The 274,189-nt window shown below is 38.0% G+C and overlaps 3 protein-coding genes across 19 annotated transcripts; 2 read left to right on the top strand and 1 right to left on the bottom strand.

Annotated features, from left to right (window-relative positions):
• Positions 1–87,031: 87,031 nt before the first annotated feature.
• On the bottom strand, positions 87,032–171,276 carry NUBPL (NUBP iron-sulfur cluster assembly factor, mitochondrial). Of its 10 annotated transcripts, XR_014226480.1 has the most exons (12): positions 171,115–171,276; positions 170,041–170,188; positions 164,275–164,309; positions 153,567–153,657; positions 140,041–140,080; positions 139,860–139,950; positions 118,551–118,644; positions 106,283–106,368; positions 100,765–100,885; positions 96,745–96,827; positions 91,690–91,884; positions 87,032–87,953 (listed from the first exon to the last, which is right to left on the bottom strand). XR_014226480.1 is itself a non-coding variant. In XM_082283265.1 (11 exons), the coding sequence occupies exons 1-11, from the start codon at positions 171,253–171,255 to the stop codon at positions 87,891–87,893; spliced, it is 993 nt and encodes a 330-aa protein (XP_082139391.1). In that variant the 5' UTR covers positions 171,256–171,276; the 3' UTR covers positions 87,032–87,890. The 10 variants fall into 10 exon arrangements, 9 of the variants coding, with proteins under 9 accessions (XP_082139391.1, XP_082139393.1, XP_082139394.1 ...); XM_082283265.1 differs by lacking the exon at positions 91,690–91,884; XM_082283267.1 differs by lacking the exons at positions 91,690–91,884; positions 153,567–153,657; positions 164,275–164,309 and adding an exon at positions 153,449–153,526.
• A 12,559-nt stretch (positions 171,277–183,835) lies between these two features.
• Positions 183,836–195,352, top strand: DTD2 (D-aminoacyl-tRNA deacylase 2). Of its 2 annotated transcripts, none has more exons than XM_082283065.1 (3): positions 183,836–183,936; positions 189,357–189,426; positions 191,379–195,352. In XM_082283065.1, the coding sequence occupies exons 1-3, from the start codon at positions 183,838–183,840 to the stop codon at positions 191,702–191,704; spliced, it is 495 nt and encodes a 164-aa protein (XP_082139191.1). In that variant the 5' UTR covers positions 183,836–183,837; the 3' UTR covers positions 191,705–195,352. The 2 variants fall into 2 exon arrangements, with proteins under 2 accessions (XP_082139191.1, XP_082139192.1); XM_082283066.1 differs by having other exon boundaries at positions 183,837–183,894.
• Positions 195,353–200,467: 5,115 nt separating this feature from the next.
• On the top strand, positions 200,468–267,898 carry HEATR5A (HEAT repeat containing 5A). Of its 7 annotated transcripts, none has more exons than XM_082283779.1 (38): positions 200,468–200,602; positions 209,636–209,719; positions 211,206–211,452; positions 212,476–212,687; positions 215,466–215,574; positions 216,091–216,240; positions 216,503–216,674; positions 218,677–218,837; positions 221,344–221,599; positions 222,717–222,872; positions 223,571–223,821; positions 226,189–226,300; positions 227,143–227,295; positions 228,595–228,694; positions 229,392–229,501; positions 233,689–233,852; positions 233,971–234,146; positions 235,524–235,629; positions 238,001–238,191; positions 238,624–238,783; positions 239,877–240,066; positions 240,637–240,806; positions 243,947–243,973; positions 245,788–245,926; positions 246,786–246,968; positions 247,797–248,036; positions 248,758–248,939; positions 250,121–250,189; positions 250,617–250,796; positions 252,750–252,984; positions 253,375–253,623; positions 255,266–255,393; positions 256,306–256,453; positions 257,135–257,407; positions 259,805–260,029; positions 261,532–261,686; positions 263,081–263,294; positions 267,868–267,898. In XM_082283779.1, exons 3-38 carry the CDS (start codon positions 211,327–211,329, stop codon positions 267,876–267,878), a joined length of 5,883 nt encoding a protein of 1,960 aa, XP_082139905.1. In that variant the 5' UTR covers positions 200,468–200,602; positions 209,636–209,719; positions 211,206–211,326; the 3' UTR covers positions 267,879–267,898. The 7 variants fall into 7 exon arrangements, with proteins under 7 accessions (XP_082139905.1, XP_082139902.1, XP_082139900.1 ...); XM_082283776.1 differs by lacking the exon at positions 267,868–267,898 and adding an exon at positions 263,572–265,246 and having other exon boundaries at positions 246,789–246,968; positions 261,535–261,686; XM_082283774.1 differs by lacking the exon at positions 267,868–267,898 and adding an exon at positions 263,572–265,246 and having other exon boundaries at positions 246,789–246,968.
• The last annotated feature ends 6,291 nt before the right edge of the window (positions 267,899–274,189 follow it).

Raw genomic sequence — 274,189 nt, 5'->3', positions numbered from 1 at the left:
CCATTATTTTCCTCATAGGTCCTAATTGCCTTCAACAGAAACAGATCTCTATTCTTTTGCTCAGTGTTATAAATCCAGTATTTAGTCAGGTTAGACTACATTAGGAGAGTTCAGACTGAGCTCATAGTAAGTTAATAAAACAGTAAACATTTACTTCTAGAAGTTGGATTCTAACATATGACTCTGAAATGGGGTCTACATGCCTATGATAAATACTTTACATCATGCATTAAAACATATATGCATGAAAATAGTCAGTTGAGCAAACATGTCTTAAGACGTGATGCCAAATAAAAGCCCAAGTTATTATCCACCTAAAATAAACAGGAAAAAAGATCTTTTGTTGTCATTGTAAGATGAGTTAATGGATTCATATGAACACATTTAAATGCAAATCAAAATTTATTCATGTAATAGGATTTTTGACATTATGGTATACACATCTCTTTTTTTAAGATAATTTCTGCCCAACTTTTGATGAAAAAAATGCAAAACCTTTGGATTTAGGTCCTTGGTGTGGAGAATGTGCTTTGGAGTCCTGGACAACAGCAAAGAAATACAACTATGGAATATATCCTCTAGAAACCTATTGTTCTGCACACGTGTTCTATTTTTTCATCAAAAGTGTATGTGGCTCTTTAGCCTGTGTGAAGAATGCAGAACAGCCATGTCTTCATAATGGATGATAATTGCCTTGAATAGATACGCAGTTCTCTCCTTTTGCCCTTTTTTGGTATCAATTCAGGATAACAGGCCTATTCTTCCCATTCTTCATCGTAGATTTTACAGACTGCAGTCAAGAGAAGTACTCTACGGACTAGAAACAACTTGAGTGCATATACATTTATGGGAACTGTCCCAATAAACAACAACATAGACATTTTTCTCATTTGGTGTCTGAAAAGCATGAACGTGGTTCTTTCATATGTAAAACCTTAAAATACCTCCCACTTATAAAAGTTACATATTTACCTAGTTAACATGACAATCAGTGCATCCACTGTAAGCTTTTTTCCTGCATTCTTGCCTTTCCAGTTACGTACACGCGCGCACGCTCTCACAAGCACCACATCAAATGGTCCAGCAACTGGCTGAAAGGCTCTGCTAGGAAGGTTTTGTTGCTAAACAGCTGCTCTCCTCCTTTAGTGTATTCATGAGCCTGCCAACTCCTTCCTTGTCTGACAGTGACTCTGTTGTGCTCATGAAAGAGGTGTGGCACTCTTCTCTCTCTGAAGACAGCAATAAGAGAAAATACGGTGTTTATTAAACACTAGGTATCATTATTGCCATTTTGTTTTCTTATAATCTAATCCTTCATTACCAAGTTTCACCTTAATAAGACTGAAATGAAAATAATCATGTCAACTAATAGATATATTTGTGAACTTTACACCTTAATTCATCAACCAACCAATATGGAACCACATTACTTTTGCAATTAGGGGAATTTTTCTTTTTAGTAAAACAGAAACACATTTCAATCGTTCTGGGTACTATAAGATACATCAAGAATTTAAACTGTATTCATAACTTTAATATAGACTTACCTATGTAAATAATTTTAATTAGAGAAGCTATGATGACAATATCCTGTTAAAAAAGCAAAATGTTTTTTAAAAAATCAGTTACTCTTCAACATTCACGTGTCTGAAATTTTGTGCACTGTAGCTATAAGGAAAAAAGTACATTCCTTGAATTCCTGCTCACAAAAGTCATCTCTTCTCCTAGGAAGCTCCTTGAACTTCTATTTTGCCTGGCAAACAAATCAGATTTTTTAACAAAAAGAGTAAAATCATGCAAGAAGTGGTTTACAGGATCAAAAATTTTAATAAATATTATTTGCTTATAAAAGTATATGGAAGGAATTTCAAAACTGCTAAATGTAATTTAATACAGTCCAGAAGTGAAGTGATTAATATTTTATAGAAATGTCTGTATTTCGAGACACATTAATCACACAGATTGCATTCAGAAAACTGACTCGTTGGTTTTGCTCTTTGCTTTAAAAAAGAACATTTAGTCTCACCTTTCTAGAAGTATCATTTTAGCTTTGTCTGAAAAATAAAAGTAACAGTTCATTTCTATTTCAAGTTAAATGCATTACCTGAAGGACAACCTGAAGAGTTGGTGGGACAGCTAATGGTTGGCTTGTTTCAGAAGCTTAGCAGCAGCAGGGCAGGCCATTTTTGCTGAGAAACACCCTACAGGAATCCATTAGTGTCCTTAGTCTTCACTGGGTTCATCTAAGTCTGCTGTTTAGTCAGTGGGATGTTTGCCAACATCTCCACTAGGATCCAAATTTCTCCCATGATGCCCGTATATGATTCATTAGTATAATAAGATGCAAGCAGTGTGTGGCAAATAATCCCCAGCAGAGCTAAGCCAAACCTACATATAGAATACAGATAGAGGAAGAACACTTTCCCAGGTACTTACAAGGTTTCCCTACCTTACATTGGGGTGTGCAACCCATTGTGGCCAACAAAGGAAAAAAAATTACTCTTTTTCTGCTGTCAAAAACCCATTCTTCGCCAGGAGAGGTAACCAGATTCTCTGGTATTTGCACATTTGTACATCACACAAATTGCTGAGTCTGCCTCAGGCTTTTAAAATTCCTTTCAAAAGTGCTCTGCAGGAGTTATAGTTTCTGGTCATGGAATGGAAGCATGGATTCGTTTTGCTGTTAAATTGCTATGTGGAATCAACAATTGCTTAGGGCCAGATTCAAAAAATATGAGGACATATACAAAGCAGGACACAAACACATGCAGAAAACCCTTCCCAACCGACTGTTGTCAGATCACTCTGAGTTGTATTGGCCAGGGAATTTCCTTAGGAGTAAGGAATCCTGGCCCACTGCTTCAGTGCTGTAAACTATTTCAGTCCTTATATTTTTCTCTAGCGACTGTCTAACATAGGATGGATAGGAGGACAGTGTTTCAGCATCCTCCAATACAGCTAGTGTTCCAACTACAGTGTCAGGCTCTTCTTAACTCTTTTAGTAAACATGTGAATCTTTCCTTCCATTCTGCCCAGTGGCACAGCTTCAATGGAAACATTTTCCTCCTGTCTATGGTTTGGTCTTTCCATGGTAATTAGAGAAGTTTGAATTTTCACCATCTGAATAGAAAAGGTAAAGACCACATTGAATACATCCACTTCTCTGTTTTCCTAGGTGACTTTCCACAGCACTCAGCTCTTCGAACTAAGAGGCACAGTCACCTCCAAGGCGGCTTCCCAAACTTCCTTTGGGCATCTTTACATCCCTTTCCATTCACCAGATGGTGCTTTGAATAGCAAAGGTGCCATGAATTGCTAAGGGGAGCCTGAGCATCTAGCCCGGTTTTGAATCCCACTCTTAGCACCAGGTGCCTTATACTTACAAGTTGTACACCTAATTTATAGGTACTTCTGCCTTTCACTATAAATACTTCTTCATTTTTACAGCTCAGATTTTCAGCTCAGATCCACAAACAAATTGTAATGCAATCTCTCAGGTTATTGTTAAGCTTCATAATTTCAGATCTGTAAAAGGCCTAGGAACCACCAGAAAAATGCATAGTACTCGCTGTCATTGTTTTTCTGTAAGATAATGGGTCTGAACATCCCTATATGTTAACTTTCTACATGTTAGTCTTTTGAGCCAAGTTCAATATGCGAAGTTTGAATATGTGGAGCATATATTTCAGTGACTACAGGGCCACAGTTTGTCCCCATGTGATGAATAAGAGAAAAAGACATTAAAAGAAACAACGTCCGTCATTATTTTTCTGAGCTTTTATTTTTCTGACATGCACTTTAATTCCAGGTAGACACTTACTGATTTAGTAGGTAGAGAATGTGACTTTATTAGGATATGCCATATGTAGAAGAATGTTTTAGGTTTCTGTTTGTACATGAAGTCTATAGTAAACAATACGTAGAGGCCCCTAAAATACAACAAGTTGTAATTTCTGGTTCCATTTTCTAACAAAGGAAGATACCTATCTTGTGATGTGACCTAATTTCAATTTGGTAGCTATGAACTATAAATTGCATAGTGAATTTATTTAACAATTTGAAATGGACAACCTGAATAAAGAAAAGCTACTAATGAATTTGCTCTAAAATAATTTGCAGTAGTTTTCAAAAAATTGAGGACATACTTTTTAGCAGGGTCTGTCTGGTAGGACAAGGGTTAATGGTTTTAAACCAAAAGAAGATAGATTCAGAGTAGATACAAGGAAGAAATATTTACAGTTAGGGTGGTGAAACACTGGAACAGGGTGCCCAGAGTGGTATTGGATGTCTCATCCCTGGAAACCTTCAAGATCAGGTTGAATGGGACTCCAAGCAACCTGGTCTAGTTAAAAATGTCCCTCCTTATGGTGTGGTTTTGGACTAGAACACCTTCAAAGGTCCCTTCCAACCTGCATTATGATATGATTCTATGAAACTTATAAATGCTTGTCTTTGGGGGATTATAGGAAAATTTATTCCCTGGCATATAGATTTACCATTGGTTAGTATTCTTTTTGGTTGTTGGTGGGGTTTTTTTTGGTTGCTTGTTTTTTTGTGTGGTTTTGTTTGTTTGTTCGTTTGTTTGAGTGGTTTCTATATTTCCTTTCGTTTGCTCTTATAATTGATATTGCAACTTTCAGAAATCTTAGAAAAATTGTGTGTCTAATATAGCAATCATGCTTCTGAGTAAATCAGTAAGAAAATCACCACAAATTATTTTAATTTCCGAAGTTACAAGATTCAACAGTAACTTGAGACGTTAAGTCAGTAATACTCTAGTTTATCCATCATTTAAATAAATGTAATCTGTCAAGCCAGTCAAAGGAGGTAATTGTTCCTCTCTGCTCTGCACTGGTGCAGCCTCACCTTGAATATTGTGGGCAATTTTGGTCACTGCAATATGAGAAAGACACTGAGCTGTTAGAGAGCATCCAAAGGAGGGCAGTGAAGATGGTGAAGGGCCTGGAGGGGAAGCAATAGGAGGAGCAGCTGAGGTCACTTGGTCTGTTCAGCCTGGAGAAGAGGAGACTGAGGGGAGACCTCACTGCAGTTACAGCTTCCTTGTGAGGGGAAGAGGAGGGGCAGGCACTGATCTCTCCTCTGTGGGGACCAGTGACAGGACCCAAGGGAATAGCCTGAAGCTGTGCCAGGTTCAGGTTTAGGTTGGATATTAGGGAAAGGTTCTTCACCCAAAGGATGTTTGGGCACTTGAACAGGTGCCCCAGGGCAGTGGTCACAGCACCAGCCTGACAGAGTTCAAGAAGCATTTGGACAATGTTCTCACGCACATGGAATGACTCTTGGGGTGTCCTGTGCAGGGATAAGAGTTGGACTTGATGATCATTGTGGCTCCCTTCCTACTCAGCATATTCTGTGATTCTGTGAAGTGTTTGCTGTATGTTCTCCTGTGTCAGGCAAGGTTTCTCCTTGGTTCTTGTTAGTTTCCAAAAATACCATAGTCATCTTCTTAATTCTTCTTTTAAAATTGCATTTTTAATAAATCTTCCAGCATAATGTAAATCTGTGGTGTGTTTTGAAGCACAATGATCTTAGGGCATTTCAGTAATGCATATACTGTTCTTATAGTCTTTTACATTTTGATCTAAATATCTGTAATTTAATTCAGTTCAGACTAATTGTTTATTTTTATGCTATGATCTAACTGAGCATTTTCACTCTGTTTCTTCTCATTCAGATTCCTTGACTCTTCATACTACAAATAGAGCACTACCTTGGTACAGATATCCAATTTTCATTTTATTTCTTTGAAACACAAGCTTTTTAACTCTCTTCCCTATTTTCTGATTAAAATTCTCCAATACATACTTCCTGAGATTGAAGAATTAGGTCCAGGCCTGGCATTAAAAGGTGTAAGCCCAGATCTAGACACAGCCAGCCTGGGAATTGCTGCAAAAACTCACTAGCACTTTCTCAGGACTTGAAACAGTGCGTAACTCTGATCAGCAAGCCATTCTGATAGTGGCACAAGTAACACTGTAAATTATTCAGAGATAAGGCAAGGCATTAATTTATAAGACTATTTCTTGTTGCTGGGATTTTAAAGTGAGGTAGTTTAGCTGTTCAAAATCTCTTGCTTCTCCCCACAATTAAGATTTTTAAGTGAGTTGATGTCACTTTCTATATACCTTGAAAATAATAAGGGGTCTTTTTATATGGTACATTTTAGAATTAAATTACTGGACAGGTAAGAGAAATATAATCCTGAAGAACTGCTTGACTGTAAAGGTTTCCTCAGTTCATCCCCATACACTCAGGGTCCTCTGACTGCTTGCCACTCTTGCCCTTTAATATGTTGGCAGAGTCAGCAGAAATTGCATAAGTTGTACTAGGGAAAGTCAGCACAAAGTAATTAAAAGAAACCTGCTTTTGCTGTAAATTAAACGTCCGTTTTCCTGAAAATGAAAACAGTAGCTGCACTGATCACAACATAGACCAAAACCCTCTGATTGTAATCCAGGTCTTAGGACCAGAAATATTAAATTCATGGATAAATCCATATATTACAAAGGAGCAATGACTTAAAGCTACTGAAGTATTTTAACAGTGCCATCAGACATCAGCTTGTAAATGACCATGAGACCATCCCTGTCATAACATTTACTCAATTTGAACAAAATTAACATTTCATTTTAGAAGATCAGACATTACTGTGGATGGGTAAAGTGAGGCTATGTTCCAAAGTTCTCCAAACAAATTTTTAAAGATTTTTCAACAAGTACTTCTTCTAAAACACTAATAAAATCAGGTTTCCAGTGGGACTGCTGAAGTCCTTCAAGGGTCTATGCTGAACAAAGAAAACCTGTATTTATAAAGAATTAACATATCACAAAAGGAATTTTTATTTTATGACATCCAAAAATTATACAAGCCTGTAAAACCACATTCTGATACCATCATTTCTAGCAGGTTTTACCCAGTATTTGACATTGACATAGTTTCCACAACTTTGTTTTCAAAAATAGAAATAGTCAATGTCTCAAAAAAGAAAAAAAAAAAAACTGGCTCAAGCGTAACCTGCTGAAGACGGCAGCACAGAAGTACACAGGAAAGAGCAAAACACTTAACTGAAACCTTCTTTGAACTCTAAGTAGGACAATGACCTTTTATGTGTCAAAAACGTGGTTAGCACAGGAACTTACTATCTCCTCCTGATAATCTGCCAGGTAAATAGTAAGAAACATTTTCTACTGTCTTCAGATTCCTAGAAGAATGTGCATATTCTTTTTGTATGAGGGCTTTTCAGCCATGATATAGAAATGTGACCTTTTTTGCTCCTACTTATGGTTTTTATCCAAGAATTGTTAAAGCCTACTAGCAGTACAAAATGCTCAGTTGCTGCTTTAGAGAGCATTTCACCTGGGATTTAGGTAACTGGGTATTTTTAAGTTCAAAGAATTTCTTCATGCAGCCCCGTAGCCTGGCAGTAGGGCTCTGTCCATGACCTACTGTCACAGCAATATTTGTCATGTTGAATTCTTAGTCTACTAAGCCTGGATTGAAGGGGATCTCAAGTCGCACAGTTGACTAGGCTAAGGAGACTTTCTGGCCTTGTTCCAGGCACTCCCTGGAAGGCAGCAACCACTCCCTGGAAGGCAGCAACCAATGGCTTCCCCTTCTTCCTGAAACTACCTGAGGTCAAAGCAGGCCCCAACACAAGCTAGAATTCTTCCACAAAAGCAGGAAAAACTACAGATCTTGCAACTGATCATGGAGTGAATGACACTCCTGGTTTACTCTTCCATCCCCAAAGTAATCTTGACAAGTCCCCATGGCAAGGGTAGCAAAGAGAAGTACAAAGCTGCCTTTGGGGCACCTCAGGATTCCTTCATGCCAACGGTACCCTTAACAGCACATTTAGAAATGCATTGGAGATATTTTATGCCGTTTTAACATGCACTGAGAATCTGTCAGGAAGATGTGGAGATTGCATCCGAAAGGTCAACAGATCTAAACCGTTCTTCTTTAAGTCAGGACTTCCTTACCTGTCAAGAGGTGACTTAGAAAAAGGATCAAGGTTCATGGCAAATAATGTCTGAATACAAGTTCCAGTGCACTGTTGAAAGTAATCTTTGTACAGGCTGGGAATTACCCTCAATTATCCACTCTAGGTGACCCTGCTTTAAGCAGGACATTGTTCCAGACAAGGTCTAGACATCCCTTCCAAACTACATGATACTCCAATTTTACACATACACATCAGGATAATAACATTGATAGCACATCTGAACTCATGTTTGTAATGAAAGTACTAGAAAATCTATATACCTGTTCAGAATTTGCATTTTAAATCAGAAAGACTTTGGAAATGCATTGCAAGCTTGGACAAAAGTTTGAAAAGCCTGTCTTGCCCTATACTTTTTATTTCTACATCAGAATAAGAGCTGTCTTGTTTATGCTCTCTATTTGTTTGCAATGGAGAAGACTTGCATAGTAAAGGACCCCTTAGTTTAGTAATTAAGAGAATTCTCAAGTAATCAAGGGAATAGTGATTACAGGTTGCTGATGTTTTTATTTTAATAATAAATTCATTTGATGTGGTGTCTGTGCTATGAAAGGAGCTGAAACTAAATAATACTGTTCTCTGATCTTAAAAAAATCAATGAATTCGGCCAATACAATTCAATATCTAAAGATTCTCAGTAGTCAGGCACAAGTGCTAAATCAGTTGCTGTACGAGACTAGAGCAAGTGTTTCTCTGTTGATTTTTACTTCCAAAGTTCACACTGTCAGAATCACATCTCAAGCTTTCATTTCCAGAAAAGAATGAAAATGGAACACAGTGCAGATAGGAAATCACACAGAAGAATAAAAGGTTTATTTTGTGACTAAGCGTTAAATTAGTAACAATGAATATTTACAACAGACTAGTCCTGCAAAGACTTGACAGTCCATGCCAGCTGGAGACTTTGCTTCACAGCAGAGTTATGGAATTTCACACTCTATTTCAATTTATTCATGCAAAAATGACTAACATTACCATTGCACCACAGGACTTCACTGTATTTTACTGCAGATATTTATATTCATTTAGCTTTGTTCATTATTGTGACAGTGTAATGTATACTTTTGAATATATTAATCACAGCTATAATGGGACATAAAGGAAAGATAATATGTTCCTGTAATAATGTATTGGAAGTTTAATTTCGATTTTAATATGCTCTAAAATCAGACTAATTATAGATACAAAGAAGTTAATTAAACTGATTACTCTGGCTATGCCCATTCTATCTCTTTTAACAGCACACAGATGCACAAATCATTTGCCAGACCCAGTCCAGTGCCCTGGCCTTGGCAAATGCCATAATGATGTCCATCTCATGCTTTGGAAAGAGCACTGTGAACTATCCCACAGGTCTTTGCAATCTCCAAACACCAGCTTTTATACTATGCAAGATTCAGTAAACTCTGCTGCCACAGACATTTTTGTTTTTAGAGTAAGGATAATGTTTCTTTTGTGTTAAGAGGAAGATCTGACAGAAAATAAACCTCCTTGCATTCCAGCTGGTCCTCAGATGTCAGGTGGCTGGGGGTCACTGGGCTTAGATTCTGAGTGATAGCCAATTCAACACTAAGCAACAGAAATGCAGAGCCCGCGTGGCACTGTAAGTCTGGTCATGTTCAATAAGAACTACCATGATTATGGATTCACAAATAATGCGATCCACTCTAAGCCTGGTTGCGCCCAAAGAACTCTCACAGCCAGACTAAAAGTCCAGTCACATTCAGTATCTCTCATGGTCAGGTGCAAAATAGTGTAGTTTATTGAGAAACAGAAATGCAAGTTCTTACTTGTTGTGGTGATATACTGTCCTCAGAAGTGGGCATGAATACATGAAATACAAATAATACAGCCAGTGAAAAATACATTAAATTGCAAGATGACTATATAGCACTGCAAGTTTAACCACAAACACAAGCTTGCTTTCTGAATTTCCTGAAGAAGCACTTGGAACAGCCAAGTGTTCAGGTCCTAGCCAGTAGCCATAGGAGTCCTTATGGGAAAGGAGATAACTACAGCCCATCGACTGTCCCAGGATACAAAGGTGGAGCCCCCTCTGATCCCCTTCCCCACTGAAGCTATATTTATATTGTTTCCTTTGAGGAAGGAGAAAACGTAAAGTTACAATTGATGTCATTTCATGTTTAGGTGGAATTTTAGTGATTTTAGTAACACATAAAAAGCATGTGCGAGTTTTTACTTCATTAGCATATGCAGGGCATGAAAAGTATTTCTGTGTTATTGAAGCAAAGTTCAGCTCTTGGTCATTCCTTTGATGCCATTATCTGCATTGTTTTAAACAGAGTATGACTGCAACACCTCCATGCTGATCCACCCTTTATTTCATGCCTCTTTCAGAGTGGCACACCAAGCTCCTTCAGTGTTCCTCCTCCTAAGGTGTGCAGACAGTTTGTCCCTGGCAAACTATAGCCAACACGTGCACTCCTTCTTGCCAAACTTTGTTATTTGGTATTTTCCTGACAGATATCTCCTGCGATCACCCCAGTGTGCTTTATATAATCTAGATCTCTTTTTTTGCTGTCCTTCAGACTCCATCCTGAAACTGGGGGGCAGCAAACCCACTTTAGGGCCATTCCCCATCTCCATCAGATGTCTAGGCAAAGGGGAGGGATCTAGCATGCCCTACCTGATCCATACCCACACACAGGAGAAGAGCAGACCTGCCTCTCTGTATACCAGGCTTTAGGTATAGACCAAAATAGTCTCACCTTTGCAGAGGGCCAGGCATGAACAAAAAAAGATAGCACCAACCACACAGCACTCCAGCCTTGCCCCAGCCAGAAGTCTTTTTTAGCTAGTGCTGAGCCTGGACAAGGGTTAAATTTTGTCTCTGCAGAAAAACTGAGGAACATACTTTACATTTTACCACTTTAAAAGGTACACCTACAAGTTAGCAAGCCAGTATAGGATATCTGCCCAGGGTGCTTCAGTGTTTTCTCACTTTCAAGTGGCTCAAGTGCCATGAGCAGCTATACTAATCAAGTTCACCTTCTCCTGTCCAGGTATTCTGCTCCTTTTCACCACACATAAGGTAACACTCCTTCTAACAGCAGAGAGACATTCCTGATTGCAAGTTACCTGCTTGCCCTGCAGATAGAACAATTCTTGGACTATGGACCATATCACCCTAACTAGTCAGTCAGGGTCCACACACCAAGTTACCAACAACACTGCCTTCCCAAGCTTCCTTATTCTCAGAGGATGCATATTTGTGTACTAATGGAGTGCTTTACCAAGGACCTGGCAGCTTGAGGAGCTAGGAGACAAGTGGGTGGGACATAGCCCTTATCCAAGCCTGGCACATAACCCTACTGTTGTCCCTTTGCCTAAGATCCATTCCACAGAAAGAATGCAGCAGTTGCCAATTTGTCCTGCTTTCCCAATGGGTGGCAGGAAAACCCTTTTTCCTTCCTAGAGTTATTTGATATTGCTCTGAGCCATACCTTGTTTAACTATCAAGCTGTCAGTGCAGAGGAGAAGTGACCAGGATGCGACAAAGATCATGAGTAGAAAATCCTCAGGGGGAATGATACTGACTTGTGCCTCAACAAGCCCATGAGTCGAGCCAAAGCCAGAAGAAGGGGGAGGTGCCTGAGAGATTGTCTACTTAGGGTGGGGAGGGCCTCATCAGAACCAGATCACGCCATGTAATCATAACAGAGTCCTGCCAGGTAATTGTTTACCAATCTGAATGGTGTGTTTGCTTTCAGCAGTTGTGTAGAACAACTTGAACGTGCTGCCATGGCAGCTAATCTAGGCTGGTATAGAAAGGGGAAGGAAGGCTGTGTGTACAAGTCACTTGCAGATGCCTGGGAAGCATTATTATGTCCCTTGAGAAATAAAGGCCTTCCAACACTGTCTTCATAAACTAACTGGACACAGGACTCAAAAGTATGCTAAGTTTGCTGATGACACAAAGTTAGGAGGAGCTGTTGACTACCTCAGAGGCAGGGGGTCTCTGCAGTGAGATCTAAACAAATCAGAGGGCTGGGAAATCACCCACCATATGAAATTTAACAAGGGCAAATGCTGGATTCTGCACCTGGGATGGGGCAATCCTGGAAGTACGCACAGACTGGGAAATGAGAGGCTCCGTGGAAAGGTATCTGGGGGGTCCTGGTCGATGGGAAGTTGAATCAGAGTCAGCAGTGCCCCCGCAGCCAGGAGGGCCAAGCGTGTCCCAGGGGGCATCAGGCACAGCACTGCCAGCCAGGTGAGGGGGGATTGTTCCACTCTGCTCTGCACTGGGGCGGCCTCACCTTGAATATTGTGTCCAGTTTTGGGTGCCACAGTATAAGAAGGACATTAGCTAGGATAGGATAAGAAGGATATTAAAGAGCATCTAAATGAGGGGTACAAAGATGGTGAAGAGTCTAGAGAGGAAGCATACAAGGAGCATCACTGAGGTCATTTGGAAAAATGAAAAAAATATTTCTGCTAAACATGTAGCACCATGATTGCAAAAAAAGTCTGACCACAAACTTCAGGTCAGACTTGTCTATCTCTTGCCGTGTGCCTGCTGATACCTGTTCAAACTGCACTTTAGGTTCTGGATGCCAGCTGGACAGTGGGAAGAGAGCACGTCTGATGCTGAGAAAGGACAGATTATTTTTCTTTTCCACTCTCATTCCTCGTCATGGGAATGATTTGTATTTGCCAGAAAAAACTGGCAAAGGTAATGAAATGTTAGCTTGAAGTGAAATAACACGGGAACCTATAGCAGAATGTTCAGTCACAACTGGAACCAGAAAGACCTTCAGAATAATTGTATTTTGTTTGAAGAAAGCCATGTTAATTTCTTGTCTACATGATAGGCAGAGCTGTAGCAGAGCTCCAGATAAAAACAAATTTCTAGTCTCTGCTGGTGCTATATACACAAGGTAACAAAAACACAAGACCAAGGAAATCATGGTATTATGTGAAACCAATCCATATAAATCTTTTATATTGTATATATCCTCCCTGGGATGAGTACAGAGGATATGTTTAATGTATTGCTGAATTGAATATTCTTTTATATTTATTCACTAGCAGACAGGTAGAGCATACTGAATTTATAACTGAAGTTTGCTTTTCAGGCTTGTGAGCTCATAATATGTGTGTAAGATATGGTCACTGTAAAGATACTGGAAACAAACTTGTAACATGTCTTACAAGTATGGCTTTGAATTTAAGAGAAGTATGGAACAAAATTATGTATTTTTCAAGTTCATCATTATTCATTTTCACCAACTTTTTTAAAAAAAGGATATGAATAATTTTCTGGACATTCCAAAGACTGATATGGCTCAGCTGTATGACATTCCAGTAACAGTTATGGTTGGGGGACTTGGTTCTTCAGATACAGTTATAATCAGGTAACATATTTTTAACAGTGTAAGTAGTACTTTTTGTAGGCTAGCTCTAAATAGCTGGCAATTGACACAGTAAACTCCTGAAGATGATCTTGACATTTCCTTGAAGTTGGCTGTATCAGAGAGAAAAAAATTTGACAGATAGAGAGGGTTCAGAGAGGGGCTAGAGATCAGAAACTAAATAAAAGATGAGCAATGGTTGCTGCAGGAATTCACCAGAAAAGTTAAATGCTGGATTCACTGACCTGCTTCTCTGCTTGATTCCCACCTTTTCCCTGAAAAGCTCCTGAGTTTTCTCATGTTTTCTGTTGCAAAGACAGAAACCCCCTTAGCTTCTCCTTGCAGACTTTTCCTTAGTAACATCATTCTGATTGCCTTTGCAGTACTTTTGTTGTAATACAAGGCAGCCTGAAAATGAAACGCAGAGGAGACACCAACCCTTTGGACAGCGTGTTGTAGATTTGGGGCATTAATTTTTGTTCTTCTAAGGAAAGCATTTTGTTTTTCAGATATGGCATTTGATTCTTTTCTACTGAAATAAACTCTCACAAATTTAAATATTAAAGCAACATTGAACTTAGGGCCACACTGTCTGTTACAGGATATTTTTTTCTCTACCACATGCTTAATTTTATCATTATGTTCACTGTTACTGGTTGGATTTAAATCTTTGGTCATATTAGAAAGTTTGATACAAAGTATTTTCAATTTAAATGGATTTCTATGACATTATAAAAAAAATTGTTTCAAGTGTTGATTGTAAAAGTCATAGATATTTCCCTTGGGAAATTTTTAGTACTATTCCAAATAATCCATCAATAGGATGTTCTTAATAAACACGATAGTTTATTCTCTTCTAGGGATTTCTTCCTAAGCTCTTCATTCAAGATGTTTCCAGAAGAGGAAGAAAGCTTTTAAAGCATCTACTCCCCCAGCACAACACTTATTATGACTAATATGCATCTCATGCTCTGAATGATAAAGAAGCAACTGCACAGTGATTTGCTTTTCTCTTCTAAAAATATTTGTCGTATTTTATTTCTAGTTACCTCTCTCTTTGGGTAATACTCAGACTAATGACAATGGTAACCAAGTACCTCCACTGACTTCTACCAGATATTTTTCTAGTGATGATAAAATTATGTGTTTTTCCAGTTCCCTAATTTCATATACATTTTTACTCTCTTTACTGTATAACCACAACAATTCTTTTATTCATATGAACACTTTTTGTTATTGGAGATTGGAGTTGGTTTTAGATTCTAATGCCCCCCCCCCCCCATAGAGTGCCACTGTATTTACATTCCAAAATATATGTAAATTTACATGCAGAAGATACATAGAATACATATCCCAGAGACTTCAGAGGATTCTATAAAAATGAACTTTTCTTCATTCCAGGGGAAAAAAACCCATAAAAATAAAATCATTAAAAGGTCCTTCAGGCAGATAAGTGTCTTCTAATTACATTAATATACATATTTGCATTGTTTTACTCAAATGCAATCTATTTACATTGGATTAAATTCCTCAGTTAAAATAAAGGTCTGTGAAAGATTGCATGTATCTCTTCAGTCCTATTTTACACATTTTCTTTTACAGAAAGAAAACACAAACTAGAACAGTTTGTTTCTGTCACCACATTGTAGACAGGACAGATGCCCAGAGCTTGGATCTCTGGTGAGAAGGATGCTCCCTCCCTTGCTGCCAAGGGTTACCCACCACAGGCTGCGTGACAGCGCTGAGCTCTGCCACCTGTGCTGGCCAGCCCCTTGTGGTGTGGTGCTACAGCTGGGCAGTCTGGCCTCACAAAATGGCTGCAGATTCTGGAGTTCAGACTATGACAATATCATCACACAGGATTAAACCAAAGCTCTGTTACTGCTCCCATCCTGGCTTGCCAAGAGGGACGACTCAGGCACGGGTGGGGAAGATTCCAAGCTCAAAACCAGTGCAACGCACTCCTGCTGCTACAGGCAGTGTAGACACAGCTGGCACAAGCACCATGGAGCAGTGGACTTTGGCTCAGACATAGCTAATATCAGGAGTAAAGAACAGTCACTGAGACTACTTATTTTGTGTCACACCTTATCTGTGTGGTCTGTCCCTCATTACTTACATTCAGCATACTAGCTCAGTGGCTGTAGGGTGAGTTGGGCCAGCTCACTGCTTTAGCAGATGTCTGACTCAACTAAAGCAAGAGCCAAGCACAAAACTACAAAAGTACTGGCAAACCAGTGAATTGAATTAAGTCAATTTTCAGCCTAGATTTCATATGAAGGATGGAGTGGAAACATATGGGGCAGAGGGACAAAACAGGACTGTTGTTTCTAGCACCTGACTGTAGGTGAAGCACATGGTGCATAGCAGGCAGCCGTGCTGCACACTGAAGGGGGCCAGTAGCGAATTGCACACATCATGTTTTCAAAGCACAGTTCTACAAAACCTCATCCCCCCCAAAACAAAATCCTCTAAGTTCAAAATGAGCAGAAGTGAAATAGCAGAAATTTAGAAAAGCTATTAGGTTGAAAAATAACAGAAATGTATTTACACAGCAATAAAAGCAGAATCAGAATAATTCAACGGAGGCTTGCATTAAATAAATGAAGTGTATTTAAAGCCAAATTCTCACCCTTGGACAAAGCTGAAGGAGACCTAATAAATAATCTGGTAAACAGCATCTTCCAACTAAGCTGAAGTTTTCACAATCTCTTGCAACCTAGAGAGTGAACCAGTGAATTTGCATATATTTATTTATACAAATAATATTTTTGCCTGATTCTAATGTCTGTGAATCAATTTTAAAAGGAATAACAAAAACCAGCAATAAATGGCCTGTATGAGTACAGTTTCTTTCAACATGGCAGCACCTACACATAGCACTCATAGTGCAAGGTGCTCCTGTCTCAGGGTCCTTGATTAAATAGTTAAGCTTTCAATCCCCAATACACACTTTTGGGTCACATGTATCCCACCATATTACTCAGAGCTTTGATGAAACACCTCAGTTTAGCAATAAATGTCTGGTCACAGCCCTGGAGAAGAAAGCAAAGTTCCATTTTAAAAATAGACCTGGTAGAAGGTTGTTCTCTAGCTACTTTTTTTTCTACCTTTTGGTTATTCAGAATATTTCTTGTAGAAGCAAAGAGTTGTTACAGAAAGGAGCTCATAATAATTCAGAAGATTTCAAAAAAGGAGGAAGTGCCTTTCTTCTAAAACCGACAAATTTGGATCATGCAACCTTTTAGCATTTGATGCTATCCTTCAGAGCAGTCTTTGTTCTGGAGAAAATATTCCATGAACACTGAATATTTTAAGATACTTCTAAAACAAAACACAAATAAGTAACCATAGAGATTTGATACAAGCTCCAGAGCCATAGAAAAACAAACAAAACCATTCAATTCGTGTTTATATCCCTTCAGTGGCAGGATAAAGAAACTCTCTTAAACAGGTATGGTTTGCCTTTTATTTCTGAACAAAGAAATCTTTAGATCCCAAAAATTACACCTCTTCAAAGATGTCCTGGTAATTTTTTCACCACAGAGGCTGCCCACTAAGATTGTCAACACCACCAGAGCCTGAGCCAGGCTAGACCCAGGAAAGAACTCCTGGCAGAAGGTCCTTGACTCATCTCCCATAGAAAGACAGAGGTGACCTTACTCCATGAGTTCCCCTGTAGATGACTGCTCTTTGGGACCCTTCCATCAACTTTTACTTGGGCAAATCTCCCAGAGATTTCCAGCGGACAGTGTTTGCTCTGCATAAGCACTTCAGGCCCAGGATCTGAGTACCAGTATAATGCTTCACAGTGAACAGTGACCAGTCATCCATTCACGAGTTCCCAGTGTGTCTTTCATTATGATGTCTAGTCAGCAGGTCCAAGATCAATAAAGGTATTTGCTTGCCATTCAGTTTTACTACTATCATCCTATGAAATATTTACTCTAGTTCCACTAACCAAACACATCTTGAAGAAAAATTGTGTCTAGTAAAAACTTTGCTGACATAAAGGATCAATTTATAGGCATAGTTAAAGTTTTAGTTAGTCACCAGAGCATGCAGCAAGGGTTTATGACCTTGGGGGAGATTTGATCCCAGGAGAAGTGCATGAGTGTATTAGTGTGCTTTGGGGAATTACAATCCCAACCTCTTCAGCTTTATTCTGCAAGGCCAGGTGATGTGAGTGGAAATGATACTGTGATTCAGAACTGCATAATGAATCTTGGGGTCTGTAAGAAAGCATTGCAGACTCTTTCTGTGACAGCCTTCTGTTGTCCTGGTTTGGAGCTAGGCTGCCAAACAGTTCCCTGCAGGTGTCCATACAGCTATGTGCTACCATTGATACAGTGATGAATGTCAGTTCTTTGGTATTTCGAGCCCTCATCTTACTGCCTCCCTTTTGTCCCCTACTCTTTTTGAGCCATGAGCTTTGCATTTCTGTATCATGAATACACTAAACATATAAAAGATTGCAAATAGTCTGAGAGCTTTTTAAAGTTCAAATATAATTAAGACTGGGGTAAGGAATACCCAAAGTTTATTGGTGCAGACTACATTGTTAAATGAGTTCCATTTCTAAAAAGAGTGACTATGCACACTCCTATTTGCTATATGCATCATAATTTAAAAATCTGTAATATTTGTGAGTAATTCCTTGATGATTAGAACCATTGAAAAACAGAACGGGGTGGGGCACTATCATAAGCCCAGATGGCACTTCCCTTGTGACTGTGAGTGTAGGCTCTAAGGACAAAGTTTGGAGCCTCCTGAGAGGTGTGGCACCTCCTGTTGTGTGAAACCCCCACCAGGGAGAAATTGCATATACTTTGTAGTGTTAGGTGTGCAGTAGCATTGGAAACAAAAGTCACTACGGTTTTACAAAATGCCTGTATGCCTGCTTCCCAGTAAAATAACAGTACCAGACATGCAAATGCTTTAAAAACTATAATGGCACACTCCACAATAAACTATTTAAGCCTTAAGTACCTGTAAAAGCTGTCCCTTCCTGCCCAATAATGTTTACAAAACCTTTCGGCTACAGAGATGGGTTTGATTCTATGTTGTAGCTGTCAGACTAGGGCTCATATTCCAGCCATATTGCAGCAAATTTTCCCTAGTGTTAGTCTTCATACTGACACTTTGATAAACTAGAACTCCAGCTCTGATGAGAAGTGGTGTGATTGTAATCTCTGGCAAACATTCACAAATGAAAAAGAGACGTAGGAACACTGCTGTTCTGTGTTGCTTCCCAGCATTAGACAGAGCTCCTGCTAGAGACAGCTGGGCAGTTCATCGCACTCCTGTCTTCTCTCTCCTTCGCACTCTCTTCTCAAACACAATTTTAATTTTGGGAATCAGAAATGTAATGAGATGCAACCCATAATTTAGCATTGCATTAAAACAGGAAGTCTGAAATCAATGGTATATCTCATTCTTTGGCATAAATCAAGAGTATAAAGCTGGGAAATCAGACCCTATAATCACAATGAACCAGAAACACTGAGCATGATCAAATCAAACCATCTAAGTTGAAATTCATCTTATCAGTGATTCACTTGATTTATTTTATTTTATTTGTCTCTTATAATGGCTCTTCTTGTCAAATCACCTTCACTACTTATGCAGGATTTTTATTGAACCTACAGAACAGGAACCATATCTAAAGTTATTTTTTTGGTGACCATTGGTAATTTTTTTTATTTAGGAAAACTTTTAGCTGTCCTTTCCTCAACGTGTGATGCAATCAAGCTTCTCGGGTTGCTTATAGCTCTTAGCATGCTGTTAATTACAGTAGGTGACAATGGTGACAGACACACTCCCAAATGACTTCCTGTCTAGTGATGCACACAGTTGAGGTACTCTGAATAACTGTACATTTTGTGTGCTTGTTCCTTCTACTGCACCTTGTAAAAGACAAGAATAAAACCCATGTACAGATGATACAAGAACGAGTGTTTGTGGGACATAAGGCTTATATTCTGACATATTTAGACTAATTTATGTATTGATGCATTCATTAAATTAGTTTCTAACTGATAGAAGCTAAACATCAAAACCATGAAAAATGGCCGCAGAGTAAAACTTTATGAAAAAATCTGAAAATTGACTCAGAGCTGAATTTCCAGCTCTCAGATATTTAAAAAAAGTTTAAACATAACTGAAGATGCATGAAGGCCCCTCTACTGAGCTTTTAACTATCTACATCTGTTGAGCATTTTTAAATGTTCCACTAGGGTCCAGGCTTCCAAAAGGACCACAAGTATACCATTTCTAACAGAGGAGAAGCCCTCCAAAGAAGATGTGTTAGTCTGTACATGTGTGCATTCTTAGATGAAGGAATTCTGGAACTGATGATGTCTTTTAAAGTGTATAAAGAAAATGTAGGCTAGTTGCAACAAATCTTGGTCTACAAATGAAAGATTCATCATAGCTAACTTCACTTAGCCTGATATTTTATCAAAGTAAGTTTTAACCATTCATCACTAGAACAATAAATGACATATGAAAAATTACTTAAAAGGTAAGAAACATTTCATACTTTCCTCCTGTTTCAAAAGAAAATAGTATTAAAATAACTCAAATCTCTTCTATAATTTTTACATAATCTTGCTCCATCTCTTCCTCTGTAGGAAAAAAATAGGGGCCTTTATTAATACAACTCAGAAAAATAATACATCAAGATCTAAGCTGCGTGTCTCAAATTTGTTGCAAAATAGTTGTTTTTCCATGTTGAACCTCAGTTTGGAGTAAAAGCAGGACTCCCAACTCCTGTGTCTCCAGCTTTCAGAAGGAATTGTGAAGATGCCAAAGGAGGAAAATACAAAGAAGAGCTGAGTGTTTCTTCCATGCCTACTCTTGTTCAGCTGTTCCATCTCTTGTCAGAGATGTAGAGCTGGATTCTGATTTTAGTGACGATTCAATTAGGTAAAAGTAAGTTCACAATAACTTCACTGAAGGGCATGGAGAGTTCCTCTGGATTGAGAATCTGACACAGAATGTGTCTCCTTCCTGGCTGAAGGGAAGGGAAATAAATGTTTGCATGGCACTAAGAGGGAGAAATGGGAATGCACCTGTGTAAGTGTCTTTTTGCTAGTGCAGCAACTCCTTGACTTTCTGCTTCCCTCTGAAACTGAGAAAGAGAAGCACAAGATAGAAACTGAATAGAAAGGAAAACATTTAAAGTGTCTCCTGTTTTATCTTTAATTGAGTGGTGAAGTCCATTTTCTAATTTTCATTATCTGTGTATTTCACTAATACAGGCTAGTGAAGAATTTGAAGAATAAATGTACAAAATTATTACATTTAATTACTCACCAGCTTTCATTAACATTTTAAATGCATAATTTTTATTATTTCTGAATAAATGTAGGACTACGTTTTTTCTTATTTTAATGTTCTCATTGTAAAAAGCTAACAGGAATGCTTTTATTACTTAAAAAAAAATTATTAAAAAATTTTTACTATTTAAAAAGTACCAAAATAACAAATTACATTAATTAAAAACACATAGGAGAAATGTGTTGTATTAGTTATCATTTACCTGTGTGCTGGTCTACTGTCCAGTCTTCATACTATGAAACACTACTGGTGATGATGCAGGCTGTGAAAAGAGCTGTGATGATTACTATTCCCACCTAGCCCTTGTGGCACAAAGCATCAATTCTTTCAGTCTATTTTCCAACAAATATGATCTTATTCATATTATTCTCCAAATCTGAAAATATCTCTTTTATCTCATCTTTCAATTTTTGGGTAACACTTTATGTTCTGAACATAATTTGCTGTAAAGGGACAAGGTGAAAATTATAAAGAATTTATGTCCATATTTGTGCTGTGAGAGCATCTTTAATTGCTAAAATAGAAACAAAATCTTCCCTGCCTCATTCAGAAGCACAAGAGTCTTCTAGCACTGAGATATAGTTATTAAAAAATTATCAGCTTACAAGAATAAAGCACAATAAAAACATTTATATTCTTTTTATGGCTGGGAAAGTCCTCTTAGCAGTCTATCCATTTACATAAGTTTAATAACTTCCAATTTAAACTACTTCTTCACTTGTCTTTACATTCCAATAGGTAGATCTGATGACAGTGAAATAAATTTTTCAAATTCTGAGCCTGTTACAAGGAAGAACTCCACCTCACACTGCACCAGCTCCATGAAGGCTGCATGCTTGAGTAGCATCTTGCTGCAGTGCATTGCAGTCCATCAAAAGTCTCTCCCAGTCCTGCTGATATGTTAGCCTGGGAGAGACTGAAAAAAGTTATGAGAAATACAGCAACTGTTCAGTTGTGTGTATCCTAAGCCTTCTCTGAGTAATTTACCACCTCTGGAAAGCCCCCACCTTTTAAGTCCCTGAGCTGACCCCATGTAAAGAGCGGCGCTGCGTTGTTCAAAGGCTGCCAGATGTTGCTGTTAGGTGTGGGTGGCTCACCTTCAGGAGGGTCATTCCTTGACCCCAAAACCTATACCCACTAAGTGCATCTACACCTGCAGATGCACTTAACAGTGCAGAATCAGTGTCCTGTCACAGGAAGGAGAATCTTCCTTAACAGGCATCAGGCAGAGATCATTCAGAGCTGGGGTCTGACCGCGCGTGGGAGAAGAGCTCTAACAGGAAGAACCATCAGGTGAAGAGGTGGACCTGCAGATGCATGCCTCTGATCACTATGCCCTCTTCCAAAATATCCATCCAGTACATGAGTTTTCTGCAGATTTAAGAGAGGCCCAGATTCAGATATTATTTTATTTCCAACCTCTTCCTTGACCTGTAGACTTTGTGCAGTGTTTTAAATGCAGAAGTGTGGGAATAGGGAATGAGCTGGATTTTCCCTTCATGAGTACCCAGGATCCATCAGAAGGCCTTGCTGCATCAGTCAAATTAAATAGGTATGCAGTTCTCCCTAATATCTTATTAACAGCCATTGTATTTTTGAAATGTAAAAGAATCAGACTAGTGAAACATACTTTCTATCCCTTTTGAAATTTTACTTAATCCTCCTTAAATTAAATTAATCATGTTTAAATGCTGACGTAAAAGCCACAAAAGGAGCCCCCAAATGCATTTTTATATCATAGCAATTACTTGGAGAAAAATTATAATAATCCTTATTCCTTTTATCATCATGCTAGCAATTTATTATTGCTTTGCTCAAAAGGATTTTAATACAACATACAGAAAGGGCCCTTCACTTCTACTAAAAACATATTTACTAAATCCACCAGTTATTTTCTCAATTTTATTTAATAGGTTGCATTTTTTTTCTCCCAGTTTCAGAGTCCTATTTGTACATGTACTGTACATTGACATAAAATAGGAAAACAACAACTGACTGTAGGACATTGTAGGCACTGTAGGATTGCAGTAATTATTTTAAAATAAGGCTGATTTGTTCTACTGCTTCTTTCCCTGAGGCCAATAACTGGAGGCTAGTTACACTGAAATTCAACAAGCCAGAGGAAAAACACCTGTTGCATGTGATTATTCTCTATTAAAATACAATGAATAATTCAACGTGGATATTTTAAAAAGCAGCATTGTTATCATACCTCTCTGTTCTTAAGAAAGTGTCTGTAGAGGAAGAGAGAGAGGTCAGGTTAATCCAAAATATTGGCTGTGTCCTATCAGGTATATTAGTCCACCCACTTTCTTACACTTACCAACCACATAATTGTGCTTTTCCTGATCATTGAGATAGCAATGATACAGCTTCATCAGAATCATAGAATGGTTTGGGTTGGAAGGGAGCTTAAAGATCAGCTAGACCCACCCCTCTGTAAAGAGCAGAGAGGTCTTCAGCTAGGTCAGGTTGCTCAGAACCCCATCCAGGCTGACCTTGAATGCTCCCCAGGATAGCATTCTGCTTATTTTCTACATTGTATTATTATATATATAGATGTAAGTGAGCTGAAAATACCCAGCTGAGCATGGTGATGGATTTGTGCAGTGGTCATTCCAAATAAGCAATTCCAAAAATAAGGCAGAGTAATTAAGGTGAATTTTATAGTGATATGATTAGTGTTTCATCTGAAATAATTTCCTATGTCACTAAAGGCAACAGGTAAGTTCTTATAAATAATAATCGATATTATATAGCAGGTCAGTGATTCAGCATGTTTTCCAAGACAAGGTAAGCCTTGTACACTGGCACCACTTTGGGATTACTAAAAGCTCAAAAGATTTTAAAGAACTCAAGTATGCCAACTGACTAATAAAAAATATGAGCATCTGCCTTAAATGTATATCAAGAATGCTTAGCAAGTTGCAGCACTGGGCTTTCATGAAATAAGAGAAAATTTCTTACCAGTACAAATATATATTTCTTACCAGTAAATATACATGCTTATTTCTTCTCACACAGCATGTGAGGCAAGTTGCATGTTTTCAGCCACAAGGATCTACACAAAGAGAGGCAGAGAAGTTCTATTCATTATTAGCAGCAACCATAATAATAATTGTTTTACATCCTGTGACTCCTTGAGCACAAGCTAAGCCATCCAGCCTCTGTCCTCATTCAATTTTACCAAGCATCCTCCTGAAATTCAAACTCAGCTGCTGTAAATATAAATCACCAGAACTTCCATTTCTAAAAGCTCATTCACTCAGAATATGACTTACAGGGACAAGTTATAATATTCTTTCTATAGCTCTACACATTTACTGGAAAGACAATCAATAGTGCTCATGATTCAGACAGGGAAATAACACTTTTGTTCAGATCCTGCCTACTGGCAGATCAGGCAATGAACTCAGTAATATTTTCAATGATTTTTAATATCTTTTCACAAACCAATCATTAAAGTCATAGCCTCAGAGGATGCTCAAATCCTGATTAGGCCTGTACAAAAATGCTTGTACTAGGGGGAAACAGACACGTTGTAGAACTGGGAGAGGTATTTCCAATGGTTTCTATGTTTTGCAGTACATAAAAAAAATACTGTAAGGAACAAATTTATTTCTGAAAATCAACATTTGTTCTCAATACTGTACAAAAAACTTTCTGCCTTTACAATTAGGTAGAAAAGATATTATCAAAGTTCTCACCGTGGATCAGTAAGGAAGCTCCTCACCCCATAACTTCTTTACTCTTTTTCTACAAAATGCTCACCACTACTTAGTTTGCAGGCTGTGTCACAGCACTCCTAAAGTGTTGTAGCAGGCTTTGCAATCATAAGTAACTTTACACCAGCTACAGATAGCATCTCTGGAAATGGAGAGTTCTGCTCTTTTTTACATTTAGGACTTAAAAAGTTTTCACACATTTCAATTGGGCTGGTGAGAAAGATTGTAGATGGTCTCTATTTTAATTTTCACAGTTTTCTCTAAGCCATTTTGAGCAATATTTTATGCTCATGAACACTGTTAGCATGGTTCTTTCAGCAACTACAATTTTCATGTTGCCAGCCTTCTCTCCACCTGAGAAATCCATATCAGGTCAGAGTAAAGTCAAGCTGAATGACCTTTACCTAGGTCACGAATAGAAGGAGTTCCTATGCTAGATGTTAAGAAGATTCCTTATTTTTCATAGATTATTCCAACCTTTTTCTGGATAAGACAATACCTTCACTTCTACAGCTGAACTTGCACAACTGAACAACTTCCGCTGGTTTGTTTTAAAACCTTATTTCATCGGGATCCCCTTTATACTGACTCACATACTCACTAAGTATTTCCCATTTTCTTCTCCCATTTCATCGATGAAATTGTGGGCGTCTATCCTCTCCCAAAATTTGTCCCACTCTAGCCTCACTCAGAAGGTATGCAGAATACATAGTTTTATAGTCCTGTTCAGTTCTTCTTTTCTAATTCTTCTGTATTCATTTAGAGATTAAATCACCAAACTTAAAGCAATAATCAAGATGTGGGAATATTACAGGTCCACAATGTGCTATAATAATATTTTTGTTTTGCTCTCAAGCCCTTTTCTAAATTTAATTAAATTCTCTTTGCATTGTTGTGTTGTTTTCACAGATAACCCAGCAAATGTTTCAAAGTATTCTCCTGTGGCACTGCAATTCTGTGCTTAGATGTCTCTTAGCAGCCTGTTTTGGCATCCAGCATCCAAGTTCTCCTCATCACCACAGCATCTGCATTTCTGGTGAAGAAAAGCCACATAACATCATCTTGCTTCCCAGTTGTAGTATCTTCCTCTGTAGAGATGTCCTCCATGTCTGATTAGTTGTTTTCACCATATGAGTTGATAGGAATACCACCATAATTACGTATGGAACTGTTAGCAACCCACCTTTTTCCATAATGTGCTGAGTGTCCACCCAGAGCTTGTAATGACATACACAGCCAGGCTGCCAATGATGTCTCTTAGGATGGTTACTCTTACATAAAGGAAATTATTACTCACGAAGAATTTTTAATTTTGCTATTTTAAACACTAAGAAATCATACTCTATGTCTAAAAATTTTATCCTTAGAAGTTCAATGTGTTTGAACTGCTTATTTGTAGTAAGGATAGTGGGTTTCAGCTGTCATCTGAATCACAAGTTATTTCCATGACATACAGATGAGATCAACCTATTTCTAATACCATTATTTTTTGTAAAGAGTTTGACTGGCAAAATACTGCTGCAAGCTGCAAGCTACAAACATGTGAGGAATAAGAAATACACCACATCATTCTGTACTTGTTTTACCCTTCCTATATCGGTTTGTATTTTTATTGCACCCTTTGCAATTAAATTACTTAAGAAACAAACAAGCGTCAAAAAACCCCAGCATTCTATCAGAAGCCAGCACCATTATGCAATAGTATCAAATTAAAAATCATTTTGCCTTAAATCAGTTTATTTGGGAAAAAAATACTGGATTATATAAAATAATGCTTTACACTGAACACTGAAAAAAATGTGGAAGCAGAATTTACCTCCCTAGCATCTGTGAGGTTTACCTTAACTTCCTAGTCACAAAATTATATCACCTTCAGTGTTCTTCCTCCTCAGTGAAATATTTAATCTCTTTTCTGTTCCTCTTTGGTTCCCCCCATGCAGAATATGCCATACATTGAGAACACTATCTAATTTCCTCATGTGATCAAAAGGAAGGGACCGATCTGGGTTCTCCTAGGGTACCTCAGGGCCCCAAGCTAGAAGAAATGGCATGTGCTTCCTCTTATGCCTTACAAGAAGACAGTGGCTACCACTAATTTATTTTTAGAGGGGTCAGTAGTATTAAGTACATTCTAGAAATACCTACAGCCTCAAGCCCTTGAGAAGGAAAGTGTCTACTCTCCAGTTGGTGATTTTGATTACATCTGATCACAGAACTGAGACAGCTTGGAGCTTGTACAAAAAGAAATGCCTGGAAAACTTTTGATCAAAAGATAAGAATTCTGGTATCTTCAAGATCAGCTGGCAAATCAAGCGAAGGTTTTAAGCACTAAAATGCTGGATATAGGCATCTAAATTCCACCTGAAGTGCCTAGAAGTCCTTTCTTGGGTCTGGCTCCAAATTCCTTTAATTATATGAACAGGAAGGAAGAAAATCAAAACTTCAGGTGCAAATGTAGCTGGAAATAGAGTTAATCCATCACATGCACATTACATCATACTGAAACAATAGAAGAGCTCTTCTCTTACTTTGAAGAAATCCCAGCTGCAATATTTTAGCTCTACTTTGCAGGCTTTTATCACAGTTTTAATCAAGTATAGTTGGTTTTGAAGTAAAAGTCTGTAGGTTTTCATTAAAAGAATGAGATTCTTGTCTTGCACCGCCTGATCAGCTTTAAAATAGGACTTATTTCTCATTATCCTCTGAACAATATATTTTACAGAAATTAATTGTAGTGATACATTTTAACCTGATGTCACGACAGGCTCATTATCAAGGGTAGCATGCTAGCAGGCAAAGATGGATTATCCAAAAAACAGGCTCATTGGGAAGAAAGTTTAAAAGATTAGGCTGTCTCCTGGGTAAAGGGTCTCTTTACCAAAGTCAAGAGCCTTTGGAAATGCTCTACATTCACTTTTTAATAGAAAAGATGCCTTTCAGTTCTACAGAAGAGGATGTAAATACCACTAGTGTAACTTCTTAGATTATTATTTATTGGTAGGAGGTAAGCAAAGATCTAAATAGAAGGCAACTCAGTAGGTAACTCCTGCCTTCTGTGGCCCCAGCACTCTAGCAAGCACCATGCTCTCGAAGTGGGAAGAGGTCAGTATCTCCCTTGAAAATTTCACACTTTGATGAGATACATGGAAGACATTGGGAGAAGATAAAGAGAAAATAATTAGACTTTGCTGCCCTTGGTTAGAGCTCTACCACTTCCAGATGTCAGCCTACAGAATTCTTAATAATTCAGTTTGCACCAAATCCCGTCCTGCTACATTTGGCAGTTGTGTTGGCTATTGCATCCTGCTTCCTGCCTTTCGCACTTTGTGGCAGAGCTCTTACAAAGGACGTCTCCTGCAGTTGAGATGATCCCCTGGGGACTCTGACCCCATCCCTCAAGCAGGAGAATGCCTGTCCACCCTGTGCCCATCTGCCAAAGCAGTAGAGAGTGCCAACAAAAGACTTGAAATGGTTATTCCTTAGAGAAAAAGGCTACACTACCCACTGCCATCAGTGTCTGTGAGCACAAATACCCGTGTTTTATACAGTTCCACCACCCTCAGACAACCTTCATCTGAAAACTCATAATCAGATTGAAGGCTGTGAATAGAGTTATTCACGGCTGGTGAGGGAAAAATTGATACCTCACAATACTGAGCAGGCAGCCCTGCAGCCTCTAGCAGCAGTGCATCTCTAGAGGGAAATAGGGAGATTCTTTAATAGGAAAATACAGTATTTGCTTTAAACAATCTTAACAGAGGAAGAGTTACTGATGCAGCCTAGTGGCTTGACTAAATTGGAAATGGAACAGGCTTGAGAAAAATCTGTTTCGGGCAGTTTTTCAGAGAGAGAAAAGAGCATGTCAATATTTTTGCAATCTCTCCAGCACTGTGAAACACTAGGAACCAGAAGACTGCTCTTATAAAGGTGAAAGTGCAGGTAAATCTAAGAACTAAACTTTAATAACACAGGGATTGTTAAATTACAAAGCAATTAAAGTCTTCAAGGAGACAAAAAACCAAGAGAGAATATTTAAAACTTTTTAAAGTATTATTGAATATGTACAGTTTTCATAGGAGAAGAAAATAAATAAATTTAAAAACCAAGCCACAGGAGAAGAAAGATACTTTAGAGGAAGAATCTGAAGAATCCAAACTGTCTTACAGGAGAGAGACATGAAATGTCTTCTCTACAGAAGATTTATATAACAGGGGAAACTCCCAGCAGGAGACCACCTCTATGATTAAAACCAGAAAAAATAGTATCAACAAATTCCGCTAGTTGCCAAATGTTTCTCATTACTTCCGCAGTGGAGGCTTCTGCCTTGAACTATGAAAAATGCTTTGACAAATAGCTTCCAAAAACTCAGCTTGAGGAAGCTACAAAGATGTTTCATTCATAAGTAGAGACTACAAATTACTGGCAAAAAATGTGACTTCCCAGCTGCAAGACAAAACACCCCAAAATAGTGCACTCAATTAGGTGGGGTTTTTGAAGGAGTGGTTGCTGCCTAGCAAAAATAAGGGAGCTGATTAACATAATATATCAGGCAAAGCACACTGAAGAGCCAGCTGCAGATTTCATAACAGAAAGAGGCAACAAATTTGAAAGGATCTCACTCTTTGAGATTATAAACCATTGAAATATTTTATTGATGGTAGTGGTTAAACCTCTCTACAAGCTCCTTGAACACTTGTGACTTCTGTAGAAAATATTTTATCAGCAATCAAAGCAGAGATTTCTCAACTTTCTGTCTCCCTTTTCTCCTTCTTTTCTTTTGCCTTTCCCTGTATACACATGAAGAGAAAAAAGGAATAAAAATATGGATATGTAGGTAAATGCCCAAGCATGCATGTAAATAGCTTGTATTAACTTTGAAGGACACTGCTCAAAAAGAAACAGTTTTATGGAGATTTAGATTTTCTGAATGATATTTTTCCATTGGCATTTGTAATCAAATCTTGATTTAAAATGAAAATGCATTAGGGTGAATGTTGAACTGTAATTTTTAGCTTCTTTCCGAAACAGTAATAAAAAGTACTAAAATTCTCATAGGTATTGAAGTGAAATTAGTATGAACATAAATTGTTGTGTTTTACAGTTAATATACTCAGCTACTTTTAATATTATGAAGTTTTTTTAAACAGAATGACAGGAGATCCACTATTTTTTCTAAAACTTACCCACGGACTGTCTGTGAATTTAGGCACAGTCACTCCTAAATAGAGTAATAAAATGTGGAATATTTATTCTACATGAATATGCAAGGAGAATTTCTATGTTTGTGCTTTGAATTTTCTCCAGTTTTGCTTCCAGGCACCAATTTTCCACCCTTTCAGCAGAAATTTTGAGAATACAAAATAAATAAATAAATAGCAAACCAAATTCCATAAATAAAGCATGACTTCCTCAAGATACTCATTTTTTTATCAGATTTTCATTGACGGGATGTCAGTAGAGAAACAGTGCATAGGAACAAGAATGTGGTTTACTCTGCGACCTTGAAAGAATTCTCCCTGACTTTCTTTCCTACACTTCAACTCAGCAATACTTAAGAGCACATCCCTGAAATGCGTCTCTACTACAACTCAGTAACAATTGCTCCTCACTTGCCTGCAGATGCTGCTACAGCCAGTATCTCTGTCAGATATACAGAGAAGTGTTGCAAAGACTTGTTGCCAGGTAGGAGGATACAAAAGTAAATTTGCTCATTAGGGTCAGGGTTGATGCTACACAAAGAGATAACGGTAGGATGCCAAACTGCAGCAGAAAGTCCATCAAAGAAATTGCCATCTATTGTTTTCTTCTGGATCTAGAACAAATGATGTAACTTCCACCACAGAAGAACGAAGATATTTAAGAGCAAACATACCCAATTATTCAGATAGTAGAAAAAACGGCAGCTAAAACAGAGACTATTGCTAAGGAACAAGTGACAAAATGAGGTCTAGTCAAAACCACTTTTCCTCTGACCAAGAATTACTTAGAGGAAATTCTGTGTACATAAAGAGAAATTTGTGGCTTTGGAAGGAGACAAATTGTAAGTGACATTAGCTTCCCAAGCAAAATGATTGAGAGAAATGCCACTAATAATTCAGAGGCCTGCTATTCCCCAGTACAATAACCAACTGATATTTTTACCAAATAACTCTTAAAACAACTGGACAGAATTCTATTTGAAGCTTGGTTTTGTTAGTAGTGAGAACATTAATAACAGAATTTGGTCACAGGAACACGTGAATTGAATGGTCTGAAGCTGATGCCATTTAAATGGAATGGAAGAACAAACAGAAGCTGTAACTCAGTAAACTGTAATAAACTGGGGCATTAGCAGAGGTTGAAATAAAGCAGCCTGGAGCTCAGGGCAGGCTGCAAAACCTACCTAAGAAATTGAGTAAGTTAGTCTAAGCAAAACTAACTGCTGCAGTTAGAGCAGTGCATGAGTAACCTAAATCAAAGCTGCCACGGATGTTTACACTACACTTTTATTACTGCAAGGGTTGCAATACTCATAATAGTGAAAGCTCCAGACTTAGAAGGACAAACTTTAAGGAAGTGAGGGGACTAGTGAAGTCAGCCAGGCAAAACACCTCTATTTTCAGGAAGGCGGGAATATCATTAAGTCAAAGGTGCCAATCTTATCTGGAATTTATACACTAAGGCAGAGGTTTGTAGGAAGAGTCTCAAAAACATTACTGAAGATAAGGAAATCACAAAAAACCACCAACACTCAGCCAAGAAACAAACATTTTGCTGGTCAGGAGGTGTAAGAATAAAGTCAATATAGTCAATACTCACAGGAAATTAAAACAATGCCCTTTAGTCATAAAACTGAAAAGCAGGAAAAGATAACATTAAGCTCATTATACATGAAGGGAGACTTATTAAAGGACACATAGGTACATTCCTAAAATTAAGCAAGAACAGGTTAGAAAAAGGGTATGGAACTTGTCTTGGAAGCCAATGTCCACATGTGAAGGGCTCGATCATCTCTTTAACTGAATCTCAAAGGGAGGAACACAGAAAATTCCAGATCTGATACCGAATATTAGGAATAAATTTATTCAATTGAATGCTACTAAGTAACCAGAAAATTATGTCTGTGATAGGTGCATATGAAGTAGAAGAAAAAAGAAGGGAAGAAGAAAAAGGAGTGGTTGGGACCATGGCAGGCCCATTAGACTGATCCAAACAAAATGCAAAGCCAGTTTTGAAGGGGAAGACAATAAGACCTGAAGGTGCAATGAAAATGGAATGGAATATAACATGAGCTTACTTAATAGCTAAATACTAACAAAATCTTATCTTCCTTTTCCAAGATAACCAACTCTCCAGCCAAAGGTAGTGCAGTACACCTATGCTGATTAGAGGTCAGTAAAGCATTTGAATCAAAAAATCAAATGAGAAATGGCTAGTGGTGCTAGAGAAAATGTTTCTTTTAATGAAACTAGTACTGCTGATAATGATGTGTAGCAATGTCATGTATGCCATAGTTATTATCCTGGCAAGAACTAAGGAAAGACTGAGAGTTTATTTTCTCTGCCCAATAGTAAGAATTTCATTTATATTGTTTAATGTTTTCAATATGCTTACGAATCCTGGAGCAATGTTTTGTCCCTTAGATGAGAAAGATACTGAGAAAATGGAAGATCAGCTCATATTTCATGGCAAAGTAGAAAATTATGTTGAAAGCAATGCTCAGCCTGAATTTTCACCATCTTGCTACCTGAATTCCTAGACAGAGAGCAGTTGTCTTTAGCTAAGGCAGTATTTGTTGCTGTTTGCATATTTGTATATGACCGCATAAGACAAAAGAGGAGAAACCAGACTATTGTGCCAATTATAACAGAGGTACTGTTGATTTGGCTTCTCCTTCCTTTTCCCATTGTTACCAGAATGCTGTTGAGGAAACTAGAATTTACTGCCAGTTGCTCCAGCTGTTTATTTTCTGTCAAACACTTCAGGGGAAATACTTACCCTTTTGTTAGCACACTTGTTTGATGCTCTACCCAGAGGTACATGATGGCACAGCCTGGCAAAGGTGGTTACCATGCCCAGGATTTCTCCAGCTGAGAAAGCTGGCTCTTTGCCATGCCTTTTAGCCCCCCTGGTGCTGCCAGTCAACGAGGGGAGTTAAGGATAACTCGGGCTGCCATCCATATTTAGCAGAACACAGACCTGTCTCTCACTGAGCTCCCTTTCTAAATGTCATTTATTTATTTACCATTTTGGAGGAGTAATGGAGTGAACTGTGAGAAAACCCTTCTGGGGACTAGCAAAATGTCACTCTCACCCTTGTATATATCTGTTTGACATAACTTCTATGTGAGAGCCACAAATAATGACCAATCCACCAGTCTGGGCACCTTAACACATTACCAGGCAGAGGACTTGATGTGCATCCAGCTGCCATGGAGCAGCATATCACTCCCATAGGGATTTATGACATCACATGACTCACTGGAATTTTTGATATGGAAAATCAGCTGGGATTTTCTTCTTAAGAGAGAAGAACATAGCCCTTCTGCAAAGAAAATAATGCATAAATGCTTGGCTAGGTTTTACTTACAGAGTTTAGCCTTTGTTGTACTACGAGTCTTACCAAGTACATACTTTTACAGTTACACATGAGTTACAATAGCACTCACAAGGGGGCCATGCATACTGACATTGAGTAATGCAGCCATTGCCAGCATGAATAAACCTAATAAGTAAAAGAAATTGCAGATACTAACAAAAATGTCTTCCCCCCCCCCCCCCCCCCCCAAAGAAAACCAGAATATAAAATAATACTGTGAAAACCTGGAAGCAGAATATCTCTAAGACAGGAAAATTCTCCTGAAAGCCAACTTCCCATGCAAGCTAACTCTAAATTCAGAAATAACCCCCTCTAAAAGCAGGGGAATTTAAATTAAAGCCGATGTAAGATAGAACCCTCTGGGATATATTGTCAAAGTGACTCATGAGGTTTAAAGTCAATAGAAGTTGACAAGTGAGACCAAAATTCTGTGTGGTACTTTAAAAATATACCCTAAGGTACCAAGCAAAGAAATCAAGAGCTAATCTCTGCATACAAATACCATGCTGCAAACTTTACTTATGCTTTTTTTAAAAAAAAAGGTCACAAGGATTAGATTTTTCTGCCTGTCCTAGAGGGCACAAAGTATTTGGAAAGAAGTCTGCCCTGCAGAGAGAGGCATCCCAAATCTGATGGTTTAAGTGAAGTCTTGGTGGTATCCAGCTCTCCTTTTATTCCTCTTCAGATTATGACAACCATTACCACTGCTATGGTTAGCTGTAAAGCACATGCACACCTGCTGTGTTTGCACTTTCAACCTCTCGACCATGCACAGGTCGAGGATGGCTTTTCTTCTCACTTCTCCCTTCCCTTTTTGTCTTCAATTTCTACAATTCCACCAAAGCAGGGACATGTAATAAAATCAGCTGAAATCTTTCTGAAATCAGGACACTTGATTGTTAAACATATGCAAAAAATTATTTGGTTTACAACTAATTTTTTAAGTATTTATTTTGTTGATTGTGGTACAATCAACAGGGAACAGAATGAAATTTCAAGTAATAAAAACCCCAGAACGCATGCAAGCATCTAACAAAACCTATTCGATTGTTTGCTCTTCTGAGTCATGCTGCAATTGGGAATGAGGCAGAGACAGAAAGATGACCTTTCTATTTACTGAACTCGGTGCTGCTGGTGCTTAATGGAATTTGTATCCTTTCAGTAACCATTTTACTTTAGTATCATTTTCTATGCTTAATTTCTCACACTTTTTATTTAACATGGACAGCAGTACGAAAATGGGATGCTTCCTTGTGGGCAACTTCACCTGCTTCAGTTCAAATTTCTCATCTGGACTGGGAGGACACTGATTTTTGGCACAGGAATGGCTTCCAGGGCTGTGTTTAGCCCAGGCTGAGATCCCCTGTGCAATAACTGAGCACAGCCCCGAACAATGGCTGGCTGCCTCTGCTGGGTGGGACACACAAGTGGGCTCCCTCTTCCCTGCTGAGAGATCCTGACTTGTTTCTCTCCAAGAATGTACTGTGTGTTTATAGAGCAATTGTTGCAGTGGATAAATAAATAACCACATGCTGTAGACTTTTGGGCAGCAACAGCATAAATGGTCACTTCCTCAGTTACTTCCTATGAGCCTGGCCATGTTATCCTCATCATAAGGACTACAGGCAATAATAAACTACACTGCTATTCCAAAAAGCAGGAAAACTTCATTCATCTTCCTAAAATTCAGGATCATGTCTTTAAACTTTGCCTAGTTACTTTAGCTGCAAATTATTGCTTAAGAAATTGTTCCAGCATGAGGAGTCTCTAGTTGGCTGCTGCAGTGATAGTCTGGTTTTAAAAAAGCAACATTTGAAGGATGAAGCCAACCAAATTACAGCAGGACAGCACTCCTCTAATGGCAACATTTCCATTTCTCAACCTGCAAAGGCACTTCTTGAACTGGACAGGCACTGAGAGGTTTTCCAAAGGAATATTTCTAGACAATATTTCTAGCAGTGCTTTAGAATAATGTTTTCTCATAAAGGAAAAGTTTCAGTTATTGTTTTTGTCCAAATTCCACTCAGCTGAGCAGCAGATGAAGCTATTAAGACAATGTCCTTGATTTAGGTTTATGAGACTGTGGCAATAAAGTCACAAAGAAGCTTCTCTGACATGTAACACTGGCATAAAAGCCGTTAGAGTGGAAATTAGTGAAGAGTAACAGAGTATGCAGTTCTGCCCCAGCTCCTGTCCGACCTACTGGCACATGGACATCCAGCCTCTCTGCTCTGTCCCAGAGGGTCCCTGGCACAGGTGCTGCCTCCACTGAGGGAATGGTTCCTGCCAAACACTTTGAACACAGTCCATCTACTTGGTCCCTCTGGAGAGCCACTAAGAGCTGGACTGGGCAGCTCGTGCAGCATCGAGCACTTTCATGGGAGCGGTAAGGACCAACCATGGGAATAAGCACGCGCCAGCCGGGGAGGAGCCGCGCAGCGCAGTTCCCGGGGGATGGTCTAACTGAGGACCAGCAGATGGTAAGCGACAGGAGGCAGCAGTTGCTACAGTTAATGGAGTCCAAGCACGCTTTAACAAACAAGTACTCTTAAGATCATTTTTATGCATGGCTCTCTTTCAGGCATGACTTTGTTTTCCCCATGAGCAATGCTAAGTGTTGCACAGGAAATTCTGCATAATGCCCCCCAAAATCTATTAGGTAAATTAAAACATTTTTCTACTACTAATCCAATTCACAAAATACCGTTCCCCCCAGAAATAAAAGGTGTCTGTAAATTGCTTGCACCATATACACTGCTCCTACTTCAGCCTCAGTGAGGCTAATCTGCTCTCCCTGACAAATCCTGTGTCTCGTTTCACTGGAACATGTGTAGCAAACACAGTAAGGGGAATCAGAGGTTGTTATTTGTACAGTAAAAGCTCTGCCCCAGCTGACAGACCAATGCCATGGAGTTCAGGCCTGGATGTGAACTCTGCAAGGCTCTGGGGAAGCAGGTTCACAGAGCCAGGGTCCCAGACACACTGTTAAACTGGAGCACAGAGGCAGTTCCCTGTGTAAAGCAAAGCCTAGCCTTTAACATCTAGAAAGCCTGTTTGTTGCGTCACTGATTAAACGGTGATTGCTGCAGACATGAACTTACAGGAAACCTGGAACTGACACAGTGAATGTTGTTGCCGGGAATTAATGGTGAGATTCCTGATAGAAAAAAAAATATCTATTTTACTCCATTTCCTAATCCATTATTTCATTTCAAGTACTTTATCTTTCTACTTCATTACCTATTATTAGTGACCCTTCTTCTTTCTGCTCCATTCACAATGAAAAAATGTTTACACTGATTAACTTCTGCCTGCAAGAAGTTTGCATACAGGGAGTACTTGAGGCCAGCTTTCACTTATCACTTCAGCAGAGCTTTTTCTCCTACGTTCAGGCAGATGTTCAGCCTTTCCATACTACCATTATGAATTCTGCAATCGTAAATATGTATGTCTACATACACATACATAACTTTTGTTTTACATGTAAAATGACTGAATGGAATTTTATTTTTAAACAACAATGTTAGCTTTCATTTGCAGTGAGGCCTACTACCACACTTGGTACATATGAAAGGGAAAGAAAAGGAGACTTACAGAACAATCTGCAATACATGCAAAGCTGCAATAGATTACTCTATGTTAATGGATGTGCTGTGTGTATAGAGCTATATATATTTATATTCTCATATAATGTATATGTATTAGAATATATAAATATATTAGAATAAATAAGTTTACAAATGCTAAATAGTCTCCAAGTTTTTACTTAGATATGCATGATTATGATTAGAACCTTTAAATAACATTTATGACAATTAACTGCCTAATTATATGAATTAAGGTCTCTTTTCTCATCTATAAGTGAATAGCAGCTTTGTTTTCAGCTATCTTACACTTAAATTACACATTTCAAAAGTAGTTTTGTATACCTTTGTATTTATTTACTTCATGCATTTAAGACTCTAGCTCTTCCCCTGCATTTGAAATGCAAAGACTTTAGTGGCAGTCAAATATTATTGTGATGTTGTGATTAAAAATTGACATTAATTTTCCCACAGACCGTTCACCTCTAGGAAAAAAGTTCACACAGTCGGTTTTTTCTTCCCTGCACAGTGATGCTCTTATTTTATCTGACATTCACTAAAAATAAATGTGAGTGAATGAAGGATTTAGGTCACCTAGTGACATTACCGGTGCTGGAAGAATATTCAAGAAAAAAAAGTTTATACTGCTGCACACCGAGTAGTGGAGGTTCGTGCCGTGGAATGACAGGAGGGCACAGTGCTTGGCTGCAGAGCTGGAGCGCAGCGAGGGGCGCCGTGGCTCCGGGCGCGGCTCCGCTCCGGGCGCAGCCGGGCGGGGCTCGCTGCCCTGGGGCTGCGGTGGCCCGGGGCACTCCGGGAGGGTCCCTCGCTCCCAGAAGCTTTCTGCCGCCAGCTGCCCGGGCCCCTGCTGCTGGATACGCGGCACCCCACTGACGGCAGGGCAGGGGGACGTGAGCCCTCACCCCACTGCACACGCAGGGGATCTGGGCCCTATCAGAGCCTGGAAATCCCTTTGTACTGCCCCAGCTGCTTCACCTGGTGAGAGGAACGAGCCAAACTGTGAGCAGACATGGAGACAGCAGTAACAGTACCCTTGGTTCTGTCACGCCGCCTCACTCCCCAGGTTTTCAGCCAGCTCCATTCTCAGCTTTAGAGCTTCCTGTGGAGCCAGGAGCTGAGCAAATCTGCACATCTTATTTCCAATAGACAACGTGGTATGGACAGTTTTATTTATTTGGGGAAGCAAAGACTTCATCATAAAGAACAACAAACTGTTAGCTGTGACACTGACTCCAGACGGGGGAATACTGATGAGCCTTGACCTTCATATCTACGATGACTGAGCAGTGTGTAAAGAAGAGGAGGCCTGTTCCCAAAATGCAATGTATTCTCTTTATTAACCTTTGCCTCCTTACTCAACTGGTCTTTTATCATGACAACCTTCCCTGTGTTTGAGAAGCATCATTATGTTTAGTGTTCCTGTCCTGCACCTCCGACTCCAAAAGTGCAGTGTTCTTGCTAAAAGACCCAATATGTTCTCTGTGTAAAACTCGCACAAGCTCTTCTCAGTTGGGGAACAAGTTCAGCATCCAAATCTGGTTTCCTGTACATACTCCCCTGCCACTGCTTTGGGGAAAACCCTTCCCAACTGTAATGCTTGCAATGCTTTTATAAACATCTCACGATTTATACCATCACATTCACCAAAGCTGCTGCACACTGAGTTTGTAGGTGTGGTGGTAAAACAGCATACACTAATATCTCACACTGCTAGAGCTGGCACACCAGCCACAATCAGCCCAGCTCGTACGACACATTATACTGCCACAAAACAATCAGAGTGACCCAGAAAAACCACACGTACAGTAATCTTTATATAGCCATTACACCGGATCTGAATTCAGCCCCGTGCCTGCTTGATAAATGATGAGCTCTATATTACAGTGTTTGATTCACGGGGATGAGAGTCGTGTGCTGAAAACCTCTCTGAGTCAAGAATCTTTCAGTGCAGTGAGGAAGCGCATCAATAATGAAAGAGCAAGGACAGGTCACTTGTAACAGCAGTGTGGGACTTCACAAACTGCAGCCAGGATGCAGTGCTTTTGCCGTGGCGTAGAAGGAGCAGGGATCCTGTGTGTACTGTTTTGTACTGGTTCGGTAGTGTGAGACCACATTTTCTTTCTGTGAGACCACAAGAACAAAAATGACTGTGAGAAACTGGGAAGGGCAGACATTCAGCAAGGAGTTTTCTGTTTTCTACCTTTCACACTGTAGAAATCCAAGAAGGAATTAAATCCACTCGCCATGGGAATTGTTTGTAGCTCTATACCAACCAAATTACTGTGAGCAAGGCAAGCGAAAGCTACACATGCAGATCTGCTTACCTAGACCTATCCAGTGGGCAAAGGTGAAGAAGCCTCCTCATATCAGGGCTTTCCAGGTCCCTTCCTCTTGAAAGCAACAAATTTCACTGAATATACACCAACAGGTTTGGTCCTCCAACACCTTTCTCAGCAATTTTACCAATGGAATGCAAAAGCAACCCCAGAGAATGCCTCAAGGACAACTTAAATCCACCTAAGTCTTTCCCCCTTGTTCCTGTTTGTGTGTTCCTAGCCTTGCTTGACCAGAAAGCTGATCTAACCATGAACTAATGCCTTTTCTTGTAGGATGAGTTTTCATCACTTCTCTGGAACAATTTGTTCTGCAACCACATGAGCACCAGCGTAAACACAGGGTCAGAAGTGAGGACAGGGTCTCAGCAGGTTCAGTCTATTGCCTGAGATGTTCTGGATGGGCTTATTCAGTATCTTCAGTTTCCTAACTTTGTAAGGCAAAGTCATAATCCATCTCAAAGAAATTTTTCTCACTTGTTACAATACACAGTTCATCAGATAACTGATCAGTGCTCATACACATTAATTATTCTGAGACTGTTATCAAAAAGTGAGTGTATTTATGAGCTAGTTGTCTAACGAAGCTTGCACCAAATTAATAAAAATGCAAAATGTATACTCATCACAAAGTTGACTTACTTTTGCAGAAGAATCTAATTTCTTTGGCCATAGCAAATTTAACATGTTTCCCAGCCAACTTTATTTGTGCCTCAGCTCTATGCACAGTGATCTTTTCATAGCACAGCAGCTGCCATGCTGACACGTGCAATACCCTGACCACCAAAATGACTGTCTGTCCTACTAAAGCGCTCTCACTGCCTGTGAACGGTTCATTGAATTTTGATGACACAAGATTTTATTGTGATCCTGATGGACTGTGTGGGTTGTTTTTTTTTCACAGAGGTGAAATCTAAAACAGAAATTCTATTCTGAACCTCAGATAATAGCAAAGGATCTGTAGTAAGATGTTATTTCACAAAACTGAAGGCTGTAAAAATGAGGCTTTAGAATCCTTCTCTCAGGCATATAAATTCCTGCCTGCAGTTTTTTTTTCATTTTAGTGATCCAAACAGTTTCCAAAATAAGGAGAAAGCTGCCAACAGAGTGCTTCTGTTTAATACTGTAGGACTTTCTTTAGGCAGCTGCTAAAACAATGGCAAATATCCCTGTACATGAAGATAAGGTTTCTGGACCTAACACTGCTTTAACTATCAGTACTTCAACCATGAAAGTATTTGGTATGAGTGGAGAAAAGAGGAGAGACAGAGGGCACAAGGCCTTTCAGAGAAGAAGCATTATACATTTTAATGTAACCTGGCTAAGGAAGGGAAAGCTTCTCTGAGTGACAAAAATTTTTACGAAGTTCAGCCTTTTGGAAGTAAATTACTACTGTGCTTCACTTTAAATGACTGTATAAAGTTTACAAGGGTGTTTTAAGGTACCTTGTTCTTTATTTCCTGTGGCTGTAAATGCCACTTCAAGAACCAGAGAGTAAAAAAAAAAAATTCTTGGTAATTTTGCCTAAGAAAACACTGTTTCTTATCCAGCACACCACTAGAGATGAGTTCAGTCTTTTCTACTGTACTTTAATAGTACACAGGCAAGGATACAGCTGTGAGGGTTTTTTAAAGCCAGTCTATACATTTAAAACTAGATTTGCTAAAACTCTTCAAATGCAGATATCTAAATGAAAACACTGAATGTCACATGGACATGAAAATCCTTGACAGGTCCAGCTAAAAGGACACAGCCTTCTCACTATTCAGCAGTGCTCTGCAAAAAAAAAAGCCCACAAAAACCCAGGGCCTAACAGAGCATCTACCTTGTGGCTAAGAAACCATGGCACCACAGCCCCTCAGCCAATGTGCTGGTGTTGAGCACAAGCGCTTCTCACTTCCATATTCAGTGCATTTCTGAAACTCCCCTGCTAAAATAAGCCACCATTTCTCTGTCCAGGGTAAGAATTTGTGTTGCATGTAACCCATTTTATTCTCTTCTTGTTTGTATGTGTCTAAAGCAAGGCCAGGCAAGTGGAAAGAAAAAGTATGCTTCTCCTTACCGAATCCATTTACAGCACCGGAAGAAGCAGAAAGCAGTTTAGCATCTAAACTATTTTCCAAACCCTGAAGAAGGATTTCTGTGTTGGAGGCCCTGTTTGCTTTCTTTATGCTCTTAGCCTGCCATAGCTACAACAGCAGCATTACTACAGCAGAGCAGGTATATCATGTACAACATAAACATAGCACACACACAGAACAACTAACTGCATGGAAAGGAGGTAGTCCATTAGGTATCCATTAGGTCTAGATACCTCCCAATAATATTAATTATACTCAATATACTCAATTAAATTCAATAATAATATTAATACAGTTCTTCAAGGCCTGTGTGTAGCAAAGTAATTCTAGAAACTCAGAAACCTGAACATCTAATATCAGGTATGTGTGGTCATATTTACTTACAGGTTTGTTAAGATTTCTTGCAAGATTGGAGGGCCTGCAAGGACAAAGCTGCACAAGTGGCTAAGCAGCCTCACTGCAGAGCAGAAACGGGAAGAGGCCTTCCCATGCAGACCACAAAGCCACAAGACAGCTCCTGCACCCTGCTCTGACCTGCCTTTCTTCCCTTTTCAGCAGAGGAGGAGCTCTGCCCCTGTGCACAGGAAAGGAGCTGCTTTCCAGAAGCAGAGGGTCTTGGCAGCATGGCCAACCCCTGCTGAAAGGGACCAGAGGGCACGAGGGGAGTTTTGTGTCACCGCTCAGGTGCAGAGTGTTGTGTCCAAGTTGCTGCCTCCAGCTCTCAGATACACACAGCATGGCTTTCACGTCTTTAATCTGATTTGTCTTTTATGAGATGGGTTGAGTACAACTGGAAAATGTTGGGGTTTGCATTGAGGCTAATATAGATTTCAGCTTCTGAGAAGTCAAGAGGAAGAGAGAGATTTAATCTGTATCCACACGATTCATACACGAGCACATACAGATATGATATAGCATGCTGACACCAAATGTCAACATTTAGCTATTCCATTCATAAAGAAAAGGAAACCTCTTTCAAACACACAAAAGATATTCTTTACAAGCTTTTCTTTTTCTTTTTTATGATTCAATTAAAGAAGTGATAAAATATATTTTCTTTCCTTACTCTCTTCTTCTCAAGTACTGTTCTTATTACCAGTATTTCTCATTATCAGAGCAGATATGAAGGAAGCACTGTGAATAAACAGAAGGGAATTTGGACTTCAGGACACACTTTACTGCAGGCTTTTATCATCCAATATAGTTTGCTAGAAGGCATCTTTTATGCCACTCTTCTTTCCCCAAAGACGTTCCTCATTACTGAATGCTACATGTTGCCCTGTTGGTCTGGAAGAAACATTTCATTAGCTACAATATCACTATAGATTGCATCTAGTTGCCATAGAAACTTTAGAGCAGAAGCTTGGGTTTAACCCTTGGAATAGACTGAATTTTTCATTCTTATAGCATTATAACTTAAAAAGATACCATGTCTTTTATTGGCCTATATTTTTCAGTATAAAAACTGACAGCTGCTGATAATTCATATAGGGTTGATGCCTGTGAAATATTTTTATTACAATATCTACTACTTAACTGGGACAATGCACTGAGGGACCCAATTGCTGTTGACTTCTCTACATCTGTGATTTCAACCTCAACCACTCAAAGTCAAAGGCAGCTGTAAAACTGCCATAGAAAACTCCTTTTACTGGTATGTTCTGGGGTCAGAGAGAGTGAGCTGGCAAATGTGGGTGCTGGGCATGGCTTTGCCACAACTTCTGTTGGTCACAATTTCTTTGTCAAATGGGTATAAGAGCACTGCCTATTTCTGAAGTGCTTAGAGATCCTCAGGTGGAAGGTGACTGCTTATGGACATTAGTTTGTTTTCTTCATATAATAGAAGACACCTAAAGAGATTTTTTTTGTTTTGCAAGTAAAAACAGCCCTTCAGTCCAAAACTACAGATTAATCCATGCATCAGGCTTTGCAGCTCCCTAAGCAGCAGCACTGCTACGAAAATGGTGCTTTTTTTAAGCAAGACTCCTTCCCAGTGTGCATGAAGAGACTAAACTTCACACTAGAGCAATGCACTGCTGTGCTCCAGATCACACCACTTGATCTGATAGCTAAATAGCTTGCTCAGTGGAGAAACATCAGCTCTCTCTGAAACTGGAGCCACAATCCCATATCTGTCTGCACTTCAGACTTGAGCAACAAAGCATTTTTTCTTTACTGGTTTCTCTCCTGTAAAATGAAAAGCCTGAAGATTATGGCACTATCCCATTCACATTAGCGTACGGGTAAATTGTGCAGTGTATGCTATTATCACTCAACAGAGTTCCTTCTGCCTTACCAGGCTACATAAAAATGTGAAAAGCCTAGTCTCCAAAAGGTCTCAAGTTCTCCATCTTCCTTTTCTTGTGTTCTCGTTTCCTCTCTTATTAGAAATACATCAACATCAACAAATGATAGTTTAAGGTTACAGCAGTGGAAGGGCCTGGCTTCCTCTCCTGCCAACATTCTTTGCAGGGTGGCTTCTGCACACTAGCACTTTTGTTCTTTTTGCTACAAGCTCCTTTCAATTTGTAAAACTCAGACTCTAGTTACAGCTGGTTTTGTTCCGAAAGAAAAACTGGAGGGGGATGTGTGAGTATGTGCGGGGATGGGGGAGCTTGTGTCCATGCAGTTTTGTGCCTACTCTGTGGCAGGGTTGTGGTGGGGATTATATTTAGCTTGATAACAGAGGTTCTGTTATTAACATCCTTTTAACTACATTGCACAACACACCAACTCATGTTGGTGGACCAAGTACTATCACTGAAGTCAATGGGCCTGTGGTGCTTTATTATTTCAAATCACATAAAGATCACTGAAATAGGAATGATCATAATGAAACACTTTCCTCATGAAGTCAATGGGTCTATTTGTACAAATGTTCACAAGCATGAATGAGAATTGCACAATTTAGGCCAATACATACTATTTTCTGACAAGTTCAGTATCTTTTCTTGATAAAAACTCCATGAATAGCACTGTCTCACATGTGCAAACTACACAATGAACCTGGTTCTGCTTCGAATATCTAATTTGTCTCAGTGGCATTGCTTCAGAGGAATGTATTTAACTCTTTGGAGCCACTACTGGATTAGGACAAATCTGATGCTTTTAGCTGTTTGACTAGGGATGATTCAAAATAAAGGATTTTCTGTCCTTGAGAAGCACTGGCTTTAAATAGCACTATGTCATTTGCAATGTCTTGCAGCTGATCCAGTATGAGAATTCCTATTAGAAGACAATTATATAGCTTGAAATAATGAGGTACCACAGTGAAAACTGGCCAGTGACTACAGAACTCATTTGCAAGTAGCTTTATATTTAATTAGCATTCAGTGTTTTGAGGTAGGAAGACAGCTTTCTACCCAGTTGTACATGCAACTTTAGAATACAAACACCAGCAAACCTAGTAAGCACATCAATTCTGCAGGGAGCTCCATTGAAGGTAGTCCCAGCAGCATGAATAGGTAATTTGGCTGTGACAGCAGAACTGTGAACAGAGAGCTGCTTATCAAACATCCTACTCTGAATGAGGCGGATTCTTAGGTAGTGACAGACATGCACCTTATTTTTCCAACAGAACTTCCCACTACACATTGGATAATTCAATGTTGTATTTTCTTTCTCCTTTTCTACCAGCAGCTAGACCTCATTCCCATCTTTTTTACTTTCTCCTAAAATGACACAGCTTGAACAGAAACTCATAGTTGCAAAAGGAAAGGACGAATGATTGCAACAGGCTTCATGTTTTGAGCAAACAACCATCTGAAAGGGACTGAGGCAGCGTCACACCTGGCCTGGCTGGAATGGGAATGCATGACCCAGAGGACTGAGATTACAGAGGAGAAAGCCCTTCCACACAAAAGGAGATTCCTTCTTTTGCTGGAATGTGGGATACCGTGGCCCTGTTTGCTTCGGAAGGGTAGCAGCCTCAGTCCATACAGAAAAACATGGCATTATTTCTCATCTCTGACTACAGGAAGTCCATGTAAAAAGGTTCAAAAAGCATGAGGAAACCACATTGTTTCTTTCACAGAGCGAGCCACAGTCTAACTCCTGTCTGGCTGCAGTATGTCTGAGTTACTCTGGACACGCTTGGATGTAAGAGGAGGACTTAGGTTATTTTTCTGGATATGCTGGTTGGAGCAGATAAGAACTAAACATGATCAGGTTGACTCAAAGTGACTCTAAATGTATGCACAGTAAGTGTGACATATCCAGAAGCTGGATTTATGACACATGAATGACATAGTGTACGCTCACAAAAGTTTCCTTGTTGGAATCCTGGACAGAAATATGAGGGCCCCTCATTTTGGAAAGAGGCATATTCTGTAGGGTGAAACTTGTAGTATCTGGAAAATTGAAAATATTCCAATGGTCAGCAGATACCAAAGATAACCAGTTCGGTATTGGTTGATACTCTCTGATTCAAACACAAAAGTATTCTCTGAACCAATGGAAGCTCATCCCATTATCTCACTGTGTCATCCTAGTAGGACAGAGCAGTGAGGATAAGCCTTGTTGTGACCTTTCCCTTGCTCATCCATCCCTACAAACTCACCAACAACCCTGGAGTGAGTAGTCTCACAGCCAGGCAATTTTAAGTGTCTCTAATACTGCTCCCTCTGGTTCAGGAGTTATCCATATTGTCTTTGACTTGAGTCTCCTAGAAATCTGTTTAGATTCTCAAGAACTAAATGTTAAATTAATGATTGGATTAATCTGTCCTTGTACTTTCAAGATGCAGCAGAAACATCTAAGAGAAAAATCTGACCTGTGAAGTCCCTAAATTCTCATACCTGGTAGGAAGTACCTTTAATACCAGTCAGGATTTGTGAGCTTACAAATCTTGTTGTCTGCCACAACTCTAAAACTTAGTGCACCTAAATTATCTAACAGATGTATTTCTACAGCAATTCTACCTGTAGACATCCTGCCACAGAGAGACCAGATGTCAGTTCAACATCAGAAGGAACATCTCTGAGCCCCAGAAGAGCAAATAGCTCTTATACAAAAAAGGAAGAACATCTGTCTAAACAATCTTATAAAAACACTACAGCATTCTGGAAACAGTAGCCCAAAAGCATGTAGCAATTACAGAATTCTACTACAGAATATTATAGGCTATTATTTTCAAGTTACTACTGTTTGAGCTTTCTAAAACCTGCACCTTTTGAAATATACTGAAGCATCTTTTCATAGAGTCCATGCTAATATCCATTAAAGCCTGGCACCCCAAACTGGTATCAACCAAAATCAAGGCATTTCTGAAAATCAATTGCTTCTAATATTGTTTTTTCTTCAGGATAAGATTATTTTTATGTACTTTTGTATTTATTTTAATAATAAATTGATAGCTACCTCTAAGATATGACAGAAGAGCTTGTATATGGATGATATTTTGATTGAATTTAATTTAAGAACAATATATACACCAGTAACACTGAACAGGGTAGTCCAATATCTGTTAGATGGTGGGGGTCCTGACTTTGTATAGATTTGCAGGTGTGCCTGCTGTACAGAAGAAGGCACTCAGATCTGTGCTACCATTTCCCATGCAAAATGGGGTGAAGTTTAAGTAGGCATGCTCACTAAGGTGCACGAATGAGAGTATACAGATTAAAACCTTCCATAGAAATGAAGTACTTTAGAACTAGAATTGTATTCGTGATGTTAAATTGAATTAGTGAAGTTTTTTCACTCAAGATATCCCCAAGTATGGAATAGGTATTTTTGTCTCACCCCACGTTTAGACTTGGACTCTGACAGCTACACAAAGCAAGTATCTCAAAAAGGAAAATTAAGAACTTGGTAATAAATTCTGAAGGATGTAAATTCCACAAAAATGGGTATTTATGTGTATTTTCTTAGAAATTGAAAAACAAATAGTTAAAATTGAATCCTCCTTCATTTGCCTTTTGTTACATTCTCCTCCTTTTGACTAATTTGCACAGCATAGACAACCAACTGTTGTTTGTAAATAAATGGTTAAAGGATTAGAAACATACAGCAGTCACCCTGCCAGATTTATTGATGAGTCCTCAAACACACGAGCCCTTGTAGAAGGATTTAAGCAAACAAAAAGCATTATGTATCTATACAGACTGAGACAAGAGCTAATTGCACTTGCCAGATTGCAAACTGTACCATACTGAGGAAATAAAAAGGCACTTAATTTCTAAAGGTGAATTGGTTTCAACATCTTAACCATCCTGCTGCCTAGTGGGTCCTGGTCCTAAGGCCACTGTTTCATGTTTCATAGAGAGAAATAAGTGCTAAAAAGTAGGGTTCACAGACATCAGCTAACAGTCCAAGCAACAACCTCAGCTTTCCAGCAAGAAACACTGCAAAGGCTGGAGCTTGAGAGCTTGAGTGCTCATGGACTTTCTAAGCCGCCATAAAAACTCACATTTAGATCCTCTTCTAGACATCAGCATCCATGTCACATCACTCTGTCTTGCAACACAGCATAAAACTGGTCAGGCCTTGAGATATTTCACAGCATGGCTGAGCTCAGGTGAGCAGTCAGCAATCCAGAAGGAGCAACCAGGGCAAGGGCAAGGGCTCTCCCTTGCTTTTCCATCTTCCTTCCACCACACACTCTTCATATCAAGCTCTGCCCAAACAGTAGACTGAGAAGGGAACAAAGAGCAGATGGGGAAAAAAAAATATATAAAGTAGGAGTAGCTTCCACCTACTTTTGCTACTACCTACACTAACTACCTTCTTCCTTCTCAAAGCCTTCCCCGGCTGTTTAGCAAACCTGTTTCTTGCTGCTAGAAGAGATTGAATGAAAGAGTCTGGATAAAGCACTTAAATATTCAGTGACACAAAGAGCTTAAAAAAACAGTCTAATAGCCTTAGTAAAGACACATCCTGGGAAAAAATATGCTTCAGTTTCTCCTCCAATAGGGATATTTTTATGTAGAAAAGCAATGTTCAAAGGAAAGTTCAACAGGTCTGTCTTGGACTACAGACATACGGACAATTTACACTCACTCCATGCCTCTTCACAAGCCAAAAGAAACCACAAAAATTAATGAACAGATTAAGCAACATCTTCAAGTTTTCCACATGCAAAAAGATTATACTGAAACCCTGTCAGAGATGTACAGTTTCCATCAGCAATCCCTTTGGAGCTTTTCCCTGCAGTGAGAACAGTTCACCCCGACGGCACCCACAGACTGTCCTGTCATGACAGAGGTTGTTTTCCAGGGACATCCTTGTTCTCACAGTCCTTGCTCTAAGCAGCACAGTGCCTTGCTCAGCTAGCAGGGGAGTGTCATACCCTGAGTGACGGTGAGCAGCATCCTGCAGAAGAGCTCAGTGAGAGCCCACAGTGCTCACCAGATGAGCAACCCTTTCCTTGGTGGGGGGAGAGGAAAGGCTTCTTTGTTACTCTTTCTTTATGACTAGCTTGAAATTATCCAGTAAAATATGTGCAAAGTGAATCTTGATTCACCAGAGAGGCAAAGATATATTCACAGTGTTAGATTTTGTTCCATGCTTCTCCCGTCGTCGTATAGCGAAGAACTATTACCAGTCTTGCTAAATGATGGAATTTCCTGTTCTGGTTAGTACTACAGTTAAGGCTTTAAATTAACCCTCAACTGAATGTTTTCCTGGTTTAATTGCCAGGCTTTGGAAAGAGGCCTAGCACCCAGGCCCTGACAGGAGTGCAGCTATGCAATATCTAGCTGGCTGCTCTCCCAAAGCAGTTAGAGCAGCCACTGAGGACAGAGATTTACACCCCTGTGGGATAAAATACTCGTAACCTTCTCTTGCAGAGCTCTACCATCCCCTGCTACTGTAACCCACACTTTCCAAGTGACCGGCTTTTTTTGTAAGTCTTGCCAAGCCTTGGGAGAGCTGGATGGGCAGCTGGCTGCTGTGTCGGTCTGCAAATGCTGCTAGAGGGCTGGATAATGCTGGGATCTGCCCTACATGCAGCCTTGCCTCATGCTGGCTGAAAAATCTTTGCAGCTGAGTTTCTTCATAGGAAGGGTGCTAGAAAACAACAGTTTCTGATTTTCTTTGGTTTAGACAAAGTATTTCCACTACTACTAATGCATAGGGTTCACTCGTTAATCTACATCCAGAAAAAAAGAATTCACTTCTTATTAACATCAATGTGATGGCTAATGTGCATTCACTCAACTTCATTATGATGATGGTATAAAGCCTCTGTTACTCTTTTCAGATTTTTGTTTTTTTAGGCACAGGGGTTAGTTCTGTCCCCAGCTCATTTGATTACTGTTATTTTACTCTTAAGATGAGACTGAGGTAATTATTAGCCACCATCTTTTATTTTTGAAAAATGCTCAGTAATAGCAGTCTCCTCCGGATTTTTTTGCTTCTCCTGGGTTAGAAGAGGTGACAGACAGAATCAATTATTCACATGCAAAGGCTGCAGCGGACTCAGATATTCCTCTGTAGTGCATCCAGGGCTGTTGTGCCAGTGTTACCCATGTCCTCCTGGCTATGATTGTACTGCCCCATTTCCTGAGCACTTTTCAGTAGAGTTTTCAGTGAGCTACTGGCAAAAATCTCCTGTGCAAACGATGCTGAGTACAGATCCCAGGTATAAGTTCCTAGTGATGTACACCCACTCCCAACCACCCCATTGGTTTATGAGCAGACCTCTGCAAGGTTACGGCAGCAATCCGTCAGGTACAGCAATGGTCACAGTTGTTCTGGGGGCCAGTTCCATAATTTTCCTGGTGCTTGCACAGACTGTGACTATTTCTCAGAGATGGTTTTACCAAACAAGCTGCTTGAATTTTATCACAGTGATAGGGCAAGAAGAGTTAATGTCAAGTGAGTAAAGCCAGAAGTAACTCTGGTCTGCACATCGTTATTTAGGACGTGGGACTGAGACCAGATTCTCACAACACTACACCTGTTGTTCAGCCATGCAGCTACGCCAGGATGCCTTTTCTCCAATGGCTAAGGAAGTCTCTTAGCCCTCAGAGGGCTAGAGGCCCTTTTTAAGAGAATCTGACCTTCTCTTCAAAGGCAGTAGGAATGGAAAAGTACAGGGGTGTCAGTGCCAAGCTCCTCAGTTTGCTTGGGAAACAGCTGTAGCAGTTCAAGAAGAAAATATGTCACAGCTGCTCCAGACAGTAAATTCCTGGTGTTCAAAGTGATGAGAAGCAGAAGATGAATGCAGGAAAACACTTTAATATACTTCACTACAAAGTTTAACCACTACCAAAATGACTTAACCTAATCTGTCTGATTTGGCATTGGAAGGGGCCAGGAGGACTAACCCAGTCAACCCAAAATGCTCCTCAGCTGAAGGCCAGTAGCTGAGAGTTCAAGGACACAGCAATGAGGTAACTGCAGTCTATTCAATATACCCTGAAGATTTTGAAACAGAAGCGTGGCCCTGGCTGGGATTGTTCTTTTAACCATATATTGCTCAGACAGTGTGTTTCAAAGGATGATGGGAATGGATGCAGGGCGTTAAAAAGCTCAGTATGCCACAGCCCTAATCCCACACCTATGGACATAATAATGTCTTTAGGTGTTCCAGATCAATGTCTTTTAAAGACCCTTATCCAGGTTATTAATTAGCCTACAAGGTTAAAATATATTACAACTGAAGGTTAGGCTTTTAAAAGAAACATATTGGGTTTAGGCATTTCAATTGTATTGAACCTAACATCTTGGGCTTTATTAAACTAATTATCTGACATCCAGGCAACATATGGACATGACTGAAGTAGGCTTATGGCTATCTGCTGTTTGCTGCATATGTTTTTTCTTATGAAAAGAGACAACTAGAGATTTCTTCAAAGAACATGGAGTGTGAATAAAATAGAGGAGATCTTGTTCACCTCAAGTTGCCTTAATTGCTGAAGACGCTTCTGGTGAATGTTGTCAGAGAAGATGGCACAGAAGATTACACTGAGACACAAGATGTCCCAGAGAAAATACTGACAGATGGGAACTCAAAGTTTTAGAGAGAGCAGAAGCAAGGCAGAGGAGCGTGACTTGCTATTTGTGCATTACTGATTTTGAAAAGCAACTTACTTTTTTTTGCAGGCCACATTGTTGCAGGCTGTTACCCTGACCCTCGGAAAGCCGGGTAACTCAATGAAATGCCACTGCAAATTATATTTTTGTCAGCTCTCAAGAACATTGCATTCTTAAAACAGGAACTGGCAGAGTTCAACGTGCAGTTAGTGTGGGGGAGGGCAGAAGCAGTGTCCAGAAGGGAAGTGTCTGGAGGCACTGGTTCCAGGGAATCATAGATAGAGTGTAAGAATAGAAAGCAAAACAAAGTGCACCCGAAGAGTAAAGCTCTAGGCAACACCTGCCAGGAGACAGACCTCTATTGCTGAAATACAAGCTTTTTGCACCACTGAAGGAACATACTCTTCATTTTATCCCCTGGCTGCTCTTTCAGAGAAGTAGCAAGAGATAAAAAAACATACATGCATAGGAAGGAGAAACTTGGATTCCACCTAGGAATATTTCTCCTTCAGCTTTGATGCAAAGTCTTATATTTGGCAACAACATAACCGTGGTGCAGTATTTAAATCCATTGAGAAAAGGAAAACCTCTGGACAAAGTAACAATTTCAGAGAAATTTTACCCCTCTTTACACATAACCGTGGTGCAGTATTTAAATCCATTGAGAAAAGGAAAACCTCTGGACAAAGTAACAATTTCAGAGAAATTTTACCCCTCTTGGCTGAGTTTACTGTCCCTCATCAACATATTATACGAACAAACAGTGTTCTACATTTTGCTTAGGTGGATTTAAAATGTGCAATAGAGTGAATATACCCCATATGTTCATTCCTACTTCAGTATTACCACCACTTGCAGCTGTGGGTCAAATAACTATTGGCTGAATTACTTGGGCTCCATCAGGAAAACAAAGGAAGGACAGAAGATGAAGCTTAGAGAAAGGTCTGTGCCTGAGGCAGTGACCAAAACCCAACTGCATACAGAAAACACACTAAGGAAAATTTAAAGATATACAGCTTTGGGCAAGGATGGGATGGGAGAAGTATCATCGCAGATGGGGAGTGGGGATCCTTTTCTGAAAATGCTTGGCTTTCATGGAGAACAGTGATCAAAGATGTACGGTCAGGGAATCTTGTTTCTCCCAGGTAAACAAGGTGATTAAGTATAATTAATACACCCATTAAGAACAAACACAGCTGACTATACTGAGAAGTTATGAAAAGTAGGAGTGAATCAGGCAGCAACTAGAAGGCCGTTAATCTCATCCTTGCACAAGCCAAAATACATGATAAATGAGCCTCCATGAAAGGGAACCAGCTGAGCAATATGTAGTGCAATACAGACTCTAATGTTCAGTGATAAGAAAGCACAAGCATGCGGGATATACACAACTCGTGGGGAATGTCTGTGATATGATAATAAGTTTGGCAGCTCTGCACATCACTGAGAAAAGAAGTTTCTCTTGTTTCTATTACAGCTTGTGCAGTTAACACATTCCAGGACTGATAGTGGGCAATTCATTAGGGAAATTGATACTATTTGCACACAGCCTTTGTGCCTCATCACTTTTGTTACTTATTTAACTCTGATCACTTCTGAAGTAGATGGCCAAAATTCTCCAGAAAGGCAGTTCCCAGTGACCCTACTGATTTGTGTGCTCACATACTCATTCCCTCATAGTGAAAAATGTTTCTTACTGTGACTTTTTGCTCTCCCTGTTACATCTAACGCAAATGAGGTCCAGAAGCTTGTACTATTAATGCAGCTCACCAAATCAGATCAATCAAGTTAACACAACCTTGCTGTGATGTGTGCAGTCAATGCTTTGGCACCAAGGCTGTTGCATCCCTGTTATAATTGAAATATGACCGGACACAGGCCATGTGCACACATTTACCAGTCACAGGCTGTAATATTTCACATTGTTCTTTCCCTTGCCTGCTATAAGCAGTACAAGAATGCAAAAAGAAAAAGGGGCATGTAAAGCATTGCTCCAGAGGCAATCTGCACTAGAGGTTTGGCTTTAACTTTGTTATCTTTGCCCTTAACTTAAAGACAAGGTTTTATTTAGGAGATGGTTCTGGAAGACGATTAAGAAAAGTCTCTGTTAGCTCTGTGACTACTTCATTATTAAATACCATTCTCTCATTACATATTATTATAAAACACAAAGTTTAAACCAGAATTTAAGTATTTGTATAAACAGGATGATATCTACAAAGAAAAACCATTCGAGTCTTTCCTATCCAGTGGCATCTACAATCACTGTCTGTAGGAAAACAGTCTTGTGTTCATTTCACAAATCATTTCACATTTATACAAGTTACGCCTGCCTCAAGTTAGAAAAACAATTATGAGAATATATATTGGGAAAATGTATTGACCTTTAAAAATGTATTTATACCATGCATTTCTAATCTTTAGTCAAAGTATATCTGTGTTTCTCCTGAATTAAAAGGTTTTAAAATTTTTTATTCAAAATCTATGAAAAAATAATTTCTGTTTAATACTTTTTATTATTTATGACAATGGAGAACATTCTCTGCTCAGCTTCCCCAGATATCAAATGGTTGACGATTATGTTCTTGCAATGAACATAAAGTCTGCCAGCTTTGATGCTGACATCACTGGGGGCAGGATAACATGTTTGAGCCTGTTTCCATGAAAGACAGTAGAGAAAACTTCCCTGAACTTTCATGGCACAGAATGAAGACTTTTGAGGATGATCTATACTGCGTGGGTGGTAGATCTTTACTCAGAAGTCTCCGAGAGTTTGAAATAGACTGATTTGCTTGGCTTGAATCAATCCATTAGCATGTTTTCCAGTCAGAAGTATATACCCATAGGCTTTTTAAGATAGGATATCCACTAGGATAACTGACATCTTGAAGGAGGCCCACTTTTTCCAGTGACCAACTAATGGTTAACACTGCAAATATAATGCTTTAAAAATCAAATGACACAAACATCTCATAAAGAATACAGTGTGTGTAGCAGCTTTCTCATTTAGATCTTCTAATGGCACATTATGGGGTTGTTTGCTTCAGGTTTTGTGGTTTTTTTCTAATTGCTGATGCAGATACTAAGTCCTGCTACTGGGAGAGTGTTTGAAGAATTGGTGTGTCCAAGGGGAGAGAAATTTCAGATGAAAGAACAATAGATGCAGGCCATTTGGATTCATGTCATATTATTTTAGTGAATTCCAGTCTTACAACCCAGGTGACATCACCTAATGATTGGAGGTGGAAAGCAGATAGGGAGTTTAACTGCAATTATTACAGGCAACATTTGTAAAAGTACAAACATTAACGTCACTTGTGGAACTTAACCCACACTCTATTTATCTGGTATCAACACTTAGTCCTGTTGATATGACAAAGGAAAATCTCTTATTAAAATAATGAAAGCAAAAGTGGAAGCTTGGCATTGCCCATACCCATTAGTATCATCTGTGGCTCAGAAGGGGATTTTTCTGCTTATCCAGCAAAGGAATAATCAAAAGGATTTTTACTGATAAAATTGGAGATGGTAGTAAAGTGGAAGTAGTGCAACTGTACCAGAGAAACAAGCCCTGTCACACACTAGTTCCTTGATTATGCAAAAACCAAGAATAAGTGAAATATACTCAGAGGCACCTTAAAACATCTGCTCATAGACAGCTAATCAAAAGCAGATAGTTTAAGTAATCACAGCAACCAACCTGAAGAAATACAAGATACAAGGGAAGCTGTAAGAACATACAACAGTTGTGAGCCTTGGCAAACTCAGTAGAATCAGCTATTGACAGTAATTCATGATAAGGTAAAGAAAGCATCGATCCCCACGAGGAAGGAAATCTCTGTATTCCCTACTGGCTCTGAGCTTGCTGATTATGGGTTGGCAGATCCTTACGGACAGACCAGGAGAAGCAAGTACAGATGACAACTTTGAAGTGGAGTAGTTGTTTAGGTTATTGTATGTCTCTCTAAATGCAATCCAGTGTTTGTTTTCATCAAGTGAACTTCTCACTATCATCTCTATGGGTTTGTAACTTGTCTAGTATATAAAAAGTGCTGCCATAAATAATCACAGAAAAGCAATTTTAATCCATACTCTTATTCATTCCTAAAATCCCAGCTTATGCAAATTTTTACTGAATTTAATAGGACTTTCCCCTAGGTAAAGGCTGAAAGCACAAAGAGATCATATATCTGCTTAATATCAAGCCACTATTCTTCTGGCTTTAATTGAATGCCCATACACCTGCAGAAGCTGGATAAAGAAATGTGCTTGACATGCCACAGACACAAAACTCCTGTACTGCTCCTTGGGGTTCAGGTGTCTGCAGCTCAAACCCTGCCAACACACATCTCATAACACCTCAGGGTACAACTGGGCCCAGGGGCAGAAGCTGCAGAACTACCATGAAACTGGGCAATTGGCTTCTGCTGTATTGGGGTACCTTCTGAGGTGCTCTGGCTGCAGCTGCACAAACAGATTCCCAGAAGTGACCTGAAGGACCATGCCCTGACTCGAGTGAAAAACTTTCTTTTTGCAACCATTTTTGTCTGCCCTCTCTACAGAGAGGAAACCGAAGAGACTTCCTGCACAGAACTGCCATCTTCTTCAGGTGAAAAGACAGTGTCAGCAGGAACATGGTATTGCAGTGTAACTGCTAGCCAGGGTGGTAGCAGTCCTATTCTACCAGGAGGAAAAAAGAAGAAAGCTTTTTTTCTGGCTCCCTCCAGAAGTCGTGTTTGAAATACTAATTATACCAGCATTGTACTTTTCTGTATTGCTTCTCATCGGCTTCCAAGGTGGTCCTTTTTCCCTCCTTTCCTGGCATTACTGAAATTTTGTAGGATTCAAATAGTGTTCACAAAGGGGTTTTTTTCCTCTGTGCATGCACTAACTTTCTATTTGGGAACCTTGCTTATCATTTCAGAAGTCCTAGAGGTTCTCCTCACTTGCCACATCTCTGATGTCCACTATCAGCCCTGTGCCCTGGCCTCTTCTGGCAGAACAAAATATGTTGAGGGTCCCTTAGGTGACTCAGAACTGAGCATCAGCCACTGAGAACAGCCACTCCTGAGCGAAGAAGGGCCCCATAGAAGGGAAACATAGAATTTTCAAGGTTCTTGCAAACCTGCCAGGTTGGTGATACTGCATAATATCATGCACTACATTTCCATTTACTGATGGCCAGGTTTGGGTGAACCAAGGGGCGTGCGCTATTCCTTCTACACTGGGAATGGCTGGAAATAGTCTCTTCTCTTGTCCTGAATCCTTTATGTTTTCACCTTACAAGAACGTGAGAATGAAGACTCCAGACATGACAGTGGAAACAGAAACTGAGAAAAACAATAGTAGTGAAGAGAAACCTATCCAAACCAGGGGGTTTGCACATGTTAGCTTTAATGCAGAAGCCTAGAGCCATGAGAACACGTTGCATTGCCTCCTTCCTCTCTCAGTTTGTTCTTGGTTTGTTATTTTTCCTGTTGCTGCATCAAAGCACCCACAGTGAAAAGGGCCTGGCATGACATGTCAGGAACAAGATTATGCTCAGGCATGAGGCTTTGATCCTGAAGAGTCTTCAGCTGTGTACAGTGCACAAAGGTGCAGCCTTGGTACAAACTAGCAGAGGGGAGTTTTGCCTGGTGAGTGAAGAGTTAGTGCAGGTCAGTAGTAAAGGCTGTGTGAGCAGTTTTTTTGTTGCTGATGCAGTTTTAAAACACTGAGCATATGCAGAGGAAGTCTTCACATGGTGGTAAGTTGCTGCATGCAGACTTTTTTTTTTTATCTATGTATTTTTAGATATGTACAAGAAATTAAATCTTCAACCAGCAGGATATGTGAAAAGAACTTTCATTGCAATATGTTTGTAAACCAAATATGTAGAGAGAAAAATAGATAAGAGGTAAAGAAAAACGTTCATTTTTTTTCAGACTCTTCCACATGTATTAATATCCAACTCACACTGAGGAAATTTTCTCTACTCACTGTTTCGGCATTCTGTGCTTTCAATACTTCTTTGATCTCTTGACTTACAGCCATGGGCATGAAAACCAAACAAATACTTTTCCTTTGTTTTCTAGAACGCCCGGGTTTGTTCCATTATAAAAACCAACCTGAAAAACTTTTATATCACAGAGATAAAAAACGAGATACAGAATGTACTTTGTGAACTGTGAACTTCTATAAAGATAGGTGATACCTCTGTGAAGTAAACAAGCACACATCCCCCAGGGAGGTGCAGTATACTTAGGAAAGGCTGGAACCTCACAGAGAATTTTTCAGTAGCATGAGTGTGATGCTATCTGTGAGCAAAATCTGGCGTACATAATCTTTTTTTCTTCTGCTTTTTATCTTTTGATCAAGGATGGACAGAACCTCAACAGGTGTTTTTTAGATCATCATCACAAAACCAAACTAAAACGATAGCTACAAATGTCAGTGTGCACATCACATCAGTGTTTTTGTCAAAAGCAGATGCTTACAGAGAACAATATAAATTAAGCTTACAGCATGAGAAATTTGACCGAGTAAACTTAACTCCATAAAGGCCACTACACGTATCTTAAGACTCAGAATAAAGTTTTAAAAGGTAAGACATCATTCTACTTTTGCATTGGACAACTTCCACCTTTACAATTACAGCTATATGGTGACACTTTTTCTAGATTAGAAAACATTTTACAAGTTTGAAAAAAAAGTGACTATAGCTGGCAGAAGTGACAGTGTGTTAATGTCGACATCTGATGAATACAAAATGCAGGGGGAATAGCTTGTTGCTGAAATACATTAGATCACAGCAGCAGCAAAATGTAGCAGTGAGACGCCACCATCATCATTTCAACGTCTGTTCCATATAATTGCAGAGTGACTGCAAGCTAGCAGGGAAAGCTATCTGTCTTTGGGAGTCTTGTAAATGACATGCTATTTAAAATAAAACATCAAGACTGAAAAAAACATTCAGAGGCTCTTCGACATCTATTGAATTGTGTACAGTCTTCGTGGAACATCATAAATGCAGCTCTCAGAGGAAGTAAATGGTTGTCTGAAGACACATTGCTACCAATGCCATTAACACAACTCATCAGCTAACAAGAGCATACTCATCTGTCTAGACACAGATGATATTAGAAGAGTAATCACTATAGATCACACTCATGTCCCAGTCCTGAAGGAGCTCTGTATGGTTTCATTCTGTCCCTGCCCTGGCCCACAGTCCAAAGGCAACATCCTCGCTCACAGGCAGTGTTAGCTACCCAAGCTCTGCATGAGCAGCAGAGCTCCTGCTGCCCAGACCTGATGAAGTATCTGTCTGGTGCAGATAGAGAGCTCATTGCCGAACCAAAGCTTTAAAATGCTAAGGAAATAGCTCCTTGTCTCTCCTTCTCCCCTGACACCACACACAATGTTTAGAAGATTAGCTCAGATTAAATACACAGCTTTTTGAGAGGTAAAGGAAAAGGACATGATTTTCATTCAAGCTGTTAAAACTCTGGTCAAATACAGGAACACAAACATTTGGGTTTATATATAATGCTCTGTTACCATAATGCTCTGTCACTCAACCTTGTATTCAAGCACTATATTCCACCTGAAATTCATTTATATGTTTAATCCCCTTCTTAAATTTTTTTTGCCTAATTCTGCACTTGGAAATTATTTTGTTTAAGAGTCCCAAAACCACATTGCACCTTGGTGAAAAAGTATTTGTTTTCATCTGTTATTTTGCACTTTTTCCCCCTTCATCTGTGCTCTCTTGTGAATGTGCTTTCTATTTAGTGGTCTTCGGGATAGCACGAAAACAATTTTGGCCAGTTTTCTTACTTTTGTTATGCAAGGATATCATCTATCCAGAGCACATTTGTCCTGCCTTGCTACATAACGTAGCAGACTCAGAAGTGGAAATAGTCCAGGTGTCCTCTTGAAATTGAATCTCTAATAAGGGCAGTAGGGCACTATCTTTGTTTCTATCAAATGCACATTATAGAAACAGCAGAGACTCAGAAATTAATTCAAATTTATTGAGGAACAAACTCATCAAATTTTTTATGACCGCGAGCTTAGCCTAAGGACAGCACCCTTGGAAGATTTAAAAGCAAAAACCTAGAGATAGAAATTATGGTACTCAAGCAATTTCGTGGAACCAGCAAGTTGAATGAAGACTTCAATTTCTTTTGCTCTAAAAAGAGAAACAATTGTCTCAGTATCTGAGTAATGGGTTTGGGATACTCAGTCTGTGAAATGTCTGTGACAAAGGCTGGTAAGACACACGTTCATCCCATTACAGATTAGAAAAATACATTATATCATGTCTGTACACCTTCAAACATTGTGCCAGATATGTCAAAATGTAATAATGGTTCTGGTGATTATTTGTTTGAGCATAGCTTTGTACAACAGCAGACTGAGGTAATGCCATGTGAATATAAAATGCGACTCGTACACAAGTAGTGCCTTTTCCATTGCCAAGTCTTACACTGTCCATGAATAGCTATGTGATGGTCAGAGTACGTTTCATAACAATCTCCTGTCAGTTTTGGTTTGAAAAGAACAAATACTGTCTTATGTATCTGAAATTTATTTAGCCTTTCTTTTTTGTTAGGATTCACCTTTTTTTTTTTCCCCCAGAAGTTATTTCAGTAGTATTTTGAGAGGTAAAATATTTACAGTTGAAAGACTCATTTTCACTTAAATCATGTAGCTTTGTAAATAGAATGACACAATTTAGTAACACTTCCATAACAGGGCTGGAGCACAAGCAGAAGATGATTTTGACACCTACATTTTTAACATCTGCAGGGTGAATATTTCAAGTGAGTTACTGTAGAGAACAGTAGAGGGTAATAGAAGTTTCTAAACAAATTATGTTTGTTTATTCCAACTGTGGAAAGATAACCATACAGTTTAAACACACCACAGTGTTTGGGGCGATTTTGTGTCTACCGAGTCTCTCTGCAAGAGAAAGAAAATAAAATGTCTGGAAAACAGCAGACTGGCTCCTCAGAAAACTTCTTCATGCACAGCTGCTGATGGGTTAACTGTATTTTGCTCTCAACTGAAACTCAGAAAGATGTATGGAAAAAATGTACTCTTAAAAGCCACATTGTACAAAAGAGAGGAGAAAAAGGTTACTATAGATGACTAAACAAATCCAAATTAAATTAAAATGTGTTAAATAACTTTTTCAGTGGGACAATCCAAAAACAATTTTCAAAATGCACCATTGCTGTGTTATCCAGACCACAGCACCCCATTCAGAAGGAGGTAAGCCAAGGTACCCAGTCCCATATGGAAGTCTGAGATCCGGGAGCAGGACTAATAAAAGTTTTAACAACAGAGTGTACCCTCCATGTATCTGTCATCACATGAAGCAGTCTGTGAGTCACACAGCCAAAGGACTCTGCCTTAGGTAGGGAAGGAGAAACGAGACCCAGAAAAGTCCTTCAGCTCGGCACCAGTGCAGGGTCAATAGGGCACTGCACAGCTCTATTTAAGACCTTAGTAAAATACCAGTGCTATGATGCTTTCAGGATGTTCTCTCCAGCTCCATTCAGAACAGGAGAAAGTACCAGAGCTCTTGTGAGGACAGAAAGTTTAAAGAAATCAAACGTTGAATGCCACCGATACATTTCATATTCTTCCTAAAAGTGAACTTCACCTGTTCTTACTGTCAGTTACTAAACTTCTGTCATTTTAGGATATTATTCTTTTAATATCTGCGTTACTACCTCAGAAAGAGCCTGCACCTGTTCCCAGATCTGAACTTAACATATCACACAGATTTGTCCCTCTCCTGCATTTAAGAGTCCAGGCAATTATGTATATACTCACCACCCAGAACAGTATCATCTTAAATCACATGGATTTTTCCATAACAGGGGAGAGGAATTAACAATTAAAAAAAAAAAAAAAAAAAAAAAAGAAAAAAAAAGGTTCCGGGTTCCAGGCAGTCAGACGTTGAGTACTGCAGAAATCTTTTATTGCTAGATAGCACAAAGCATCACGCACTAAATTTGAGAGTGAGCATGGAGTCTGCCCCCAATGGCATTGATCTCATTAGCTAACACACAAAGCTGCTCCTGGTTCAGAGCCAGCACAAGCTGCACATATGCCCGAAGTTATTTAGTACACCACAGATCAGAGAACAGACAAAGACGGACAATGCTGTACTCATCAAACACCGGATTTCAGGCATCCCAGGTGAAACCAGCTTCATTACAGATCATTTATTTCAAAGTAGCATTAGTATATCCACAAGTAAAGAAACTGATTCTTTTGGCAGTGTTGGTAAAGAGACCACAGGTTTGTCACCTTCAGAGATTTCAAGTAAACAGAAGCAACTGAGCTGCCAAAGCTCCTCTCCTCATTTGTGTCCCTAAAATCAGTATAGGCATACAACATTCAGGCACTACATGATAGTCCTGCTGTGCTCCTGATATCACACAAAATGCCAAGGAGGACCTCACAGCAAACCTCATCACTAAGGCAGCTTCCAGCCCTCTGGTAATAAGAATCCCAGTGCCACCAATGATTCCAGTTCCACCACAATAACCTCATAGGCAGTGGCTCACTCTCAGCCTACCAAAAGACACTGCAGCTGAGAGCACCTGCTGCCTTCCGGACACTTTCTACATTTGCCTGTGACATGCTGGGCTTTCCCAGCTTCCACGCGAATCTTCACAGTTTTCTGACATCTCAAGACAGCGGAGAAAAGTGAAATGTGAGAAAGAAAAGAATGACACAGAGAAATGAAGACTGATGCAAACAATCTGGAAGATAAAAGATGCCTCCAAGTTTATCCTGCAGCTTTCCTGCACAGTGAGTTTTCTGTTCTCTAGTGTTGCTGCCTGATCTCAGTTCCTAGAAATCTCTTTTGAAATTATAAATCACATCATCAGTCCCAAGAAACAACATGCTGCAAAGCTGGACCTTAACTGCTTGTCATAGGTTAGCAAGCATAGTCCCGGAAGGGATGTCCTTGCTAAGGGGTGCTTACAGTTTCCTCTGGGAACTGATAGAACCTATCAGCTGGCCAGTTTGAATATGGACAATTCTCTAAGCCACTTAAAGTTGTGAACACCTCTGTGATCCACATTTAAGAATAGGCAAACTCCCCCCCAAGCTCTCTCTCGTTTCCGGCGCTGGCACAGGTGGCTGCAGGCCCCGTGTGGGGGCCAGCGGGCCCGGCCAGGCCCTGCTTGGGCCAGGCTGGGCCGGGCCACGGCCATCCTGGAGCCATGGACCTGTTCCAGCCGTGGAACCCCCCCCACTGCCTTGCCGTGGGCAGCCGGAGCGGCTCGGCTCTCCCCCCTCTCCACTGCGATAAGAAAAATTCAATATTCCAGCTGCAAAGCTGCAAGGCCAAGGTGAGATTAACCCTTTTACTGCTGTGAAGAGCTGAAAACCTGAGGGAAGAGAGAGAGGAGATGCTTAAAGCTGAAATTCTGTTGTGAAGCTATGATATATCAGAGTATCCTGTTGTAATTTCATGAAGATATGGGGGGTGGAGTGTTCAACTCGTGAGCAAAAGCACCTGCACTGAGATAGGCAGATGCTGACGCAGCTGTAATTTCATGAGAAGTTTGGACAGGGAGAGATGAACGAGATGAGGACTTTTGCTCCAAATGGGAAAAGAGAAAACCTCAGTTCCTAGAGATGCTCCCAGAGATAGTCCTAATAATGAAGATGAGGAAGACCCTTTGCTCCCAGGGAAGGAGAAGGGCCTCTGTTTTTGTTTCTGAACGGCTCAACCTTAAAATTGTACCCCAGAAAACTTCAAGAGTGGACCCTCGAAAGCAGTTGCGGGAAAAGCAGCAAGTCGGGGGAAAGGACTCACACGCAGGCAGAGAGACTCCTCTTCCTAAATGGACTGAACAATATTTGGAAGTGGGCGGCTGTCTTGCTGTGATAATGTTTTCATAGCATGAGCAAGAAGAGACTTCTCTTTCTAAATGGACTGAACAAGGTTATTATGGAAGTGGTAAACAGACTGAACATCTGAAGGGTTGTCTTTTTACATTGTCAGTGGGAGAAGGGAGGAAGGTGAGGGGAGGAGGAAAGTTCTGAAGGTGGTATAATTTTTTTTTCTTCCCTCTTTTAGGTCTGTTAATAAACTTTATATTCTTTCAAGTTTGGTGCCTGCTTTGCATTTCTCCTAATTCTTATCTCACAGCAGATAAACAGTAATGAGTATTTTAGACCAAACCACTACACTGCTGCACAAAAAAGACCACTACACTGTAGAGGTTACATGTAGCTCAGGAAAATTTTCTCTAACTCTGGTTCTGCTGAACCAGTGTCCACTTGTGCATCTGAATTCCTGTGTAGCCGTACATTCATGCACCTCACATACCTGTGATCTCATATATTTATTCAGAATACTTAAGTATAAAGTGGTGCTTATCTCTTCATCTCTCTGTATTGTAAGCTCTTCATTGTGCTCAAGACAAGAAGGAAACATACTCTAAAGTGTAAAGCTAGGGCACAGAAGAATGGATCTAAAATACAGGTGGGGAAAAACCAGAGAAGGGTTGTGGAGGGGTTTCTGCCACTGGGAGCTGGCAGAAGGGGGTTTTACCCCTCACGTGCCAACACAAAAAAGCCCGGAGGTCAACGCTGAAACCCCTCTGGAAGGCGGCAGTCAGCGCCCATCACACAATGAAAACGGGGCAGAGCTCCTCACCCAAAAGGGGCTGTACCTTCCTGTCGCTGTCAGGCAGGCACACAGGCCAAGGCAAACAAGCAAAGACAGGGGACTCTCTGTATGCGTTCCACACAGGATTATCCCTGTGAAAAGGCAGGGACGAAGAAGCCAACTGGCAGCAGGGTCCAGGGATCTTATACCGGGTACAGAATAGGTGGGGAAAGGGATCTCAGCCAGTGGGATAGAGACAAGCAGGTGGGATTGACAGGAAGGGAACCAATGGGAACAACACATTGGAGGGACTCAGGGAAGGATCCAATGGGGCATCGAGGAACGAAGAACTTTCTAGAACTAATACATATTAAAGAAGGAAAATGAATATCTATAACTTCATACATAAAACAAGAAGACAAAATATTAACCAATCAGGGAAAAACATGCAAAATACAAAACAGGGGAATCATGGGTTCTCACCATGACTGAAGTTACATGCTAAACTTGGGTCACTAACCACCAGAACCGGTTGTCCGAGTTCTTTTCAGGAGAAAGAATAGCTGCAGCCGCTTGCAGCTGCTTGCACCGCTACAGGGCTGGATGAGATACAATTAGGAAGAAACGCCCCAGGCAAGGAGAGTATATTTCTATAAAGAGGTATTTAGTAAAAAGGAAGACCAAGAGAAGAGTTAGTTTGCTGCTCATAGGGAAGAAAGCTGTCAGTAGATATGTAACAGGCCAAATAATTGAATTCATGTAATCAGTTTGCTAACACTAGTAGTACCAACAACAGATGGGTTAATATAGCTGCCTGGAAGAGCAAAAAAGACATTAAAGAGTAGCTGGATGTTTTCAGTTCAGCTGGTCCGGCTGATTTCATCATGGGATACTTGAAGGGGTAGGTGAAACAGTGTCATGAGCATTAGCAGTTCTCTCTCAGAGCTCATAAATATCAAAGCATGAGGTCTAGGAAAAGGCAAAAAGAGCAATATCATGCTCTTATTTAGAAGAGGTGAATGGGGGGCTAGGGAATATCTGACAAATCTGTGTAAATACTGAGCAGCAGCAGAGTTTCGTAGCTTAGACAGTGTAGAGATACACAGCAGAAAGGGTTGATATGGAGACATAATGAATTCTATAAAGATAAATGACGTAATATATAAAAAAACCTCAGAGATGGTTTCAGAAGTAAAAACCTTTTTAAAGCAGTCAGGAAAAGTAGCAAATAAACAAACTACTTCAAAGATCTTAGAAGAAGAGGGAGAGAGAGAGATGAGTAAAAGCCAATAATGGATTTGCCAAGAACAAGTCATGTCAAGGTATTGTAATTTCCTTCTTTGTCAAAGAAGCAGATGTGGCAATCAAAAAGAATAAGTGCACATTATATATCTTGACTTATTAAGGCTTTTGACACTGTCTCTCATGACTTTCCCTAGCACAAGTAGGCTAGGGAAATACAGTCTACATGAAACTATCAGAAGATGGGTACAGAACTAGTTAGGAAAAAAACCTACACATTCAAACCCAGCAGAATGTTACTGACAAAGTGAAGGATAGAGAGACTGGATAGTGAGATCTGCAACAATCTGGTCTCACCTTGGGTCTGCTCCTGCTGAATAATTTCCTGGGCAGCCTGAACATGGGAATGTGAATTTATTGCACCCACAGGTGACAGAACTCTAACAGGGCACAAACAGTTTGGGCAACAGAATTTAACAGACCCAAACCACAACCAGCCCACCTTGCTAGTACGTCTTAGCCATCACTTCAAATGCCAGTGTCTTCAAGGTCTGCCTTGAAGGGTTTAACAAGGTCCTCTGAGAAAAAGTTGGGGAGGAATGGGGGAAAAACAGAGTGGATTTATGTGTTTGAGGTTACTCTAGGTTCAAAGAAAACTATAAAACATTCAGAATGCATTTCAGAAAGGTAAACGTAGAGAAAAGAAAAAGAGATGGGAAAAGAAAAAGAAAATGGAAAAATCAACCAAACTGTATTTATAGTGGTCACTTTTCCTGTTCTATCCCAGCCAAGAGGTATGATGGAACTCTTCATTAGAAACTGAATAGCAAAGAATACACTGCAAATAAACAGTTTATTTGCTCTTACATACGAAAAATCATAAAGCCATTATTTTAAAAATATTTTTATTCATCTGGTAAAACAAAACCTAGCCTCTGTTTATCCAGCAAGTGAGCTTTGCTCACCAATAGTTCAGCTGAATTTTAGAAGTGAAACAACACAGAAAGAATTTACATCCACTTAAACTTGTGCAGGGATGCTTATCTTTAAAGTACACATTATTTTATTATGATCATTGAACTGGTGCTTTACCTGCAGCATTTACTACCCAGAAGCCACTGCTTCCCACAAAAGAACAGTAAACATTAGTAACTTGGACATGTGCATTTTGCACTAGATTTGGTGAAGCAAATGAAGGAAGCTAATCAAGTCTCCTGCCTCAAGATTGCTTTTACTGTTCACATCCAGCTGAGTTTACAGCGCAGCAGCAAGCAAAGGGTACAACAAAAGACTTTCACATAGGCAATTTGAAAATGTAATTGGTTTAAGTCATCGTCAATGCCAACAGGGGCACAAGTTTATGGCACAATTGGTAACAGAACACAAATACTACTTGTGTGAAAACTACTGTGCGTTTAACTACATGGAAATTAGCGTGTAGTGGCAGGCTGACAACACAGTGAGCACCATATCATTACAAGATTATAGCCTTCCCAACCACAAGGCAAGAATACAGGTTATATGCTAATTAGTTTTGGATCTACTAAAGGTAATTACATGGTAATCTTCACATAGTTACATGGTGTTTAATAGGAAACCCTATTAACTAATCATATAATTAAAGAGTAATTGCAAGATACTCCTTCCTTGCGACATGCATGGTGGCCAGATAAATTAAAAGCGATAGAACTTCACAGCCTAACCTGTTCCTGTTACCAGACTTCAGTGCAGTATCATGCCTCTAAAGACATTGAAGTAGATGGGAAAATGTACCAAAAGTCAGGGTGTTTATCATTCCCTCAATACACAGAAAACAGCACCTCATCCCCAGAGCCACTGTTTGTTTCCACAAAATTACAAGGAAGAGAACCTCACCATGTTCTTTGTTTTTTTCCTTAATTGATTTTCCTTTTTCTCCCTACTTTTGTCCATAATTTCAGTTTCTGTAGCTTCCCAGTCACAGCCATCCGGTCTTTTCTCTCAGCATGTTTAAGACACATGGAGTCAACTCTTGCTCCATTACATTCACTTTTTTCCCCTTTTCTTCCTCTAACAAACTCAGTAATTTAGATACTATTTTTTTTTACATGAAAACTCCATCAACTTTTCCTTCTTTTTTCTTTTCCCTCTTCTGCTTTCTTTTCCTAGGACTCTCATTGTTTCCTGTCCTTTTTGCAGAGGACACTGCCATGCAAATGATAAATAAAGTTATTGAAACTCTCCCCTCAGACTTTCCAAAGCCAGGACTGCAGCCAGCGAGGCTCCTCCATCTTTGTTCCACTATCCACACATCCTTTCTGCCTGGCTTCAGCAGAAGTTGCTCACTGCTGCCACAGTCTTTTCTCCAGACTGATACTTAGACAACCTTTCTAGTTCTTCCTGACAGGTCACACCACTGACCACAGCAAAAGCTGCACAGCACAGCCAGCTGGAAAGAGGTGGACAAGCAGTGCAGACCAGCACACAGTGCTGGCCAATTTCAAAATGTCTCTCATGTGAACTACTGAAGTTGCAAAAATGGCTTCATTCCAGAGCGGACTGAAAAATTGAAACTTCCCACAAAAGAGCATTAAAAATCCAGTAAATCAAAACATTTCATTCTTGTTTTCACCCTTCTTCATTATTCTGCCTCTTATTTTGTACCAACTAAAATCACAGTTATATAATAGCAACATCTACAGCAAAATATAAGTGCAAACAAAAATCAAAATCCATGTCCCCAGCACCACTCAGTTTCAATGAACAAGCATTTTTCCAAAGAAAAACGTCTGCCCACAAGTTTCCAACCATACGCAATACTAAGCCTGTTTCCAGGACTTCCCCAGCCTATTGGGGATGCAGAAATCGCCATTCAAAAATGTGAAAGCAAGTGAAACATTAGACTAATAAACTGCTAAGAGCACAATGTGCAATCATCCATGACAGTTAAAGAACTATGGACTCTGCTTAGTTTTAAAATACCAAGTCCCATTCACCGCTCTAATGAAGCCCAAGCCTCAAAATGTTGCCGAGCCCCCCAGTAAGGAAAGAAATACTCCCACCCTTTTCTTTTTTCCTTTTTCTTTTTTGACAGATCTCATTCTGCCTAACCAGAGCACAGCACCAGCAGTGGATGCTGTTCCATACTCACAATGGGGAACAAAATAAAGATGGGTATGAATTCCAAAGGGAAGGACAGCTCCTGCAAGCTTCACCATGGTAAAACCCCACACTAAGGTAAGAAAACTGTGGGTGAGTACAATGTTACAGTAACACTGAGACAGAATTAAAATTCTGTCCACAAAAATGGAGTAGACAAAAGAGAGCAAAAGTGATGATCAGTGGTGTGATTCAACACAACACAAGAAGTAAGTCTTCTCACCTTCCATTTTTTTATTTCACATTTGTTCACTGCTTTTTATACAGGTCTAGAGCTGAATTTACGCAACAATAACCAAGGACCCTGGGGAGTCTGCTGTTATCCTAGAACTGCCCACTGCAGCCAGAAGAGTGAGCTGTGCTGAGAGGAAAGAGAGACCAGGTAAGTGCACAGAAAATACATCAATTTGGTCTTTCTGCTCTGCTGACCTTCTCTGACACCTTGGTGGGAAGATACGGCTGCTTCTGTCCTCCCGAGGGGGTTTGAGAAACATGACAGACCAGACCAAGTCCATTGTGCCAGTGAACCAGTGATGCTAGGAAGTACCATTCTGTTCAGTAAACTTGGCCCACAACCTCTAGCTGTGCAGCTCCTAGCAGGGAAAATGCAATGCCTGTAAAGTTTAAAGGTAGAGGTACCATCTCTTGTTAGAGCAACTGGTAAAGCTGGAAAGGCTGGACAAGCTTTTGGGTTTCTTCATTACTACAACAACATCAGAATGCTGAGTTTATACTTGAGCTTCTGTTTCTTGAATGGCTTTCTGTTTCTTGATCAGTTTTTCCAGCTCTCCCAGCTGATACCCTGAGATATTCCCTCCACCTGCAAACTTCACATTGCTTATATCGTTGGTCTGCCACAACTGCAACAAAGTACAGCCTCAAGCAGAGGCAGCCTCACGTTGCGCTGCCAATCACTCACAGTCTGAGACAGCTGGATGTGCAGGTTGGTACCCAGTCAGGCCCAGTTAAACCCCTCGGTTACACCCCACTGTGAATTACAGGTCACAGGGCAAGGGGCTGGATTTTCTGTGAGGATATCACACTCATGGCATTGCACTGTTGGCATGCCAAATTACACCATCTGCCTGAAGTAAAGAATTTGGGGGTTTTGCATTTCTTTTTCAGCTAAATTTAATCTATATTTCAGTCCTATGTCTCCTAGCATAATCCTCCAAAATACAGGTTCAGAGGACATTGTGAAGCTAAAGAGAAGAGGAGGAAAGTGGGAAAATAACTGCTTCAATGGCCACTGCTACCTTGGCATTGGCAGGGAAGGGAGGCCGTGGGCAAACCGTACAAAGCCCTCCCAAGTCTCACAGCAGGTTTTACTTCCCAATCTCTGAGCACCTCATGGTTGTTCAGAAAGAAGAAAACAAAAGCCTGTGTCAGGAGAGTTCCCTGAAAGTGAATGTAACACTGAAAAATTATGTCTGATTGTGAGGCATTTTGGCACTGGAACAAGTGTGCTGGGCCAGCATATTCACAGCACACAGCCATTCCCACGTGTTCAGCATTACATGGGCAGCTTGCTAACTAACAGTCCCCTCAGAGCAGGGGAACGTATTAGCATATGGACTTGGCATCCAGGTTAGTCAGTGCTGACTCCAATGTCTGCACAATTAAGTAAAGCTAAGCAGGAAGCACGAGTAGCTCACAGTATTACTTCAATTTGGAGATAACAAAGACTTATTAATTAAGAACAGCAATTACTAGAGTAAAAGAGGTTATGAACTCTTTTTTTCGCTGTGAAAGTCTGTATACAAGTCTGCGTACTGTGCTGACACTGACACTTTTCAGAAAGGCAATTCCATTTTATTAGCATACAGAAATAAGCTTCCGAAGTGGATTGTGGCTTAGTAAAAGACACTGGAGTGCAGAGATTATTCTCTCTATCATTGCTTCTCTTTCCACCAGCACTGGGAGCGTTATGACCCAGTCTCACAACACCCACTTCAGCCCCAAAGTCATGACATTGGTGCCTTCTTTCTCCTCACCCTGTGCAGCTCTGGGTCACTGCTTTGGCAGCTGTGGAGCTGTTGGAAAGCACTGCAGGCTATTCTTCCAGATGCAACCTGGGAGGGAGCTGAGGAGAGGAGCAGCACTGCTCCTCACAGGCACAGAGCAAGTCATTCTCTGAGCTCTCAAAACAACTTTTACTTACTGATCTGATTAATTTCAAATAGTTATTATCTCACACTTTATTAAATAGTTACAAAATCTCCAGAAACCCAGGGGATACTGTGACTAAGGAGCAGCCAGCAGCTGGTGAAATGTAACAAGTAAGGTTAGAACCAGGTGCATGAAAGTCAAATGGAAACCTGCTGGAGATTTGGAAAACTGCTGCTTTCCTAGTCTGTGTGAAAAGTCAGGCACCCTGGGATCTCGGGCTGGAAGGGACATACATCTGAAGGGTACAAGAACCTGATGATGAACTGTAAGAACTGTCACTTGCCACACACAGTGATTTTGGACCATACCTCTAAATTTATATGGAAAACACACTGACTCGGTTGGCAGCTGTGATCAAGACATTTTAACTGGCCAGAAACACCAGCCTTTATGTGCTTAGTAGGTACCAGGTGTTAATGCTCATGCTGGGAATATACTTCCTTGTGTGTTCTTTTCTTCTCTCTCTCTATCTTGGTGGGAATATCTCACCTCTTTGCCCTTCACCACACACACACAGGCTGTTGTTACTGAGATCTTTGAGCTGCCACTCTTTCATCAGACCAAGGAAGAACAAACCGAGAGGACATACAAATATGAAAGCAGTACATATGAAGAAAAAACCTAAAAGAAAGTCAAAAAAATAAATTCATATTGATCATTCACCCCTTCACCTCTCTGGTTGTTTATGCACATTTGAGACTAGGCCTGAATCTGAGGACATTAGGCACACTGTCATGATGAAGGATTCTAAGAGAACATAAGAAGCTCAGCAGAAATTATGAATATATACAGTAAAACTTAATTTTTAAAAAATTTAAAATATTTACAAGCCTAGCAGAAGCAGAGCCCAGGACTGGGAAAACAAAGGCAGAAAGCCTGTTTGTATATATTCTCAATTTAAAAAATTAATTAGACAAAGAGTAAAAAAAAATGCAGGCAGAGGTTGCGTGTAAGCCATGTAAAAGAAATCCTTCATCTCCAGGTAGGTTTTACTTCGTGGATCCCTGAACACCTGATGCCAGTCTGTCAAGAAGCACAACTAGGACTAAGACCTGCTATAGGCATGGGAAGATTGCAGCATTGACCACTGGCAGAACAAAAGGGATAACAAGGTAGGAAGGAGGGGAGAACAGGACCTAGAGAGAGAAGGAGGAGAAACAGAAATTAATATATGAACACTTGGGTTCGTTCAGTCACCACTTATTGATGCAACACTATTTTCCAGAAGTTCCCCAAGCAGCTGACCTGGTGCATCAGGGATACAGCTTATTTCAGTCTCAGTATTGTATGTACTGACCTGCTTGGTACAAAAGAGAAGCAATCAGAGCAATTATGTTCTTGCACGGAGCTCTCTCCAGGTCTTTCATTCACGTAGGAAGTCAGGTGCAGTGCTGAGAACCATCACCCACCCTGCCCCTGCCTGGGACTCCTACCACCCACCCCACCAAGGCAGGCTTGGGCCTCCTGAAAGAGGAAATACTTGCAGTAGGGGGTGGTATCCCAGGAGGGCAATTTTCTGTGTTTGTCTAATGACAGAGGGCATGAGGACATTTGCATCCAGCAAAGTCACTCATACCTTTCCCTCTGGTCCATCTAATGCAGGAGCTAAGTGAGTCCCTCCAAAGAGGCATTCTGTCTGAGACCCTCATTCACTTAACAGTTATAGTTGGTCACATTGCACCCACTGTCTGCCACAGGATTTCCTTTCCTTGATTAGCCCTATCTACAACTTTATTCATCCAATGGCCACAGCAGCTGCATTAAAATGGGGCTACAGAGAACTAATCCTTTCTTTAAGTTCCTAAGCAATAATTTAACAGTAATAGGGTTTTGCCCTGTATCTCCACAACTTGCAATTTTGCCAACTTTCATTAATTTTAATAAAATACTCCTATTAAAATACTATTTTTTTACCTTTATACTGCAGCTCTGTGAGTTTATCATGTTGACTTCCACTAAAACAAACTAGTACAGTTCCAGTTATCACAGTTGCAGAAACCTGTAAACACAGTTTTAAATAGAGTCTCAAAAACAATAGGCAAATAAAAAGGGGTTTTTTTTGGTTGGTTGTCTGCCTTACCAGTTTTCCAGTTCTCCTTAAGCAGAGCATGAGTTTTATGCAGCCTGATGGTTTGCAATTCAGCTTTGGCAGTACTGAACTGAAGATCACTCTGAGTCAATATTAGCTCTTGATTTTTTGCTCTCACCTTCATTTTCATTTGCTTAGAGAGGTAGTCACATTAAGAAATACGTGTTTTAAAATATTCACCTTTTTGAGACACATACTGGCTGCATTTTAGCCACTCTGACCTCTTTCTCCCCTAGAAATGAAGCCAGAAAAGGCCAGCGATGACTGAATGCTCTCTTTATAGCATCAGCTGGTGCCAGCTGAAGTCTATGAGAGCTGTTTGAAAGGTGTCACAGGAGCCGAACCTTATGGTGTCTGAAGGCACCTGTTTTCAAGATGTATGAAAGTGTTTTGCACTTCACAGTCATTTCTCTATTCCTGCTTAGCTTTAATTATCTCAAATTGTGCAAATACACCACGAACTCACATGGTCAGTTCCTTTGACACTCACTCAAATCCTTATTTTGATAATGCTCCCTCTGCAATGCTGTGTAAAGCAGCAGGTAAGAGATTTCAGGATTTAAAATTTTCCATTAATTCACATTGTGCAGAAGAATCAACACTCAGCAAATGTCCAGGTGTCCTGAGAGGCCATACACAGACTGTGCCAACCTGATAATTATAATTTCTTTAGTAGAGATGCTATGCATATAAGGAGGTATAACATGCATAAAAGCATATTGGAAACAGAGAGGCTGTAATTTTCTCATCAAAGCTCCAAGTCACAAAGAAGTAACTGTGAAACACAAATCCAGGGGGTAAAAATGTAAGCTCTAAGAAATCACATCTCAGCATGGAAAAGAAAAAAAAATTGGTAACAGACATCAGAAAAATCCGGATGACTGCAGGCTAAGGCCATCATTCTATTGCAAAATCATAAAGCAAATCTGGGTACTGGTTTTGACTCTTTAAATTATTCACAGTCAATGGTGACCTTCCAGGATTGGATTCCCTGTTCAGTATTTCACTGTCTCATTGTATTGTAAAGATATTTTCCCTGACCTTTGCAAAGTTTTGTTCACTACCTGGTATCTTGACAGAAAATATACATATCTACAGCAGATAGAAAGGGAAAAAAAAGTCAAACACAAAGGTATTTTCTCCCTTGTCTGAAAAGAAAAAAAGATCTCAAATATAAATTCTTAATTTTTTTTTAAAATTATGTATTAAACAGTGTGTGCTTATTAATAAATTACAAGGCAAGCAGATGTAGGAGTCACCTTCAGTGGGTTGTTGAAGGTGTTTATGTCAATGAGACAAGTAAAAGAATTTTTAGATGATTGTTTGCATGAGATAAATACTAAAATAAGAGCATACTAAGCAACTTTGAAATAAAAGTGATGGATTGTTCCCTATTGTTCTTAAAGAACATCTGGCAGTATTTGTTCATACACACTTATGGTGACCTTTCCTCGTTAGAAGTGATTTCCACTCCCCAGTTTCCAAACCATTTCTTGACAGCCCCCTATTCTACAAAAATTATGACTCATACCTAGATAGCTGAATCAATATCAACAATATCATTTTAATAGAGTATCTTAATTGTTCTATGAAAACAATATTAAATCACAAACTTAGTTCTTCTTTTACTATCTCTTGCATATCAGAAAGAGTAACTGAGCATTCAACCCGCAGGAGCTTGCTGTTGTAATGGTGGCGAGAAGAACAGAATCCAAAGGAATAGGAAAATAGAACTCTTCAAAAGTGGTGAGTTTTGGCCTTGATTTAGTTTTTTCAGCTGAAGAAGGCATCTCTGATCTTACAGCTATTTTAGAAGTACATTTTGTTCCTCAAGACAAACTCAGGGTTGCCAAGGGGGGGGGTGAGGGACAGCAGGCAATGACATGCGGGGGTGCAGGCAATGACACCAGCGATGCTCACGTGCGGGCAGTTCGCAGGGATGCACAGTCAGGCCTGTACGCAAAGTAAGTATGACAGCACAGAGACTGCAGGTGGAGCATTACTAGGCACATACATAAATGAATTTACCTAGTATTGTGTCCTTACACAAAAGTAGCTGCACAAATGCCTTATGCTCTATGTATGCTGGAATTACAGGCACAGAGAGATCCAGGCTGAAAAATCTTCCAGTTTTGGTAGCACGGTTTGCATCCCTTCTTACAGACAGGTTTACATCTCTTCACAGGCATTCAGTTAGTTCAGACCTGTTCGTTCCCTGGAGCAGAGATTCTTTTGTACGCTAAATTTGAGTACATGGGTATTTCCGGTAGAAACATGATACCTCCAAGATATGCGGCATCAGGTATTCAGGAAGCAAACGGAGATTACATCTTTGTACAAACTGTATTCAAGGCAGTTGTACTGGAGACCAAGATAAATCCAGCCCTTTCATGTATTGTTTTTTTTAACATTATAAAATTGGGCTAAAGCCCAATTCTTCTCCTCTGAATAACAATTACCTAAGCCAAGCCGTGATCTGCACCATCTCCTTGTGTTTCATTTTAGCAATATAACAGAGAGGATTTCTCAGGCCGAAGTTTCCTTGCCTCTGCTGCTAACATTTGTGACAAACCTATTTGTTTTGCAGATCTTGGAGGCAGACCCCAGGAGCATCTGATCAAGCCATCTCCAAACTGGACAAAAAGAACAAGGCAGATCTCTTAGTCAGTACCTTACCAAGCCACACCAGGTGTACTTTACAGAGGGGGAGGAGGATTACTCTCTTATCCTTTTCAAAATCACACTATTAATACAAGCTGGGTCAAAATAATGTTATAGATGTACATGGTAGCATTTCCTGACATGTAAATTGCAAGCTTGTAGAAGAGAATGTTAGAAAAATATAGTCACAATCAATTAGTTGGATTTAGAAGCAACTGTATATGGTATAGATCCTGTCATTATAGGATATATACCATGTCTTAGAAAAAAATCTGAGTTAATTGCACATCTATTTATTTTTGTCATAGGATTTTAAATTAATGCACATAATTTTAACAATGGCCTGGTATACAATATACCAAAATTTAGAATAAAAATCCTTAAAAAATAAGGTGCAATTTAGTCCAGTTTGAAAATCAAAGCCTTCTTATTACCAGCTCTGTTTTGAAAATGTAAAGAAAATGTATATATATTTTAAAAGAACACAAATGTCTAGAAAAAAGCTTATTTTAACATACTGTATGGGTAGGCATATAAATATGAAATTACCAACGCACATAAGCTTCTTGGCATCTGTCATGCAGATAAAGCCAAGAAAAAAAAAGGTATTTTCTGGTAAAGAACTAAATTAATGGAATCTACCTCAAATGACTGTACTGCTCGGGTTGGTACACTCTGAAAGTCTTCACCCAAATGGTGCTGCCAGCTCCAATGCCTCCTGTTATTTAGAACTTAAGACCTAGCTCAATGTTCTCTGTTCAATAACTGAGTCATTTAAAGAAAGCAGAAAAAGTAAGAACCAGGGAAGTTGTGTTGGCTGTTTCTGTTTTGGTGGGGTTTTTCTTTACATAATGAAAGGCAAAAGAAAGTCAATACAAAGAAAGCCACGGACTTTTTGAGGGGAAATTTTTAAATAAACACAAGTATTCATGTCGCATATATCTGCCTCTCTGTGAATGCAGTTTACACGTTTTATGTAGCTAGCTACAAAAAACACTCCAGCAAATTTCTAAAAAATATAATCTGATTTTTATAAATCCTATTCCTACCAAAGATAATCAAGAGATAAACAGCTGTTTTACTTCATTCTGTTACAGCCACTTAAAGAAACAATCTCATTGACAGAGCAGAAGAACCAGGCAATAGTAGTCACCCCTCCACAAAACTGCTTGTGCTGAAGAGCTTAGCACTGTGACTTTACTCTGTTAAAAAGGTGATTCTTAACTCTTGATTTCTAAGGTGCTTCCAGTGCAGAATGAACCTTACAAGTAAAAACCCTGCCCCCAAGCCGATTACTATCTTTTATATTAGTAAAGGCTGTTATTTCATCCCCTAATGGACTAGTGAGATTAAAGTTATGAAAGGAAATGTCTCGTTTTGGGAAGTTATGTCAAGAAGGGTGATTCTCACAGTCACTGTGAGAAAAAAAGTCATGTTTCTTTTTGAAAGGGAGTAACTAGGTCAGATTTCTAACTCAGAGAATTATTGCACTAGTTACGTGTGTGAGAGCTTCCCTGTGCAACCACGACTTTGCACTCTTGCTTTCCCTCTTCCTTGCCTCCTAATAAAAACCACACAGCTATTGGGACATTTTTCTTTAAATAAAACCTGCAGTTAGTTTGCAAACACACAGACTTCTGTGTATCTCTGTATTTCTGCATACTCCCAGTACTCAGCTTTACATGCAGAACTTCATCCCCTGTTGAAATTGTCACCACCTTCCCCTTCCATCAAGTGTGGCACCTGAACAGATATTACCTGACACATACATCTTGCACCAGTTCCAAGGAAGGGGCAGGAAGTGTTTGGCAGGACACCAAAGGGATCTGTAACACCTGGATTTGATTTATAACCTCCAGAGAATTAAGTAATGAAACTCATCTGGAAGCAGCAGGGCTGGGCTATGCCCTCACCATGGGCTCTGGGAGATGAGCCTTGCTCAGCCTGCCACTGAGTGCCAGGGCTGTGCCTCATTCCCAGAGTCTGATGTTTCCCAGGGGGTCACTTGGCTGGGAAAACTTCTCAACCATGAAATGCTAGGAAAAGCACCTCCATTTTATAGCTCTCTCAGTGAATTAAGGAGGCTGATTTTCCCCTTTCAAGAGGAAGTTCTGTGTTTTGAGCCTCTGTAATGCAAGGAAAGGGGTTGGTCGAGGGTGTATATGACAAACACCAACATGCACACAACGTCTTGCAGTCCATATGACCCTTTAGCAGGACCACACCAATCCCTGCCCCCAGCTGTGAGGAGCCAGCAGGGGCCCATGGTGGAGCAGCGCTGCCCACACGCACTTTGCATGGAGCTAGCCAAGCCAAGGGCACCGTGCAGCTGGAATGGTGGAACTGGGCCAGCATCCCGACTGGTCTGCAGAGGGGGTGTCCCCCACAAAGAGATGCTAGGCTGCATATGATAGCTGACTGCTAGAAATACACGACAACTGCATCTGACCCTCTGAAAGCAGTGTGATCTTCTGCTGTTGTCAGATCACTTGACATTGCTTTCACCAAACCAACAGCTGAAAAAAACAAAATGACAAACACTGGTAATGAGCAGTTAATACAAGCTCCTGGATGAAGGAGCTTTGACAGTATTTCTGCTCTTGTGGAACCTCTGCTTCACAAGACTATCTTCCAATGCAGCTCATTAAAAGAGCACAAATGCTCAAAACTCCCTTTGGGGAAACAAGGCTTGAAGTGAGCCAGGCAGAGGTTTCCTGGGCAAGATGGGCAATGCATGCCTCCCCCACGTACACACAGAGCTGTGCACCTCAGGCTGGAGGTCAGTCAACGATTTTTGGACCATGTGCCAAAGTAAATTCTTAGGTGTCTTGTGGGAAAAAATTCCTGTGGGTTAAAATTCAGCAGTTTCAAGGGCTGAATGAAATAGTTTATGTACAGTCATAATAAAAAATTGATCTTCATCAAAATGAAATAATCCTCTTGAAGAGTTTGGCATTTATTGCTAGGAAACTTCACTGCTGCTGTCTTGTCAAGCTGTTAACTGACCCTATACAGAGCTAGAGTGATCTGGTTCTCCCCAACACATCACAGGAGTGAAATTCTGTTTTACAACTAGGGATTAGTAATCACTGTATTTCTAATTTGAAGAGAGATCATTACTCAGAGCTTGGGTCTGAGATACAGGCAATTTACCTTGTCTATGCTACTATGCAAACAACGAATCTACCTCTTTGCAATTATTTGACCCTTTCTGCTCCATGGATGCCAGGCTATATTATTTCATATCCTACTGGAACTAAGAGAGCACAGGTTATAGAAAATATGCATTTCATATGCCCCATCAGAAACTACAAAACTGTGTCATAAACAATTTTCTGAGTTTTTTCTTAGTTGAACATATTAAGCACTGCTACTTTTTAAAAGCTCTTTTAAAGATTATGAACAACACACTTTCAAAATAACTTGAAGTCCAATAAAAGTGTTAGAAACATCTTCACAGTTTGCTCCAAGTCATGCTTGACAAGTGCACATTAGAATAGTAAAGGTTTATTCAAAACTTAGAGTTACTTAAACAGACATCAATAAAATGTGTACTCCTTCTATTTTTGCAGTTGAACCCCACTGGAAATCAGCAGAGGTACTGACTCCAAGATGGACCTGCTTCTGGCCATTGCCAAGCTGTCAGCAACAGTGGTAGCATTTCTGGGATAATGTATTTAAGAAGGGGAAAAAAGAGTTACTGGGTGGAAGCAAACTGCAGCCAGAGAAGAAAGGAGGATATGTGAGGGGAACAACTCTGAAGACACCAAGGTCAGTGAAGAAGGAGGGGTAGGAGATGCTCCAGGTACCACAGCAGAGTTTCCCCTGCAGCCCATGGTGAAGACCGTGGTGAGGCAGCTGTGCCCCAGCAGCCCATGGACATCCAGGGTGGAGCAGAGAGCCACCTGCAACCCATGGAGAACCCCATGAAGGAGCAGGTGACCCTATGGGAAGCCCATGCTGGAGGAAGCTCCTGGCAGGACCTGTGGTGCCCTGGAGGACCCACACTGGAGCAGTCTGTTCCTGATGGACTACACCATATGGAAGGGACCCCTACTGGAGGAGGTCATGGAAAGTTCCAGCTCGTGGGAAGGATTCACTTTGGAGAAGTTTGTGGATTACTATCTCCTGCTGGAGCAGGTGAAGAGTGTGCGCAATCCTCCCCCTTACGAGGAAAAAGCAACAGAGACACCGTGATGAACTGACTGGAGCTCCCATTCCCAGTCATCCTGTGCTGCTGCTGGGGATAAGGTAAAGAATTCAGGAGGGAAGTTTGACCCCAGGTGGAAGGGATGGATGAATGAAAAGTGTTTTAAGATCTGGGTATATTTCTCATCATCCTATGCTGATTTGATTGATACTAAATTAAACTAATTTCCCCAGGCTGAGTCTGTTTTGCCCATTACTGTAACCAGTGAGTGATCTCTCCCTGTCCTTTTCCTGAGTCACAAGCCTTCCATTATATTTTCTCTCCTGTTTCATGTTTGAATATAACATGGCAGGGTATTTCCTCATACCTTTTTGTTGACCCTTAGCTATCTCTGTGTCCCAACAGGCCCAAATAAGTTCTTAATTAGAGTGGACAGCTCTGCCACACTCTCCCAGCACCCATGCAGAGCTCCTTTCCAAAGCGGTAGAGACACAAGGGTTAAGGTGTCATTTCCAGAGGTCATTCTCAGTGCAGGATTTTACCTTGGGAACAGTAACACTTTACAATCACAGGGTCATGCTTTGCCTGCAAATAATGCAGCATTACTCAAATGCAAAGCAAATCAGAGCAGAGAGCAGAGCCTGTAACAACTGCAAGGTCTGCTCCAGGTGCAGAACATGAACACAGTTCCCAAGTATTACACAGAGCAACTGTCCTTTTAAAAACAGAACAGCAGCAAATAACAAACACTGACCAGCGCCAGCCCTGGCAGGGACATCATACAGTCTGATAAGAAGCACCAACACACTATGGAGTAAATAGATCCCTGTTTTCCCAGGGAGAGTAGACAGCAATGCAAAGAACAAACACTTCAGTGAGTCACTTCCTGTGTTAGGGACATGCAAACCTACAGTCTAAAGGTTCAATGCTGACACAGTTCAGGGTGTGACTTTTCTCAACAGCGAATCACAGAATGAGTTTGGAGTTCACTTAAGAGGCAAAAACTGCTGTTTGAATCCTGCTGACTCTTCCAGGCCCAGCACAAGAACATGCTGCATCCAGAACCTGGGTTCAACAGGTCTATTTGCATGATCCTTAACCATGACCACTAACTCATGTGGTTTTCAATTTTAAGGAATGCGTTTTATCTGCTATAGTTCCTTATTTTTTCCATGCCAATGGCAGTAAGGTTAAATAAAGAAATTCATACCCACACAGAAAAAGAGATTCATGTTGCTTGTGGGTTTATATTCTCAAGGTATGATGAGCAACTTTTTAGAAGAGTTCCAATCTGACTATCCAAAATTATGTCCAATTGGTATCTTTCCTTCTGGTAACTGTAGTTCTTAAAAACTAAACACAAAATAAAGAACAACCCTATCACTGACCATTTTGTTTTAAAGAAGATGATACAATCTTATGCCAAAGAATGAAATTCCCTCGAGGAGCCCTTGTACATAAATCTTTTTATCTTTATCTGAGGAACCAACAGTAGTAAAGTGCTGGAAATGGAAATGTGAAACCTCTCTTATAGAAAAATAAAATGACTGGAATAGAATGAAACTTTAAGTTACTGCATATTAAGCTCAGGTACAATAATTTCATAATTCAATAAATTTTCCTGACACTTGGTATTGCCCAAGTGTGAGGAGCACTTTGCAGAGATTATGTATCTTTGTATTGCATTTAACTTCAGCTCCTGTGGTCAATGACAGCTAAAATGCTACCTTTGATAAAGGACCACCCTGGGATGGCATGTTATCTGATGTGAAACAGACTGACCAAGAACTGAGACATCCCGCTCCTCAAGGAACATTCTGTATCAGCTGTTTTCAACTATTCACTTGTAAATACATTTTTCAGTTGCTTCCCTAAATTGCAGAAATTGTGTCATAAATGAGGGCTCCTGATACTCTGCTGAGTCCTGTCACCTCTTTGAAGCACCAGGACCAACACATCCCCAGGGTGACAGGCACCCCAGGTCATATGGCTGTACTTTTCTGGCAGAAGTGGGAAAGATGCATTTCCCATTTTATTTCTGAGAGTATAATGTTTTATTTCCTTTCATATGCCAGTCACATTTTTCAGCTATAAAAAATCCCTGCTTTGCCTGACCCATCTGCCTTCCCTAAAAAGGCAACTCTGCTTGTATTTTTGCTATGCCAAACAAATTCCTATTGCTTCCTGGCATGAGGTCATTCCAGGCGAACATTGGTACGTCATCTCTGTTCCCTCCTGTCACCTGCTACTGCAGATTCATACTCAGGATTCTGTAGACAGGCACTGATGGGGAATAATACATAACTTCTCTGAGTCATATTCTTTGTGAAAATGCAGACCTTTTCAGGCAGTGGAAAGCAATCCATATCAACAGCAAAGAGCTTGTTCAAATATCTTAAATATTATTACTTTCTTAGAAAAACATATTTCAAAGATCTATAAATTGAAATATTTTAGATAAATTACTCTAGGGTGTACTGTTTTCAGTGTTCAAGAGCTGCAACCTCTAAATAATTAACAGGTATTTCATCTGCAGTTTCATTTTGTTTTAATGTAGATGTATAGCCCATCAGGGTAACAAAATCAACAATTCACTGAGAGAGTGACTACAATTTCCTATATTAACCCTACAGCGAAGAAGGTATTCAGCATCAAACAGCCCTGTCATTTCTTTCTCTAGAGGAATAACTTTTTGGATGCATTACCAATAGGCAAGGAAAACTGCTTTACAAAAAGAGGTTTATTTACAGTGTCAAGAAATTAAGCCAAAAGTGAAGTAGCACTGTGTGTGTTAATAAGAAATGCATTTATAAAAAAGTGCTAACAAGCCACAACTCACAGGCTTTCTAAAAGCTTAGGATATTAAGGCAATACAAAAGAGATGCCAGTAGTGCTGGCATCATGAACAAATCTGGGGTTGGTTTCAAAGCCTAGATGCTTATGAGGTGTATTTGCTCAGCCTTTTAACACTTGTTTTAAAAACTAACTCCTCCATTGGGCCCCATTATCCTGCAGGGGGAACCGCAGAGTGCAAACCCAAAACCTCCTGACTCTATCTGAAATGTAATTAATTACAGGCCTCAAGGTACCACAGACAAAAGCCCGTTTATATGGAAATTCCTCCTCTAAAAAGAGACATGTAGAAACTTCCCAATTCAGCAAGTAAGCCAATGTGGAAACTCATCCTTGCCTGTCTGACCAGCTACAGACTCGACTCACATCACCCTCAAATGCCTGCTGCTGAGCAGGAGAGAGTTCAGGCTCCTGAACTTCACTTAGCACTTTCCCTTAATCAGATAAAAAAATATTTGCAACATTTACACAGCAAACAAACACACCAAAATTACATCTACAGAATGTGGGTTTGGCTAAATAAGATACTTTCTCACTCTGTTTATTCCTCCTAAACAGCAGTCAAAGTGGGCTTTAAAAATATATTATAGCATTTCTTCCATATTCATTTGGGGGAAAAAAAATAGTCCCTAAAAGTAAAAAGTACTTATAAGAATCATTAGAAAGTCATAAGCTAACACTTTTCAGAAAAAGCAACCAGAAGTTTGTATTTTTAAAACAGACCTTGTTTAGGAACAGGCAGCGTACATAGGTTAGGCAAGTGAGGGGAGTCTCCTGCCTTTCTCTCAAAGAAAACACAAATTTTAGAAAATCCCAATGGTATGAGGGAAAACACTTCAAATAAATCTGTAAGCCCTCAAAATAATGTTAAGATGTTCTTCCCCCCCCCAAGCTTGTTTGAAGACTCACACACTCCCTAGGAAAAGTCCTTTATTTGCATTGATTAAAGTAGGTATTCAGATCCAGACTCATACAAATGGAGAAACTGAGACAAATAGGTGCATCAGGAAGGACAGGCTGTGCCCATCCTCTTATTGCTGAAAAACATCCATCCTCTCTGAATACACAGATAATGGAAAAATACAGACCTTTGAATATACTTTTTCTTCAGACTTTAATATCTTTATAATGTAAAACAGAGCCTGCAAAAAAAAAAATAAAAAGGCAAGTCTTAAATTTAGGCTGAAAACTACTTTGGGAATTAATTTTTTCTTTTGCTACGTTGTGATATGTGGCTGACATACCAGTGCCTTGGCTGAAATGCTGCCAGAGTAAAACATAATTATCACTGTAACTCCTGCCATTATAAGTCAATTCTGAAACTAAATCAGCAATTCAGATTCTTCTTATGGTCAACTACTCTTAAGCAGGAGGCTTTCCCCCAGCCATCTCCACCAGGAAGTATTTCTGTTAAATAAAAATGACAGCAACAATATAGGCCCAGATGTGGCCATGAGAAAATAAACTGACACACGGGTATCAAAATCCAAAAACAAAACCCCAGAGCTTTACCTCAAATCTGTAAGCAGCTAAAATGCCAGGCATTATCCTAAGAATTAGCCTAATAATTTTATTCATAGCCTCATCAGGTAAATGCCATCAGTAAGGGTGGGAACAAGAAGCAAAGCCCAGTACAAGCCATTAAGCCAAAAAAAAAAAAAAAAAAAAAAAAAAAAAAAAAAAAAAAAAAAAAATTAGCTGTGATTAAGACTATGTTCTTTATTTCTTTCACAAGCGATACAGCTTTATCAGGAGTGATGAACATTCCATGATTGTCCTCAGCAAAGACAGTGCCAGGTGACTGAAGACCTCTCCAAAGTTTAGGAGCTATGGATTTCAATCTTCTTAACCAAAGCCAGGTGTAGAACAAGCTTCTTGCACCTTGGACAACTACTGCAAACAATGCAGAAAAATAAGCATCCTATCCCCACCAGTATCTGGAAGGACAGGAGCAGTTCCCGTGACTTGAGTAGTTGGGTACTGAGCTCATGTGTCAGTCTCAGGGCTGGGGATGCTCTGAAAGAAGCTTTGCACATAAGTACCAAAATGTAAATTGTCACATGGCACCTTCAGTGCTTTAACCTTTGCAAATCAATTCTGTAGCCCACAGAGCCTCTCACAGCTCTTTAATCTTTCACCTAAGCAACAGAAGTTTTTCTTTCTTGCTGCTCCTCTCCCATGTACATTCCTGCACCTGCAAGCCCTGTGATGGCAGGTTCTCTGGAACCTGGAGATGTTCCCACTGGCATAAGATTCACCCCTTCTTTACTCCCTGTTTCACCCCCTTGATTGCAGCCTTTGGTTTACATTAGGGCGCCCATTAATAGCCTGAACACAGTTTACCAACAAAGCAGCATACAGCAGCTGCCTCAGATCAAAGCTTTTCTAATCAGCACCCACTGCATCCATCACAAGCAGGCAAAACCCAACAGGGGAGTTTGAGTTGGTCAAGGTGAAACCCACTCTTTCTATGGGGAAGATATTGTAGGGGGTTTCACCTGCAGAACTGGATCCAAGTGAGTCCAACTGTTTGAAGTAAGATCAGAATTAAAAGAGGTGTTTTGTTAATACACTGAAATGACCTGCTCCTGCCATGTCTCCTATTAATTCATAACCATAATCACCAATCAGAGCAACTAAAATGGATTGTAGTTTGAACTCTAATTGAATCAGTAGGCAAAAACTGACCTGCAAACTACTTCTTTCTCATAACTTCAAATAACAATTTTTTTTGTTGTGAAGACTTTAGCATCTTAAGTATTGCACAAGCCATAGTCTCAAAGGTTGAACAATTCATTAGCTGAACATAGCAGTAAGAAGATCATAGCAAAATACTTCACTAGCACAAACAATTCTATACCTTCTTTCAGTTTCGTTTTCATTAAAATCAAAAACTTCTGAAAGCCAAGAAATGTACTGTGTTAGGACACAGCCCATTGGCTCCTCACCCAAGAAACTGCAGGAATTACCTGCAAACACAAGAACTGTAGTCACTATACAAAGGGTCACGTTGTGAAAGCAAAGCTACATCTGACAGTAATGCAAATGGATCTTGGGAGTCTTGCTGTTAACTTACACAGGAGGTAAACTGGGACTGACAATTGCCTCTGTCCCCATTCCTGCCTGTTTGGTCCTGTGCCTCCCTAGCCCTCCTCTTTCTTTCTCTTTCCTCCTCTGTGGGATTTTTCAGTGCGTAACTGAACTCACAGTGCTACAAACTTTAGTAGTTCTGTTCTGGTAACCCACGAGCACAGTAATTCTGCAGTAAGCCTCCCTAGCTCCTGAGCAAAGAACATCTACTCGTACAGCTTGGGAAAGCCAGGCCCTCTTGTTAGGATTAGCATTTTTAGAACAAAAACATACTAGTACACTAGGAAATATCAATGAGATTAAAGTAAAATACTGAAGCTGAAAAGAGCAAACAGCACTGTGTGTCAAGCCTATAATCTATATTCATAAACTACAGTTAAATACCACCTTCTCCTGCTAAACCTCCACCTGATCCAACCAGCCCTCCCATCCAACAACTTACATCAACGATTTTATGAATACAACTTCAAATGTAGTATGTTGACTAGAATTCATTAATACGTACTTAACAATGTAGTGTATAATAAAAAAATATTAATACGTGTTTCAGTAACATTAAGAAGCAATAACACTGTCAGTGCCCTTCATTTACTTTGCAGAAGGTCTGGGAAACAGTTTTTCACTCATAAGAATGAGGGAAATAAAGCAAATACGTTCTCAGCTTAAATTTGGGTTGACTGTTGGTATCCTTAAACACAGAAACATCCTGCCAATTCTATACAATTACATATAAATTTAAAATGACTGACAATTTGCAATCAAATCAAGTACATTGTGTAATCCTACCACAAAACTATTAACTAAATATGAATTTTCAGACTGGTGTAGAAACTATGCTTAACCATTATAACATTGTTTCTTGATAAAGGCATCGAAATAATTCTGCAGCTGAAAGATTCAACAGAGCAAAACCACAGTACTTAATTAAAAGGGGGGAAGAAGGTAAAAAGGAGCAAAAATAGAAGAACACTTGAAAGCAAATTTCATCCTTCAACTAACCCAAGAAATAATGAAACAAAAGGGAAGACAAACAACCGTCTATCTGCATACCGACTGTTCACCCAGTCTCAATAGGATCTGGATGTCAGACATTCAAAAACTTTTTAAAAGAACGAAAATTACAAACACTAACATTCAAATTATATCACTGTCTTTTGCTAAAAACCAGCCAGAAATCCCAGTTTTTCTACTGAAATGTAAGATTATACTGTGCGAAAACTACCACAGGATTATTTACAGACATGTATACCAACAATTTTGCTATGTAAAGCAAAGCTAATAAATATGCAGAGACAAAACTTAATTTAAAAAAAAAGTTACCAATGAAGTATGAAAGGGCAGAACACTAAGCCAGCTTTAATTTTTGTAAAATATATCAGACAACTGAAAGGAAGTGAGTATTTTGTCAATTCTACAGACCACAATAATGCACTATTGAAAAAGTTGACCGCTGATATGAGATCTCATGGGGAAGGGTGCAGGGAAGGAGGTTCAGAGATTGACAAAGCAAAAAATCAACATTTTCAGACTATATAATTTACATATTTACAAAATCACCTAAGTTTGAAATTCAAATCATCACTTTTGTCTAGATTTTTCATGTAAACTCTGGGTACATATTATTTAAATATTTTTAATGTAAATGTATACCAATTTTTTATGTTGTATCACTTCAATAAGAAAAAACTACATCCAAAATTCTGATTAAGTACTTGGAATACAGGGAAAACCCTGGTCCCTCAGAGGTCAAGAGCAGAACTCCCTAGGATGTCTAAATTCACTGTATGGTATTCACAGTGTATGTTTAAGATACCCATACTTGACTATGTAGATGGAAAAGCCTAAATGTCAACTCAAAGATCTAACTGTAAATGAAAACTCATTCCCTAAAGGCATAATCTTTCACTTCCACACACTAACACAAAAATAAAGATCACAGGCAATGAAAAAACAAACCAGGCGGCCACAGTTTGAAGACCAAATATTTCTTTACTTCAAAAATACATCTTTATATTCAAATTCCAAGTTGCTGCAGTGTAGCAGGAATATGCAATCATAAATTTAATTTATCTTGATCATTTGCATTCCCTGGCAAACTGAGCGCAGGCAAAACATCTGGTTTTCAGTGAAGACGTCTGTTACCTTGTCTTCTGTCTGGGTTCATTATAATGTAAAACAGATGAGAAATAAGCCTTGGGGTCACGTAATCCATTCTCCCTAAACTGTGAATTGCCTTGCGATCGAACTTTATCCGATAATGAATGAATTTGCTCATCATCCATCACAAGAACTCTTCAGAGCATATGTGGAATTTTTAAATTTTCTTTTCAGGTGGACACACAAAAGTACAGCAGTTACACAACTGATTTTGCTTCTTAAAATCTTGCAGAACTTAAAGTCGGTTTGATAGTTAACCATGTAAAAAGCCAAACAAAAATTGAAAGTAATTAGACTATTGAAAATTTAATTTTTTAAGCAGGATTTATGCCTTGGCATACCTCTCATTGTTCTCCTTGCATGGAGAAGCTGTTTTTCATTCTTGACTTTAAAATAGGGCACATGAAAAAAATGTACTTCATCCCTTCTTGCTTGATGATGTTACAATTCAGCAGTCAAATACTGTCTATCATCATTTGTATACTTGAATCCATTTGGACATGGCCAAACAATAATGTGAAAAACAGTAATTATCACAATCATAATTTAACCTCTGGTAAATTAATTCCTAAAGAAGTTCTTAGAATTAACATATTGCCTCCACATAATTAGGTAGCAGGACTCTTCTGCATTGGCTGCATCAAAGATCACTTTTTTGGTAAGTTTCAGTGGCAAATGCTTCAAGCAGGAGCTACTGGTAGTCTTCTTACTATTTCCATAGCTATCTTTAGATAGGCTTTAGCCTGCAAAACAGAAACATATATTGAGCACCTTCCATTTTCTACAAAAAGGAATATTTCACAATTTATTAGGTATTTGTTCTTTTACACACAAAGAGAAAACCAAAGATGTTTAAATAAATGGGTTCAATTTAGCCTGCATTCAGGAAAAATAATGCATTAATACACACAATAAGCACAAGCATTGTATAAAATATTGGTGGGGAGGGAATGTGTTAAATTTAACTTGGGTATTACTTTAAGACTAGAACTTGACTGAACAATTGGTCTTTAACAACAAGCAGAGTCAATAGTTTTCTGGAGGAGAAGTGATGAGGAGGACATAGACTCTTTAGTCCCACAGGTACTATTAATTATAAACTTCCCTCATCCTGACAACCGAGATGCTCCGTGCACAGGATAGAGAATCAGAGAAAACAACAGCATTCCCAAAAAAATTTTTTGAGACAATGCATTACAGACTAGACTATCACTATGGAATTTCCTATTCAGACATTTAAAGTATTTTCAAAAAAAGACATCTTTCCAAAAGACTGAAGTGGGTATTGGAAAGAACTAATTCTGCAACACTAGAATCCAACAGATGAACTCTTTCACACCAAACTGTGACATCTGGTCAGACACCTTGAGCTGGAGAGCACAATAGCACAGAACTGCAGGACTATGGAGAGCAACCCAAGTAAGCATACTTATGTTAACAACTCTAAAAACCGTGACACAGCTAGGACCATGATCAGTCCAACATCAAGTATTAACAAACCTAATGTCAAGGGACTTATATCAAAACACTGCATGAAGTCCAACACAGAACGAACCACAAAATTAAACCAAATTATTCCTGTACCAAGTTCAACAACCTGTCGTCAAAATAGAACATCTTTTAAAAATCTCAAAGATTGATATAAGAATGTTTAATTAAAATAGTGGTTTTGTGTGTATGTATATACACACTGCACATTGTTCCAGACGTTGATTACTTCCATTGTTAAAAATGTACACCTTATCTGTAACTTGAATTTGTCATATTTCAGTTTCCAGCTGGTGCACCACATTCGGTGTCTGTCTAGTACACAGCAAAGTCCCCCAACTGAGCTTGCTCCTCTGCTCCTACTCTGTTCGATCGTAACCAACCTGCTCCATCTTCTCCAGTGAGTCTCCATACAGAGTCCACATTGACAACCTTCCCTGTTTTACTCAAACAAACCCCCACAATAATCCCTACTGCACTGATTTTTTTCTCTCTCCTGCACAATGGCTCTAACAATTAATTAATCCTTGTATCCCTGATGAGCCTTTTAAAACAGCAAACAAACTGACACATGCCAGAGGCCAGAGCTTGAGGAGCAGAAGAAAAGGTCTGTCACACCAGGGCCACCAGCACCCACTGTCACTGGTCTGAAAGAGGTGTCAGCCTTTTGCAGAGCCACGCACTGCTCAGGTCTTCTCTTTTTTAGGGATTACTCCCAACTTGTAGGGTTTTACTTTCTGGCACTCCCACCCTCTACACCTCATAGTCTCAGTGCTCACATCCCCTTAAAACTAAAGCCACAAAATTTTCTGAGTTTTTAAGGAATGCAGACACCAAGATTGAACTGCTTCCTCTCACATGCATGACTTTGTGGCAAGAACGATAGAATGAATTTAGAACTTAACTCACAAACACGAATTTCAAACTTCTATGGCTACAGTTGCAGTGCACTTGGGTAACAGCCTGTGTGCAACACTCACTTCACTCAGCCATTAATGTCCTGCGTGGTCCCCAACTAACCACTTGCCTAGACAATATAATGTACTAACTTGAAATAAAGCGATTGACTGAAGTCAAGCTGCCTTTGCAGTCAAGTATTTGACTAATTGGTGTAGGACCGCTCCAGGTGGGAATTTCGAACTCTCTTGAACAGTCCCACAGGCAGCTCCCACTTTGCACAGATCAATTAATGCATTTTAATGAGTCAATTAACAACCTGCATACAAAACCTGGCCCCTTCTAAAGAGTGCCCAGGCTGTTTGCCTGCTCCAGAGTTGACCAAATTGTACACAGAATTATAAATTCACCATAAACAGACTTGACTGTATAAATGTTACCCTATGTCAAGATCCCAAAAAACTTATGATTTTTTTTTCCTGCAAAATGCTGTTAATGAGGGTCTGAGCAACAGTTTCCCAATGTACACTGACTCTCATTTGCCACGAAGCTGATCTGCCACTTTGCAACAGGAAGTTCCTGGTGCAGTTCTTTGTAGCCAGCATGCCAGCATTACCTAGACAGTTTTCTCAGCAACTGGTCTTGCCTGCTAAGCTTTGGGTTTTTTGTTTTCCTGGACAACTACTTTGTCTGTTGAACAGAGCAGTATCTCCCACATGTCCTTACAGAACTCGACCAGTCACCTGGCTTTGGCAAAAACCAACCGTTTCGAGCCTTGGATTCCTGTCTTTGAACAAATCATTTATCTATGAGCGAGGACCTATCAGCCAACATACCTGAAAGGTCTAAATGGAATCTTGGTAACTGTCAATATGCACTATATAAAAACAACCCTACACATATTGAATACTGTCTCGTACTCATCATCTTCTCAATATGGCATCTGTATACAGAGAGCACAGCTCAGTTCAGCTGTTTAATCCATCATTACTAAGCAAAAGAAGTTGGGTTGCAACTGAAAATGAACAGGGTTTACTATTTCCTTTCCGGGTGGAAAACCAGCAGAGGAAGAGTAAAGGATGAGTTCATTACTCATATCCTTTTTCATTTTAATAGGATAAAAGCAAATTTCTCGGCTCAGTTATTCCCTTTATGTTTGAAAGCTCTAAACAAATGGTTTATAGACTTTCTGAAAACCAGTTTTTTGTTGATGGACAACTTTATATGTAAAACAACTACGTATCAGTTTTCATTCTCCCCACTTCATGAGGATGAAGAAGTGCACAGGAAGACAGAATGCCCTAAAATCAGACCTGACTTGTTTATTACAAACACTGCCTAGATGGAATCTGAAAGCAGCACTGGGACAGGCAGAGGTAGAAGTTGAAGGTGATGTTCACAGAGTCAAAACAAAAGCTGGGAAACAGCCACATGAGAAACTGCTCACGTCTCTAACACTGGTACAAACAGTGCCAGAAAGACACAGTTCTTAAGACCTCAAGGGCACAGCTGATGATTAAGTGACTGATGACAGCATAGATGGTGGAGTAGGAAACAGAGAACCTGTAATGAAGCTCACCAGGAAATGGAGTGAAAAGTCCTGCTTAGCCTAAATAACCAGAACATTCATTACTCTGTAATGAATTTGTATTATCATGGGCTAGTAGATGTGGGGTAGATTTAAACTGCAAGACTTTTTACTAGCTGATCTAATTAAGCCCTACAGGAATCCTAGGGAAATATGAGCCTTCAGTTACGGCATTTCATTCTCCCTAAAAATCTTACCCCTAAGGGAAGTATGCATCATTGCTAAGATTACTGCAGACTGTACAGGTCATGGCCAACTCTGCCCTGTTCTCGTGGATTGGATTGGATTGGTTTGGCCTGACCTGCTGGTTTGCTTTCCACTGAAGCGCAGATCTTAGCCTGACAACAGCTCACTACAGTGGTTGTTGCCAGTATCTGGTGCAACAGCCACACAAAGAACACAACTTACAAGCAACAAAGTCAAAGCAGGTAGGAGCTGACATCACATCTTTCTTCACCCAAACCACTGCATACAAACAACTTCAGACCAGCAACTCAGAAACGCACACTAATCCCCTCATGCGGTTGTAGGCCTCATACACCATTGGTTATAAATCTTAGTACTGATATGGTTTCTAATGTCTGTTTGTAATTACAAGACTCCAAGACTATTAAGATGCTTTATCCAGTCCAGCAATCCAAAGGAGAATCTGTGCAAGCCCAGACTGTCTGGAATATCAAATGCTGTGGACGCTAATATACCTGTAAAGAAGAAAAAAGAATTTAAATGTGCTCATTTAGGGCTTGTAATTTATTAATTGCTGAAGGAAACTAGCAACCATGAGCAACTGATCAAATAGTGACTATAACAAGGACAAATACTAGACTTAGCTACCATCTACATGAACATAATCATAGCCAGCCAGTCACTGATAACTTTTGTTCTTAGCACCCTCTGCGCAACCACATTCCATTTGCCAGTTCAATCAGATTTTTAAATAGCTTTAATTTCCATGGAAATTGCTTGTTACTTTGACACAACTCCAGCCTTCAGTGCATGACTGAAGCTGCGCTCCAGTATCTGTATTTTACTGTGGTCAACTCAGAAGAAAGTGTGATGATAAATGCAGCTTTAAATGAGTCTACTTCAGATAAAAGCTTCATGTCAAACCAGAGAAATTCTTGGCTGCTACAAGAGGTCCAGAGCCTATCTCACTCTGTCCTCCTCTGGGCAGTTCTACCCTAAGAGTCTTCTTTGCATGTACCGGCAACTCTTGCCAAATTACAATGAAGTCTCAGGTCAGAAAGGGAAACTTAATGAGCCAATAAAAGTCAATCCATACACTGTAACATGAAATGGGGGAGATGGGTAAGTAAGCTGGATTTATGAAACTAAAATCTCAAAGAAAATTCCTTACTGCTCATGGGAAATTTCCTATCAATCCTGTATTTCAGCAGTTTTAACAGCCATTCTTGGAGGGAGCCCCAGCTGGGTAATACTGCTATCCCTAAGGTGCCACATCTAAAAAGACATCCTGCCCAAAAAACATGGGTAAGTAGAACAGTGAAAATCAAATGCAGTATAGTAACATCCTTCAAACAGACTATTCTACACTCGTCATTTTCTTCAGCAGACAGAACCATAAATGAGGATCTGATGATGCACTGTACTATCCACACCCTGAATGAAGGATTTGAACCTGTACGTACCAAATGTTACTGTGATCATTCAAAGGAAGCCTTGATGAAAAAGGCGTATTATAAATCATACCATGCAGCCTTCTTTGGGGTTTGCTTTTCTTTTAAAAATATCAACCCCTGGATTGACCACTCATTAAACAGAATTACTGATGACAACTAAACCACAAAATAGGATTCTATGACTATTTGATACCAGTACTTCTATTTTTCTCCAACTACTTCTTGCAATCTTTAAAAGACTGTATGCTTTTACCCTACTTAAATATCACCATTTCATAAGAATTCTACAGAAAAAGTGGTTCTGAATACAAATCTGAGTTGTCTCTTCGCATGACACCACAACAAGGTTTGTAATGTTCTGGTTTAATTTAAAAGGGATTATTAACCAGACTTACTTTGCTCTCTTCTATCAGACTGCTGATGCCTTGTGTCCCTGCTTTCCACCTGACTGGGCTTTTTCTCCTCCCTTATAGATCAGTGTGCAATTTACTGGACTCAAAATCCTTCACCTGTATATACAGGATGTGAATGGACACACTGGTATAGCAAATGTATTTTGTACTTGAGCTGCTTCTTTGACCTTAAGACAGGTGGGAGTTTGGTGTTCAACAGTCACAGATAACCTGTCTGTTCTACCAAGGTATTAATAAATCCACTCTGCCATCCAGGCTGTGATATAACCAGAAGTTTCTAGCAGGAATTCCTCACAAGATAACCACCAACTGCTCCATAACTCTCTAGGCTTTACACTCGCAGACGAAAGAGCTCTTAGGAACCTTTACTTATTTTTCTCCCAGTATGACAGAGTTCACTGGGCATTTAAGCAGCTCATTTGGTGGAAGAATAACTCCACTGCAATTAATCACGTTCTGTATCTCGTGCTGTGCTTCCAGTCTTCTTATCTGCAAGCTTCAGGATGCCTCTTCCAAACACCTGTTTTGCTGTTGGCTCCTTTCCCGTGGTCCATAGGAAGTTCCAGTACATGTGAGCATGATCAATTTCACCTGGTTTCAGTGATTCCTCATTTGTTTTCCCTATTCTACCTTTTCCTCTACTTTTTTCCCCTATTCTACCATTTTAGCAGCATTCCTGATTTTTGTTTACCAGCTTTTGCTGTCCAGTGACTCTTGCATATGGTTTGAGTGAGCAAAAAAATGGAGCCTTAGTCAGCTAATCCACCTCCACAGTGTGACAGAGGAGAAAAATGCTCAATTAATCTCCAGAAGGGTCTCACTCCAGAAGGTAAGCCCTCACTGTTGATTAAAGTAAGAAATTATTAGCTTCTTGTATAGAATCTTGGGTCACTCCCAGTTGCTGCATTAGGCTGACATGCAAGTACAGCAATATTCCATTTCTACATCAGAAAGTTTTGTCAATGAAGAGTATTAAGAAAATGCCACAAAAAAGCCACAATTTGAACAACTAAGCTGACAGAAAACACTAACGTAGACAATGTTATACCAAGAGCAAAATCATTTTACCAGCACTGTTTATGTCTCCCAGAGGACTGCCTCCAAGCTTCACCAGAAGAGAACTCCAGTCATCAAACCTTCATATCCTTTAGCTATATTGTCAGTACTTTCCATAAGCAGATTAGTCATGTGTATTCTGTGCCTTCCCTAAGGAAGAACTTTCTAAGTTCACACATGCACCATTCTACAAATAATTTTCTTTTTTAGTTGTTAGTAATTTCCTTGTCATTTGTGAAAAGGAAACCCCTTTTCCACCAACTACATCTAAGCTTTAAAATAATAAATTTAGACAAGTTTGCTTAGACATTTTGAAATTCTAGTGTGAAGTCAGAGATACGCTTTTAGATATTTGCAAGGCAAGATGAACCCCATGGCAGATCTGTAAGCAGTATTTTAGAAACACCCTTTTATTCTAGGCTTGACAGAGCTCAGAAGGTGTGATAGCATGCTGGGTTCCTAAGAAATCAATCACCAACCCTATTCCCTACTGCTTGAATCTGCTAGGTATTATTTCTATGATTCTGTACTTGATTTGTAAGTGTGTTCTAACAAAATCAGCATAGAATTTTGTATGAAAATCCCCTGCACATTTTAGCAACATGAGCAGAGAATTTCAGCAGACATTGTTCTCTATCCCAAAAGTTGGTCATGCATGAATAGCCACAATTTCAGTTTATTTGAGAAACACAGTGATGACTGTCATGTATTAAAGATTAGAATCTGACCTTATATGACCTCTCCCACCATCAGTTATGTGCTAAGAACTTAATTTTTCTTTGAAAATATAAGACAATAATGATTTTCTGTCTTTAAAATGAGAAGCAAACCAGGAATAAAAGGAAATTCTTTTTCATTCCGTAGAGATTAGTGACATTTAAAAAAACCACATTCTCCAAGGAGAATGATTATCTCTCAGACACAATGGCAGAGAAGGATATTAAGATTTTTCCCCAGAGTCACACATTATTTGTCAGTCTTTATTCCTCTGCATATTTAACTTAATTGCCACAAATGGTGATTATAACCCATCTTTTTGCTATCAAGAACATAGTTCAAGGAGGAACAGATGGGAACACAACAGACTTTTTTGCCTTTTTTATTTTCAGAATGCTATCCCCTACATGTCTGAATTCTTAGGTCAATAGTCCAGCAGGCTACAGACTCTTGCTTATTACAGATTTCAGATACTGTGAGCTGTGAGACTTCCATCGTAGTTTCCCAGCTGTTGTACTTCAACTTTGACCAAAGCCACGCATCCACTCAAACCTTCACACTGCTGATCAAACTTCCCAGAGAGAAACCACCATATGGATTATAGGGATTCCTTTTCAAATAGATCTGGACTCAAGATCACTACATTATTCCATACCACGGGCCTTGCCCAAATCTACCAAAAATATGGCATTCAATTAGAAGTCAACACACCATAGTGCTGCCTCTTCTCTTTCAAAACAAAATTACAATTTTGAGACGGTCACTGTTCTTCCAGAATCCCGTTCAGTATGTTAGTAACACTGGATTAACAATGTTATTAATCCTCTCCTCCCTTTTTTTTTTCCATCTAAAATACTGGGAAGGAAAAACCTAATTTCAGCGTGTGCCTAGCAATCATGGTATTAAAAAATCTACCAATATTTGAATGTTCCATAGGTACAGTCTACCTAATTGTGAATTTATTCTACCATCTGTTATCAGCATTAATCACTTTTTTCACTATATTTCTTTACATCTAAGCAGCAGTCAGGAGTGGGGCTGCATTATGCCATATACTGTGCACAGCACCCTGCCCTACAGAGCCTGGCAGACAAACTCCAGCAAAGGAGAAAGAAAACAGCAGACAGGAAAATCTTACTCTATCAACATTAACGAAATTCTATATGTACAACTACTTTTCTTTACAGACTTGCATATTTGACTCTCACCATCTCATCAACTCACATTTTCCACTGACAATAAAATGTTATGGTAAATGCACTCAAGAATCCATTTCCTCTTCTTTGTAAATTGCTCCACTTCCTGCTGAAAACAATCCAGGTACTGACAATATGAAGTTTTGTTCCAACCATCTTTCGATAGGACCCTTTGACACTTTGCAGGCTCAGCTACCAAAGGCTTAACTGACAGTTTTAGAGGACCTACATTAGCTGCAAGGTCTCATGAGGCTTGACACTGACCTTCCTCCTCTTAGCATGCCAGGACATGGATCAAATCTTCTCTATTCTGAATGATTCAGCCTAATTAAACAAAACCGAACTCACAGAAGCAGAACAGATGACCAGCATTTCAAAATCAAGGACCTGAGTTACTTACTGGTACTACCTTCTTTTATATTTCCTTACTTCCATTCAGATACACATTTCTTTCCAAACAGCAACAAGAAGCAGCACTTCCATTCACTTTTTTCAAAGGAGAGCTTTCTGTTGTTTTAAGTGCAGTGCACCAAACTTACAGCATCACTTTGAGGCTGAGAGATCACAACAGGCTGTCCTGAATCACACGTCTCCCGTATATTAACATGCAGTGGAATGTCTCCTGCATCAAAAATACCAAGATACACATATGTGAAGACCTAGTACTTCTAAAATGTTTCCTTAAAATAACCATAAAAAACCCATATAAACCATATAAAGTAGTTAAAGCAACTTAAATCAAATTCCTGTTCAGTATATTCTTTGAATTGCTTTATCCCCAAAAATCAGCATTTAAAACGAAAATTGGCTGCAGTATAGTTTCCTTACATCCATAATGAATAATGCCAAACATATTTTGGATTTTTCTTTCGCTGAAAAGAAAGGACCATGCTTCAGTCATTTACTAGAGAAGGCAGGGCTTTTTGCCTCAAACACATAGAAAAATACAGGCTGAGATACAAATTATTTTGTGTACATGAAATAAATTGCCTGAGTGTCAGGCTCATCATGCAACTTACTGTTCAGCCTATCTCCTCATTGTAAATTCTTTTCAGTGCTGTTTTAAGATTTTAATCACTGTTCAAAGACTTCTTTGAATACTAATTTCCAAATAATAGCATTTGTTATTGTCCTTATTAGGCCTTGGATCCAATTCAAAGGTGGACAACTATTCAGTTCATTCTTCTTTCCAACAGAAATCATCTTTATATTCTGCTTTTATAATGAGCAGGGAACTATCAGAGAGGAAAGGAACATTCTAAAGAAGACTCAATTAGCAGCCCTATTCTATTCTGAGACATACTTTCTGAAACACAGATTTCACCACTGCAAAAAACTTGGAGATTCCTATGTTTAGTTCACTGCTACGCAAGTAATTTTGAAGTGAACTGAAGACCAACTTTTTTTTACTGGAAGACACAGCTACATTTTACATTATGGTTTGATGCAGACAGAACAGCCTACTGCAGTTCAATCCTGACATATGAGAAACTGTATCAGCTTAATTTAAACACTTTAGCAACTTGATTTAACTCAAACCATGGCCAGTGTCAATTACTGAGATTCAGTGTATTCAGAAAAAGAAACATTAAAAAAAACTGTATGAAAATTGACAAAGTTTAAGAGAGATAAAAACCAGAACCCAAAGCACGCAGAATACAAACAAAAACAAACAAGTAGTAAACACAAAAGCTGTGGCTCCATGATTAGTGTGCTGAATCTTTGAAGAACCTTATTATTTATGATAATTATAGTCCATTTCCTTCAAATTTATTTTTTTCTTATTTATTTCAGTCATGAATAAATTTAGGCATAATAATCTGTTTATGTATTCATTAAAAAAAAAAAAATCAGGGAGTCCTCTGAAAGTTTTCTAACCATAAACATTCTTAATGGAATAAAAGTAACTTTGTAAATCTTCCTGAAATTCACTTCCTACTCTTATTTCATGTAGAGACTAATCTTCTCTTTTTTCCTAAGGATGTTTTGCTAATGAAAAAATACTCCTTCACTATCAGCTTAAAAACAATCTCCAATAATTACAGAATGGCAGCCTCTTTCTTTTGCTCCTCAGACTTACAAAGGTGTGCTGGTACTACAGGAGCCTAACAGGACTTGTACGAACAGAAGTGCAGTCAGAAGATAAATGCATTCTTAATTTTAAATAAAATCAAAACTCTATAATTTAAGCAGAACACATTAGAACCACCTGCATAGCTGTTTGGGTGATAAGGGTTTGAGGAAGATAAAACTTTTGGACTATCCTTCACTACCCAATGTGATGGGAACTTGTCATTTCACATTTTTCTGATACTAACAATTACTGCTGACTGCAAAGAAAGAGAATAATTTAAATTTATTGTAGGAAGAAAAATCAAAGAATTTTAAAAATCTGACAGTCATTGCTGACGGTCAGGAACCAGATAGTCTTTAAAAAGTCAGAAATTGCAAAGGTCAGGATGGAACATACAGAAATTATTATCTCGGTATCATGTATACCAATGGCATAGCTTTGTGGTCATGGTTACCAGTCTCAAGCTTCAGGGACAAAAAATTCAGAGACAGGGAGAGAAAAATCAGCAGCATGAAGTCTCTCTCACAAACCTTGTCACACTTTCCTTTAGAGAACAGTAAAAATACAAGACAATCAGAAGTATATGAAATAATGAACTGCACTTGAAAGTCTCCTGGCAACTGTTAATTGTCTTCTGTCATAAACAAAAATAAGGTATTCAGTAAAACTAATGACAGCCAACTCTGAGCAAGTGGAAGGACAATAGTTTTCAATCCTGCGCACTGTTAGCCTGCAGAATCTGTCAGATGTTACCTTGCTGGGTTTCCAAGGAGGACTAGGTGCCTATCTAAACAAACAGAACAGCCATAGGTGTTGGAAAATATAGGCAAAATAGATTTAGAATTACTAATTCTAAATATATGCATTTTACAGATATATATGTAAAAATACGTTCTCAAGGTTTTTGGGCAGAATTCAAGTAATAGTGAGATAAAACTTCCATTTGGGATGTAGAAACTTAAAATCTGTAAGCAGTAATTCTTACAATACCATAAGGTGTTATTACATAATGGTCACCCCTGGAAGGAGGAGCGTACTAATCAGATCAAGTACTGTAATTCTAAATTTAATCCTTGTGGCTTTATTCGTAATCTTAGTCTGGTTTTGCATTGACAGTTTGAAGTTAAACTTCACTCTGCTGTATTTTGTACATCTCATCTATCCCCTGCTAAATCTGTATATCTCTCACATCACTCCTAATTAAATCCACTCACAATCAGTTCTGTACTCCTAGGAAATAACAAAAACCACCCATGGGACCAATGCCATGGCACATCATTTGTGCCTGTGTATCTAAAAGCATGTTTGACTCAACTGCTTGCAGAGCATTTGCATCCATCCACATAACTCAGGGCTGTAGAAGTCCCCTTGGGCTCTGATCACAACTCATTATATATTCAGAAAACTAAAAGATAGCCCAAAAGCATGTCTTTAATTATGTGTTGCCTTGCTATATTAAGTCTATGTCAGACCTTGATGTTTCTGTGTTGATCTTTCTAAGTGAGCTTCCTGGTTCTTTTTAATGAATTAGCTATGGAAAATCATTGAGATAATTAGAGTAATACATGGAAACACATCATTAGCACATGCAATTACCCCATTTACCAACTTAATTACGCTGTGTTATATTCTTTACTTACAGCGCAGGTTGAACCATGCCTTTTTAAATCAGTAATGTATATTTTAAAGATCCTTGTATATTTTAGCCTACAGGCATGACAGATAGCTTAATCATAGCTAATCATAGGATGGTTTAAGTTGGAAGGGACCTTAAAAATCATTTAGTTCCAACCCCCCTTTCATGGACAGGGACACCTTCAAGTAGAGCAGGTGGCTCAGAGCCCCATCCAACCCACCCTTGAATATTTTCAAGGATGGAGCATTCATAACTCTGGACGACCCTCACCATCCTCACAGTAAAAAATTTCTTCCTAATAGCTAATCTAAATCTACCCTCCTTCAGTTTAAAGTAATTCTCCATTGTTCTTTCATTGCCTGCCTTTGTAAAAAGCCTCCAGCTTTCTTTCAGGTACCAGAAGGATGCTTTAAGGCCTCTACTGAGTCAATATGTAACAACTCATTTCATTTAAATGAAATAAATGAGAAAAAAATTATTGATATTACTGGACAGAGTTTAGGACTGTCCTAAGACTAAATAGAATTCTTGGTCTTTTGTAAAAATTGCTGTATAATCAATCATATAATGAATTTCAGGTAATATGGCACACTCATATCAAAGCAATTCATGTTCTGGACTGTTTGTAAATACAAAGATTTAAGATGCAATTCAAGAATTTTCATATGCAGTCAACATCACCATTACAAGACTGACAAGGAACAGAGCATACTACTTTTTAGTTCTATTATATCTGAAAACTGTCTAACTATAGAGCAATCTAAGATTATGCAGTTCCATAGTTCAGTTAATGCTTCATGCACACCAATAAATTTTTCTTCAAAAATAAAACCATTTCCATATTCTTACCCAGAATATCTAATCCAAGAGTTTTTGCCAGATCTCTTACGCCATCAGCTCCAAAAATATGCGTCTCATGCTTACATTTGGGACATTGGAAAACACTCATATTTTGAACCAGTCCTAAAACCTGTCAAAGGAAAGGAAAGGATGTTCAAACCAAGCACTGGTATTTCCATTATTCATCTCTGACAACACAGATTATTGACTAAGAATCAACACAGAGTGGTGATTTAAAATAGGAATCAGACTCGTTATTATCATTATCATCTCTTACTAGTCACCTCAGTGGCACCATCATCTGTGCATTATTTCAATTTTTTCACATTTATACCTCAAAGACTAATAGCCTTATTTGTAACAAAAGGTACCTCTTGCACAAACCTAACTTGCCAAGAACTCTCCCTGCCAGTATTTCATTTTCAGACTCTGAATACTGGAAGAATTTTCATGCTGTGTTTTACAGTTTTGTACTTCGCAGTTTCAGGAAAGACAAAATAAAAACATACCATTACAAGGAATTACACAATCAGACATGCTTTTAAGGTATTTTTTATAAGTTATCCTGTAGGAAAATGTTTTCAAAAAGAACCAGATTTGCTATTCTTCTGAAGAGCAGAAGTACATTTTAAAGACCAAACAAGAGAAATAATTATGTGAAACTAAGTGGCAAAACCCACAGCACAAAAATCTAATATACACATCCTGGGTACCTTACCAAATACGTCAAATAAAAATTTGCCAAGTCATTCACACAAAATATCTGCTTTCACAATGTGAAATAATGCTAATGATAGCATTGATCTCATTTTATTCACATAGTAAACAAAACTCTTCATTGAGGCAGAGCAAAATTTCCAGAAGTGATAAAAGCAGTGTTCAGATGCTACAGGGTGGAAGTTTCTATCCACCTGCTAATAAACAGAACACCTGCTTTAAGAGATTCTATGTTATGTATTTCACTTTCAGATTTATATGTTACTGAGATATGTCACATAAACTATAGCTGAGTTTTAAAAATGAATATATAATTTACATTGTTATTTGCTTTGTAGCATTTTGGACTTCTACATTTCCCCGAGCCTTCTAGTTTTGTGCTTGAACAAGGTAGTCTCTAGTTATTAGAGAAGAAACATATCCACTATGCTAATGAAGCATATCTAAGAGGAAATAGCAGTGTTCAATGCAACCAACTAATATAAAGTTATTTAATTAAAAGTGAATGTACAACTTCTAGCACTTGTATGTTATTTACGATATCGTAATAAAAGGTTCCTTAGCTATAAACTGAAATTTATCAAAAGATGGTCACCTGCTTTTTCCTAAACCACCACAAAGTATATTTGCTACATCTTCCTTTAATTATGTAAAACCCTCAGATGGTTTAAAGCAAGGAACATTTTAAGAAATAGTAATGTTAAAAGAAATTTAACCTATTTCCAATTTAACACCTCAAACTGACTTTCTGCCTTTTCTGTTCTCTCCCAGAGACTGCCAGAGAAGCAAGAGGAACAAGTTTCTATTTACTGGCACATTATTACAGGTAATTTTATCATCCAATTCTTAAATTAGGAGAGACATGAAATACTTCATGTTCAAGGGTACGAGGTGCAGGGAGGTCAAAAGGGATCTCTGTACGGCCACAGTCTCTACAGATGAACTTTAAGCAGTTATTCATCCTGATCTCCCCTAAAGTCAAGTCATGAAGTTTTTACTCTGTTGGTAAACTGGAGGACACTGGAAGGAGTATTATTTGACAAAACAAAAATATTTTCACCAGGATACAGGGAGGCCTATGATCCAGCAAATTTATCATCGAAGAAGAAGTTATGTAGTATACTGTTTTGTGAATAGTTAAGCATTATTACAGCTGTTCTGTTAATATTTCAATAATCTAATAACAAGGAGTACTTCTGCCAATGTAAAAGCAAAGGCTGAGATACAGCTGTATCTCCAATGCTAGATCAGTTTTAGAGGCCTTATACATTGTCCTTTTTTGTTTCCGTTTCAACAAACCTTACTAAAAGCAAATGACATTTCAGCATTATACGATAATTTTAATTTTTCAGTGTTGGTCCTGTTTGTCAGCCAATGAGTAGTGCATATTTAATAATATATAATCTATTCTTCTGGAATATGAAGATGTCACTTAAAAATACTAAGTATAATACAGAATTTTTGCAAACACAGAACATTACTGCTGAACTATATTTTTACCATGCATATTTCTGCACATCTATTTACAGAAGGGAGCTCCTTATGACCTTCTTTTAAAGGTCGTAAGCTTTTAAATCTACAAAGTAATAGGTCTTGCTAATGAAGTCAGTAATAACCCTCATTTCCCTGCTCAAGTAATAGACTTGTAATAGCTTCAAAGCAGCTGTTATTGTCTACACAAGCTATCCCCTAAGTGTGTGTGAATACTATTCTAGTCCTTAGTGAGCTTGGCAAACTTGGCTCAGGAATGACATGAAAACTTGTATGCACCACATTACAGGAGCTAACCCATGGCAGCAGCATGGAGCTGTATTCCATTTAGCCTAATCGTTATTTTAAACAGCAAAGAGACATCTGGCAAGAAATAACAGGAAATGAAGAACCCTTTCATTATGAGTTATCTGCACAGTTTCTGAATGTTTACATGTTTCTTCTGCTCAACTAACCTTTTGGTTACACAACAAATCATGCCTAAATCCAAATATACAACCTTTTAAGTTAAAGAAAATACAGTGATGAAATGAAAGCTCTCTGTATTTACATTACAAGACAATTCCTGAGAAATCCACTTCAGTCATTCACTGTATTTGAGGATGGATGGTGCTGAGGTCTGACTTCAATCTGATGGGGACTGAATTGACCAGGGTTACAGTTCCTCTGCAATCAACTTCCTGTGTAACCATCAGTCAGTCACTTCACATTGTATTGCTTCAGGTAAACATGCACAGTATTTCTGCATTCCTACCTTTCATCTTATAATGAACAATTTTTGCCTTTAATATCTGCTCCCAACATGACGCCATAATCTCGGCTGGTTTTTCTGGATGCTTCAGAAACACCATTAAAAACATAGCCAAATAAGCAATTTTGGTACAACTCAGAAGGAAACACATAGCTGAGTTTAAGCAGTTTTTTGAAATCTGCAAAATCTACAGCATAATCTTCCAATTCAAGGAAACTTCCAGAAAAGTTGCAGGTTTAACTAAAATCCTGTCTTTTCTTTCAGGGATATGATTGATAAGATAAACTATAATGAACTGAACTCAGCCTCAGCAGGTGGAAATAGGCAGGTTTTTTCCCTAAATACTTAAAATTATTCACTTCAAGTCACCCTTGGGAATGCAAGAAAACACTGGCCAAACTCACATGAATCTTGAAACTTGCTGTGATAGGAAGTCAGCTTCACTTTGCAAATTCCTTCTATAAGTGTAGCTGTGCTTCACTGCACAACAAATGTCACTCCTTTTTTAACTACTACGCCCTAAGACTGAAAATATGAATTTTGCCCTGTAATCCTGGTTTTAATGCTGACTCTCCTTGCCAGATTTTCATTAGTTCCTTCAGTCATTCTACTTCAATTTCAATAAAGGACAAACAACATTTACAATTGTGACTTTACTGTAGTAACACTACATGTGTCATCTGAGTCTTTGATAACTAATAACAGTGGGGGTGATGGGAAGGTGGAATATGTAGGCCTGTATGTACATGGGAGAGAATGAAGTTCATTAAATATAAAAAAGTGCACTCAGAGTTCAGCAACCTATAGATTCTGCTCCTTTGAAAAGTCAGTTCTTCCCAAGCACTTTCTGAAAGATTAATGACTTCAGAGATTAGAAATTTAAAGATCAGTTAATTATGTAATCAGGATACGTAATTTTAGCACAGACCCACAGATTCCACCTCTTTGACATAAACCTCAGATCTGAAATTGTCCACGAAAAATTATGTCACTTCACTTTCTTTAGATCCTCATATTTAGTTGACGTTTAGAAATATAGTACATGGGCAGGTGCTGCTTTAAAACTCAAGTGAATGACACATTTGTACTCATGTACATAGAGGGCAGAATAAAATGAAGCAGGTTAGAATAAAATGAAGCAGCATCATGAAAAAGGTAAGGCCTGATGATTCATGCACATTCAAACTCAACATGTGGTGTAACAGCTTCACTGTGACTTTTCACTTCATTTGACAAGATCTGATAATTCCAATGAACCCAAACAGATCATACTTAATGTCTTATCTTCCACTAGTCAAATTAGTATTAGCCAAGCCCATTCTAGAATGCATGATTTTCTTGGAGGCCATTCTCTTCAAAGGACATTGAACAAAACAGTTTTAGAAAGAAATCTTGGTAATTTCTCATTAAAACAGAAGGAAAATTCAGTGAAGTACTAACTCAAACACAACTTAAATTGAAGAAAATAATTTTACATCATTTGAACAAACCCAAACATAAAATCAAAACAAAATGTTCCATATGTTATTCTTCTTGTTTTCCTCTGGCAGCAAATTATAAAAGCTACAATACTTTCATTCTGATGCAAATATGCTTAAAGAATAGTTAGTAATAAGGAATTCATCAAAGTATTTTGTTTTTATTTTTGTTAAGCTATCCTGTAAATTAAAAAAAGGGAAAGCATTCACTTCAACTTTCTGTTGAGTTTTTTAATTAGCAAAGCACTAGCTATGAAAGAAATTTCCTTTCTTAAGAAAGAGTAAAAGTAACCTTCACACAGGTAAGCAAGAAAACATCTTTTTTTCCTTACAGTTTATGATAAGGAAGCATTTCAATTTATATTTTTTCATCAACTGCCCATTTCAAAGTAAAAATTAATCTCTACATAAACATACTCTAGCATATAATATTCGGTTACTTAGCAACTTCTAGCACACAGAGAATATATCAAGCCAAGGATGTTAGCCTGTTTAATGTTTTCTCCTAATTGTGGACATTCTTAAATTTTGCATTCCTCAAACAAGTAAGCTAAGATATAAGCTATAAACCTAATGAAAAACAGTGATTAGACAGCCTTCTACTTGTCGTGATAGGTACGGAGCCCTTCAAATGGCAAAATAACTAGATATATGCATATTTCCACAAAAATTCAAGCTTGCTTCTTAAAAAGTATCAATAAATTATTTTTTTACATTTCATGAAATTTTAGATTTTAAGCCCCAACACAGACAGTGCTGAAGAGGACATATAATGAGGACACACAGTATAACTGAAAGGCACGCATTACTTTGTAAGATATTCTGTTTAGCAAGCTGATCCATTCCACATGATTAAACAAACAGATTTAAAACAAATCACCTATTATTATGGCCTCAGTCTGAGAAGATTCTCTCCTTTCAGTTAACTCAAGTTCCTGATACAGATATAAGATGGATTCTAAGCCTTTTAAGACGAATTTATTAAATTTAACTGATTTCTGAATGTTCACCTATTGCTGCTTATGGAAATTTTTTTTTACACTTTGGGGAAAAAAAAAAATCTACTGGTATTTTTCATGGAGAGACTTACAGGTACATGGACTTTTCTAAACATTTCAGCTCCTTTGCGTGCATCCAATAAAGCCACGTCTTGTGGAGTGGAGACGATCACAGCTCCTGGGAAAAGATAACATGAAATCCCATTTAAATGTGTATTATGAATTATTCTGCTAAATATTTTGATTATTTAGTACATGCTACTAAATTCAAAGCAGTCACACATTTATATGCTTTTAAGGAAGAAAATGATACCAGGTTTTATATTACATAAAGATCAAAATAACTGAGATATGATATGATATGAAGTGAAAAAAATACTTTAGATACTTTCATCATAACTTTTTTTATGCAGAAACCATTTATACTTTCTAAATGAGAAAAATTATCTAGTATCATACAACCATGCAGAGAAGACAATGGTCCACATGCTGACAGATTGCAGAGGTGGTACTCTGGGAATATCTACACAGTAACACTCCCATGCCATAATTATATTTGAAAGCTTTTAATTTAACAGTAAGCCTTGTTCTAAAATCAGAAGGCAGATGCTTGCAATCAGACTGCTGTTTTCTGGACCTGCTGCGCTTTCTTGAACCATGTCACACTAGACACCAGCGCATTTGTATGAATGATACCACAAAGGAAGAGGCCAACTCATGCATGCTTGCACTAGGTTTGAATAAAGTGTTGCTCACTGTTCAGACATGGCTCCAGGTTACCTGATAATTAGTACTCCTGAGAGCTATTAAGCATATAAAACAGCTAGAGCTCTTTGTCAAAGTCAGCCTCTAAAATAAAGTAAGCCTACAGGTTACTATCCTATACTGTTATTACTTCTTGATTAATACAGAATGCAAAACCAATACAGACATCAGAATATTCCACATCAAAAAGAGCATCTTCTTCCAAATGCTTAGGGGTTTCAAATATTATTTCCTCAAAACTTGCAACAAAAAACTGTTCATGCTTGTCCCTATTTTAGAAAAATGTAATGTACAAGGGAGCATTCCTGGTCAATTGATTAGCTTTGGTTTCACACTGACCATCTAGTATCAAAAGTCTCTGTTGCAAAAAGATTTCTGTAGAGTCACATTATGCCAACCATGCACAAGAAATTTATGTCAAATTTCACACTAATAGCTATTACAACCAACAATTCTAGATGCTTGGGACAGTTTCCTACTGGGCCTGCAGTTCTCAATCCTCGGTGGACATGGCAAAAGAAGAGGTGGGTAGATTTCCAGAGGCACACAGCCCTGGCATCACTGGCAGAGACCAGAGCACCAGAAGCCCTGGCATTCTGAGATCACTCCTGGCTCTGGCAGCACTGGGACAGTGAGCCCTGCCCCTTACATCATCCACCTACTGCGGGCTGACAGCCAGCATTTTCCAAACACCGCCTGACAGCATGTTTGAATGTTTTCAGCCAGCATTCTTAACCTCTAATTTGTGAAAGAAAAATACAATCTGGCACCTTGCTCCTGAAAAGCTGCCGATCTCTGCCTTACCCAGTATTATACACAAGTCCAAAAACTGAAATGCACATATAATGTACCAAGCAAATGCAATTTCCCTATTTGCTAAAACTCTGGCATCCAAATAATTTGCTGGTATTCCCAAACCAACCTGTTTCCAATGGCATCACAAAGAATAATGTGTAAGCCTTTCAGTTACACTGAAGTCACCTTAGCTCCTCATTTCACCAAATGCAGGGTTACACTTTACAGGCAGCACTGAAATGTAGGGTCAATTCCACAAAATGAATGCACCCTTCCCTAAAAGCACAGGCCACAAGAAAATAATTTAGATGCAGTGTCCTTGAGATTTTTGCATACTTGTAAAACAAAGATCTTTCAATACTTGAAAAAAATGCTTATTACTGCTTTCTTTCCAAACAAAATTGGAAATATGTGCCTTGTTTGTATACACACTTTTATTCACACTCTTCTCTGAAGATGCTGGCTCAGAATTCCCTGGATCTTCACACAGAAGCTAATATGAAGTCAACAAGACTGAAGTCTACATTTTCTGGTTCACTATTAATTGTTTTAAGAATCTAATAATTGGCACGGCATGAAGGACAGACTATGCACAACAAAAACACCCACTAAAACCACAAGCAGCTTAACAGAGAGGTACTTTTTACTAACAAATTCTCATCCAAATGAAAAAAACTAAAAATGCCAAAAAGACCCAATGGCGCATTACAGAGTTTGGGCTGCCACAAGCACCAGCCCTATGTACAAAAAACTTCTGGCTCCTGAAATAGATGAGTTAAAATTATGCTTGTGGACAATTTCCATGGCTTCTTCCACAGAATGAAAGCCAATATGCTCGAGAAGCTGCTGTTGAGGGTGTAATAGTTGTTTCTCTCCTATCTTCCTTTTTACTCTGAGCTAGTTACAGGCAAAATTTATTCACAGCCAGCTTGTACTGACTTACACCAACACCCTATAAAAAAAGTATCTTCTCTCTTTCTTTGGTACATCTGCTAATCCAACAAACCCAACCTGAAGTTCAAGAATTCAAATTATTTGCAGTATTATTTCCTTTACTAGCAACCAAATATGGCAAATGAGACTTTTCATAGTGCTCCCCTCCCTGAATAAGTTTACATATGTTTAATTCAGAAAATTATCCAAATGATAAGCAAGAAATATTGCAGCCTACACTTTCCTTGCTATCTTGACTCTACACAATTAACGGGAATATCAAACAGTAAAGTTATTTTGATTAATAATGAAATATGATGGAATTCATGCTCTTGAAGCAATACGTGCAATGTTTACACAAGTGTCTGAACGACAAACTGAGGCTGACAAATTGAATGAAGAAGCTGCAGAAACTTTATAATGCTATCACACTGCACACTGAAACGTACTAAAAATTCTGTTTGCAGCTGTGCGCAGAAAAAGTTTCTGTGCCTTGAGCATAGCACAGATATCTAAGTAGAGCACATTTATGTTTAACTGACTTATCTACTTATTCGTGCATTCGATTTTTTTTTATTAATTTCAATGTATTCCTGTTCACAAAAAGCTGATACACATTCACTGAGTCACACAGAATCTGTGAATGGGTCGGGTTGGAAGGAACCACTGGAAGTCACCTAGACCAATCTCCCTGCTCAAGCAGGGTCCAACAGAGCATGTTACTAAGGATTCTGTCCAGGTAACTTTTGAGTATCTTCAGTGATGAAGACTCCACAACCTCTCTGGGCAGCTCGTTCCAGTGTTTAATCACCTGCACATTAAAGAAGTTCCTACTTTTGTTCAGGTGGAATTTCTTGTACATCAGTTTCTGCCCACTGCCTCTCTTCCTACTGCTCAGCACCACCAAGAAGAGCCCAGCTTCTTCTTCTTCTCCTCCCTTCAGATACTTACATACATTGGTAAGATCCCCTCTCAGTCTTCTCCAGGCTAAACAGCCCCAGGTCCCTCATAAGTGACATCCTGCCATCCCCTATTCTTCTTTGCCCTTTTGCTGGTCTACCTATAGGAGCTCCATGACTCCTTTGTACTGAGGGATCCAGAACTGGACTCAGCACTCCAGCTGCAATTGCATTAGTAAAAACTATGTCACCTGTATTTTTAATCCTTAGGACACATTATATAAAGAGACAGGACTAACAATACCCTGTAGCACTGATGTTTGCCTTTCTATTTCAACCCCAGGTCCTTAATCCTCAGTAAAAGAAAGATGTGCCTACAACGCACATTGGTACCCTTCTGGTGGACTGGTGTTCAGGAAATTACAAGCGCTGAAACAGCTTATAATTTGTGTGTATAGAAAATATCACCTATATTCACTGCATCATTAAGGCTTGCATTAGATGCTTTGAGTTACAAAGCATAAGGTGAAATCTCACCAAACCTCTGCTATAGTCACTTTGTACCCAAGCAAAGAACACAGAGGTCTAAAAACCAGCTGATCAGCAGCAGCATAGCAGGTCTACCTTAGGATGAAAAGGATCCCCCTAATATATTCTTTTTTTCCCTCCAGTGTCTTCACAGACAGATTTCAGAATCAGGCTACGTGTCTCTCATCCAAGACAGATGATTAAGGATCCCACCACACAAGAGTATTAGACCATATCTTATATCAGCCTCTTAGCAAACAGTGCCACCTCAAAAGCTGAAGTATAACTGACCAGGGAGACCGACTGAGTTCTGGAGGATAAAGAGACAGAATAATCATATCTGCTAGCTGACAGGCACTGAACGCTCTTAGCAAGGAACAATATTCAAGCCTCAGTACAGCTGTAGATGGCCTGACCTGACTACACCACTCATGCACTTTTTCTAGTTTTTGCTACCTTTTCCACTGCACTAATTTCAAACTTCTAGGTGAGATCTTCCAGTCATAAATAGCCTGGTTAACCTGACTCCTCTCTGCCACAGATTTCTTCAGAGCCCCTCTGATCTTTTGTTAAATTTCTTGCCACTTCATAGATAAAATGTGCCTGCAATTACAGATACACTTTGCACTTGAAGATGCAGAACAAGGTCTTGCAAGAACGAAGACTTCTGTCTTTGCTGTAATTTCAACTGGCAATAATTGGAGATAAACTAACACTAGAAGATGGTTCATCTCCTTGAATAAACCATAAAAAGACGTTCCTTTAGCTTTTGTGTGTGGTGTCTCATTACAACCAGCAGCTTAAAAGAACCACTAGTGTGACTTTCCATTACAGGATCCTCACTTCAAACTCATAATATAGCTCAGAACTGTCCCAAAGGCTGGATCCTGGCTGTGTCACTCCTCCAGCCTGCTTGCTGCCTTCTCTTTGGAGGAGTCATTGAACAACTGCTCACACAGGGGATGTTTCCAACAGCCACAGATCCTCTTCTGCCCAAGAACTAGCAGGTAATAAGAGATCAGGACACTATTGACTAGCCCACATAAAAAGAGAATAGAAATCTTAAAGCAAGATTCTTCCTCCTGCTCAGTGGAACTATCAGTGAAACAACTGGGCAGAGGAGTATCACAAGCTGGATAAAGCTGTCACCCTAAAGCTAAACTGCCCTCATCTAAACTGATCAGTAAGTATTATAACATCCATTTCACACCAGATCACATGGAGAAAGATGTGGAAAGACAACTCTCACTGTGTAAAATGTTTGGTTTTGGACATGGCAAACTGAACACGTATGTCACACTAATGCAATTTACAATGGAGTATTTATTTAGTGAAGTGAAAACACTGAAAACATTAAAAATAACATCTGCACTATCTGCAAAGTACAGGCCTAGAACAAAAAGCTAATCCGCCACAGACACTGTCCCTTTGCACTCTTTCTTAGCTATCTGAATTAGCATTTTTCTGCTCAACCCCTTTCCACCTCCTGCTTTCAAGGACATTTGCCAGTCATGTCCAGATTATTATGAGAATTGTACTAGGCAAGAGCAAAGCCCAAACAGTCTCTCTGACAAATGAGTACAACTTTTTTTTTAATGAGAGGTCCTAATCCAGAGAGGAGAACCGGGTAAAAGAGTGATTTTACTACAGAAAAAGAAGACAACAATGAGATTACTTCAATCAGCTCCCCAAACCACTCTATTCTTTACCGTCATCCCCTGGACATGGGGATGATAAGAAGCAGATTTGAACATTTACTTTTTTCAGAAGAAATTGCTAGAGGAGAAAATGCAGTACCATTATTCATATGAATTTCTCTCACCTTCAGCAACTGTCAGCTGAACGCTAGGGTAGTTTGTTCTTCCTATTCAGAGTAACTGGTCTAAAATCCAACAAGGCAATTGCAGTTAATCTAGTACTTAGCATACACTTAGCCACTGTTGCCAGACCTCAGAGGGCCCAGTTTGCAAAGCCTCTATTCTTCACAATTTTTTTTCCTGAATACCTGGAAACTATTTTTCAGAAACAATAAAATTTAAAGAACTTGCACTGAATAAACTATCACACCAGCTTCAACAGGCAATGTGTGTTAATTCAATCTCCATGAGCCAAGAATTAAATTTAAATTTATATCGAAAGAGTGTGAAATATTAACGTGTAAACTCATACAATATTTTGGTCTCTAAATTAAGTTTACAGAGTCTACTGAGTCTGACAGTTCATAATGAAGCACCAGGAGTGTCCAAAGCTAAGATAACCCTGACAATAATTTGCATTTGTCAATTAAATTTATTTTGACAACAGAAGCAGACCATTTCAGCATGCAAATCATATTTGGATGAATATAAAGAACTGTTTTAAAATCCCCACTGGTGTGACTAGGGTTTTTTTCTGTTTTTCAATCTATCCTAAACCCACATGCCTTTCCTTTCCTGCACCTATTTAAAACATCAAAATACAGCATGAAATGAAGAGTAAATCTACATCAAAATCTGATATTAAAAATATTCACCATTCAAAATTATATCAAGTAAAATTTACTATTACCCAAATAACACCCATAAAACAGCTTCAAAACTTTACTGCAGAAAATAATTATGTACCTTCACCACAGAAGAAGCAAGCAAGCTCAGAAATTGAGAAAAATATTGTATATTGCCATTAAACTAAAAGGAAAGGTCAGATGCCTTGCAACTGAGATGTGCAACAAGGGGCAAACAAACACTTACACAAAGAGCAATGACAGAATACAGATATGCTTCTTAAACTGTATGCTATACACAATTTGTAATGTAGCACTGGGCTTTTTTTCATCATTTCTCTTCAGGAAAGAAAAGAGAACAGCACCATACCTATTCAGCTTCAATTTCAGGTAACTTAAAAAGTCACCCTTATAAAGTCACAATTCTTTTTCATGCTAAATCATGCATAGTTTTATAAAACATCAACAGTATTTTTTTTAATGCTGATTTGAAATTCTCCTCTTACTGTTTTTGATGTTCATTTCTGAAGAGACAGTCTACTCACCACCTGGAACTCCCTGGTCCTGTATATTACTATAAATTGAGCCAAGATCTGGTTTTCTTCAGTACCACACAATGCTATAATGTAGCTGTGCACTAGGCTACACCCTGATCTGTGTGACACTGACATAAATATGAGTAAATAATTTGGTTTGGAAGTTTGGTGAGTCACATGACAAAGAATTTAAAACTTCCAAATGTCTTCAAGTTGGTGGCATCCCTTTATTTTTTCCTGTTCAATGTACATTGAATAGAAATAAGACTTTTAATGTTTAACCAGCAGAGACAAAAATATGTTTTTTGGTTTTATTTAAAACCATCTATCAAAACACTGCTATCAAAAAAAATCCTTTTAATTACAATTCTTTGAAAATTCATATTTGAACTAACAAAAATTCCTTTAATAAATATTTCAGCCTTACCTGAAAAAGGTATTCAGGAGATAATTAAGACATAGATATTGCTGAAAGATGCAAACATCCAGAAAAATTATACCATTTATAGGATAAGGCAATACAAATATTGTAGGAACTCTGTGTTATGTTGATTTTAAATCTGAGAGGTGACGAAAGTAATTTCCTGTATGACTAGCAACAGCAATGCTTCTGCTTTTATAGAACTTGAGAGAAAAAAAATAGTATTCACATTGCTTTCACTTTGCTTATCTTGACTAATTGTCTTTCTGATTCCTATTAACAATCTTTTTAGAGCTTATTATTATAAAGATTTTAATAATATGTGCTTTGTATGGGGAAAAAAGTTATTTCAGAAGGTGGGAAAATTAAGAACACTGAAATAAAATCTGAAGCCTTCTACATTTAGGTCTCCTCTACAAACACAGTTCAGTTCAATACTCATTACTGCAATTAGTAAAAGATTGCTCAGTAAGATGTGAAACTATTTGTTAGTCCCAGTCAGCTTCCCACTGGGCAGATGTACACTTCTAATGGTTTTCACTGCTATGGCACCTTAATATCCAAAGAAAAGGGTGATATGACACACTTTAGCAAATGAAGCAATTCCAGTATTAACCTGAAGCTGGTTCTGCCAGCTGAGACAGCATCAGTCTCTAGAGCTGTCAAGCTGTCACACTTCACTAACACTGACTTGCCTTTAATGTTAATGAGGAGGCAGCAGACAGCCTAATTTAATGGTCAGCCCCCACAATGCAGCTTGTCCACAAGGCAGAAACATTTGTGCAGGGCTCTGAGACTGCCTCTTGAACAGAGAGGCTCTTGCTGCTTCCCACGCAGCCCTTGCACTCTGAAGGGAGAGAATAATAAAGTTCTTTCCCAGTCTTTAGGGAGGCTAATTATCCATCTCCAGTAATATTTATTACACTTATGTCTCTTTTAGATAAATGATCAAACAAATACACAGATTTCTCAATTTAGCAGCTAGGTAATGCAAAGGAATCATAAGCCTTATTTTTCGTAATATCATTAATTCACACATAACATCTGAAACCCCTGTTTTTAAAATGTTTTAAAAGCTGCAAAATGGGTAAGGATGTTTCTAACTTTTCCAAGCACGCATGTTCAATACATGAGAAAGAATCCACTTCGGAAGTTTTGCTCATGCAAAAGATGGAACAGAAGAATAAAGCAGAAGTAAAGAAGTAGAACTCAACACAAATTAACTAACAGTGGACATGAACAAAGCCATTTTCTCCAGACTGACCCTGGATTTTGATTTGGAAAGCAAACTTGCATCTGAGGAAAGCAGCAGTGTTTATGCAGAAATATGTATCACATTTTCAAGCTATTAGAACATTCCTCATCTGCCAGTTTGTTGAAGAATGACTGCAGCATAAGCAAAGTTACAGATGATTAAAGAATAATATGCTAAATAAGATGCGTCTCCCTGTAAGGTGACTAAGACTAATAAAAATAGAACCAAAAGTCACAGTAGTTTCCTTTTCCACCTTCTTTTAAAGAAGGAAAAGTACCCACACAAAACTGCTGCCAAGATTGCGTGAAGCTGATAATCTCTTTAATGACTACTGGAACTGTAAGACACATCTTGTTGTGTTGCTTTTATACCCATTAGGTATTTTTCTAGTCTTCTTTTGACTCAAGAAAGCTATGGGACCTGTGATGCAGGAAAAAAACCCAGTCTTGTAAAATTAAAACCCAATACCATTTCACATATCCTATCAATGTCTCTCTTATGCTCAGATGCTGCAAAGCTACAGTTTTTTATGCCCCATCTGGGCAAACCCGCCACAAACAAAACATCTTTACACCAGCGCTCTTTCTCGCACTCACAGAAAATTCTGTAAGTGGCTTGCAATAATGTGTGCGGGTTTTGTAAATTTGTTTAGAGGCAAAATAAAAATATCCTACACTGCTTATCCTGAGGAAGCCACAGATTAATAATGAAGGAACCATAATGCAAATACTGTATCTCACATATGCATGCATGCAAATCAAAGAACAACGTTCATGCAAATTAGATATTGCACTTCTAAATTTACTAACTAAGATATATATGCTGTCTCTGAGGAAAAACAGAGAAATTATTCCACTAATACCATGACTGTTCAAGGCATCTTCAAAGGATAAAGAAAGAAAGCACAAGAAAACTGGAGAGGGAACAGAGTGGCACAACACTTTCTGTAACAAAGTAAAAGACAACGAAGGGCTTAGAAAATACAAATTGCAAATGAAGATGGAGTCCCCAAAGCAACAGAATTATGTAGAATGCTCCAAAGATCATCAAGACCTGTAACACTGTCTTCCACACCCTTGAAAGGAACCAAGTTGAAGAAAATAAAAGCATGCTAAATAATGCTATGGACTCTTTGAGAAAAGAGACAGAAAGCAAGTAAAAGAAGCATGCACAGTTCAAGCTGTAATACACAAAAATACATCCTTACAATGAGGGTGAAAAATAGCCACAATAAACAGGAGAGAAAATTCTTCCTAAATCACAAATTCATTAAGTCAGTAAGAACACATGGAATTACGTATCTTATTACTCCTTGTCTGCTGTGTTTGTCTTCATCAAAAGCAGAATACATTATTTTTTTAAACTGCAAGAGTCAACTTCAGCATGGTCAAGAAAACCAACTAATGGGAAAGACAAATGTAAAGTGATGCTACCACTCCTAATTTTATGAAGCTAGGATTGATGAAAAACTAAGCTGAACTCAACAACTGTAGGAACAATCTGAAGCCATTTCAGAATTCAAATAAAAATCAGACATCACCAAAATTTAGAAGAAATACAGGATTAAAGTAATTTCCATCACCTCTCTGTCCCAGAGGACGCAGTGCACCACCATAACCACTCACACTCCTGAAAGCAGTGCAGCATTCTGTGGGGAAAGGGCACAACAATCCCTTGAAAATCAAGAGTCTAAGGACCTTTCTTAAGTTAAACCAGGACATTTAGGTGTGTTGTAGTAAACAGAAATTATCAATACCCATTGTACTTTAAAAAGCCCCTAATAAAGCCACAGCTCTTTAATTGCATAATTTTACTGCCCTGATGTACATGATTCAATTATCCGACCTTACAAAAAACTTCTGTGCCACGGTCATGTTTCACGTCATTGCTTAAAACCCTGGGAGTAGAAGGCCCTCTTGCTTTGCTACAGACACATGCAACCTACTAAGCACTGTATCTAAGAAAATGAGTATGAACAGTTTGCTTTTTATCACGTGCTCCAGGTCATTGATAAGGTAAGGCACTAGAAGCCTCCTCTTTTACTTCTTCTGGGAAAAAATCATTGTATTTTTCATTACAACTCTGTTGGTTTGCTCTCTTCCATCACTCAACGCAATCACAGGCACCAGAAAGAACCTCCCATGATTATTAATAATTTCAGGGCAATAATGTTATGGCTGAGTTAGCATATTTCTGAACATTTAAGTTTTATATGTCAAAACCTTTAAGTTTTTCTGAACTTGACATCATTGAAGATTATGAGATCTTCACACAGACTTGACAGTAATTTGTCAAAAAATTTGTGTACTAAATATATATATCTAAATATATATATTTAGATATAACTGTGATTATCATGTTCATCTGATTGAAGTTGAGACATGACTGTATTAAAGAAAATGCCTGATTTTGTTAAAGGGCTCCTTTCAAATCTATAGTCATCACTGTCCTGCTAATGTTTCTGCTATGAAAGTAGGATGTATCCCAAAATCCATTAGCTGTTGTCTTCTTATAGAGGGGCGCATCTCCTACCTATATCTTAAGGTAACTCTTTAATCCTGTCTTATGAGGTCTTAGAGATAAACAGTTCTTTATTAACTAAACTTACAGACAGTCTGGTAAGAGTTCTACATATAAGTGAAACAGTTCTACGAATTTAATATTTAGTAGATTCACTTCAGTGTGTGACTGCCACTGAAGTGCAGAGACAAAGGAGTGCTGGAGGGAACCAGGGCCTGTGCACATGAATCAGTCTGCACTCAGAAAAGAGCGAGTGCAACACAAAATGCTACCATTTCAGGTTTGTATCAACATACCTGTCTGATCCCATTAAAACTGGAGCAAGCAGTCCTACTGACTCTTTCATAACTTGGACTCACAAAACTGTTAGTCAAAAATGGTCTCTGGGGGTCTTCTGCTGGCAACATTAGGTAAGGCAAGATAGGGATTTATCTAGTATGATCTGGACAACTACCAAGAATGGAGATCCCATGGACTCCCCTCCTGGTGAAGAGCCATAGCAATTATTAAATTGGTCCTGGGACTGTAAGGATTGCTTTTGCTCTTTCACCATTGAGTTCCTAACATTTTTTATGTTGGTTATTGACAATTGCTTCTGTTGAAGCGTGTCAGACAGGTAATAAATCATTACAGCCTTTTAGACCTCGTGAGATGCTTGCGCATTCTTTCAGATGCGGAATTTCTAAGTCTTGCTGAAACCAATGAGATTAGAGGGCAGCCTGCATATGGCAAGATTGTTTCATCGAAGGCCAAATCCACTACAAAAAGTAAAACTGATAACACAAAAGGAAAAAGAATGCATTAGCATACGATCGTGCCAAATACCTTATCTAAATAAATGTTGTGAATTAACAGCATTTTCAGTGTCTAACTAAAAAGCAATGAAATCAAACTATTTTATTGTATGAGCTTTACTATGTACAGACAAGAGAATTGTTTTCTACTACAAAACTTAGCAGTTTTTGGCAAGACTACATTTCCTTCAAGAGTTACAATTGACTTCTCAATCTTTTCCAAACTTAGATTAAAAGAAAAACACAACTGTAATGCTAACATATTAAAAATCACTGATAATGTTTCCAGCACCATATAACTGATAAAGCAATTTCTTAGCATGCTGGAAAAAATTAAAATAATTTTGGACTGGTGTTTTAAAACAAGATTTTTCCAAAGCTACCAAACTTCATTAACTTCAAATCTCTGAAACAGTCAAGCAATACACATACCTGCAATTGGAATATTCTGTGATACTGACAGCTGTACATCTCCAGTCCCAGGTGGCATGTCAATTACTAAATAGTCCAGTTGACCCCAGTCAACCTAGAAGACAACAATATAAATGTATGTGGAGATTTAAGTGTTTCTATTTAAGGCCCTTCATGTTTTAGTGAAATCCCTGTTTCTTATAATGCAAACAAGTGAACCAAGGACACCTAAAAGAATGATACTGAGATGCCCTCTCAGTCACACTTTCAGCATGGGATCAAGACATTATTTCCCTGAGACACAATCTTTGCTGATTATTGCAAACTGAGAGTGCAACTTTATCATCAACTTAACTGGCATAATTCTTATTTAATTATTTCCCCCCAAAAATTAGAAATAACTTAAGACTTTTATTTTGCAGATGCTTAATCATGGCTTAGAAGCAAATATTAGGTAAAACTCAGGCTAAAAATCAGGGGTTTGTGCAGCAAATATCACTCAGGAGTTGTTTCTATTAATTTAAGACTACTTTTGCTTCCTTCTTACCACTTGTGAAACTACATAGTTTACTTACTAATTTGCTACATACAAATTTAGGCTTTTTTTCCCCTGTTTTGTTGTTATGAAGTTAGAGCTATCAGTCCTGGATTTTTCTCTATGAAAAAGAGGCATTGGGAGAAAAGAAAAATAAAGAAACAAAACACCCTAGATTTGTTAAATTAAAATCACCAGGTATAATTATACACACTTACAACATTCATAACATTACAAAATAAAAAAATATTAAACTTTTGCTAGACATCAGATGAGAGCAACCATTAAAGATACGAGACTCCAACATGAGAACACTGAGATTACTTACCCTTTTTTACTAGGACAGATTTCAAGGAAAGCCAAAAACTCTCCCTAGAGCATGGTGCACAGAGATAAATGTTCTCTTAATGAGAACAGAAATGATCCTAGGCCTACTCTATATAATGGACAGCCTACCTATACCTTATCTAAACATTTCCCAACAAATATACTGGAATTATATGGTATGTTTCTGATTGATACAACATATACAAGATACAACTGTATGAGCCACTTTAAAACAGGAAAATGCCAAGCTAAGGCATTGTATTTTACACATTTCCTCAAGTGTCATTTTAACAGCAAAAAATAATCAACACTTTGCCAGTCCCCTAGTTACTGTCATACTAGACCCTGTCAGGGGAACGCTCATCCATTTTCATTCAGTTCTTCTATGGATGATGACCTTCTAGGGAAGCACATGCCATGTGAAACCTAGATCACTAATCCACTATGTACTCCAGCGAGAAATGGAATTTTTCTCTTTCCAAGGCAGACTAATGAAGAAGGAAGACTTCAGAGCACTTATGAGAGAACAGCGGTGGTAAAAGTTAGCTGAAAATTCTAACTTTACATGTCTAAATTAGGGACTTACAAGCACACCTCCCTTTTCTCATTTTCTATACAAAAGCTGCAAGACCACTGAATGGTGCCTAAGACAGTCTAGCTAAACAAGAAATGCCACTTACGTTAACCACAGAAAACACTGCACTTTTTCACATTTGATATTGATCTGTATCATCTGTAATATCTATATTTTGTCAACAAAATTGACATGAATCTAGCAGATTTCTAAAACCAGTTAGCATTCATAATCATATTTAGACTATATAACCCCGAAGAAAAACTACATATCTGTGCAAAAATATACATACTGAAACAATTACGGGTAGGAAAACCATTTTATCTGGAAAAAAGTTTGTTTTTTAGTTCGGTTTTCTTAACTAATCTTGCTTAGTTATTCACCAGATAAATGCCAGTGCTGATGAATGCCTCCTTGCCCATTAAAAACTACTTTGCTCACATGAAGGCATGAACTTCAAATTTCTATGTTTCTTAATTAAAAATCAACCATAATAAAAGTGACAGATTGAAATGATATAGATGTAGTAGTTTACAATATTAATAAAGCCACATTCCTTGAAGATTTGCAACTGAACACAGAGATCCTCCATAAGTAACACGCATAAATCTCAATGTGCAAAACCCACATCTTTCATAATAATCACAACCATTCTGAAATGCTAGATAGGCATAGGCAGTTTTAGTTTTCAGAAAGGATTAATGGATTAATTCAAAACATCTCCCCCCTCCCAAGTCTTCATGAAGGCTGATTCTGGCATCTTTTGTTAAGTTCATATATATGCATATGATATATAATATATAATATATAATACAATTATATACTTATATTATATTATATATAAGACAATTACATATAATACAATTCCAGTAATCATATTCTCCTTCCTTAAATGCTTCTACAGAATAGAATGAATAAACTGGTTTTTTGCTTTCTGCCTTGCAGCAAGATGCAGTCTGGAAACACATCTATGAGTGGCATAGCACTACTATCATTCTGATACAGTTTCTAATCACTTTGTCTGCCAAAAACTCTTGGTTCTTGGATATATTACTGGAAAAAACCCTTGGATATTTAGTGATTTTCAGCCGTTTTCTCCAGGAGCTCAAATTCAAGTCCTTCTAGGTACACCACTGCCTTATGGAGTAGTACAAAACAACCCAAATCCCACCCTTATCGGTAATTGGAATGAAAAATATTTTCTCCTCAAGCTAAAAACTGTCTGGTTTTCCATATAGTTGCCAGCGCTAACTATAAGCTAGTTCCTCCTGTGAACCAGTGCTTTCTGGGCTTGACCTAGAGCTTTTCTTTTCAGCCTTACCAGATGTTTTGCTCCTCCAACCTCTTCAAGCACTAGTCTCCTTCATCAAGTTCCATGTGATCATCCAACATACCAAGCATAACAGTTGTGCAACGCTGCTGGAGGCGACTGCAAATGCCACAGGCTCAAAGCCTTTCCTAGGCATTCAGATTTGTGGGGATACACAAATTTTTGCTCAAGAAGTTACTGTCAAAATTTACCCCATATAGTAGCAGGGAAAAAAGGGTACAGAAATCTGCCTCAAGCTTCCTAAGGTATCCCATAACATCAAACATGCACTTTCTGGATTGTCCTATAAATAATGATTTTTAATGATTTCTTAATAAAGTTGTAAACCTTTAAAAAATGAAGCTAATAAAGGAATCTTAAGCACATGGTGAATCTCATGGTAAATCTCATTGCTAGGCAACAGGAAAAATACTCTGTTAACACATAGTGTAATTAAATTATAACGCTTTATTTAATTTACGGTACTGTAAACATCTTATTTCAAAAATTTTCTTCAAATTCACAGATTGAAAAGAAAAAGAAATGTGCTGTCTATCAAATTAAGTGTGCTCTGTTATAATACTTACAAATATGAGCACAGAAAAACGGAGAAGCTACACCATCCCAGCAGCAGTGGAGAGGACATCTTACCACTGTGTAGAATAGCAGGAAGACAGGCTTTTGTCCCACAAGTTCAGAAAAAGCCACAGCAAAGATGCCAAGGTCTGTAAGTACTGAATATATAAAGGAACTACCCTCCACAAACCTCTCTTGAGTCATGCCACTGCTGTGGTGCTGAACTGGTGAAAAGAAAGTCAGGTGGCAAACCATATTGGAAAACCACTCCTAATTAAAACCAACCTTGCTTTTAATTTTGAATGTAGTCAAGTAGTTATCTTCACGATTTCATTTTCCTCTTTTTCATTTGTAATTCAGGGCAAGAAGGGAGAGCTGCACCAAAATGATATAGCCATAATTTCTGGAAAGAACTGAGCTAGCGTATTTGCCTAGTAGTGAGCAGTAGTGTCTCGACTACTATATAGGTTTGCTCAGACTTGGGCTGGGGAATGCTGCACGTAACCCCATTTCTCACTGTCCTCTTATTTGATTCTATTCTGCAAGGATTGGATGACGTTCAGTTCCTCCTCCATTACCATCCCACAGGAGTACAGCAGTATGAAAATCCTTTATTAAACACATTATTGAATGTAATTTGGATAATTTGTTATAGAAGTGTACACTTTATTTAATGGGAGAAGAAATTCCAGGTCTGTTACTAAATTTCAACACAGCAGAAAGAAAGAGGGGAAAGACATTTTTAATTAAATTAAGAACTGGAACATAAAATCAGGAGTGGCTTGTTGAAATTTACTACTGCCATTCATTCAACATTAATAAAATTGAACATATAATCAGGCTGTGATGTAACATACTAATTTGAATGCAAATCCTGTTTATATGCAACAATTTACCAAATCAGGACCACTGTCCTCATGTTCTCAATGAGTTCCAAGAAGTGTGTCTGTATGCAAATGCGGTTTCACACAAGAAAATGAGCTCAGAGAGTTCCCTTTGCAAGCAATAGGCAGACAGCAGCTACAAAAGCCTGCCTTGTAGCATCTGAAATCTGTCAGCACCTTTGCATGTACAGAGGTGTTAATGTCTTTGCCCCTCTAATGTATACAGTGTGTAAAACATTTCAAAGCATAGAAATGCAATTGCATTTTCCTTAAGCACAGTATTCATCCTTTTTAAAAAAGGCTTAACTTGGCATTTATTGTTAAGCAATGTAATTAAGTGCCATGTGCTTCTGTGTATTTTCCCTTGCTCAGAAACACCAGGAATGCTTCTATGTAAATTACTTTAATCAATCATTCTGCTTATGTGACAATCCATAATCAAAATACCAGATACGCATTTTGAGTATGGGTTCTAAATAGCAAGTTAAACCCAAGGTAGAACACATAGATACAGATGACATTTCTGCTGAGGAATGAAGCCTCAGCATCCTCTGTGCATGAGGCAGAAATGATAGAGCATTAGAACAGATGAGGGATTGCTACTTACGACTTTGAAGTAATCCTCATGTTTGGTTGTTTGGTAAATAACAGAAGATATTATTTACTTGTTCTTATTAAGAGGAATACATGCAGAGTTACAATCAAGCATTATGCAGGTGCAGACTTGGCAGCAGCCAGCCAAACTCTGAACACCAGGATCAGAAAAACAGCAAGAGCTACACTGCAGGCAGAAGTCTATTCCTGCCAGATTCATCCTCCTCTCCTAAGTACTTTGTGTGTATATTAATGATTTAATCCGGGCAAGCAGCTGAACAAAGTAAAGGTGAGAAATTACGTTCTTAAATGAAGATTTATATACCTGTTCACACGTAGTTATGTGTTAAGATAAAATATGCATTTAAAATAAAAACCATGTATTTTAACATAAAACATGTACCGAAATAATACTTCATTGAAAAATTACTTACAAGATGCTGTTTAGACACACACAGACATTAAAAACCAGTAAGTAGTTTCACGGTGTATGAAAACAGATAACTTAGGAATAATACAATGAAACGTAGCATTTTAATCAAAATTTTTAATGCATTTTCAGAAGTATTTGATAAAGAAAGAAGACATTCCCCAGACATAAACCGAAAGATTTTTAGCCCCTATGGAAACTTTCTCCTATTTAATACCATAACAGGATATGCCACAGTGCTTAACACAACTCGACACTTTCTGAATAAACACAACTGCCCCTTTAACTTGTCCTCTGATGCTTAACCAATCTCAAAGCCTTGCAATGTAACACCATGAAAAACAGATGCACTGCAACACTTCAAATTCCCTCTAAGGTATTTCTGAGCAGTCTGTTCTGCCAAATTCAGAGAGAAATTGAGGTGAAGCATAAAAACAGTTTGCTACAAAGACATCCACAAGGAAAAGGAAATTCTCCTAGTCTTTCTCAATATAGGTTAAGAGTAACTTTTAGAAATAAGTGCCTAGGAAGAATGCCAGAGTCCTGTTCAATTCAACAACCAAAACAGAAACTGGCCTCCTCCTCTTCCTCCCTGATGGCTTTTAATAATGTTAAGAACTGAAGGCAAACACAGTAACCTGAAGTTTCTGTGACCTTCATTTGTACAACCAACAAAACTAAACACTTTCCAGAAAGCAGCAATAAAGAGGTTATTCTCTGTGGGGTGTTCCAGGAGATGGAGGGAAGGCACTCAACACCAAACTTCTTCAGGAAGCCCAGTCAACATCGTGTCAGCTTGAATGGCAGATGGAACCCAGCTGTGGGTCAGTCTGGAATGCCCATAAGAGCCTGGAGATGATCTCTGCGGATGACTGAAAAGGAGTAATTCTGATGAAGACTATCAGCACTACCATGTATAAAAGGCTCTTCCTCCAGGTTCAAGCTGTTACTACAAAGAGCTTTTGTGAGCTGGGATTCCCATTTCCCAGGGATTTTTTCCCTAAAGGATGACAGTCTGGAAAGCAAACTTCTATTATGCAGTCTTGAAACTGATCATTGGTCTGCTGCTCTCTCTACTCTTGAACCACAAATTATGCAATACATAATTTGCAGAAACTTTTCTTCAGAAATACACCATCTTTTTTTTTCCAGGTTCTACAATACAGAACTGCCTGTAGTTCAGCTTCTGAATAATGATATCAGGAAAATAAATATGGATTAAGCAAGTGTCTATTCCTACGTCTTTCTGCAATAAAACTAAGCACAAAAGTTAGGTAACATAAAGATAAACAAATCAGAAGAAACTGGGCTAGTGTCACATCTTCTAATTAAGCTAATCACCACGTTGATACAGCTACGTTAAACACATCACCTAAACTACAAATTCTGAGTTCTCCTTACTCATACACAAAGGTAAAATCATTGTCTAGCTATCAAATCCAAAGCCAACACCACATTTTTAAGGCAGTATTATCAGGAGTAAACTTAAGCTCATAAAATTTATATAAGCTGTCTGAACCAGATTTCCCCTACAATAACAACAGAAGGAAATATTACAAGTGTTGGCAACAAATACCAAAAGGGAGAAGCTTAATAAGACCACTCCCCATATGTATTTCAGCCTACAATTCTGTAATTATGTTAAAAGCTGATATATAATTTAAGACTGAAGGCTTAAGTTATGCAATGGAAATGAATGTTTCTAAACTGCTTCGTAAGTTATTGAACTTCCTTAAGCTTCAGTTCATTTTCTGGTACAAGAAAAAAAATTTATAAATTCCTTACTGAGGTACAGACCGACTATTATAGGTACCACTTCATGACAACCACTGAAACAATGATCTTAAATCAGCTCTTAAACTAAAAATCATTAGATTAAAAATGTCAGAAAATTCTTTCTCAACTACAATGTATAATGCTTTTTTGTACAGAAAAGGGAACTTCTGCAGAGGCCAGTCTAAAGCCACCTAAAAAAGGATTACCGAAGAAAGTAACATCATAGGTGTTATTCAAGTAACTTAAAACTTTGCTGAAGAAAACCCTCCAATATCACCATAAACAGTGCAACATAAAAACTCAAATAGAATCAGTTAGATGTAGATGGCTGAACAGAGGCCAAAAGACAGTAAATCTCAATAAAGAACATAATTTTCTGTCTGGTGAGAGTTTAAAGTAACTAACCTTGAGTTGAAACATGAATTTTAAATAATAAAATGCTGGTTTTCTTTTTTTTAAACAACCTGTTTTTCACAAATATGGATTAAAATTTGTCTTCCAAAATTTCTGTACTTAAATTCACAAATACATCTTCCTCAGTCACAGAATTCAAAAAATTCAGCCCTTGCAAATAAAACCAGTGTGGAGAGTCTGCTTTAATTATCTCAAAGCAAAACAATCAATACTTCCAACAAGAGTTACAATAAGGCTGCACAAAATATAGAACCTTTCAACTCTTCAGGAAGACTGAAGAATATGAGAGAGTGTGAGAAAAGAATGTAAGGAAGGGTACATGTGAGAGTGAACAGAGCAGATTCATGACCATGGGACTGCGATTGCAAGTTGGTATATGTTCTGTCAAAAAAACTGCCTTTACATCAGAAAGGAGCAAGAAAAATTGCATATACATTGTCCTTACAAATAACAGAACACAGAAAGGACATTAAAGACACAGACGAGATGTAAAAATGAAAGCAAATTTTAAAACAATACACATTTTGCAGTCACACACATACCACAGCCACAATTTAAAGATGTGCTGAATGTCATATCCCTAGAGTACTAAGAGCATTTACTATCAATCAGACAACAGATAATCTGTGAAAGAACCAATTATAGATAGCCAAAATAATTGCTGTGCCCACAGAACCATGCTTCTGCATTCACCAGTGTCCTCAGTTACGAATCTACAACAATAAAAGTGTTCCTTGTATTCTAAACCTAATTAAAATAATTTGCTGAAGGTGCTGATACTGTGAGTTTCAGGGACATCCAGTGATTACCATCAAGCAATGGAGAATCTTCATATTTTCATTCACTTCCTAGCTTTTTCTTTAGCTTCAGTTCTTATTTAATGGTTTTTATACAGAATAAAAAATCTAGCAGAAAAAGAATTTTAAATGTCCACTTTAGTTGCATAGTAGGAACTGTATTCCAAAGGCAGCATTCTTCTAGGAGAACATAATTTTTCTTTTAAAAGATACTACTGAGCAAAACACGCTAAGAAGTGAAACATCTTCTACAGCTTCATAAATAGCACAAAAAAGCAGCTTCTTCATTGTTAGGGAGGGGGAGGGGAAAAAAAAGCCACATGACACTAATCTCTGGTACCTTAAGCACAATTACTTTATGTTTGTGTCAATCACTTGGGATGTGAGAAATAATCACTTTCTACAAAGAATACTAGTACAAAACCTGCTGCTATTCTTGGATACCTGCAGTTATTTTCTGGGAGCAAAAGAGATATGGGAGGATGGTTTGAGTGAAGGATCAATCTGTCAGCTTCCAACAGACAGAATGCAAGCTGGATTATTGAAAAGAAACAACTCTGTGCAATCAGTTTAACATATATTAATTCAATATTAATTTTTAAAAGCTGTTTATACAGTTACATTCAAAGTTGTTTAGTAAGTAAAATTAATGTGTAATGCTAAACAGTGTGTCAAAGTTCAATCAATATTCAGAGGTAGCAAGGTTCCACTTTTGTTTTGATCAAAAAGATGAAAAAGAAAGGCTGAAAAATGGGGAAAAAAACCCATGCTCAAAAAGCAGCTCTGTTGAGCTCCACCTACACATTCCACCAAAGATCTCGACTGTTTAGGAAAGGAAATAAAAAATCTCCATTGAGCATAAAATTTCAACCTGAAGCCCATTTGGGATCCATTAATTACACACACATTTGCAGAAAAAAAGCAAGTCTTACAAGCCCAGTCTAGCAGGCACTCTCTAAATGCACATGCCACTGGAAACACTGAACACAACACAAAGCTGAGCACACGTGACCATTAAAAAAGAAAAGAATCAAACCAAAACCAAAATCTCAAAGCCTGTGGTTCTGCTCTTGTAATAGCAACTGCTTAATATCACAGTTAGACATATGAGAGAACATATCTATGAATGGGAAGATGTCAGTTTTAATTTCCCAGGCAGGTGGCATTTACCTGGATAAAACTATGTAAGCAAGAATGCAAAGGCCACAGAAACAACCATGACCCTATACAAGGCCAGCTGAGGTATTCACCTGGAAAGCTAAAGCTTCAGGTTAACTGAATTTCCTGCACAGATCTGGTCATGCTCCCCCTTCATGCGTCTAGTCCTGCCCTCAGGAATCTTGCATCTCTAGCTGTAGAGCAGAGGGTTATGACTGCTGTATGTGATTGCAGGGCACTCTCCTGGGTGAGTGAGCAGGTAATACAGCCCTAAATGCTAAACTGGTAACGTAACCAAACTTGCATCTCTCATGTTCAGGCTTCCAAGGCTCTTATTATGAACAGAGGATAAGCCTGTGGAGTTCAACTGAAAGAAGGATCTTGGCGCTTAACAGAAGATGCTCAGTTTTGGCTTTAAATCTTCACTCTACACAGCTGTCCATAAGGTTACATTTAGGTGCTGAAATCCAGGACAGATACAGAAAGTGAGACAGCCCACAGGCTTTTCCTTATAGCCCTCTCATTCAACATCTTCAGTACCACTTAATTCCACTTGGCAAACCTACTCCCACTGACTTACACCATTAATTTCCACTTATTCCACACCAAGCTCTAAACTTCAGCACTCCAAGATACATCACCTATTCTTCTAAGGCACTGCCAAAGAGTCTGAAGGTACCTTCAGGAGGGCAAAGTAACCCCTAACTACCACAGAGAATGACAAGTGATGTATTCTCCAGGTATGCAGTGGCTCCAGGCGAAGCTTTGGTTTAACTTTTCATTCCTGCAGGCTGGACACCAGCCTCTTCAGCACAGCACAGCACAGCCCATGTCCCTTTCTGCATCTAACCTACAACAGCTAGAAACAAAGAACAAACCCTCTTACTAGCGGAGGAAAACAAAGAAAGTAGAAGAGTAGCATTAGGTGTCTCCTATTTTTTTGAAAAAGTTTACGTAAATAATGGAAGTTTCATTTAGGAAAGAAAACAAGCAGTGCCTTCTTTCCCTCGCTTCTTTACCACCAGTATTCCTGTTTAGCAAACACTTCAAATCATGCTTAAATCACTACCTCTTTCCAAGAATGATGCTGGATGCCATTTAGGCACAAAGTTCTGAACTTTGCTGCAGAGAAATCTTAAACCTCAGAACACTTTCCTTTAAAACCTTGAGTAAAAAAAAAAATCTAACCCCAGCACAGCCATTTTGAGACACCATGAACTCTCTGCCATTTCTTCCTGTCTAGTCAACAAATCCAGCAAAACAGTTGCATGTTCTGCATTTGTTTTATGCAAAGGAGAGGAGACATTTGCATACCTGTGTAATGTGCACAAGAGATGAGACTACTGGAAGCAGAGCAAAGAAAACACTCTCACAGCCTGTTCCCACAGCAGCAATAACTGCACAGTCATAACTATGACAGCTGAGGAACCAGGCCAAGAAATGTTTGCTGTAAATACATTCTCACTACACTGTTAGGCTTTTTTTTTTAATCCTTAAAGACATTTAAAATACATTTACTACAAATACTTCCAGTTCAGCCGTAAGTGTTGGCTAATGTTTTTGGGTTTTTCTGGTTTTCTTAACACTTCTTTCTAGGATTGTCAATTGCTTTCAGCAACTATAATCCCTTTTCAAATCAGCTGCTAATGTGAGCCAATAAAGCAACAGGGAGCTGTATGGATCCTGCTTAATTAAGGGAAGAAAGTCCAGAGAACAGGTTCTGTAGCTTCAGCTAGAAACAAAAAAGAATCAAGCCCATATTCGTTCGGTCACACCCACCCCAAAACATACAGGAACACTCAAGTCAAAGGGTGACAATAGAAGTACTCTAACTGAGGGACAGAGGAGTGGAAAGAAAGCTTTCTGCCATCTCCCACACTTCTGGCTACAGTACATCTCTGTACCAACGTTCAGCTTCTGATCTCCAGGAAGTACAATCATTTCCTTTAAATATGTACATACTGATTGGGACTGGTTAAGGCAGTTCTCTCAGGACAGACAGGACCTTTCAAGGTGATTATTAACATATGAGCAAATTAATGATGATTCTACAAATTCCTGTAGCAGGCTTTTCTAAACACCAACATCACAGCTGAAGCATGGTGTAGAAATTAGTGTAGAGATTTCCACTGATTTAAGTCAGTTCTGAAGGAGAAGAAACTAGTTTATTTATCCTTTAGTTTTTGCAAAATATATTTAATAAAAAATGAGTATAAGAATTTTTACTAATTCTTTTGTAAGGTATGAATGGGTCATCTTATCTCGCCCTTGAAACAGGTTCCTTAATTTCAGTGACAAAACAAGGGAATGAAACTTGACCTTCCTTGATTTAAAAGAAAGCTTATTAAAGACTTAAGAAAAATCTCACAAGCATTCAGTTATAGTTTACCATCTGCCAGCTGTAGATGCAGTCTTAGTGGCATATCCTAGTGCAGTTTTAGCACTGGCAGTTCAGTCAGTATTACTGAGTGTTGTTTCTCTTTTCAAAATACCTCCAGTAGCAGAGGACATTTCTAAATAGAACACATACATAATACCAATGATCTTATGTTGAGGGACTAAATGTCTGGATCTCTTCATTCTCATACTCTAGATCAAAAAATTAAAATAATAAAAGCTTTCCAACTCCCTAAAGATGCAACTGCTCTTATTTCTTTGATTAACAATGATGCCTCACCTGGTTTTTTTCTTTTTCCAAAACTATAAGGTGGCAGACTTTAGCCTGAACTAACCATCTCTATGTCCACCTCAGGCGGAGGCATCTCAAAACAGAAGAAATAAACAGAAGAAATATTTTTGTAATTGTGGAAAAGCTGGGAAATTTTTCACTGTAGTGACACTGTAAGTAAGACTACTGTAGTTTAGAATTATGCACTGCAAATATAAACATGTCTTTGTAGTTTATAATATAAGCATATACATAGAGCAGCTTTGTTTAGTTCTATGAAATGTAAACTGTAAATATCTGCTACTGACTATCTGCCTCAATTACTTGGAGATAAATCGGATAAACACATGAATATTGTGAAACACATGTCAGTTTTGAAATTAGCAAATATCCTAAGATGGATGGATATTTGCCAAAACACAGAACATAGAGGAAAACAGTATTAATCTGCACTAAGCATATACATTTCTGGTACATATCTTCTGTTGATAAATAAACAAGTGTGCATAGACTCTTACATTTGTACTAGAACATGAAAAGATTACAAAAGTTTGAGAAACAAAGAGCTATTTATGTTTCTTACCCCTTTTGCTAAAATTTCCCATTGCACCATCTCACTCTTCTCCTGTCTTGAAAATTTAGTGCCATAATGCAAGTTAAATGCCTTCATTTCTTGATAGAGTCCCCTTCCTAAACCAAACAGTGTTAAAAATAAAGTCCACAAAAAAAAAAAATCATCTGGCTTCACAGCAGTGCTCCTTCTTCACTTGCTCTTTACATTTACAGTAAGAATAATTTCCAGCATTGATTCACTACTACTATTCTGGGCATACTTTGAATTCTCTTAAAACATAGCTACAAAAAAAAATCAGAGCCATTAAATTGTTATTGTCTTCCTCCTGACCCAATATGTGCCATTCTCAGCTAAATCCCATTTCACTACTCCCTCTCATCCACCAATACTGTCTCACTAATTTTGTAGTAGTAAGACACTTTTTTGCCCACCCTAATAATAATTTCATTTTCGACATGTACCACGTAAGTGACAAAACACAGCAAAAGAGGTACTTTCTGCCAATTTGTTTAAGAAATGGATCTAAAGGATGACAACTTTTTGCTATCCTTAAAATCCAAGGTTTTTACCTATTATCTTAAGACACTGCCAAAGAGTATGGAGATAAATCCAGGAGGGGAAAATAATGCCTCAAATAGTACCACTGGGAACGACAAGTTATGTATTCCCACCACCCCAGGTATGCAGTAGCTCCAAGCTAAGCTTTGGCTTAAATTTCCATTCCTGCAGGCAGGGCACCAACCGCTGAGGCACTGTAATATTCAGAGCAGGAATACCAACATCCCTTTTTGCACCTAACCTGCAGCAACCAGAAAGAAAGAAAAGACCCCTTTACTAGTGAAAAAAAAATAGAAGAGTGGCATTAGGTTTCTCTGTAGTCCACATTTTGAAATTTTCCTTATAAATGAATACCACCAGTATTCCTGTTTAGAAAACACTTAAAAACATAGTAGCCTTCAATTCACGTCTCCAGGGTCCACTCCTGCACTCATTCCTGCTTGCCTTTCATCTAAAAAAATTTGACATAAAAGATTTAGTCTACTTGTTTTTTTAAGATTAATTTTGTTACCATCTTTGAATTTTTCTTTGTCCAATTAGACTTTAAATTACTCAGGGCTGACCCTGATGGCAAGATTAAACAAGCAAACAATCAAAGTCAACGTATGCTTCTCCATGCACTACAGAGAATGACCAGATGGCCAGATCTCTTAGTCTGAATTTCATAGAGGCTTGCCTCCTAGACAGTAAACTACTAAAGTTTATGCAAAAAAAGTTAATGCAAAAAAATTGCCAGAAGTTTCCAGCAAAACTTCTTTATGCCATCCCTATGCAATTCTTAGGTGCCTGAGAGCACATCAATGCGTGCTTCAAACCTCTCCTAGATCAAGGTACTTCTATAAAAACAAGAGGTATGATAGGGAAACAAAAAATTTATTTCTTCTATTTTTTTCATGGTTCATATTAAGGATGCTCATTCAAGAGATAAGGCTTATTTGGGTTTGACTTTTATGTCACCACCTCAGTACCTTTACAGTCTAAAGAGACCAGAAATGCTACTGAGGAAAGGGTGGTCTCAGTCATTATGTTGAAACTTGCTCATTTGACTGCAACACTTAATTGTATGACTCCCTCACTTTGTGATTAAGGCAGTCACATTAGAGAGACACCTTCACTCACTTTAGGTTTTGACTGAATGCTCTAACCAATGATTTCTGTGATAGGCAGAACCATTTTCTTTGCTCTGACCTTTAATGGAGTTACAGACCGATAGCCAAATAGGTAGTGGAACGCCAATTTTAGAACTAATCCCAGATTCACAGAACAGCTTAGGTTTGAAGGACCTCGGGGATCTCTGTCTGCACAATGCAGGAACAACTTAGAGCAGGTTACTCAGATTCCTGCCCAGCTGAGTCCTTAATATCTTTCAAAAAAGAATTTTGAGAATCTCTCCTGGCAACCTGTTCTGACATGCAATTGTTTCAACTATAAAAAAAAAACCACCAACACCCCCTCACATTTCTTACTATATATTGCAATGTACACTCATTACCTCTTGTGCTGTTAATGAGCATGTCCACAAATAATCTACTTTCATCTTCTCTGTATGTATCCATTAGGTAGTTCAAGACAGCAGTTCATATCTCCCTTTAACTGTCTCAAAACAAACCCAGTTCCTCAGTGTCTTTGCGTATTACATGCTTCACGCCCCAGTATCACCTTGATGGCTCTTTGCTGGAGAACATACAGGTAAGGTAGCAGGTACCATCAAAAGCTAAGCAATTGTGAATGTACCTGCAAAAGAGATTTAGGTTCTTAAGAATACTACTCATGGTGAATGCCTGTGATACATTTACAATGATCTCAGGCATTCTTAATAGATATATGTCACTCATATGCACAGACACTGAGAAGCAGAAACACAGAATGTATTGTGCTCAAAAGAGAAAAGGTTTTATAAATTTGTTTTATAAATATAAAAAAGTATCAAAGAAAAATGTTTATATTTATTTGGAAGCTGTAAATACTAGTCTTTGTACGTCTGTGCATCTCTCACAAAAAGTGATAATTCACTACAGTGCTGAATACTGCACAAACACAGAATGAAATTTCCATGGTCCCAAGAACATAAGGCAAAAGACAATACATGGACACAAACAGAAGCCAAAGGACAACTCTTAGTGAACAATACTAACGAATCAGGTACATGGCTCGGCATGTAGTACTTAACTACTTCAGTGACAATGTTTTTGTTGTTTATTGCTTCAAATCAAATACACATTGCTCCTCCTAATGTGGAAAGCTTTCCCCCAGTTCTTCCATTGTTCTGTCTGTAAGAAATGCATTTATACACACAAACACATAAGGCAGTGCAAAGCTGAAAATTTACAGGCTGAAGAATTTATGAGATATAACACAAGAGTGTTACGAACACACATGCCAAACAAGATTGGACTGCTGTCTACAGACACCATATAGAGAACATTCTTCTGTCTAGAATGTGCACAGTAAAACAGCCAATGACAGCATGGGAGCTATTTTACCAGGTATAAATATATTTGCTCTCAATACCTTATCCATTTTTGCTTTCTCAAGTGCAGCATTAACATATAGCTAAATAAACCACATTTAAAGAAATTCTGGCCCCAATCTATACCTGCAACCTCTCCAACGAAAATGGTAGAAAGGATGGCAGTAACTACATACACACTTCTCAAACAGTAGCAACTGCATCTATTAAGTAATGTCACTCAAACACAAATAGTACTGAGTATCTATAATTTCTATAGAGATGAGTCACTTCAGACTGATCAGAAACCCAAAACAAAATAGCCTCCATAATATTTGCTTTCCAAAAATTAAATACTACTTCTGTTTCCAAGTTACCTTAATCCCAAATCTTTAAGCATGAATTTTTACTGTTCTATTCACACAACTGTTGCTTTTATGGCAGCTGTCTCATATAGGCTCTTGAAATAATCCAGATCTCACAACCCATAGTCTGCTCAATATTTTAAAGACTATTTATCCATCTGTCTATATCTTCCCTATTCCCTATAACATATGTGTGCTGGTTCTGGCTGCAGCAGAGTTAATTTTCTTCACAGTGACAACAATACATACGCTGCAACTACCTATGTATGACATCTGAGCATTAGAGAATTATGCTACAAAAAAAGTCAAAGTACATATACATACATTCACACACTCCACCATATAATTACTACCATCACTACCTCTGGCAGGTGCTGGTTTTGAAAGAAAGTAGCACACACAGTCCTCATTGCTAGCCAAATTTTCGAAATTATGTACAGATTAAGTAATCACAAACTGAGTTCAAATTTTTTAAAGGATAAGGCTGAATCTTTAGACTACAGCCCGATTCAACTCCGGGTTAGCTAATAAGTAACTTTGATCCGTCTTCTCCTTAATTTATGGTTTACAACATGAATTTACAAGGTAAAGCCTGTCCAAGTATCAAAGTGCAAGGCTCCATTTCCTTTTGCTGATGTGCAGTGGCTCTGCACTGGAAGTTTTATTTAATTTGCTTTCTGCTAATTTGCCTGCATTCTTCCTGTATTCTTCCTTTCTAATTATATCTTTCCCAGTAAAACTTTGTTTTATTTTAATTTTCTTTCAATACATACCTTGACTAAAACAGAGGCTAAAGTGGCACTAAAATAAGCAGGAAGAAAGAGATGGAGGAATTACAATTCAATGATAATAAGAGCATTTTAGGGACTCATTAGAATTAAGCCATTCCAGGAAAAACTTCATCACCATTCTGGGAAAATGGGCTCATCCTTATCAAGTACATTAAAGGAACCTTTTGGATTCACAAATACTTAGCAGCACTGAGGCTCTCTACATTATAGCCATAATATACCAAAGACGCTGTCAATGCACAAAATATTCTGGATACTCTTGCAAACTATGATAAGGACGAAATACAGAAGTCCTGCCTCTTAAGACCAGACTAGCCTGCAGAAACATAGGTTAAAATGTCATGTCAGGGTAAGAAATCCTATTAAGGGTGTTAATCAACCTGAGATTTATGCCTTGAAAAAAGAGCAGATTTCTGGGCTAGTTTCAATGGGACTGTTCACACAAAACAGAACTGCTGGTATCTATAACCCATGTTGTGTAGGCAACGCTTGCTTCCTTCCAGTAGTGATATAACTTCATCTACTGAGATGACAAAGATACAAGAATATTACATACTAAAATACGCACTTGCATTTTATCTGTAGTCTCATTTTGATTTGATTTTTTTAAATGAGAAGCAGACTTGTGTGCAGAATATTGAATTTTTTCCTTCTCTGCTGATAGTTCACCTAGGTAACACACATAGAATAAGACAGAGTTCAAGATCAGTACAACAAACAGTTGCTACCTTTAATACTAAAAGCTTTGCTGATTATTCCCTAAACAGGAAACCCCCTCCATTTGTATTGCTTCTATGACTATAGCAGATACTAAACTGGCAGTCAGCACAATGCCACTTCCTTTCTCAGAGCCTTTTGGCAGAATAATTGCCACAACATATTCCAAGACAATACAGCAGGTTTGTATCTGCACCCTTCTAATTGTTCCTTTGCCACTCAACTGTCAAGGTGTCCTAAGACAGAAAAGAGAATGTGCTAGAAAACTTACCATAAAGACTGTACGGGACAGTGGTAATGACTATTTGAAATCCCTGTTAAAAAAGCAGTTTAAATCAGAGAGCAAATTTTGCTTGCCTTGTCTTGTTTTTTCATAATCTTTGTATGTCTAAGGTTCTTAGCTGCTTACTTGATACTTATTTCAACAGCTTTTCAGACACATTACTGTTCAAGCACAGGCTTTAGGTGACTCTCAAAAAAAAAATTGTACCTTTACTGTGCTTAGCCTAAAGGTTAATGTAAGTCACTCCCACAACAAATACAGCAAGATGATGCACTTTGAGGTAGCTTGTTTAATCTAAACCAAATACCACCACACTGAGTCAAGATACGCAGAGTAAAGGAACAAAGTAAATGGGACCAGGCAAAAAAGTAGGCAGCTTCTGAAGTGTATGTGAAGTGAAAACTGCATAGAAAAAGCCCAGTGCTATGGATGACACTGGAGAGCTATTAAAGCTTCCTTACCTGGACTTCAATTATACCTTTAGAGAAAAGAACTATCTTTTAAAGCTTAAATTAAAAAAAAAAAAAAATCTCTTCTATCTTACCTACAGGCAAGCAAGATTCAAAAGAAGTGTTAACAGATGTGAAAGACTTTTTATATGAAGATAACTGTGACACGGAAATAAAAATTAAAACCCAGACAAGTGACAGATCACCCTGAAGTATAAATGGGCCTACAGTACATCTAATTATGTTAACAAAGAAGTTACTTCTCAGCCACAACAAAATGTTGGGCAATTTCAAGACATATAAACTAGAGATATATTTAACTGAAAGAGTTATGAATATGTTTATAAAGATCAAATGTTCCATTACTGTTTGCAATTCACTTTAACTACAGGTGAAAAATAATTTCCTTCCGTATTACTTGTTCTTTCAATAGCTTAAAATCATCGCTTTCCTTCTTTTCTACTGAACAATTCTTTTGTTATAGAATCAATATGCTATATATTTTCATTTATATACTAATTTGATACACATACATCAATATACAGGTAATGTAAGTAATATAGTATACTAAACTGTTTACTCTGTTTTGTATTATAAGGCACATTTCCTTCCAAATCTGCTAAAGGAGAATAATATGATGTGTTGCAGAAAACCATGCTTGCTCATGAGATAATGCATTCCCAGAAAAACACCAAGCACTACTTTGGGCTTCACTATTATTCCCTGTTATCTACCAGTCTGACACTATTCAAGAAACCTGTATTGTGAGATCACACACAATAAGTATATACAAAAAGCATTATGTATATATTTAACAAATATATTTTCCAAAGTAAGAATTTCATAAATTTTAAAAAGTTCCAAGGGTAAGAGAAGCATTTAAACACTCATTACAGTCACAGACATTTATGAGTCAACAAGTTCCCATTACAGAATTTGGAAACCAAGCACTTCAAATGCTTTACTGCAGTATCTGAAGCATGATAAAATCTGGAAAACAGATTTGTTCATACAGAAAAAAGAAACAGACATCCAAAATTATTCACAGAGTAATTGCATAGTCTTGATGCTATTAAACAAATAAAAAACCTGTCCACCATCTAACAGTAAACACAAATCTGAAATACCGCCAGTGTTTTTAATGCAAAATTCTGGGAACATCTATGTTTTCTATCAGGCTGAGTTAATTATTTTAAGAACTCAGTATTTTATCAGCTCGTCTGAATGCACAGGGACTCCTTACACTTATATTATACTACAAATCTAGATTAGAGAGCTAATTTAAATGGTTTCTATGCAGCTAATGAGATAAGCTATTTCTTAAGAATATGGTTTTAAAAAGTTAAATACAAGCAGAAGTATTTTACTCTTGGAAGCAACTTTATCCTGTTAAACAAAAGGTAATACCTAAGACCAACCAGAACATGTTGATAAAGATAAAACAAGAAAAATTTTTCAAGTCCCCAAGAGATCACACAACTATTTCTAATATAAAATAGAATGATAGTATCTTTAAAAGCATCATCACATGCTGCAGTTCTCTCTTGTTTAGGTGTCCAAGGTCATTAAACTACTGGTCCTACCCGTTCTTGATACTGACTGGTAACTGCAGAAGGGAGATTACAGCTTTTAAAAACAAAATAGCATGTCTCAGTCTGGAAAATGCATTCTTCCCTTTCTTAAAGCCACCTGTACATCAGATAGACCCGCTGGTTTTCCCTGTGATCTGTGAGCTTCTCTTCAAAGAAAGAACTTTTTCCAGCTCAGATTTAAAACTATCCTGGTTATCATGCAGAAGCTAAATGCATGTGGGCAGAAGAAATTTAGCCATAAAGCCTTCCTCTTTCACAACTTAGGTTTCACTGCCAGGGAAATCAGTGATGCCCTGAGCATTACTGGACTTGTCTCATTCCCACATCACAGCTGGCCAGCATGTAACTGCAGTGGTTGCTAGGGAGCAACGAGCTCATTACACAGCATCACCCACACCCTCCACAAGGATGCTGGCACATGCTTCTCATCTGGGGATACTACTGACTGAGGAACAGCACTGCAGTGCCTGCCAGCTTTCAGGCTCCCAGGGAAGAGTATGTCAATACAGCAGGTCCTAACTTTAGTTCTACCTTCAAGGTCTTACATTCTAGTTTTGTGAGCCAGGGAAGCGCAACACAGCACACAAAGAGGTCAGAACAATCTCTACAGCTACTGGCATGGATACCCCTTACTTTTAAAGGTCAATTCTAGACAAAGATGTTCTTCCTAAAATTTTGGCAGACACATGGCTTTTGTGACCAGAGCAGTAAGTGCCACTATTCTAAAATCCATGTTAGAGGAGAACTCAGTAAAAATGGAAAGAGGCTGAAAAGGCTGGAAAAAATTATTCTTTTCAGTCATTAAAGGAGCACAGTATTTGGAGGCATTTAAAGAAGACACACAGAAACCTTGCGTCCTCCAGGCTGTATACAGTAGATCCCAAGAGTGGATGTCAGCTGTGAACAATCTGGGTCACTTCAAAGTCTAAACATGCAACCTTAATGCTTTTTTTCAGCAGTTTGTCTCATTAGCACTTCACAATAAAAGAAACAAAAAATCTGTCAGAGAATAAAGAAGTCACCCTGCTTCTACATACCAAAAAACTTACTAACTAACAATCTATCTGCATTACACAGAGATTGTAGCTAATGATTTTCCTGTACCTGTCACACATCAAATGCCATTCAAGAATTCTTAGTGCTGGTGAATTAACAAGCACATAAGGGAATACAGCTGTAGATATGCATAGATACCTATACATTCAAAACCTTAGGCAACTTCAAAATGCCTTTTTTTTTTAACAACTGCATAAAGAAACCTGAAAAGGAATGAGAAGGAAGGCAAACTGGGGTAATTCACTCATCAAAGGCATGGAACAACAGCACTGTTTGAGGGGTTTAGGTAAACACAAAAATACCAGTGTTTCCCCTTACCCAAATTTAAGAAGACCAAGACACAAAAATGCTCAGCACTAACATAGGAAATAATGTCACGGACACTCAGGTATCACTTAAACACATTTTAAAATAACTGATTACTTTGAAGCAGAAATACATAACTAAGCCTTACCTGTCTCAACAATTTTTCAACAGCTGACATTACCATGAGCCCTCTCCACACAACCGGGGCAGTCTCTTCTATCAAGAAACCCATAGACATGCTGAAACAACAAAGCAAAAACCTGAGCTTTACAGCACAATTCCAAGTACATCTGAAAAGAAGCTTGATTTAAATTAAAACATATGCTCACCATGCGATTCCATAGTTCTTAAGGGGCCTCATTAGTTTTTCTAAAAACAAAAGCGAACAAGGGGGGTTTTTTTAGAGGGGAGATGGTTTTAGGGTATTTCAGGGTTTTTTTAAGAAATATGCATACACATTTTATCTTTTAACAGCAGTTTTCCCTCTCTCTTTAAACAGTAGTTTATTTTTCCCCCCTCATCCCTTCATAATATGTATAAATGTAGGTATGTATATATGTATTATATGCATTTACCTATTCTGCCCAAGAATCTGACTCCACTTTTTCTTAGATTGTTACATTTTAATAATACCATTCATCATTTGCCAGAATAACAGTGTATTTGTCCATAATATAATGTCACTTTGTGCTGCCAGAATCAATCCATTTTTATGAAATCCTCATGGTGGAAGGCATAAATTCTCTATCAGGAATCACTAAAAGCTGAGTCATTTATATCAGAACAAAACCAAAGTCATACAACATGGTGGGATTTTAATTCTTTTTTTTTTACATCTATCCTATTCACTAATCTCATTAATCAGAAGAGTATTCCCATTAACATACCAGAGTTTTGGGGAATTTGTCTCCTGTTAAATCTGCTATGGAAACCCCAGAGTAAAGATACCAAAGAAAGCCACCCCTAAACTACACACTGTCAACAGCTCCAGGCAATTAGTCCCAGACTTCTTCAGGCTGATAGAAGTCCGCAGGACTTACACAATTTCTGTAGGAACAAAAGATGCTTATCTGAAAATTGCAGAGGTAATGTCCTTGCCATGCTTCTTATTCCTATGCTCTCCAGTGCCAAGAATAAAAAGCAGGGAGAGAATATTGTCATTGTTCTGGTAAAGGGGCATGCAAGCAGAAAGCAAACAAAACAATACAAAAGAGTGCATTCAAACAAAATCTTGCAAAAGCCAAAACTCTTCTTTGTGGTTTCTACCATCTAAATCCACACCTTATCTCAAAATGGCAGACACACACACAAAAAAGAATGAATGGAATTTTATTTGGTCTAGCTGATGTCTTGGAAGAGTATGCACAGGCAGGAACCAGCACAAAATAGGAAGAATACTTTAACCAGTATAAAATATACTACAATACTGATTTTGACCAAAATCCTTGATGCACCCAAAGTAAATACATATAGAGAGTAAAATAAAAACAACGTAAAATAAAAACAGTGCATTCAAAGCTGAACTCCAAATTCAAAGTAACAACCAAGAACATACAAATTAAACAGCTAAACTCTACAGATGAAAGCTTTCAAGCAATCAAGTAAGTGAGCATTCAAGCCATGTAATTTTATAGAAACATGGTGGAGAATAGATTGGATGTTTTGGTTTACAAATCAAAAAGAACAAAACAGGAAGATAAACAAATCACTTGTATGACTACTGCACTCAGGAATGAGTAAGGAACTATCACTGAAAAAGAGATTGGCTTGGACTGATACACTGTACCAGTGCATAGAGCTCTCCTTCACTCATGCAGCTCCTCAGTGTTTAGTCACGGCTTATTTTGATGGCACTGTACTGTCTTAACCACATTTCTAGGAATCACGGTCTTACTTCTGCCCCCGCAGTAAGACAGTTATGAAAAGGTTGATGACATTGGAACTTCAGCCTAGAGCCATCTCTAGGCACTGTTTCGGTGTCTTGATAAACAACACATACACCACCACAAGTTATAATACTGTTAAAAGTATTGAAATTACCACATATTTACCTAAGAGAGGGGTTAAAAAAAAGAAATAGGAAAAAAGTATTTGCAACAGTGTGTATCACTGCAGAATCAAGGTTTCCTTCATTTTTTATCACAAAATAGGGACAATTTTAAGACAAAACAAAACAGGGAGGCCGAGTTTTGACTGGTAATCATGAGGCCCAGGAACTGAAGAGTAACATGAATGGAAAAGATGTATGATTCTGGGAAGTTCACCAAAATACTAAGCCACTTCTCAGTTCCATTCAACTGCTCTTCACTATGCCAGTCAAATACCCAGAGGCTAACATCTCAACATCCACTACCTGCAAGGACAATTTCTTCCGCATAGACACCAGGCACACAGACTAAGCTCACACACCTTCTGATAAATCCCTCTCCTTTGTAAAATAGGAGAGTTGCTGTGATTAGATAAACACTGACCTACAGAGCAGCCAAAGGGGCCTCTGTTTTTAGAATATATGCACTGCTTATTTCTCAACAGCAGAGTTTCCTTATGAAAACTGCATCTTATTTTCTTTGGTTAACAGCAAGGACTATATACTGCTCTGAGCAGCAAGATTTAATCAAATTTATACAATGCACAGGAACAATTCACAACTTGCTGTATGTTCAGGCCATAATGTTCTGCATATTTTCAAAGTAATACAAAATACTGCAGAGCTCCCCACTGTTTGCCTACTGCTAAAAATCATTCTTAAAACTAATCTCAAATCTAGTGCTTCAGTGGGCTTTGGTAATCACCCTTGTCTCATCAAAAGCAACAGGCCTTCCTTCTCTTTCGCCCTGGGTCTCATGAAGATATTCTAAAACATAACATGTAAAGAAGATTTCGCTTAATGAGATCTCAGTAACATCTCTAATTCCCATTGCTCTTAGAGTATGCTTTTCTGTTATCAGAAGCCTACCATACAGCTCCAAAAATTCAACACACAACAGAACAGATTTCTTAAAATCACGACACACAGCAATACCATGCCGCCTATGCCAAGAGATAAATAGCCTAGTTTGCAATTTTCCAGTAGGCTTAATGGCCCTAAGTTCAAGACTGCTGTGTTTTCTCTGAACATACAAAATCAGATCAGTAAGATCAACGTATCACCAATGACATGTCAGCAAATGCCTTTTCTGATAGAATACAAGTAGAAGCTGTCTATCTTTTAGGATAGAATACACTAGAAAAGGCAGACGTGCAAATTCATGACAGCATTATAGCAGATTGCTGTAAAAGAGTTCTGGGACTGGTCTGAAGGTTGAATTGTTACTCACATGGGGAAGAATAACACTGATGTAATGAAGATGGATCTTCATTACATCAATGAAGATGCATTTTGTAATTATTTTTTACTAAGCTTTTTCTCCCCAAACAAATCAAGCCTTGCAGACAGACTATCCTAACGAGGTAACTTGAGTTACTTCACTTTTTAGAGAAAAAGACTGACATAGCTGTTCAATGATGGCTGGGGATAGTACAGCACTGAAAGTATGTACAGAACTACATGTATATGTGTGTGTGTGTATATATATATATATATATATAGTTTTGGCTGGGATACAGCTACATTTCTTCACAGTAGGTTGCATGGTGATATGTTTTGGATTTGTGATGAAAACAGTGTCAAAAACTTTTCTGCTTCTCACACCACCCTACCAGGAAGCAGGCTGGAGGTACACAAGAAACTGGGAGGGGACACAGCCTGAACATAAGACCGCAAGTGACCAAAGGGATACCCCATACTATATGACATCATGCTCCACATATAAAGCTGGGAAGAGAAAAAAGAAACAGAAGCACATTCAGCATTGCGATGTTTCTCTTCCCAAATAACAGTTACACGTGATGGAGCCCAGGGTTAAGCCACAAGGAGCCATTCCAACTCTTGGCTTAGTTTTTGGAAGCCGTCTGTTGCGCAATACTTTAGTGCAAGCAAAAGCTTACATTCGGTCCTACCCCACCACGTAAGTCAAGACCATTATTCCAGAAGATTGTGATGTTATACTACACCTCCTTAGAAGGCATTATACTGTTTAAGAAAAGGAAAGGTAGCTTGCAATTATTAAATATTAATGTAGTGGATCATGCAACGTCCTAGAAAATGTATTTTGAACTCACTGGCCCAGCAAGCACAAATGCAGAAGAGTTGCTCTGAGTTTTCAAGTGTCTGAACTAAGGAGAAAAACGGAGATTTTTTGCCATTTCAAAGACCAAAAAAATATCCAAACATGACAGGAGAACATTAGAAGTGCAGATTTTTCTCCCTGTTGTAGATTTCCTATTTTACTCAGATATTTCTGGAACCTGCCGCTATAATGGAAGATCAGAGATTTCTAATAATTACTTTATTTAATCCTTGTCTTCAATAAACCTTAATATTCAAAGTCACCTGCCTGTCCTAACTGGATTTTTGTCCTTGAGCAGGAAAGTGAGGCTTTTAAGTTGTTCTAGTGTCAATAGCCAAAGCTATGAAAAAGTAGTACACTTGTACTATTTTCCAGTTAAATACATTCTACTGACCTTTACATGCACATTCCCAAATGTTTCCAAAGACACTACCAACACAGAAGTTTTGCCACCACAGACACAACTGCACGCTCTGGGCTACACTCTGAATGCGACTGTTTCCTGATTCTTTTTATACAAACCCTGTTCCTGTAACACCTGTGCACCTAAAATGAACATTTCCACCTAACAACATGCTTCTAAGGTGGGAAATTACTGGACACTTACAGATGATAGAATCAAGGTTATACAAGAACCCTGCGGATTTGGAGACCTGAGTTGTGTTCCCCAAGGTCAGATACTCTGACTCCAGAGCCATGACTCTACTTAGAGCATTTCCAGTATTGGAAAGCACGTAATGCACAGCTGATAAACAACTAGGAGATCTCAACAGTTTAGGCATGTTGCTGAAGTTACATATTTTCCTTTGAAACTCCCAAGTACATTTGACAAGAATTTAAACTTCAAAAAGCAAACTGAGGGACACAAAATGGCATACAACAGAAAAGGCATATAAAGTTACACTACATATTGCCCATAAAACATAAGTCTCTGAATACTACTTTAGCATTCAACACAGCAGGTTTAAAAGCATATTTCTGAATTGCTCGTAAGTTTAAGTATTTCCTAATCTATCAGAGTATCTTATTCTAATAAAACCCATACTGTAACTCCTCTGCATATGTTTATCACAATTTGAACAAGCTGATACTTATTCACAGTTTATACAAAAGCTACGGGTTCTGCTGCTGTTTGCACAGCTCATCATGAGCTGAGGTTTACATGAGAAATTGGTATTGACCACCTCCTCACATCTCAGTGACAATTCACTGCCTGAAACACAGGTGATGTCTGGCACAACGAATTACACAGCCACCACACTAGTCAGAGAGAGACACTGCAGAACAGTCTGTGGATTCTGGTACATTAAACAAGATTATCTGACATGAACTTAACTAATGTGCCATACATACAGACAAGCCTGCAACAGATTTTAAGCATGGTCACTTATAAGATCTCAAAAACTTTTGCATTATCTGGATTTTAATTGTGTACAATTTCATGCTGCCAGTGACTAAAGGATACTCTATCACAGTCTAAGTCAGATCTCCATCTTACATAGCATCTTCTGTTAATCACAGAAAATAGTCATTCTCAGATGGCTACCACTATGTACAAGTATAAGGCACTTACTTGCTGTTTAATTGGAAAGTCACCTCCCAAGGTCAACATTATGTAATGGGAGGAGTGAGGTTTCAGTCAAGGACTCAAAGACTTCAGACTATTTAGGCTTTCCAATAACAGGAAGGGGAGGGAACGAAAAATGGGGAGGAGAAAGGAGGAGGGAAGAGGGAATGGGAGGAGATGTTGGACAGAAAGAATAAAAAAAAAGGTTGGGCTTTACTTGTGTAAATATAGATGTGTCCTGCCACTCTGGATGCCTTAAAGAGCTGAGATTTGTAGAAGGCTAGCAGATTTGACAGAGGGCTTAGGGAGAGACATACCTTCTGAAGGAGCAGCTAGATGCCAGACATCATGCTCCAGCATGTTTAAAGTAGTACTGGTTTCCTAAGCAAAGGCAAGTGAATTCCACCCACAGAATGGTAAAGAAATGCCACAGAGGGGAGGGGAATGAATAACAACAGGGCCCCAGAGTACCTTGAAATAAAACAGTGACACCAATCTATGTCAGAGGGTAAAGGATGCTGTCACCAAAAGGTCAGTCAAAGTCACAAATTTGAAATCCTTGCTTTAACTGTAATCAATGTTTTAAGTGCTTGTGTCAGGAGCCTACGATATTCTGTGGCAATTGACAGACTGAGACTTCAGGCTTGATTTAACACTGTGTTTTAAGTTTACTTGCAGGGTTGCCCCAGAAATACTACAATTTGTATTTTAAGCTTGAAGAGCTCCACACAAGGAAGGCTGTGATTGCCCATTACATCCCACATTAATAGTGTTATCTAACAATGAAGACATCCCAAATACTTAACCAAAGCAAACTAGTAATGAGACTTAAAGAGCATTATTCCATGCTCACCATTCAATTTCAAGAAATATATGCATAATGAAATGCAACTTTTCCCAAGAGATTTGGTTCTCTTATTTAGAGGGTCTACCAGTCCCATTACCTGAAAAGGCTTTACACTTTTCTTCCTCCCGGTAGACTGCAGAGGAAACAAAGCTCTGTAAAAGCTTTTTCATTAACAGAACAGTTTTGCAGATATGACTTCATCAGTCCTACCTAAAAGCAAAAGAATTAATTGCTTGCTGGAAAACTGTACTTCAAAAGCAAGTCTGGCACAAGTAAAGAGCACAGTGATTTAGTAACACTTTTGTTACATTTTAAAGCACCACTGACTTGCTAGGTCTAAAATAGGTTTAAAACACAGGACTGGTTTTAAGCATCATGCCATTACCTTCCATCACAAATGTCTTCCTTACGACTGCTAAAATAACCCACATTTTGAAATGCCCTCAGATCCCCAAGGAGCCAAAAAGCTTATGTATAGTGGATCAAAAGCCTTATTAGACTAATTTGGGCAGGTTCTTTTAGTTCATTATACCCACAAGGAATGAAATAGACTTACCCAACATGCAGTTTAAGGCATCTGTCCTGACACACAAAAACCTCTGGGAAAGCTCACATCATCTGAAGCAATGACGTGCTGCTGTGACAGGGGGACTGCCCTGGTCAGTCACATAACAGTGTGCCAGACAACAGCAGAGCAGAACAGGGTGCAGCAGCAACCCAACGGGCAGACATTCACCACACATCAGCTTTAATTCAAGACCCAAAGTCAAAAAACATTCCAGTTAACTAGGGACTTTTCACTGCTTTCAAAGCAAAACTACAGAACTCAATACATTTGTGTCAATTCAGCCTTTTTGGGTTCAATACTGTAATCGAGACCCCAGAAAACCAAAAAAAAAAAAAAGAAATTTAGGTGAAAAGACATGGGAGAAAAAAAAAATTGTTCAAACGATTATGTGTAATTGTGCTGATTTTGGCTAAGATAGAGTTACTCTTTTTCACAGTAACTGGTATGGGGCTGTGGCTTGGATTTCTGATGAAAACTGTTAATAGCAGAGGGATGTTTTAGTTACTGCTAAGCAGTGCTTCCACCGAATCCATGTCTTTTCTGCTTGTCACCCCACCCCACCAGCAAAGCAGGCTGGGAGTGCACAAGGAACTGGGAAGGGACACAATCAGGACAGCTAATCCCAAATTACAAAAGGGATATCCCACACCATATGGCATCACACTCAGTATATACATGATCAGGACCATCAACTAAACCAAAGGAAAAAGATGCTAGCTTTTACACTTACTGTCACTTCTGGCCTCTGGTCTCTATAGGGAAAGGATTAAACCACTTTTTTTTCCTATTTTTTAATCTATTCTGCTTCATCTCGCTATTCTGAAAAGTCACTTCATCGTACTACAGAGAAGGAAAGAGAATACAGCAAGAAGCCCACAGAGAAAGAAAACCACGGAAGTGAAAGAGCAAGGTAAAAATATTGAGAAAATTCAGAATTAGTTACAGTCCTTCAATTTTTCCTCTAGCAGAGAAGAGCAATGAAAGCGCTTATTCCTCTGAAATAAGCAAAAAGGTAAATGTGTTCAGTGTACAAAAGCATGACTAATTTCTTTTGTTTATGTATGTATAATGAAGAGTATCATGTTCCTATAACAAGCCATTTTGCCATTTAATTCCAGCTTTTATACCAGTTGAACCAAAAAAAACATTTGTATCTGTGAGAGTAAACTTTATAATATAGTGAGTATCTGCTAGCCACAATCCAAATCAAATAATTCAGAATTACTGAACTGCAGGATTAACAACATGAAGAGTAATACAAATCTGCCTTCAAGTACTTCAAATGTATTATTTCAGGTTACAGTGTTTCAGTAATTTATATTGGAGGCATTTGGTAAAATTTCATCTGCCATTTATCCAAAACGACTGCTCTCAGTAAGAGGCCTTAATTACTACGCACTACATTTCTCATCTTACACTTTCTTTAATTGTATGAATTTATGTATAATGAAGAATAAAATTTTAATAAATTAATTCCCTAGAGATTTTTTCTTTTTCAACATCAGCTAACAACTGTATGCCTATAAATAATTCCTTGCAGAATTGGGTATCCTCCATCTCCTTTCTCTTCCAAGGTCTTCAGTTTTTTTTACAAGTGAACTCAACAGTAGCTGAACTAATCCAGCTTGAGGTTTATTGTTACAGGTTTGAGGGCAATAGTCAAGGTCCAGAATAAAATATTAATAAACACTTTAGTAGTCTTCTCATTTTCAACTACTTCATCACATTTGAAAAAGCCTCCAAAATATAAACCACAATTAATTACAACATTCTCAATTATTATTTTGTCACATGTAAGGCACATGGGACTAGTGTACTTCCACCATCCAGATAAACTGGTGTAAGACATCACCAAAAGTAAAACACAAGTTTCAGTTTAGGCTACTTTCAAAACAGAATCAATAAAACATATCATTAGATTATACACAATCTAAAAATCACTTGCTCATCAATCAAGAGCTAGTGCCAGTAGCAAATACTTTTTTTTTAAAGAATCAAATTTAGGTTTTTTTTAAATTAATCATGACACAGTTCCACTGATAAAGCATGATAAAGACAGCTTGGAGACTACAAGCCTTATCTCCAACTCCTTAGCAAAGATCAAGAAATTTCTTCATAGTTACCAAAATAACTATGCTACCTACCTAACATTTTTTCTATTTCACTATTCCACTCCAAATTTTATATTTATAACCCTCAAATGAATGCACCACAATCCCTTAATCAATCCTATTCCAGCAGACATCTTTAAACAATTTATTTTAAATTTTCACGTTCTGGGAGTCTGCTATCACAGTCTTTAGATACGTAAATGTATCCCAGCGAAAAAATTCGAGCATCCATTTCTATAGTTCCTCCAATTTTATTAGACTCAGTGGGACAGCCACAAACACCGTTAACTTTCTCTAAGAAATTACATTTTATTCTAAATTGTGATAACAGATGCCAACTACTGATCTTTTGAATATACAATTTTATAAGGAAACTGAAGACACTGAAGCTATCATAAAATGGCAACAAAGTTTTGAAATACTAAGAGTGCAGTCACCTGTCATAAAGATTTACCCACCAAAACCTTAATAATGAAACTAAATAAAGAGACTTTATTTATCTGGGGAAATGGCAATTTTTTTTGGCAACGTAATAGTTTTTACTGTCTGCCATCTAGTTTAAATGGCAGATTTGAAAGGAAAAAAATGAAATCATGCAATTCACTAAGCCAGAAAACAGCTTTTAAGTAAATTACTTGGGGAAAGAAGAGAAGTAATGCTTTTGTAACTTACGCTATTAGCATTGCCCTGCATATATATATTGTAGATTATGTTAATATTAATTCCATAGTTAGATAATCCTCCATTAGCTAATTAAATTCAGTTGTGAATTTATTAACCAATATTTCCCTGACCATTTAGTTAAAGGTATTTTGAACGACAGCCTATTAAATGTTAGCAGACTCTTCAATGTACTACAGTTTGCAAAATTACATTAATGTAGTATCTCCCATTTATACAGGCTCCTCACTAAGAATTCCTAATTCATTTTGAATGCTTAAATTATAGTATAACCATAATAATTTCTATTCAGAAGTAATAATTGCTGCATGGACTTATTTTGTATGGTACTGGGAATCCCTAATCCCTTTTCATGTGAGAAAAGAACCACAAATCAAAGATTGCAAAAGTGCTCAGAACCTCCCAGGATTACTCTACAGATTCATTTTCAAATCCACACCTCACACTGAAGACAGCATTAGACCTTAAACTTTTTTTTTTTGATTGCTATGTTATGAAAAATGTTTTTAATTGACTCATTGTTATGTAGACATAGTTTATGCACTTCCATAACACAGAACTGCCTGGGCTTTCTCAATTCCTGTGCAGTATTTCTTCAGAGCTTGTTTTACTCTTGAGAGCATAGTAAGAAATCAGAACACTAATCCTCATTATACCAAAAAACAAGAGTCATACATGTTTTTATATCAATGCATTTATATACACCTATATATACTCCATATATATACGTATTATGATTGATCACTTCTTTGCAAGTTTATCCCATCTGTTACTCATTAAAGGAGCCCTTGATTAAACTTTAATTAAAGTTTCCTATGCCATTCCTATTTCACAATTAAACCATCTTTGACAGTACTTCTATTGATGTTACTCTACGGTTTCACCAACTCAATAGTTAAAAATACACAAAGAAGTGAACACAATCCCTGAAATACAAATTCTATCCTGTTATCATTCATGCCAAATTACTATGTCTTTCTCAGCAGACTTGTGTCGTCTGTCAAGCTTTTGAAATATACAGATTCAGTTTTCAGTCTGTTGGAAAAAACAAAAGGTATGTTCTTTAAATCCTGATATTTACTTGTACTTTCCGCACAGAACTAGAAAGAATGTATTTCAGTGATCAAAATGTTAGTGCTTACAAGACAACAGCAGCAGTTTCAGTTCAGGGAAATCTTCCAATTTTTTTCTATTACATTGAATTCCACATTTTTAACAATGCTTGAAACATATTAAGACAAAGCTTATAGTAAATTCTGTTCAGCTGTTTACCAGAAATATCTAGTCACTGAAACAAAACTGAGCTGCTCAATATCTGAGTGAATATAGTCTTAAGGTCTTGCATTCCTAGAAAGTTGATTTGTACAACTGTAAGAAATAGACTGGGCAACTTGCTTTTTAATTTGTGGCTCAAGACATGGATTTAAGTTTGGTATGGATTGACAAAATACATAGCAAAATGACCAAGAAGTTCTAAGTTATCTGATCAATTTTTTAAACAGTGAGGAAAAAAATGGAAAAACAAAACTCAACATCACACAAAAATGAAAAGAGGAGAGATAGGAACACCACAACATAGTCCCTTTTGTGTTCATATTGCACAATGTGCTTCAAATACAAAATTCATAGCAAAAAAATCTGTTACAGGAAAACACAGCCTGTATGACATACATCCTCAACGGAGTTCAAAGTACAAGTGAATGCAAGAAGACTTCCATTTGTATCAGAAAGTCAAATCCCACTGATAATACATGAAAAGGCTCAGTTATTTATCTATTTATTTATCACTCAGCAGCCTTTTGACTTCGAAAGATATAGCAAAAATCCAACAAATAAATCTAAGTACTCTCCCTCTCTTTCAGGAATTTATCTAAATGAAACCTGTATTTGTAAGCCAGGCATTTAAATGTAGGAAGTACTCAACTTGACAGCTGTCTGTACAAGTATGTGCAGCACACCAGTACATGGAAATACATTACTTTTTTTTATCCAGAATACAGGACATAATCATAAGGAGACAGAATTTTAATTACATAAAAAATCCTAAGTTTGCCACATTAAGTTTTCAGAGGCTGACACTGCAAGCTTAATAGCAACCCTTTAAAGATACTGGCACTGTTCAATTCTGCATGCTTTATACCAGGTGACAACACATAGACCAACAACCATTACACCCATATACATGCACAAATCAAGGTGTTACAAATGAACATTCTACAGCAACAGTATAACACATACAGAGGGATGGAACACCTCTCCTATGATGAAATACTGAAAGCATCAGGGCTGTTCAGCCTAGAGAAAGGAAGGCTCCAGGGAGACCTTACTGAGGCCTTTTAGTACTTAGAGGGGACTTGTGAGAAAGATGGGGAAAAATTTTTTAGCAAGGCCTGTTGCAACAGGACAAGAGGTAATGGTTTTAAATTAGAAGAGGGTAGGTTCAGACTAACAATGAGGCTGGTGAAACAAACAGGTTGCCAAGAGTGGTGGTAAACACGAAACACTAAAAATCAGGTTGGACGGAGTTCTGAGCAACCTGATCCCATTGAAGATCTCCCTGCTCATTGCAGGGGGGTTGGACTAGATGACTTTCAAAGGTTCCTTTCAACCCAGACCTTTCTATGATAAAAAGAAAGAGATCACGGCATGAAAGGAAGGAGAGGGAATATTCAGCTTTCCTTTTACCCAGCAATTGCTGCCCTCAAACATTGCAGTTGATTACTTCACTGAAGCCCTTTCATGTCCTGTTTGAACTGGCAGATGTCCTTGATCCCATCCTGACATCACATATGGCCAATCTGCACTTTCTTCAGTAGGATCCTAATATGTTTTAATGTGTCAACCAGGTGTTACAGTGTGGGACTAGTTTTGTATGTGGTTACAAGATTTTAATTTTTTTACTTACATGCACTCTCTCACAGGACAATCAAAACAAAGTATTAAACAAACCATATCACCCCAGTGTCCCTACCACCCCAAAATACCACACTGCCTTACACTCAAACATCATATGAACAGGGTATCAAGATAAAGTCATTCTTCACTTTTGTCCTTGTTTGGCCTAGGTGAAAGTTAAATTTCTGAAAGCTAAACAGACTTGATATGACCTTTCTAATTTGGGTCACCTTATTTCTCTGAAGACTCTTCTACCTGAATTTATTGAAACATAGATTTAGAAGAAATATAAAGATTTTAGTTATAGGCTAGCTGTGTTGAAATTAGTTAGAATAGGAAGGAATTCGGGCCCAGCTAGAGTTAATTAAAATAGTTAAGAGAGCTGGACCTGAAATGGGTTTTAAGATGTTAGTAATTGATTATCAAATAACTGATTTATGTTTCCCCAGAATTCTTCCTAGCAGAAGGAAAATTAGGAGTTTTATTTACTGTCTTTACCTTCTGGTAGGGAAGTGACGATCATGTTCCTAAACACACAACTTCAAACACAAATGAGTCAAGTGGCTTGGCACATTGGACTGAAGAGAGATCATACAGAACCATTTTAATGACATTTCATGCAAGCTGCTGTAATGATCCTTCTCTTACTGCTTTTTTTTTTTCCTGTCTCTTTCCCTAGCTTAGTGGGTTTTGTTCTTTAATTGAAAGTCACCTATTGTATGATACTACATAACAATTTTAAAACTACTCATAAATAACCTTCCCTTCCAGAATCTCTAGTAAAACTCCATGAGACTGCATGGACCAAGATTAACAAAAAATAGGGCTCTGAATATGCTCCTAGTTGTACAAGGTAGCGTTGAAAGTAACCTCAATATTATAAATAAATACATACATACGTACACAGTCTTCATCTTCTGTTTGCATCCCTTCTGTGCCACACCAAGGAAGCATCCATGAGTGCACAGTGCTCATCCCTGTACAAAAAAGACAGCAAGAAAAATCACTTCTACTTACTTGATGTTAATTCTGGGTTTCCTTTTAAATTCATCATCTTTGGAATTGAAGGTCCATATATGTCTGCATCAAGTAAACCAACTTCTTTTGTCTGTGTAAGGAACAAAAAAGTAATTGCCAAAATGTCTTCCTTTCTGTATTATTAGCTGAACAAAATTCAATACCATTTAAAGAAATAAAAATATGATCTTGATTTGAGACATTGTGACAACCGACAATGTCTACAAGTTGTGCCAGTTGTCTTTGCAAGAGCTAGATTCTCCATAAAGAGAATCCTCACTTGCACATTTCTTACTTACAATGTAGACCACAGACTTTATATTAATAAGCATTATAAGCAACGTTCTCTCTACTCCATGTACTTTTATACAGAACTAACACCTTAACTTTTTTAACAAGGTATCAAATTTTATTGTTTAAAAAAAAAAAGTGAGGTTTGTAAGTATATGCAAATGAATGCAATTTAAATCATTCTAGTGATTACAAAGAATGTGAAAAACAAAAAACGTATTTTTATCTTCTATTTAAGTGGCCAGAGTACACTTTTGCAGACATCTTGAAGTTACTGAAATGCAAGTCTCTGAAGCTAATTAAGCAGGCATAACATTTTAATGAAATACCTTTACACAAAAGTATGCTAGAAATGGGTTTATTCAACTACATATGGTACATTAGGCAATAAACTTTAAATAAAAATTATTTCAACTATGTAGTCTAGACTTACAAGATTCCTTTCTATATTCTTTTTTTTATAGGTATACATACATATTTTGTGGAAATTAAACTATTTTTCCTACAGATGGCAAGACACAGTACCAATTACCAAGTTCTGCAAATTAAGTAGTAAAGAGCAAGCCCTTTAAAGTGCTGAATGTCAAGTTTCTCTAATATAGAAAGCTAACTGTATTCAACATTTTGCAAAATTGCAAACGAGTATGTTTAAGAGCTTGTTTGAAAGGTTAAAGCAGCAAGAAGAGCTTTTCCAACAATGCCGAATCAGACTTCCACTGTGAGTGTTTCAAAATGTGTACTTCATTTTTCAGATGATGCTTTCCTAATTTGTTATCTTATATTGAGCCATTTTGCTATCACAGTTTTAATGGGAAAGATAGAAAGATAAGTAAAAAAAAGCATGACCATATTTGATCTACTATGTACTTTTAAAAGTAAGTTTTTACTGCAAAAATCAACCAAATTTGGGTTCAGTTATTTGATATACTTTTTATTAGCAAAACAGAGCAAAGCATATATAACTATATGGATTATTTAATTTAGATTTTTTTCTTTATAATGTCTTGTGAAAACTATTAGACAAAAGTTCAGGAGTTACTGTAACAAATTATTCTACTTCTTGCCTACTGTTGAAAGCTGCAATTTCAAAAACATTGAAAAGACCCATCTTTATGTTAAACTTTAAAGACATCTAAAACAGACTATTAGAGCTTCTTTGTTCTTGTACAAAATGCATATTTTAACAGATTAGAAAGATTCATTACTCAGTCCCTCCATCTGTGTCAGCAGCTAATCAAACCCATCAACACATCATCTACAGGCTGTTCCACCTAATTCCTTCTCAAATGAAAGTAAGTCATTGCTGAAAAACCTACATAGTGTTTTAAACTTGATTACATACTTCCCCTGAATTTTTTGAGGATTTTCCCCCTCATGCAAGGATTGTGACTATTGACTGACTACAATGATCTCACAGCTCACTAGAGTTTCAATTTCAGCACAAAGGGACTAAAGATTTAGGACGACCTAAATTAATTAGAATGAGTTTATGACCTCCTGGGCATAATCAGGTATTCACCACTACAAGCCACTTATTCCTAGGAGTCAGCAGCACTGTATCTACTACACCTATATTATCTAACCTAAGTGTACAAAATTTCCTGAAATAAAGAATAAATAGACCCACATTGGAGAAAAACATCCTAGAGGACTTCGCAAATTCAGCTACTACTTTAAATTACCAAGCTAATACAATAAACCTGGCCATTTCTCTAAAAATTCTACACACTTGTTCGAAAGTAAGTAAAGTGCCTGTTTCTGAGATGTACTGTTCTTCTCATGGTTCAAGAAAATTGCTGTCATCAAACAGAAGAATAATTAACAGATTCTCAAGTTTCTACAACTCATGTAAACGAAAGCACAAGTGTTCCTGTAAGCATGGTGCTTTCTACAGGATTATAGGAGAAAGGTCTTTCAGAAAATCTTTACATCTCTGACAGAACCTCACTTAATAGCTTAAAGAAAAGGTTTCTTTCTTCACTAAGCAATTCAACATGTTAGGTGAGAAGAGTTCACACTGCCTAGAAGTAGAAGCTGATACAGAAAGCATTTGCTCAATAAGCTATGGGTTTGAGTTTTGTTTCTCCCAACTATCCCTGCTTTTGCAGTATGTAAACATCCCTAGAATGCAAATAACCCTTTATTCAAGGTTTAATTACCTCAGAAAAATATTATGGCAGCTACGAAGGGATTTTTTAAGACATGCACAGTACAGTCCAGATCATCTCTTCCAGCATTTACAATGTTTTAAATCCCCAAGAGAAGAAATAATATGCACACACCTGGATGCTACCACATGAAACTGTTAATCAGAATTACCAGATACTTCTCATGCTGAGTGAAATATAATCAGATACACAAGTTACAATAATTTAAAAATTAAATTAAATTTTAATAAATTGTTTTTTCTCCCCATATAACCCACACCTCATATAAAACTGCACATCTTTCAAAGCACTGCTGTATTAAAACAAATCCTGAAAACACACACATAAAAAAACAATATCTAGGCAGAAGGAATAGATTACAGGGGATCAAAAGCAGGACCAAAAAGGCAACTTAGGAAAAAAGGGGGGGGGGGAAGCGCTAAGATTCCTCTTATGTCCTTTGACATCATTTTCATATGCATATACTTCTCACACCAATGCTGAATCTTTTTTTCCTTAAGTAATACTAGTTACACAGAGAGAAATGCAATACTAAAAGCATACCCAAGCACGCAGAAGTCCCCCTGCTACTAAGTGTTTTTCAGAGCACAGCACACACCACTGCTACAGCCTCTCTCGGCACTCTGGCAGGAAAATGATTCAGAAAATACAACTCCACCATCTTCTTATGGCTGTTTTCTCCTTATAAGCATATTTCTCTCCTGTGCTATTAAACAAACAGCATTCCATCTCTCCAGATGGCATAGCAATAACCAAGTTCAAAATAGCTGTTCTCAAGTTAACATTTATCCTTGTACTTTCACCTGCCCTACTGTGCAAGAAAGTTCGAATCAACTTTCAAGTTTATGATGCTTGGAAAATACTTCCTAGAGACCTTGTTTTTTGGTTGCCTTACTGCAAGTTCTGCAGCTTAAGCTCCAAGGATACAACTGACAATGAAAGCATTCCCATATGATTTAGTCATGTCACTAGAAGCTACTTTGAAAAAATATACAAACACATGCAGTATCATTGACCTCTTCATGCAGCATACAATCCTTATCAAAATTCCATGAGGCAGACACCATGAAATCAGAAATAAATATATTGTCAGCACATGAAAATACAAAAGTACTCTCATGTCAGCAAAAACTATACTTAAAAACTCACAAACGTTCATATTTACCTTCTTATCAATGCTTTTAAGGTTCCTCTACCATAGGTAAACAGTCTCTACAGGCTCACTAATCTAGGATTTGCTATTTCTGCAGTACTGGTACTGTCATGGTCTCATCTGATCACTGGTGACCTCAAGAACGCAAAAAATTTACAGAATAAAGAACTATATTACAGAATAAAGAACTATAACTCCTCTTCGTCTTCTACTTTTACATCATTGACTAAGTAATTCTTTCTACTTCTTTTTTACACTATCAATAATCTTCTCAGCAAAATATTAATTTGCCCATTAGACCTCTCTAAAGATTTCTGACAAACATTCTTCATGAGGTACTATAAGTTACACAATCACTGCAGCTCTTAACCCATTAAAAATACAGTGAAGTTTTCATTCCAATTTAGAAACTTCTCTCGCCCACAATAAGCATCAAAAACTATTTTTCACTGTCACCAGGTACAGATTCCATATTTACAAGAAAACCAAACGCTACATCAATAGATAAAGAAGATATTCTTGCACATATCCCTGAGAGATGAGACTTCTACAGCTTCATTTTGTGCAGTGTACAAATTACAGGCATAGATAACCTCACTTTTTAAAAAGATACTTCTCTTTATCTTCTCTGGCAAGATTCTCTGCATAATTAAATTTCAGTTTAGTCCTTGAACCTGGCCACTGCCTTGTAAGTAGTGGGGATTTGGAAGACAGCGGTATTCTAAATTAATGATTTTCAAGCTCTGAACATAGTTCTACTTCCTTTGGGGGAAAAAATTAAAATTAAGTTGCTGAAGGCCAAAGTCCTTGCAGAGAGAGGTCATGTAAAAAAACCAATAAATTTTGCCTCCTTTTCCTTACGCAGATTAGAAAGTATTCAACTGCTATTATGTTTGCTCTCTTAGGCAGGCAAATGTTACTGTACATAATCCTTGTTCAGGTGGCATAAGTTCATGCTAATGCCAAAATGATCCTTATCTTTCCTCCTCTTAGCTCTTTGAGCAGATCCTTAAGAAATGTTTTGTCCCTCCCTATACTTTCTTTATGTAGGTTCCCTTTTCTGTCTTTCAGGGAATATTAACTACAAAATCAACTACATTTTCCAAAAACAAATTTTTAACCAAATGCAACCAGTTCCATTCACATGTCACAAACGACCCCTCCACACAATTCTGTGTGCAATGGAAAATCTGGTAATATTCATTTCTTCCATGTTGCCAAATCCTTTAGTGAGGAACAGACCTGATTAAAGACCTCATACCAACAGAGACAAAAAAGGGAGAAAAAAAAATAATAAAGAGCTCACAAAAAGCTTCTATAAATAGCTGTTAATCAACATAGCCTACGTTACTGCTAAACATCCAGAGACTCTTTGACAGCATTAATTTCATTTTTGCTCATATTTTCTGAGACTTTTTTCCATGTTTGGTAGGGCTTATGTATCCCCACTGGATGCTAGTAGATAGTATTTTACTTTGAAGTAAACTCTGCAGACCACCAGAATTCCCTGGTGTTTAGCCTGGGAGGGATGAAGGCACAGGTTAATGAGCTGTTATTGTTCTATACAGTGAAGAACTTCCTACACTAGAAGTGTTTCCAATACTGAGCAGCTGTAGTCCATTCCAAAGACAGAAATTCCAGCTTTGTTAAGTGAAGGTGCCAGTTATTTTAAAGCTGGTGCTCTTAATCCACCACCAGGACTCTCAATTTAAACTTTTAATGTCATTATAGACTTAGAGCTAATCCTGAACTGCAAGCAGCAACACATAGACAAAAGAGAACTTTAAAATCAGGATAGGCTATGGATTCCTCGTTTGACATACTGACACAATGAATAGCCATCTTTTAATCCTTAATTTTCTAACTCTTTCAGCTGCACACTATTTAAGTGCCTAGCTGTAAATTGGATTAAAGCCAAAAATGTACCACTGCAGTTTCCTCACTCAATCCTAGAAATGCAAACTTCCTTTAAAAACTCCGTCTGCTACTGATTTAAAAGCCCTTTTCCTTATATGAAGTGTTTCCAATTTTCTGCCAGCCACAGGACTTCTCTGGCACTTCTTTTCCACAACAGCCTGCAGTAGCTCCTACTCAACGTTCTTAACAATCGCATACCAGTAATTCATCCTTGTTTGGCCTTTTTGCACACTATGTATCTCGCTGAAAAAAAAAAAATTCCATACAGAACCATTTGAAAAATAAATTACCAAAACAGAATCCCCAACATTACCACATCTCTACAAGATGCCTCTCCACTTTCACAGCATGTCAAGTTATTATAAAAAAAGGGTCCACCTTTCACATCAGTCTCTCTGGTACCGGCACTGGGCTTTCAATGACTTGAAGACTAAGGATACAAACTTTAACTTCAAAACAAAACAAACAAAAAGGAAATTTTCTTCAAATTAAGCATACAGTTATCTGATTTAAGTAAAATATCTTAGGAGGTCTATGTTAAAATGTATTTTTAATTTTGGTTATTTTTTATTTGAAAAACAGCAAAAATTTTTAAGCTTTATTCTCTCTTTTTTTTTCAATTGATCTAGAAGCTAAGCTATCATTGCAAATAAGCCAAATCAATTCCAACTGGCATCTCCAGCTCTATTGAAACTTTTCAGCATTAAGAAACAAACATGAAGACATTAGCTACAGTGATTAAAGTCTTCTGATTCTCTAAGCAACAGGGTTAAGGATGCCTAGAAATCAAATCCTCACAATTAGAAAAGCTGCATGGGAAGAGGACAAAACAAGTCAAAACTTGCCTTCATATTACAATTACTCACTGAAGGATCCCATTACTGTCTAAATTCTTCTAGATTTGTTTTCCCACATGGCATTCTTTCCTTACCAGCAACAAATGTATATACGTTGTAGAGCCATCTATAAATGTAGCTGTCAGGTATTATCCTGTGGACAAACAGTTTAACTACACAGATAGTTTAATTACACAAACCAAATATTTTTTTAAAAAAAGCTGGAGTGTAAAAAAAGTAAGCTGGGTGTCTTCTGAGTAGTTTCAAAATGTGTGGGTTTTGATTAAATACACGGTTTGAAGAAATAAAAATTAATTTTATTATCACAGCAGTCAGTTCACACGAAGACTTGGCTCCTAACTACATCATTACTATGCTGTAACTTACTATATATGCATGAGAAGTCTCTTCCCCGCCTGTGTTTGCATCGGTCAGATATCCACGCGAGTTTTCTGGTTCAAGAAGAACAACTGCTGGATGTTGAGACAATTTGGCAGCCGGACACTGTGTGACCCCAACCTGCTTCCCCCGCCGAGCGCCCCTCCCAGCGCCACAGCACCCGCGCCCCGCGCGCCCCCTGCCGGCCGCCGCCCCCCGCGCGGGCACGGCCGGGCCGCAGCCGCACTCCCCGCGTTGCGCAGCAGCCGGGGGGCTTGCTTGGGCAAACAGGGACCGCTCCCCCGCATAAAAATCACCCTCCATGCATTTCACGTTTTGGTCCTGGTCTCCATGACCCAGTAACCCCCTCGTGCAGGGCTAGGTTCGAATACTGAAAACTGCTGCCTTTCACCACGTGTCCCCACTACTGCAGGCAGAAGCCACTTGCTTATGCTTACATGCTAACTTGGTCCATATGGTTTTACTTCTTGCTCCTCTGTCCTTCACAACACAAAAAAACATTTCATCCTATAGTGAAAATGTAAATCTTCCAGAACGAAAAGGCGAGCCAAAGGAAATCTGACTGGGGAGCTTGCCTCATAGTGACAGCACAAGCATACAGCCTCCCAACTGGATTTGTGCCATCCTTAGTCATGCACAGCTGGTGTTTGCTCACTAAAATACTCTGTTCATAAACAAGCAATCCCTACCCTATTATTGCTGCCATCTATTAATTCAACTTGTTTCTACTATAATAAATTGTCTCTGGCCAGGCAGCTTTCATAAATAGTCATTCTAGTCTGAATATGAATCGTCCTGGCACAAAACCCAAAAATTCTTCCCAAGTGCTCCTAGGGGAGCACAACTGACTGCTGGTACATCAAAAGAATGAAAAGAATCAGCTGTCAAACTAAGCAAGCAATTAACAGTAGGACACAAGGGTAAAACTTTAAGTTATTTCTTAACACAAAAAGAACACTGTATAGATTTATAGGCCTTGGTACAGGCCCAAGAGCTTATATATTTCTTAACTAGTCCATCTACAACAGATAACCCAGGGTACCAAAAAAACTAATATTCTAGGAAGGCATAAGAGGCTGCCCTGCTTGCTTTCCCTGGCTCTGAATCAAAAAAAAAGCAAACGGGGGGGGGGGGGAACTCCCAAAAAAATGTACTCTGTCTTGGACACGGTATCTAAGCATCTAAATGAAATCCTGTCTTGAATTATTTACTCTGTAACCATGAGGTAAAAATATGCCAATCAGACTGAGCACCAGCATGCAAGACTTTGAACTCCCAAATTCTAATCCGGCTCTGCCAACAACACTGCGAGACCAAGACTCTGTCAATACCTTAGTATTTCAGACCATCACTACGATAACTGAAAAAGCTTCCATATTATTAAAAAAATTTTTAAAAATATGTATCAGTAGAAACAGTGGGGTTTTTGTTTTGTTTTTTAACTAGAGAAAGTAGATTTTTAAAAGATAGAAGGATGTTTTCTTTCATCAGGAGGACAAAAAAATCCTTTATTCTTTGACTGTTAATCTTCTGACTTATGCTACACCAAACACCAATAAAATGTCACAGCTGTTACTGAAAGCAGCAAGAATCTACTCTAATCCAATCTTGTCTGAGAGAAGAGCATCTTTCACAGATCTCACTCACCAGAAAACAGGTGTTGTCAATAGTCTGTAACTTGTTTTATCTTAGAAAAAGAACACTTGAGTTACAAGCATAGAACTTGTAATACAGACTAATGAAAAAAGGACAGACTTTTAAGACATGATGACCTATATTCCTCCACAAGTCCTTTATTTCCTTCTTTAAGCAGTACATCAAGTTCAAGATCAGCTTCTATGAATCTGTATTTCATTTATAAGAGGCATAAGGACTGTTAATGAAGTTGCAGGGGCGTCCTGAAGCTCTGGTCTACTAACAATCATTACTGCTTCTTCTGAAAGAGATGAACTTACAAGAGCAATGAAGGGCAAAAACTCATGGCAAGGTGAGGCACAATCAATAGTTACTAAATGTAAAATAAAGGCATCCCTTGCTGCATACCTGAGGACAAAGAAATTGACTATACAATACAGCAGGAGGCACCAATGGACTCTGAAAATCAACCTTCTTATTTACTTCATTCACCATTACAAAACTGAACATTGCAATGATCTCTAGAATTCACAGCACTGGACAGTGCCTGCCTGGAATAAGGTCACAGAAATTCTCATTTCGAAATCTTGACTCACAAAATTAGTGAGCTGAAATAAATGTGAGTACACAAATGAAGAAACCAGCAACTTCAAGCCCAAAGGTTAAACATAAACATGATGCATGCCATCATTATCTTAAGGAAAATAAACCACAAAAGAAAAAACATATTAATGCATGAACAAACAAGAAAGTTGTTTATTTAATCCACCTAATTTCATACTTTCTAACTTGTAACCACATCAATGCACAATTTCACCACGGTAACAGCTTGCTAACTTGTGACGACCAGTTCACACAATTCACAGCTATTTCGTCAGTTTCTCTGTTCTTCATTGATTAACATCCACCAGATGCTGGCCTCCAACTTCACACACCAACACATAATTGTAACATCAAAATTCCTAACAAAGGACATAATCTCAAAACTTGTGTATGTCAGAATTACTAAGAAATGCATTATTTAAATATATTTTAAAACTGCATGCTTGAGAAGTATCAGACACCATCTTAAAAACGCATAAGATGGTACAGAAAAGTTATGTGCAATTGCTTGACATGGTTTCCATGGAGCTGCTCAATGACCATCCCACAACACAGATCACATTGCAGACTGATACTTGTTTTGCAAAAGTATTAGAGTAAATGCCATGTTTTAAAGTTAATTAGAAGGAACCATTCAAGCAGTTTTGCTTTTCAAAATGACAGATTCTTCTCTGAGATTTGATTATTCCAACAGCCTATTTAAAACACAGAATTAAAAACTGTGAAATAACAAGATCAGATGCCATCACCAACAGTACATATTTCATATAACAGCTTTAAACACTCTTCCTATTAAGTGTGACTGAGTATATGGAAAATTGTTTTAAATTTTTTACAAAATTCCTACAGGAAGCTCGCAGATTGCATGCAGTCCTCGCTCCTTCTACCTGTCATGTTTTGTTCTACTTGTCTTTTACAACAAGAAAAAGATTCTACATTTGCCTGATTAAAGTACTTGAGGATACTTTGTATTTAATGTTTTATGAGTACAAAGCCTACATTATACACCCTGCCACTGCAAAGGAGGCTTGCTTCTGAGTTTACCTTTGTGGCAATAAACGTGCACAATGGAACGACTCCCAGTCTACAGCAGCAGGTGGACACAGCAAACACCTGTGGTTTTTACTCTTGAATGGTTCCTACTCTCTACTTACAGTCCAGGTAACAGTTTGAGTAATACCAAGGTGGGAAATCACTCAAAAAAACTGTATTTCCAAGGTTTAGGGAAAATACATAGTTTTGGGGGTTTTTTCCTTAGCTGTTTATGAAGTATTTTTGCACATAATTTCTCTAGAAACAGTAAATCTGTGGAGCTATAAAAAAAAAAATGTTTTGAACCCTATTCATCACTAACTCCTATTTTTTTCAAGTCAGTGTTCTGAGGTGACAGAATTTAGTTATTATCTCCAACCTGCAGAAGCAACCTCTATGACATTTACACATACTTGCAGAATTGCAGTTCAACTCAGTGACGCACCAGGAAAAGGACAGAGCCAAACCCAGAAGTAGGATGAGATCTACTAAGTTATTCATGGTACTGATAAAATATAAACAAGCTGACAGAAACTCAAAAGCCCATCAAAAATAAATTAAAAATTAAGTAAAAAAAATTAAATACATTAAATGTATGCAACTGTCCTCAGCAGTAACCATTTTATTTATGACACGCAATTCACATTAAGGCTGAGAATTAAATGTTCACCTACCGAATCATTTGCTGCTAGGGCGAGGGCTATATTTACTGCAAAAAAGAAGAGGAAAAACAAAAATATTAAGTGCAGGAAAACTTAATTCCTAAATATTGAGAATGCTATCACTGCTAACAAGACAAAATATAAATACATCTTATTTAAAAACTGCATCATCATCTCAGTTCTCAGCTTCTTGCATCTCTACATTTGCAGCTAAGTGGCAGCAGCACCCACATTTCAGTCTACGTTTCTCAACCAGCAAACAAACTCAAGCTAATCTGCAAACACTTGCAGACTCTCAGTTTCCAGAGGACACTGCAAAATAAAAATACAGTCTCAGTATTTAGCCAAAGAATAACATTAAGAAAAACTTCTGGAAGTACCCACTTTTGAAAGCGGATACCACACTATAAAACTAACCCTACCATCAGTAACCTTCACCACACTCTCTAGTGTTCCTAAAACTAGAAATTAGTTAAGTATTGACATAAACTGCTAAAACAAGTGATCAAAAAGATGATCACATCCCTTTTTTTGATTTCTTGTGATATATTGAACAGAGATGTTTTCCGGAAGAAGGTGCAATGCATGCTTTCCACTTATTTTTATGTCAGAAAACAAAGTCACATATGCCTGAAAGCATCTGTAACTAAAAAAAAAACCAGACAAAAAGAGATAAAGCAACTAAAAAGACCATTTGTTTAAAGCTTTTACATTTCCATCAATACTTAACTCTCATAAACAAATAGCATGTGCAAATGGTATCTTCATTGGCTCACCAGCTTCAATTATGTTGGGAGATCTCCTAGAAACTTCAGTATAAACAAATAGTAATGTTTATAATCCAAGAAGTTACATGTTTTAGAAAAAAAAGAAAAAAGGGAAAAAATCCAACATTCACAACCCTTTCTTGGAAACAAAAAAATCTTTTGTTTCCTTTACATGTTGCTGTATGTCAGTCCACACACTCTTTCAAGAAAGGTAAGCTGCAGTCAGCCTTGTTCTGCTGGAAGAGTACAAAAGTTCTGAGAAGCTGGTGAGCCAGATTCCTGTCTTGAAGAACTTAACACCAAGAAAGCTAAGTTCCTTCAAACAAAACAGCAGGTTAGCAAGGACAACTGTACAGCTTTCTCAAAGAGGCATACAGTCTCTTTCCTCCTAAGCTAACAAAGAACATGGATTTTACCCTTCCATTTTTTGTTTAAACACATGCTCAATTAACTATTCCCCAATCAATCAGAGGAAAATTCATCCTCTGAAACCTGGAGACCGATCTACAAATGACAGATATGGAGAAAAAAACAAGCAAACCAATTACAAACAAAAAAGAAAACAAAATAAAATCAACTGCAGCTCACGTCTGAAGAAGGGAGACAAAGACTTTCTTAAAATCACTTTACACATCTATCTTCTTCTTAAACAGCTTTCATGTGTGAAAATTAAAGTATGACCCACAATGCTTCTTCAATAAGATATTTAACTACTGAAGGGAAAGAAGGGAGACAGTGGGAATAACATAGCATGTATACCTAAGGTTTTTACCTGGATATCTAGCTGAACACTTCATTTTGAATCCCAGCTGAATCTTGCATTCCCTTGTTTTTGTATTACTATCAGTTCCAAGAGGGCATAAACATGCAGAATAGGACCTAACCTGACCCTTCCTGAACATTCATACTGGCCCTAAGTACATTCCCATAACCAGGAGTGCAGGACATCATGGCAATATATGCCAGCAATTCTACACAACTTCACAGCAGGCTCCAAGAAAGTCACGAAGGTCTCTCCACCCATGCTAAACCTGCCAACCAGTATAAGGAATGATGCACGGAGAGATCAGAGTTTGTCTGATCCAACCTAAACTTCGAGTTGGTCTCATCTAAACTAAACCTCCCCTGATACAGCTTCAGTGGCATGAAGCTGAGTCAGGAGAGACTTAGGCTGGATATTAGGGAAAGGTTGTTCACTCAAGGGGTGGTTGGGCACTGGAACAGGCTCTCCAGGGAAGTGGTGTCACAGCACCAGCCTGACAGAGTTCAAGAAGTGTTTGGACAACACTCTCAGGCACAGGGCACGACTCTTGGGATGTCCTATGCAGGGCCAGGAGTTGGACTTGATGATCCTTGCGGACTTGATGATCCCTGTGGGTCCCTTCGAACTCAGCTTATTCTGTGATTCTGTGCCTCTAGTCCTCTTGAAATCAGTACTAGTCTAAGAAGGTTTGTTATAGTTTGTCACTTCCAACTTTCTAACTTCCAAATCCAAACTGACCCTAGGAATAGCACAGTTGAACTCTCAGAACACTGAGCTAACAATACAAATAAAACTTCTTGGTCCAAAATCAGACAAGTACAGAGCCAGCTGAGTGTGTCTGTATCTGACATGGTTAATACACATAATCAATAAAATACCTATAGATAATTCAGATGAACTTTGCAAGATAACTTTCAATACCTGCATCTCAATATAAGTGGCATTTAGAAAGAGAGTTTATGAGAATATTTTAACATATAAAGAAGGCCCAAAATCAAAAAAGTTTCAATAATAGTACATCCTACGTGTGGAATAAAAGTAGGCAAGAGGGAAAAAAAGTTAAATGAAGTTAATATGACTGAGATATAGTCAGCACATGGTGAAATGTATCAGCTTCCCTGAACAATAATGAAAAATCTCAGCCTGTTAGCCTTTGCTAAAAATGTCTGAAGGTCCATGTAGTCAGTTGCTGTATTTTCCTCAAACATCAGGATTAGCAAAATGTGAGCAAGAACACCAGCCTTTTATTTTATTCCACTTCCACAGCTAAAAACAGTAAGACTTCCAATAAATTGGAAATTTCCCCTCTTTCAAGACCACACTTGGACTTCTTTTCACACCAGGATCAATTTTCTTCAGTACTCTCATCTTTAGGGTAGTGCAAAAGGGGAACAGATGAGCAAGAATTTAAAAAAACAAACAAACAAAAAAACCCCAAACAAAATAAAACAAACTTTGAACAGATGGGGTAAATATAGAAGAATGCTACAAAAAGACAGAAACTTGACAGGACAGGGACAGGAAACATGGCAAACAAACAAACCAACACATTAGACAAATAGAAACAACAACAACAAACTATCAAAGTATTTAAATATGCATTGAAAAATATTTTTCCTGTAACGTAATTTCTTCTAATCATTAACTACATTGATTTCAGAAGACCAAAAAGCACTGGAAACAACAGAGAATACAACATGAAAGCCATATGCAATAAACAGAATGAGTTATTCAACAGGGTAAGGAATGACCCTGACAAACTTGACCAGAATGCAGAAGCTCTTTTCCTGAAATGGAGATCCAGAGCAATTAAAACACAACTGTACTGGAGAAAACAAAAAAAAAGCCCTGACAGGCCTTCTGACATACACCTAAGACTGATGATATTTTCTGTGGTGCTTTAGGAATTACAAGTGCTTACTAGTCTCCTTTCTCTTCAATTCCTGCTCTCAAAATGCATCAGCAGAAATGTCACCAAACATGTTCCCCACAAACCTCAAGTAAGAAGAATATGATTTTAAGTACATAATTCAGTAAGGAAGCCAAGCAATACTTTTGTTTATACAAGTTATCTGAAATTCAATTGCTCATCTCAACCATGAAATTTATCCTCATTATAATATACAAGAATATAGATTTCCTTCTCAACATTATGAATGAAAACATTCATTTAAAAAGGCTGTCCAATATAGATACATTTAAATGGTTCATTTACATTTCCAATATCTTATTTAATGCTTGTTGAACACTGATTTTTTATTTTTAAATGCATAGGAATGAACTCATAGCTCTAAGTATTATTTATACATGTGTTATATTTTATGTAGAAATTGCACACAGATGCCAGTTACAAGAACTTAAATTCAGATATTTGTTTGCAGACATGAGGAGAATAATCTGAATTTACTTTTCAAATTATGTTCATTTTGTAAACTGTTGATTGATGAATCTGGTATTTTTGGTAACCTGCAACAACCAGTCTATGTATTATAATGATATACCTTTTGATGGTTAAGAAATGCACGTTTTAATTGTTTTGCATGTCTTTGTACAGGTATATCCTATGTGTAGGACAGACAGCAAATAAATAGAAAAAAAATTCCTTTTTTTTAAGCACGGTTACTTTCAGTACAGATATGTTAGTCTGTACTAGAAATTATTAGACAATCAGTCTGTTTCAAGCACGGCTGAAATACAAACCACAAAATGATACATTAAGAGCTATATCCATGTGTTATTCACCACACATGGAGATGAACAGCAGATATCCTTCAACTAAAGAATGAACATCCTTCAACTCTTCTCCAGTCTAGACACTAAGGAAGAGATCTCTAAACAAAGTTCTAACACTTTACAGAGATCTTTTCAAAGAAGTTTACTTTCAGTGTCATAGAATAATAGAATGTTTTGGGTTGGAAGGGACCCTAAGGATGACGCAGCTCCAAACCCCTGCCATGGACAGGGACACCTTCCACTAGACAAGGCTGCGCACAAACCCCATCCAACCTGGCCTTGAACACTTCCGGGGATGGGACAACCACCCCTTGTCTGGGCAACCTGCTCCAGTGGCTCACCACCCTCACAGTATAGAATTTCTTCTTAGTATCTAACCCACATCTCTCCACTTCTAATTTAGAACTATTCACACTTGACCTATCTGCCCACATAAAAAGTCACACTCCTTCCTTTTTATAAGCCCCCTTTAAGTACTCGAAGGTGCTCTAAGAGTCTCCCTGAAGCCTTCTCTTCTCCAGGGTAAACAACCCCAACTCTCTCAGCCTGTCTTCACAAGAGAGGTGCTCCAGCCTCTGATCATCTTTGTGGTGCTTGTTGGACCTGCTCTGACAGGTCCTTCTTATGATAGGAGATCCAGACCTGGACACAATGCAGCCATCCAGCCAATTCCTAATCCACCAAGTGGTCCATCCATCAACTCCCTGTCTCTCCAGTTCAGAGACAAGAATGTCATGCAGGACAGTGCCAAATGTGTTGCAGAAGTCTAGGTTGATGACACGAGTCACTCTTCCCTCATCCACCACCACTGTACAAAGGCCATCACATTTGTTGGCATGACAAGTATTCTTCCATTCTGTCACCTGTCTAAGTTCAAATAAATTTCTGCAGTACTGTAACCCATGTACTATCCCACTCTCCCACCTAGGAACAGCACGGTTAGAGAAAAATTAATTCAAAACGTAATGGTGAATTTGAGAGAAGAATTCAAGGTGCTTCACAAGGCTCTGATCAATTTGTGTGGTTTGTAAGTAGTTTCACTTTTTCTTTATGAAACACCTATATAAGCAGTTGAGAAAATTGAACAGAATCCTGATCGTGAAACTTTCTAAATATTAGTATCCTCTACAGAGCACACAACTATGCTGACATAGCAAAGAAAGGAACTGTATAGGCACACCTAAGCAGCCAGGGAACAAGGAACAGTGTTAGTGCACTAGCATATGATCCCCTTGACCTCAAGCCTACATCACTTCTTAAGATGTCCTGATGTCTCAGGACAGCACTGCACTATTACAAAGATATTATTTCAAAGCTGTCTGCTTAATTCCCACCTAAGTTAAAGTCATGACTTCTGTACCCAAGTAGATTCTCAATGGCTGCAATGGGACTTGACAGAGGTGAAGGGCAGTGTTACGGAACCCAATTACAAGGTGACACAAGCACCTAAATATTCCATACAAAGTACTACAAAATGTGCAAAGGAAATTATTTTTTTCATAAAAGAAACCTTACCTGCTGTTGTTGATTTTCCAACTCCCCCTTTGCCAGAAGCCACAACCACCACCTGCTTAACTCCTTCTATGGGCTTCTGCTTTGGCAGCCCTCGTGACAGGATCCGAGCACGTTTGTCCCTCAGAGCCTCATCCCCAGAGCTTGAGGACTAACAAAACCAAAAAGCAAATCAATGCACATGCACCAACCTGCAGTTTTCACAGAAAAAGCTGACAAGAAGGAATCTACCTGCACACTGAGAAATTTCCCCTACCTGTTTAAAAAAACCATTCTGCACAGGGGCTCTCCCAAAGGGAGTCTGCTTCACAGGCAGACAGGGACTAGGCCTACTTAGAAATAACGCGATTCACATGGCTTTTTGACAAACACTTAAATATGATTGATCTTAACAGTTAAAAAGAAAAAAAAATTGTGTTGAAATAAACCAAAACACTGCTCTAAAAGTCCGAAGCTTTAAGAAACAGGCTAGACTTGGCGGTCCTTTCGGTACAGCTGTTTCAGGCACAACAAATACAGCAACAGCGAAGGGGCAGAACCCGAGGTTCTGAGGGCAGGCAGTGCCGGCAGGCAGCTGTCCGAGGGCTCTCGCTGCCCTGAGCCGTGCCACAGGCACCGCACACATGCGGGTGCGCTGGAGCGCGCCGCGCTCCGCTGCTCCTGCGGCAGAAGAGCCACACGCGGGGCCCCCACGGCTGGACGGACGGAGCAGCCGAGCCAAGCATCCCCGCAGGCAGCTCCCACCTGCTCCCGCCTGGCACAACTGTACCGCCACGGGCACCGAGCGCCGCGCGCTGTTTCCACGCACTTCACACGGGTCCGGATAAAAAGACGGCAGAGCCCATCCATCTTCCTCCCCGGCCCGGCGCTGCCCCAGACCGGCCCCCGCCGCCAACGCCTGCAGCGACCGCATCCCCTCCCGCAGGGACGCTGCTGCTGAAGCGGCTGCCGCAGGACAGAGCCCCTCGGGGCACCCGTGCAGGGACAGACCGTCCCGCCTGCCGCCCCCGCAAGCACAGGCACAGCCCAGCCCGCCCCGGCGGCCGCGGCGCACGGCGGAGCTCCCGCCTCACTCACCGCGGAGCCGGCGGACGGAGCGGCGCAAGCGGCGGGCGCGCAGCCCGGGCCATGCCGCCGCGCCGCCAGAGGCCTCCTGCCGCCGGCGCCGGGCACGAGGCGAGCGGCGCGCAGCGCCCAGCGCCAGGCGGGACCTCCCATGCCCGCGGCCGCCCCGGGCGCGCTGAGATGGCGCCGTGCGGCCGCGCCTCGGCCCGCCCCCCGCGCCGCGCCGCACTCCGCCCGCTGCCCTGCCGGCGGCGCTGGCGCTGGGTCGGCCCGGCAGCCCGGGGGACAGCGCGCTGCTTGCCGGAGCTGAGGGTGTGGCGCTGAGCGGTGCCGCGGCTCCGGAGCTGCGGGAAACGACCTGCGCCCTCCCGCCGAGAGCGTCGAGCGGTGGGAGCGGGCAGCAGCAGCAGCACGGAAAGCAGATCCTTGCCATTTGTAAGGATACCGGGGCCAAGGGATCGCCACCGGGTCACCACACGCATTGCAAACCGCTTCGGGCTGTAATTGTCCCCGCAGAGGGACAATTGTAATTCGTAGTGCTGTAATTGTCCCCGCAGAGGCTCCTTCTGGCGCTCTCTGCAGTGCTCCTTCGGCTCGTCGGTGCCTTCTGAATTCTCACCTTAGCCCGCAAAATGGTTGGGCAAGAGCTTGGTCTTGGTTGGTGTGCTCTACAAGTACAATAAATATATCCCGTTTCCTCCTTTAGATCATTAGGTAAAAGAACAAAGAGACCTGTAGCCGAGACAGATGGCACCTATTTGGTGGGTTTTTTTGCTTATTTTGATTTGGATTTTTTGGTTGGCTGGGGTTTTTTTATAATACTAAAGCACAGAATCACAGAATTAGTCAAGTTGGAAGGCCCCCACTGTGGATTATCTGGTCCAGTCTCCCTGCTCAAGCAGGGTCATCCTAGAGCACATGGCACAAGATTGCACCCAGATGGTTCTTAAATATTTCCAGTGAGGGCGATCTCTTGGCAATCTGTTCCAGTGCTCGGTCACATGCACAATAAAGTTGGTTTTCCTCATATTCAGGTGGAACTTCCTGTGCATCAGTTTCTACCCATTGCCTCTTGTCCTATTGTTTGGCACTGATCATTGGTCTGGTGATAGTTTTGATTATCCATCCAGTTTACCCTCACTCAGTAAAAGTTCACAAAAACCCTTATATCATGTGGGATTCGCTTAAAGCTTTAAGACACACATCATCTACTGCTTCTCTCCCACCTACAAGCCTTGTAACCACGTTGTAGAAGGAAATTAGTTTGATTTGAAATGATTTGCTCTTACAATTCCATGAATAGTCCCTATTCAGCTAAGTGGTATTATAGAAATAATTCATAACTTAGCACTTTCAGGTCATTAGTTTGCAAATATAAAATACTGTGTAGACAGTGTCTTTTGTTGGTATCTGTTGTAACAAGTAATGGATCAGAGGATTTTACATCAGTTTAAAGTGTTATTATGATAAACATTTCCTCTCTTCCACAGCAGAATTTTCATCATTTCAAATGTTGCTTTTTAAATTGTATTAAAGTCTCTAATCAAGCATTTTACTAAACCCCACCATTTCCAAAGGCATATTCCAGTGCTCAGCTACAACACATAAATTACAATGCTAATTTTTTTTTTCCCTATCCTTGAAGTGATTCTCATTCAACCTACATTTTTGATGTACCCACATGAGCGTATTTTGCATAACTAACACAGACACCTGAAGAGGTCAAATCATTTCCCAATAATTTACCATACTGTCAAACCAAACCGGAAAAGAATACGGAAAACTAACAAGCCACTTTATTTTGAAACTGTTATATAGATGTGCTTCCAGGGCTTTTTTTCACTGCCTCTGGAAATTATGTTACTTTTTGCATTGCAGGAAATTTGCATAATTGTTTTTCTACCTTGAGCAGTTGGAGGCAGTGTTAAAGTGCAAAGTACTGTGCATGTCATGTCAACGGAATGGGTACTGCGGGATCACGGGTAGGCTCACACTTGAGATATGCTTCCCTTCAAAGTCTTTCCAAAGAAAGGAGCATGGCGAAAATGTATGATACACTTTTTCATTTTGAGAATAGCTCCAACACTGATGAGAATAATACTCAAATATTTTTGTGAGGTTTTGTAAAGCTGATCTAGCACAAACTAAAATGGAGCTAACAATCCTCAATAGTTTTAATTTTAATAATTTCTTTTAGCACTGGTTTGTTAACTACCCTGTTAGTAGGGTAGCTAACATGGCAGTAGGTTGTATTGAACATGAGTATGAAAAGTAGTATTTGGCCATTAGAAAGGGAATCAATTTGCTCACCAATATAGCAGACTTTTCCAAAATGCCTTGACTTTAGTGGAATACACTGCAGTTTGACTGAGTAGTGTTTCTATCTCTACTAATTGTGAAGACAGTTTTATGGATTGTACACTTCTCACAATAGCTCTTGGCTTCCTATTTAAATTTTAACACTTGAGAATATTGTTCTATGTTGTTTGCCTGATGTATTATTGCAGTCCACATACAGTGGTAAAATATGAGTCTAGGAAAATGCAACCAAAAATTAACAAAATTTTTACTGCCAGACATGAGTCTTGATGGAAACTACAGGAAATCTCAGCATCTTTCAGAAAATTCCACTTTGGACTTTTCAAAAGTTTAACAAAATGAAAGACACAATATTTAATTTTAATGCAAATTGATAACGTATTCTCTAAGTAAATGTAGGAAAATGTTTCATAGACTCTAAATTACTATTCAGCCTGAACAATAACAGGATAAAAATAGAACTGATTTTTGTCTGAAATTAGATTGTCTTATGTTTAAATACATTCTTTCTCTACTCAAAATCAATTAAGGGTATCCAGGTATAGCTAGGAAAGATTTCTTGCCAAAATAGCTCCACAATTTAAAAATGAAATAACATTTGAAAAATTATTTGGTAGATAATTAGGTTGGTTTGTGTGCAGTAGGATGTAAGTAGCTAAAAAAAGAAAAAAAAAGAAAAAAAGAAAAAGAGTATCCATTCTCATTTCTGGGTGTCTGCACAGTACCACATTAATAATACAGTAACTGCAAACTCTTTCTCATATAAGCCATTTCTTTCAGTCACAATTTGAACTAGAAATTATATTAAAGAATGGCAAAAGAAAGACTCTTCACAACCAAGGAGTCATTTTAGCTTCATGACCAGGCCTGCAATCTTTGGCCACAGAGGTATATACCATTGCATACTAGGATGAGCATGTGTGGCACAGGACTCTCAGATTCTGGGGTTTTTCCCCCGGCTGGTTGGCCAGCCCACACCTGTAAGATAAATAAGGTTAAAAATGATGCTTTTTATCTTTTTTTTGTCACGTGGTGATAATTACTTGGTCCTGGGCTCTGCCCTGGCTAATGAGCCTCGAGCTCTAAGCATTACCTCTTGGCTCAGCCCTTGCACTGTGTCTCAGGACAGCTGCCACTTCTTCCCTTTGGCAGCTCTGAGACCATGCTAGAGCTGCTCTCGTGCTCTTGCCAAAACAGCATTCGTCTGTGGGGCTGACAAACTATATCAGGCTGCAAAATAATCCAAGACAAAATGCCTACCAGTGTGAGTTCTTTGTTTTATCTTTGCTATGCTCCTCGTGGAAGTTAAAGCAACTTCCAGGTTGCTTTATTTAATGCTGAGTCACAGATCTGCTCTTACACAGACCAGCATCAGCTTGGCAGAGCTTGTACTCAGGGTCACAGTGGCATACCTGGGGGTAACTGCAGGCATATATGAGGGAAATCCTTCTGTGTTCGATATTACCTCTCTGTCATTCACTGGAATTTCTCTTCCAAAGTCTTTTTCCTGCTAGGCTTAGACATCAAGGTCAACATCACTGATATGGAGGCAGTTATGCCCACTTGTTGCAAAGTAAATTTGGCTCAAGGGATTTTAACAGATTCTGATTTCAAATATCCATTCAAAACAAGGCTGGTTTACATGAGTTTTCATATAGAATATTACCTTGTTTAAGGAGAAATTTCTGTTTATTATATATGGCAGTACTTGAAAATGCAACACCTTTAACAAGCACAAACAAAACACACAAGAAACAGTAACAATTTATTAATTTTTCTTTATCATGTGTATTAGTATTTCCAATAAATATAAGCCCACATAAGTAGCTTCATCCAGTGTGAAAGCTTTGCCAAATCTTAAACTGAAAAATAAATTGTTTGCTTTCATTCAGTTTCACTAAATGAGGAAGAAGGTCTCGAAGAATTGAGACCGATTTAGTTTGTATATTGCTCTCCTGTGGAATTTTAAACAGTGCAGTCCTTCACAGTCAAGAAGAGATGAAAACCTTATTTAGATTGTCACTAGACTCTTCTGAAGTCAGTCATCAAGTTCTTCAGGTTAATACTGCTTTCTATAGTAACAGCAACATCACAGTGAAAATGCAGCTTATATTACAGCAATTTTTCCAACCTTAAGGAAGTGGTGCAGAAAATTAAAGGATTTATTTTGTTGAATATGATCTTCTGTAACAAAGCCACATAATTTTTCTTAGGTACTTTACATATATAGGTATTCCTTGCATGAATGGAATTAACACGAATTAACAGTATTTCCATACCTGAAGATAAAAACAAAGGTTTTGAAACTATTCCTAATCTCTGCCATATATTTTACAAACATTGAAGGAAGACTGGTATTTTCTTTCTTTTCTTCTTTCCTATCTTTTTTTTTTTTCAGTAATAGAAATAAATTGCAATTTTAAGAGTCTTAGGGGCAAAAGGAGTCCTGTTCCTTTAGACATTGTACAAATATGGAATAAAAAAGATGCTGACTGTCCTAAAAGCTTCAGTAAACAATTTGACACTACGGATCTGAGTCACAATGACATTCATAGTTTCAGTTTCTGAAATTATTTTAATTCTGCTCTTCATTCATTTTTCTCAGTAACAAGCTTGTTTTACAGGAAGCATTTTTGTTAACATCAGAACACTGAGCCTAAACAAGTTTTATGTAGCAAATTAATCTTACTTGATCAACGATGCTGATTGAAACATTACACCAATTTTTACTGGGTTTTGTGTTTCGTAATTATTTTTAAAATCTGGTTAATGTTCTAAACCAGTTCAGTTTTGCTCCGTAGCCATTCAATACTTGTCTCATAAATCCCTGCAGTAGCAGTGGAAGGTTTTTCAGAAGGCACCAATAAACTTTGGGTGTGTATGGACCACTTACACAATTGTGACAACATTACACAATTATAGCAACCTGCTCCAGAGGTTGGTGTGCAAGGACCAATCTCAGCTGAAAATAACTGTGATCAAAGAACACTTCTTGTGTCAGTGCACCCTGTATGAAGCACTGTCATGTAGAACTGCGGGGCGCTCTATCACTGTGAAGCTGGAGCACTGATCCTTGGAACACAATCTTCTGGTTAATCCTCAGCTGTGAATATAAGTAACTCTTCAAGGTTTTACACTGAGCCAGAGGTTCTTAACTGGTTCTTAGCTGCTGAACCAGCAACAGAATTTTTTTCTTAGTGAGCAAGCCCTGGCCAAAACTATGCCAGGGAGTAAAGATGAGCTGCAATGGCCAAGAATATTTCTTGGTATTGATTCTTAGTACAAATGTAGCTTAGAGGTTCACCTGCAACTAAGCTGAGTCATTCTCCAAGCTTCAGAGTACATTAGTTAGATCTGTGTTTTCTGCAACAGGAGCTAAAATTTGTCATATTTGTGCTGGAATTTATTTATGGGCACCAAAATGAAGGATTTTTTAATCTGGATGTGGTCCTCACTGGGACTGTTACCATGAAGACATGATTATTTTTTGTCCTATGGGCAACAGAGTATCCAAGGAAAGATTAAACATCTGTAATTGATATTAAAACATCCCAAGTTATGGAATAATTGTTTTATTCTGTTAATCATAAAAATATAAGCCTCCAGCAGTTCCAAGAATTATCTATGAAATAAAAAGCTCTTTGAGAAAAAGTTATACCAAATACTATTTTTCTATTCTTTTATAACATAAAATATTGGAGATAAAATGTTTTGCTTCCACTCTGTAGCAGCAATTTAGCATCTTTTGTAAAAGAAAAACTGTGACTTTTGGCAGCTTAAAAAAACCATAAACCAATCAAAAAATATGTGAAAAATCCTATCATTGCAATGTTTCTGATGTATCTAATAATACATTAGTAGTATCATCCTAAATGAGTTCAGAAACATGCATTTAAAAAATTGGTGCTTTGAGAAAGTGTGAAAATTAAAAACTAAAAAACAATTTTTGACACTGCTCTTTGAAACATGTTAATCTACACTGGAAGTTGTAGCAGGAAGCCACATCATTTCTTGACATGTTTATTATCTTATTTGACTCCATGAATATCCATTAGAATTTACAATCTTTTATTATTTAGCTCACTGTGTTAAATATTTGCTTCCCCCCCCAAGACGACCTTCTATGTGGGTTAAAATAATGAAAGGATTATATATATATAAAAAACCTACTGTATTACTGAAACAAACCATCAAAAACCAAAGGCTGATGGTAAATGAAAGTCTTACAGTTGCCATTTGTTCTAAGGGAAATGAGTTCCCAAAATATAATTTTAAGAAAAGCCCATAGATCAACATCACTGTACTAGTATATGATGCTGTACTATGGCAAAGTGAGGTACCAATTTGTGTTGTAATGCAATATTCTTTCATCAGAGGGAATAAAATGCCAAAATCTGTCAGCCCTGCTTGGCTCACTGTGCTCTGGCAATCTCGTTCAACTATGCTGCGGAAGAGGTTGCTGTGTTCTGGAAACAACAGCTCCAACAACCGATAAATGGCAGACCAAGCATATAATTAGTGCCTCCGCAAACTGCAAACTCACAAGTTTTATCATGATGCATGGCAAATAGCACTTGGGATGACTTCAGAGATTTGCCATTCAGAGAATTTCCTAATGACCTATCATTTGTGTGCATGCTTCCCTGACTAGCTAAGGATCAGTATGCCTGAGGGGAAAAAATGATAGGAGCTGTGACTCAAGGAGAAAGCTTTTGGCCTGAAGATGTGGTGAGTTTTACTTTGAAAGTCATCCATATAAATGCAAAAAAATGACATGCAGCCTTATTATGCCTGCATACTCAACAGTAACTGGAGGCAAGGAGTCCTCCAGGTACAGAGAGAATAATAAATGACTCTCATTTATCTCACAGTTTGTGAAAGGAACAGAAAAAGCCACATCTCATTTCACGTCCATTTTTAATAACATGAGGCTTTATGCCAATACTCTGATGTTACACATGGCATCTATTGAAAACATGGAAGCTCAAGTTTCAGCTCCTAGAATATATTGATGCATTTTTGTCTATAGCAACATCTTTGTCATATTATCATCAAAATTTCTCACTGAAGATGAAAAAAAATGGGATTAAGTAATACATCCACATTCTGTAGTACTAATTGCTATTGCAAAAGTGTTTATAAGGTGAAGAGAGCAGTGATGCAGCAGTACTTGGGGAGGAAAACAGACTTTAATTCTTTTACATGGCAGGGGTAGAGGAGTATCCACCTTGGATGCAGCAGACTAACCCTGATGGTAGGAAAATAAAGAATGTAGGAGCTGTGCTCCATTGTTCCTGTTCTAAATACCTGCTCCATCAGGAGGAACCCAGTTTGCAATACCCATCTACATCAGCCAGGCATGGGTTAGCTCAGGGGCTTGAAGCAAACCAGACCCCCACCTGCCAGAGCAGCACCAGGCTCTGAACTCATGGATGGTCAGCAGCTCCACATAGAGCACAAGAAGCTGAAGCTGACTTTGGTCAAGGGTGGCCCTACCGAGCTTGCTCGGGGATGGCAAACAGCCTGTACAGCTGCTGGCTGTCATTGAGCTCTGTCACTCCTGCCCCGTTTGCTCCAGGCCCTCTGACCATAAGGTTATCCTTTTTTAGCTTGGTGCTCAGTGCTTCTCCTCTCAACACTGAGTCAGTACTGTCCTACACCCAAGTTGTTTTCACGTGCTCCTGCTCTGTGGAACCCAGATCCCAAACTCAGGAGACCAGGGAAGCAAGTATATTTGGATACACCTGCAGGGATCAACCTGGATCTGGCAATACCATTCCTAATGGTAAAGTAGAAAACTGCTGACCTTTGAGGGACTCCTCATGGAGTCAGCTTCATGACTCTCTACAGCCTCCCTCTGAATTCCAGAATTAAGAGTGTGGTGTTGAAACTCAGAGTTGGCTCTGCACAAGAAAGAGCATGTGAGCATACGGGATTAGCTCAATCCCGTGAAAAAAAAATAAACATATTGCTTCTAACCAGTCCACCGTGTTACAGTGAGTCCCCCTGGTACATGCGGCAGGTAGGCCACTCCCACTGCCCTGTTGATTCCACTGGAGCATGATACAGGAGTCCTTTTAACATTAATGCCTGTCAATCATACAGACAAAGATCTGGTTCAGGAGACACACAAGCAGGAAAAAATAGAGTAGCTAAACGTCACAGGCAAATGAACATGCCCAGCACCCAACAAGAAAGAAACTGACTAATAGTGTTCTTACTTCCTTTAGGCAATTGCAGTAAGCAAGCAGATTGTGTGTCTTTTATCTGGCTACTTTTTTTTCCTCTAATAGATCCAAATTTCTGCTTCTCACAATAAAAAACAGTAATTGTATCTGACCCAGCTTTCACACTAAATCTGGGTTTTTTCAGAAATGTAATTAACTTTTGATTGTTATAACACATTTCAGTGTCTGTTTTGTACTTGTATGAAGGACTAAACAAAACCCTAATCTATTTTTAACAGTGTATTAAATTTTTGTTGCTTTCTTTAAACACAGATAAAATCAACTGCTCAAATCACAGAACTGTACTTCCACAACAGGAATACCAGCCTTCACTGCTAAAAATTCTGACATTTGTGGGGACTCTATAAATTGGCTCTGCTGGAAGAGCTAAAGAGGTGGACCAACTCTGATGCTACAGAAGTGGAGCTGAAGAAGCCATGACCTACCCCAGAGGTATGGTGCAAAGCACAAAGATAAAAACCACAGTACCATCTTCCTCTCAATCATCTTACCCCAGAAGTCTACAATAGTTCTTTCAAATGCTAAACAGACCTGAGGGGCAGTTTGGAAGGCAAAGTGGATGATAGTCTTCACTCTGTGTCTTCTCTGGAAGAGGTGTTTCTGGTAGCTCTGCACAAGCATTGTGCAATAATTGTGGTCTTTGACCGACAGGACTGCTCATTTTTGCTGTCTGACTTCTACTAGGGAAATTCTTCACGCCCTCTTTGCTTTTCTTATTTAAATACCTCTGGAGGAAGGAGGATGATGGTTGGGAGGCAGACATACTCCTGACCTCTGGACAGTACTTTGAATAAGTGGGTACTAAACAGTCATCATAACGTGTCTTAGACTGTAAAATTGTTCTAACACCACCAGCTAATCCTCTCTGCACCCACACCACTGTTGAGCAGTACCTTGTCTCTTCCAGTTAATCAGCATTTCAGCTAACATTTCTGAGGCTGCAGTAAACTAAACTGGGTCTTGAACTAGACTGAGAAATAGGCTACAAAAATAATCACCAAATACAAGAACCAGAGAACCAATTTGTGCTATTTGTGATAAGGCAAGTAGCTCAAAAAGAGAAACAAAATAAGTAAACTGGGAGAAAAAGAGAAGAAAAAGAGGTCATCCTCCAACAGAAAGTGAAGGGCTTGACTCAGTTCAAGATGTACGATCATCACTTCAAAAACAAATCCCACTAACATTCTGAGTTGTCCAGTGACAGGTTAAACATCTTGGACTGAAGATATGCAATATCTTTTTTGATTTCTTTGAGGGATTGACCTGTTGTTTCAACATGGCCAAATTAAAATTGTGTTTTACTTGAACATCAATCCCAGTTTACAAATTATTTTGGGGAAATATCTTTACCTTGTGATGGAAATTTGCAATTCATTGTTGCAAATTCCACTTTCCAGGCCATTCTCTGATGATGAGTCTTTTTACAGCAATCTTTAACAGCTGGCACAAAGACATCCATTGGTTCTGTCTCACCCTTCACACCAGTTGTGGCCCCCACCCATTATTCTTTACTAAATGATTCTAAGCGATTGAACTTTTTTGGTTTGGTTCTTTTGGTTTTTTTAAAATCTGTATGCATGGGAAGAGGTCCAAATTTGGCAATGGAGAAAGCAAGTGTTGAAATCTAATTCTTTGCTTGGCACTCTGGTGCCTTTCAGGTACGTATATCTCAAAAGAGGTAGTTCTACCAAGATATACCCCTTGCCAACAACCTATTTTGTGTCTTTGCTATTTAAGTGCCACTGAAGCTTTGTAGAGTTTCTCTTCAAAACAGGTAAGGGCAACTCTGTCGATGTGATAGCTGCATGAACGACCACCGATCATGTTTCAGACGCCATAGACAAAGGAAAAACATCCCAGATACATCTTGTCCCTTCAAAGGTCCAGTCAACTCCTGCCCCTACCAAATGGTATGCAACACCAAACTTAATAGCAATAACAACAAAAACCCCCCAAAACCATCCCTAGGCCTAGAAGAATTCAACCACTTGAGATCATTTTGGTACTGAAAGACAAGGAGAAAGCCAAGTCCCTGCACAGGCAGAGCTTCCAGCATCCACCCACCTCTTGACAAAAGGATTTGTTCCAAATATGCATAGATTCACAGAACCGCAGTATACACTAAGTTGGAAGGGACCCACCAGGATCTTCAAGTCTAACTCCTGGCCCTGCACAGGACACCTCAAGAATCACACCATGCACCTGAGAGTGTTGCCCAAACACTTCCTGAACTCAGACACACGACCACTCCCACCGCTGCAATTTGTGACACTGCCATCTGCCCCTCTGAAAGAGAAATTATCTGAAAATAACCAGAAATGTCTACCTACTTTCAGATCCAGTGACAACAAGAAGAGAAGATACAGGAAATAGTCTGGGACACCTGTCAATTCCAAAACATACACAAGAATGGCTTTATATAGTACTTGATAGAAATACCAATATATTTTATGCATGGTTATATTCTTTAGATGTCAGGAGGTGGTTTTTTCTATATAAAACCCACAGTAAAATCCAAATCCATACCTAAAATTTATCCAACAAATTTACTATCATTCTTTGGCATAAAAAGAGAGGCCCTTAATCTAACAATAGGCCAGTAAGATTGAAGAAATTCAAGGTGCAACAGAATTATTTGGCTTCCTAAGGAAAATACAATATAATTCCACCAAAAATCCATAAACAATGATGTCATACTAATTTTTCTATGCAATGTTTCACAGGCATTTGTATTGAAACTTGCGCATGAATAAATGTTCTCCATCATATCCTGGTATAAATAATGGCACAGTACCAAGTAACAATCAATATCCTTATATATTAATATCCCTCTATAATGTGCTTATTATAATTTGCTCAGACTGTAGCAAAATTCATTTTCCTTAACAATCAATTTATATCACAAATATATATGGAAAACCCTCTCGTTTTAAATTGATTTCTACTTCATTAAACTCTTCTCAATGAGTCTGGGGATATAGCTTTCAAATAAACGAACAGAAGGTATTTTAAATAAAATTAGCAGAGTTTAAATAAAAACATCTTGTATTTTACAATACCCTACAGCTAGCAAAAATTAGCTACTTCATACACTAACCACCTAGTGCAATTTCCTGTTCTTCCATGAAGATTTGCTTTGAGAAGAGTAACCTTATTGAACATGCATCAAGAATCTTCTTTTAAAATGACAAACAGAACCCAAATATATTCCTTTGTGTAACATTGACTATTCAGAAGTGCATATTGGCCCTTCCTGTTCAATGGGGATCTTTGGTAATCTTACTCTATTATTGAGTCCAGGTACTAAAATTCAGCTTCTTACTCACACTGCTATATATTAGTTTTTTTATTTTTAAACACAGTTGTAAAAATAAAATCTTTGGACATAAAATGAATTTGGAGAGAGATACTGAATTCTGCATCATTCTATCCTGACTTCAGTGAAGGCAGTATTGTTCAAAACTTTTCTCTGTTAGAATTCACATATGGGAGAAAGACTCAACTCTTCCAGTTTTGGAGCTGTTCAAGGAGTATCAGGGTATGTAGCCAAAAACCTGGAAGATAATAAAAGAACCACTTGCAATACTTTTAACTTTTCCCATTAGCAGTGGGATCTCATTTCGAAACTATGCACTTCTTTTTCCCGAATGATTTGGATCACGAGCTATCCAGATCCCTTTTAACTGCGTTTTGTGTTCCCTCTGCTCCAATGCAGTATCACTGAAGAGAAATGCTCCAACTTGGTAAGACTGACCTCAGCAACCTGAAACACAAACTAAGTAATGAACAAAAGAAATAACAAGCTATATTCAGATTTTCTTTTTCGTGCATAAATTATCCAGCATACTGCTCTTATCACACGCATGTAACATTTCCCCACCAGAAGACAAAAAGAGCTTTCATTTCCCATCAAACTAAGAAACCGAAGCCCGCTTCCTGCTAGCTATCAGGGCATCGGTAAGTAGAGCTGTAGAAACACTTTGTTTAATTCTGTTCCAAACTTTGTATGCAGCCCCCTCCATAAAGAGGTCAGATCAGAAGCGCTGTTTTAACATGTGCACGAGGTTCCCCCCGCCACGCTCCCCGCCGCCCGGGACCCGCGGGCTCCAGCCGGTGCCGGTGCCGGAAAGGCGTGACCCGGCCCCGCCCTCAGCGCTGCGGGCCCGCCATGGCGGCGACGCGGGCCCGGGCCGTGCTGCAGCAGAGTTTCTCCGCCCGGCTGCAGGTGCGGCCCCCCGAGCGCGGCTCCGAGGCCCAGTGGGTGGAGGTAACGTGGGCCGCGGGCCGCCCCCCACCCTCGGCATCGCCCGTTCTCCCCCCGCGGAGCGGGGCCGCTCGGGGCGGGCGGCGGGAAAGCGCTCTGTGCCCTGCGCGCGTGCGCCGGCGGGGAGAGGGTGGGCATTTCGGCGTTTGAGGGGAACACCCTCTCCTCCTTTTCCCGGCTGAGCTGTACTTCCGGCGCTTTTGAACCTCGTCTCTCGTTTCCACTCCGGAGCCCTCTCCTCGCCCCCTGGTTATCACCAAAGGTTACGGTCGGTCACTTCGGCAAAGGGACAGGCAGCAGGAGGCCGAGGTCGGCGCATAGCGTTTTCGCTCGGCTGCTCTCTCTCCCTGTGCTCCACAGAGTCGTCCACAGGCAGTAGTTCCTTCAGGAGCATGACTGCTCCACGACCAAACACTTCCCTTCTAACTGTGTTGTTCCTTCTTTTCTTAAACACGCTTTCACAGAGACACTGCAGCCTTGGCTGGTGGGCTCAGCTGTCGGCTTTGTTTGTTGTGTGATAGTGTTAACTCGGAGAGGAAAGGCCAGGTAGGGCAATGGGACTATGGCAGCAGTAGTTCTGATGTTGTTTGGTTGGTTTTTTTCCAGAACACTAAGTAAAAATGAAAATTAGCGTGTAGACCACCACATAGGTTGAGGAAAACATTGTATTTTCCCCCTTTTCCTCCCACAGTCTTCTGCTGGGAGAGGTAGGTAGGTCTGCAGACTCTTTGGTCGATGTGCTGTGCATCCAGCCCAGGGCTCCTTACCAAAGCATGAAGGCTGCCCTTTGGAATGCACTGCCCTGCCGTAGCTGTCACTGCTTGTGAGTTATCGACACTAGACTAAGTCATTTCTGCCGTTATCAACTGTTTACCCCATGGGTTTTCTTGGTTTTATCTTTTGTCATTTTTAAAGACTATTACAACAGAAGAAGCTTAATGCACATGCATAAATTTTAAAAAGTAAAAATTCTAGCATGTTTAAAGGGTTTATGCATTCATTCAACACATTTGAAGAGAGTTCACTTTTTGCCTTTCACATTATCCTTAAAACATCTCTCTTGTTCAAAAGGGGCAGGTGGATCCAGCAGATCTAGTTTCAGCAGCATGGTCTGGGAAGCCAGAATGTTTTACTGGAAGGAAATAGATACCATCTCACAGATACTGTGTTTCACAGATGTAGTGTGTCTGTGTGTATTGCATTATTAGCCTCTCAGTATAAGGTTAATTATAATAAAATTTGCTTAGCCCAGCATACATTAACTATAGGAGAAATAACCTATTTCTAGCCTGCTAATCACAGAAGTAATTGTAGATCTAGTAAAGAAAAGAAAAAATGTAATTTTGCTGTCTTTCTTTTAAACTATCTTCAAAGGTACATGTTGTGGTTGAGAAATATTAATAACTTTGCTACAAGGAGGTTATGCGGTTTCTCTTTCTAATTTGTTTTTAATATACTAAGCAAAATCAGTAGGAAAGTAATAGATAGCACTAAAGGAATCTGAAAGAGATTTGGGTGGTCTCCAGCAGATATCTTTTCAGACATGAACCTTACTAATATTTGTCATGGTACTTAGGAATCTTTCACAGGTACCTGGGGCTTTTAAAGAGGAGTCTGTTTTAACAAGAACTAGTCACCATGCAGGAAAAAAAGCCTACGGGAAGTACGTATTTTCTCTAGTATGACTACTTTAGAGGTCACTGGAAGGAAATTTTGCTGCTGACATTTTGTAGTAGGGTAATTTTACTCCCTATATATGCATGTCAACGCAGAAACACAAAAATAAAAAATACAGACCTCATCAACTATTATTTACGTCAACCAGTGTGTTCCTGATGTTTTATGACCACTTAAAAGTAGGTCCTCACCTTGAGACATTTCTAGAATACTGTAAATGGCATATTATGTAGGTGGCTTTGAATAGCTTCTGAGCTGTAAGAGACTCCTGTAGGTACTTCAGGAACTTCAGAGCAGATGTTCTTTATCTGCAAAAAGGTTAGGAGTGTGCTTTATACATTAATCTCTGCCTTCATTGTGTTTTCATGAATGAGTTGCTTGGCCTGTTGAGGGTTACTGGGCATAGGATGTCTTGTTTATGGAGAATTTTGGTTATATACCCTCCATAAAAGGTTTATGTATACAGCAAAATACAAAGAAATAAAAGGAATTATTCTTCTAAAGGTAGAGGTGAAATAAGGTGAGATTTGGTGTATTTCATAACCGTGGAGAAAAGAAACGTGAAATGAATATTCAGCTAAAAAGTATAAGTGCCTACACTTTATGCAAGGAGAACTGTCCTTTCCTTATCTTATTTCCCTTGACTTGTTTTCTGGTTACTATGGCAAAAAGAGGTGCAAAGTACCAGGCACAGACTTGCTCTGTGACCTGTGGCAGATGATGTAATCTCTCTTTGCTGCACTGAATATAAAAATATGAAGAAATCTTCCCAGAGGGTAGTAAATCTGAACTTGAAATGGAAATGTCACAGAATAATTTATGTAAGTTAGTTTCACTGACTTCCTAAGAATTACAAAGTATCTCTGGTTTTGTTATCCATACCAATTTCCTGGGGAAAAAATAGGAAAAGGTAGACTTGAGATAATATATTGCAGAATATATTTCAGTTTTGCTAATGAAATCCTAAAAAATACAGATCATTGTATTTAGTAAGGAGGGTGAGGAAGGAGTCAGTTACTCATTTTTCCCTGCAAAAGAGCTAAAAAGCAGCATTTGGAGGCAGCGTTGCTAAGGCTGTCTGTATGGCTTTAGGGCTGGCTTCATGATGCAGGTTGCCTGATCTGGTGATTACTTAGGACAGTTGTATAATAAATGCCAGTGTTGCACAGTATCTTGCTTTGCTGGTTTATTTATGTAGGCATTTTACTGCTAACAGTAGATCCTGTCCAACTGCCTGCCTCTCACTGTGTAGGTTCCTTACAGTGGCTGTTTGCTCATCAGCATGTTGAATTTATGATCTTCTTATTTGTGTTATTTTGCTCTAATTTTTGTGCATTAAATACAGATCTGAGGGGTAGTCAACTAGACTTTGATAGGTTACAGAGGACCTGCAGCAATGGCGATGGTTTTGCTTTGATTCAAAAGGTTTACACACTACATTGACAATGAGCACAAGCCTTAGGACACCTGGAACACTGATGTAAGGTCAGATTGACATATGTTATTATTAAATGTGGTCTTGTAATTGCATTCAATTTTACATCTTCTATTCAATTAAGAAAGCTAAAGGACAAAGTAAGACTTAACAAGGAGTTGAAACATGGCTGCACGTATTGGACCATACTTTTCAGTCATAGTTGAAACCGTAAGTTTCAGCTTAAAAATAGTTGCATAGTTTTCAACTACATCATGGTTGTAGTGTCCTAGAAGACCATAAACATGCAGTATAAATAGAAGCATCCTCTATCAGCTTTAACTTGTCTCTGAATTAATTGTTTTCTCATTTAGCCTTCTGTCGGTCTAATTTTTTTCAATATGCATGTCCCATCTTGTGATAAATAGTTTCTTCAAAAACAGACATCAAATAAGGACAGAGGCTGGAAAAATTATGAATTATTTTACTTAATCTTTATCTGTCTGACCTTAGGACTTGCAAGGGTCACTTTACTTATTTTTTTGTGTCTTTAAATGAGCTGCTAGCAGAATATCGTTACTACTGTGAGACTGTGCAAAGAGACTGTCACAAGTCTCAGAATTAAAATTATTTTCTGTTATGTGTGCTGTATCATAGAGTCACTTATTTCTAATGCTGGGGTTAGACCAATAGCAAGACCAAATGCACCTGGCCTATTTTGATAAAATATTTTTATTAGTAACTCTTTGTGCATTGTTGTTACCTATTAATACCCTGACACCAGTCTGTTTCCGGAATGAATATTTACCTAAACATGTAAGGATATCTAATGTTTGGCAGTCTGCATTTCTCTCCTTTTTTGTACAGATGGTTTGAAATGTCATTTGAGGTTCTGGCCATCAAATTTCTTACAGTGTTTATGAAATATGGTAGTCATTTAGGAATCTGTATAATATTCTGCACTGGCCAAAAAGAGTTTTGAAAAGAGCCATTTAAAGCTTTTGAAAGTTCTCAGCATGTGACATTTTGGCTACAAAGAGCATTCTCTTTTTTCAGAAGTTAGTCACTAGAAAAACAGTTGAGAAGGCATAGCTTTTCTCAGCCTTGAGCATTTTGTATAATCTCTGCAATAACAAAGGGGCAAAATCTCATGTGTATAGCTAAGATTTCTTCACCAAAAACCTTTATCATTTAAAGAAACGGGGAAAAAAATAGAGGAAAAAAAATTTTAGAATAGTTTTTAGAAACTATTCACATTTTCCATCCTTCTGCTTTGATAACATTGATATTAATAACTCCTGCCTGTCCCAATCTATTTAACATCTCTTCAGTGGTATTTCACAAGTTGACATTTGTTTCCTCCAACAAAATTAAAAAGATACTTTTTCTTGGCAAAGCAGCAGGGAGGTTTCTTTATATACGGTCTGCCTGTGGATACTCTGGAGTTTTTCCCAAAGAAGTTAAGCCACTCAGGTATACTTGTGCATGAGACATAGTTGCTGCTGGCTGCAGAGCCTATCACTTTGTCTTAGTAAAGCATGCGTTGTTGCACTCCTCATGGACTAACCAAGTGAGCAGAAAAGCTACACAAAAGTTTTCTTGTGCTTTCTCCTCAGTATAGGCCTAATTCTTCCTTCAAATGCATATTTCTTACAGGTAGTCTCTTTGAATGCTAAAGAAGTGGCATATCCTTTAGTCTATACCAATCAGGTGAAAAGTTCCATTTTGCCAGTTAGATTTTACCCAAGCCGATAAATAGTATTTTGAACAACTTTATAATATTCTGAACAATTTCACAGCTGCTGGTCATCATATTTAAATGTTTAATTAACAGACTCTCTGGTTTTTTTCAGAATTAAATTGTACTAGATTACTTTCAATGTCAAAATTCAGTTCTTTGACAAGTCCTATGGTGTTTGTCATGTTTCATAACTGGAAATATAATTCACATTGAAAAATATTTTAGCTGTACATTTGATAGGAAAAAAGCTTAAATTGTTTCTTATGCTGGATTTAAGTATACTAATTTCATCTCGTCACCTCGTCTATGTTAATACTGTACACTCTACATTCCGACTAAATTTGGCTTCACATGGAGCTAATAAATTGTCTAATTGTACGTAGAAGCATTGTACAGATAATCAGTATATATCTTACAAGCTTCCACAGTGTGGTGTGTAAACTTAATGTCTGAAGCTATACAAAGTAATTAAAACTACTCTTTGAACCTTTGTCTGTTATGGGTTTTGTAATTTTTAATACCAGTTTTAATGATAAGCATGCATAGTAGATAATGAGAAACATTGACATCGTTTTCTGTAATCTTTTGTAGATCCAGAGAGGGCTTGTTATCTACATATGCTTCTTCAAAGATGCGGATGAGGATCTTGTCCCAAAAATTGGTATGATATAATCCATATAAATTATTGTATTGTTTGAAAAGGAAGAAAAGCAGTTGAGGCAGAGAAGGTAGTAACCATTTGGAAAGCCATGAGATGGCATCATTCTAAATCAATCACCTGGCTGAAAGAACAGTTTGGTCTGTCTTGTTTCTTTTGACAGTTGTCCATGCCTCTTTCTCTGTCTGTTCATGACCAACGTAGAAAACCAAATCCCCTGACAACATTCTAGCAAAGGAGAAAATGCTGCACCTGCTGTTTAACATATTACATGTGTTGGGCAACAGGTTCAGTCCAGGACAGAACTGAATTTCAAATAGTTCATGGCTTGAATTGTTAAGTATTTTATCACTGATCTCACTGTATGTGCAGGATATTTAAAATTATAGCCAGTAGAGGGAGTTGTGTGGATAATGAAACAGTGTCCTTCCCATCTCACTCCATTGGTACTTTATACATACACTGTTAGCATGTGCAGTTTTCTGGTTCAGAAGCAGTAACAGCAACGTCTGCAATTCTTGTCTTCTTCTCCACGTGCACTTTAACATTTATATTGAAGCAGAAAAGATGCTGTGGATAAGGTCAAATAGTAGTGATTTCTGTCTTCATCCAGTGCTGTTTTGGCTTGATTTTTTTTTTTTGGTGGGGTTTTTTTGTTGTTGTTGTTTTGTTCTGTTTTTTTTTTTTTTTTTTTTTACTTTTATGTCATTTCTTCTCCCTCCTTTCCTCCATCAGTAGCACTGGATCCCTTGGGAAATTCTGTGATGCCACATATTCCAGATTAAAGTGTCCCTTTTCTGTGGCGGGCTGATAGTAGTGATTTGGCTAAATGTTGTGTAACAATAGTCTATTTCAGGCTACTGGCTGGGACCAGCAGTGCACAAGTACAGGTGCTATTGAAAAAGCTGAGAGCAGCTCCTGGGGGGTTCTCTCTTGGTCTTGGAGGGCACAGTCCTTCTGTGATGCTAAATATTTAAATCTATGATATGAAAATTTATTTTGTGCTTGTGAGAGTTTCATGAGAATGTTACTTGAGAATAATTACATTTTCAGTCGTGTGGCAGCTAAAACAGGCCAGAAAAATAAAGATCTGTTTCCTATAAGGAGATTCATCTAGGACCATCCTCCTTGAGTGCCTTAGAGAATATTGTTTCCTAAATATATTTTGAATCTGTTTAAGTGTGTGGTTTTGGTTCCTGAATCACAACTCAGCTCTTTTTGCTTCTAACAACATTAAACATGTATGGTTCGGAGGCATGACTAGTATCCTCCCAGCTTTTATGGAGTTGGGGTAATGATTTGATTTCTTGTAGAAACATTAGAAAATCTAATGTTAGTAAATGCATTGATTTCATTTGCAAGTTTATACGTTCTGGCTTATAAGCCAAATTGCATCTGACCTTCCTGCCCATCTCCTGTCTCAAGTGACAAACTGGTAGCTGCATGTCTCGAAGTGGAGCACTGAAGGACACTTACTCTACTTGAACCAAACTATGGAGCTGTGCCTTCAGCTCACATCAGTGCTGGGTCCTGCTGCAAACTACTGCAAGCAGAACAAAAAGAGAGGGCAAAACCACTGAGAATGGTGCATCCCACAATGTGGAGTGTTGGGTAAATGCTGCCTATTTGAGTACCAAACAATCAAGGAAGGCTCACTAATTGCATCCTGGTTTCTTCTGGGGGTGTCCAACTAGAATCGACTTTAGATAACCAATCAATTCCCCCAAAAATAGAACTTTAGACATATGGTATTAATATCCTTCGCATTCTTCACAATACTCAGACATATTAGTTGGTTAAGTATTTATTGATTGTCCATGTTTCAGTTCAACAGTATAAACAGTTTCTTTTACTCAGTAGTTTGTCACACATCAAAATATTTGTTGGATCTTGTTTATGATGTCCTGTGTAATTCACTTCAGTTATACTAACTCTTATTTTATTTTTATTTGCAGTCAATACACTGTTGAATGTTAAATTAAGTGAAAATGAAAACGGCGAGTTTGTTTCTGTTCTTGATTTACCAGGCGACGTACTCATCATACCACAAGCTACCCTAGGTGGTAAACCAAAGGGAAGAAGGATGCAGTACCATGCAAACATTGAAAAAGAAAAAGGGTTGGAACTTTACTCTCAGTTTGTGACTTTGTGTGAAAAAGAACTGGCTACCAATGCCAAATGTGTGGAAGCCGGTGTTCTTGTCAAGCATGGGACATATGGAAACAGGCAGGTGTTAAAACTGGATACAAATGGACCTTACACTCATCTGATTGACTTTTGAAAAAAGAAAATTATATCCTGAATACAATACTGGTATCTTTTGTTTGGCTTTTTTTTCCTCCTAAGCATTAAAGTGCTTGATTGCCTTGGGAGATAGTTTGAAAAAGGCTTTCACTCATCTGTGCTGGTTTTGCCAGTCCCAGTGAATAGAAGGATTCCTGAGACTGCCTTGCTATAATGAGTATGTTTTTTGTTCATATGTATCTGAAGTGTGCTCAAAATAATTGTTAATATTGATCCAAAAATTCAAAATGTTTATCAACAAATATGGGATAATGCAATCATTTTTTACTAAAAAATAATGAAACTATTGCATGTATAGCTTGAAGAAGTGGTTTATAGATAAAGAATTCTTTAGATGTACTTATGTCAATTTTTGCCTTATGTTTTCTATCTATAAAATGAGAATGCTTTATAACTAACTAATATATTGGAAATAAATTCACTGAATTTTTAGCCTCTTAGAGAGTAGGTAATAAATAAGAAAGTCCATCCCCCTCAATCAGAGTGTGTAAGGGTGGGAGATGTAAGGTAGTACAGGACTGATCATGGGCTGTGCAGGGAAGAATAAGTGAGGCATATCTAGAAACCAGCAGTATCACTGAATTGCTTGCTTGAAATTTGCATTCTGAAATCTCTGATGTGTTTTGATAGGCTGCCTGCTATAGCTTGGTCTATGTCCTTGTTACTGTGGTCTTGCTGTCTACTCAATTCTTTCATAACAGAGCCTCAGGAAAAGAACAGAAACATTCAAATGAAAACAAAAATAAAGATGGTACAATGTATGCTGCCATCTCATTGTTCCCTCTGTCCCTATTGCTTCTTTCCAGCTTTTTGTCCATTGAAGCTTCTAGGCAGAGACTAGCTTTCCTTTTATAGACAGTATTGGTACATTTGGGGCCCCCTTCCCAGCTGACCCCCTATGCAGTTCTGTTATAAACATTATTAACAGATGGTGTTAAGAAGATATAATGGGAAATTCTGTCTTAAAAGGCAGTAAGAACAGAACAGCTATATTAAAATGTGGCAAATTCAAAACTGATTCAAATGTGTTCATCCTGTGAATCAAGTTTCTCTTTTTAATGCAGCATTATGGTTTAGAAGGGTTCAAAGTGAAATCAGACATTTATATGGTTTGTAGCAGTTATCCAAATTTGCCATTTGAATAAGAAATTATTCTGGAGGATATGTAAAGCCCTACAGTTAGTGAGGATGGCAGCTTGCACAATCCTAAATTGTAGGCCAGTAGTTACAAATACTCTGTCCTTATCTTTATTTTGTAAAAAACATTGAGTGTGTAATCTTCAGGCTCAAACTATGCCATGAGAATCCGTTTATTTTTTAACAGATATGAAGCTTATAGTTTTGATAAGAGAGTAATGAGATTTTTTTCAGGTTAGCATAATATATGGTTAATAATTATGAAATAAATAAGGATATTGAATTCCTGGCAACTGATATTCTCACAGTTGAAAACAACCATTTACACAAATGGCCTGGAAATACTAGCTATTAGGACCCAAATGACATATTTATTCATTAATAATTAACAGTTATGATAGACACAATATGAGTCATGTTCAAAGTTCCTACTAGAGACATTTAAATAATATTGTCCTGATGCAAATGACTAATACAAATTCATTATGATCTGTGTGCTTGAAAAAACATTTTAATTCCTCTTTCTGTTGGAGGTCACATCCTAAAAAGTGCTGAATAATCCCACTTTTCACAGACCTTACAGGAATTGTGGGTATTTGGTATATCTCAAGAATTGATCCTTTGAGGTATAATACAAAGTCTGCGGTTTTAAATTTATTTCCTGGTCTCCAGAAAGATCTTTGGCAGCCTGGCAATTCATTCTCTATATTTAAAGAACTCAGTGATTTCTAAGAGGGATAAGCTTGAAAATGTTTACTGAAAAACAGACTTCAAACCAAACACCATCTCACAGTGGTCTGTCATATAAATCACATAAAATCTAATATACATTTCAGTGGTTCTTAGGACCAGACGGAACTCTGAAATTTCTGCAAAAAGGTGGATATTTGTGTATTATCTGCCCATTTCTGATTTATTTGTATACCCATCTTGATACTGCCATCTTCTCCTCCAGGGATTGGCAGCTTGTTGAATGCTGTGCCCTTTGTACTGCTTTATTTATATCTACTATTGATTCACAATCCATTTACTGAAGGAAGCCATTTCTGAATAATATGCTGGACCATACTGATAAAAAAATTGATTAAAATTACGTTTTCAAAGCCAAATGCTTATTCCCTTCAACCATGAATATGTGCTTTAAACAGATGACCTGGCTCTGCTTTAAATAGTTTCTGTTCTATGACTAGACAAAAACTCATATAATTGTCCTGTTCTATACTTAGAGAATATCTATTAGAAGATGCTTAATATTCCCCACTTCCTTGAAATAACCTATAAAGTCAGGAGTCATCCTTATGCTATTATATCTCCAACTGCCACACAGGAATTGCAAAATCAGGGGTTTGCGACCTTGTTTGCAGCGTACACACCCAGTGTGTTGAAGCTGAGCGTGTGTGGACTATGAACTGGGCTCATAAACACTCTCTAATGAGTTTAGGTGCAACAGCCTCTTTTCTAGTCAGCAATATTACTGCTTCCTTCCCATGCCCTTTCTGTAAATTTTTACCTCTGCTGCTACATAGAGTATGCAACATATGAGTTTACAACATACAAATATTAATCCAGAACTGGAAGTTAATAAACAGAATTTAGCCCAGTAATACTTGCAACTGTATTGCTACTGCTAGTGACAGTCCCCAGGCACTGTCCCAAGTGTTACAAGAGTGCAGCATGGAGGCTTAGCACAGGAACTTTCCCCAGAGCTTCAGTTTTATTTGATTTGGCTGTAACAAATTTTTTTCTAAGGACAGGAGACTATGGCAAATTTGTTTTACTTTTATGTGTAACCACAGTTGTTACATAGATATTAATAATTAGTAGTTATTCTGTGTAGAATTATATATTTAGGACAAACCCAGTGTTACAGAGTACAGAAATACGGGCCTATTGAAACAGTAGCAACCTTGAGAAGTGAAGACACTGACTAGTGTAAAGCAGAGGCATGGCATAGTAAGAGATGGGGCACATGCTGGCACTGGAGACTCCCAAGGCTGTAAACAACTTGCCAATGGTCAGTTAAAGAAATAGAAACCTGGAGCTGGACAAAACTATTCTTAGGGATAAAAAAGAGAAGAAAGAATGAGTATATAATATAAACAAAAAGCAAAACACTTAAGATGAACGAAAAGAAAAATACATAGTTGCAAGCCAGTGAAGAAAAAACAAAGAGTAAAACTTTATTAGAAAATGTACAAAAGAGCCCCAAGCGAGAGCTATTTCCAAAAAAAAAAGGAGAGAAAGAAGAAGAAATCATAAACACCAGCATCGTACTCCTGCAGGCACAGGACTGCTGATGATCCACTGTGCTCCCTCTACTAGGTGGAAGCCACAAGGAAGTGAAAGGGCAAGCACAACACCAGGAAATGGGGTAAGGGTAGGTGCTAAATAGTGCTTGCATAACAATTTTTACTGTAGTATTATTGAGACTTTCTATACAATTTCTTTATTTCTATTTCATTTGTTTTTTCTGCAATGATTAGATTTGGACTGATAATAATTCTTTGATTAAATTGCTAAGGTTGCAATTAAAATAAATTTGGCGTGACTCTAAACATAGACTGGATTTCTTTTTGCCCATAACAAGATTTTGCACATAACAGTTTCTGCAGACAGTTGCTTCCCCATGTTGAAATGGCAGCCATTTGATGGGCTGCTGGATATTAGCCAGCCTTTGTGGTGCTTTTCAGCAGGTCTTTTAATGCATATGTGGTGTCTGATCTCATTTACCACAAAAGCTCCACGAAAGTTCTTCATTGTGACTCAATGCAACGACTGCTCTTTAGCTCCTCTTTGAGAGCAAAATTCCACATCTGCTTGGATTTAAAAGTATGATCTGCTCAACCTCAATCTCACCTCTGGTATAAAAACAGCTTCTTTGGAGAAGGAGGGAGGAATCTTTTAAGCTTCCATTATTTTTTGCTTTTAGTTTCTATTACTGTCTTCTATATGGATTCCTTCAAACACATTGGGGGTTTTTTTTTGAAGCTGGAGTAGCAGAATGCCACAGAGGGCTAGAATGGTCTCCACAAATGCACAGGCATTACCTGAGGTCTGCCACCAACCTCTGTTGTGACTGACTTCATTTCTTAACTTCTTTGCATCTTAATTCTCATCTAATAAATGGCTCTCTATTTTTGTTTTCAGTGTCTTGGTCCTTAAGACCATACATTGAACAAAGCAATGACCGTCACTCTGTTTAATGTTTTGCACAGCACAGTGGGACACGACTGGATTGTCTGGGAGATCCACCAGCTGCTTTATTCTAGACATCAGAGTCACAATTGCTGAACAAGAACAGAAAGCAGAGCTTCCTTAATCTTTTTCTTGGGAAAACAGCACCCAAAATTTGAGACACTCTCTCAAGAATTTGGTGAATTTGGTACTTCCTATTTATTCCTTCTTACTCTCTTGAAGCTCCTTGAAAGCAACTCACAGTTTGGGAATCCCCCCAAGATTCTGTTACCAGAAGTGCCGTGCAAATTCAGTTGAAAAATAAATGGTGTATGTGAACAAGAGAGAGAACCAACAGTTAGAATAGCCCAAATACCACCAATGTATTGCATATTTTCTATTTAAACCAATGCTGTCTTCTAGTTCAATTACTGCCAGTGTGTGGCTTTGGGCAAAGCAATTTTCTGCTCTACTTTTTCCATCTGTGATACAAAGAAAGAGTGAAAACGGGGGAAAAAGAGGTTTAAAACCACTGGGTTTTTCCCCTTTCACTAAAAGCAAAAAATCACCTCTGAATCTCTTTTTCCATCAGAAAACTTTCACCTATCTTCACCTTTGTTGGAGCTACAGGAAGTTGCCTTTCACTACCTCCTACTTTAGCCTCTGCCTCACAAATGTGACTTGAACTAATAATGTTCACAGAGCACTTTGAGTACCTCAGTGCACAGTGTGGTATTAGTACAAATAACACCTCATCGTATTTCTAAAGTAGGAGTGATCCAGACAGCATGGGAAAGCAAATAAATGGCATTCCTGTCTTACCGTTCTTGTTCATATGTATCTCATTACTCTGAATTTTAAATTGTTTTCCATTCACTTTAATTGTATTTACTGGTGTAAGTGCCACAATAGATGCCCTATTACATCAGTATGTGTTAAAAATGTGCAAGAAAGGAGCTTAATGCTATTTATATGTGCTCCATTAGAAAAGAGACTGGCAATGAAAGTTTTGGATTAACAGTGAATGTAAAAGGTTTTTGGGAGGCCTTAGTATTTAGCTGGCAATCCATCCCTAGATGTAACTTTCTTATTTCCTGCTTCCATGTTGGTAGTTGTATCTAACATTATCTAGGCCTGCATAATACTTTTATTTGTGTCTTAGGATTTAAAATAACAGCAGGACTGTGTAATTGCTTGGCAGGAATTCAGGCCTTGCATTTTGTGATAGCACAAAAAGGAACTGTGTTGGGAATAAGAAGAAGCCTAGCAGTATTGTAGCATAAAACTATACATTATTTTTGATATTCAATGTGTAAAAAAAAAGAAAGATTGGTACCTATAGCATTGCAAAAGCTAGGACAGGCCAAAATGTATTGGGTTCTACATGCCTCCAAAGAGTAAAACAAAATGGTTAATCTTATATTTAATCTAAAGAATTTGGTTTTGTTTGCTATGTAATTATTTGGTGATGTAACATTTGATTCAAATTAGGCCCCTAGTCCTGTGATTCTTACTCATGCGTGGACAGTCCCACTGATTCAAAGGCATACATTCTTTTTTCTTCCTCTAGAGTCACTGAGGATTATAAAGCTGAAAGAATGAAAATGTTTAGCTCAGAGACATATGTGGCTGTATAGATATTCTACTATGTCTGGAATTTTTATGGCAGAACTGACTCATGCTCTAAATCAGTCAACCCACTTTACCAAAATAGACTAATGAGAAGACGGATCAGTAGGTTTGTGCATTTCAATTATTTGCTAGTTGTTTATTTTATTAAGTAATTTGTTATTGAAGTACAGGTAGGACTAATGGGGAAAGGGAAAATTGAATTAATACATGGTGAATGCATCTAACTGTCCTATTGTTTTCTGGTTTAGAACAAATCACTATAAATTTGCACAACAATTTCTTTTTTTATTTCAGATTGAAAGGGAAAAAATAAAAAAATGGCATGCATAACTGCTAAAGTAGACACTAATTTGAATCAGTGCACGGTTAACAGTCTGTTGACCGATTTAGGGAAAAATAATAATAAAAATCAAGGTTAGCTATAAATCCAGTGAAGACAGACTCTTGCCCTTATGTAAGCACTGCTGGCACAAAGCAACCCTAAAGCTGATGTACCCAGAGATGGTAGGAGCATCCTGCATCAATATGCCTTGTTATTCCAGTTGATTCATATCAGTATAGCATTAACAAAGCATTACTTAGATCGGATATCATGTGTCCTGGGGGGCTGGACAAGATAATTCTTGGGAAAAACTGAGCAAGTCTTTACTTCTTAATGGATGATGTTTTGTCTTGCCCTGTGTTCATGTAACACTCAGCATTATGAGATACTCATTTTGAGTGGGTCTCTGCCTGCTACCATAACAGAGTGAATAATAGGTATAATAATGATAATAGCAGCAATAATCTTCCAAAAATTATTCTAAATTTGGGGTTGTTTATTTGTTTCTGAGTTAAACGTGATCAATCCTTCACAAATATTTCCAGGTGTTTCTGGTACCTCAGGACTGTAAGAGAGCCCTTGTTTTTCTGGAGTTCCTTATGGAAAAAGTCGTAACACCAACAGTCTTTGAACAGAAATTGTTCAGCTGACCTTTCTCACAAGTGAATTGCAAATCACTGTATTAGTAGCAGCAACTCAGCCCCTGATCAAGATGAGGTTAACTTAGCAAATAACTCTTTCCTGGGAATGTATGTGATTTTTGAAAACAGGTTGACACTTTTACATCAGTACAAGTTTGTAAAGTTGATTTCTGTGAAATATAATATGTAAATAATTTCCTGCTTCAGGTGTGAGGCATATTCTTCACTACCACATCCATTGCCAGCATTTCTTTTAAAAGGTCATTGCATCAGTGCTCATGTTTTTTATCACAGTCAGTTTAGTAAAAATGAAAGCAGTGTCCATATATGGTAACGCAGCATGGTGCTCATGGCATCTACAGCACAATCTAATCAGGCAGCCCTGCATGTACTCTTTGAAATACTTCTCAGCAGCATCATCTGCATGACTGAGTACAGATGTTCACAGAGGATCCCCTGCATGTAAACGTTACATACTGAATCTACGTGAAGTTGAATGTACAAGCTTATGCAAGGTTTAGAAACAATTTTGGCTCCTATGATTATGTGTCCCAGACATTATTTCCTCACCACAATGGTTCCCTCTGTACAACTACCAGCAGGAAGGTTGGAGCCAGGTGGGGGTTGGCTTCTTCTCCCAGGCAACCAGTGATAGCACAAGAGGACATAGCCTCAAGCTGTGCCATGGGGGGTTCAGGCTGGACACCAGGAAGAATCTCTTTATGGAAAGGGTCATTAAACATTGGAATGGACTGCTCAGGGAGGAGGTGGAGTCACCATCACTGGAGGTGTTCAAGAAATGACTGGACATGGTACTTAGTGCTGTGGTCCAGTTGACATTGTGATCAGTCAAAGGTTGGACTCAATCTTAGAGGTCTTTTCCAATCTTAACGATTCTGAGATTCTGTTTGCACCAGTTAAAAGAAGATAGTCCCAGAAAACACAGCTTGTGGAGAGAAATCTGGGTCCTGGATTCCAAACATGGCTGGGCATCAGTTGGAAAACTACACTAAGATTATTATTTGTTTATTTTAAAACTAAAAAATTATTGAGAGACATAAACTTTCCTCTTGTTAAGATAGAACTTAAACTGATCACAGAATACATTAAAGAAAATCCCTCCAATGGGTATTTTCTGATGACCAGTGAGTTCACTAGTGCAAATTTGGAAGGGTGGAAGTAATTCCCAGTGACAAAGCAACCACTTCCAGCTGGACCACCTATGCAGTAGGAGGAACGAGGTGAAATTCCTGGAGCTTCAGTTGACCTTGTCTGTAAAACACAGAATACTCCTTGACTTGGGATCCCATATCGATTTGGGATCACAGCTTACACTGATGAAACCCAAGAGTAACAACTTTTGCAAACGTTGGGTTTGACGAACGCTTAATATACAGGGCGTGTTCTTGTTACTGTCCTGTGCAGTGCCCAGGGGCCCTCCCAGGGAAGTACGGACGTGGATGCCTCAGGGGTGGAGTGGAAACCAGAAGCCATGGCAGACTCTGATCACAGCCAGGTACAAATCCCAGCAGTGCCAGAGCTACCTTCACAAAGCATCACCGAGGGGGATCTTTTGTTGCTGGTTTTGGTGAGAGAGCGCTGAGCGCGAGCCCCCGGCTGTGCCCCCCTAGCGCAGAGCCGCTCATCGCCCCGGCGGCCACGGAGCCTCGGAGCGCCCCGGGGCGGTGACTCTGTCCCCTCCGGCACCGGGACACCTCGGCCCGGGCTCCGCGCTCCCCGGGCCGCTCCCGCCCTCCTCCCGGCCGCCGCGGGCGCTCGATGGCTCCGGGCCCGATTGCACAGTCCTGAGCACCGGAGTCGCCCTCCTCCTGTTCCTGCCCCCTCCCCGCCGGCGGGCGGCGGCAGTGGCGGCAGCTCGGGTGCAGGACCCGCCGCCCCCCCGCGCCGGAGAAGGGCGGGCGGACGGGGCCGAGTCCGTAGAGCGGCGCGGGAGCGCTGCGGCTGGCAGGTACCGCGGGCTGAGGGAGGCCAGGGACTGCAGGGGGTGTGTGAAGGGGCAGCAGGGCCGGGCGGAGCCGGGAGTCGTGCGGGGCTGTGCCTGCCCGAGGCCTGCGCCCGGAAAGTGCTGGATCACCCCCGCAGCCGCCGGGTGGGTCGGTGGGTGACACACACACACAGCCGGCTCTAAAGCTGGCGGCCGGGCGGCTCCCGGGCTCCCTCAGCCCAGCCCAGCCCAGCCCGTGCCGTCGCATCCCGTTCCCCCGGGCTGCGGGGCAGGTCTCAGCCCCGTGAGGGAGGGCAGGGGGGGCGGCAAGCCGGGCGCCGCCCGGGTGTCACGGGGAGCGGCGGCGGAGCGGCCGTGCCGCCAGGCTTGGGGTGGGCGAGCGTGGGTGTTTGCCTGGTGCGGGCGATACGGATTCTCAGGCTGCAGGCAGGGGTTTGGCATTCACTTGTACCGAGGTTCCATGATTTTGCGCTCTGATTTTATGTTTTCTTATAAATTTTGGTACTTAAGAATATTTGGGGAGGGATGGCAATATTGGTCATTCTGATATCTGGAAATGTTATTGTAAGCTTTTGCAGTTTGAATTCTTGGTTGTCTGGATAGGATAATGATTAAGTTTACACCATATAACTGGTAAAAACCTTGCACAGGGATGCAAGACCTGTAGAGTTATATTAGCGTTGACATTTTTGAATGCGGGAAAGAGTAATAGGTGTTGTAAGTTTAGTTAAGAGTAAAATTTATTGAGATATGGGTAGAAGGATGATAGGAGATGAGGAAGGCAGATAAAAGTTAAGGTGAGTCCAGCTCTGTGCTTCTGTAAGTGAAATTCGATATCTTTTGAGTTTTGGATTCATTATTTGTAGTGTTTCTTTGAGTTTGGGGTTTGATTTAGTAAGATTAGGTGTTTGCAATTGTGACCATGAACTGTACATTTATTTTAGTCTCACATGCCAGAAATATTTTCCCTGTCTTCAGAAACAGTCAAGCTATATTGTATGCTTTAGTGTTTTGCTACATGATGTGTAATATTCTCAATTCATGTATGAAATAACAATTGAGACCCAGAAGATAGATTACTTCTGGTTGTATGCTGAATGGAGCTTGGATTTCTTTTCCTGATGGTTTGACGCAATGAAAAGGAGGTGGGGGGAAGAAGCCAGTTTAATGTTACACTAAGTCTAGCCATGCATTGAAAACTTGTGCTTGATTATTGAACGTAGGATTGTTTTTGTAGTCAGTAAAGTAGCTGACTTACTGACTAGTTCATGATGTTGTATGCCAACACATCAAAAACGTTATTAATGCAGGATGATCTGTTTTAAGATTCAGAACATCCTAATGAGGCAGGAGATTAAAAACACCTTCTAACAAAAACATTTTCAGGTTGTGGGATGTTTGTTCCATTCAGCTTTTACCTTTATGGGTTTTACTGGGTTCAGCTAGCAGAATCTTTAAAAAGACACACAGTATATCTATATCTACAGTGCAGACCAAAAAGGCTTGAAACCTCTAGGCAGTTACATTTTTGGAGCTGTTTTGGAGTTTTCTTTGGGGAGCAGCCATGTAAAATACCTAGGGAAAGAACCATTGCAGTGAGGTATGTCAGTGATTTGTGCCCGGATAGCGATGTCTGATCTGCCAAACAAGTCTCCTGCAGAGTTTACATCTGTGAGGGCTTCTGCTGCTGCTGCTAAATTTCCGTGTCAGTGTTTCAGTGCAGTTGAAGTCTAATCATAATAAAAGCTATAGTGATTTTCAGGAAAAATATGTATACTTTTCTGGGATTACGGTACATGTTCAACAAAAATTCCTGGTGGCTTAATTTAATGCTGAGCTAGGCTGGATTCAGCATTTACCTTAACAGAAAATTGATAGCTAAAATCAACCTGCACTTTGGATAATCCAAATGCATATATATCACCTAGTGTAAGTCAATTTAACATTTTACCAAATAATTTGATTTCCTGAAACTTCTGTCATTGTGACCAAAAACCCCAAACAAACCCCACCATGTCAGCATATTTAGTTTGGTATATTTTGTCTATATTAGATAAACAATATTATCTACAACATTCTCAGGACTAAAGCTATGTTCAGACATATATTGAAATTATTTCTATAGGTGGATGTTTATACTTCTGTAGTTTTCATGCACTTGCCTTGCTATCACACCAGGTTTCAAATCTGCAAAGAAATAAACCCAAAGCGTTCTATGCATTTTTATTCAAACTGAAGATAGTTATTGCTTTTTGAAGTTTACTTAGTCCAGTTTTGGGGAAAAAGATAATGTTTTAAACTCAATTTGTCAGTAACAGATACAGTACTGTTTTTCCAACTATTAGAAGCATTGGTTAATTATTTATATGCAGTTTGCCAGGTTGACTGTAAACAAAATGATGTTCTGAGGTCCCTATAATGGAGCCAAGTTTATCTTTTGACTGAAGCTTTCAGAAATGAACCTAAATAATATTCAAGAGTTGTGAGGGCCAGAGGGGTCAGAGTGTGCCAGTACTGCCCGCTGTGGAGCTCAGGAAATGGCTGTTAATATTTCTCAGTAACTGAATGTTGCTGTTTCTTCATTTCCTGGAATAATTCTTCTCATGTGGAGATAAAAATTAAAGTGATGATAAGAAACATGAAAGCAAAGTGTATGTACTTTTAAACACAATGAAGGAATGTCTTCCCAAGTTTTTTTAAAATGTCTTTAACATTTTACTTTGCTAAAACAGCTATTGCATTTTCAGGCACTTTGTTTAGGGTATTTTTCTCTAATTATGTCAAGCTTTGTCCTCAAAACTTCACAGAAATCATTCAGCATTCTTAGAAGACATTGTCTTGTCATTTCCTTCACACTTCAGCAAATGTATATTGTGTTGTAGTTCTTATCATTGTCACTGTTATGTATGAGGATTGTGGGTGGTCACATTCTTTGAGTGAATATTTTTAAGCCCAGGAAGCCCAGAGCAAGGATTCTGATAGATTTCCCTTAGGTCTTTGTTGCCTTTAAGCTTTATTGCTCTTTCAGATACTGGGTAATTCCTCCAAAACTTGGAAATCAATAACATTTGATAAGCATTCTGATAGGAAATCCAGTCATTTGGAACGGTTCCTGTGGGAGTAAACAAGTGCTTTGTTTGAGCATCATTGTTCACAAAACATCAAAATACAACCCCTTTGTTTTGCAACACAAATGGAAGTAGCTGTTTGGGCTGAATGATACTTGTTTTTTAGTACAGCCTGAAACACTGTGGGAACACTGCATGACCTACATATGTGGAGCATGCAATATGTGGAGATGCACTTGGATTGCATCTTTAACGAGTACCTGCATAAATGCTACCAAATTTTCGGTGAGAGAATAGACACATACCTTTCCTGTTGCAAATTTCTTCATCCAGAGCACTATTAAGAGGAAAGACTGAAAGAAAAGTGTCTTGTTTCGACATCTATGATTTCAGAACCATGTTTCTGAGCAGAATAATTGCATACAAAAATATGACGTAAGTGAAAGTTGTCCTAGTCTGAAATCTTCAGCAATAACTAGAGGAAGTGGATGGTTCTGCAATCATCTGTTATTTTTTGTTGCTCGTAGTCAGATTTTTCATTGCTTTTTGCTGTTTAGGATAAGCATGTGATGCAAATATGTACATATTTTTATTTAAAAAGGAAGATCTGTGAGGGAAACTGAATCCCTTTATACCATAGAATATACAATAAAGCATATGAGTACTCAACCGTGAGATTTATTTGCTGTGTTTTTCACATGATAATGGACTCAAAATTTGGTGTTAAGAGTTACAGTTCTGCTTGATTTAAAGGCCTTAAAATTTTGGACCTTCTCCTCTCTGGCCTGGTATTATTTTCCATGTGCTCCGAGCTGTGGTCTTGTGATGACTTTCTCCTGTGGCTTGTTCTTGCAAACTGCTGCCAAACATCACTTTTGGTCCCATCTTCTCTGTGCTTGGCTTCAAATTTCCCTACTGCTGACCAATGTAACATAACACTGCAAAATACCTGGCTTCTTTATGGCTGTATATTAATTTTGGATGAAAACCACTTGTCAGTTTTGATGCCAAGGGTAATTTGGTTTAAATTTATGAGACCAAGCAGTGACAAATTCAAGTATGTGTGTGTATGCATTGAAAGACTGGGCTCTGGTTTCATGAGTTCTTCTTAATCCTCTTCATGAAGTATTTAATCAGTGAAACATATCAGCAGAAACCAGTGTTTCTGCTAAGGAAACAGTCTTCAGGGGATTTAACGTTCTCTTTGTCTCTTCCTCCCCTCTCTTCTTGTCCTGGTGCCGAAATTTCCTACATTTCCTTGTATGTTTCTTTGAAAATACATACAAGAAAGTAGTAAAAGGGCACCTGAAATTCCCAGGTTTTTTGGGGTTTTTTTGGTTGAATGAAAGGCCTAGAGTGATTAGCACTACTGAACATAAAGTATGTACAGAGGGGTCACTGTTATGTTGGGACCAGCAGTTACCTGCTGTTGCTTCATGTAGCTCTGTGGAGCAAAAATTTAAGGTTTGTGTATGTAGAAAAAAGGTACGAGTTGGCTGAATGATGGGGATCCTGCCACACAAAGGATGTGGAAGTACTGATTCACTTACACTGATGCTTTTATTTAGCTTTGCCTTCTCTAACTGAAGATGTTGAGGCAGACTTTGCTTCTGTGAGTTAGTTGGTAATAGTTTGTAGAAGTGAGTAAGTAAACAAAGGCTGCTCTGTCCTTCCCGTAATTATAAATGTCTTTATCTCTTGAATATTCCCACTCCAATGTATTTCAAGTATCTAAACTCCAAACTCATTTAAGGTGAAATTTTAGTTCTTTTTCATTCCTTATGAAATGACTGAGATTCTGTAATTGTTGTTTATTTAAATTAGATTCTTTCTGTGTGTGCTATAAATTTTAGCCAGATTACAACTAAAGCTAACTAAATTCTTCGTTTCCTGGGCAATCATACCTCCCATTTGAAGTTGCTGGAGTTTGATCCTGCACTTTTGGCCTTCTCCAGACCTGGGGGCCTCTTTAATTTTTGCCTACTAGCATAAACAGTACACTGTAACTATTGGATTTTGGTCTATGTTTCATTCAGTAATAGCTGCATTTGGCTGGTGCTTTAAGGTTTTTCCGCCCAGCTGGCAGAGAACCATCATACTCAGTTTCTCTTGTCAGAAGTAAGTCCAAGGGAGCTGGGCAGGAGTTTTGTTTATGTTTGGGAGACACTGGACAGGTACGTGCAAGGGTGTAACAAAGGTTTGAGCATCGATGTCTCTCCATGCAGTCAGCTCCGATGCACTGCTAACGATCATCCCATTAAACTTTTAAACAGTGCTGCAGGAGTAACACTGATCTCAACTGTTAATGGCTAGAATTAAATGTGTCAGGCTGGAAGGCTTTCTCTTAAACTTATTGGTTTACTTGTTAGGCAGATGAAAATAAATCTTATTTATTATTATATAAATAATTATGTGTTATTAATAAATAATATCTATTATTAATTGATAATTTTAAAATAATGTGGATTTGAAGTCAGTTAAAATACCACTGCAGTGCAGTGAGGGTCAGCTTGAAGCTAACAAATGTACTTCAGCTCTGTTTTTCAGCAGTGGGATGGTTATGGCACTGATTGTGTAGTCTGCCCAATGGCAGCTGTTACGAGAACACTGGTTGTTATTATTACTGGTCATTTTTCATTTTAATCATTACTATTATTCTTTTTTTACTGGTACTCATTACTGTCAATGAGTAACAACAGTAGTTTCTTAGAGGGCTAATATGTACTTGTGTCTCTGCTAGATTAGTCATTGGTACAGAATTGAATCCACAGGTTTATTATCTTATATCAGATTTAGTGCATAATTATGTTAATACTTTTGAAATTAGAAAAATATAAATAATTATTATTAAGGTAAGGTAAATGGCACTTTATTTTCTTCACTACAAAGTAGGTGTAAAGTACTTAGACCCTCATCTAGATTGTGCATTAGATCCTCACCTGAGCATCATTCTCAGAGAACTGGGGTTGATGAAATTTCTGTTTGAGCAGCACTTGTTCCCAGCAAAGAGAAGCAAACTGCTGGAACAGAGATCAAATTTGAAAAATTTTAAAAGGAAATGAATTTTTAAGTACAAAATTGATTTGTGTGGTAGTTTCCATTACTTGTGTCAATCTTCATTAAAATAATGAGTCATAATTTAAAGGCTGATCTTTTAGTGAGAGATCAGTTAGGAGTCTGCTTTATTGCAGATTACTTTTTTTCGGTACTGCTTATATATTTGTGCATAAGCAAAATATGCTACTAGTTGGAAGGAAGAGTGAAATTCACTAAGTTGCCATTACTGCTCATAGCTTTTTCATTGGTAATGTTACAATTTTTGACTTAGACTCCATGTGAAAGATATACAGCAGTCTGTGGTCTGCTTCCCTCATCTTTTAAAGCCTGAGGAGATTACCTAGCTCAGAATGAACTTGATACACATAACAGATCTATTTGGGTTTTTTACTGTTATAGCTTTGTCATGGGTGGTCTGTTGGTAATCATATTTGAAAGACAATTGCTAAAGGCAGCTACTAAGATCAGTCTTACCCTGGATGACTCACTTTTTATTTAAAGAAGATTACAGGTCCCTTTTTTCTCATTGTGGTTTGTCAGAAACTTCAAAAATTCATTTGCTGTTGCCTTTTAATGCTTGATTCACCCTTTATTCCTTTCAATTTACAGGGTGGCATTCCATCTGGTGCTTGCTCCAAGAGCTTTTCTGAGCTCTTTTCTGACCAGTCTTGAACAATCCTGCTTGTAAAATTGGCAGTTGATAAATGAAAAACTTTTTGTTAGTAGTAAGTAGGAACAACTTCTGCCTTGGCCAATAAGTCTGTGTGCCTGTTTTGTAGCATAGTATAAATGTAAAATAAACTTAGCTCATAGGAAAAAAAAAGGAGGGATCTTTGATTGATCTGTTCTTGTAGTACTGATGGGAAAGTAATTCTTGTAATTACTTCAGTTACCTGACGACAAAACCAAAAGGATGGTGCATCATGCTGGTTAGCAAATGAAGATTGCATCAGGCACATATGCCTTTTTATTTTGGTTAATGGCATAGTATACATCTCATTTAATTAAATTTTACATTTTCTCCCCCAGACTTCTTTTTCATATTGAGAAGCATCAGAATTATAACACCAGGGAAAAAGCACTATCAAATATTTCAGCATTTCTAAACATGGGTTTCATGTAAATAGAGGTGCATCTTTACATGCCTAGGTTGTACTTGCATCAGTTTACTGGTGCGTGATGATGGCCCAGCAGCTCCAGTGGCTGACAGAGCATTCAGTCTCTCCTGGTGCGTGACCAGCCCAGAGCGTGGCTGTGCCACGCCTTCAGTTAGAGCAGAGTCCCACCTGTGTCTGGACAGTGTGGCTATGGGTTGGATGTTTTCTTCTGCACTTAGAAATCGCCTGGAAATATCTTGTATACATAACAAGGACATATTTGTTATTAATCAAATGCAGCTCATCCGCATGTTCAGCTTTGTGTAGCCTTGTGAGCACTGTGCCTTTTGCTGTGTTCTCTACAAAACCAATATGCTGCAGTAGAACTTAATGCCCTGCATTCTTGCCTTTCTTCTCCCAAGTTTGTATGCATGTGCCCTTCTTTTATCATTACTTCTGAAGTTTCATAATTATCCCTGGTGTGCAGGCTTAGAGCTTATTGAAGGGAGCCTCAATAAGTGTTTGGAATAAGTTTTTTGCATAGGGTAGAGAGTATACTGCTTTCTGTACAGGTTCATGGAATCAAGGTTTACTTGTTGACCAGCAGTGGAAAGATCAGGTCTGGGATTTTTTTTTTCTGTATGGACAGTTCTGTTTCTACAAAACTAATTCTTGCATAATAACCAGTCAGTCTTTGTAATTCAGCCCTAATAGTCTTTTCTTTGAGAAATGCTAGTGTTTCTGGCCATGTTAGCAGGTGTTCATTATAAAGATCAGCAACTACACCAGAACATTTTTTCTGTCTTTAATTTAGGCTAAAAATAAATAAATAAATTTAAATTGGTTTTGCAAATGTGTGCTTATACAATTGAAGTGTTTCATTTAGAAACAAGCTACAATAATAACTTGAGATGATGTTGCTTAGGGCTTTGTCCAGTCAAGTGGTAGAAACCCCTGAGGGTGCAGGTTCTGCAATTTCTCAACACAAGTCCCAGTGGCTGATAATCCTTACAATGAAATTTTTTTTTTTTTCTGTCAAGAGGGAAGCTCACTTGTTTTAATTACAAAGTAATGACTCTGTCTTCATGTTCTTGGTAACCTTCCCTTTTGAAGGCTGTTACATCATCTTGAACCTTTTCTTCAGCAGACTGAACACTGGTTCACCAGGCAAAAAGAAATTTGGATTACTCTGTCTGCATGTACTTTTTCTTTGATTTCAGCGTTAGTCTTTTGAGGAGTGATTGAAAAGTGAATGCTTTTAAAATAGCATGCAACCTGTATTTCATGTCCTGCCAGAATAAGTTCATGTTGAATGAGTTTTGAAAGGAAATGTTTTTGCCCATGAATTCTAATATTAAAACTATATCTGGAGGCTAGGAGAATGGATTGATAATCCTCATGTCTTGTATTGATAGTATTGTACATGAATTTTTCAGAACAGTTGAATCACCTTTGTGAGTTCTGCTGATTGTTGGATAACCTTTCTAGAAAATTACTATGGTTATTATGTTGTTTGAACTTCCTTTTTACTGGTTTAGAATTAAACTGAGTTAATGAAGCAGAAATAAGAAAGGTGATTTCAATAGTTAAATGATCCCAGTTGTATGGCATATATGGTGGGTCTGCCAAATTTAAATGTAACACATAAAGAGCTGGTAATATTCATGGAGCTCCAGTCTTGTTTGGTGAGCTATTACTTAATAAACATTGTTGGTATTGCAAGACTTTGAAATTCTTGTTTTGTATACAAATGACACTTGTTTCTTATGTGCTATCTTTCCTAACACTGTTCTTTGTATTAATTATTTTCTTAGAAAATCGAGTTCTTAACATCCTTGATCCAAAAGCCTGGAGCAGCAGAAAGACAGTTTTTACAATGAAGAGAAATTATCTGCTAGGTAAGTTAAGTGCCAGTGTCTGGCAACAAACTGATCTTTTCAGTTAGGGAAAGCAACTATGAGTTGTAGTCCTGAGATGGGTATGTAAATTGGATAAGCTGCTGTGGTTTAGTAGGTGGTTTAGAGATGGTAGATGTTAGAACAGGCCTTGGGTGAGGGAAAAAAGGACCATTTGTGACCTATATAGATAATTTTCATGCTGAGCAGTGATGAAACTCTATACTTAATCCTGCTTCTTTTTGCTATGTTTCAAAAAATGTGAGGATAGAGCTAAATTCTTTGAGTGTTCTAGGAGTGAGATAACTGGTAAATTTGGAACTTTTACATATCCAGGTAGACAAAATATGTATAGGTATAATGTGCTATGTATATTTAGATCTGCTTGCCATTTTATAGTGTGGTGCCTTGTCAAGCTGCTTGGTATTTCAGGTAGATTTGAAGTGACAATTCATTATAATAAATGAAATGTGACTAATTTTTTTTTTGTGAGTACATTTTACATAAAAAAGTGTAGAAAGTGGTAAAGGTAACCTTCTGCTCTGTGTTTGATGACAACCTGAGTACTGAATTATTTATCAATGCTTTATATTGCCCGTCTACTATTTGACAGATCATTTTACGCTATAATATTGTTACTGCATAGGAAAAACCGTGTTCAGCAGTCTTAGTGACCTCTGAAAAGGATAACTTGCTTGGGAGTTTAGAATATGGTTGACATTTTACCAGAATCTCCCTGGCTGTTTTTAATTGTGAAGCCTACAGAATATTCTATTTTGTATTTTGAGGCTATATGGCATTTAGATATTGGGGGGGTAGGATATCATTGGAAGTATTTTTCATCTTGGTTTGCTTATCAATAATGTGGAAATTCCCAAAATAGTCAGAGAGATAAGTGAAACATAACTTCTTTTGAACTTTGAGTTTTGAAACAGTCTATTTTCAAGTTTGGGTTTGGGGTTTTTTTTCCAAAAGAGATTATTAGAGGTTTTCTCAGCAATGAAATTCTGGAAGCTTTTTTTTCCTTGCTTGGCATTGAGAATATCTAAAGTGTTTCAATAATATGTCAGCATTTATATTTGTGAATATAATTAACAGGAGTTTGTTAATTGTTAGTTGCAGCTTTTGCTGCACTTTGTTCTTGATAACAAAGTCATTATGTTTGAGGTCAGTTGGTCATTACTTTCAAGTATATGATCAAGGACTAGAAAATCTCACTTCATGCAAAACAAGGGGAAGGAAAATCAGTTGTTCAGTGGGAACCCCTCTGATATACTCTGAAGTATATTTAACTTCAACTGGCATACTGCATCAATACCATTATCTCATTCTAAAAAACATTTGCTATTACTAAAGACATCTAAATAAAACTGCTCTGATTTACTTTTTATATTAGGCTTTCCTTTGAAATTTTCTTTTTAGTCAAGCATGAGTATTACATATTATGTGATTGTTGACTTTCTATTAACTTTTTGTTTTTTCTGTTTAGGTGTTCAAACTTCCAATTTGCCAGATACTAACAAGGAAGAAAACTGATTAATGAAGTTCTGGTAGTCTGTTGGATTTTTTTTCATTCTGTGGTGTTGGGAGATTTGAGGAAAATTTCAAGGATGGAGTTAGCTCACAGTTTACTACTTAATGAAGAAGCGTATAACCAGCTTGGAGAATTTCAAAAAGCAGAGTTTATTTTTGCATGGTTACAGTTTTTGGAAAAACTTTTACCAGTGACTAGCAGAGTAAGTGTAATGAGACTGGAGAAGAAGAGCCTATCCTTTTGTTATTTTGTTTAAAATCAAAGAGCAATATGCAACGTTATTTGCCTCATGTCTTGCATGTACAAGGAGTGAAAGTATATTCAGTGTTAGCAGCAGCTTTCTAAGTGTTCTAAGTTCTTGGTCACAGCCCTTCTAGTGACAGAGCCACTTGTCCAATGAAAGGAATTTTAATTATTTTTTAACTCTTATTATTACTCCCAAGATTTTGCAGCCCCATTATGAAGAATGTCACTAATGCTTCGACCTAGTGTTGCACAATTATTTGATGCTTCTCTAGCAAGCAGGAAAGTAACATCTATCTCTTTGTTGTTTTTTTTAAATTTTCCTAGTCAAATGGTAAGAGATCTGTTTCTAGCTAACTCTCCAATTGTTTGATTCACTGTTTAGAGGATATTAAATAGGTTATGTAGGCATGTAAGAGTAAGAGTAAACCAACCAAAATAATGCTATTTAAGAGTTGTTATTGATGATGAAAATATGTAAATGAAATACAGTGCCTGGTACATTTTTTTTTTTAAGAGTATTTTAAAAATTTATACAAGACTGGATGATTGTTTTAAGGGAAGTTCTTTCTTTTCTAATACTCAAGTTCTTGAAACAGCTTCTTCTTTAAAGTTCTTTGCTATTAAACTTACTATATATCTGTGAATTCTTTTATTTTAAAGCAGACTTAAAAAAAGTAAGAAAAGGCAACTTTGTTTGAGAAAGATTTAAGTATAGAAGTGCCAAAAGGAAAATACTCTTGAAATGCTACTAGAAATAATCATGCTCTGAAAAAAAAGTGTTGGGTCTTTTAAGAAGAAGAAAATAGTCAGTTGCTTGAAATTTTCTTTAAGTATAAAAATGCAATAAAATGTTCATTTGTAGTTCAGCATGCCATTATCAGAATGGTAGTAATGAAAAGTAAAGATAATTTACATTAATCATCTGTAACTCACTTTTAAATTTAACTGGACTTTAACTGGTTACTGATTTTATTTCCAGGCTGACATAAGGGAAAACCAGAAGAAACTGATTGAACAATTGACTTCTTTATTAAACAATTCACCAGGACCTCCTACCAGACGGCTTCTTGCCAAGAATTTAGCTGTACTTTATAGCACTGGAGACACTTTTTCTGTTTACCAAACAATTGACAAATGCAATGAACTCATTCGGAGTAAAGATGACTCACCAAGTTATCTGCCTACAAAACTGTAAGTGCTTTTTTACCCTCAAGCTTCAAGTCCAGTAATAACGAGACAGATTTAAGTGGTGAAATGCATCTGAGTTCACTGCCATAAAATACATAATAAAACAAAGATTGTGCTGGTAGTCCGTGTTGTATGTGTGCATCAGGAAGGTACCTGGTGGTCTCCAGACAGACAATTGAAAATCAGGCCAGGGAGAATACCAACAGTGGATAACAGTTATGAGAGGACAGGTGCTTAAAAAACAAGGAGAAGGTAATAATAGTGCTGAGAAGAGCACTAAAACAGACAAGTACTACTCCAGGTACAAAAGACAGGTACTGAGTACATTTCTTAATCCAGCTGGGAAACCGGATATAGTTAGAAACACCTGCAATGTTTGTTACTAAATACCTAAAGCGTAACCAACAGAGCAGAGAAACATGGACTGTTACTTCAGAATGTGAAGCCAGATCTTTATGTGCAGAAATGTTATGAATGACCTTCATTCCTGAATTATGCACATCTCTCACTATAGTGAATTAAATTAAAGGAGAGATAGTAAAACATCCTTGTGCATTAATGATATAGTATTGACAGCAGAGTAGAATCTCTCTTCATCGTTTACTTCATGTGCTAAACCTGTTTCTGACAACACAAGTAAAGATTCCTGAAAACAGGCTTTGCAAGGAGTCAGTTGTACTTTCTAATACCTTTTTTTTTTTGTTTCCTTCTTGTTCCAATTGACCTCTTGTACAGTCTTTTGAGTTAAGAGTAAGTTTGTTATAAAGGGTCTTAGTCTTGCAAAGCAAATTACTGCTATGCTATATTCTTACCAGTGATTTGCATTAACAGTATAGGTGAGTTGTCATATGGGACAGAGCTCTGCAGGCCTTCCTGCTTCAGCTGCAGTATGCCACGCTGGAGGAAGTGGGGTGACATCAGCACAGCAAGGAGGGATGGGGGAGGCCATTGGCAGTGAAGCAGAAATGGGAGATAATCAAAGCCAGAATGCAGAGTAGTAGCTGGACGAGAAAGAGAGAGAGATGTGGCCATGTTCAGAGTGTTCCTGGGTATGCAAGCAGTAGTGAGGAAAGGAAAAAAGAGATGGAGAAAAAGAGAACTGTAAAATACGATTTTCTTCAATAAAGTTTTGGTAAAGGGATGTCTGATAGAATTGACACGGAAACAACAGGCTACAGAAAATAATTGGAACTACAGATCTGTTTATTGAGTAAAATCTTTCATCCTAGGCTGCAAATATGTGAAATACTTGGTGTTCAGTGTAGAAAACTGCTTTTTTTGTTGTTGTTGTTTTGATCTTGATTAAAGTGTTGTCTTTGTTTGCCATCTGTCCATATTTAGCATGCATGCCCATGTTGTCTCATAGCAACACTTTCACCATCAGTGTTCACAATATGTTGATACACCTGGGAACTCCTTTAAATACAGATTCCAGTGAATTGGTCTCTTATCTCATAATTTATCACTTTTCTTCTTTCCTGTAGGTGGAAGATGGAAATGTTTTAGGCAAGCATTTTAAACACAACCTTAGTTAGGTGCTCATTTGCTACTAAAATTCAGCATGATGTGAATGCTATACCAAATCAGATAAACAGGTCATGCAGCACGAATGCAGCTTATTACTTTACAAAGGAGAGTACCTGTAACCATCAGTTACTCAATTTAGAAGTGAAATGGGAAAATACTAATTTTATTCCCAGGCACACCATGAACAAAATTTAAATCCAAACCGTTGGTGTGTACTGAGTTGGATAAAAGCAATAGCAAAAAATGGGTTTTTAATGAAAGTAGTATTTTGGTATGATAAGAGATAGAAGGTACTAGATTTGTTTTTCTTACCGTGTAGGGAATGACTGTAAATATTAAATGTATTTTTAAATTAAGAATATATTCGGTATGAGAATTTAAAATTATGTATGTGGAACTTGAATTCAGGTGGGGAATAAGCAAAATCTTGTTTTGTTGAAGGGGATGCTGAGCAATGTCTGCTTATTTAAGCCGGTCTGGAAAAGAACTGAAAGCTGATAAAACATACAATTCTTTTTCTCCTTGTGTTCATGAAATCAATTGGTTTAGTTACAGATCAGTCAATACAAAACCCAAGTGTTTTCACTAACTAATTATTGAAAGGAAAATGCTCTTTTATTAGGCAACTATTTCTTTATTTGTTGATTTTTTTTTCTCAATATTAGCATTTTTTGCCTTTGCTAAAGGAGAGGCCAATGAGTACACAGAACCCAGTTGTCAAGTATTTCACATGGATGCTAAATTCAGCATCTGTCTACAGTGAAAAGGACATGGGTTTATAGTTTTATTTCCTTCAAGGTATTCCCTTATTAGGTATTGTTATATAATAATGACAGAATTGGAATTACTAGACCATTTGCAGTCTACAGTCAACCATCAAGTTGTAAGTAAACCTGTCCCTGGCTACTTCTGGCAGCATCTGCTGCAGCATGACACAGAGCATGAAATTAATGTTAAGGTTTAAAAGTGGATATGAAAACTGTATTCCTATTGTAAAATGTACTGGAAGACTGTATTACCTGAATTCTTGTATTATCCAAGTTACTTTAGCAACCCTCATATCTGCATTTCTTCTAGAGGTTATGTGCCACATACAAACAATTTTTTTTTCCCTTTTGATGATCCACTTACATTTTTGGGACATCCTGTTTAGTTATTTTGCTGTTTGTCCATTGATTACTTCAGTCGTCTTAATCCCTTTCATCTCGTAACTGCATCCATTTTCACGCATCTTTGGATTTGCTTTTGTTTTAGTGCTGCGGTGGTATGCTTGGGCTATTTATACAAAAAATTGGGAAGAATTTTGGGAAACAGTTTTACTGACACCGTTGGGAATGTGCTTAAAGCAATGAAGAATGCAGAGGTATTGGAACAGCATGTTTAAAAAATGATTGGAAAAATAGAAGGATTTTTACTGTTGGTAGCTGGATGAATGAATAAGAGAAAATGCATGATACCAAAATACAAAAAAAAATTGTGAAAATTCAGATAAAAATCAGTGTCTAAATTCTAAAGAAGTACTAGAGTTAATTGATTATGACTATAAAAGGATGGATCACAGCTTTCTTAATCTGATCTCATGAAATTTCTTGATAAATTAGAAAATTTAATTGCATTATTAATGAGAACATTTTTTCTATAGCTCATACTTTATGTTTTGAATTTTATAGTTGTAATTACTACTTTTCGATAGAACATAGAATTCCTATTTTCATTTCCTTATAGGGTTTTAGGGCAAGTTACCTGCTTTAACTTATTTCGGTATAAATAGATCTCTAAAAGACTCAACCATTTTTTACCTATTTCAGTAGTTGGCGTTTTGTAGTTCCAAAGAACGGAGGGTTACAAAGCTTTAACATTTCTCTTTTTCATTTTTCAGTCTCAAGGTCGTTATGAAATCATGCTTAGTTTGCAAAATATATTAAATGGTTTAGGAGCTGCTGCTATCCCCTGTCATAGAGATATTTACAAAGCTGCCCGATCGTGTTTGACCGATCGATCCATGGCTGTCCGCTGTGCTGCTGCAAAGGTAAACTGCTCCATGAGCTGTTTTTAGTAGCTCCCTGAAACATAAAATTCTTTTCTAATGATTGATGAACACAGAAGTAAATACATTGTTTGCTTATCTGTGTTTCTTTAATATTAACTTGGCAGAAAAAATTCAAGTCATTTTAGTATGAAGCAAAGTGCTTATTTTGTTAGGGAGAACTCAGTGTATCATGGAGCAAACAAAAATTTTTACTGAGTGCTTTTCCATGTCAAAACACTTTTATTTCCCTTTTTTTGTCTAGTGTCTTCTTGAACTTCAGAATGAAGCAGTATTTATGTGGAGTACAGACCTGGATAGTGTTGTTACCTTATGTTTTAAATCCTTTGAAGGTTCCAATTATGATGTACGATTAGCAGTTTCAAAACTTTTAGGCACAATATTGGCTAGAGCTCTAACATCTAAGCAGACAACAGGTAAAGTATGTACTTTCTTTGCTGATTCTTCATCTGTAAAAATCTGTGAGATGATAAGAAGCTCTCAAGTTTTCTTGAAGCCTGAAGTAAAATCACATTATAAGCTTCTTTTGACTGTTCTTGTCTCTGGTTTGGTCTTTTTTCTAACTTTTTTCTTGTGAACTGCTGTGTTTTTGGTTGTGTCTATGTCTATCTATCTATCTATCTATCTATCTTTATAAAATAATTAATAATGAAAAGTACTTGGTAAAACTTTTTCTCCACTATGAGATTGTTACTGTGTGGTGATAAATTAGTGACTTCAGGAATTTAAAAGCAAGATTAATTTAAGCAGTGTAGAAACAACTAAGATTTGAGGCTGTCTCTCTGTCAAACTAAAACGTTAAGGATACCTTCAAGCTGTTTTTCTGCAGTAATCAATGCAACATCTGGATTGTCAGTGGATAGCAGTATAAATATGATCAGAAGCAGAAATTAGCAGGCAGTTCTGTTTGCAGCAACAGCCATGTAACAGTTTTTTCTGACAGACAGTACTCGAGCTAACTGAAGCATCCTGGCACAAAGTTATCATTTCCAATACTTTGTGTGATTCAGACTGAGTGGTTTTAGTCTTAGAAGCCCCAAGCTAAATATCTAACTGTAATCTAAGCAAAATGTAACAGGGTGCAGGATAAGTGTGATTCAGACTGTTTGTTCTGCCTTTAATGGCAACAAAGAAGACCTTCAGTGCAATAAGCAGCAAATGACAAAATGACATGCCTTTAAGCCCAACTCACTGTTTTTCAGAATACTTGAGGCTCTGTATTTGCATTGTAGACTCTGAAGTCTTTGTTTACAAAGTATTTCCCTAAGAATCTTTTGGAGAGAATTACTGTGTTACAGAAAAAAATCAGCATTTATCTTTTTCTCAGTAAAATAAAATAATATTCTGACCTCTTTATAGACTCATTAGTTTTCTTTAATCTATGTAAGCAATGTACTTGCTATTTCTGAAGCTCTAAAATAAGAAGCTTATAAATTATTTGGTTGGGTATTTCAAGGAGTTTTGTCCTTATTTTAGTTATTTTTAGTTAGAAAGAAGTTAGAGCTAAGTGGGGCAGAAGCTAGATGGGGACTAGAAGGAGCTGTCAGAGAGGTGGAGGGAGCAGTACATGAAGAAATTTGTAGTCCTGAAATTTGTGCATTGTAACTGATAACCTGCTGATATTGAGGGGGTTTTGTTTAATTTTTTTTTCTGGACATGTTTATCTCAAATCCTCTTACTCCTTTTCTCATTTCAGTCCTTGAAAGAGAATGAAAAATGCAGTGAAAATTTTAGGTCACTTGGTTTGCACAGTGTGATCTCATCATGCTAAGTTTACACATATGTGTCCCAGCATGTATTTTAGAAGAACTTTCTTTCAAGAAATAAAGTGTTGAAATTGGAATAGGAATGGGGGATAAATAATTTTCCTAGACAATTGTAAGCATATTTTATTATTCTCACTCTTTTAGAGATCAATCTTAAAGTTAAGGTGAGTTGATTTTTTTTCTAAGAGAAGCTGTAGTTATGCCCTTCCCTGGCTAAGTGTAGCAGAGAGGTATCTGCCCTGTGTGTAGTTTGGAATAGAGGTTGTCTTTGCTGGTAAGCTGGAATGTGTAAGAACCAGGGCTTTCATGAAACTGTGGGTGGTAGGGGTATATCTTACAGACCTTTTTGCAGAGGGAGCATAGATGGTAAATGCTGAGGATGGGAAAAAGTATGCATATTAAGTAATGGCTTAAACTACTTAAAGGTACTTATTGCAGGAAAACTTGAGAGAGACTGTGCTTTGCTGGAGCACTGAGTGCTAAAATGTCTTAGTTTCTGTTGTGAAGTTATGCTCAAACAGTATTTAGATTTGATTGTGCTACTGAGTTTGTGCAAATTATTTTTACTAAAATTAAGAGAGTTGAAACTCTCTACTTTTAAATGTAGCAAGATTTTAGAACTATTCCTCTAAAGATTTACATCTATTCTTAGCATCCACCAAGCATAACTTCCGCAGAATCTCTTTGGAAGATGTGATGGAGCTATTGGGAACTGGATTTCTTCGTGGAAGTTGTGGATTTCTACGAGCCAGTGGCGATATGTTGAAAGGGACCAGTTCAGTCAGCAGAGATGTTAGAGTTGGAGTCACGCAGGTTTGGATTACATCAGTTATGATTTTCTGAGATTGCTAAACATTTGTATCATTGCTTTGCTCTGCATATATCTCTTCTTTCATCCTTTTTTTGTATCTGTAATGAAATGTATATACTTGAAAATAAGGATTTACTTCTTGAGTCACGCTGGAAGGAAAAGAAAAAGAGATTTTTGATGTTGCTTCTTGTTTACCCGAGAGTTTGAAATTTTAAAAACTAAATATGTCCTACTTGTGAAAGCTTCACATGATATGAATTTCAAATGAGTGGTATAAATAAATTCCTCAAATTTTTAATTTAGAACTTATTTCCTTATGTCTGAAAATTAAAGGGAGAAGTTACAAGAAATGTTTGAGTTTGAAATATTTTCCTTCTCTATAGAGAATTCCAAGTCTAGTTCTGAAAGGATGGTTCTGCTTTGAGTAAGTGCATGAAAAGTAAGGAAAACATAATTTAGTGGAAAAAACCCAGCATCTGTTTTGCTATGTTCCAGGATGCTCAAAGCATAGAATCTTGTTAACTGAACAGGACTGAAGTCAGGCCATATAGTGCACGCTCGTAAAAACAGTATAAAATTTTAACATAATCTCAGCTTGGCTTCGTCCTCTAAATATTATCTTAAATGTAAACATGCTAAATTGTAGATATTCAAATGTGAAACCTGTGAATCAAGACTAAAGGTCATGATGAACATTTATGTATTCAACAGCGGTGATTATTTCAGTATGTTACAATCCCACAGCTATATGATTAACCACCTTTGCCAGTAAGGCAGTTTGTCAATACATTTCAACTTCTGCAGTACAAAGGATCTTTAAATTAGCTTGAATTTCTAATACAAGCTGCCAGATTTTGCAGTGAAACAGCTAGAAGGTGCTCACAAATTGTCTTCTGTGCTCAGGTCTTGCTGAGTGGAAGCATTAACTTTTGGCAGAGAGAACAGAAAAGCTGGGGAACAATAATACGTTGACAGCTATTTGCCTAGAAAATGCATGCCAGAGATTCCTAGGGTGTTCTATAGACAGTGTAGTTTTATTAGTTTTCCAGGAATATATCAGGTATCTCAATCCAATGTTTTGACTATTTGTACTGGTTTTTGGAAGTTGTCTCCTTTTTCATGCATTTCTATGTTAACACAGTAGTACCTGTGACAGATGGTACACTCAAACTGTACCAGAACAGTTTAAATAGTGCAATGTTTCTGTAAAAAAAGCTTGGAAAATTGTGAATTTATCAGTGCGTGTGAGTAGAAAACACTTGCAGTTATAAAATGTATTAATTAGTGATGGCAGGTTATTATGAAATTTAAAAATAAGAAAGTCTCTGAAGATGACTTCTTACATATGGAAGATTTTATATTTGTTGAAGACAGAGTTTAAAATGAAGCCGTGGCAGACTCTTCACAAGTCTATCCTCTTAAATTCCTCAGTTTTCAAATCTGTAAAACCAGAGTAATGTACTGATGCATAATGAAACCTAAGTAGTATTTGTCAAGAACAATAAGCTGCTAACAGGATCTATAGTATAATTATTTTGTCTACAATAGTTCCCTTTCTTCTACATGAGTAATTTTGTTGTTTATGTTAGACACAAGACAAAGTATGTATGAGGCAAATACAGAAATTGGTGGATATAAGCAATAATTGTGAACTTTCTTATGAGGAATTTTGTGTGTTCGTTTGCATATTCTCTTTTTTTTTGTATTCCATTTTCTTGATCTATTCATTTAAAAAATCCAACATATGTGCATGGAAGGCAATTGTAGGGGAGCTTATTATGTGGCAAAATAAATGGTCTTGTGGGAATTAGATTTGTGAAGTGATTCCGCATTCTTTCTCTTTGTGGTGACAAACATAATCTTTTTATGGTACCTCCATTGCAAGGCAAACAATTAAAATTCATTGGGTTGAAGAACAGTGTCTGGGGCCTGCAAATGTTCCCTGATTTGGACCCTTTAATAACCAATGGGTTATTTTCTCTGGGTTATGGGTTATAGTTTTGTAACATAGTAGTCCTTAAAATGCATTCATACATTAAATTTGGGTTCCATGTGCAGAATGTTAAATAGCTGGAAGCTCTTGTTCAGTGAGACCAAACACAGTGTTTTACATAACAAGTGCCTGTGCAGGGTAAACTGCCGTTTCTCATACTCTGGAATGAGATGACATGGGCAAGCAACTAGAAATAACTTACAGTCCTTTAAAGCAGGCTGCAATATTACTAGTGCAGAATCACAGAATGTGCTGAGTTGGAAGAGACCCATAACAGTTTGGATAGTAATTCAAATTATTTTTAAAAATAATATATAGATATAGATATAAAATATTGCAGACACCTAAAAGTGAGAATATATGTGATTTATGGATGCATAAATGTATAAATCATTTCAGTTTCATGTTCTAGTTGTGGCAATGTGAAGACTTAAAAAAATATGTATGTAGGATAGTTAGCAGTGATTTTCCAGATATTTTGCCCTAAAATATGTTTCTTTTCAAATCTCTTCCAGGCATATGTAGTATTTGTCTCTACATTAGGAGCACAATGGCTTGAAAGGAACTTCTCTGCCTTCCTATCACATATTCTAGATCTTGTGTCTCAGTCTCACCCTAAGGCTATTCAGAGTCCAACGGATGCTATCGGCTGTCGCCGCTGTGTTTCATTCATCCTTCGAGCTACAGTAGGAGGCCTGCTTGGGGAAAAGGCTCAGATTGCAGCTGCCAAGGAGATTTGTCAGGCCATCTGGAAACTGAAGAAAGTTGTGGGTATGGGTCTAACAAGATTATCCATTTGGGCCTCTGTTTTTCCTTTTTTAAGTGATTGTCCAACTACCTAATCCAGAGACTGCAGAAATAGAGTATATAGTGCTGATTTATTACCATGATAATGTAGAGGGCTTTTGATGGACTGCTTTGTTTTTAGCTTGGGCTGGTTATTTGCTTGTGTGTGTCTGTGGTTTTGTATGTGTGTACCCACACAAGTATATACAGATTTTGTAACGCTCCAAAATGGCAAATGTACCATTTAGCATTTTAATTTAACCATTAACAAATAAAATAATTGCAGTAATAATATAGAGACAGTATTGTAAAGTAAGTTAGGTTGGCAGATAACGCATGTCTAGTCAGATCCTGCCTTCCTGTTCAAAGCAGTTGACATGCTGAAGGTTCAAAAAAGAAGCATTTCTTCCTAATCGACAAATGAGCATTTCTCCTAGAGAAAACAGATCTCTTGCATGATAAGGTCTTGTACACTGCTTCCAGAAAAAGCCGCTGATCTTCCACCATTGGCCTTCTGGAGGAGAAGAAGGAGAATCCTGGACATAAGGAGTTGTCCTCTGGTGTACAGCTGCATGTTGTATCTGATTTAAATATCGGAATGTTTTGTGTCTAAACAGACGTAAACATTTGTGTCTCAGAAGATAAACTTTCAAAAAACATCATATTTTTCCCTTCCTCTTCGTTCCATCTCTCAGCCTTCTCGCTTGCTCTTGCAAGATTTCGTTCTTTTCTTCCCTTTCTTCTTTCCTACAATGCAGTAAAATCTGGCAAGTTATATCAAAGCATGTCTTCTTCAAGTTACTGTTGGTGGGGCACATGATAACACACTTCTTACTTACTACTGTTCCCCATCATGTAAAGATAAGCAATTTGGTAGTTTCCATTTATCTATACTCTTGCGCTCACAGAGGTTACTACGCCATCCTTTTAGTAAAAGAAATGTACTTGTCTCAGTGAAGGTAACCCTTTATGGAAACAAAAATGGTAATGGTAGAAGCTCATTTAGTAATATAAACAACCTCTGTTGACAAAAACCTTTCTCCCATCTGTTTCTTTGATTTTGGTATGATTTCATGGTGATTTTCTTGTATTGTGTTATCAGATGCTGCAATGAGTGATGGTAACTTGGAAACAAAAATTAATACAACAGATGTAACAGTAAGTCAGCACGTGCTTGTGTGTGCACTTCAGGAACTTGGAAGTCTCATTCATGGCTTAGGAACTACAGCAGCACCGTTACTGCAAGACTCCAGTACAGGTACAAGCCCTGAATTATTTTGTGAACCAGAGTACAAATTAAATTTATATTTGTTTGTTCACTGTGATCTTCTTTGATTTCTTATGGCTGTTCTTCTGGTGCTCAGTCTCCATACCAGAATCCTCCATAGTTCTTGTGTTATTTTCTGTATTCTTCCAATAAACTTTAAAAAGGGGGAAGGAGGGAAAGTTGGCTGCCTTACTGCTGTAGGAAAATTTCAGACATTGCCCAAAGAGTTCTGTATCTTTCCTAACCTGTACAAGAATGTTAATTTTAAAAAAAAATCTTCTTCATCAAATTTAACTCCGTTAAGGGTTGCTTTTAAGGTCCAACACTTCATAATGTTTATAATAAACAGTTTGATTGAGCTGGGTACCTTTTTTGTTTTCATTTAGCTGCATCCATGGCATGGATTTCTGCTTCCTTATAGAAGCGTACAGATATTTTCTATGCATATTGGGGGATAACTGTAATATGTTAGGTTTTCTCCATGTTACTTTTCATCCAGGATAAATTTTTCTAAAAAGTGCGTAATTATTTAAATTTGTTACAATTACTTCAAAATAAAAAACAATAGTACTTTTTCAAGAGAAGTATAGAAATTGGATAGCGTTTTGTTTGCCAGTCCTGTATATACATTTTCGCTTGTTTGACAATCTCCCTTTTTCTTAAGTGTGTTTATGCATTTTATTTTTCAGGAGTTCTGGAAGCAGTAATTTCTGTCATTCTTCATCCCAGTATTTCAGTGCGACTAACAGCAGCTTGGTGTTTGCGCTGTATTGCAGTAGCATTGCCCTCCTATGCATCCCTGCTGTTGGATCGTTGCATTGAACGTCTTAGTGCATTGAAATCCTGCCCAGAAGCAGTAACTGGCTATAGTTTTGCTGTTGCCGCTTTGCTGGGTGCAGTAAAACATTGTCCTTTAGGAATTCCACATGGAAAAGGGAAGGTATGGTCTGAATACTTTACATATAGGCCATTCTTATATTTTTTTGCAGCAGTATTTACATGTTTTCTTTGTGATATGATCACAATACCCAATGTTACTGATGAGATACTTTGGTTCCTCAAGAAGAGGGCTTTGAAGCATACCATAACTCAAATAAGCATGTGTTTTTCTCACATGTATCAGGATCCGAAATTCTCATTTCTTGGGAATGACTCTCAAGTGTACAGGTTAGTCAGTGCGTACAGCAATAACTGCAATTATGTACTATCTTGAAAATCTTTGGTCAAGTCCAACAGATACACACGTCTGCTTTGTTGTACAGAAACCAACTTATTGCATTAACACAGTCTAAGATGCAACCCTCACTAGTGCAGGTAGGATATGCTGTGCTCTGAAGTTTTAAAGATATGCAGCCATACAAATAAAGACCAGGAAAAGGAGCTGTTTCCATCTTCGTTAGAATTTTATCCATTGAGTTACTCATATTTGGAAAACTATGGTGCATTACAAATGTCAGCAGTACATGTTAATTCTTTGCATAATGTAGAAACATTCTCTCTTCTGAAAAAGACTGTTTCAGAGTCAGTGAACATTAAGAACATTCTGGACATTCAGAGTCCTGAGTGATGAACTTTTCCTTGTGATTGCTGAAAGATCATGTGGAGAGAACAAAATGAATGTAGTTTGCCCACTTATATAGATAAGTGCCATTCAAATACTCTACACCTAAGCAGAGCTGAAGTTTCTGTTTAACAGAGAAACATAATTCTTAACAAAGATTTCTTTTAGAAGATTATAATAGGATGAGATAGGACTAGGGAGGAGGTATGGGAGGGCACAGAAAAAAATATGGGAGGAACACTGTATTCTGTACTATGGTGGCAGGGAGAAGAACAGAACAGTTGACAAAAGCCCTTTTCTGCTCTCTCCTAGGAACACTGCCAGATTCCAGACTAGCTCCTCTTCTGAGGAGCAGAAAAAGACCAGTGTTCAATAGAGCAGTTTTGAGAAGGAAGTATCAAACATAGATAATAATGATCTGTAGAGAAGCTGTTTTATATTAATGGATTTTCCTTTGAGAGAGCAGTTAGAGTTGCAGGTGGAACCTAAAGAAAATAAAGTAATTAGTGAGTTTATATGTATTTAACATTCAGTGCTATTGCTTATAATTCAGTTTTTAAAAATCCTTCAAATACAAGGCATTCCTCCTAGTACACAGAGAGAAAAATTGTCAGAAATCATTAAATTATGTCCTTTCTAGCATGTATGCTTTACAGGTAGTTTAAGTATACTAAGTTGTTAGTGATTTTTTAGTAGTATAATTTTAAAAAGGTTTATTTTAGAATCAAATGTATTAACTTTATCTGGAATGTATACAGATACATTTCTTCTTTTACAACCACCTGGTAGCATTATGGAATTGGGGAAACTAATATTTTCAGATTGGAAAAAAGACTTCACATGAAGTTTTGGAAGTGTAAAAATCTCAAACATTGGTGAAACAAACTTTCATGACATTTTAAGTGTGAAAAAAAATTATAGAAGGATGTTTTCTATACTGAAGCTTTTAATGATACTTTTGATAATGACACTTCTTACTTGCAATACTGATTTATGAGCAGTTTGTTTTGGAGACTGGACATAATGCAAGTCGTAAGAAATATGTTTTAGCATATGTGAAACATAATTGAAGCAAACTATATGCAGAATACTTACAGCATTTGTAGCCATACTGTGGTAATTGTGCATGAGCACAAGGTGTGTTCCTCCACGTAAGTTCTAGGTAGCTTATGTTTTGGTAACAAGCTGAATCACCTTGCATTTAGCACGTAGTGTGCACGTGCAGTTATTCTGGAGCAGCTAAAATAGGATTAATTCTAACTATACTATTTTAATTTATTTGTCATACCATTTGTTGATTTGAAAAATGGTCAGAAAGAACAATAGGCTTTATTCTGAAACAAGGATAGAAAGATCATTACCACTCTCACCCCTTCTTTTGAGCTGTAAGTCATAGATGTTGTGCATACATTGTGGCATAAATAGAGTATCAGAACACTTCTATCCTTCCAATGCATATTCCTGTGGGAATTAGCAGTTGTGATTTTACTGCTGATAAAAGAGAGAGTACAAAGCAGCAAAGTAACTTACCTAGTACTCCACAGAACTGTTTTAAGCCATCCCAGACTAGTACTGAAGTCAGGAATTGCAACTTCATGAGCCTGATTTATTGCCATAGTGTAAGAGGAAGATGACATTGTATCTGGGCGCAAGAAAATAGGATTAAGTATTATACCAAATAGTATTGAAAAAAAAAATTGGTAGTTACCAAAATGTGATGCTCTGTTTTTCTCTTTTACTTTGAAGGTAATCATGACAGTAGCAGAGGATTTGTTGTGTTCTGCATCTCAGAACAGTCGCATTTCACTGCAGCGAATGCAGGCTGGATGGCTCTTGATAGCTGCTCTCATGACATTAGGTAGTAGCTTTCTACAATTTTTCTTTATCTACATTAAGGTGTTCAGTGTTCTGTCTGATTTTTAGTTGGAGGTTTTGTCTAGTTTACTGCTGCACAATAATTCTTAAAAACCCAAGTGTTGAAATATTTTAGAAAACCTTTCTGAGATCAAAATGTTGTTACTTCTTTCAAATTTGCTTTTTAGTTCATTGGGAGCAATGTCTGAGAAGTAGTGATTGGAGTGGGACTGCTATTAATTAAATGTAGATGATAAATTTCAAAGTGAATCTAACCAAATGTCCTGGTGGTCATGAAGAATTTTTAAATAGTTGTCACAGCAAAAAATGAGCTAATCATTTGTATTTCCATCTTGTCAGGCATTTGAAATCTTACAGAACTTTCTGATATGTATTAATGGTCAGATTATTGACTGCAATCAGTAAATTACTAATAAAGAATGTATTTTATTGGCTTTGGTAATATTTTTAAGGCACTTGCCATGTTTTCAGGTATTATTTCTGCCCAACAACTTCCATTTTTTTCTTGCGCTTGCTTTTCTGAACATTACTATTGATCATTACATCTCTTCTATGCTGGTGATCCACGGGGTCTATACTTAGTAAAACAGAGATTGTAGTTGGTTTGGTAACATACTAGTAAACGTGTCAGTGGGTAGTTAACACATGAAAATGAAGTACCAAAACACTAAATATTTGAGAAATTACATATGAGAAGGCTGAGAAAGTAGCATAAGGTTTTGTTTACTGCTGTAAAGATTTTACGAACACAGAAAAAAAAAAGAATGACAGAAAGTTTAGTTTTATTAATCCTTGCATTGGCATGACAACTGTCAACATTTACAGGTCCTGCAGTTGTCCAACATCATCTGCCACGAATGCTGTTACTGTGGAAGTGCATCTTTCCATCATCTCCTAAAGACCTAGAGACAGAGAAGACACGAGGAGATTCATTTACCTGGCAAGTAACACTGGAAGGTCGTGCTGGTGCTCTCAGTGGTAAGCAGGATTTACTGTCTTTCTCTGCCTATTTATAATTGGTCTCTTAGTTAATTTTCCTTCTGAAAGAACAAGGACATTTCATACTGATTTTTTTTCACTAGCTGGTAAAGGCTATATTCATTCCCCAACATACATGCTTACATACCAATATTTACATATAAATATATGTTTCATTTTTCTAAAAAAAGAAAAAACAAACAAACAAACCAAGAGAGTTTTTCCTCTCCTCCTTCTAATCAGTTGCTTTTCAAGCAATAAATGATAATCAGGAAGGTTGCTTCTCTTGTTTAGCAAGCAAATCACAATAATGACTGAAGACCCAAAGCAGGGTATGTTCTATTGTTTATCCGGTCTATTATATGTGGCAAATAGTGGTTCTGTTTCCTACTAGGTAACTTACTATAAGCAAAATAGAATTGGTGAGTCATTCAAACGTGTTTGTGAGAGTGGAAGGATTTGGGTAAAGATTACGATCAGGTAGTTGGGTTTCTCAGCCAGGAAAGAGTGCTTTGGATGTGGCTGCTCTCTGGTAGGTTGCAATTTTTAATCATGAAATACTGTGAATTTGGGTTTCCAAGAAGTTGCTCCAGTGATCTTCAAATACTTAATGTGTTTCAGTCTTGTATTCTAGAGTACTAAAGGGTACTTTGCTTTCCAGTAAACCCTGATATAGTAATCACCCCTCTCTCTCACTATTAAGATGTATCACAAAGTGTGGAATTCGATAGTAATTTCATTTTAGAACTACCTAAACAATTAACCTTTAAATCTTTCTTCTTTAGAAAGTAGGTATTTAATACAATATATTCTCTAGATGCTTTCGAAAATAAAACTCAAATTTAGTTTTCTGTAAATTATATACATATATACATATTAATTGGTTCCTGAAGAACAGTAATTGAACTAAATTTTAATGGAAAACTAGTGAAGTAAGCAGTAGGTCACCTGATCATCCTCCTATTCTCTTTTTTAAATTATTATTATAGAATTATCATGAAGTTGAATTATATACCGTCACTTAGTTCATAACAAAAGGCAAAAAATAATTGCATTTATATATGCAATTAAAAGTCAGGGTATGAATGTCCAAGCTGAGACACGAAAAGGGTGCATCTGACTTTTTTCATTTGAGATTTTTATCAGTTTTTTCATTTATTGGCCAAAGAATTTTTTTTGTTTTTTTCTTCTACTTTTATACATTATTAGTGATGTAATAATGTAATTACTTTGCTAATGTGATTTTTTTTTTTCAATATAACTCACACTAAGTAAGTTGAAATCCAATTCCTTTTCTAGCTATTAAAAGCTTTGTTTCCCACTGTGCTGGTCTTCTTACGGATGAAGTTGTTCAGAGACTTCTTCCTCCTCTCCCAAGTGCTGTTGATTTATTGACACAGTAAGTGTGTATATAAAAGTGTTATTTGAAAAGCTAGAGTAATCTTCTGTATTTGATTAGTGCACTTTCTAAAGAACTTTCTTTTCAAGGGACAAAAATCAGAGTTTGTGTTTGCAGATTCCAGTGTCATGTGAAAAATCTAAGGAAAACTTTCTTGCAAGGGTTTTTTCAGTTAGTTTTTATATACTGCTTTTTAAATTAAACATGCACATTTTCATTTATATACCATTATTTTTTATAAAATAAGAATCCAAGCTCAGTAATATGCTTGGAAAAACATCTTTTAGACATGCATATTTTCTGTATTTAATTTCAGATCTAAGCTGGAAGGGGTTTTATAATTTTTAAACTTTTGCCTTTGGAATATAGAACAATTTAATGCATTTGGGCTCTAAGCTCTAACTTAGAGAAATATATCCACAATAATGTCATAAATATAGGTACAATCAAAGGAAATAGAAAGCTTGTTTATTTCTCTAATATTAAATAAAAATAACCCTTGGAAATGGACAAAAGACATTTTTTCAGAATATGTGAGGTAAATCAGTTTCCTTTTACTGTTAGTTATGCAAATCAAAACTGTACTTCTAATATATATAGATTTTAAAAGCATTCAGTAGAGCGGTACAAATGAAACTGGGGTGTTACATAAAACTTAAAGTCCCTACTATCTCTGACATGCTTTTTATATTTTAAGGCTTTCTTCAATATACAAATCATATGGAAATTCCTTAAAAACACCATCAACGGTTTACAGACATAAACTTTATGAATTACTAGCAGTATTGCCCCCAAAGGCCTACGAAGGTACGTATTTCCATACAAAGAAAAATCCATTAAAATACCATGGGCTCATTTTTAAGTTTTTGTCCAACACACATTCAGCCAGCAAAGATTAGTTCCACCTTTTCTAAAAAACAAATTTTATTCCCTCTATATAAGTTTGATGAATTGTAGCAAAGTCACTGTGGTTTTGAAAAGCTAGTGTTCATGATCTTTTTTCCCTTTTCCTAATACAAATACAGACCTCTGTCACAAAGAGACACTTTTGCTCTGTTTTTGGTTCACACTTGAAGTTAGTCATCGTTTCAATTTCAAACTAGTTGAAAAATTTCTTTTCTTTGGTGCCTGCTTTACTTTTCCCTTGAATCCTAATTCCCAAAGTGTAACTTTAGCTTAAACTAATTGCATATAGACCACTGAAAGAATTCAAATTAATTGATTTAACTAAGCATATATTACAGACATATTAATCTGATCCTGTGCAGATTGTGGATAAAAGGTTTGTATTTATGGAACAGTTTCAACAAAATCTGGGGATTGACTTAATTTTTATAGGAGAACATAACAAAAAGAATCTAGGCCTCTAAACCATTAAATATGCAATGTAGTTGGATGGGTCTAACTTTTCAGCTAAAATATTTATTATCTTTGTTATCTTTAAATCATTTGCCATACAGTAGTGTATGGACTGCAGCAAGGAACTAGAGTGTTTTGACAGCTGTAAAGAGAAGTACAGGGTATTCTTCAGGACAGAAAGAACATGGAGCAACACACTCTAAGTTAGCTGTGTCCTCTGTATCTTGGAGGGAATCCTTACTCAAATAATCTGCTCCATCTAGTGGCAACTGCTAAGAGGATCGGGACAAATCCCTGACCTATGCCTTAAAAGCTGTTGTCACATTAGAAGTCTCTGTGTAATGAAGCATAGTCTACAATACTCACATGTGACTGAAGATTGCACCGCTGTCCCTGAGAGCAAGTTATTCCTTTTGTTCTTGAATACAGAAGCAACATGTCATAGAATACAAACATTTGGTATGGCTGGGTTTGGCAGTTTCTTGGTGTGTTTGGGATTTTTGCCTATGTTCTAACTTCATTGAAAATATACGGTGTTTTACAGTGTGACCTGCAAAATATAACTCTTGTGAGAGACCAGCCTAGCTGAGGATGCTGCATTCTAGATCCAACAAATAAAGAAAAAGCTTGATAAGTTTGTTACAAATAAGTTGACACCCCCCTGAAAGCTTTGAAAATAGCCTTAGAATCAAAACAGTAATTTGACAGGTATAGTCTCAGAGGTGTCCACCCATGTGTAATACAGCAGTTTGAGAGTGGGGAAGGAATGGAAGTACATACATTGCTAGAACTTATTTTTATATATTTTAACATATAAGTGTGCATCATTTAAAAATGCAATGAAAAGTTTCTAAGGTAAAACTTGAAACAAATACCATTCTTTCCATAATATTTCCAGTAGGATAGCTTCATGCAGAAGCTGTATGTCTTTGCAAATATTGGGAATTTTAAAAATACATTGTTTGGGGAAAAATTATCACTATGAAACTCAGAATGCTTTTTTCAGTGTCTAAATTTAGTTATTATAATTAGTACTGTTGTGTTGCACAGCATGGCACATTTTACATGGCTCAGAGTGACAAACTGAGAAGCTTTCACCTCTTCATAGTTTTATTTCTTTTCTATTTATTTTCTTCAATCCAGGTAGTTAGCCAGATGATAGAAATCTGTAAGTTACTTCTTTTTAAGAAAATTGGTGATAGAAACATATACCAGGAGTTGTAATTCAAGCTTTTAGTATTTGCAAATAATGTGCAAAGCTTGTTTTCTTTAGTACAAGAGGAACAAAACAAAATACCCAAGAAAAGAAACAGTTGAAAACAGACTATTCATATACCCAAGCTTCTCTGTCAGTTCATGCTTTTAGATTTCTGAGGCCTGAGATACCATGACTTGTTTAGGCTCTGCTTGGTCCTTTCCTACTCACTTTCTGCCTCTTTGATGTTCCTTTTATTGCTTTGTCATCTCTCAAAATCATATCTGCTCAACCAGCAGAATTTTGCAAAATTCTACCATGAGTGTACACGAATCATAACTGATTTTTTGCATTATTTCAGCAATAACAGATATGAGAAGAACATATTAGGTAAACTTGAACATCAGTGAAATACATTTAACATGTTTTAGTTGCTGTCTTCCATCGTGTGTGAATGGTTAAGACCTGTAATTTATCTGCTCCAAAGTATGAACTTGTTAAAGCTGGGGAAAGCTGGTTGTGTTTCTAAGATGACAAGTCATATTTGTGATCATTTTCATGTGTCATTAATTTTTGATTATAATGTGGTCATGTTTTTGAGGCTAAACATTTATTCCTTGTGAGTTAATATAAAAAGTTTGATATTGTCCAAATTGAAAATTTCACAAAAATAATTTCAGTAGTTTGAATTCTATTAGATTTCTTGATGTTTTGTGTTGTCTGAAATTAGTATGTTTTGTCAGACAACTCATTAGGGTTCTTTCCATTCTTCGGCTTTTTGTGCTTGTTATGTTCCACTGTTTAAACCATAAAATTGAATACAAGCATTCACTTTTCTTTCTTAATAGGATGAGATTAATAGCTAGAATGCTGAAACAGCATTCTGGCTTAAAATTTTGAACTGCTTTACGTTGGGGTAATATTGTTTGAAGTGTTGAGGATTGCCAACTGTCTGGGACTAAAATAAATGTTTATTTGGTTAAAAAATGCTGGATATCTCCATGAAATTTTATTTCAAAAACTGGTTTTTTTCATAGGAAGGGGATTTTTTAAAAGAAATTTTGTTGTGATGACTAATAATGAAAAAACAGCTTCTAGTTGTTCAGTATCATGGTTTTTTTAAAGGCTCAATTTCTATTCCTCTCACACATTATCCTTACGCCTTGCAATATATGTGATAGTGCAAACATTTTGCATTAAGATTTGAGTAAAGCACTTTGGGAAAATTACATACTTGCTTAATTAGTCAGGGAGGCAGGCAAAGCAACAGATGCCTGCAGGGGAGACATGCTGATAGGGCCAGGAGTTTGACAGGTAGGGGAGAGCAAGTCAGCTTCTCAGAATAGATTCTGTTTTCAGGAAGGGTTAAATAGCTGGTTGCAGCTACCAGCTCCAACTATACTAATAACTCTGCTCATGCTCATGAGGTGCTGATAACTGTGTTGACCCACTTTTTGGAACTTCCATGTGTTGAAAAATTTTAAGCAACTGTAGTGCCAACATGTAATTGTGTGGTCAACTAACAACAAAACTGAATGCGAGGAATTGGATATGTGGAGTTAAGCTCCTGTCCTTCTCCCCTCTCCGCGTCTTAGTGCTGATATTTCCCAATTCATGAGGACTTGACTTTTCAGTCTTAATGCTCTGGAGGTAAATTCTTATGTAATATTTGTATAAAGACTGTGTACATTCTTTAAAATCAGTTCTGCAGTGTTTTTCACCGCAATTACAAACCAGTCCTTCCTCATCACATGTGGTTCAGCACTGGAAATGTTCTCTCACTACAAAGCCTGTTTTAATAACCTCAGTAGTCTGACTCGAAGTGCCCAGTGTTGTAGTATTATGTACAGCCTTGTCAGCAGTATTATGTGCAAAAATATGTGAAAGTTTTAACTACCAGTGTAATTTATCATAATGTAACCTACAGTAAACTCTTCCTGCTTTGGTTTTTGCATGCAAACTCCTAAAATAGGGCACTGCATTAATCAGCTTTCCGTTACTTATCAAACCTATGTATGTTTTAAACTACTTCTGCTTGCCAAGTCCAAGTATCCCTTTGTGATTACGTAATACATTCTGTGGCATTAATTTTCAGGAAGTAGAAGAAAATATGGCTATGTTCATAACTGCCTTTCCCCCTTTAATTTATTTGTAAATGTAACTAATTTATTGAATTATCAGTTGTATGGCATTATGCCTTCTGTAAAGGTAAAACTCTCTGGTTTTCAGCTTCTAGATTGCTGTGGGTGCTTAGCTTGCTTATGTCAGGTACTGCTCTGTGATTTCTCCTCTAACAGAGAGTCTTCTCTAATTAACTGTTTGAAGACTAAAGAGAAATGTTAGATGGATGTTACTATTTCAGGATGAATATATTGCCCCCAAAATTGCTTGTGGCAAGTAGCTAATGAAGTGTTTTGAATATTTTTTCTTTAATTTAAAGGAAACTTCAGTGCTGTTCTAAAAGAGTTAGTGACTGACTTGACTGTCCCAGATAGCCAGATTGATGCCTCTACATTCCTGCTTCCACCCCTTTGTCATGAGAACGATCGCCTTTTACTTGGTCCCCTACTGCAGGAGACTGACCACCGATTTATTGAAGAGCAGGTACTTTTTGGTTTTATTATAAAGGTATTATTGTATTTTCATACAGTTGTAGTTATTTGGGTCAGTACTCATTTAGACTTGGTCAAAAATATGGCTATCACTTTTTTGCTTCTTACAGCTCCTTTTAGGTAACAGCATAGCTGGCGGCAGCTTGGAGTATGACCCTTACTCAATTTATGAGAAATTTGTAAAAGGGGATTCATTACCTAAACCACTACCTCCTGCATTATCTGTTATCAGTGCAGCAACTCGACTTTTTGGAGTTATGTTTTCCCACATAACAGAATCTCACAGGTAAAGTAGTATCTGTAACTGCTGGGGAATTTAGGAGATGTTGTAAGATGGTTACAGTGTTTGACATTGAATGCAGAAGAAAACAGTTCTGAAAAAAAAAATTTTTACATGAGTGGAGTCTGTAGACCATCTGAATAGCATAATTCAGACCACCACGCTATTGGACTTCTCTCTTTAAGGTTACTAACAACAAAAAAGCACATCCAGCAGGAGGTTACTGTCATAGCAAATTCCGTGGACCAAGAAAAATAATGTTTTGTTTTTATAGCCAGATCAAAATGGAAGCTATTTGGAGAGCTATTACACAATTTTTGTGGTGCTTAATGCATAATACATTCTTTATAAAAAGTGGATGGGAAGAAATAATAGAGCGTGTCTTAACACAGTTCTGTCAAGGTACAAGAATGCTTAAAAGACATCAAAAACTTCTCTTGGGTTTTTGTCTATGTTTTTTCTCGCTGCATACATGGCATTTTGGTTTGTTTCACATTTATAAGCACACTGATTGCTAAAGCATAAAATTCCTGAAGATTTTTGCATGCAGTTGCTTCTTCTGTGTGCTGCTGGTAATAATTTTGTATGCAGCTTTAGAGCAGATGAGTTATTTTAAAATCAAATAGCCTTATATTTTCAAAGCCAGCTGTAGTTAGACCTCAACTGTTAGATCGTGATCACTGTTGCTGGTGATGGTTTTATAGTTTCCTGTGTGGGATGAGTGTTTAGTGTTGATGAGTCCTGAGTCTTGATGTCTTCACAACTTTGAATGCTTGGGATCTAGTGTAAGTTCCAGGCAGCTGTTTGTATATGAGAATACCTGCCAATAAAATTGCCACAAGATATATTTGTTCTTCTGACCTGCCTTTACTTCTTCATTCTGTCTTCATTGACTACTTTTATTTTGGATTTTTTTCTTTGGTTTTTTTTTGCCCCAACTGTCACTGGCTTGCTGGTTGGTTTTCTTCACCTGTTTCTCAAGACCTGAATTAATTGCTGCAGATAAATACATTTTCATTTTATTTCTCCTTTTCCCCCTCCTTTCTCAATTGTAAGTCAAAAGGCATTATTCCCATATATTCCTTTTAATAATGTCTGTTTAATCTTACTTAGATATAAGCGATTATCTATGAATACGTGTAAGGAAACAAATGTAAAAAAATTTCATGTTCATATAGGGAAGTTCATATTCTGAAATGGAATATGCAATTTTTTTCGTAGTAGACAGGGATGTCTGTTGAAGGAAAATGCTCAGGAGTTAATTTATTCTACCTCTGTTTGTATAATAAATAGGTTTTGTTATGGATTTTAAAATAAAATTTAAAAGCTTTATTTATTTCTTTAATTTTCAATTCTGTGGTTTCTCTTCTGTTTTTGCTTAAGGCTCCAGGTGTTAGAACAGTTGTTGAATTCCATAAAGCAAACAAAAGGATCTCGACAACAAATAGTACAACTACATGTTGTGTCAGCCTTTTCTACTTCCTTAAAGGTAAATCTGCTCTCTCTCTCCCCTTTGTTTCTCTCTCTCTCTCTCTGTTAAACCATAGCATCTCTTGGTTCAAATACATCAATTGCTGTGGTTTAAACTGAGCCACGCAGCCACTTGCTCACTCCCCCCACAGTGGGATGGGGGAAAGAATCACAAGAGTAAGAGTGAGAAAACTCCTGGGTTGAGATAAAGACGTTTAATAGGGAAAGCAAAAGCCATGCACACAAGCAAATCAAAACAAGGAATTAATTTCCTGCTTCCCATCAGCAGGCAGGTGTTAAACTGTTGCCAGAAAAGCAGGGGTCTATCTTGCCTAACAGTCACTTGGGAAGACAAAAACCATCACTCCAGAAATTCCCTTGCCTCCTCCCAACTTTATATGCTGAGCATGATTCCATGTTAAAGGAAGAGCTGTTGCAGGGGCATTCTCACACTGTTCAAGGAGTCGCACACAAACCACCTGAGACTTTAGGTGCTGGGACAGGAACCCCTTTGCAGTGGGCAGCCCCAGTGAGCAGACAGGTGTCCCCTTTGTCTCCTTGTTGTCACATACACTCACTCTCTGGTGTGCTTCCTTCTTCTTCCATCTTAACTCTGGGTTTCCCGTAGCGGAGTGTCAGGCATCAGATTTATAAAACCAAGTTATTTAATGGAGTTATACAGCAGCAGGTCAGCTCAAGCTGGGTGTCTCTGAAGTACTCAGAACAAAAATCCCTAGGCAATTATACCCTTATGATTTATGCACCTACCCTTCATATGCTCTTTATGTGCCTTGCATGTGTCTCTGGGTCCAGTGGTGATTTTTGGTAAGGGGTCTTCTAATATGTTACTGGGTTCTTTCCCTGTGTCTGTGCAGGTAGGTGGTTCTTGAGGAATTGCAGCTTCTGCTGCCAGCTGTAGTCTCCTGATCTTCTGGTTTGTGTTTCTGATGCATCTGCTCTCTGGCAGAGCATGGAAAATTTAAAAAACCCTAGTCTTAAGATAAACATTACCTAGCAACAACCAAAACATCAGTGTGTTATCAATGTTCTTGTACTAAAGACAAAACACAGCTTTGTACCAGCTACTAGGAAAATTACTCAGAAAATTAACTCCATTCCAAACAAAAACATCTCTAGGTGTAAGTTCAGAGCTACTGGCCTAAAGGCATCATCTAATCCAGCTACTCATGCTGAGCCAGTAAAGCTAGGCAAGCAACATCCTAAATCACTGAGTGTTTTACCTCTATGTAGCTCATTCTACTTAAAACTTATTTATGCTAAACAACTATCTCTTGACAGCCATGTGGTATGGAATCTCGGTCTGGTCTGTTGGGGTCACCTATTCCAGCTATGTTGCCTCCCAATTCCTTGTGCACCCCCACTCCGCTCACTGGTGGGGGTAGCACAAGAAGCAGAAAAGGCCTTGGTTCTGTGTAAGCACTGCTCAGCAATAACAAAAACATCTCAGTATTGTCAACCCTGTGTTCAGCACAAATCCAAAACATGGCACCATGCTAGCTACTGTGAAGAAAATTAACTCTACCCCAGTCCAAACGAGGATAGTACACAGAAGTTTGTGTTTTGATTAACAATCAAGGTGATCGGTCCTGTTTTCTATGGTATTATATTGTTTTGTGATGGCATAGCTTTCTTGAGTGCAAAGGAATCACTATTTAAGTTTTCTCCTTTTTTAGTATTAGTTTTAGGGAAACCTGTTCTAGTACACTCTAGTGTGCCAGCATCCATACAAGTGTCATTCAAATAAGAGAGATACGGAAAAATTCTGTTTGTATCATTTCTGTCTTTGTCATTTTCTTTCATATTTCTTACTGTATAAATAAAAAAGTAACAATCGGTAAAATAAAGTGATGTCATAATTATATGCCATCTGTTCATTTTCCCTGATGCTTTATTTGTATTTTCCTCTGTTCATGTGCAGTTTTCATTCTTCTCTTCTTAGGCAAAATGTTTTCAGAATAGGCAAGAACTTTTATTGTACAATATTTGTATTTGGGGCATATTTAGTATGCAATCCAGATAACTGCTGTAGCTTTTGCTCATGCTCTTATTTTGGACTGAGATTTTTCTTTGTGTTATTCTGTTCTCACTGGTTTTCTTCTTCTAATGTGTTGGTTTATCTGGTTCTACTGCAATCTATCCAGGATTTCCTAAAATCATAATGTTGATACTATGATGTTGTGCTGTGATGTACGCTTATGTGGGTTTGGACATCTGACTCTCAAACCAGCAAATTAAAAGAGAGGAATTCCTCAGACAAAGGGGAAGAAAATCAAAATCCTTCTACAGGTCTTGTATTTTTTGCATGACTGACAGAAAAGCACACTCTGATTATTGTCTAACTGTTTAATATATTTAATGTCTATTTTTAGCATTTGGCTAACTGCAAGGGAAGTTTAGGTTCAGAAGAAGTTAGAAGATCTGCCCTGATGTTGGTAATGGGTGCCTTGGAAAGCAGTAATCCACTTCTAAGATGTGCTGCTGCAGAGTGTTTGGCCAGGTTGGCACAGGTGGTTTCTGACAGTGCCTTCACTGCTGGATTAGCGCAACTCAGTTTTGACAAGTAAGTTCAAAATAAGCATGAAAAGATACTGGTTGAGTTTATAAAAGTGTTTGAGAAATGTACCTGACACCTATTATGATAGTTTTTAAAAACTGTTTTCCTTTATGAATTTGATGTCACTTCAGAAATTAACAGGAAAAAGCACTGCCTGAGTTCTGCATGTATTTCTTAATGTAAGACTATCTAAGTAAGCATGTAGACTTTCAAATTAATTAAATCAGCTGCTGTTCTAGCAACATCATTTAAGTGTATCTAAAATATTTTGTTACTTTCTTCAGATAAGAGACAATGCATGAACTTAGAATTTTGGAAATATGATAGTATCTAATAAAATTTTTTGCTGATTATATACCAGAAATTTCATTTGTAGATGTGCTTATTACGTAGTAAGAGTCTTGGTGATTAAACTAACAGTTTTCTTTCAATTAATAGGCTTAAATCTGCTAGGGATGTGGTATCAAGAACAGGTCATTCTTTGGCTCTGGGATGTCTGTATAGGTACCTAGGAGGAATAGGTTCTACTCAGCACCTGAATGCATGTGTTGGAATCCTTTATACTTTGTCTCAGGACAGTACTTCTCCTGATGTACAGGTACTTGTCACTTATATAAAAAAGTTATGTTACAAATTAAGTGAATTATATTCTGGAGTTTAAGATTCTTTTTCTTGTAAGAATAACGCTTCACAGCCTCATAGGCATACCTCACAGGTAATGGCTGGAGCAACAAAGGCAATGTAGAAAACAGTCCCTGCTCAAAATCCACCTTCAGCATCTTCCATAGCAAGAACTATGATGAGATGTGGGAGGTTCTTATTCAGTGATCTGTGAGACTGATAAGGCTCACCAAAACCAGTACCTAATGTTTTAGGGATTGATTAGTTTCACTTTCACCTATATCTTGACTTTGATTAGATAGTACCTAGGGTTTCTGTTGATGAGGGATTCTTTTTTTTTTTTGGTATCAGTTTTTGTCTCTTTTACAGTGTTTACCTCACAGCATTTTTTGTTGAAGGGTCATATAGTAAATAAAAGGGATTTGTAGCCTAAATGCTGTAGAACTTGGTGGATATACATTCTTGAGTAAGGCAAGAAATTTTGAAGACTAATTAATGTTATTTCTCTGTGGCTAAAACTGTTATCTGTCAGAATAGCTTTGAGAGACATTGAGTGTATTTAATGTGTTTGTCTAAATATCAGTTAAAGAATTTTTAAAGCTTTTTCCACAGTATCTTTGCACAAAGAAGAACTGTTTGTTGACATTGGTGCAATGTAACTGTGACAGTTTCAGCAGTTGGTTGTTTCAGCAACTCTAGTATTTTTTCACAATTTTTTTCTTGCACAAGGAGCTGTAAGAAATTTTTAAGTAATAGAATATAATTAAGGAATAATAATCACTGTTAAACTCATTTACTATTACATTCAATTTTTTGTTTATTAACCATGACAAATTTAAACTGGTTGTTTCATTGCACAACATACAGTTCCTTGTAAAATATTCAAAATGGCTTATTCAACATCAGATTCATAAAGTTTCTGTGTATAACCTCTCTATTTGTTCCTTTGGAACCTAGAAGTGCAACTTCTATTACACTTCATTACTGAATTACACTTTCAACTATCAAATTTTTAAAAGGTCTTATGTATATCATATGGACGTTACATGACTGCTTCTCTTATTTTACAGGCATGGGCACTACACTCTCTGTCATTAATAGTAGATTTGGCTGGGCCCTTGTATCATGTGCATGTGGAACCTACCTTATCTCTTGTTCTCATGTTGTTGTTGAGTGTGCCTCCTGCTTACGCTGAAGTTCATCAAAGCCTTGGTCGCTGTTTAAATACACTTATTACCACTCTGGGCCCTGAGTTGCAAGGTATATAACATTAAAAAGTGTCAACTTTGTTTGCTGTAGCAACTGAATTGCTAAACATTGTTTGAATGTGTGTGATTGCACTGTAACAAGTAAGCAGATGGTAAGTTTCTTTGCATAGTTGTAAGACAGTATTTCGTAGGCCATGACTTTATGCAACCAAGATGACATGACTGCTAGCTTTCCAAAATAGCATCTCCTTTGTTTGAACTGGTTCTCCAAGCCTTGCCTTGGGCTGAAATTTCTTACATGAATTTTACATTTTACAGTTCTTACATTCTTGCATCTTATAATTCTAGCATGAGAACAGAAGGTGTTCGTATTTCAAGAGTCAGGTACCCGTCTATGTCTTAGTTAGGATGCAGATATTTAAAATTTGCATCTAAATCACCAGAGAGCAATGTGATCACTACTCATTGATATCAAAGTATGGCACAGATACAAGGATCATCCTTTAGGAGGATGAACATTGTGGCTGGCTTGGGAAAAAGACAGGTTATCTGGTTTATTAAAAATAGATATGTTTTAAAACCAAACAAAAAAAACACCCTACCTTCTTTATTCTCAATATAGGCAGCAGTACAACAGTGTCAGCCTTAAGAACTTCCTGCCTTTTGGGCTGTGCAGTGATGCAGGATAATCCTGACTGCCTTGTTCAAGCTCAAGCCATCTCTTGCCTTCAGCAGCTCCACATGTTTGCTCCTCGACACGTCAACTTGTCTAACCTTGTAACCTGCCTCTGTGTGAGTATATATTTACTAGTTTATATTCCTTGTATTTTAAAATTTGTTCATATTTTTCATAAACACTTAAAAAATGCAGATGTTCCTTTAAGCAGAGAAACTGATCACTGCGTAGGCGTGAGGTGTTTCGTGTTCTCCTACAGGCAAGTATTCTATATATCTTCATTTTTTTCCTCAGTTCCTGCTTCCCCTTTACAAGACAAGCACATTCTGTAGAAATCTTGGCCTTCTGAACTGCTTGCAATTGCAATCTGCTGTTCTTATTAAGACCAGTTGTCTGGCAGGGTATACCATTCAATACAACTTTTTGCTGGATTTTTACCAGCTGTTTTATGTTGGCAAATTTTTTCCCTCTGCTGCTTCTTGTGTCTTGGTTGAAGGATTGATTAAAAAAAAATTGTGTATAATTACTGGGAATTGTTTTGTTTCATTTTGTTTTTTCATGATGCTGAAAAATTGTAGATTTCTCTGTTTTGTAATTTCTGTGGTACTAATGCTTCAGTGTTCTGACATCTTGGCAGTCAGTATAAAAATTTCTAACACTTACATAAGTAATAGTCAAATCAGGTCTTTGGAAAAAATAAACAAGACTTTTTCAGCCCTGTTTGACAAAGAGATGGGGGAGTTTATTTGCTGGGTGGGATCTGGGGTTTTTTGGGGGCTTTGTTTTCACACAGTATCTCTTTGTCTTTGAATAGCTGCTGTTCTGAAGTACTTACTTCTATTAAAAAAAAAAAAGTAGTTTTCTGGTGGCTATTAGCCTTGGTGGATTTGGGGGCGCTAGCTAGGGGGGTGTTGGTTGGAGGGTTTTGGAGGGTTTTTTTTAATAAGACCATCTTGTCTCACTGTTAGTCAGAGAGACAGAAAAACCCAGACAGTAAGATGTGGTAGGATTTTGTTTTAATCTCATCTATTTCCGCACAGTTCTTATTCACATCTTCCATTGGGTAGCACTTGTGTATTGATACTGAACATATATTAATTTTGTTTAAGGTTTAGATTCCTTACATTTTCTTTATTTAGTTGGACTGGAAACATGATTGTGGGAGCTAGGAAAAACTGAAGTAGGTTTTTCTGCCCCACACTGTGATACACATGGGTATGCTAGTTTCAGAAGAGCTGGAACTAATCTGAAGTGTTCCTTGTTTTAACATACACTAACAATTATTTTCTCTTCTCTGGGTAAAACATAGTTCTTCTTGCATTGATAAAATGACAACAAACCATGTCAGTCCATCTCTTGCTTGGAGGATGTGGTAGCATTTGGGAGCATTTCTAAGTCCATGTACGGTCTGCTTCTATCTCTAACTAATACTAAGTACCTACTAATAAAGAGGATGTAATGACAGAGTTGTCTTTTTCTATGTAATATTACTGATTTTTATTGTTTTTGCAGGTTGTCTCAAAGTACTTCATGCAGCAGTTTATGAACTTCATAATATTAAATTAGTCAATTCAGAAGCAGGGGTCGTGGCTTGATTGTGTGTGTTCATGCACCTGTGCATGTTCCCCTCTATCCCAGAAACTGTTGTGGGCTTCCTGGGAGGGGAGTCCACCAGAGTCAGTGGCCTTACATGGGTGACCTTTTCTCATTCTAATGAACTTGCCAATGTTGCTGGCACTGACAATTCAGTAAATGTCGATATGTCTCTGAAGAGTGTCATAAACAAGGTTCAAGTGTGTGCTTTGCAGGTCTGTGAGAAGATAATTGCACAAGCAGAATTCTGCATTTGTAAAGCTCGACATCCGTCTGTGTAGTTTCCACCCACTAAATCACCATCTCATTAGGGAAGCAGAATAAGTTATTGGATCTGAAGTCTGCCCTTCACTGTGCTGTTTATTTGCAAGGTAGCCCTCAGCTAGTTACTCTTCATGAGTTTAAATGTCTGCAATTTGGAGAACAAGGTGTGATGGTCCTCCTTTGCATTGTATTTTGAAGTCTTAAGGGGAGGTAGCATGCAAAAGTTAGGCCTTAGATCATGCAATATTCACCGTTGCATTCTTTATTTAGGGAAGAAAAACAGGAGAGAAAAAGAACCTGAGGTCAGATGAGCAATCTTTTTCCCCTTCATCTATAGAAACATGAATTTTCACTCATAAAATCTTGAAAACAAATGTGCAAACAAATTTTTTTTTTACTTCTTTTAGTAGCATTTGAACCAACTCCTCTCTCCACCCTCTTTCCCCAAGGATTCTGTAAAATTGTGCCTTCAAACTTGCCTTTTTAAAATTCTCATTTTCCCTGCCATTACCCCCCACTTTCCTCTTCACCTCCTCTCTTACCTCCCTCCACTCTCTCATAACCCTCCCTCTCCTCTCTCTCCTCCCTCTTGTCCATCTTTATTTCGTTTTTCCCTCATTAGGCATGCTAACAGAATTTCTTGTGCAGGCAGCTGCAAGCTGCCTCCTCCACTTGTCTTCCCAGCCCCTACAGCACGGGATGGTTCAGGTCTCCAGTGTATTTAAACAGTTCAGGTTGTGACTTTGCCAGCACTAGTAAAACATGACTTAGGCAATGGACTCACTGCTTCACTGGCTCATGTTTTGTGGTTTGGTTTTTTTTATATTGTGTACATGTGCTTGTCATTATCTAGCTTCCATTCTTCAGCTTCTGAGAGCGTTCCCTGTTTGTCAGTTGGATCTTTCATGGGGCTTCTAACAATAATGCATATTTATCCTGCTATTTGAATTCTTGGCTCCAGCAGAATACAAATTGTGTGCTTTTAATCATGTCTAAAATTAGCTCTAAAACTAAGTTAGGTGAGCACAGACTTCTCAAGAGCTTATCTGTGTAAGCTTATGATGTAGTACTCCTCAACACAGTGAATGCCAGTTTTCAGCTCTAAGATATTAAAGATATTTTGAAACACAATAAGTATACAATGTTAATAGCTATGCTCTCCTGTTGTCTTGGTACTGTTTTAGTATTAATTTTAGGGGCAGTTGGATTGGAATTTGTGTGTTCAACATGAAAAATGAGAGAAATGAACTAAGCAAATTAGGCTTTTGGTATGTTTGAGATAAGATTCTGAATTTTATTATATGCTGAATTTACATGTTACAGTCTCCTTGTGTGGTTGATATCACTGTGATACCTATTTTGGTTTTGTCATGACTGGTTGTCGTTTGTTTTTGTGCAGGAAATCTTGTTGGATAATTCTGTGTTGGTAGGTCCCTGTGCCTTGTTAATCCTTTTGCAGTTTGCAGTGGTGTTTTTATTTCGTCTTTTATCTTTCCTTTTAACCATTTTAATGTAATTTCTTTTAGCATGTCAAGTGATATTTTATTGTCATCCTAACCAGAGCCTTCCTAACTTTCTGCAGATGGCAGGAATACATTTCATTTATGTGCTTGGTGAGGGATAATTCTGTTTTTAGTGTGTTAAGTACAGAAAGGGAACTGTTTGTACATTTAAGTTTTAATGTGATGCTTGCATTTTATGTCTTTTATTTAGTCCTGTCCCCTGCTTAGAATGTGGGAGAATGAGAGAGATGAAAAATGTGCATCTTGCGTTATTTCGGTAGCCTCAATTGTGCCCTCTGATTTTCCCTTTTAAAAATGAGCACGGAATTTATGCATGTCCAACTCGAATGTGTAGCCTGCTTGCATAAATGTTGCATTAAAAGTCTCACTTGTTTTTAACGTTGCAATTAAAGTGTGTCAGGTTTCTTTCCTTGTAGAAGAATTATGCAGAAAGTGTATCTTTTTGTGTATTAATTACGTAACTCAGAGTATTGTAGATTCATGTGCATGCATAGAAATTCCAAAGAGGAAGCTGAGTTTTGTTAATCTAACAAAGCTGAAATTCTGTAGTGCTTATTCTTTTTGTCCTTAAGTTGCTTTCTTTAAGCATATGTTAACTAATATATATTAGTCATTTTGACTAACATATATTGGCCTCTTGCTGACAAATGAGGAGCACAGCCTAATGCAAGGTTTTCCTGCAGAAGACATTCAGCTCTATTTAAGGATGGTAACAGCTAAGGGTACACAACTGCTTGTTGTAGAGAACAATTTTTTTATGATAAATTAAGATTAATTTAGAAGAAGATGCATAAAAATTGTTGTAGCCATCTTGCCTGACCACACAGCTAGTTTATCGTATCTCTAGGATTCCCTTCAGGATTGTCTTAAAATTGAAAGAAGCAAATAAATAACAGAAAGCTCCACTCTAACAAAAACCCCTTGAGGCTATGTCTTGGGTTTTTTAAGTGTTTTTTCCTTGTTCCAGTGATAGAGAATCTATGATCATGTATTTTCCAGTAAAATAACCCACACACTGGCCTGTTGGTGTTAAAATATGATGGTGCTATGAACTTTTTTGCTAGAGACTGCTCAGGAGAGTTGACCTGTCTCAGTGTCATACATTTACCAGTAACTCTCACCCTTTCTCTCACCTTCTCTAAAACATAATTTAATGTAAACTGAATATATAGTTTTTATTTTTTTTCCAATGAAACTGCAGCAGTGTTCTCTTTTCCTTTCTTATGAAGTTCCTTTCATGCATGGAGTTCTTTTTTACTAAAGCCTGATTGACTCTCTCACCCTTGGTTTCACTGACATTTCTCTAGTTACATCTGGTGATGACTTGTGCTGAGTTTTCAAGCTCATTTTATGCATATACCCAGTAATCAAAGAATTAATTGTTCATTGAGACCATGAGTCACCTGGCATTGAAGTTAATGGGGATCTTTGTACTATATTGGTTGAGAGGTGGATCCAGCCCCAAACCAATATTGTAAGTTGCCTTTGGAGAGAAAATGCTAAAAGTTCTGATATGTTTGTAAAACTGATTACAGGACTTGCAGAGCCTTTAATTTGGGGGTTAAAAAAAAAAAGCTGAGCAAAAAGAGCATCAGTTATGTGTTTACTGACTTAACAGATTTGCCATAGCTGTGGTTGTTCAGAAAATACCAGCCTTACTGAGGTATTGCCACAGAGGTTTGTTAGCCATCTTACTGTATCTTCTTGCATGTTTCAGATGAATCTCTGTAGCTCATACTTATTACTGAGACGTGCAGTGGTGGCTTGCTTACGTCAGCTTGTGCAAAGAGAAGCTGCTGAAGTATCAGAATATGCTGTTGCACTAGTGAAAGAGAGCAAAGAAGATTTTACTCCAGGTAGTGTATTGAAGTTTTGAGATCAAAGAGCTTGACATATTGACAGTGAATTTTAAACACATTTTGCCATGGGTGTGAAAACTTTGCTACATTCTTGAAATCTTAGACTCAAAACATTTTCTACCTCAGTTGTCTGTATAGTACCAAATTATGATAAAATGGAGAAAATGAGGAAATGCAAGGGGAGTTCCAGAGAAATCTAAGCCTATCTAGCCAGTAGCTCTTGTATTAACTTTTTGCTAAAAGGCCTGAGAGTGATCACTAGTTCATCCTCATGTGCTTTTCTGTGAGTGAGTGGTGTTAAAAAGTTATTTCACTTTGGCTTTCAGTTCAAGCTCATTTGGAAATTCTCAGAAAAGATAGACTATAGCCATTTTTAAAAACTGCTGATATTTAAAATTTGTAATATTGGTCAAATAAAATTGGTCATATTAATTTAACAAATTATTTCCATTTGTCTGTTTTTGTGCTTTTTTGGAGAATAGCTTTAACTTCCATTTCAAGTTAAAATATTCTTTTAGAATTATCTTATTAAGTAAGGTAAGTGAAATAATTTTTTTCAGGAGCTAGATGCTGTGGTGATGGTAATGCTGTGACATTCAGAGTAGGATTCTTCTTATTTTTTGCTGGGTTAACTTTCTTCCTGTTGTTAATATGTTTCTGTAAAAGTTCAAAGTTTCTTTTGTATTCGTAAGTTAGCTATAGTGTTAAAGTGAAAAATATAATTGTTTCAAAAATATTTTAGGGCTATTAAGTACTTGTTCAAAAGAGACCCTGTGTGCAACCTTCAGTGGGCTTTCTGTTGTCATTACTGCAGTTTTGTTATGTAGAGTACTCAGCTCACAGACTTTGTTCTTAGCAGATGTGAACATCAGAGAAATAGGCCTGGAGGGGGCATTGCTGGGCTTGCTGGACAAAGAATTGGATCCAAGATTGTGCCAAGATATCAAAGAGACTCTGACTCATATGCTTACTTCAATGGCAGTTGAGAAGCTCTCTTTTTGGCTGAAGCTTTGTAAAGATGTTCTTGCTGCCTCTGCTGGTAAGTCGTAATACACTGTAGTTGAGAACACTATCAGAGGAAGTCCTGCAGCAGTACACTATGTCACTGAGGGAAAGTGTTCATGTTTCTTGAATGTTTGCCATTTATAAAGTGTATAATCGTCATTCATATTGAAAGATTGGATCCTTTAACTTAGTTCCTTCAGAGGAATATGCCTTTCTCTCTTCTGATTGCCTTTTCCCCATTGAACAAGTTCTTGTAAACATCTTAGGATGTGTTGCCTGTTCATATTCTTGATTTATACTCCTAATGTTAACTTATTTCTCTACCAGAAATGGAAATGCAGAAACGTTTGAGCTTGTGAGTCCTGTGCAATTACCTGCAAGAAAAATAATCTGATCTGTTCTTCTATTAGTAATAGGAATGATGCAAACCTATTGTATCATAATGAAACTCTTGAGCAGACAAAATTATTACTGTGCTGAATACTGACGGGGGTAAAGGAAATTCTTTTACCTGCAGTGCAGGAGGAAAACTTCTTGGATTTAGATTTTTTGATTTGGAATAGTTATAGCTTCTAATGCATCACACATATTAAAAGGGGGTTTTTTGGATTGCTTCTTTCACTGCAGTTCTTAATTTACTTTTGTGGTATTGATCTTGTCTTCCAGCAAGTAATATCAACCAAATGTAGACAGTTTTGTTATATTTTAATTCTGACATTTACTGTAAGATACCAAGATTGAAGGAAGTCCCTCTGCATTTGAGGCTAGATATAGACTTTGAAGAGATTTCTTTCTGTAGTTTTCAGTTACAGTAAGGAAGAATATTATATTTGGTTTTTTTTCCTCTGTGTCCTAAATACAGATTTCAATACAGTAGCATCAATAGATACCACTCAAGAAGAGGAAACTGCCAAAGTGGATGATATATCTGTATTAACGTTTGACAATGATGACAGATTCCATCCTTTCCGAAATCCACGATGGTCTACCAGAGTTTTTGCTGCAGAGTGTGTTTGTAAAATTATAAGCCAGTGTGAAAATGCAGGCAGTGCACATTTTGACATAACTTTGGCTCAGGAAAGAAAACAACGTGATTCAAGAGGTATGTGTTAAGCACTGGAAGAATTTCATAGAATGCAAAGTATGTTTACAATAAGTATTAGCTCTTTGCATCTTAATGAAATTAATCATAAATTTGTTGTTTGTAATCAATGAAGCCTTTAATTACTCTGATTGGAAGCCTGTATTCATTAAAGTATAGAGAATTTTTATTTGCTAAAAGAATGTCATCTTACTGCAGCATTTACACTCAGTTTCCTGGTTATAGTACTATGGCATATGTGTAGGAAGGCGTTGTTTCTGAATAAGCACCGGCAGTCACAAGTGATAGCTGGCACCAGCCTACAACATCGCAGTTTGGTATCTGGGAGTATGACTTAAAAAAATGCCACTTTTTTTCTTTCTATAATTTGCATAATCACCAGTAGAAACACAGTGCCATTTTTCAGTACCTCTCTATGTTTATGTGGAGGTGTTTTCCTCAACACTCTTTTTTAGAAAATCTGTCTCATGCATAAAGATATTTATACTTTCTTCTAAGTACTTTTTTTTAATATTTAAATGGAAAACAGACTAGATAGCTAACATAAGGTAGCCAAGTAAAATTGATGTATGTGTAATCTGCCGGAAGTGAATCCTTGATATGGGTTAGGGTAAAGTGTAAAATATACATTTTGAAAACATTTGAAACAGTCTTATAAAACACATTATGTATAAATTTAAATTTAATAAAACTATTTTGCTTTTTTAATTTCTGTTTTCAGATGACTTTTTGGTATTGCATCTAGCTGACTTGGTCCGTATGGCTTTCATAGCTGCCACAGATCACAGTGATCAACTTCGTCTTTCTGGGCTTCAAACGTTGCAAACTGTTGTTCGGAAGTTTGCAGCTGTTCCAGAACCAGAGTTTCCAGGTCATGTAATCCTGGAGCAATATCAAGCCAATGTAAGCACCATTGCTAATAACTTAGGAAAGTTTAGAGTTACAGTCGATTACTAAAAGAAATTTGCATTTGCAGTGTGCAGGTGCAGAGCTGGGTTTCAGTTACTTTGTTACTGAAGTATTGTTAATGTCTTCAGACTTAACTTCCTTAGAAATCATCTTTTCAGTTGGCATATAATTTTTCAGCTCCGAAGTTTTTCAGGTTTCATCGTTTTCCCCTCTTGAACACAACAAAACCAAAATAGATCATTGGTGGGGTTTTTTCGGAAAGCATTGGTTTCAGGGTGTGAAAGTATCGCAAGAAATATTAGGAATAACTATAATTTTAAACTCAGCTTAGAAATAAGTAGCCTTTGCACAGCAGCCATCACATTTTGAGATCTTGGCCAATAAATAAGCTAGAAGAGGTAGAAATGTGGATTGTACTCATAAGGTTTGTTTGAGTTAAGTCTTGGTTTAGATTTACAGAAAACATGTCCTAGTCATTTTGCATTCCAGACCACACTTGGGTTAAATATGACAGACAGCTGTGTTAAGCTTCATACAGCTTCAATTTCTAGCAGGCACTGAATAGGTCAGATCACTTTCTCTCATAGAATTGGGGAGATCCTGACACTGAAGACATCCTAACCTACTTTGATCTTGCTTTTGCCATTATAATTCTATTTTGTTGGCACTCCTTTGTGGGAAAGAAGTGCTATGGTCTAGTCTGAAGCTATCAAGGGAAAAAAATAAGCCATCTGTCCTTGCTGTCTAAAACCATCAAGCAGGTCACAAGTAAAGCTGATCATTTTCCTTTTAAGCTTCAGTACTTTTAAGGTGTTTCTGCTAATACTGTGCACAGATCTCATCAGCTGTTTCATATAAGTTTAGGAGATGTGAAACTGTTAAAAATCAATTTTTTTTCCTTAAAAATATCATAGTAATCCAGAAAAAGGTTATATAAATTTTCTGGGCTTAAGTAACAACTTCCTAAAATCTTGTTCAGAAGTTCCATAAATAGAATCTCAGCTTTAGAGGGTCTTAACTGTTTCTTTGCTCTTTAATCTCACTGAAACAGTCTGTGAAAAAATGACTAAGGAACTATGCTTTATAAAGGAAAACTGTAACAAAGTCTGGTTATGAAAAGTAAGTATTTAGTTGATTGTTCACTATGTATTAAATATTGTATAACTTCTCTTTAGGTTGGAGCAGCACTTAGGCCTGCCTTTGCTCCCGAAACTCCTCCTAATGTCACAGCAAAAGCATGTCAGGCAAGTGTTGAAAGTCAGAAGTCTCTTAGGTAATAGACCCTCTGAAATACTTTTTTTTTTTTGCGTGATACACAACACAAGAAGAAGGAAATAAATCCTCTAACTTCAAATCCTCCATGCACAAAAAATAATGTCACCTCTATGTTGTGACAACACAAAGATTTTTGTCACTTTAAAGTCTTTGTAGCGGTTGTAAAGACTTTGTAGCGGTTGATGTTTTGGCTGTTGTTTGTGACACCCCACTAATGTTTTGGTTTTCACTATTTAAGTATATTAAACTGTGATGTCATTTAACATTTGATATTGTCTGAGAGCAACTGTATCTTGGTAGAAATTAAATCTGGTTTTCATAATTTTACAGATGGAAAAAAGAGTATCCACAGGTGGTTTTTTCTTGTTCCTCATTGTTTCTGTTTTGCAACACTAGGTATGCAGTGCCTGGATAGCAAGTGGTGTAGTAAGTGATCTTAATGACCTTCGAAGGGTTCACCAGTTGCTTGTGTCCTCTTTGCTCAAAGTGCAGGCTGGAAAAGAAGCACAAAATCATCAATATAATGAAAGCACCTCAACCATGGAAGTACTAGCTGTCCTAAAGGCTTGGGCAGAGGTTAGTGTAACAGCTCTGCAGTATTAGTCTTGATATCTGGTAGGTGATTTAGAACCTTTCAGACAGAATTTTCAGGAATTTCTAACATGCTTCTTTAAATAGAAGGTGCTGACCCATCATTTTGCTTTTCTACCTCTAAAAGTACATGAGCTTCGTAAACTTGACAAAAGCACTGCTAATTAAACTGGTTTTATTATACTATACGTTAAGAATAACGACTCATACTTAAAAATATGAATTCCTTAATATATTCTAATAGTTCATTTAAAAATGTATGTTGTAAGTGGTTATGGCGATGGTCCACTCAAGGTACCATTTTAAATTGGTGTCATTTTTCTCATTGTTTATTGGCATTTTGTATCTTGGAAATAGATCTTTTCAATTAATATTGTCAGTTCAGTACTGCTTTATTTAAATTAAAGTCAGCTCATGTGAATACCTGTTTTAATATGTGTAAATGCAAGGTTAAATATTTAAAAGTCAAAAGTGTGGACCGTGTACACCACCTCCAAAAGATATGTATTAGAAAGTAGTGATGATGGCCTTGGATGCTGATGGTTGATAACCAGCTAAATGTGAGCATGCTCTGAAGGTGGATGATATTTCAGTGTATAACCAGGAAGGTACTTTGGAGGAGAAAGTATGCAATAGATAGTTTTTATGTGAACATTTGTAGAAAAATATGCCAATGTTTTGTGTGCATATTTGAGAATGGATATTGACGAAATAGGAAATCCATTGGAGACAAGCTAGCAGGTGGGAATAAAAGTCTTGAAAACGTACTTACATTGAGAGATTTAAGTAGGTCGGTTTATTTAATCTGTTCAGGAAAATAGATAAAGTACTGTGATCAATTTAAAATAATTACACAAAGAACAGGTTTTTTATAGCATATAACAACCTTTCGCTGGTCAGAAGCCAGGACAAAATTCAGACCAGACGTGAGGCTCAACTGTCAGAAATGAAGATCTGTAGATTGTTCCAGCCTATAATTAAGATCACTAGAATTCTTCAAAGCAAACTCTGTAGAGCTTCCTAAAAGCTTTTGTGACCTGTAATTTACAAATATTTCACTTAAGCCCTAGGCAGTTCCTTCTCTGTTAGAATCTTACCTATTTCTTGTTTACAGAAGTTGAAGGAATTCCCCCATCCTGTTGCTGCAGGGAGGTGTGAGAAAAGGGCTTGGTGTGTGTTTAGTTGCTGGTCTGGGACAACCCACCACAACTAGCAAACATGAAAAAGATACAGAAATCATAATTGCAGGAGACTAGTACTCAACAAAGCTGACGAGATTTGTTGCATCTAAATGTGTCCTTTGTAGTTGAGGAGAGCTTCCCTCCAGGGGCATTTAGGAGATACTATAAAGGGCTGTTTGTCTGAAACATTCTCAATTCTATCTTTTTGATAACCAGAGAGATACCTAGGGAAATTAGCATTAGGAAATTAACCTATAGATGGTAACACCCAAAGTTTGCAAAGTATGCAAGACTGTACTTTTCATTCTTTACTGCTAACATGAAGTAATACATAATTTTGAGAAGTCAGTTTCAAGTGCCATACAGCATTTCAGTTAAAAAAATATTTAGGAATGGGTTAACTGTTGTTTCCAAATCATTATTATAGGTATATTATTTGATAATTCTTCAGCCTTGTAGCTCTAACAGGGTTTGATGGTTGGAAGCAGAAACTGGACAAATAATATATTAATTTTTAAGAGCAGGGAACTTAATTGCAGGTAGGAATTTTAGTAGTTTTCCCATTTTGGGGATTCTTCCATCATGATTAGCTGGGGAATGGATTCAGAATGTTTAGAGTGCTTGTTCATCCATGCCTAGTGGACTTGAAGCAGAAATAGATTTAGGAAATCTCATGCCTGCTCAACAGTCGTGCTAGTGATCACAGTAGTTTTCCAAGTGTTAATATTTGTAACTCTCTATCCAAATATATCAACAGGTTTACATAGTTGCAGTTGAAAAGCAGAAAAATCAAAGTGATACACACAAGCAATGTTTAAAACTTGCAAACTCCTCAGAAGAGAGCTACAGAGATACAACATTTTCAGCCAGTGGACTTCTGGACTTGGTACAGGCAGATCTTGGAACACTGAGCAAGCTCTGGCTTGCTGCACTTCAGGATTTTGCTCTCTTAACTTTGCCTCCAGAATATGCATCACACCTACCTGCTGAAGGTAAAAAGGCAAATGAGTTGTATTTTCATAAGTCCCTTGTAAGCAAACCGACTTGTGTTAAGATCATAGTAAGATTAAATTGTATAGATAATAATCCTACTTATGGACCTATTTAAAGATCAGGACTGCTTTTGAGAACAGAGGTTTCATGGATGTGAAGAGTGGTTTGGTATTCTTATTTGTTGGCTAATTTTATGGTTGAAAGAAGAAATGGGTAATCTACTGGATTCTGTCCAAATAAATCTAAATGAAGTACCCTCATTGGCCTGAATTTTAATACTAAACATTTTAAAAAAAAGTCATACATAAAACACAATCCTGTTTTAAGAATGAGAAAATACAGTAGTTGAAAGTAAATTAATGTCTTAAAACTGATTCCTTTTCTTGTAGGTGGTACATTTTATACAGCAGAGACAATTGAAAATGCCAGACCTCATTACTACAACTCCTGGGCGCTGATACTTTATGCTACAGCCTTATGGCTTACTAGCACAGGTTTCATTGTTGTTGATCCAGATGAAGGAGTTACAAATCTCTCCAGACCTGTTACCCCAACTACCATGTGTCAAGATTCTTCTACCAGGCCCTTGGTGAAATCTCCTGAGGATGTGAATACTGACAGATTTCATCTTATCTTGGGTTAGTGAGTGAGTGCATAATCTGCCTAGATGCTGTAACTCAAAATAATTCTTACTAGAAAAAACTGTTAGCAGGTAAATATTTAATTATTAAAATTCAACTGCATCATTGAATATCACATCTTTCGGAAAAACATACAGTCAGAAGAATTTTAAGTTGTAGTGAGAAAACCATAAGTCATTTTCCCAAATATGGTACAAAAAACAGTGTGAGCTAAACAAACCCTAAACAAATGCTTATTGCTCTGCTCATAAACATGCAAGTTCAAGGGAGGATTTTATGGTGTTTGTACCAGTACAGTTACAGAGTGTATGGATTAGTTTCACTGAAGTACAGTTTTACATCACACAATAGTGTATAGGTTGGAAGGGACTTGCGGAGGTCATCTTATCCACCTCCTGCTCAAGCAGGGTCACATAAAGCCAGCTGCCCAGGACCATGTCTAGACAGCTTTTGAATATCTCTGTGGGTGGAGACTCAACCTCTCTGGGCAACCTGTGCCAGTGCTCGGTCACCCACACAGTAAAGAAGTGTTCCCTTACATTCACGTAAAGCTCTGTTAAGCCTCCACTACTGCAGAAGCTAATCAGGTAGTTGAATTAGTCCCAGTTCTCTAAATTTACAAAATTAGGCATTTCTGATTATATGTTTTTCTTGGTCTCTCTTTTGTATCCTTCTTTTTGTAATCCCTTTTTGGAATGAGTTTGTATGACTTTATTGCATATGTCTTCTTTTGAATCCCAGTCTTTCTGCAGAGAGCCATTTCACTTTTGAAATCTATTGCTCCCTCAGTTAAAAGTGGGACCTCTGATACAAAAGCTGCTCATTTTCCCTGCTTCCTCTACTGCTTAGTGCATCAAATTTCACCTACTTGACTGTGGGCATCTGGCTTGTTTATTCTGCTTTTGAATAAAATAACATTTTAATTTTAACTCCCTACAGAGAAATGGAAAGAATTTAAAACCACTTTTCTCTTGCACAGCCATTGTTTAGTGGACATTGATTGGTTTCCCAAGTCATCACACATTTTGGAATTACAGCCGTACAACTGGACTGAGAATATGGATTGCCAGTTTATATGACTGTTATCTCCAATATTTTGAGGTGTCCTGAAAGCTGAGAAAAAAGATAGCTCTTATCTGCTCTACAGTTTGCAAGCTTAGGCTTCATGTAATTTACTTACTGCTGGTTATGTAGTTGCGGTAGTTGGCATCTTCAGCATTTTTTTTAAATGAAAAGATAAAGCCCCAGCCTTAGAGTTTGTGAACTACTATTACTTTTACCATTTCCTTCTACTACATAAATCAGAGTGATTAGGCAAATATTCTGCTATATACTCATTATGAATTATCCTGTCTGATCATTGGACCTCATGTTCAGTGTTTTATTCAGAAATTGCTGGGGTTTTATTTATGTTAATAGCCAGTTATAATTGGGTCTTACACTGTCTAGAAGGTGAAGTTTCTTTCATTGTTTTGATGGAAATAGAGTTCTTGCCCTGAGTTATTAGCAATAGGAGATGAATTCACTTAAAATGCTACTTCTATGTTTGCTCAACCTTCTGTGACATTACCTAGTAGTCGAAAAAATTACTTCTTAAAATTTCAAGCACACATGGGGTTTTTTCTTCTGATGCTTACAGGAATTAGTGTGGAGTTCCTCTGCTCTCCTCGATCAGATGCAGCAATGGAGAACATTATTGCCTGCTTACATGCCCTGCAGGCACTCTTCGATGTTCCATGGCCAAGGTCTAAAATAGGTGGTGATCAGGTAATGCATAATGACCAAATGCCCCCCAGAATTAAGGCATAGTTTTAGTCTGAAGAGTCTCTACATTCTCTTGTATTTCCAGGAATCTTCAGTGTAAAAGTAGTAGGTAAATTATATGCTTTACCCAAATCCAGAGCTGTAGAGGGAGGACATAAAAAAGAGCACAGTGTGGAATTTGTAAGGTGAGGGGCAGAGAATTTGAGGGCATTTCATCAGGAAGACATAATTAGATGAGTAGGATGAGAGCCAGGTAAAGACAAAATTCTGGAAAAGAGAGTTCTCTTACTCTCTCTGACAAGGCATGGTTGAATTAATTCTGTTGTAAAAATCAAAGTTGATAAAAGAAGACTGGACAAAAGCAGTGATACTAAAAAAAGAAAAAAGGCAAAACTGAAAAAAAAGCATTACACAATGGTGATCCTAAGAAGAAGTAGTAATCTGAAATTTCTTTTTTTTTCCTTTAAATTACAGTTTATACCATCCTGTGTGCCATGCAATTGTCTAACACAGTAGAAGTGATAAAGCCTGTGGACATGGCCAGGTTCTGCTGATTGTTGATGTTCTGTCCAAGCAAATGGCACATAGTGTAGGTGGGATACAATGTAGTGTCCCCACCTTCAAGAGTTAAGAAGCCATAAGATAAAGATTACTTGGGGGTTTTGTAGTTGTTTTAAGTACCCTATGTCTTAAATTACTATGATAAGTATTTTGTTGGGAGACTTGATTGGGACTGCTGTTATTGGGAGCTAGGAGCTGGATGTTGAAGAAAATGCCAACTCCTATGATTGTATCAATTACATTGTGTTCCTTAGTGAGATCAATCAGTAATACTGTTGGCTGTAACAAGTACTAACAAGTTCCTAAAACTCCTGCATTAAAATTAAGGTATATTAGATGTTTTTCTTGCTGTAGGAGTTGGGTGTAGAGCTGCTGAATGTTTTGCATCGACTGATACTGACCAGAGAATCACCTGATATTCAGCTTGCTGCCCTTGAAGTGGTTCGCTTGATTCTTTTTGCAGCTCAGGAACATGTGAAGGAAAAGAGGAGAAGTGCAGAAGGTACAGTACTGTATGAGATGTTTGAGTACCTATTATCAGGGTTAAAGCAATTCTTTCTTGGAAAACTGGATTCCAGGATGCATCTTAATTAAAGTTTTTCACATTTAGATTCTAATTCTAGTTTACTTAAGACAGTCCATATTCCTGACATTAGAAATTCAGGTGGTATGATGGATAACAGGTAGTTTAGGTGTTGAACAGAGGGTAGAAAGTGAGGAGAAAAACTGCAGAAACTGCAGCTGGGTGGTGTCAGGGAGGGAGGAGTCCTAGTGAAAAGCTGGGGTCAGCTGCAATTGAGCAATGGACAGACTTGCCACACACAGCTGTTACAAGCCAGGTTCCAGTAGTTACTCTGATTGTAACTTCCTAGCATTCACTTTCTAAAAGGAAAAAACTGGGAGAAGAATCAAAGTGCTTGTATCAGGTGACATCATATTGGCTTGGTGCCTTAGGATGTTGTATGTGGAAGTCTGTTGCGCACCCTTTTCCCTTTTGACAATCACTCCATAGTTTGCTTATTTGGAAGAATGGATGTTTGCTAGTAGAATTTTGAATACATACCCGTGCACATACATATGTGTCGAGATTATAATTTGGTGCTGAAACAGTCATAAGAAATAAACTTTTTGGAGACAAGTCACAGCCTGCAGACTTCTGCTATATTCCTTGTTTTTCTTTCAGTTGATGATGGTGCTGCAGAAAAGGAAACATTACCAGAATTTGGAGAAGGCAAAGACACAGGGGGACTGGTGCCTGGGAAATCATTAGTCTTTGCAACACTGGAGCTGTGTGTTTGTATTCTTGTCAGACAGCTTCCCCAGCTCAACCCTAAATTAACTTGTAGCCCTGCAGTTCAACCTGGAAAACATCTGTTACTGTCAGAAGATGGAAGCAGACTGGTAGCAGCGGCATTAGTTATTCTCTCTGATATTCCTGCAGTCTGCTCTCCTGAAGGTATGCTATTTCATCACAAGAAAAGATTAATGAAAGAATATCAGGCCCTTCTGTCCCCTTGTTATTACCTAATTTCTTAGCTGATTAAATCTGGCAGCAAGTTTTGTTGATTTGCTTGTGACAATTTCCTTTTCTAATTTTTTTTTTGACTGTCAAATTGCAAAACAAGTTACAAAACTGAAGCAGTTAAATGAGTAGTTTCTCTCTTCCTCCCACCCTATAGCAGTGCAATTAATAGATTCATTTTGTACTGGGTAGTAAACAACAGCTACATGATTATATTCTACTTGAATTGTCTATTCTGGAATCTATAATGCAGACATAAATTTAAAAGGGAAATGTGTGATGTTACCTTCCCATCATTTGAACATTAAGAAATGGCTGTAAGGAGTTACGGTTGAATTCTCAGATTAGTTGACTTTTACCCATGATTCATTTTGGATTCACTCCAAACTTTAAGATGGTGCCCCACCACCAACCCTCAATGTCATATTCATACATATTTCAGTACTGTTACAGCCACACATATAAACCATTTCTGTCCTACTCTGTTCCTGCCTTAAGTATTTTTGTTACACCTTATGCAAATTCTTGGCATTTACCACCCCTGAAAATTTCTTCTTTTTTTTAAAATTTGTTTTCTGTTATATTATTCTTCTATGTGGAATATGATACTCCAAATGGAGTAGCTGGCAGCCCTTGCAATCCTTGTAAGATGATGATTTGCTTTCTCATTTCCATCTGCAGCCCATTAATTTATCAGTTCAAAGTGAAAGGAAATACACATCGCACCACTCAATCTGAGGACAACTATGTTGTGTGAAAAATAATCTGTGATTTTTTTCTCACTGTAGTTGTTTTCATCTTTAGCAAACAGCTTGCAGGATCAGACCACAGGGAATGTGAGAGAAGTTAAGCATTTGGTTCAGGTGACTAAAAAGAGGAGCTGAAGCTTGCTTATACAGTCAGTTGAATAAGGAAGCAGCTCCAAAAGTCAGCTGACATAATCAAAGAGATGAGAATTCCTCTGTGGAATTGCATAATTTTTTCTCCTTTAGTAGGTAACTGAAGTTACACTCCTGTGACTGCCACATCTCTTCCTTCAGGCCCCTGTCATGATATGTGTGCATAAAAAAATTTGCAAGTAAATGATGTTCATGACCTAAATTTCCTACTGAATTCCAACACTAAAGTCTCAGCTGTTCAAAAATACATGTCCTCAGCTTCAAAAAATACTTGTGCGTAAGTCAGAGACCCTCATTATTCAACAGGCCTCTCATGAACATCAGTGTATTAAAATCTTAAAAACGTAAGCATTTTGCTGATTAGGGAATGCAATAAGCATATTAACCCATATGCTTAACTCTGTGCTTTGCTGAGTCCTAACTTAGGACAGGAGCAACACATAAGTACGCAGGTTTCTAGATTGCCTCCAATATATGCAGAATTCTAGATTACTGTTAGATTCCAAGACATAAAAATAAGTGAAACTGCTATGCCACGTTATTCCTGTGAATTTTAAAATATTTTTAGTGCTCTGTCATTATGACTGGTCAACTATCAGATTCTCAGACACGAAAATCTCTTCAGTAGCCTAAGGAACAATCCGCTTCTCTCCTTAGGTCTTCTCTTTTCCAAGATATTTTTTAGAGCTTCTATTTTAGTTCTGGGGGGTTTTATACATATATTTATTCTGAAGTCCTTATTACTCTTACTAAACTCTTGACTTCAGTGATTTCCTAGAGCAGTGGCATCTTTAGCTAACTACACATCATTGAGTAGAAGTTTCCTCTTGCCAGTTTTGAAATTACCCCCATTAATTTCCTTCACTGTATTGTCTTCATGTGCAAAGTATACTTAGATGCTTATACTTTGTTTTCTTCTTTCTATGTAGTAGTATATACAAAGAATTTACTATGTATCAGTATATATACTATACATATACTGTATATATATATATACACAGTAGATATGTATAGTATATATACTAGTATATACTGTATACGCTACTATATATACTTTCATGGCTTCTCTTCCATGAGAACCACCTCCTTAGTGGTTCTGATTTTTCTGTTCTTGCTTTTCTCTGAATATGACATAATTCTAAACTTCATGTAGTAAAATCATCGAGGAAAAGATATATAATGCTAATTTTAAGGGGGAAAAGGTTTAAATTCACTTAAGCAGTCTGACTCCCTGTTTGCTATAGCAGGCCACATGATATTTCAAATCTTTTCTCTAAATTACCAGTGCCTCTCTTCATAGATATGCTTAAAAATTATAAATTATTAATAAAAAAGAGAATCCAAGAAAACTACCTCAATATAAAATATTAAATTTTAAAAGTACCTGCATTTTTTTTAGATTTCTGTTAAATTAGTTTGCATTGTTTTACAGGAAGTGTTTCAGTTCTTCCTACTATTTTGTACCTAATTATTGGAGTACTTAAACAAACTGCTGTGAAATTGCAAGATGGCCAGTTACGTCTGACAGTTGCTGCATCTCTACAAGCTCTTAAAGGACTCTTGTCTTCTCCAATGGCTCAAGCAGAGAAAAGTCAGAATGCTTGGACTGATCTTCTACGTAGTGCTTTGGTCACAGTGCTTGACTGTTGGGATCAAGGTAAGCACAAATGTTGGGTTTATGAGTTTAAAAACCAAATTTAAAATGTTTGTGTGAAGTGTTGCTTGGTTTTATTTAAATTGAATTCATGCACATCTGAAAAAAGACTAGTCACTGCTTAGTCACAAGAGAATTAGCTGGTTACCAAGTACTGTTGAAACTATCGTGCGATCTTGTCCCTACAGTGCATATGAGAAGTCATCATCTATAAAAGTATAAACGTGGGTGCCATGATTTAAGCCCAGCTGGAAATTAAGTACCATGCAGCCACTTGCTCAACCTCCACTCCCTCTTCCCCCCACCCTAGTGGAATGGGGAGGAGAATCAAAGTAAAACTTGTATGTTAAGAACAGTTTAACAATTGAAACTAAAGTAAAGTAATAATGGTAAATTATTATAATAATAATGATGAGAAAAAGGGAAAAACAAGTGATGCAGTGTGCAGTTGCTCATCACCCTCTGACCAATGCTAGACCCCGCTTCCCAAACCCAGATCATCCTCTCTTCCAGGTAACTCCCCCCAGTTTATGTACTGGGCATGATGTTCTATGGTGTGGAATATCCCTTTGGTCAGTTCAGGTTACCCATCCCAGCTATGCTCCCTCCCAGTTTCATTTGCTTACCTTCTCACTGGCAGAGCATGAGGCAAGGGATAAAGTCCTTGACTTAGGATAAACACAGCTTAGCAAAAACCAAAACATCGGTGTATTATCAACACCATTCTCATTCCGAATCCACAACACAGCACTGCAACAGCTACTGAGAGGAAATCAGCTCTACCCCAGCTGAAACCAGGACAGTGGTTTGAGGGCTTACTCCTGTGTTGTGTAGTGCCACAGTGTAGTTCCATGGTACGAAGGCATAAACAGGAGCTATGGCTTCAGTGTACGGCTGAGTGTAAAAGACAGCTGTACACTGAGTGCAGGTTCTCCACTAAGAGTTAGTGTCTGTAGTGAAGCAAAGGGTGTTAAAGCAGTAGTGCAAGAAAAGAATTTTTTGTCTTCAGTCAGTTTACTGTGTGCTGCTGCTTCAACTTCCTGAGTTTGTAGTATTTTTATTGTTCCTTACGTTTAATCTCCTAAGTTGTAATTTATTGTTGGAACTTTTCTTTACAAAACTGTTTAAGTTACAAGAAAATAATATATTCTAAATCCAAGTTTTATATTATTCTCAAAATGATTGTACTTTAATATGTCATACTAGCTCTTCAAAGATATTTATTGTACTTTATACAATGAAACAGTAGAATAGGAGTATGCTGTAATTTTAAGTATGCATATGATCACCCCTAAATTCCCATTTTGGCCTTGGCTTTTATTGCAGTAGAAGTCCATACCACTCTATCAGAGTATGTTGTGTATTTGAAAACAGAGGTTCCTAAAGAAACATAGATGTTGGTATTTCTATTCCACCTCTTTGTACCACTTAAACTCACAGAATTTTTAATGTAAATCTAACAATCTTCTTCGTTAATGTAAATCTAACAAGTACTTTGTTGATAGTAGATGGCCTTCTCCAAGAATTCGATGAAGTCAGCCTTCTCACTGCTATTACAGTATTTGTTATGTCTACCAGCCCAGAAGTTACTACTGTAGAGTGCCTTCAGAAGCGTTGTATTGAGAAGTTTAAAATAACACTTGATTCAAAAGATCCTCTTGTAAGTACTGGTGAAGTTATAAGAATATCACTACATACTGAATGAACCTCGGCTTATTTTAGTTGTGTTGCTAGTCCTGTGTGTTGATGGAAGTTAATTCTCTCCTGACTATATCTGTTGTATTTTAAAATACAGTCTGAGCAGTTGAGCAAGAACATGCCCAGCAGTGCATTTAATCATTGTTCTGTATGCAATTCTGGACTCCTATTATTTCTTTCTTTTATTGCATCAGACTCAGTGCTTTATACGTTGCTAAGTACATGATAAAGTTGTGTAGTGTTTCAGGCACCTGTCGAATTTTATTTGTTCATTTTATCTTCAACACACAGATACTATCTTTTGCAGAGGAAATCCCTCAGCTATGAGTCTTTGGGAGCTGGAGCAAGTACCACTACAAAACTGTTACTATCCCATAAGCATCAGCTCCTGGCCACTGCTGGATGCAGCTTACTGAACTGGATTAATGCTTTGTTCTGACCTAGCATAAATATTTTCATGTTAGTGGCATTAGATTATAGTGCCACAATTCATATATAACTGACCTGCACCTAAAAAAGTAATGTATCAGGGAAAAAAAGTATTTATACAAATGGCTTTTCTAGGTATTGGGGCTACCTCACTTTCGAAGTTAAGTTCTGAAAATAACATGCATTAGATTTCATATTTGTTAGAATTCACTGTAAACCGCTTTCTTGCATCTTCTCTATATATATTTGTGAAGTAATAAAAATTAAACAAAGTTTAATTTAATTGAGAAATAAATATAAGACAATTCTTTTTTATATATCAGTACATTCCTAATATTGTAAACTTTGATTTTCACTGTTAGGAAACCGGAAATGCCAAATATGACTGCAAGGAAATATTAGCATGCATTTGCAAACTTTATCCAAGTGTTAGGCATCAGAGCCATTCAGAAATTGTGTAGGAACTTCGCAGTTTCAGTCCTATTGACTTCCAACAAGATGCAAGCTTCTGCACCATTTAAGGCATTTTAAAATTGTGCCTACAGTTTGACTGGGATATTGCTTATATTTTAAGCACCACTTTTTCAGTATTATTGCACTTTTGCTAAGAAGAGAGTATTTTCAAAATAATACTAATATTCAAACAAAAATAGGTTTTTTTCCTTAACTCAAAAATGACAGAAGATATAAGACTTGATGAAAGAAACAGAAAGCATGATCTGGTTTCTATTAATAATTGATTACAAGTTATGATGCTCCTATAAAGTATTATACATGAGCAGCCTACAACCTGATGAATTTTCAAGCTGTGAGGCACATTTTCCCCCCTCCCAAAATTTTTATCTGACAAGCTGTTAGATTTAGAACACCCAGAGATGTATTTTTAAGTGTAACACTTTGTAACTGCAAATTCTGTTTTCCCTTTAGGTACAGTGTAAGTGCTACCAGCTGCTGCACTCCATCTTTCAGCATCCAAACAAAACTGTGTCGTACCCTTATATCCATTCTTTAGCACCATCCATTGTGGGGAAACTGCAGGAAACAGAAAAGGCAAAACCTGAAAATGCTGCTGAACTTCAAGTCATTCAGGAGGGAATAAAGGTGGTTACAGCTCTGACAGCAGCTGCTGAGGAACAGCACCGTAAGTTACTTCCATTTCTTGTACCCAAAGTGTTAAAGATGCTCAAAGTTGCCATAAATAACAAACTAAAACCAAAATGACCACTAGGAATTCAGTCCTGAACACTAATTGCTAACAAAATTGGTCACAGGAATGTTGGGTTTTTTACCCTACAGTTCAGCTAACCTTTGCAGCTTTACAGTTTGAATTAAATGTTAATCTGGAGAAATACTTCCATTTAGAATTTGACACTATTTTAAAAAATCATATATTTAAGTTCTGTTTTCAATGTTTATAGGTGCTCACTTGGTGGCCTGCTTTCTTCCCATGCTCATTTCCTTTCTTTTGGATGAAAATGCACTGGTTTCTGCTACAATCTCGGCAAAAAGTCTACATGAGTTTGCTTTGCAAACTCTGATGCAGATTGGTCCACAGTACTCATCAGTTTTTAAAAAACTAATGGCCTCCTCTCCAACTATGAAAGCCAGGCTTGAGTCAGCTGTTAAAGGCAATCAAGAAGGCATCAAAGTGAAGACTACTAAACATGCAAAAAATCCTGGGAAAAGTTCAAGCATTCAGCTAAAGACCAATTTTCTTTAAAGCCCCATATTGTAATTTTACACACTTTGGTATCAACAGCAAAAAAGTCCCTTTTAATTTCTAATCACAAAGGATTGTCAGGAGTTGATCTCATGTATTTCAGTTTGTGCTGAAGTATTACAGAAAGTTTTTAAGAGAAAGCAAGTCTCTGGATAACTTTCTCTTAGTGTAAGACTTTTTAAATATCTCTAAACACTATGAATAAATCAGAGGTCATCAAATCTGTATTTTTTATTATTTTGGACTAAAATATCAGACATGCACATGCCTATATTAAAAAGAATATAGTGAACTTTACCATAGATATATTTAGGAGCATCCCACACTTAGCCATTATGTAAAGTTAACTTTTTTTTTTTTAAGTCAATATTTGTCAAAAATAAGTTACTGTAATTGGTTTTTGGATTTAACAGGGACATAAATTTACTTACAGGTTGTAATCTATGCTAATTACTAATTCAACACACTGCATCATTCTTTAAACAGATTAAATATCCTTGTAAGCCTTACAATAGTTTATTGCTGATCTCAGAAAATTCAACTCAGTAAAGGTAATATGGATAGCTTTAATCCTAATAACATCTTGAGCTGGCCAAGATGTAACAAATGCTGTGAAATACAGCTCTACAATACCTCTCTGGGGACTCTGTGGTTCTTTCCAGAGTGGGACTGTCATGCATATGTAAGGATTGACAGGCTTGGTGCCTTGCTGCTTGACACAGTCTCACTTTTCAGGACATGTACTTTGATAAGTTTTTATTAGGGGAGCCAGACAATTGGAGCTTACATATCCTGTCCAGGATAGGACAGCAATTTTAACGTACTGTGCCTCAATTCAGACCTCTGCTCTATGTGGATGGATGTTCCCTGATCTCTGAATGATCGTTGATATATATATATGTAACTTAATTTCTGTATCTCTGCAATGACAGATGGATGCATTTGAAGTCACCTTGTCTTGTGTCTATAAATAAAGTGCAACAAACTCATAATAAGAAGTATGTAATTAACATTTTTATCAAGGAGCGTATTTTAATATAGAAAAGTAACTATCAAAACTGCAATAGCTATAAAGTATTTTCAAAGTACAATGCATTGACTTCTTTCTTAATACCAGTATTACCTAAACCAAACACTGTCAAACTGAGGATATGATTTCCTTCTTGAATCTAATTGCTTTAAAAGGAAGAAGAAAAAAATATTTACAGAACTGAGAAACACGCTGTGACTCAGGAAGAGTGTGATGTACTGTATTTTATTAGAAGTTTTGTATATAAATATAATTGTAAATTGTACAGAATTAACAAATCGATGAAAGTTCTAACAATTCTTTTTTCTAATTTACATAAATAAAGCTAGTTTTCTTCACTTAATATTTGTCTTAGTTATTTTATCCAATAGCAGAGGAACTCTTAAGGACTTGTGTATCAGAAAAAATAGTGTTGTGTGCTGCCTCAAGGAAACTAAAAATAAATGTTTGGGTTGGATGCATCAAGGTCTGTGACTTGACACTGCAGGTCTTCCTCTGTTCTGAGTAGCACAATGAGTAAATAAGTAGGACCAGGGAGATTCTCTGTGTGTAAATCCCTGTGTTGTGCCAAATGCTGAAATGTGTGAACTGTGGGAAGATGGTTGAGGTGCCTTCCATCTTTCCCTGGAGAACCAGAAGTCCTGAGTTCCGCCTCTTCATTGAAGTCAAATCTGTAGTTGCTGGCTGTGTTAAAAGGGACTTACATTAGATTTGCCAGTTACTCATCTTTATCTCATTAGTAATTTTTTTATCATGTTACTTTACCCTTCCAAGTTTACTGGTGGGGGTTTTTCTTTCATTTTCTTTCCCAAGGCTGCTTCTGGAAAATCATAGATTCTTATGAAACTTTAAGACTTTTAAATGAAACTCAAGTCATGTTTGGGATCAAAATGGCCAAATATGTTGCAGAGGATATTAGTTGCTAAAAAATGTATTTGTGGCTACTTTTTCATTTTCTGTCAGGTATAGTAATGTATCAACATGTTTTTTAAATGTTGATAAGACAATCTGTTGAAACCGTGCTTTGCTGAAAAACTTTTAAGAAGCATATTCAAATTGCAAGAGCACCAAGAAAAACTGTTAAAAGCCAAAAATTAAAGTTCAGTGCAGCTTAGTCTTAGATTTCTTAGGTCTTGTTGCAGTAGCTCACAACTGAGCCGTTGAGAGGTGCCATAATTATGTGATTTGACATTTCTTGATCAAGTCTTGTGGCCACATGTGGAAAAGTACCATTTTCAACATACCTGTGTATTGCAGAAGCAAAAATGATTCCAATTAAGAGAACTACTGCTAATTCTTAATGTCAGTTGTAAATTAGGACAAATGTGTGAGCTTTATTTATCCAGATAATTAATTTATCCACATAATAAAAATACCTGTACCCTGAGTTCTGCTTTCTTATGTACACATAAAACAGTGAGTTGGATCATATGAATAAATCTACTTAGTTAAGTAACATTTTATAAACGAATCTTACAGAAATAATAATTTTTCAGTTATAAAAAGATTTTGGCCTTTAGATATCAGGTTTTTGATGCAGTCTTACAAGGAACTTGCATAATTCTCTTTTTTCCTGAAGAAAGAAGTAAGACCACAGAGCAGTTTTGGTTTTAATTCTACTCTTCTTTTTCAGGTATTGCTTGACATGCAAGCTCTCATGTTTAGCCAAGCAAAAAGAGCCAAACATATGCTTAGCCATAAACCAAAGCCCCACTTTTGGCACCCCTGCTTCCTGTGTCCCTTGCCTCCTTTCTGATTGTTTTTTGTGCCATTTCTCTGCAAGCACCAGTAAATTTTTTTCTAGTAACTTGTTTTTGCAATGAAACATGTGGCCTGCATGCATGTTTACTTTGTATGTTTCCTCTGTTTATACAAGAAGTTTAATGGGTTTGTGTGACAAAAGATCCTGTCTATGTCTAGCCTCAAGTGCATATATACACATATGAGTACCTCATGGAATGTACTATTTAAATACTATGCAAAAATTATTTGCAGACAACTTTCTGTTGACTGCAACAAACCAGAATTAGTCAAAACTGCAAAAGTGTCACACAGCTGGGATGTGGTGGGTTCTAATTGGATACAAGTCTGTAGCACTGCAGCTGAAAAAGCAGCTTTTCTGTTAGTATTGCTTAGACTAGAATAAGTCTGAGACAGACCTGGTGTGTTCCAAGGTGCAGGAGTCACCTTCAGGCTGAGAGAGGTATCAGTCCAGTGATGCGCATGTCACCATAAAATAGGATTAACAAATGCATAGGAAGCATAGCAGATTTTTCTATTAATGAATGTCATTTACTAATTGGAATTTCCAAAGGGATTTTTCCCCTCAAGACTGCCACAGCAGTATCAAAGTGAGTTGTTGCAATTGCAGGAGTGATGGAGGGATCTAGGATAGTTTGCTAGTTTATAGGAAGTAACAGTAATACTGCTTAATAGGGAATCAGGTGGAAAATTCAACAGCATTTCAATGCATTTTTAATTTGAATAGTTGGATGTATCTGTGACAATAACACTGTGACGGTCTCCTCTAAAGCTTCATCCGTAATCTCAACACTAGGTATACATGTTTTGTTTTCAGGTTCATGAAATGTAGCTCTCTTATCAGTAGACAGTAAGGCAGAAACAGTTTCCAAGAAAAACATGTTAGTACTGGTCTACTAATAAACCACTTGTGCTTCTGACAGTGAAAAACCTAGCCAATGATACTTCAAACTAGACAAGAAAGCCAGGGGGAAAAACCTTAGACAGCTATTACTTTGTTTAGGAGGAACATACAACAAGGTGGATTATTTGGCTACTTCTCTGCACTGTGATGTCAAAAACCACCGGAAGAGTCACTCCACTGTGTCTTGAAAATAGCATTGCTTGGCCAGCCCTTATGCTGTGGGTGTTCCCAGGTACTGCTTTTTGTGCATGAGAACCTCTAATCCTAAAATCTGGCTAATAAACTGTGCTTCTCTGCAGCCAGGTGTTAGAAGAAGTGCTCAGATTTGTCCACTGCACTCAAGCGGGAGCAACCCTGGAGCTGTTTGCTGTAGATGACATCTCACAGAGGACTCCCATTCAATTAGCTGAAGTATGTAGCAAGCAGTTCAAGCTGTTTAATGACAGTGGGCTATAGATTCAAAGACATGAAAATTAAAAAGCATATTTGGCCACACATGACGTGCTCTACCTGCCTTTAACATATCTAAAGTAATGAATACTGAAAGTTGATTATTCAAAATGAAATAAGCCAGCTGCATTTGATTGTGTTATCTGCACGAGGAAACCCTAGAGATGTCAGTGCTATGCCACCAACCTATCCAAAATGTGTAGTTCTTACTTTGATGTACAGTTGTGGATTTTTGAAGCTTTTTTTTCCTAAAATATTCTCTGGAGAATAAATGGTTTATTCCATATAACAATGAAAGGGGAAGTTACATCTAAATATAACAAAAGTAGGGCTGAAGGTACTGTCTGAGAAACAGGTCAGTGCAAAAGCAGGCTTTGAAAACCTGTGGTACATTAACCCAAATTCACTCACTCTGCAGCCAAATATCTGTTTTGCTCTATGGTCCTATGCTACTTCCACAGTCCCACTTACCTGAAGTGCAAAATCTGATTCTAGAAGGAAGAATGTGGCATCAACTCCCCTTCTTCTGTGCTTGCATTCCAGCTGCTTAATGGTGGCACATGCAGGAGGAAACAAGCTGTGAGGATGAGGAGCAGCCAGAGCAGAGCCTGCTGTCTGTGTGCATATTAGTGCCTGTGCCAGGTTACCTAGTTACTGCACAGGAAAACTTATTGTTATGTATGTAAACAGGTTTGCAGATGAAGAAAATCTGTTTCTAAATGCTGCTGATGAGAAGCTAAATTTAGTAATGCTGAAGATTGATAAAATCCCATTCGAAGCTACAGCCTTGTAATTTGCAACTGTGTAGCTTAAAAAAATGCATTTTTTTAACCAGTGTTAATATTCACGTATTAAAATTGATGTGAACTATTTCACTGCCTATAGAATTACTGTGAGTCCCTGTTGCTGCTAGTAGGAATTTTTTTCTTATTATAACCTTCTCTGGGGATGATTTTGTTTATGGTATTTTTGTAAGCCTTTTTTTTTTTTTTTTTCCCAGTGCATTAGTTCTCTGTGTCCTTTTCCCCAAAAAAAGAAGGTTTTGTATGAGACACATCTTCTGTGGAAGTAAGAAGTACAGGCCTCAGGGATTCTGGAAATAATTTTGATTTATATCTAAAAATAGAAATATTATGCAATTTGAAAATACAACCCATAATTATGAAGGCAAAATGCTTTTAACCTCATCTTCCCTCATGTAAAATTCATGTCAAACACCAAGAAAAAATTGTCACAGATGTATGCATGTTTTATGGAAAACACAAGGACAACTGGTTCAAGCTGCTGCCACCAAATTAACCTGAAATTCAGCTAGGGGAATAAAATAATTTGCTTATAGGAAAAAATCAGGTACTTCTTCAAGTGCATTTATTAAATAATCAAGGTTGGGATGAAGAGGGGAAATAAAAGAGGCAATACAAGTGAACGTATTTTCCCCTCCAATCTGAGGCACAAGGCAAGCTGGTATTTAGCTGCCAGGGAGTTGAGCCACACAGTAATGTGGCCAGGGGGAGGATGGGAGGGTAGATGGGCTTATTTTTAGTCCATTCGTCCCAGTTCCCTTTTGGGAACAACAAATCTGGGTATAATTTACTTCTGTAGAATGAGAATTCTTAAGCTGGATGTAGAGAGAGTCTCAAGAACCAGTGGCCTTGAATTGGAGCCACAACCAGTTGGAGCCTAGTTCTAGGCACCCTCTAAACCATATGGTAAGTGTAGATACATGCAGACCCCTGGGGCTTAAAGAGTTGCAGTCTTCTATCTTGACTTTCCCACATAACTTCGGAGATGTGTCCCCCTGTAGGTACAGGGTGGAAAGATAGTCAGGGGGCATGGTATGAACCACCAAAGTAGTTTTCTCTGTGTGAGGGCAGCTGCGCCTGGGGAAGCCATGAGTGAGTAACTTATTTTCTGAGCAGGCAGTTTCCTGCCTTTCCAGTAGGTTTCTGTAGCCACCTGCTCCTCACACAGGCACCTGTTCTGGGATGCCACTGGTCCATGCAGCTACCGCAGCTCGGAACACTGAGTTATGCCTGTGTGTGTGTGTTGCTCAGCAGCTGGCCGTGGCCTGAGTCTGTGCTGAGACTGTTGCTAGTCAAGCCTGCCAGACTTTGTGGATAAATTGAAATGATACATAGAAGTGAGCTGCTGTGCACACTGGTCTGGGCCGTAATGCACACATGTCTCTCCTTGAGACCCTTCAGAGCAGCAGTTGCTGAAGCTGTCAACACATGTGGATTTATCCACACAATGTCCTGCTCATTCTCTGCACTTGCAACAACATTCAGAACCATGAACTATGATTTAGGATAAGCAGCATTCCTAAAGACTTCTGGAGATTTTCCTGGCCAAGACAGAAGAGAAATGGCTGTTGGATGTACTGGCTATAGAGCAGAGAGACTACAGAAGCAGCTACTGGCTTTGGAACCTGGCTTTCCCAGGTTGTGGTACATCTTGGCTGGATCAGCTTTACATTTGGTGGTCAGGATTTGAAACTATATTCTTCACTGGCTGGTTCTGGACTTTACCTAAAGGAATGGCTTTCAGTGCCATAGTTTTCTTCTTCAGGAGGTAAAGAATATATTAACTGTCCGGGGTTCTCTCCTGACCCTCTAGGTTTGTGAAGCTGTACCTAGACTACACAGAATTCCCCCAAAACAACTGAATCTTTTTTTCACTTTTTTTTTTTTTTTTTTTTTTTTTTTTTTTTTTTTTTTTGTATTTGTGTATTTCTAGTAAGTGCAAGTACTTAGGCTGACATGCAAGTATCTAAAATGCAGTTCCTCTTCTTGCTAATCTCCCAGAACAGCAACTTGCTGTTAGAGATCTTTTCTGCTTGTCTTCCTTTTGTTCAGGTAGCCAACATCCAGCCATGACTTGCTGAGTGACTTCTGCTGGGTACAAGTGCTAGAGGGCAATATGCTCCAGACAGCGAATCAAGAGAGATGGCTGTGGAGATGGGGCAGGTCAGACAAAAAGGCAGCAGGAAAGTAGCAAATACAAAGGCTGCTGAGGCAGCAACAACATTCTAGGGAGATTTTTCAAATCAAACAAATGTTGAATGATTAGGACAAAAAGGAAGGAACAGGGAAGCAGGGCAAAAGACACAAGCCTGGGTAGTAAAAGAAGGAAGAGAAAATAATAATTAAATCAGTCACCTTGATGGTTCATTGCTTCAAAACCACCTGTGTGAAATATCATAACTTAATAGTTGACTGGAATCCTAAAAAATATTTTACAAATTAAACTGCTCTGATTTGTAAAGTTCACACAGTTTTCTGTTACATGAGATTTACTTGTTCTATTTTGTACTGCCTATTATTTAGGAAGAACCATCCACATAAATCAAAGCACAACACTTTGTAGTAGCAGCACAGGATGAGACAAGTTAACAACATTACTATAAAAAGTAATGCGGTTACTTGCATACAATACTGGGAATCTCTACATGTTACTAAAATACGCAAAGCTGCCGCAGCAGGACCACATTCTGTACAGTCTCTAAATAAAGCATGAAAACAGCCACTACAATGATGGAAACTTCTTCAGAAGCACTATTTGTTACACACATAGACACAAAAGGAAAATTTTGAATATTATGCAAAGTAGGAAGACAAGTTTGCAATGATGTAATTCATCAAGTGCAAGAGCAGCCACACGCCTTGGTTTCCATTGCCTTTTCAGTACTGGTTACAACACCCGTGCGTACACGCTTTGGATGTTTTCATCAGCAGATTTTGAAATTACTTATAAGGAGTGAATTGAATGGCAAAACTTTCACCACTCTTCTTAGATTAGGATTTTCACCTAAATGGGTGGGTAGTCCTTAGAAATGAAGACCACTCCTTGGTGGGTGTTCAGAGGCCAAAGGAAACGCAGAGCTGGGAAGCGTCGCTGTTCAGTGGCATATGAGTTTTTCTAGGGCAGGTAGATGGGACCAGAGTGCGCTTCCTGGTTCCTGGTTACTGTGATCCCAGGGAACCGCCAACTGCCTGTAATTGCTGGCAACAGCTCAGTCCCTCCAGGGCAGGGAAGAGAGGATAAATACCTTCAGCCTTTAATTATAGCTTGTTCTTACTCCCCAGTTAAGAAGCAATGGAAGCTGCTGATAACATGGTCTGCACAAAGTAGGCCTAAAATGGGAACTGATTTTAAAACAACAAATAAATGTGCTTGTTCTTTTGGGGAGGGAGAGGTACTGGAAACAAATCATGAAGGTGCCAGAGAAAACATTCTGTGAAGAGTGAATATTGCTGTGCCCTTTTTTGTGCCTCCCCGTCCCAACCCCACAAGAGAGGGGTTGTTACTCGCAAAGTGCCAGCTTTATCAACCTTGGTAGACATGCATTGAGGCCACATGGACTGCTGTCATGCAAGTAAGATTCTTGCTGTACAGGTTATCTGGTTAAGATGTCCTAAGATTAGCTGGTAGCAAATGCTGTCTAGAAATCAGAGCTTCTGAATTTCTTTGCAGATACACCAAGGCCAATGAATTGACATTGATAACAGAGTTGTTCCACTGCAAAATAATGTTTATGAAGTGGTCAAGGTTTTAAACTTTTCCCATTTCTAAATCCAAGATTATCCTGTGTCTTAGCTGAACTGTGTTGGCTCGTATTCTACTAACTAGACTGGTGAGTAAATTCTCAGTAATTAATATTGTACCAAGGTGAACATCATACCAAGTAAGACAGAATCCTGAAAATAAAATAATCCCTGGAAACCTCCAAAAATGTAGTAATAATTCGATATTATTTGTAACCTTGATAAAATTGGCTGTTTATCACTACATGGTAAAATGTTTATATAAGGTAAGTGTGTAGGGAAGCTTTTTTCCCTGGTTTGTTTCTGGTCTAAAATCACATTACTCCATTTCTTCAAAGTAGATTAGACTCAAAAACCAGATGGGATATATTCATGAAAGGGTGGTAATGAGATTAACCTCATCTTTTTATATTTTGGTATCTAATCAGTCACTAATTTTTTGGTTTTCAAGCTGGAGTTTGTGGAACTGTTAAAGTATTGAAACACACAAAAATATGGTAGCCATTTTTTTTTTCCTGTAGGTCCAGCATTTACTGCTTTCTTCAGACATCTTCTGGTGTGATCTGAACTTTGGTGTAAGGCTGAGCTTAAGGTTATCCTAGAAAGACCATTCTGATTCTGTGGCTCTGAAAGCTGAAAGCAACACTTAAGCGACACTTAAGCACAATTTAAATAAATCCTAACATCTTCCCACAGCCAAACCTTGATTTTAAATACTAGGATTCTCTGGAATCTCAAGTTATTTTGCATGTAAAGCTTAGTCTGGAGTGAAAATGGGAGAAAGGGAGGAAAAAAGATTGGATAGACTGCCAAGGAAAATTTTGAATTTACTGCAAATTTGATTTAGACATGACATCATTTCTGGGGAGAAAAAAAAGTAGTAAAGGGGGATATTTTCAGAAATATTGTATCATTGGTATTGAACTGGTTTAGAGGTTTTTTGATAAGTATTTGCACTGGCCTATCAGATAGACACAGCCTTGCTATCCCCATTACCAGGTCTGAATGAAGGTACTCTGTGGACCCCCCCAAGGGCTTCTTACTGGGACAGGAGGAGAAGCAGGAGCTTGTGGGTTGGGTGGCAGAGGACAAATGTACTTAGGAGTGCCTGCAAGGTGCAGGGGGTACTCTGGGACTCCCAGCTCCCTCCTATCAGTTCTACTTGATCTTAATAAAAGAAGTTCATGTGTAGGATGTGTCTGACATCTGAAGGATGAGGTGGGAGAGGCCTGTTTGAAGGATGGAAAACCCGATGAACCAATTTTTCCATGTAAGCTATAATTTTGGAAAATTACTTAAGGCATTCTGGAGACCAAAATATGTTTCCTTAAAAATCTTTTAGACTTCTGTGAAAACTGCACCAGAGAGTTGGTGTTAGTGGTAAGGGAAAGGGGAGAGAGAATGGGAAGCTCTTTCAAAGGAATGCTGGGGCAAGTGTTCCTGCAGTCCCAGAAATGCTCTACATCTGACATGAAAGACCCTGAGGAACAAAATATTTTGTCTGTCAGGATTGGTCTTAAGTTGACCGTGCCAAATAGCTCTACCAATAGAGGCTGCCTGAAAGGAAACCCAGCAGCATCACTGTGAAAGTGATACTGAAAGTATTGCTTCTATTTAGGTAATTTAT

This window comes from Coloeus monedula (genome assembly GCF_965178545.1).
Source record: "Coloeus monedula genome assembly, chromosome: 6".
Lineage (NCBI taxonomy): Eukaryota > Metazoa > Chordata > Aves > Passeriformes > Corvidae > Coloeus > Coloeus monedula.
The sequence above is the reverse complement of the archived record's forward strand: the minus strand, read 5'-3'. Positions and strand labels throughout refer to the sequence as shown.

What these genes read in the sequence shown, in the direction of transcription:
- NUBPL (XM_082283265.1), bottom strand. Translation starts at nt 171,255, where the DNA reads ATGGGAGGTCCCGCCTGGCGCTGGGCGCTGCGCGCCGCTCGCCTCGTG. An exon ending in CTCCGTCCGCCGGCTCCGCG is followed by an intron (nt 170,189 to 171,114) that starts GTGAGTGAGGCG and finishes TGGTTTTGTTAG; the next exon opens with TCCTCAAGCTCTGGGGATGA. An exon ending in TGGAAAATCAACAACAGCAG is followed by an intron (nt 164,310 to 170,040) that starts GTAAGGTTTCTT and finishes TCTTTTTTGCAG; the next exon opens with TAAATATAGCCCTCGCCCTA.
- DTD2 (XM_082283065.1), top strand. Translation starts at nt 183,838, where the DNA reads ATGGCGGCGACGCGGGCCCGGGCCGTGCTGCAGCAGAGTTTCTCCGCC. An exon ending in CCGAGGCCCAGTGGGTGGAG is followed by an intron (nt 183,937 to 189,356) that starts GTAACGTGGGCC and finishes AATCTTTTGTAG; the next exon opens with ATCCAGAGAGGGCTTGTTAT. An exon ending in GGATCTTGTCCCAAAAATTG is followed by an intron (nt 189,427 to 191,378) that starts GTATGATATAAT and finishes TTTTATTTGCAG; the next exon opens with TCAATACACTGTTGAATGTT.
- HEATR5A (XM_082283773.1), top strand. Translation starts at nt 211,327, where the DNA reads ATGGAGTTAGCTCACAGTTTACTACTTAATGAAGAAGCGTATAACCAG. An exon ending in CCTTTTCTACTTCCTTAAAG is followed by an intron (nt 235,630 to 238,000) that starts GTAAATCTGCTC and finishes GTCTATTTTTAG; the next exon opens with CATTTGGCTAACTGCAAGGG. An exon ending in CTAAAATAGGTGGTGATCAG is followed by an intron (nt 255,394 to 256,305) that starts GTAATGCATAAT and finishes TTCTTGCTGTAG; the next exon opens with GAGTTGGGTGTAGAGCTGCT.